The sequence below is a fragment of the Neofelis nebulosa genome, chromosome 18 (assembly GCF_028018385.1).
Source record: "Neofelis nebulosa isolate mNeoNeb1 chromosome 18, mNeoNeb1.pri, whole genome shotgun sequence".
Lineage (NCBI taxonomy): Eukaryota > Metazoa > Chordata > Mammalia > Carnivora > Felidae > Neofelis > Neofelis nebulosa.
Window position 1 is genome coordinate 6071685 of NC_080799.1, and position 288358 is coordinate 6360042.

At 45.0% G+C, this 288358-nt stretch overlaps 4 protein-coding genes, 1 long non-coding RNA gene and 2 other non-coding genes across 17 annotated transcripts in view; 5 read left to right on the forward strand and 2 right to left on the reverse strand.

Annotated features, from left to right (window-relative positions):
* Positions 1-991: 991 nt before the first annotated feature.
* On the forward strand, positions 992-1093 carry LOC131501754 (U6 spliceosomal RNA). Its single transcript, XR_009256882.1, has one exon. It is a non-coding gene; the product is annotated as a U6 spliceosomal RNA (small nuclear RNA).
* A 7101-nt stretch (positions 1094-8194) lies between these two features.
* Positions 8195-47599, forward strand: LOC131501105 (uncharacterized). Its single transcript, XR_009256634.1, has 3 exons — positions 8195-8361; positions 8923-9394; positions 46817-47599. It is a non-coding gene; the product is annotated as an uncharacterized LOC131501105 (long non-coding RNA).
* Positions 15276-125940, reverse strand: SMURF1 (SMAD specific E3 ubiquitin protein ligase 1). 8 transcript variants are annotated; one of them, XM_058710796.1, is made up of 19 exons: positions 125582-125940; positions 47169-47207; positions 45901-46009; positions 44485-44618; positions 44254-44319; positions 42910-42985; positions 40705-40946; positions 39896-39980; positions 39218-39295; positions 38147-38293; positions 36597-36795; positions 34729-34832; positions 26186-26300; positions 25249-25427; positions 23927-24064; positions 22795-22915; positions 21685-21886; positions 20136-20220; positions 15276-18615 (listed from the first exon to the last, which is right to left on the reverse strand). In XM_058710796.1, exons 1-19 carry the CDS (start codon positions 125634-125636, stop codon positions 18516-18518), a joined length of 2274 nt encoding a protein of 757 aa, XP_058566779.1. In that variant the 5' UTR covers positions 125637-125940; the 3' UTR covers positions 15276-18515. The 8 variants fall into 8 exon arrangements, with proteins under 8 accessions (XP_058566779.1, XP_058566781.1, XP_058566780.1 ...); XM_058710798.1 differs by lacking the exon at positions 125582-125940 and adding an exon at positions 124424-124544; XM_058710797.1 differs by lacking the exon at positions 125582-125940 and adding an exon at positions 123934-124347.
* LOC131501745 (U6 spliceosomal RNA) lies at positions 84849-84952 on the forward strand. Its single transcript, XR_009256876.1, has one exon. It is a non-coding gene; the product is annotated as a U6 spliceosomal RNA (small nuclear RNA).
* Positions 125941-146524: 20584 nt separating the features above from the next.
* KPNA7 (karyopherin subunit alpha 7) lies at positions 146525-249335 on the reverse strand. 2 transcript variants are annotated; one of them, XM_058710806.1, is made up of 10 exons: positions 249195-249335; positions 169478-169606; positions 164951-165033; positions 164253-164521; positions 162791-162873; positions 160515-160778; positions 158871-159104; positions 156290-156472; positions 149663-149809; positions 146525-146730 (listed from the first exon to the last, which is right to left on the reverse strand). In XM_058710806.1, exons 1-10 carry the CDS (start codon positions 249216-249218, stop codon positions 146617-146619), a joined length of 1530 nt encoding a protein of 509 aa, XP_058566789.1. In that variant the 5' UTR covers positions 249219-249335; the 3' UTR covers positions 146525-146616. The 2 variants fall into 2 exon arrangements, with proteins under 2 accessions (XP_058566789.1, XP_058566790.1); XM_058710807.1 differs by lacking the exon at positions 249195-249335 and adding an exon at positions 170303-170390.
* Positions 194119-256878, forward strand: LOC131501086 (myosin-16). 3 transcript variants are annotated; one of them, XM_058710793.1, is made up of 43 exons: positions 194119-194385; positions 197131-197274; positions 198763-198919; positions 199541-199568; positions 199888-199984; positions 200782-200874; positions 201872-201935; positions 202514-202612; positions 204244-204347; positions 205170-205308; positions 205676-205944; positions 207604-207774; positions 209206-209385; positions 211045-211171; positions 211947-212005; positions 213133-213220; positions 214003-214120; positions 215325-215445; positions 219059-219195; positions 220535-220616; positions 222926-223099; positions 224015-224242; positions 225265-225369; positions 227997-228083; positions 228323-228468; positions 229585-229675; positions 230147-230203; positions 230858-230944; positions 232738-232983; positions 233864-233981; positions 235224-235351; positions 236164-236360; positions 238319-238451; positions 239762-239978; positions 242224-242360; positions 242454-242557; positions 246808-247000; positions 247923-248126; positions 249334-249459; positions 250477-250647; positions 251266-251466; positions 252456-252683; positions 256482-256878. In XM_058710793.1, the coding sequence occupies exons 1-42, from the start codon at positions 194176-194178 to the stop codon at positions 252654-252656; spliced, it is 5838 nt and encodes a 1945-aa protein (XP_058566776.1). In that variant the 5' UTR covers positions 194119-194175; the 3' UTR covers positions 252657-252683; positions 256482-256878. The 3 variants fall into 3 exon arrangements, with proteins under 3 accessions (XP_058566776.1, XP_058566775.1, XP_058566774.1); XM_058710792.1 differs by lacking the exons at positions 194119-194385; positions 197131-197274; positions 198763-198919; ... (2 more) ...; positions 200782-200874; positions 202514-202612 and having other exon boundaries at positions 201834-201935; XM_058710791.1 differs by lacking the exons at positions 194119-194385; positions 197131-197274; positions 198763-198919; ... (2 more) ...; positions 200782-200874; positions 201872-201935 and having other exon boundaries at positions 202461-202612; positions 252456-252687.
* Positions 256879-269809: 12931 nt separating this feature from the next.
* Positions 269810-288358, forward strand: part of ARPC1A (actin related protein 2/3 complex subunit 1A) — a 29895-nt gene continuing 11346 nt past the window's right edge. Inside the window, exons 1-4 of the mRNA XM_058710821.1 lie at positions 269810-269964; positions 275489-275581; positions 280505-280609; positions 286382-286604. Coding sequence (XP_058566804.1) covers positions 275518-275581; positions 280505-280609; positions 286382-286604 — 392 coding nt within the window. The 5' untranslated portion in view covers positions 269810-269964; positions 275489-275517. The remainder of the gene's footprint in view (positions 269965-275488; positions 275582-280504; positions 280610-286381; positions 286605-288358) is intronic.

Sequence of the window (288358 nt, forward strand, 5' to 3'; positions counted from 1 at the left end):
TCTACACCCAACCGGGGGCTTGAACTCACGACTCCAAGATAGAGTCACATGCTCCACTGACTGAGCCACCAGCCAAGCGCCCCTAGACCATACTTTCTTTTTTTTTTTTCTTTTAAAATTTTTTTTTAGGGTTTATTTATTTTTGAGAGAGACACAGTGAGAGTGAGGGAGGGGCATAGAGAGAGGGAGACACAGAATCCAAAGCAGGCTCCAGCCTCCGAGCTGCCAGCACAGAGCCCGACGTGGGGCTCGAACTCACAAACCGTGAGATCATGACCCGAGCGAACTCAGGTGCTTAACCGACTGAGCCACCCAGGCACCCCTAGACCGTACTTTGTCAACAGGAGTAGTATTGTTCCCCTGTTAAGGGGGCTGATTTGATAAAAAAATACCTAAAAGGCTCCTTAGGAAGATGGTATATATTTGTTTTTTGTTCTAACAATTTTTTGGTATGTATTTTCTTAGGTTTTTCTGTATGTAGGATTATGTTGGGTAGTGTTCTGCAGGGGTCTTTTGGGTATGATGGGTTTAGAGTTTTCATTACTGATCTTCAGTCTGCTTGTTCTGTGTATTATTGGAAGTGGAGTATTGGAAATATCCCACACTTACTGTAGAGCTATTTCTTCCTTTGATTCTGTCAATATTGGCTTCACATGTTTAGGAGCTCCGATATTTGGTGCGTGTATGTTTGTACCTGTTCTGTCTTCTTAGGGAATTGACCTTTTTATCATTATATGCTGCCCTTCTCTGCCTCTGAAATAGTTCCTATCTTAGTCTATTTTGTCTGACATCAGTATAGCTACTCCTGCTCTCCTGTCATTACTGTTGTGTGTGGAATGCCCTTTTTCATCCTTTAACTTTCAAGCCGTGTGTGTCCTTCTATCTAAAGTGAGTCTTGTGGACGGTGTGCAGATGGATCCTGGTTTTTTATCCATTCTGCCAATCTGTCTTATTATCATGGAGTTTAATTCGTTCACATTCACTTTTGCACTTGCTTCGGCAGCATATATACTAAAGTTGGAAGGATGCAGAGAAGGTTAGCGTGGCCCCTGTGCAAGGATGATACGTTTACATTCACTTTTTCAAATTAGTTAATTCATCTATTTATTTATTTATTTTGGGGGCGGGACAGAGAGGGAGAGAGAGAGAATCTCAAGCAGGCTTCACGCTCAGCCCAGAGCCCGGTCTGGGGCTCGATCTCACAACCGTGAGATCATGACCCGAGCCAAGGTGAAGAGTCAGACACTGTGGGGTGGCCCAGTTGGTTCGGCGTCTGACTCTTGGTTTCGGCTCAGGTCATGATCTTGCAGTTTCATAAGTTCGAGCCCTGGGTTGAGCTTTGTGCTGGCGGTGTTGAGCCCGCTTGGGATTCTCTCCCTCTCCCTCTCCCTCTCTGCCCCTCTCCCATTCACGTGGTCTCCGTCTCTCTCAAAATAAATAAATAAACTTTAAAAAATTTTTGTAAATGAGTCAGATGATTAACTGAGTCACCCAGGCACCCCTCATTCATTTACATTTAAACTAATTACTGACCAGGGAGGACTTACTCTTGCCATTTTGTTACTTGTTTTCTGTGTCTTAGAGCTTTTCTCCCATTTACCCAGTTACTGCCTTCCTTTGTATTCAGTTGGTTTTTCGTTTGTTTTGTTTTTCTGTGGGGACATTTTAGTTCCTTGTCATTTGCTTTTGTGTATATCCTACAGATATTTTCTTTGTGGTTACCATGGGGATCACACTTAATATCTTAAAATTACCGCAGTCTCATTTGAATTGATAGCAACTTCAACCATATACAAAAACTCTACTTTTTTATAGTTCTGCCCTCCATTTGTTGTTGATGTATCAAATCACATCCTTAAACGTTGTATATCCACAAACATAGGTTTTGCACACTTGGCTTTTAAGTCGTGTAGCAAATTAAAAGTCAAGTTACAAACCGAATCGCCATACTTGCCCATGTATTTAACCATTCATTACTAGAGAACTTTATATGTTTGTATGGCTTTGATTACTGTCTAGCACCCTTTCATTCCAACATGAAGGCCTAAGCTGTTTCTTATAGGGCATCTCTAGTGGTGATGAATTCCTCTGGCTTTTATTTATCCGGAAATGTTTTAATTTTCTTCCTCATTTTGTGAAGTTTTGCTGGATATAGAAAATTTGGCTGGCAGCTTGTTTGTTTTTGTTTTTGTTTTTCTCTCAGCACTTTAATCATACCACTCTTCCAGTCTCCATGGTTTCTGCTAGGAAGTCTGCTGATCATTTTGTTAGGGATCTCTCATACACGGTGAGCCACCCTTGCTGCTTTAGAAGATTATGTCTTTGGTTTTCAACAGTTTAATTATAACGTGCCCCAGTATAGGTGTCTTTGGGTTTATCCTCCTTACAGTCCTTGAGCCTCTTGGATTTATACATCCATGTCTGTCCTCAAATTTGGGAAGTTTTCAGCCATTATTTCTTCAAATAATTCTCTCTTTCTCTCTCTCCTCTCCTTCTGGGATTCTCATAGTGCCCATTTTGGCCCCCTTGATGGTATGCTAGACAACGCTTAACGCTTAGCCTTTCTTCACTTTTCTTCATTCTGTTTCTTTCTGCTTCTCTGAGTCAGTGATTTCAAATGACCTGTCTCCCAAGTTCACAGAATCTTTCCTCTGCCTGTTCAAGTCTGCCAGTGAACCCTCTAATGGATTTTTTTCAGTTTACTTACTATATTTTTCAGCTCCAGAATTTCTGTTCATATACTATTCTCCTGATTTCCACTGCTTCTTTGCCCATGTTTCCCTTTAGCTCTTTGAGCATTTTTAAGACAGTTGCTTTATAGTCTTTGTCTTAGAAGCCTATGTTCGTAAGCTAATGTTAAGCCTTTGTCTTATACTGTTTCTTCAAGAACCATTTCTGGATCTTTGGGTTTTTTCCTTTATTTGAAGCATGGTTTATTTCTGCCTTGTGATATTTTGTTGAAAATTGGGCATTTGAAACATGTCCCAGTTTTCAGGGACTGGTTCTGTGCAGAGGAAGACTTTTGCTGTTCAGCACAACATGAGGGCTTAAAGGTGTGGGTTTTATCTGGGTGTGCATCATCCCGGGGCCTGTGTGTGTGCCTAATCCTTCCTGGATGCCTGGCTGCTTTTAAATGCCTTAATTTCCCAGAGGTGCCTGGATGGTCAGTCAGTTAGGCATCTGACTTGATCTCGGCTCAGGTCTTGATCTCAGGGTCATGAGTTCAAGCCCTGCATTGGGCACCATGCTGGACTTTAAACAACGAATGGATCAATCAGTCAGTCAGTCAATGAATGAATCAATGAATCAGCGAATGACTTCATGTTCCTGAGAGTGCCACCCCGGTCTTCTCGAGCCTCAGGTGCCCTATCGTGTTCCTCGATCAGTAACCTTGTGCCGGGTGTCTGCAGACGGTCCTGTTGTGGGTTCCACAGGCCATGCCTGCTGCTGCTTGCTGCTTCCTGTGCTCTGAGATTTGAGCTGTGCTGCTTTTGACTGGGCTCCAAGTTAAGGGACCCAAAGATCAGCCCCTCAGACAACCCTTGACAGGCTGCTTTGCTCTCTGGTTTGTAAAAAAAGGGGGACCCAGGACCTGGCTGCCACTTCCCCCAAATCGTGCTGTGCCACACCAGGGAGCACGTGGGGAAAGGGCACGTGAAAACACCTTGAAATGTTCTATCATTTTGAATGTAGCTTTTTCTTGGCTGGGCATTTGCTTACTTGCTGTAGATTCCCAGAGCTCCTGCAAAGGTATTTCAGCTGGTCTCTGGCTCTTTGTCACATGTCGGGGGGCGGGGGGGGGGGGGGGGGGGGGGGACAGGCCCGGAGCTTTCTAATCCTCCATCTTGCTGACGTCACTCTCTAGGCCTTTCATTTAAATTTGTTACTTTTATTTTGTTTTTTTATTTTATTTTTTTTTTAACATTTATTTATTTTGAGACAGAGAGAGACAGAGCATGAGCAGGGGAGGGTCAGAGAGAGAGGGAGACACAGAATCCGAAACAGGCTCCAGGCTCCGAGCTGTCAGCCCAGAGCCCGACGCGAGGCTCGAACTCACGGACTGTGAGATCATGACCTGAGCCGAAGTCGGACGTCCAACCGACTGAGCCACCCAGGCACCCCTAAATTTGTTACTTTTAAATTGAGGTATAATTTACAAAGGTGTAAATTAAAAATTAAAAAAAAAATTTTTGACCATTTATTTATTTTTGAGAGACACAGGGAGACAGAGCATGAGCGGGGGAGGGGCAGAGAAGGAGGGAGACGCAGAATCCGAAGCAGGCTCCAGGCTCCGAGCTGTCAGCACAGAGCCCGACGTGGGGCTCGAACTCACTAACCGTGAGATCGTGATGTGAGCCAAAGTCAGACACTTAACTGACTGAGCCACCCAGGCGCCCCAAGGATTCACATATTTATAATGCACGTTTAGAGATCCTGTCCTGAGAATTCTAGTATTCTGACACTATCATTTGAGCTATTATGGAATCATGTAAGTAACAGTGATAAAACTGAAAGAGGAAAATGGTCAAAATTGCCTTAGAAATTAGTGCTTTATTTATAGATTATTTTAACAGACTTAGTAACAACAAAAATTCTATATTAATACTACCTTCAAATAGAATGAAGTGGAATCATTTAACTTTTAAGATTCGCATTTGAGTATTCTTCTGTTATTAATCATTATTTTGAGAAAAATTTTATCAAGATTCTAATTTGAACCCCACTATATATACTCTCTGAACTAAAAAAGCAAGGAGGCTAAAAGAGAAAAAAATTGAAAATTACTTGAGTGCAGAGATAAAGCTACCTAGGTAAGGTCCTGGACCGTCCGGTTGCTGCGTTAGAAGGCAAATCACCACCTCGGACCGTGGGGACAGAGGTGGAATCCAGCACCGGATGTAGACATTTCTATCGCCTGTGGAGTATGTGTTGGGCCAGCAAAGACCGCTGGAGGAGAGTATCCCTGGAGGGCAGGATCCTCGTTTTCCTGAACGAAGGGAAGGACAGGTGCTCTTGGTCTCAGTCCCTGGGACCTCTTGTTCCTGGGTGACGCCTGAGTCGGAAGGGAAGTCCAGCATCTCAGCCAGCTGTTGTGGACAGATGAGTGTCTGTGCGTCTGGGCCTGGGTTCAGGAGGATGACGCACTCAGTGGAGGGTCTCTTGTCCAGCGGGCCTGAGCCTGTGGGGGACGTGGTTACACTTGGACCCTGCACCTTTACAACCCCACGTTCCTTCTTATTCCTGAGGAGTCTGGTTCCAGAGGATTCCCTGCTGGGCCTCATGAGCCCCTGCCAGATGCCTTGCCAGAAACATTAGAGACATATGTTAGGCTTTTAATTTCTTCTGAGTAACTTTTGTCTGAAGTCTGCCTCACCTTTTTGTAAATTACTGTGTTTCCCTCATGGGAAATGAGCTGGCCTTGACAGAGGCCATTGAGGATTTCTGACGTTTCCGGAAGAATTTTGGTCTCTTGACCTGGTTCCAGCTCTTCACATGTGTGTCTGATCTTCTAAATTGCTGCAGAAAGATTCTCCTTTCTCTTTACACAGGGAATTCATTCTTGATTAAATGGTCAGTGGAGATTCATTTCTTCTTGCAGTTTCTGCTGGAACTCCTAACTTTCACTATCTGTGACTTTATTTAGGGAATCATAAAAGAAAATGGAAAGTTTAAAAAAAAATTTTAATGTTTATTTTTGAAAGAGAGAGGGAGAGAGTGTGAGCAGGGGAGGGACAGAGAGAGAAGGAAACACAGAATCTGAAGCAGGCTCCAGGCTCTGAGCTGTCAGCACAGAGCCCGAGGTGGGGCTCAAACCCACCAACCGCGAGATCATGAGACTAGAGCTGAAGTCCGACGCTTCACCACCCAGGTGCCCCGAAAATGGGAAGTTTTTGGCATCCAGGTTCTATGCCCAGCACAAGCTTTCTTAGGTGATCACGAGTTAATGTAAGTTCTCTGTCTCTAGAATTAGAACCTGGTTCCTCTAGAAGCAGTGATTCGGACTACACCAGCCCCATCAGGTAAACACCAAGCCCATTTTGAATATTTTTCAAACCCTGGGGATGGGGGATGGGCAAAATGGGCGAAGGGGAGAGCTCGGAGGTACAGGCTCCCGTCTATGGAATGAGTAAGTCACAGGGATGAAAGGCACAGCACAGGGAGTATAGTCAGTGGTGCTGTGATCGCGTCATATGATGACAGGTGGTAACCACACTTGGGAGCATGGCATGACGTCTAGAATTATCGAGTTCCTACGTTGTATACCTCAAACTAATGTAATATTGTGTCAACTATACTTCCACAAAAACAATATTGTTTCAAATCCAGAAGATCCTATAACTCTCATATGTGAGTTATTGACACATTTTTAAATGATTGTGAACTTTTTTATGCAAGTTTATGAATTTTCATTTTTTCCAATTTTATTGAGACCCGACTGACACAGAACATTGTATTCATTCAAGGCATGCGACATAATGATTTGATGTGTGTATCCATCACCGTGTTTTCGTGTGTGTGACTACAGTGAAGCATTCTCTGGGGATTTAAAAATTTTTTTAACTTTATTTTTGAGAGAGACCGCAAGCAGGTGGAGGGGCAGAGAGAGAGAGAATCCCAAGCAGGCTCCACGCTGTCAGCGCAGAGCCCGGTGCGGGGCTCAAACTCATGAACCGTAAGATCATGACCCGAGCTGAAACCAAGAGTCTGATGCTTAACCAACTGAGCCACACCAGGCGCCCCTCTCTGGGGAGTTTAAATGTGACCTGTAAGAGCACTGGTGGTTTTATCTTTCCTTGCTACTCTAACACACATGTGGTTTTGTCTTTTCTCAAGGCTTGTGAAAGCATCTCACTGAGCGGCATCGGTCAGTTTCTTCCAAACCCCTCGTGACCTGCCTTCTGTGGGCTTTCCAGGTCCCGAAGGAGCCGTTCCGCCCACGCCCCCCTCCCTCCGTGTCCTCTCCATGACACTGGCCAAGACTTCCTGGGGCTGAGCTGCAGGACAGGCTGGGGGTGGCCAGTGTCACTAGGGGAACTGAACCGGACTCCGGGCCCGTGAACCCTCTGGGTTTGTCTGACTCTTCATTCGATGTGCTGACCCTTGTCTCTTCCAGCCCCTCTCCTGCTTCTGAAAGAGGCTTTCTGCTTCCTTGGAGAGGATACTGCTGAATCCGGGCGTTCCTGGGGCTCATTCCTCTGCTGGCTTTTGGAGGCCGTTTTGGTTGTAGTCCCCTCGCCACTGGGTGTGTTTGGGGGGCGTCTTCCAACGACTGACGGCTCCGTTGTTCCACATGCTGAGATTTCTCTTTGCTCAGTTCACCTCTGAAACTTGACATGAAGCCCAAGTACAGAGTGGGAGCTTTCCAGATCTTTATGAATGGCCTCCAGATTTGATTCATTTTTCTTGATTTCTTTTCTGGTCATCTGGCTTCCATTAACTTTGTTCCAAGGCCTCTAGACTCTTTGGGTGTAAAGCTGAGCTCCTCCGGGAGGGCACCTTGTCCTGTCTACACAGAGCAGGCGTTCCGTGATGAACAATCAAGTATGACCCTCACTGTGGCCATCTCCCCCAGTGATCCGTCTCGGGTCCCCTGCCACTGTGTCACCACTGGGCACCATGACCAGCATGGTGACAAGCACTGCAGCTGTCAGGAGGCCACCGGGTGCTCCCCCGGCGCCCACAGCATAGGACAGAGGAACCCCTGGGGCAGGTGGACAGGGCCCCGGGGGCCACAGGTGGTTCCTGGAGTTCGGGTCACCCCGGCCCTACCCGTCAGCCCAAGGGCTCAGGACACGTGTGTCTTATCACATGAGCCCGTGAGCCGCGGGGGCTGGCGTGCCAGCCAGGCCAGCACCCTTCCTTCCCTGCATCATTCTGGGGCCCAAGGCCCTACCTGCCCTGCAGTGCGCACAGAAGACTCCTGCTCACAGGGCCCCTCCTGGTTTGGGTCTGGCTTTGAATTGAGAGGCTTGTGGAAGGGGTTCTGGAGGGTCCCACACAAGTGACTGCACTACGGGTCCCTTAAAAGCCAGAGGGATATTCGGTGTTCATGTCTCGGGAATGTGAGGTCTGGCTGTGAGCAAGGAAACCTGATTCTGAACCCATCCCACAAGTCCTTGACGCTGATGTCACAATGGGACTCCCGGGGGGCCGAGTGCTCCTCCTGGGGGCCGGACGGCTGGGGCTGGGCATCTGAGCCCTGGCCAGCCCCCAAGCAGCTCCATGCAGGTTCCCTGAGAGGAAGCAGAGTCTCCCTGGCTGAGCTGCCAGGCCACAGGTGAGTCCACCCCACATCCTTCCATTCCCGTGGGAACAGAGAGGGTGCCCTGCGGTGACATTTTCACAGCTCCTCTGCGTGTGGTGAGTGGAAAAAGGGGCAAAAGGAAGAGGGCAGTACAGGGGCACTGGGGTGGTCTTGGGGAGGTGCAGATACTTGGACAGGCCTGCGTCCGGCCCGCCCCTGCGTCCAGGCACCCCCCCCCCCCCGCCCCAGCTCAAAGGTCACCCGGTGCCAGAGAGCACAGCTGTGGGAAGGCCGCTGGGGTGCAATCAGCTGCTGGCGTGGAGAAGGGCTCCCAGGGCGGGCAGCTGACGGGGCGAGTGTCAGCTGGGGAGCTTGCACAGCCCCGTACAGAAAATGAAAGAATGGTGGGGTGGGGTTTCTAGACCATATGCAGGCACAGAGTCTTCCCCAGGTCACCCGGCACTGCTCCTCTGTCCAGGGCTTGAGGCGGTTTGGATCTGGGGTCCCAGCCCTTGTGTGGAGACCAGGAGGTCTCTTCCAGGAGGAACAGGGCAGATGCCCCTCAGGGGTCTCTTCTGACAGGCTGTGGCTGCGGGTTTGAGGGTGGGCCCGTCCTGTTTCACTAAGCAAACAACTCGACTCTTAACATCTGTAATCACTCCCTCACCACCACCCAGACCAAGGAGCCGTGCATCTCCAGGGGCCCAGAAGCCTCCTGCAGGCCCCTCTTGGACATCACCATCCTCGGACGGAAGGACTCTTCTGACACAGCATCACCTTACCTGAGTCATTTGTCAACGTTTTGAGAATCCTCTGTGTTGCTCTTTCGGAGGCTCAAGAATTAAGTAATCCCCCCAACGTCATATGGCTATGAACTGGAGCAGGATTCAAACTCAAGACTCTCCCAACCCCTCCTAATCCTTCCATCTCCTGGCCCAGGGCCCCGAAAGATGGTTGGAGACTCTGGTTCCCATCCGGCGCACTGGGGGGCAGGGAGCCCTTGCCGGAGTTCTCTGCATCTCCTGGGGAGCTGTTTTTGCTGTCAGCGGCTGCCCAGGTTCCCAGGACAGCTCCTGGCCAGATGGGGAGAAGCAGCAGCAGCCCGCCATCCTGTGCCCAAGGTGCGCGAGGGGAGCAAGATGCAGAAAGGTAAGACTCTCATGTGGAAAGCATTGCTTCACATGAACATTATGACAGAACAGTATGATCCGTTATGACAGAGCTTGTCTGTGTGCAACATATTTCAGTGGTGCACTACCCCTGGGAGAAAGATGATGTTCTCCCCATTTTACAAATGAGTAAACCAAGGCACAGGGTAGGTAACACATTCAAGGTCAAATTACAAAGCCAGGATTCAATCCCATGTCTTGCTATTCTGCCTCTTGAGGGCATTTTGTATCTATCCATCTGTTTCTGACCATCAGGTAAGACAGGTGAGCTGTTATGTGGCCAAAAATAAGAATACTGGGGTGCTTGGATGGCTTAGTCAGCCAAGCGTCCAACTCTTGATCTTAGCTCAGGCCTTGATCTCAGGATCTTGAGTTTAAGCCCTGCACTGGGCTCCGTGCTGGGCATGGAGCCTACTTGAAAAAGAATAAAAAATTGTCAATAGATACAGAAGTTATACAAAGGAACCAAAAGAAAATTCCAGCACTGCAAGGTGCGATAACTAAAATGAAGAATCCCCTAGGGGAGTTCAAAAACACATTTAAAGCAGAAGAAAGAATAAATGAACTTAAAGATAGGACAATTGAAACTGAGAAAAAAAGTGCACAGAACCAGAGTCCCATGGGACACCATTAAATAGAAAAACATAGATGGTGGGAATCCCAAAAGAACAGAGAGTAAGAAAGGAGTCAAAAGAATATTTGAAGAAACAATGACCAAAAACCTTCTCAGTTTGATGAAAGATATGAATCTACAACTATAAGAAGTTGGATAAACTCAAGATAGAACACATTCAAGGACATACCAAAGAATCTTGAAAGCAGCAAGAGAGGTGACTTTTCTCATACAAGGAATCCACAGAAGATGAGCAGATTCCTCATCAGACTTTGAAGGTCAGAAAGCAGAGGGTTGATTTATTCAAATTGATGAAAGAAGGTGCCAGAATTCTATATCCAGCAAAATTGCTCTTCAAAAGTGAGGGAGTTTGTTACCAACAGAACTGCTTTACAAACAATGCTAAAGGAGGCCCTTCCATTTGAGATGATACAGTAACTCAAAGCTGTAAGCAGAAATCAGAATCTCCAGTAAAAGTAAATACAGGGGCAGTTATAAAAGCTATTATTATTATAATTTCGGTTTGTTAAGTCCACTTATTTTCTACAGGATTTAAAAGGCACATGCATTACAAAACCTAACTATATACAGACGTAATTTGTGACATCAGTAACAGAAGGGGGAGATGGAGCCATTCAGGATCAGGGAGTTTTATGTGCTATTTAAGTTGGCATAAATTAGGTTGTTGTAACATTAGGATGTTAAGTGCCATCCCTGTGGTAACCACAAAGAAAATATCTATAGAATATATACAAAAGGAAATGAGAAGAGAATCAAAATGTCACTATAAAAAATCAAATGCAAAAGGCAGCAGTGGAGGAAGTGAGGGACAAAAAAAGCCATAAGGCACGTAAAAAACAATAAGATGGAAGAAACAAGTTCTTTCTTAGGAGTAACTAAATGCAAATGTATTCAACTCTCTAATCAAAAGGCAGAGATTGAAGATGGCCAAGTAGGAAGCTCCAGGCCTGTGCTACCCCCATGGAAACATTGAAAATAAATACATAAAAGGACCTACAGACTGACTAAAATAACTATGGGACCTCTGGAAATCATTCCAAAATCTACAGCAACCAGGCGAACGCCCAATCGAGAAAAAGCCATGGTCAAAATGGTAGGGGATTTTGTGGCAGTTTTACTTGCCTTTGCCTCAACCCTTCCTGGCACGACAATGTGTGGTTGGGAGGAAGCAGCCTCCTCCTGGCTTCCTCCCTTGTGCTGGAAGGAGGAGAGCAGAACTCATTGGCAATGTTCTGACCTGTCTGTGGACTGCCCAGGGGACTGGGGTTTCTGTTGTGCCTGACTTGGAGCTCAGACAGGGAAAGATGACCCATGGAGGGCTGGGGCACGCTCTCATGGGCAGAAGAATACAGTAACATCTAAGGTTCTGAGAAGAAGCTGGGGGGACACTCTGGAAAATTAAGACTTTTGAAAAGCAGCCAGGTATACAGGCTGGGGATTGGAGGAAGTACAGGCCCAGGCGTAACACGTGCCCATAAAAGACCCAAGACTTAAGCCATTACCCTGGGTTGATCACAAGTCTTAGAACACACCCTACAATTTAGTGAAGGTCTCCTGCCATTGTGCAAAGACTGGGCAGACAGGGCTGTTTTTTTCAAATGACTACTTTTCAACAAAGATCTCAAGGCATACAAAGAGACAGGAAAACAGGGCACAAAGAAACAAAATCTTTATCTCCAGAAACCACACAAACCATCCCTGAAGAAACATAGGCATCCGACTTACTAGAAAAGACTTCAACCAAATAACTGTTAAATATGCTCAAAGAGCTAAAGGAAATCAAGAAACTGATATATGGACAAAATGAGAATATCAAAAAGTTATGTATGTTATTAAGGGGCTCCTGAGTGGCTCAGTTGGTTGAGCATCTGATTCTTGATTCCAGCTCAGATCATGATCCCAGAATTGTGGGATTGAGCCCTGCATCAGGCTCTGTGCAGGGCATGGAACCGGCTGAGGATTCTCTCTCAAATAAAATAAAATATAAAATTAAAATTAAAATTAAATTAATAAAATCTTTTAAAAAATTCTGGAGCTGAAAAAATGCAATAAAGGGATTCAACAGCGGACCTGAATAGTGAAAAGAATCTGTGAACCCAAAGACAGGTCATCTGAAATCACTGAAACAGAGGAGCAAAAACGAAAAAAAAAGTGAAGCAGGCCTAAGGGACTTAATGGGACACCACCACACAGACAAACATATGCACTCTTGGACTCCCAAAAGGAGAAAGAGAGAGAAAGGGGCAGAGAACTTATCTGAAGAAGTAATGGACAAAAATTTCTCAAATTTGAGTAAAGAAATGAATATACAACTTTAAGAAACTCAACAGACTTCGACAGATAAATCCTGAGACACGCACAGCAAACACTGAAAGACAGGAGGGCAAAATGGAAATTTTACATTACAGTAATCGGACTCTAGAACAACCAGGTAGGTCAGTAAGGAAAGAGAGGACTTGAACAACACAACAGACCAACTGGACGTAACCAACATATATACAACATCCAACAACAGCAAAATATGCATTTCCCTCAAGTGCACGTGGAACATTCTCCATAATAAATGACATTCTGTGAGGCCACGAACCAAGTTTCAAAAAATTTAAAAAGACAAAGCATATAAAATATTTGCTCTTCCCACAATGTACTGAAGCTAGAAACCAATAACGGAAGGAAAATTCATAAATATGTGAAAGCCAAGCAATAAATACATCGCAAGGGAAATTAGAACCCATCTTGAGACAAATGACTGTGAAAACACAGCATACCCGAACTGAAAACAGTGCTAAGAAGGAAACTTAGAGCCATAAATGCTTACATTAAAAAAGAAGAAGGGCCTTAAATCAACAACTTACTTTATCCCTTATGGAACTTGGAAAAGGAGGAAGGCTAAGCTCAAAGCCAGCAGTAGGAAGGAAACAACATTACAGCAGAGATAAAATAGAGAACAGAAAACAATAGAGAAAGCCAATATAAAGCCAAGAGGTGGTTCTTCCAAAAAAACAAAAACAAAAAAACAACACAATGGCGAACCTTTAGCTAGATGCCTGCAGTGGGAGAAGAGGACAAGGACTCAATGACACAAGAGGGCATCTTACTGCAAATTTACAGAAATAAGGGTTATAACAGAGCTCTGTGAATAACTATATGCCAACAAAATGGTTAACCTAGAAGAAATGGACAAATTTCTAGAAACACACAACCTACGGAGACTAAATCATGAAGACATATCAAGTCTGGATAGACCTATAACTAGTAAGGAGATTGAATCAGTAATCAAATACCTCCCGACAAAGAAAAGCCCAGGACCCAATGGCCTCATCAGCGAATTCTACCGGACATTTAAGGAATCAACACCAATCTTCCTCATACTCTTCCAAAAAAAGGAGGGAATGCTTCCTAACTCATTCTAGAAGGCCGGCATCACCCTGATACCAAAGCTAGATGAAGACACTACAAGAAAACTATTGGTCAGTATCCCTCATGAATATGGATGCAAAAAATCCCCAACAAAACATGAGCAAGTCGAATCCAACAATAGAATAAAAGTTTTATACACATCATGACAAAAGAGGATTCCTAGGATGCAAGAATCACTCAGTATACACAAATCGATTTAATACTCCATATTAACAGAACGGAAGGGAAAGTAAATACTCTCAACTGACACAGCAAAACCACTTGACAAAATTCAATACCTTTTCATGTTAAAAACACCCAACAAACTAGCAATACTAGGAAAATACCTCAACACGATGAAAACCGTATATGAAAAATCCCACAGCTAACATCATACTCAAAGGTGAAAGACTGACAGTTTTTCCTCTAAGGTCAGGACAAGACCAGATGTCTACTCACATTGCCTCTATTCAAGATAGTACTGGAAGTGCTAGCCAGAACAATTAGGCAAGAAAAAGAAAGAAAAGGCATCCAAATTCGAATGGAAGAAATAAAACTGTTTGCAAACAATGCAATCTTATATGTAGACAACATTAAGATTACACACACATCGGGGCGCCTGGGTGGCGCAGTCGGTTAAGCGTCCGACTTCAGCCAGGTCACGATCTCGCGGTCCGTGAGTTCGAGCCCCGCGTCAGGCTCTGGGCTGATGGCTCGGAGCCTGGAGCCTGTTTCCGATTCTGCCTCCCTCTCTCTCTGCCCCTCCCCCGTTCATGCTCTGTCTCTCTCTGTCCCAAAAATAAATAAAAAACGTTGAAAAAAAAAAATTAAAAAAAAAAAAAAAAGATTACACACACATCATTAAATTAGCAAAGTTGAAGCCTCGAAAGCCAACACACCAAAATCAGTTGTGTTTCTAGACACTAACAATGAAGAATCTGGAAAGAAAATTAACAATTCCATTTAAAATAGCATCAAAAAGAATGCAATACTTAGGAATGAACTTAACCAAGGAGGCTAAAGACTTACGCACTGAGAACTGCGGAACACTGCTGAGAGAAATCCAAGACCGCACAGATGTTACTCTGTAATGCCTTTTCTGGGTATCATGGCTGGGTCAAGTCAACAAAGAAAACGATCCCACCAAGTGTCCATCAAATCAACGGAAAAACACAATGTGGTGCATTCCTACAGTGGCATGCCATTCAGCCATAAAAAGGAGTGAATTTTGATCGATGCTTCAACATGGGTAGACCTTGAAAATGTTACGCTAAGTGAAATAAGACACGGAAAGACCAATATTTTATGATTCTACTTACATGAAGTACCTAGAATAGGCAGGTTCACAGAGACCAAGTAGGACAGGTGTCGGGGGAAGGAGGAGCAGCAGTTACTGGTTAGTGGGTCTAGGTTCTAGTTTGGGAGGATGAAAAAGTTTGGGTACATTGGCAGTGATACAATATTGTGAGTGTTTTAATGCCACCGAGGTAGACCTTAACCAGTGGATACACTGACAGATACTACGTGTAGCTTACCACAATAAAAATATCCAAAAAAGAAAAATAAAAATGCAAACCAACAAACATGACCAGCATGTGAGGAACCAGTCAACAGCTTCAAAAACTTCTCGATCCCACAAGTTTCTGCTTTTGGTAGAGCACTTTCAACTGCCTGCCGTGTTTTTTCGGTTCCTTCTACAATTCTGAAGTCTGTCCTTTTTCCCTAGAAGGTCCTTGTCAGTATTTCAAGCCATTGACTTTCTTTTTTGCGGGACTGGAGAGGAAAAAAAAGGAATCTCATCTCCACACCAAAGTATCAGACGCCAAAAAAATGTAAAGTCGTGAGTTTATTGCATATGTAACAAAATGAACCTGACCTCCTGGGTCCAGCCTGCTGTACAATCACTGTTTGTTTTGTGTTTCCAGCTGGTTCCATAACCACATTAAATAGAACTAGTATTTCTTTAAATACTTTTGATTTTGACATAAAACGGAACATTAGTGTACAATTTTCACAAAATAAATCAGCAATAAAAACAGTGGGAAGAATAACAAGGATAGCAGCAATACTTAAAAACAAGACATTACAAAATAAATTAAAAAATACATTATAAAGTGGTTGAGAAACAAAAATAAACAAATTTTAAAAATTCATACTATGTTTCGGGAAGGCTGCCTGCCGTGCGGCACGCGCCTGGCTGCGGACGGGGCCGGGGGGACGGGGTGGGTTCTCTGCGGAAGGCCACTCCTGACAGCTCAGGGTGGAGGACCCCCTCACCTGAATTGGGACCACGCGGCCGAGCAAGCTTGGGGAGCACGGGACTCCTGGCGGGCAGAGTCTCCCCTCGGGGAGAGCTGCCCTGACTGTGTCCCCCAAGCAGCCCCTTTGTTTCTCCTTCCTACAGCGCTGGCAGAGCGGTGGTTTGCTGCATCCCTGAGGGTCGGCTGATGACCGCTGGTGAGGGCAAGCCTGCAAGTCGGGCCCCTGAAGCATCTGGGCCAAGGGGTGGGAAGGGGACGGCGGGGGCGGGGGATGTTGGGGATCACCAAGGGCCACAAACGAGAGCTCGTGGGAACAGGGTCCACGTGGACCCAAAGTGGAGTCATCGGGAGCTTTTACCCACTGTCTGCCACACTGCTCTTTCCGTGGTTCAAAAGGCCTAATCCAAGGTTCTAGAAGTGCAATGCTACTGACGGGCCTGTCTGGCGACAGTAAACCAGGGCTCTGGAAAGTTCTGCTCTTTCAGGCCCCACTGTAACACACAGCTGACGAGGACGACTGATGAGGGAGGAAAGCCCCGCCTTACAGGCCAGTCCCGCCTGCTGGGCCCACGCCTGACACCCGCGGGCAGCATGGGGCTGGCAGGCGCGGGTTCTAAGGACTGTTCCTCCCGACAGCAGAAAGATCGTCTTACAGGAGCCACGTGCCACAGTCCCGCTAGACCCTCGTCTCCCCGCTCATTCCTGCAGCTCTGGGCCAAACCACAGGAACAATCCGTGGTTCCCCCGCTCGGTCTGGATGTGCCCTCAGCTCTCCGTGGAGGTCTCCTCCTCACACTGGGGGGTTGAGGGGCACCTTCGAGAGGAGGCCTCTGTGGGGGAAGGGCCATAGCCGACATTTCCTTACTCTAGCAGAGGAAGGTTACGAGGGAGGACTAGAGAGTCAGGCAGGGGGAGCCAGCTTCTAGAACGCCCTCTGAAGGACGATGGTAAACGAGCGAGACTCGGGGTAAGCCTGACCAGGGCAAGGCAGAACTTCTGACAGTCCAAGCCCATGATACGGCCTGGACTTCCTGAACGGATTTAATCTCTCCTCTGCAGCTGTCACCCTTGACATCTCTCTACCCTGGCACCTCCTCCGTAAGTGGCCAGACGCGCGCTCTCTCACAGCTCTTGGAACCCACAGCCGCTAGCCCACGGCCCACCGAACCAGGCGAACTTCTTGTTCCGAGGGAGGGTCTATCTCTCCCAGGGGTTCCCGAGCTCCCGCACGGCAGCCACAGAATGCTTCGGGGCAAGCCAAAGAACCACACGGCAAGACCCACAAGGGTGAGCTCGCCTCCAAACCCACCTAGCTCCGGAGGTATCCGTGACAAAAAGAGAGTCACCTGAAAGCCTTCCAGACCCACCTCAGACCTGCAGCTGGATCCCAACGCTTAACTCCGAAACCAACGGCAGACTTCCAACAGTGAAATGTCTTCCTGATGAATTACCCCGCATTTGCCCCCCCAACCCCCCCCACCAAACAAAACAACAACAAAAAACCAAACAGGACGATTGGCTGCTGCCCTTCACGGAAGTTCATCGCAAATCAAACCACCTTGTTCAAATACTGTTGAACTTCTGTGCGAATTGGAAAATGGTGTTGGAAACTCAGGGTCCAGGCTTGCTTTGGCCTTGCTCGTCACGTGAGGACGTCTGGGCGAGCGAACTGAGTAGTAGTGATTGTTCGCGTCTCCACCCGACACTCGGGAAACGAGCAGAATGAGCCAGGGTGAAGGGTCCCCTCCACCGACAGGTTTGCGTTCGTGCCCTACTCTTCGTAAAACCATAACTCAGGGTGGATTTAAGTCAGTGGGGTGGCCCGTTCCCTCTCTCCCTGTGAGGCTACTTTGCACCAAGCCAGCAGCTACAACAGCAGAATTCTGTTAGTCCAGCTCTTAGCAACTTCCGCACAACACTTGGTTAGTATTCAAGTGACCCAGCCGACCCTCCTCGACATACACGTGGTGGGGGAGCCGCAGCCCGGGACTGGCTGCATGGATCTGAGGCTGGTTTGGTGTGTTCTTTTATAAGCTCTGTTACGTGGTATTTTCACTGGAAAAATATCTCAAGCTAGATAGATAATGTGGCAAAAGGGACTCTTAAAAGGAAAGATCATTTTTCTCTATGCAAGTTTTTTCAGCCAGGATCCCCTGAAAAATACCCCAGGCCTCCAGCAAAAGCTGCCCCAGTTCCTTTACTTTTCCAAAAGGGAAGCACACTTTGGATGCAAGCTTCCTGCTGGGGCAGAATTCCAATGGACAGTACGGTTATTTTTCAGTTAGAAATTAATCTGCTTCCCAGAGCAGGCTGCTAGGGTGTGACTGGAATTTGAGCTGCAGAACTTGAAAAGGGACCTCAGTACTGTCTGGAGACAGAAGAGCTACCGGTTACAAACCCTCAGTAAGCCAAGCTCAGTTCCAGAACTTGTGGGTCGATCCTCCTATAAAGACCACAGGGCCGCGAGCCTATCACCAACCATGTGGGTTACAGTCGCTGCAGGGTATCCTGTGTGACCGAAGCCAAATGCTAAACCTGGCTGCACTTTATTGGATGGGCGATGGAAGGGGGGGGGGGGGGGTTAGGGGGTGGGGATCACTGTCAGAAAGGAGGAAAATATGGGTGGGAGCCGCCAACCAAAGTCCCCCCACCCCCCTCGCTCCCCCAACGAAAAGGAGGGGAGAAAACCCTTTCCCTCGGGTCATCTAGGGTTCCCGGGCCTCAGCCAGCTTCGCAGGAGGCGCACAGAAAGCTTGCTTTTGGTCTGGTGGTCGTGAGCTAGAATCTGTTGCCTTTGGTTGCTCTCTTCACTCCACGGCAAACCCGCAAGTCTCCTCCACGGCCGTCAAAAGCTTCTCGTAGAGCTTCTCGTACGACTCGTAAGGTGGAATGTCGATCCGATTAAAGCTGGAAGAGGACAAAAGAGCGACAGAGTCACTGCTGGGGCCATCTGGTCCTAGGCCCTGGTTCGAGGACAAGGGCAGGCGGGAGCAGAGCATTCAGGGCCTCGAGCTAGCAGCATGTGAGTATACAGGCGGATGGGGCCAAGCATCTCATCGCCCAGCTGGGGTGGGGGGTACAGGCAAGTTTTCCACTCCCCCCTGGTGCTTTTCTGTTTCGAAAGCAAAGATTTTTCATGGAACACAGAACAAAATAAGTCTTAAGATCTTGAAAGCCAAAATTAAACCGATTACTATGTCCTGGTTGTATCAGGACAAAGATCCTTCCTGATGCAGTGGTGGTTGTCTTCTTCGCACGTGGACCACCGTAATCCAGACTGGCCGACTGTCAGATCACCACTGACAATCCACTGCCTGTCTGTGTAATCCTCCGTGACTTGACCTGAGACCAAATGGGGCAGTCTGGGATGTTTCCTGCAGAAACAAACTATTATCTCAAAACTAGTAAAACGTCAAATCTCTAATAGGAGGAGATGAATCAACATTTCCCTGGAGAAATTCTAGTGTTGTATTAAAAAAAAAAAAAAAGAAAGAAAGAAAAGGCATCCTTTAAGAAGGATATCCTCTCCTAATAAGTCAAAACATACAAAATTCTGACTGAGATAGTGAGAACTACTGAATTACTAGCGGTCAAGCAGTTAAGGATGGTTTTTGTCAAGAAAGAACTGGGCTAAACTGTGTCATAGTTTTTTTCTTGAAGCTGGGACTTCAGCATCTGAGGACAGTTCTCACATCCGTTTTATTCTAAACGTTCAACTATGAAAGGGCAGAGTCCTAGGGAAGAAAGCAGCTGCCGTGGGTCAACACAATGCTGTGTCTGTAACGGCCACGCGGGGCCGGGCGCCACAGCCTCGGTAGGGCCTTGGCCATGTAAGCACTTGAACCCACACCCCTGGGTTCCCAATCAGGAAGCTTCTGTTGCAATGTTACACATCTCGATGGCAAGGAACCGGCTCTCGCGAACTAGACACGCTGGTCCTTTTGATACGTGGTTTCTGAGACAAAGCGTACGTAAGTGACTTGATTTTTAAACTGCAAGGGAAAATCATCTGCTACAGGTATGAATGATGTTAAAATTTAGGAAAGTTAAGAAGTTTTCAATGTGCAAGATGCATCCATCACCAAGTTCCAAGAAGGAAAACACAGGAAGCAAAGACTGGGAACTCCGGATTGAAAATGACAACTCCCCCCCGCAGGGAGGTACGTGTGTGCACACGCGCGGCCCAGCAAAGGCAAGGCTGGAGCTGCCGAATGCCAGCCGCCGTTAATCACATCTCACGACAAAACTGGTTTCACGAAAGAGACTTCTGATAACCCTCATGTGACACACTGCCAAGCACTCATCCCACCTGACACTGGTTCCACGGCCAGTTGTCCTGGGGCGCAGGTAAAGGAAGCACGGGGAGTCACGCGCGGGGTGGCAGGCGCAGGGACAGGCTCCCCGCGATGCCACAGCGAGGTCCTTACCAGGTGTGGGCCTTTGGAAGGTTGTCTGTGTTGGCGTCGATCAGGTGGATGGTGAAGAGCCGGGGCCCTGCCGCGCCTGTAGAACCTTACGAGACAACATTCTAGTTAATGCACTTCAGAGGCGGGCCCCGGGCCCCACTGCCAACCACACCCTCGGCCCGATGCCCGGGCAGGTCGTCCTGCCGGACGGTCGTGGGCTTCACGCGGCGGCATAGCCTGCACCTGGGTTAGGACACGCTGACCGTCCAGCGACCTATCCCAGCCATTCTAGAAAATCGCAGGGGCAGAGACGCGTGAGAGCTCTCCTCCTGGACCCTGGCCGTGGGCCCACTCAAGTGGGGATATTTGAAGGACAAAATCCTTAAATCACCAGTGACGGTTTTTCTTTTTTTTAAACAAAATGTTTAGCAAGTGGGCCCGCCCCTGGCAGAGGACAGCAGGGTTATGACAAAAGCACGATACACAGTCATGAATCCCCCAGGCGGAGGGACGGGGGGAAAAGAAAAAGACACAAACACCTAGGACAACAGCCCAGGGGGATGGAAGTAGCTTCTGTCACTCAAAGAAGTCCTTCAAATCTGGAAAAGTCTACAGGGAATGTTCTCTACATGAAATACACATGCTATCTCTAGGAACATGCAAAGGTCCATCTGCTACATTTTAACATACTAACTAACATTCTTCACCTTTTTCCTTCTGGCTCTCAGGGTTATCAAAAATCTGGATATCAGGTTTTTTATCAGCGTCAGAAGGGACCAGAGAGGGGATGGGTACCTACACCAGACAGCGGAGCCTCTCAGGCAGTGCCTCTGCATAGAGGAGGAAACCGAGGCTCAGGAAGGACCCCTGGAGCTCATGACCAACACTGTGGCAGCAGGAGACTCCATCTCCTGGCACTCAGGCCGGGCCGCTCTCACCTCGGGGCTGCAGTGAGACGGCTGCTACCAGAAGACTCAGGAACGAATCCACGGTGCACTTTAGAACGTCTAATTTCTTTCCCCAAAGCCTTGCTGCTCTTTGTACCCTCCCTCTGTCCCCCAGTTCTGTAGGGGTGGGGGAGGGACCGGCTCCATGGGGTCCTTCCTCACTCAGGTTTCGCCCAACTCAGCCCTGGGCGGGCACCAGGCTGGCCAGCACCCGCCACAGCTGCGCGCCCCAGATGATGCCCCGCCTGCTGGGCACATGGCCTGCAGGGACACCGAGAAAGGTGGGTTTGACAGGAAGCTGGGCTTTGTTGTGCTGAGATTCTCGCCCCCTTTGCGTCTACAGGTATTTCCTCTCAGCTTGGGCAGAGGCTAGCACCCCCGGAGCACTGTTGGCCCGGAGCACTGGGGGACCGGCAGAGAGAATGGCAACAAGAGGGCCCCCGGGGGTGGGGGTGGCCACGGCCCCCAGCGTTCGCTACAAGAAAACACAGGCCGCGCCACTTCCTAGGAGACGTTTCAGGAAAACACCACCACGGCGGTCCGGCTCTTCCTGCCGTGGCCTGGCAGGGGACGTGCCTGGCGGAGACGCGTGGGGCCAGGAGCCCCGCCTCCACATCAGTCACCTTGCAAAGCCTTGAAGCCTTGGAGAGGGACCCGAGTGGACCCGGTCACGAACTGCAGCAGCCTGGCCCTCCTCTCCTCATCGAAGGTCTCCACGGCCTGCCAGAACCAGCGGACGATGTTGCTGTCGGCCACACAGTGCTTCAGCCGAGTGTTGGACTTCCAGTCGCTCACGTCGATCTTATCCAGGCCGCCTATGATCAGCTGCGAAGGCGTTTAGAGGCAAGTTATTTCTCAGATGTACAGACCGGGTCATGGCAGCCTCCCAGCTTCCCAGCGTCTGAAAGGAGGGAATTCGTGGCGTCCGAATAAACTAGCCAGAGACTCCGACAAGCGGAGAGGGAGACGGGCCCACGCTCCCAACAGCGCCTTTTCTTACAACCAGGTCTGCTCTCCTCATCCGCAAGGAGTCAGTACCAAAGGGCCGACCGGCGAGACTGAAGGGGCTGACTGTAAAATGGGGCCACCTCCCCGGGACCCCAGGGGCCGTCACAGCAAGGCTGGGAGGGGAGTGGTGTGCGAGTTTCTGCACCGGGTGGGAGGCCCACCCAGAGCTGCTGCCCGCCCACGGAGGCGCCTCGCTGCGGCAGAAAGACAAGGATTTCAAAGCCGTGAGCCACTTGGCACGGACGTGGGTAAGGGATGAATGAGTCTCTATGTTCACACACACGAAGTGGGACACGAGAAGACAATAACACTTTGTGCGGAGTCTAATAATAGCTAGAACAGAAACACAAAGTTGACGTGGTGGGAGAATCTGGTTATACGCGAGAGAATCTCCTCGATCCGAGGTAAATACGTGGGAGGGGTTTGGAAACCGCCACGGCTGGAGATCTTGAACATGAGGATAAGCCACAGGACACCCCGAACAATGTCCGGAGAATGATCTGGACTCGTTGCTGCCAAGCAGACACCTGTCCTTGTCATAAACAGGCTCAGACGCCCTCGACACCCCGCTCGCTCTAGGCCTGCTAGTCGGGAGCCCCGACAAACCCCTGGCCTTGCCGCGGGGACAGACAAGCCTCATTCTGCAGGCAGGTTGTAAAACAAGAAAACACCGATCTCATTTGCGCCCTTTAATGCCTCCTTGGCTTGGCCCGGTGAGCACGTACCTCTAGTTCCTTCTGGTCAAACGGCTTCAGTAAGTGTTGAGGAATGAGTTCATTAAACCCCTTCTGAAGAGCCAAGAACTGGGCTTCAATCCCCCGCATGAACCTCCAATTTACATACAACCTGAGAAACAAATTCACAAGTTGGAGGCAGCATCAAATGGTTCATGAAAAAAAAAAAAGTTTTCTCCACAGAAGGTTCTGACACCTGAACCTGGCAGCCTGCCTGCCGGGCCTTCCCTTGGGGCGGGAGGCGGGGGCGGAGGCGGGGGCAGACGGGACGACGTTGCCTAGCCTCAGTATCAGGTTAAAAATAAGTCAGCACAGGCCCTTATACATGCTGATGCTTCGCTAAAAATAGCTGTAGGAATTAACCTGACCTGTTAGAGCAAGCGCCATAACTGAAAAGTAGACCTGAAAATAACACACAGGATACGTGAGAACACGCGCCAGTCTGGCAGCCTCCGCACGCACACGCCCGCATGCTTCCAATTCCCCAGTGCGAGCGACTGCCGTTTATTTGCCTGAAGAGGTGGGCGCCTGGGCGGCTCAGCTGGTTAAGGGTCCGACTCTTGATTTCAGCTCAGGACACCATCTTAGGGTTTGTGGGATGGAGCCCCACGTCAGACTCTGCACTGACAGCGCGGAGCCTGCTTGGGATTCTGTCTCTTCTCGCTCTGCCCGACCCCTATCTGCTGTCTCTCTATCTCAAAATAAACATTAAAGACAAAAAGAAGAGAGAACAAACTACCGTGGAGTAGACTTCCTCGAGACTGATCTCAAGGAAACTTCTAGGCTTCTATTCTCTCCTGCGTTCACCACCTTCACACCCAGAATTGGGAGGTCACCTGCAATCCCTTCCCCAGCTTGGGCTCTGGGGTCATTATCCTCCCTTCAACGGGCCGGCTCTGGTGGCACTAGGGGCGCCTCTGTGCACAGCCCCCACCACTGAACCCCGACCGTGGCTGAAAGTCTGTTCTGTTCCTGGGATTCTGGTCACAGGTGCCGGCAGGGAAGGGAAGCCTCAAACAGCCAAGGAGCCTCAACAACCTAAATGTGAACCCAGCCTTGCCCAGATGGTCCCAGGCACCTGGATGTCCCCGCTGGCAACCTCCAAGGTTCCCCAGAACATTACCGGACATATTCTTTCTTGTTGTCCTCTGTGACAGGAACGTTGCGACCATTGGGTTTCAGTTCATGCTGAAGAATCCTCCCGAAAGCATTGTGTTCCACACAGAAAGTGTGGTCTAGCACAGGGGTGATATCGTTCTCTCTGTTGAAGTTAAGACACAAGATGGATGTCAGACCTCTGCCAGCATGCAGCAGCGAACAGAACCTTAGACGGAACATTCCGGGAGAAAGACGGCACTTCCTGTCCGTCACCCCAGAGCTGCGGGGGGGGGGGGGGGGGAGAGGAAAACCTAGGGCCCAGAGCACGTGTGAGGGCAGGGGTGCGGGTACTGAAGGGGTACCACAGCTCCACTCTGCATGTGCCCGGACTCCGGGCTCCCACATTCATAGGGAGGTGATGGTAGCTCTCTCGTTCTGGGATTTTATGAGACACGGCGGCCTGACTGCCTTGTAAACTGAGTCTCCGAACAGAAGGATTCACGAAGAGGAAACGGGGTCAAAGGAAAAGCAACCTGCAGAAGACACACCTAGAAAACACTCGCAACCCCTCCTTTAAGGCAGCCATTCCAAATGCATCCATTCAAACAAAGTAGCACTTGGAAGTTCAAGTGGACTCCTCCGCCCCCCGCATTTGCTGAGACGCAAGCAGAGTAAACGATTTTGTACAGGATGGAGGCCCTAACCCCCCCGGACTACCCATTTCCAGCCGGGGCACGTGAAGTGAGGCCGACCGGCGCTTGGGGTGCAGCTGGCTCCAGCTCCCCCTCTCGCTCTCCCCCTGCAGAGCCTGGATCTCTCCCTCTGTGAAATCGGCTCATTCACAAGGACCCGCAACCCCCGCGGTTACCACGTGACTGTGCCGACAGCTTCCAAGAGAGTTCTAGGATAATTCTAAAACAAAGTCGACTAAATATAGTTTTTCCTGATACTTTCTCTTACTATCAAATACTCTGCCACTAATTTTGTGTTGGGTGCTTTCCGTCTCGAGATTCACTGGAGAGTCCAAAACAAAACCCGCCACCCACCTATCAGGCCTGGGGATTAATTTTGTGGCCAGACCTTAATAATATGAGGAAGAAATTAGTCTATGAAGTGAAACTGGCCAAACGTCATGAAGGAAGAAAGTCAACTGAGTATTTCTTGTTAAATCCACTTTTATGTTTTTGGCTGTAAAACAGCATTTTCTTTATTTCTCTTTCCTGACTTCACACCCATCCCTCGAAAACATTCACATGCACGCACACATGCACACAAAACAATTGTATTTGGTGGACAGTAAGATGGGTGAGGCATTTTCCATTAACTGAACAGTGAGTCGGTACTTACAGAATCCACACTAAGCTCTTATGGAGTTCTGGGTCCACCGACTCCAAATCAGAGAGCTGGATGGGTTTCCCCAGTAGCTGCTTATAGAAGGGAACCGTGAAGCCCCCGTTTATGTAGTGTCCGTGGAATACGGCAAGACCCATGATCCGACCCACAAAATGGAAATAAGACAGATGGTCCTGTAGGGGGCACCAGAGAACACATTTATTAGAAAAATGACCAGCCAGGGTGGATACCTTGTGCTTTCTCCAAGCTTCTTGGGAGACCTGTCCCATGGGCAACCCAACACTGACTCAGTTGCTCACAGGTTGTGCTCACGATCAAAGGAAAGAAGGCTAGTTAGGTAGTCAAAATTCAGAGCATGCGTTTTGTATAGATCATCTGAACATTTTACATGCCCTTCGTTCAAACATGTCCTCAGAACTGCTACATCGTTTGTGGTACTCAGCCTAAAAGGAAAATGCAGAACTCTTTGCTCAAAAATTAAGAATTTCAACATGGCAGCCACAGAGAATCAAACCAACACAGGCGCTTCTAAGTGCCAGGCGCCCAGGAAGCCGGCCCCCCGTTTTCCCCACTGCACTACAAACAGAGCAGGGGGCAATTCTCCCTGAGTCCCAGGAGAAAGCAGAAGAGAAGAAAATCCAAAGGAAATAAAAAACCAAAGAGGAACATAGAGGACAACCCAAGTAACAGAATCATTCTAAAACCAGAGCTGTTCTGGTTTTTAACTGGGGAACCTCACATCTCTGCTTTCCAGGTGGAATTATAAGCAGAATTAATGAAAACCCCATTTCCATTTCCTGCTCTACCTTTCAGTGTCTATTTACCAGAGACTGAGTAAGTCCACAATGGATAAACCAAGGACTGACACTGGACCTGGAAATCTAGTCAAAGAACTTTCCAATTCGCCCTCTCTTTATTCATGGGTACTTACGGGGTTGATCGAAGAATCCGGGTTGATTTGCAACATGTAAATGTTGTCCGTAGAATACTGGAAGAGTCCATAATACGGATTCAACATTTCATGGCACAATAAATAGAGCCACTCCCTAGGAACAACAAAATGACAACCATTTCATATGTGTGAAAATGTCCAGTTTAGGTCTTACCAAAAGGTCCAACTCCCTGGGTCCTAGAAGGCCACACTGCGGGATAACCAGGCCCTGAGAGAAGGTGTAGATCGGGCAGATTGGTCTGAGGAAGTAACAACTTGCGTCCGGTCATCTGAGAAATGGCTTTTCTGGCCCAAACTCCCACGGGCTCCGAAGCCGAGGAAGAAGGGCGGTGGGCTTTACCCAGCACCACCTGCTACGGGCAGTGCTCTCAGCAGGGGGACTCATCAGCCTGCCAGAACCTCAGCTAAGGTGTTCTCTGGGACTCTGCAAAGACCAGATCTCAGGTGATGATGTCAATCGTGTGGTTCTAATGGACAAAAGAGCAATCAATAAAGAGCAGTCATATCCTTCTACTTATAAAGGGTGTGCGTGCACGCGCATATGTACACAAAACAGGAAAGATCTATATGCAGAGGAGGAGGAAGAGGATTTACACAGACACTTGGACAGTAGTTAACTTTAGAATCAGCATTCTGGGGGATCTTCAGTTTTCTTTTGCCTCTTGCTAGAGAGTTTTTACATTTCCGACAGGAACATGTTATTCACATTTAAGTCAGGAGAAAACAGTTTGCAGTCCAGGCAGACAGGGATTGAGAATGACTTTCACCCTTTATGACTTTTTTTTAAAAAAGAAGTTTTTTTAGCATTTATTTATTATCGAGGGACAGAGAGAGACAGAGCATGAGCATGGGGGGGCGGGCAGAGAGAGGAGGAGACACAGAATCCGAAACAGGCTCCAGGCTCTGAGCAGTCAGCACAGAGCCTGATGCGGGGCTCGAACTCACAAACCGCGAGATCATGACCTGAGCCGAAGTCAGACGCTTAACCGACTGAGCCACCCCGGCGCCCTTACCCTTTATGACTTTCTATCTTGTTGATTCTACCTTTTGTCATAAACATTTATCATTTTTATAATTTTAAAAAACAAGCTGAATCCATAACAAGATATAATTTCATGAGTTCTGAAATCTGGACGAGATACATAAGAATAAATTATTTTTGGAATTCCTTTATATTCCAATCATTTCATTATGTATTAAAAAACAAAACAAAACAAAAAGCCCCAAATCAGAAACATCCAACAGGGGCACCTGGGTGGTTCAGTTGGTTCAGCGTCTGACTTCAGCTTCAATTCAGCTCATGATCTCGCAGTTCTGTGAGTTCGAGCCCCACACTGGGCTCTCTGATGTCAGCATGGAGCCCACTAAAGATCCTCTGTCCCCCTCTCTCTGCCCCTGTCCCGCTCACGTGCACATTCTCTTTCTCTCAAAAATAAATAAACATTAAAAAAAATTTTTTTTAAGAAACAATCGTATGGAAGCCAATTTGACAATTATATTTAATTTTTTTGGAAAAATAAAAAAAAATACATAAATAAAATTTAAAAAGAAACAATCCGGCAAAACAAGCACTCTCAACAGCATCTGTGTGATTTGGCTCCAGGGTCAGGGGCGAGGAGCCCAGGACCGGGAAAAAGCTTATGCAAACACCTGTGTCACTTCTACAGTGAGCCTTTTATTCTTTCTACTCAAATCTCCTTTCTAATGGATACATTTCGTTAAGACAGCAGCCCCAGATTTTATTCTCGAATTTCTTACTCTGTCAAACACAAAAGGCATGGAATTGAGATCAACCAGGAAAAGGATGAGCACACGTGCAAACGATCCAAGGCAACGGTGACAATACACAGAAAGGATCAGACTGCAACAAGATTACGTATCGAACTCAAGAGAACAGAAAGGAGCTAGCAGAAACCAGGAGACTCCAAATGTCACACAATTCTTTACTAGAAAGGCAGAATTTCCCGGCTATAAGACCAAGGTTGAGAGTTTGGGTTTGAGAGGAATCCTTTTCAAAAGCTGAGGACCTGCAACCGTCTAGACAGGAAGTGATCAAAACACAAGCAAATATTCTGACTGAGTCACGCACAAGGGAGGGAGGTGTATTAGGGATGTTAAGGAAGTGGTGAGGGGAGAGCTAACTATACAGGCAAAAGGGATTTTTAACGATACAGGAAATGGTTGGGAACCAAACACCGGGGAAGTGAGTGTAGACTGATTCTCATCGGCCAGATGATGAACACACCCACACACACACACACACACACACACACACACACCCGTGATTTAAATCTCTCTGCAGCTCTCTGAGATAGGTCTGATCCCCTGTAGATGTGAGGAAGGATCTGAGGGGTGAAACAATGCAAGATCACACTGGACTAGGAAACCCAGGACTCACAGCTCTTTCCGCTAGACCACCGTGTCAACCAAGAGACCTCCAAAAAGGCCTCTCTGTGTGGAAGACTGGATAAAAACTGGGACATGCAGAAGGAACAGAACTCCTATCAGATCAAACCAAGCTATTCACATGCGTGCCTGGGGATACATAATACAGCCACGCTAAGACGGATGGTAGGTTGGAACAGTTTAGGGTCCTGAATTCCTGAGACTGTAAAGGAAATAGCAGAGAAGAGAAAATGCAAGTAGTCTGATTTGAACTGTTGGGGCAAACATGAACATCTAACTAGGAAGCTTCTCACCTAAAAAGGGGGACAGAAAGCCTGATCCACTTGGCAGGAAACAACTCGCTTTATCACGGGCAAACAGAAGTTACGTTTGCCAAAAGAAAGATGGTTTCTAGAATCAAGATGGAGATGATTAAGGAAGAACTCTGGGACAGTCTTTTTTGTTTGTGTTAATGTTTTTATTTATTTTTGAGAGCGAGCAAGACAGAGTGGGAGCAGGGGAGGGGCAGAGAGAGAGGGAGACACAGGATCCGAAGCAGGCTCCGGGCTCCAAGCTGTCAGCACAGAGCCCGACGCGGGGCTTGCACTCACGAACCACAAGATCGTGACCTGAGCCAGAGCCCGATGCTTAACCGCCTGAGCCGCCCAGGCATCCCTGGGACAGTCTTGAAAGGGAAAGCATTTCCCATGGAGAGCCAGTGCCCGCTGTGAGCTCACTACTGGGGAGATGCGTGCCTTTCTGTGCCCTTCATCCCAGGTGGACTCAGGAGCAGCCGAGGGCAGGAGGATGAAGGGCAGAGACAGGAGTGGAAAGAAGGTGGAGGAATGATTTTCTCCAGGTCCAAAGGGCAGATTGTGACTTCTAGCTAACACTAACCAGAGCTGGTGTTTTACATGTATTTGTGTAATTCTCTAATTAATGCCTGTACCTCGTCAGATTGAGAATGCCTTTGGATGGGGACTTTGGAGGGGTGAAGGGGGCAGAGAACATGTTACTTTGCTCACTACTGTATCTCTAGTACCTAGTACACGGTAGAGTCTCAATATTTAATGTTTAATTAAATAAACACAATTCTTACAAGAGCATACAAATTTTACGGGTGTTCTCCTTTAAGAAGATTCAATCCTGTAGGGCGCCTGGGTGGTGTTGGTTGGTTGGTTGAGCGTCCGACTTTGGCTCAGGTCACGATCTCACGGTGTGTGGGTTCAGGCCCCGCATCAGGCTCTATGCTGACAGCTCAGAGCCTGGCACCTGCTTCTGATGCTGTGTCTCCCTCTCTCTCTGCCCCTCCCCTGCTCACGCTCTGTCTCTCTCTCAAAAATACACATTAAAAAAACATTTTTTTAAAGATTCAATCAAGTGAAGATTCAATCATAGATAAGAAATTTTTTTTTTTTAATTTTTTTTTCAACGTTTTTTATTTATTTTTGGGACAGAGAGAGACAAAGCATGAACAGGGGAGGGGCAGAGAGAGAGGGAGACACAGAATCGGAAACAGGCTCCAGGCTCCGAGCCGTCAGCCCAGAGCCCGACGCGGGGCTCGAACTCACGGACCGCGAGATCGTGACCTGGCTGAAGCCGGCCGCTTAACCGACTGCGCCACCCAGGCGCCCCAGAAATTTTTAATTTTTAAAGTATTTTGTTGCAATGGAATCAATAAATTAGTATGTTACGATCACATAAAAAGTGAAAACAATGTTGGAGCGCTACAGCCACCGTGGGAAACAGTGTGGAGCTTCCTCAAAAAATTAAGACTAGAAATACCATGCACTACTAGGTATTTGCCCAAAGAAATGAAACCACTGATTCAAAAAGATATATGCACCTCTATGCTTCCTGCAGCATTATTTGTAAGAGCCACGCTATGGAGCAGCCCAAGTGTCCGTGCACAGATGAACGGATAAAGAGATGTATATACGCATGATGGAATGTTAATCACCAAAGAAAGGAGATCTTGCCGGGTGTGGCAACGCGAATAGACCTAGAAGGTATGATGCTAAGTGAAACGAGTCAGAGAAAGACAAACACCGCATGATGTCGCTTTTACGGGGAATCTAAAAACACAACAAAGCAGAAACAGACCCATAAATACGGAGGACTGATGGCTGCCAGAGGGGAGGGTGCTGCGGGGCCGGGCAAAATGGGTGAAGGGAAGAGGGAGGTCAGAGAGCGCTCCCTGTTGGTGACAGATGACGGCTACAACTTGTAGCGAGCAGAGTGTTCGACTTTTCAAAACACTACGTTGCACACCTGAAACTAATGTAACATCGTGTGTCAACTATGCCTCGTGAAAAGTAGGAACTCGGAGATGAGCGAGTAAAATCAAATAGACTGTCTAGAATCACCACTTTTGTTCACGTAAAGAAAAAATCCTGAAGCACCGGAAGCTGAACGCTCCTAGAAGGTGGGGGAAAACAAGCAAAGATGGGAAATAAAAAGAGAGACCTGGAGGGTCCATCCAGGGAGTCCAGCATCTGCGTAACTGGCATTTCAGAAAGAGCAAAGCAGGGAAACAGAAGAGGGGAAACTGAGCAAGAAGCCGCTGCTGGTTCGGCTGACCCAGGAGGGAGGTACGCTGGCGTGGCAGGTGCTCGTAGGAGCTGGGGGTTCCGCGAGGAGGGGATGGGAACCGGGGTTTCAGCGAGGATGGGACGGCTCCGAGCGCACGCTCTGTGACTGTGGGCCATGCAGCAGACCGGGGCCAGGGATCTCGGGATCTCGGAGGCAGACAAGGCCTTTTCGGGGGGCGTGTGAGCAGACCCAAGGGAACAGAGGGAATGGGCTACATGAGGGTCTCAGAGACACTCTAGGCAGAGGGGAGGTGAAGGCCAAGGCCCGAGGCAGCCACGGCGAGAGTGCAGCAGCCGAGGGGGAGCAGCCAGGGTCGAGCCTGGAGCACCTGCTGGGGTTCAGCTGGGGGCTCGGGGACAGGGGATGATGGCCGAGTCTCCAAAAAGCTCACGCCGGCTGCTGCCGAGCAGCGGCCTGTGCAGGACAGTGAGAAGCAGGGGGCACGTTCAGAGGAACAACGACAGATAGGACAGATAGGCCCCGAGCGGGGGGGCCAGGGAGCTGGAGGGCAACATGCAGTCGGGGCAGCGCTGTCTGCTGAGGACCACGGACACGGGCCCTGGGAGACGACAGGGGAGGGGGTGAGGGCGGGCACTGAGGTAGGACAAACGAGAAGCTGATGAGGGGCCCTCAGAGATTCGGGACCATCAGGCTTAGAAGGGTTCAGAAACCCCCACAGAGAGCCCAGGGCAAGCAAGTGTGGTGTTGACGGGAGCAGCATACAGATGGAACCCAGGGTGCCCTCGGCGACCCCGGGACTGAGCCGGGGGCCACCGATGCTCCGGGTAAGGAGCACCCGCACGAGGACTGGCAGGGAGCCAGGGGGCAAACCAGGAGAGGGTGGCGTCCGGAAACCAAGTGGAAAAAGTGCTTTGAGAATAGGGAGCGACCAGAGGCGTCAGGTTCCGCTGACAGGCCAGGGGACGTAGAGGCCCAGGAGTCATCGCGGGGTCTGGGGGAGATGGAAGCCGAGGAGGGCATCCGAGGAAGCGGGGCAGGGGCGGTGTCGAGAGGAAGCAAGAGACATGGGAGCAGGACGAGGGATGCTCACAAGTCCCCCGAGGGCTCCTGCTTGAGAACAAACAGGTCAATGACTGAGGCAGAAGCACCTTTGAACAAATTTGTGTTTTTCCTGGAATTTCTCTTTTCTTTGCTTTATTTGCCTCGAGTGCCTCCTTAACGTGTAGACAGGAAGGGGATCGCGTGCGGGGAAGGTTCAAGAAGGGCGCCGTCCTAGCGCACACACGCGGAGACTGACTCCACAGAAAGGAACACGGTGAGGAAGCGAGGCGGATGCAAAATAAGAGTAGGACACGCACTGTGCGGGGGACAGGGTGGCTCTCCTACAGGGGGCCGTGCAGGGAACACGGGGCCACGTGGGTAGAGGTGCCGGCAGACAGATACTCGGTGGCGGTAGAGAGACTCCACTGGGGCCGTGTGTCGTCAGCGGCAGAGGAGGCGAAGTCGGCGGCAGAGGAGGAGAAGTCGGCAGCCGAGGGTGAAGGTGTCGGGGCCGAGGCAGAGGCCCCGGGGGGGCGCACAGGCGGGGACGCAAGGAGCACAGCATGGCTGCACCGGCCGCAGGGACCTCCCGGGGCTCGTGGGCGCCAGCGTGGGAGAGGCCACAGCGTGGAGCACACGGCCCCCCGGCTACCCTCCGGGCCCGAGGACGGGACTGTTCAGAGGCGGGGTTTGCCAGGCAGGGGCAGCAGGCCAAAAGGGCGGCGAGGGGGTAATCGTGACGGCGGACGACGCAGAAGCAGGGAGCAGGGATGGGAAGGGGGGCAAAGAACAGAAACAAGGTGGCAGACTCCTAGGGTGACGGGTGGTCCTGGATGAGGCCAAACCACTTTGGGTGAAGTTAGGACTAAAATCAGATTGGCTCCAGACCACTGCTCGGTGACGCTGGGTGCCGGAAGATAGGACAGCGATGCCTTCAAAGTCCCGAATGAAAATTACTTTCTTCCTAGAAATCTATAAAAAGGGCAAACTGCAAATGAACGTTTTCCATAAGACCTTGGAAAATTCACCTCCCACACGTCCTTTCTAAGAAAGCTGCTTGAGGGTACAGTCCAGTAACACAAAGGAGTAAACCAAGGAAGAGGGAACTACAGGATCCACAAAACCATGCTCTAACCCGGGAAAGCAGTGATGCCCATGACCACGACTGTGCAGAAGACCTAAGGAACCACCAATCAGACTGGGCAGTGTCCACGAAGGAGACACGCGGGGGAAGCAGGGGCGGGGGGTGGAGGGAGGCAAAAGATCAAGCTTAATCGGACAAAGTAAAGACAAAGCCTGGTTTTGAAAAAAAAAAAGAAGAAGAAGAAGAAGAAGACAAAGATGAAGAAATTCTTGGAAAATTAAAATTTGTTCTAAAGGCAAAAATCCTAGAAACCACTCAACCCCCTCGGTGAACAGTATTTACACGGTCCTAGTAACGTAAACAATGTATTGATTTTCAAATTAAAGTCAAATTTTTTTGGTAATGTTTCTTTTTTTTGACAGAATGCAACCAGGGGAGAGTCAGAGAGAGAAGGAGACACAGAATCTGAAGCAGCCTCCAGGTTGAGCTGTCAGCGTAGAGCCCAACATGGGGCTCGAACCTATGAGATCATGATCTGAGCCGAAGTCGGACACTTAACTGACTGAGCCACCCAGGTGCCCCAATACTGTACTGATTTTCAACACAAAAATACTAGGTAGATAAGCAGGGGGAGCTACTTAATTTTGGCTACAGAACAGACTATAAATCTCCAACCCTGGATGACAGAACATAGGAGGGGAGGGCAGAAGGACTCCTGGAGGGGAAGTCAAAAGTATTTATATCCTTCTTGCTTATGAAGAAAGAGGTCAAGAGACAATGTGTCCAGTTGACAAACCAACAAACAATGGTGAAAACACATCATGTCAAGTTACCAGGGCAATGATGGAAGATCTAAAAATCGTGACGGCGCCAGACTAGCAAGTGACAGTGTTAAATTAGATCCAGTCTATCTGTGTCTGTGACCATAAATCCTGAAGTCAACAGATTATGCCTGAACTTGATCAGTTTAGTGACATAAAGTCACCCATCGGAAGAAAGTGTTAAAAGGCAGTGGTCTCAAAGGTGAAAAGAGGCAGGACGGGAAACAGCACCTTTTAATTCTTCTACTCTTAAGGTCCTTGGCACGAATGATCTTGACCAGCATTTCACTTGACAAAACTCCTTTGACACAAATGCAATTTACATGCCTTTCTCCCACCCTGAAAGTCCTCTACTGAGAAAAGTAAGGCTGCCTCCCTCCCAGACTAATTTCAGGAGCAGGCCTCTCATGTCTCAGGTTAGAGCTGCCAGATGAAGCAGTGGGGGGGGGGGGGGGGAGAGTTGAAAAGTTTAAACCTATCTTAAACCTATCTTTCCACAAAATAACGGACAAGGAGATGTGTCCTCCGGTGGTTCTCGGGACATGCTCACAGAGCCCGGACAAACCCTTACTCCCAGAAGCACCAAATGCCATGCGGAGACACGCCCAGCATGAAGCGGGGCTGACCGAGAGCCTCACCTGGCCACTCCGCCATAATCCAAACCTTCTTCTCCCCGGAACTTGACCATCAGTCGCTTCTTCAGATCCTTTGGCCGCATCTTCATGATCTGGCGATAAGACTCCTGCACGGCAAAAAAACCCAAAAAACAAAAAAACAAAAACCGTCAGAGAGAAGAACGGGTCGCATTCTTACTGTTCTACAGAGATTCAAAGTTGTTGGTAATGGAGCCCGAATCAGGATAAATAGTCATTTAAATCTGAGTTTCATCTGATTCCTAGTCCGAATGTTGGTCTGATGTCCAGTGTCTGATGTGGGGTAGCCCCTGTCGCCTGATCTCCCCGGGTGTCCCTCAGGAACAAGGAGCTCGCGCCGGGCAACGTCGTACCCAAAGGAAACGCACACCCCCATTTTCAGCACAATCGCTAAAGGCCTAGGGACAGACATCCTCACCAGAGTCCATTTTCTCTACACAAATTGATTTTAATGAGGCCATACTAAGAACGACTTCTGTATTGTAACCAAAAGGAAGATGTCACTGGAGAATCTGAATAGTAAAAGAATTCGGAGCCTGTTTTTGTATCTGAGGTGAAAAATCGCATAATTTCCAGGGAGTCAAAAAAAGCAAAAAAGTATTTAAAGTAAGATCTATGGGGGAATGCCTGGGTGGCTCAGTCTGTTAAGCGTCGGACTTCGGCTCAGGTCATGATCTCACAGCGTGTGAGTTCAAGCCCCATGTCGGGCTCTGTGCTGACAGCTCGGAGCCTGGAGCCTGGAGCCTGCTTCGGATTCTGTGTCTCCCTCTCTCTCGGCCCCTCCCCCGCTAGCGCTCTTTCTCTCTGAAAAATAAATTAAAATGTTTTAAAAAAAATTTTTTTAAATAAAGTAAGACCTATGGGAGCTTACCCAAAACACAGAACACAGGCGGCTAGCCTAACCTTCAGCTACTTTTTTGAGTTTTAAGTGCAACTAGCTAAACGCTTGTAGATATTTTCAGTGATAAGGCACTTCAGACTCTTCCCCTGCTTTCAATTTAATGTAATTCAAGCTTTCCCATCCCAAGAGGGAAAGGGGATGCTGAGTGGAAATGATCTAGCAGCAAAATGTGAAGAATGCAGCTCTTTTCTCTCCCTGCTCAATGGCCATTCTGGCCAGTCCATCCATTCGCCTAACCGTCATCTGTGCCCGAGCATCGAACATGGCTCTGGGCGCTTTCAGCACCCAGTGAGGACGGCACTGGGCTGCCTGCCGCTGTGTCCTCACCTTCCGTGTTCAGGTCTCACCCAGCCTCTTTTGATCACTCCTGCCCATGATTCCACAAAGGCAGGCAGGACGCAGCCCAAACATCACCGAGACTTTACCTTCCAATCACCTGCCTTGAGAAAAGGGCCCTGTCTACAGGAGGTCCCGCCTGTTCGGTGGCCTTGATCCCACAGGGGAGCTGTATGAAAGACAACCCTTTCCAGGAACCATTGGATCTTCCCATTTCCAGAAAACACAATAAAGTGGCCACTTGGCCCCGAAGCTTCTCTGAGGAGGCGATGCCCTTAGGTGAGATGGCAAGAAGCAGAAGGAGGGATTGGTTCTGGAGAAACCATGCGGACTGCAGGAATATATAACCGGCACACAGAAGAGGATTTACAGTGTTATTTAGTGCTAGTTTCTGTGTGAGTCTCTATATTTTTGCTTCAGAAGCTCTCTAGCTTTTAAACTCCTACCACAGGAGGAAGTCCAGTCTGTCTCTCTATATGGCCATCGGTCCTGATAAAGCCCTGCAATTCGCTGAGTGATAAAATCGGTACCCGAAACACCAAACAGAAAGAACCTGCTGTCTGTCAACAGGGTTTAACAGTCTATGCCTCCCTGCTGGTCGCACCGAATTCCATACCTCAAATATTTCTTCTCTGGACACTTCGATGCGGCAATGACCAGCTTGGGGTTGCTGAAGCGAAAGCTCGTGTCTGAGGACCTTCAGCTTCTGGACTAAATCCCTCTCGTATCTCTGGGCAGGAAGCTCCTCATCCTCCACCGAGCCCTCGCTGGGCAATGGCAGCGGCTGGCTGGGCTCCTTTAGTTGGCACTGGTGACTTGAGAAGAACAGAAACATCAAGGTCACCCCAAAAGTAGCGGCCCAGGGAGCCACAAGCAATGCCCCCCACTGGTGAGGGATTGAGAAGCGAGCTCATCACACAGAACTGCAAGAAGAGATGTTCCCTCTGCTGACATAACCATGTATGAAGACACATAAACACTGATGGTGGCCACCACTGGCCTAAATACAGAGGTCCAAATATGGCTTCAATCAAGAAGATACCCCAGTTCCAAGCAACTGCTTACCCTACAGCTTATCACTGCTGTAAATAAAAACAGAAATTGCTGTCATTTATCACACATCTGGTATGTATCTGAGAGACTGACCGATGCATTACTAGATGCGCCTTGGTAGTCAAAATTCAATGGAGCTGACGTGAAGACTTTCACGAGCAGGTTATCGTACAAGAGCAAACAAGGCAAGTGCAATCTAATGGGAACTATTCCTCATTTTCACGACCAAGAGATTTCTAAGCCCACTGACAAAACTCCAGCAAAATCAAGGACTAGGACTAGTCCTAGTAGAGGGATAGTAGACTAGTAGAGGGATGAAGTGGCATTCGTCTTGTCCAGGTTTGGCCCCTAAGGTCAGGTGTCGTGAGAAGAGCCACACGGGGCTCTTACGTTCTTGAGAACACGACAGACCCAGAGCACTGACTGTGGGATCCAAGATAACTCCCAGGTCCAAGTCATCCAGGAAGGACGGGCCCAGGAAAAGGCTCTGGCAAGCAGCAATATGGACTGCGGCAGCCCGTCCAGATGGTGACGAGCGGGCACTAAGGAAGAGCCTGGTTTCAGGGGCTCTCGTGCCAAGGGCCACACACTCCCTCAGAGAGCCACGCGCGGAAGCTTTGAAAATGGAGCTGTACTGCCTAATGCTGTCATCTCAGTGACTTTTATTTAGGCTGCAAGCAAGAAAAGACGGCAACAATACAGTTTCAAAACTGTTCACAACTGAGGCGCCTGGGTGGCTCAGTCGGTTAAGCCTCTGACTTTGACTCAGGTCATGATCTCACAGTTCGTGAGTTCAAGCCCCGCATCGGGCTCTGGGCTGACAGCTCAGAGCCTGGAGCCTGCTTCAGATTCTGTGTTTCCCTCTCTCTGCCCCTCCCCAACTCATGCTCTTGCTCTCAAAAATAAACATTAAGGAAAAAAAAAAAAAACAAAACTGCTCACGGCTGTCCTGGGAGTTTAAAAACCCGCAACTGTCCACCAGACATTTATTATATTTTGCTTACACTTAACCTCCACTAATAAACAACACAGTCGATAAATTAAGAGAAATATTAGTAGAAAACATTAAATTACAAGCGTAAGAAATCTACAAAGATTCTGTACAAGTCTTACTTCATGATGTGATGTAACCTTGGGTCTGTAAACTGGGTTGTTCGGTTATTATGATCTACAAAATATATTCTCCCCGAGACTGTACTTCTGACTTCCCAGCCTGGTGGCAGTGGTCCGAGTTCATCACAGTTCACGCTGTTAAGGTCTCTGCCGAAATGGAAGAGAACAGACAGGTTTGTCCATCTGAGTGTGGAGGCACGAAACCAAAATGTCAGCAAGAGGAACCACAGGAGTCCCTGATCAATGCGGCCAACGTCCCATTCTGCTAAGAGGGACAGTCACGGCACGACTCACGCCAAACTCCCACCGAGTCCAGGACTCCGTGCTGCAGGTGGCAGCGAAACCCGACAGATAAAAACGGAGCTCTAGGAGGAGCCCGTGACCCTGATGGGGAACAAGGCTCATGGTCTATCGGGGGAAACAGCGTTTCTTCCTCGAAAGAGGGCCGAGTAGCAGGAGGTAGATGATTGTTGTCAGAAAACCATCTGAATTTACAAGTTAAATTAAATGCTCAAGGTCACAAAGGCGGCTTCACTTGAAAGGCTCCCAGAAGCGCAAGTTCAAGGGGATAGACTGACACCCCTTCAAAATCTCACAGTTCAGAACAGCAGCACCGGGAAGCGGCATTCTCGTGCTTTCCTTGCCTTTGTTACACGCGTGTCTCTGATTCTAACCTCTTGGTGAATGATCTCAGTACAATCCGGCCACATGGGAACACAACATTAGTGGCCAAGTTGCTTGTCTAATCAGCACAAAGCCTGACGTTTCTTACAGCGGGTACTAGAGACACCTCATTCGTTTGCAGGTAATATTTCCATTCTAATTATAGACACTGAATCTTAAATTCAACAGAGACTTGGAAAGTCAGCAACAAGAAGTCTTTCTCAGATGAAACAAGTGATGAATAAAAAGGATGTGAGCATTACTAGAAATGTTATTAGGTAGTAATGCTATTCTGAAACAAAACAAAACAAAACAAAACAAAATTTGGAAAGGAAAGCAAAACGAAGAAAAAAAAAGAAGAAACTTAACTCCATTACAGGGTGGGGGAGGGGCGGGGGTCTCTCTGACCTGGGCTCAGATGTATGGCCTTGTAGAAGGAAATCGCATAGAAAAGCTTCATCTCCCCCAGGAATGGTCCCCAAGGGACTGAGGCAAGAGGGACAGTAAAGTAGAAGAGAGAAAGGGTAATAGAGTCTTTACATTTCCTTTGTAACTTTTTATTATGGAAAACTTTAAGCATATAAAAAAGTAGAGAGAGCCCGCTAATGACTAACCAACCTCGACAATTATCAACTCGTCACCCTATTGCAAACCTAATCCCCCCTCCACTCCCCCCCGGGTTACTTGAAGCAAATCCCAGACGTGCTATCATTTCATCACCCGAAATGATATCAATATTGATATCAATACATCGTTGGTATTTTTAGTGTAAAATGGGAACAGCACATCTCGAAGGGCTTATTGGCTTTTCAAGCAAGGGCACGTGTGATTTCATCTAGAGCGAGGGTCTCTTTCAGTTACATGATCTGATCTCAAGACACAGGTTTGCTTCCTCAAGGACCCCCGGGCGGTACAGTAGCCGCCCACTGACCACGTGGAGTCTGAAGGGGGCAGCAGAGAGCCTGGGTCCAAGACCCTGGGATGACTCCTTCAAGCCCCAGGGGTGCTCCCTATCGCGGAGGGCAGGGGTGAGGGAAGAAGTGCTGGCGGAGGGGCGCTGACGGTGCACGTCCGTAGCAAACGTACCTTGGTATCCTGGGGTCGTGCCACGTGCTAACTCCAGTCTGTGTGTGCAAAAAGTAAACTTGCCCCTGCACCGTTGTCCTTTGCTCTGCACAAGAAATCAGAGGGCGCAATTAGTTCAATTCCAAAGAGTTTTCAACGAACCCTCTTAAGCACAGAGTCTAAGCTTCCTTTCAATATTCTTTAAAATCAGGGAGGAAAGGACAGTGGGTAGCTTCCGCCTGACCTCCCACTTGACAAGCCCCGTGGAAGTATCTGGGCGGCTCTCACTTCTTCCTGCCCACACCTGCGGAGGCAGCAATCTCCTTACTTGGCCACACCCCAGGAGTCCCTTCCATCTTGGTGCTGACCTCACCTTGGCCCCGTCACCTCCATCTGCTCTCAGATGTTCTGCTGTTCTCTGCACATCTAAATTCTATTCCTCCCTCACCGGGTTCTCCTCTCTGCGGCGGTCAGATGATCCCTTCCGTCCCTTCTTTCCCTTGTACCCGACGCCGAGCTTCCCACATTCAAATTACTGAACGCTCCATCCACCCTCATCCAGCCCACGCATCATTTTGGATTTTTTTTGGTATTCATTTGCCTAAAATTTTCACACGATTGCTAAACTGGGAGACTGGAGTGATTGCTGACAAATTCACGATGCACCAGATTTATCACCACCTTTTTTACTTGGCTTTCTTCTGACACGACCATCGCACGGCCCCACTCTGCAAATGTCCACAGTTACCGCACGTACAAGTTACTAAAAAAAGCTTAAGAAATGCAACCCTGCCGCTCACGCTCCGGTGTGGCTGGGTGGGTTCTCTCACCATAGCCTTCGGGCAGTTCTGGCGACTGGTGGCCGTGGGGACGGTTCTGAGGTGTCTGTAGTGACCCCCGGACCTCAGGATTTCGAAGTCGCTGTGCCTGGAGCCTTTGATCTTGACTTGGGGATTCCACAAACCTGCAGTCCCCTCCCCCAGCCGCAGCACCAGTACTGTCTGTGTAAGGGGCTGGCTCCTCCATGAAGCAGCTGAGAGGCCTTCCAGGTCCTGAGTCTTCATACACAGTTCTAGAAAGGAGAGCAGCATGGCACACATGGGAACACCGGCCCAACACAAGTGCCCAAAACCACACCCGTTTACTGTGCTTTTCTTCACCAAGATAGATGCCCCCAAGTGCCCAGCTGTACGAGATTCCTTCTGTCCCATCTAAACAGAAAGGTAGACTTTTTCATGAGGAACAAGCAGCCAGAGGGAGCCATCTGTCAAGTGCCATAGAGGCCACGGGCGGGATCTCATCCTCGGGGAGAGTTGAATGATTCAAAAACCCAACCTTGTACTGTAAGGAGCTCGCAAAATGAAATTTCGTATTTCTTGCTTTAAAATCAAATCCACGGGGGCACCTGAGTGCTTGGTCAGTTAAGCGTCCACTTCTGCTCAGGTCATGATCCCATGGTTTGTGAGTTTGAGCCCCACGTCGGGGTGCTGACAGCTCGGAGCTTGGAACCTGCTTCAGATTCTGTGTCTCCCTCTCTCTCTCTGCCCATCCCCCCCGGCTCTCTCCCTCTCCCCAAAATAAACATATATATATATATATATATATATATATATATATATATATATATATATATTTTTTTTTTTTTTTTTTTTCAAATCCATACTCCACTTTCCTTGTTACTTTACTCTCTAGTAGAACTTCAGGTTACATAAATACAGCAGTGACTTTAAGTGCTCTCTAACATAAATCTTTACCTCCTAAACCCTTTTAAGACAATTCACCTTAAAGGCTATTTTTTGAAGACTATTCACCTTAAAGCCTATTTTCCCTCATTAGCATTAAAAAAAATCATACATTGAAAACTTTCAAATATATACACAAATTGAGAGACTATCTCAACAACCCCCCCAAACTCGTCACCCAGCTACAACAATGGGCATCTCACAGCTACTCCTCCAGTGTCTCCCCTCTGCCAGGTTATTCTGAAACCAGTCCCAAAGTGTTTCCATTTCACCCTTAAATACTTCAGCTTATGTCTTGAGAAAACAAGGACTTCTTCCATCATCGTGACTAAAAAAAGTACACTCATTTTTTAAATATCATCAAATACTAGTGTCCAAATTTCCCCAGCCAATTGTCTCATTACTCAGAATATAAACAAGGTCCCCAACGTGCATTTAGTAGGTAGGTATGTCTCTTTAAGTCTCTTTTATTATGAATTTGTAGATTCTCTTCCTCTTTATTTCTCTTCCAACGGAATTGTTGAAGAGTTGTCTTCTACACTCTCCAGAGCGCCCCCTCCTGGATGCTGCTTAGGGTTCGGCAGCAATTTCTCGGTCCTCTTTCCAAGGGGTGTGTTAATGTCAGATTAACTCTCTTTTGTGCTGTTTTAGCAGCCATTAATGGTTACTGCCCAGCTCCATTAAGGCATTGGGGATCACAAAACTGTGATAGTGACCAATGAGCTTTTAAGTTTTTCTGTGCGTGTTTTAGGGTCTTTCTGCTGAGTGTCGTTATGAACTCAAGAATTTTAATATATTTGATTTGTTTCAATCCACTAGTTATAATTCTTTCTTCAAATTTGTAATGTTTATTTATTTATTTAGAGACAGATGCAGCAAGTGGGGGAGGGGCAGAGAGAGGGAGAGGGAGAGAGAATTCCAAGTAGGCTCCGTGCTGTCCGCGCAGAGCCCAACATGGGGCTCAATCTCACAGACCTGATCATGACCTGAGCTGAAATCAAGAGTCGGAGGCTTAAATGACTGAGCCACCCAGACGCCCCTACGGTTATAATTCTTACTGATGCTCAAACTCCCATCTTTGGCCAGCGCAAACCTCTTTAAATTGGATCCTGAGTCTTAGGGGCACAACCCCACTAGTCTTTACAGCTTCCTTTATAAACAAGGAAACTGGACCCCAGTTTTATCCCAAGCTGCATCTCAAGCATTCGGCACAAAGGTGTGAAGGCTGTTTCATAGAGAGTGAGAGCCCAAGGCAGCAGAGAACTCAGCAGGCATCGCCACGGGGATACGTACCCTTCATTCTCTAACAGTCCTCGGCAGTCTACCACAGACCCTCCAGTGCCTATTCTGTCTCGTGTCTGTAAACTGACTAAAACAGAAAAGAACGTCTTGCATTAAAATCCAGTGGCATTCCATACAGGTGTGACACAGTGAGCCATTGCAAAGGTGTAACTTACGTACAATATTATTATACAAAGCGAGGCACATGTATATACATAAACACAGCTAGTCCTGTGCTTTCATGTCTGAAGCATTTACTCCATTACATTCGCTCTACACCACTGCATACTGTTTGGAACATTCCTTGTAAATGTGGAGGAGAGGCTGTGTTTTCACGCTCTCCGTAAAAATAACAGATTCCCGGGATTCACTCCCTCTAAGTTACCTCACTTTTTAAGAAGATCTTGACTCATGTTTCATAAGGACACGGAGAGCACTGTCAGTATATGCAAAGTCTAGATGAATTGAAATATTTATTCTCTATCCCTACTGTGAACAACAAAGCCGTTTACAAAGTTGCTTCTAGTTACTCGTTTTTCCCCTGGCACATCACTCCACAGAGAAAGAGAAATCGCAAACAGGAAAAGCATTAAGTGAGAACTTTCTCATTATGATAGTTTTCAGGATGCATACCCACTGTTGACCTATTTCGGGTCAGATATATTCAAGACAATACCTAAAAGATTTGGGGTCGTGATTCACTCCGGTACACTGCTAAAATACTAGGTTTTCTCCGGTTCCTTGCAGTGCACACAGGCAACATTTGAATTACCCTAAAATGCTAATGAAATGGGGTGGATAACAGAACAAGCCACTTAACAGATAAATAAATCACTTCCTATGGAACACCTCCAGTCAACACTTGTAACACTAGCACATTTGATCTTTTTTTTTATCCTAAAGAATTCGATCCTGACTCTATAAAATCCTATCACATGGAAGTCTTCAGAAGTCATCTTTGCCTTTTATGCATATTACAGGTCTTCCTGAAGAAACTATTTCTCAACTCTGGTACATGTGGCCACCATTCTTCTCACGTACACTTGGTTAAGACCATGGCAAATTAATTGTCTATTAACGTGGTGATTAAAATTATATTTAAAAATTATAACCTGAAATCTTTTTGTAGCCTAGTCATTTTAACTCAACTTGGAATGACAGGATGAAGAGAATTCAATAAAATAATAAAACCACACAAGACGAAAGTTTCTAGCGCGGAAAAGATGGCCCCGGATGTGGCTCGTCCTTTGAAAATATGTCACCACGGTCAGTGCCCAAGTGCGCTTTCTCGGTGATGGAGAGCTGAATGTTAAATTTTGAAAAAGCATCTCTTTATACAGATGAGAAAGTTCTTACCCACTATTTGGCCACGAACTGCATCAGTATCTGAGGGAGTTAGTTTGCATAGATCCAAACGCTGGTCTGCAAACAAATAATTCAAAACTTAACCCAGGGAAATGTTAACTAGGGAGGAGGGCAGGAATTCTGTATTCGGTATTCAAAAGGAAAAAAAAAAAAAAAACGAAAAGATGCCTCATAACCCTTCTTCAGTTGTACTATAAGGCAGAAGAGCATTTTGGTTCTTACATCCAGTATCTTTTAATCTGCTGATAGCATTGGAAAGCAGCCGCGCACAGCCCAGAAAGCCAGCTCCCTGCTTCTTGTGAATCTTCTTGTGGTTCCACACGCTGATGGTTATGGAATCAGTCTTCCCAACATATCTGAAAACATACAAACTCCTTTTTAATTGCCTCTTTGAATTACGATAGCCCGCTGAGATTTCATCTGATTCACTTCTGAGTACAAAGGAATCCTTTTAAAATGACGTTGGCTCTACATACCCCACACATAACAGGTGCTCAATAAATACACATCTACTAACTTCAAGGGCCTGGGGAAAGGCCAACAGCCAGTTATGTAAGAAGCATCCGTGCGTAACTACATCATGATAATCATCTTATAACAGAGAATCACTATATTTTTATAGTTCCAAAGGACGATGACATAATTCATAAAATCTCACCAATTAAGCTTCATGTAGAATACTAGTTTGCAGCAAGGGCCTACTTATAAACCACAGATGCACCCAAAGCACATTGAAGAGTGCTTTCTACCTCCACCTACTCTTCATGCAAATCAACCAGAGGGCAGTTTTCGGGAAAAGGGGCAACAACCATCTCCCAAGCCACTTAGGATTCCCGAGTGTAACTAAAAGTAAGTCTTGGAATCTGGTTACAAAAAATCCCACCCAGACTCCATGCAATCTGTATTAATACAAAACCAATAATCACTCAGTGTTCTTTTGATGACACTGTCTTAGCAGGGCCATGAAAACATAGGTGTATCTAAAATCATGGTCTTCAAAGTGCGATCCATCTTAGGAATGAATGTTACATCCATTCGATCATACCGAGCTATATTTTCTACGACAAACTTCATCTTCTCTTGTAGAAAATATAGTTCCTACTAAAAAGTAGAAATTTAAAAAATCAATAGAAATATAAACAATATATATTTGAATAATAAGTATGTACAATAATAATGCATTTTCAAAAAGATTTTATTTTTAAGTAATTTCTACATCCCACATGGGGCTCGAACTCACAACCCTGAGATCAAAGAGTTCCTTGCTACACTGACTGAGCCAGCCAGATGCCCCAATAATAATGCATTTTTAAAGTAAAACTCTACAACAAGCTTCAGAGGTTCACTGTGGCGGCGGGGGGGAACAGCATAGAAAGGACCTGAACTATACCCCTTTTTCTCCTGTCAGCATGGCCAGGAGATGGAGAAGTTTGAAAAACACAGTATGGAAGCAAACCGTAAAAATCTATGAACATGTCAAACGCAAGAGCTTCCAAGTATACAATAAAATTAGGCAATATGTATTCATTTGGTTATCAGTGAGAAGTTAGTAATCATTTTTATTTTATTATTAAGTGCTTCTCTTGAAAGCTAGATTCCTGGTGCTCCCCAAATGGCTTAACAGAATATTCAACTCACAGATCATAGTGCTGGTTCCATTTTGGGTCCAATGTGTTTTTCACAGTGTCCGTTGAGTGGCACTGCCCAGATCCATCCACCACAATCTTTGCAAAGGGGTCGGGGAGTCCTAAAGGAGAGGAGACGGCCACACCGGGATGAGACTACACATCCATCCATGTGACACAGAACACAGTCTTACAGGCTACAGAGAGCTTTGAGATCATCTAATTTGGTGAAGAACTTTACCCTGGGGCACTGTATTCTCTAATTTAGGGTTAGTTTGATCAGCAAAACAAGTTATTTCTATTTAGCTTTCTAAGAAAGGCAACCCAGTCTGACACCACAGATTTTTAGGGGCTAAAACTACAAAAAATAGGCTTAAATTTGGAATCATTTCTGATGATCACCAGCTGGGCTAATTAAATAGAAGAAAAGAGATCTATAATTCATTATATTTATACCTCCTAAAAAAATAACACCTAGCAATCTTACTTACTGGGCTTTGTCTATTTTATCTACGAACCCAAGTATTCACCAAGTCTTAATTAGGTGGGTTCCTAAATGCTGGTGTATGAGTCGCACAGATTTATAGGATCAGAGAGGTGGCAAGTTAAGGGTTTTAGAGACATGCTTGATGGGGACCACTACTCCGGAGGTTCCCAGCTCCTTGAATAAGGCCTGTGAACCTCAGTTTCTTCACCTTTAAAGTGTGAATAATACCACTTAAGAACTGAGCTGCATTCTTGTGAGGATCAGAGAGTGAAGAAGTTCATGCTGCAGGCACCGACTTGATAGTGGCGAATTTCTGCAGTTAAGGGGTGATTTCTTCCTTCGGAAAAAGATCCCCTCTGGTTTTTACACTTCCTTTAATTATGAGGCTTTTAAAATGTGATTTCATTTCTAAAATTTGACTAACAATTTGACTCAAACCCAGCTCTTTTACAGAAAAACGTCTCGTGTGTATTTGAGCTGAGAACACTTCATCCAGCAGAAAGCAACAGATTCAGGGCTGGAAAGACGGAGAAGACAGGGTGCGGCCGGAACAGGGAGTGAGACAGTTTCTCTTGTATGAGTTATAACGCTAGGAGCTCGAAGCCTAGGAGCTCGAAGCCTCCACATTGTTGCCAACTTGGAAATGAAGTTTGTCAAACCATGGGTCCGTTCGGTAGAAGGCAGAACTCTGAGGGGAGTATGTCCAGTGTTGTCTTTTTTTTTTTAAGTTCAAATTACAAAAATATGTGAAGAATACTAATACTGTAAGAGAGCAAAAGCGGGTGTGTACTTACTGAAGAAATCTTTCTTTGCAAGGTTCTTGGCACATAACACTGAAAACAAACAGAAATGCTAGGGTTAGCATTTATGGAGAAGATTTTCATCGCACCTAGTTGCTATGGACTGGGTTGTATTGGACCCACCCCTTGGCCCTCAATTCACGTGTTGAAGCCCTAACCCCACTGTGATAGCATTTGCAAGAGGCCTTTATAGGAGGTGCTTACACTTAGATGGGGTCATCAGGGTGGGGCCTTAAGGTGGGATTAGTGCCCTATAAGAAGAGACCACAGAGCTCGCTCTCGGTCTGTTCTCCATGTAAGGGCGCAGCAAGATGGCTGTCTATACGCCAGAAGTGGGCCCTCACCAAGAACCAAATCTGCCAGCGCCTTGATCTTGGGCTTTTCCAGCCTCCAGAATGGTGAGAAATAAATGTTCAAGCCATCTAGTCTATGGTATTCTGTTATATCAGCACAAACAATTGAGACACAAGTCTATATTTGCAACACAAAAAAAATTCTAAAAATTATCTTTGCCAATGATGTCTTTCAAGTTTAGTAGCACATCACACACACACACACACACACACACACACACACACACACACAAACTGACAAGCAACTAAAAAGTATTTTCTCCTCCAATTGGGAGTCAGCCATAACAAATATAATTTTTTTTTTACTTTTTTTTAATGTTTACTTATTTTTGAGACAGAGAGAGAGAGAAAGCACAAGCGGGAGAGGGGCAGAGAGAGAAGGGGACACAGAATCTGAAGCAGGATCCAGGCTCCAAGCTGTCAGCGCAGAGCCCAACACAGGGCTCGAACTCATGAGTCATGAGATCATGACCTGAGCCAGAGTCGGCCACTTAACTGAGCCACCCAGGCACCCCTAAAATGTTTTAATTTAAACTTGAAATCTGAAACACACAGAAATGGATTTATCAATATGCTCTCATGACTGCATAGGATCCCATGAATGCCAATTCAAATGAAGACCTACAATATTTACCTGTATAGCTCCTGCTGATAGCAACAAAAGGAGCTGTGCATCTCTGATAGTCTAATAAATAAGACAATTTTGCAAATGCTAGAGAATAGAAAGCAAGGGGAGACTGATAGAAAATATTGGGCCATCATCAAGTGCTGTGAAAAGCAAATGAGAAAATACATATTAAGAATTTAGCACAGGGGCGCCTGGGTGGCTTGGTCGGTTGGGCGTCCGACTTCGGCTCAGGTCACAATCTCGTGGTCGGTGGGTTCGAGCCCCGCGTCGGGCTCTGTGCTGACAGCTCAGAGCCTGGAGCCTGTTTCAGATTCTGTGTCTCCCTCTCTCTGTGACCCTCCCCGTTCGTGCTCTGTCTCTGTCTCAAAAATAAATAAACGTTAAAAAAAAAAAATTAAAAAAAAAAAAAAAGAATTTAGCACAGGCGTGCCTGGCTGGCTCAGTTGATTGAGTGTCCAACTTCAGCTTGGGTCATGATCTCACAGTTCATGAGTTCAAGCCCTGCTTTGGGCTCTGTGCTGACAGCTCAGAGCCTCAAGCCTGCTTCGGATTCTGTGTCTCCCCCTCTCTGTGCCCCTCCCCCACTCATGCTCTGTCTGTCTCTCAAAAATAAATAAACATTAAAAAAATAAAAAAAGAATTTAGCATGGGGGTGCCTGGCTGGCTCAGGCAGAACAGCATGTGACTCTTGATCTTGGGGTTGTGAGTTCAGGCCCCACATCAAATGTAAAGATTACTTAAAAATAAAATCTTTGTTAAAAGAAAAAAAAGAATTTAGCACAATGTTGGCATAGAGACAGAATACAATTAAAGCTACTGTTATTATTGTAATAATGAGGTGGCATCAATTACTGTGAAGAAATTTTGTCACCTAATCTGTCACATGATTAAAGCTTACCAGATCAAGGGAAAATACACCAATGGCACTTTTAGAGTGCTTCACAAATTTTGCCAATTTTCAAGAATGTAGTATTTTTTTTTAATTTTTAATGTTTATTTATTTTTGAGAGAGAGACAGAGCACAAGCAGAGGAGGAGCAGAGAGAGAGGGAGACACAAAATCTGAAGTAGGTTCCAGGCTCCAAGCTGTCAGCATAGAGCCCAAAGTGGGGCTCGAACTCAGAAACCATGAGATCATGACCTGAGCCGAAGTCAGACACTTAACCAACTGAGCCACCCAGGCACCCCAAGAATATAGTGTTTTACTATAAACATTCCAGTATATTCATATGATATATTGCTCTGCAAACTTTTCACTTAATATATTTTTTGTATAACAGCATTATCAGATATAATTCATACACTATACAGCTCATCTATTTAAAGTGTGTGATTCAGTGGTTTTTTAGTATATTCACAGGGCCACAGGATTGTACAACCATCACCATCAATTTTATTTTATTTTTTTAAGTTTATTTGAGAGAGAGAGAGAGAGAGAGCGCGCGCGCACAGGAGTGAACGTGAGCAGGGGAGGGGCAGAGAGAGAGGGAGAGAATCGCAAGCAGGCTCCATGCTGTGAGCACAGAGCCCAAAGTGGGGCTCGATCTCACAAACTGTGAAATCATGAGCTGAGCTGAAATCAAGAGTCAGACGCTTAACCAACTGAGCCACCCAGGCACCCCATCACCATCAATTTTAGAACATTTTCATCATCCCTCCAGATAGAGATCCCCTACTCATCAGCAATTACTCTTCATTTAACCTCAACTCCCTCTACCCCACTCCTAGGCAGCCACTTATCTACTTTATGTCTTTGTGGATGTACCTATCCTGGTCAGTTCATATAAACGGAATCATACAGTACACAGTATTTTGTGACTGGCTTTGTTCACTAAGCAGGTTTTTTAAAGTTCACCCATGTTGTAGCATGAATCAGTGATACTCCACTGTACGGAAAGACCACATTTTCTTTATCCATTTATCAGCTCATAGACATTTGGGTTGTTTCCAATTCGGGGCCACTATGAATAATGCCATACAAGTTGTTGTGTAGACATAGATTTTTGTTTCTCTTGTTGGGACCCTACGAGCCGTTATGCTGCACATTTCGAGGACGTGTCAGACTGTTTTCCACAGCATCCGCACCATTTTATCTTCCCACTAGCGGTGTCTAAGGGCTCCCATTTCTCCACGCCCTCACTAATACTTACTGTCTCCGTGGCTTTTCATCTCTCTGGTTGTCATTTGCATTTCTCTGATGACTAATGACTTTGAGCATCTTTTCATGTGCTTACTGGCTACTGGTATATCTGGAGAAATTTCTATTTAAAACTTTTTTTTTTTTTGCCCATTTTTAAGTTGGGTTATTTGCCCTTCTATGTGAGAATTCTTCATTCTAAATATGTAGATATCTACAGACAAGATATCCTCATCAGATACAGGATTTGCAAATATTCTCTCATTCTGTGGGCTTTCATTTTCTTGATGGTGTTCTTCGAAGCAACAAAGTTTTAATTTTGAGAAAGCCCAATGTATCTATTTTCTTTGTCACTTGTGCTTTTGAGGTCATGTTTAAGAAGGCCTTGCCTAACCAAGGTGTTAGAAATTTACTCCTTTATTTTCTTCTAAGAGTTTTAATACTTTTAGCTTTTTTACACTTTCAGTTCTTTTTTATTACAAAAAAAATTTTTTTAAGTTTATTTCGAGAGAGACAGAGACAGCGCAAGTGGGGTAGGGACAGAAGGAGAGAATCCCAAGGAGGCTCTGTGCTGCCAGCACAGGGCCTGACTCGGGGGCTTGAACTCGTGAAACAGTGAGATCATGACCTGAGCCGAAGCCAAGAGTTGGCTGCTTAACCAACTGAGCCACCCAGGGCGCCCTTTTACACTTTCAATTCTTAACTAGACATTTAGCCTATGATCTATTTTGGGTTCATTTTTGTGCATGATGTGAAGAGGTCCAACTTCACTCCCTGACAGATGGCTATCCAGTTATACCAGCACCATTTACTGAGAAGAATATTTTTTCCCCATTGACTTGTCTGGACTCTTGCTGAAAATTAATTCCCTGTAAATTTGAGAGCTTATCTGTGGTCCTTCAATTCTAGTCCGTTGATCTACATGTCTTTCCTCATACCATGACCACACTGTCTTGATTACTGTCTTAGTCTGTTCAGGCTATATAACAAAATACTACAGATTAGGTAGCTTATAAAAAACAATTACTTCTCACAGTTCTGAAAGTCTGAGATCGGGGTGACAGCACGGTTGGACAAGGGGTCTCTTCCAGGATGCAGACTTCTTGTATATCCTCAGCAGAAGGGGCTACAGATCTCTCTGGAATCTGTTATAAGGCAGTAATCCTATTCTTTAAATTTCCACCCTCATGACTTAAGTACCTCCCAAAGGCTCCACCTACTAATACTGTCACCTTTGGGGGGAGGGGGAACATAAACATTCAGACCACAGTAATTACCATTAGCTTTATAGTAAGTTTGGAAATTAGGAAGCATGAGTCCTCCTTCAATTTCATTCTTTTTCAAGATTGTTTTGGCTACTCTGGATCTGTTAAACTGTCATGAATTTTAGAATCAGCTTGTTAATTTTGGAAGGGCAGTGAGGGAAAGCCAGCATGGAATTTGGAAAGGATTTCACTGAGCCTGCAGGTGTATGTGGGGAGTAAGTGTCATTCTAACAAGCTTAAATCTTCTACTCCATGAACATGGGATGCCCCCCTCTTTCATTTAAGTCTTCTTTAACATTGTTTCATAATTTTCAGAGTATCAGTTTTATACTTCTTTTGTTAAACATATTCCTAAGTACTGTATTTTAATCTTTTAGATGCTATTGCAAATGGAACTGTTTCCTTCATTACATTTTCAAATTGTTTCTTTTTTTTCTTTTTTAATGTTTACTTATTTATTTTGAGAGAGAGAACAAGTGAGCAGAGGAGGTGCAGAGGGAGGGAGAGAGAGTATCCCAAGCAGGCTACACACTGTCAACGCAGAGCCCAACATGGGGCTTGAACCCATGAACCACAATATCACAACCTGAGCCAAAACCAAGAGTTGGATGTTCAACTGACTGAGGCACCCAGGGGCCCTTCAAGTTGTTCATTTGTAGTATACAGAAATACAACTGATTTTTGTATATTCAACTTGTATCTTACAATTTTGAATTCATTTATTAGCTCTAATACTTTTATTATTTTGAATTTTCTGTATGTAAGATCATACCATCTACAGATCTAGCTTACTTCTTCATTTTCTTCATTTCTCATGCTTAACTGCCCAGTACTTCCAATACAATACTGAATAGAAGGGGTGGACATCCTTTATCTTGGTCCTTATTGTAAGGGGAAAGCATTCAGACTTTCAACCATTGAGTACGATGTTAGCTGTGGGGCTTTCGTAAATGCCCATATTTAGTTGAGGAAATTTCCTTCTGTTCCTAGTTTGTTGAGTGTTTTTATCATGAAGCACTGTTAGCTTTTGTCAAATACTTTTTCTGCATCTACTAAGACGATCATTTAGTGCTTGTCCTGTATCTGTAGGTATGAGGTAGTACATTAATTGATTTTCAGATGGTATGCCAACCCTGCATTCTGAGATAAATTCCACTTGGTTATGGTGCATCATCTTTTTAGTGTGCTGCTGGTATTCAGTTTGCTAGGAATTTATCAACATTTTTTGGTCTATATTCATAACAGATATTGGTCTATAGATCTCCTTTCCTTTTCATTTTGTATCAGGGTGATAAAGACTCATAAAATGAGTTGAAAAGTGGACTCTTCTGTTCTTTCTCTTTAAGTTGGTGAAGAATTGTATTCATTTTTCTTTTTTTATTTTTTTTATTTTTTTTTTAAATTTTTTAACGTTTATTTATTTTTGAGACAGAGACGGAGCATGAACAGGAGCATGAACAGAGACGGAGAGAGAGGGAGACACAGAATCCGAAACAGGCTCCAGGCTCTGAGCTGTCAGCACAGAGCCCGACGCGGGGCCTGAACTCACGGACCGTGAGATCATGACCTGAGCCAAAGTCGGACGCCCAACCGACCAAGCCACCCAGGCCCCCCTCATTTTTCTTTTTTTTAAAAAACATCTTTTTAATGTTTATTTTTAAGAGAGAGTGCGCATGTGTGCACAAATGGGGGAGGGGCAGAGAGAGGGGGACACGGAATCTGAAGCAGGCTCTGCGCTGACAACAGACAGCCCAACATGGGACTCGAACCCATGAACCACAAGATTATGAGCTGAGCCGAAGTTGAACGCCCAACCAGTAGAGTCACCCAGGTACCCCGGTATTCATTTTTAATATTTAGTAGAATTTGCCAGTAAGCCATCTAGACCTGGCTTTTTCTTGTGGAAAGTGTTTTCAATTACTTATCTAATCTCTTTACTTTTTATACATCTATTCGGATTTTTCATTTCTTCTTAAATCAGCTTTGGTAGCTTGTGTCTTTCTAGAAATTTGTCAGTTCACACGGGTTATCAATTTGTTGGCATACAGTTGTTTACAGCATTCCCTGATAATCCTTTTTTATTTCTATATTGTCAGTAGTAATATTTTTTCTTCAATATAATCTTTATGCCCTTCCTTCCCAATGGAAATACACATACACACACTTACTCTCTTTTTCGTCTTTTCTGTGGATAGATCATAATTTATAGCTCCTGCTTGCTGTTTTGTTTCTGTAATTACAAAAATACTTGTAAAAAATGAAAAGTTGGAAATGTGAGTAGAAAATGAATGCCCCTGAAATCTCATTATTACTCTTTGCTTAGGATTCTCCTGGCTAGTTATACATGCTTAACATTCCCACTAAATTTTAGGATCATTTTGGGGCGCCTGGGTAGCTCAGTCGGTTAAGTGTCCGATTTCAGCTCAGGTCATGATCTCATGGTTCATGAGTTCGAGGCCTATGTGGGGCTCTGTGCTGACAGCTTGGAGCCTGGAGCCTGGAGCCTGCCTTGGATTCTGTGTCTCCCTCTCTCTCTGCCCTTGCCTTGCTCACACTCTGTCTGTCTCTCTCAAAAAGTGAATAAATGGTTAAAAAAAAAATTAATTTTAGGATCATTTTGAGCAAATTCAAAAAAATTACTTCATGAATAAATTTGAGGGGAATCTATCTCTTTACCATATGAAGTATTCCTATTGTTGAAGGCAGTACATCGATCCATTTATTACATTCTTCTTTAATGCTCTTAAGTGATGTTTTAAAGTGTGTCATAAAAGTTTTCCACATTTCTAATTGCATTTATGCTGAACTGTCTTTTTGTTACTATTGTGAATGGGAGTGTCCCTTTCACTGAATTTTCTAATTGTTCTTTGGATATAGGAGAGCTATTAATTTTCTTCCATTAATTTAACATCAGCCATCATTTTCAACTCTCTTCAAATGCACCTGCGATGTTCTGTTCCCTTCAACTTCTCTTTTCTTTCCCACAATTTGAAGGTCTCAAAGGCTCTCACATCAAACTAAAATGTGCAAAACTGAAGTTGAAACCTTCCTACTCTACTTCCTACTCTCCCAGAATCCATTACTTCAGAGACGGTCAGCTACGCGCAACAGCTGCACAAGCCAGAAATCTATGCTTTTCCTTCTCCATCTCTCTCTAATGCCTTGACTCCTCACCATCTCTACCCTTGTTCAAGTCCCCAACATCGGCCATCACCAAGTACTCTTTTCAAAATTTAAACCTCTGATCTCTTTCCTTGTTAAAAATTCCATACTGGCTTCCCATTGCAAAATTCCATCTGTCATGTTCTGACCCCAACCTACCTTGCCTTTCCAGCCTCAAACATTATCTACCAGCTCCAGGCCCTTGTGTTTCTAAGGTGCTGGTGCTGGGCTGCTTCTGAATGGAAGAATTCTGCTCGCATCTCAAAAAGATGAATCTTCGCTCATATTTACAAGACTAGCGATGTTTTAATTTAAGGCTCATTCTAGTGGAATTTGATGACATCGTGAAGTGGAGAAGGTCTCAATAGTGTCAGCAAAGATCATCCTGCCTCAATTTTGTGCAAAGATCATTTCGGGCCATAGTGAATCTAGTTTGGTTAGTGGAATAAGATTTCTCCTACTAGAATAATTTTGTGATCTTGCCCACTCTAGGAGATAAAATGATGAAATGTAATTTATCACAGCATAAAATCGTACTCTATCTGGAACTATGACTCATTTTTAAACAAATACGTTAGACACCAATTCTGTGTGAGGCTCTGAGGATACAACGATGGACAGAAAAACGAAGCTTACTTCTTTCAGCGTAGACCACAGCGTGGTGGCTTCAACTCCCAACTCCTGGCTGCCCCTCTACTGTGGACATATCTTGTCTCTTACATTCCATAATTTCCTAATCACATACCACAATCTCCTCATTTTGGGGATAAGAGCAAATTACATAATGTCCACTTCGTGTCGGGAAATGCATGCAAGTTTTAACTTGAGGTATCTTCAATTAGTAAGACACCCTCTTCACTAGGTCGCCGACAAAGGCAGTTTCCCTAAAACACCACTTGTGGTTTCACCCACTCCCAGGATGAGTGGCTATGGCACAAATTTAGTACTTTATTATAATAACCAACTTTAGAAATTTTCTTTCTTTTTTTAAAGTTCTGTATTTTGAGAAAGAGAGAATGAGAGAGCAAGAGAGAGCAGGGTAGGGACAGAGAGAGGGGGGAGAGAGAATCCCAGGCAGGGTCCATACTGGCAATGAGGAGCCTGATGCGGGGCTCAAACTCACAAACCATGACTTGACCTGAGCCAAAACCAAGAGTTAGATGCTTAACCGACTGAGCCACCCAGGTGTCCCAAGAAACATTCTAATTTGTGTCAATACTTCCACTGTTTTTCTGTTTGCCAAGGCTAGAGACTTCTGGCTGTCATTTTTATTCCCCCCTGCTCCTGTACTTACACGTGTCACCGAGTCCTATCTTTTCCTTCTCCTACAGGTCTCTCGAATTTGCCCCTTCCCCTACTTTTGTACCTGCTCTCCCATTCTTGGCTTCACTGACTCACAGCTCAATGGAAAAGCAATGGCGCCCTCCCTCCTCAGGACACTCAGCCACAACAACATCAACCTTCTGAGACGCTATTTGCGTGTCCCGAGGCTCCAAAAGCTCCAATGGCTTATTTTATTCCAATGCATACTTTACCGCTAATCTAAATTTCTCCCTGGGTTCAAAGGTGCTCCATTCCCTCATATCACTTGTGTTTCCCACCATTCTTCAAAGTATAGCTTGGTTCATCACTGCCTCCTACCACCCCAACTGTTACCACCTCTACGCCATTATTATTCCACTTGACCCACTCGACAGCCTCCTTCTCTTTGCTGAGCTCCAGTCTTCACAGTCCAGGCAAGGCCCCTTGTCGGTGAAGCCACTCAGGCCGGTATTTCCTGAATGCCACTCAGTGATAACACTTTCACTAGTGCCAAAATGAAAAAAGTGAGGACAATATGGTGTGGTTTTTGTAAAAGGGAACTAAATCATTTTAAATGCCTGTCCTGTGTTCTGGTGTTAGGTCTTTTCTCTGTTTTTTTCCTATTACGATATCCCATCCTTAATGAAAATGAGGTAAGAGAAAATAGTGATAGTTTCACCAGTGACTTGGCAAAATAAATAGCTGACAATTTTATGTTACATTTACGTTAGTTTTGCCTGATCTGAAAATTGCTGCACCACCAGCAATCTACTCCCTCGTCTTGCTCCTAGTTAGGAACCATATGGTTGAGTTGTCTGTTACTTTTCACACAGGCGGGCCTCACCCCCCCCCCACTACCCCCCCAGGTAAGAGAGGGGCTTCGACAGGGGTTTCATGTAGAGCTGGCCAAACAATCGACAGCCACAAAACATAGACTCTGATAAGCAAGAACCAAAAAGCCAGAGAGAGTAACAGTGATATAAATACAGAAAATTAAGGTATCTCAATCATTTAAAACATCTAAGTAGGGGCACCTGGGTGGCTTAGTCGGGTAAGCATCCGACTTCGCCTCAGGTCACGATGTCACGGTTCAAGAGCTTGAGCCCCACATTGGGCTTTGTGCTGACAGCTCAGAGCCTGGAGTCTGCTTTAGATTCTGTGTCTCCCTCTCTCTCTGTTCCTCCCCGGCTCGTACTCTGTCTGTCTGTCTGTCTGTCTGTCTCTCTCTCTCTCTCTCTCTCTCTCAAAAATAAATACATATTTTTTTAATTAAAAAAAACAAACAACAACTGAGTGTTAAGATAACAATTACATTAAAAATTTCAATTCAATGTGGCCAACACTGGATTCATAAGATCACTTAAATTTAAAAAAAAAAGATCAATCATGATCCAGCAATTCCACCCTTAGGCATAGAATCAACAGGAATGCACACGTATGTTCACCACATAGAATGGTTGTAGCAGCACAGTTAGCAATAACCAAAGACCAAGAACCAATGAGACATCTATCAAGAGTACAATGAAGTTGTATTCACAAAATGGAGTATTATACAGCACTGAGACAGATGAACACAACTACACACAAAATTAGGAAGGAATCTCACAAACACGATATGAACGGAAGACACAGCAGATGTTAATACACAGTGCCATTTACACAGAACACAGAATCCACAGAGCTAATATATACTGTTGAAGTCAGATATGGCCAGGCTCTGTCTCTTGATCTGGGTGCTAATGACACATGTGTGTTCAGTTTGAGAATTCAGTGAGCTGTACACTTAAATATTTATAAATCAATCATAAAAATCAATGGAACAGAAAATACAAATATAGACCCATAGGTATGAGATCAATTGATTTTCATCAAAAGTGCCAGGATAATTCAATGAGGGGGAGAAAAGGATAGTCTTCTCCAGCCTGGAAAATGGGATATGCAGTTAGAATAAATCGGATATCCTTAGGGTAAAAATAAACAAGCTTCAACTCCTACCTCACATCATACACAAAAACTGACTTGAAATGGAGCACAGACTTAAACATTAGGTACCATTAAGAAAATGAAAAGGCATTTTTCCCCAGTCAGGGAAAAATCTTCAAAATACATATATCTGACAAAAGGTTTGTAAACAGAATATATAAAGAACTCTTACAACTCAATAATCAAAAGAAAACCACCCAACTTAAAAATGGGCAAAGAATGGGCACTTGGGTGGCTCAGTTGGTTGGGCATCTGACTTCGGATCAGGTCATGATCTCATGGTTTGTGAGTTCAAGACCCATGTCAGGCTCTGTGCTGACAACGTGGAGCCTGGAGCCTGCTTTGGATTCTGTGTCTCCCTCTCTCTCTCTGCCCCTCCCCACTCATGCTCTGTTTCTCTCTTCTTCAGATATAAATAAACATTAAAAACAATTGAAAAAAAATAGTCACAGAAAACTCAGACACTTCACTGAAGAAGATATCAAATGGCCAGTAAGCACAATTAAACATGGCCAACATCACTAGTGATCGGTGACATGCCCCTGAAAACCACAATCAGGTGTCACTACAGTACCCACTAGAATAGCTAAAACTAAAAAGACTGACAATACTAAGTGCTGGCGAGGATGTAGAAGAACAACTCTCAGACATAGCTGGTGGAAGTGTAAATCAGAACAGCTGCTTTGGACAACTGTTTAGTAGACATGTACCCTGTGACCTAGCAATTCTACTCCTGGATTCTTGTCCAAAGAAATGAAAATATAATAGCCACAAAAAGATGTGTACGTGAAAGCTGACAACAGTTTTATTCATAATCACTAAAATGATAACCTAGCATCTATCAACAAGTGAACGGACAAATGGTGGTATCTCTATAAAAAAGAATGAATTACTGATACAGTCAAAACATGGGTAAATCTTAGTAGCATTAAAAACACTTTAGAGTACATACCATATGACTGCATGTATATGATACTTTAGAACGGGCAAAATTAATCATTATAAAAAGCAAATCACTGGGTCACTGGGTCCAGGGGCTAGGTGGGGAAACTAGCTGCAAAAGGTCATCAGGAACTTTCCAGAGTAATGAAAAGATTACAGATCTTGACTTGCGTGGTGGTTATATGAGTGCCATACATTTGTTACAACTCACTGAACTATATATACACTTAAAATGAGTGCACTTTACTCTAGGTCAATTATATTTCAATAAAGGTTATTTTAAAAGTAAGAAAAGTCATAGTGGTGGACAAGAATACAGAACGACATGAGAAGATAATCGGTATATTTAATTGGAAAAAGTTAGGTTTCTTTTTTTTATTAATTTTTTTAAGTTTATTTTGAGAGACACCAGCAAACAAGCAGGGGAGGGGCAGAGAGAATCTCAAGCAGGCTCCACATTGTCAGCGTGGAGCCCAATGTGGGGCTCAAACTCACAAACCACGAGATCGAGATCCAAGCCGAAATCAAGAGTACGAGGCTTAACCAACTGAGCCACTTAGGCACTCCAAAACGTTACATTTCTACTATCATCAACCATTAAAAGAAAAAAAGGCTCCATGGAGAAATGTATGCTTCTAGGACCAGGACATGTAATATATACTTGTGAGCACCTTGTAGTGACAAAAAGAAAATGCTCAAAAAAAAAAAAAAAAAAAAAAAAAAAGGAATGAAAGAAAAAGAAAACAAAGGGAAAGAAATAGAATCCCACCACACTTCCAACTTGAATAAAACTGACATGTTACTTACTAGGTTTCCAGAATGACAGAACACACACTGCTGTCTGCCCCTTCCTCCAAAACCAATAGGAATGATGAAATAGATACATAAGACACACATACACATAGTTCTGCACACAAATTAAAGGAACCTCTAAAAGATAGAGACCAAACAAGAAAAAGAGGGAAACTTTAGCCATAAACAGATGACACAGCCACAGGCAGGTGACTGTGACTGCAGAAGGTGGGACCAACATTGTGGCATCCCAGGCATGGCCACAGGAGTGGCGAGTCACTGTGGCAGGTGTGGCAAGGTTCCTCGGCAGGCATGCCCACTGTCCAATGGGAGCCAGCGACCCAGGGCCAGGCTCTGCCTCCAGCTGCCGGACTGACTGCAGAGTGTGGTTCTGGGACACAGGATGGTGTGTGGGCAGAAGCAGGGGGCGGGGTTCAAGTTCAGAGCTCATTCATCGCACAGAATAACAGCTCTCCTGCAGCACATCTCTCCCTCATCCCTCCATCCCTCTCACACCTTGACTGAGAAGCAGGAAATCCCAGTTGCAGAAAGAAATACATAACTAGGAATCACTAAATGTTTACAGAAGTTGCATCATGAGAGAGAAAATAAACTCAATAAAATCATTTTCCTTCTAAAACAGAGAATACCCATTCTTTTTGAACACACGTGGAATTTAGAAAAGCGCACTGTGTTCTAAGCTACAAAGGAAACTTAAACAAATTTCCCAAGCTGATAAACAGTCCACATTCATTCACCAAATGTAATAAAACATCCACACCAAATATATAGCCTAAACAAATCCTCACTTCTGGAAATTTTTAAATCTATTTTTAAATAACTCTTGTGGTCAAAGTGGAAAGGAGAAGCTATTTACAATCAAATGAAAACAAAAAATACTATATGTTAAAATACATAGGCTTAACTTCATTCATTAAAAACCCAGAAAGATGGAAAACATGTGAACCAAGCTTCCAACTCAAAAAAGATAAAGGGGCTCCTGGGTGGTTCAGTCCGTCAAGCGTCCGAGTTCGCTCAGGTCATGATCTCACAGTTCGTGAGTTCAAGCCCCACATGGGGCTCTATGCTGACAGCTCAGAGTGTGGAGCCTGCTTCGGATTCTGTGTCTCCCTCTCTTTCTGCCCCTCCCTGCTCACACTCTGTGTGTGTCTCTCTCTCTCAAAAATAAACATTAAAAAAAATTTAAGATAAATAATCCAAAGGCAGTGAAAAGAAGGAATTAATAAAGATAACAGCACACATTAATGAAAAAGAAAAGAGTTGCCAATAAAATCAGAAGCCAGTGCTCTTAAATAGTTTTTTTTTAATGAACAAATCTTTTTTAAGTAAGCTCAAGAGAAAAGAAAGGCAGCATAAATGACCCATGCAAAGACAAAAGGAGGAGATAAAACCCAAAGACTAAATTTTACAAATTGCAGTAGTACACAGGTGCAACTTTAAACCAACGGTTAAAGTGGAAACTCTTCTAGGAACATATACATTGCCAAAATTGGGCCCCAGAGTAGTAAAACCCTGACCACTACTCATAGTTAGGTGAAACGGTAATTTAAAACCTCCCCACAAAAATAAGGCATCAAGCCCAGATAGTTTTACAGGAGAATTCTATCAAGATTTCCAGATACAGATAATTCCCACCCTATAATAAGAGAAGCCACTCCAACCAAGTTCATGAGGCTGACATCAAAACCAGAAACGACGAGAAAAGAAAAGAAAATGGCAGACCAAGGTAGATATCCATAACGCTCCCCGTATCTGGTTCTCCTCTTCCTTAAGACAAATGCAAGACTACACCTCCCAGCTCCCTCCAGTTGGCTGGGACCATGTGACCATAGTACTCCTGGCAGAAGTGGTGTGTGTCACTTCTGGGCCAAAGTACAGCATAACTGGTAAGTGATCTCTGTGCCTCCATGAGATGGTACACCAGCAGAGCCCCTATCAGCCAAGAAAGCTGACTGACTATATGGAAAACAGCCCCCACTGACTCACAGTGAACAGGTACAAAAAGTAAATAATGGTAACCTGAGGAGAGTGGGTAGGGAGGGCCAGCGAGGGGACAGAGGATGGTACAGGGAGAATACCAGGCTAGGAACTAATGGACTAGAGGGACTTTGGCCTGACATTTGTATTCTTCTATGAGAAGGACGTATTTATTTATATATTGCTTTTTAAAAAGAGATCTCAGGGCGCCTGGGTGGCTCAGCTGGTTAAGCAACCGACTCTTGGTTTTGGCTCAGGGCATGATCTCACAGCTTCGTGGGTTCAAGCCCGGCATCAGGTTGTATGCCAGCAGCACAAAACCTGCCTGGGATTCTCTCTCTGCCCCTCCCCCACTCATGCTCTCGCTCTCTCTCTCTCTCTCTCTCTCTCTCAAAATAAATAAACTTAAAAAATAAATAAAAATAAAACTAAATCTCATCAGTCCCAGAAAAAAGAGAAAAAGATAATAGACACAGGAGAGGGAAAGAAGAAGGAAAACCTGAAGAGGGAAGAAATTCACTTAACAAATCTGGAGAAGAATCTCATAGTATTTGTAGAATCTTGGATTGGGAGAAATTTTGACATTACCCTTTTAACAGATCGAAACGATTTATTGGTACTCCCCCCTCCTCCCCCCGTTTATCTTCTTTTTAAACCAGGGGGGAAATAAACACGGTACTTATTTTTCAAAAAAGTTTCCAGGTTTGATTTTGTGGGAAGCAATGTCCTGGTGCGGACTTATATCTAGGGGTAAAGTGAATAATTATTAACTGTAAGACTGACCACAATTTCTGATATTTATTGAGCCTACTCTATGCCAAACACTATTAATAGCACTTTACAGATGATACTTTACCTAGTATTCACAACCGATAAGGGAACCAAGGTTAGGTGAGGTTAAGTTACTTGCCCAAGACCCAGCCTGTAGGAGGAAAATCTTGGGTCTGAAGCCCAAGCTCTACACGGCATCATATTTTGCTACAGTGTGTTTTGAAAAGGTATAATTATGGTGACAAATTGACATACAACACAAGGAAGCCAAAATACTCTAGAGAAACATGTATTTTTTTTAAAAAGTAAACAAAGATGACTTTTTTAAAAAAAGGCAACTCTTCTAACTAGAGAAAGGAAAACAGTCGTAAAGTAATGGTACCTCATTAAGTATACATTCTACTTTTTTAATGTTTACTTATTTTGAGTCAAAGAGCAGGGGTGGGAATCCCAAGCAGGCTGCATACTGCAAATGCAGAGCCCGACGTGGGGCTGGAACCCACAAACTGTGAGATCAGGACCTGAACTGAAATCAAGAGTCAGACTCCCAACTGAGACACCCAACTGCCACTCATTAAGTGTACATTTTAAAATACACCAACCTGTTAAGATATAATTCACAAACCATGAAAACTGTACTTTTAAAGTATGAATACAGGGGAACCTGGGTGGCTCAGTCGGTTAAGCATCCAACTTTGGCTCAGGTCATGATCTCTAGTTTGTGAGTTTAAGCCTCACATCAGGCTCTCTGCTGTCAGCACAGAGCCCGCTTCAGATCCTCTGCCCCTCCCCCTCTACCCCTGGAATAGCCAACTCGTTCTCTCAAAATAAATAAACCTATTAAAGAAAATAAAGTATGAATACAATTCAATAGGTTTTTAGTATATTCAGTTGTACAACCACAACCATTTAATTTCACAATATATTAATCATTTCCCAAAGAAGCCCTGACCCATCAGTAGCCACTCCCCATTCTCCTTTTCCCCAGTCCCCAGCAACCACTAATCTGCTGTCTCTGTGCATTTGTGAACATGTCATATACATGGAATCATACACATGTGTCGTTTATGATTGGTTTCTTTCATTCAGCATAATGTTTACCATTTCATCCTGAAAGTTTCATTCATGTTGTAGCAAACATCGACACTTCATTCCTTTTTGTTGTCAAATAATATTTAGCTATATGGATATTCCACATTCTGCTTAGCCAGTCATCAGATAATGGACATTATTGTTATTACTACATTTCAAGAGCTGTTTTGGCTACTATGAATGACACTGCTAACGCACATTCGTGTAACAAGGTTTTATGGAGACTGATGGGTTCAAATTTCCTGGGTATATGCCTAGCGGGAGAACTGCGGGGTCACAGGCTCTCTCTGTGTTCAATTTTCCTGGGTATATACCTAGGGGGTGAATTGCAGGGTCAGGGTCACTCTATGTCCAACATTTTGAGGAACTGTCCAGTTGTTTTCCAAAGTGGCCACACAATTTTACATACTCACCAGCAGTGTATAAAGGTTCCAACTTCTCCACCTCCTCACTACCACTTATTATCTGTCCCAGCACCATTTGTTGAAAAGACCATTCTTTCGTCCCACCTAATCATCCTGACAGCACAGTCAAGAATCCATTCACTATAAATGTGTGGATTTCTGGACTGCTCCATTCCATTCCATTGATCTACATGTGTCTGTTCTTACCGTGGACAACATTCTGTCTCGATTGCCATAGCTTAGTAGTAAGTTTTATAAGTGGAAAGTGTGTTTCCAACTCTGTTCTGGTTTTTCACAACTGTTTTGGTTATTCTGGATCCCTTCCGTTTCTATATGAATTTTACAATCAGCTTGTTAAATTCTGCAAATAAAGCCGCTTGGGATTTGGATAGGCAGGTCCTGTGCGGCATCCGTCCAGGAATCTGGAGAGTGCTGCCATCTTAACGATTTTAAGTCTCCAGTTTATAAACATAGGACGTCTTTCCATTTACCTAGGTTTTCTTCAACGGTGTTTTGTTGTGGTTTTTGGCATACAAGTCTTGCTAAATTTTTTTGTATTACTTTAAGGGAAATGGTTTTTAAATTTCTTTTCCAGTAGATTAGTGGCTGCAAAGGAAAGGTGGGGATGACAGCTAAGGGGTAACAGTGTTTCTTTTTGGGGTGATGAGAACGTTCTACAGTTAGTTGCATGTCGTGATGGTTGTACAAGTCTGTGAATATACTAAAAACCACTGAACGGTATACTCAAATGGGTGGATTTTATAGGATGCAAATTCTATCTCAATAAAAATGTTACAAGAGAAAGAGACAGAGAGCGACACACAGAACAAATCCTATCAGGTAGATGAAACAAACTTAGCATGTTGTACTTTCCCATTTATCTCAAAAGGAAAGACCGTTCCATTTCCCCAGGCCAATGTCAAAGACACTGTTAATACACTGGTGGTTACTTAGAAACACTAACTCCTATTAAGTTGGTCTGCAACAAAGTTTGCCATGACTGCCATAATATTAAACTAGGGGGACGGGGAAAGAAAGCTTCTGCTGTTTACTTTTCTAATGTTGACCAAGTGCATTTCAGAGTGACACATTAAGTCACCTGCCCATTAAGCAAACCACCTAAAGGCAGCTGCGATGGTTTCAAAATTGTTCAGACAGCCTCTCAACTGAAATCCCTGCTTCCTCTGTTGGTTCGAATCCAGTTGTTCTTAAAACACTGTCAAAATCCTTTTTGATAGTATCTGAAGGGTCTCCACTGTCTACAAACTGCTTTCTTTGGCGTTCAAAGCACAACATATGGTTTCTCTTGATTTACTTTGCCAACCTTATCACCTAAATACGGTTCATTTAACTGTTTCTAGACAACATGGCAATTTTTACCTCTGGGCCTTTTTTCGTGTCACATGCTGTCCTCTATGACATCTAACCAATGTTTCCTGACCTATAATATGGGCTTCACAGTAGTGCAGGTACACGGTCGGCACTCGGTATCTGTTGAAGAACCCTACTTCCTGTTTGATGCTAGGCTCTGTCCCAAGCACTTCACCTACGTTATCTCCTATAATCCTTCCACAAACCCTGTGAAGAAACCCAGGGTCTGAGAGGCTACATGCACGGACCCACTGTCTGGCGATAGAAATTCTACTCATTCTTGGGCTACAGCTGATACCCTATCTCTTCCCTGTTAAACCGACAGCAATTGCTCCTTTCTCTGAACTTCTGAAGTATTTCCTGCCTTTGACACGTAAATCTACCCTACCTGAATTTGACTTGGGGGAGACCTTCTTTTTTAGAGCAGTTTTAAGTTCACCACAAAACTGAATGGAAAGTACAGAGATTTCCCACATCCTCCCTGCCCACCCCCCACCCCACTATCAACATCCCTCACCGGAGTGCTGACACATCACGGTCACCCAAAGTCCACAGTTTTACATCAGGGTTCATTCTTAGTAGTGTACATCCTGTGGGTTTCGACAAATGTGTAATGACATGTATCCAGCACTTTAGTAGCATCCGGAAGAGTTCCAGTGTCCTGATACTCCTGCACATTGCCTGTTCATCCCTCCCTCCCTGCTGACTCCTGGCAACCACCGATCTTTTTGACTATGGGTTTTGCCTTTTCCCGAATGTCATATAGCTGCAAGTATACAGTACGTAGCCTTTTCAGATCTTCTTTCACTTAGTAACAGGCATTTATGGTTCCTCGTGTCTTTTCATGATTTCATAGCTCATTTCTTTTTAGTAGTGAATAATAGTCCACTTGTCTGGATGTATCACAGTCGCTTCCCAGTTTTAGGAATTACGAACAGAGCTGCCACAGACATCTGTGTGCAAGTTCTTGTGTGGACGTTTTGCGTCCCCACCAGCAATGAACGAGAGTTCCTATTTTGCTCTGCATCCTTGCCTGTACTTGGTGGCACTGGTGTTTTGGACTGCAGCCATTTTAATGGGTGTGTAGTATTTCACTGTTGCCTTAATTTGCATTTCCCTGGTTGATATATGATAGGGAGTCTCTTTTCATATGCCCATTTGACATCTTTAGATCTTTGGTGAGATGTTCATTCAGGTCTTTTGCCATTTTTTAATTGGGTTGTTTCTTTTCTTGTTGTTGAGTTTTAAGAGTTCTTTTTATATTTTGGATTAACAGTCTTTTATCAGTTATAGCTTCCGAAAGTATTTTCTCCCTATCTGTGCCCCTTGCGTTATTTTTTTATTTTTCACATTTTTATGTCTTACAAATTCGGGTTAATTTTTTCTTTTTTTCTTTTGTTAAAAGTAATCCCTATGCCCAACATGGGGCCCAAACTCACAACCCCAAGGTCAAGAGTCATCCGCTCTACTGACTGAGTCACCCAGGTGCCCTTGAGCTTAAATAAATCAAAGTTATTTTGAGTAGCCATACTGCTCCTTCACCTTGGGAAGTAATACCACCCAATAGTTAAATATTTAATATTTAATGAAAAGTCTTATCTTTCACATAGAAGACCATGGGTAGCCCTTCTATTTCGTGGCAGCCATCAGTTACCAGGTGGATGGCTCATGGCACACTGGAAGCTATGCAGAAGAACACAGGCTTGCGGGCGGTACACCTGCTCCCCATGTTCCCATGCCTCTTTAACCCCAACTAACCCAATAAAGCCTCAGCCTGGGTACATGGCTAGTCCCTATTTTGTCATTTTGCAGATTTGTGTCTGCTGTGGTAGAGGCAAGTGCCCAGATCCTAAGGGTGCAATCCACAGCAAGCCTGGCTAACCATGGGTCCTAAACACCTGCAGCTTGCACATGTAGCTGGAACTGGTCACCTCTGGGACCTTAAGAGTCCTAAACTCCTACTAAGCTGGTGAAAATTCCACACACAAATTCTTTGAAGTTATCCTTACTGATTTGCAAACCAGAGTCATCAGAAGATATCGGGGGTATCACCAAGCCAATCCATAGACATGAGGAGATGGGTGGCCAGACATCTCCTGGCTGCAACTATTGTGGCTTTGGAAAGGACTTTAAGTTTCAGGACACTATCGATAGTTCTCACAGTGTTGTGTGAAAAAGTCCCAAAACTCTTCAGATCCACAGTCACCACTAATTTAAGCAACCTCTGTAAAATTCAAACCTTAAATTTGATCTGTTAAAACGGTAGATGTCTGCACCTTATTTCATGAATGTGTTGTCAAACTTACAAAAATTAAATAGTGGTCCCAAGCCAGTTCAATGAGAAGAGAACAGTCTTTTCAACAGATGGTGCTGGGACAACTTGATATCCACATGTAAAGAATGAGGCTAGACCCCTACCTCACAACATTCACAAAAATTAGAAGAAATTGTAGGCATAAATCTTTATGACCTGGGACTAGGCAGTGATTTCTTAGATGTAGCATCAAAAGTATAAGCAGCAAAAGTAAAAAATATATAAATTGAACTTCATCAAATTAAAAACTTTTCTGCTTCAAAAGACACTATCGAGAGAGACAGAGACAGAGAGAGAGAGAGAGAGAGAGAGAGAGAGAGAGAGGGAGGGAGGGAGGGAGAATCCTAAGCAGGGTCCACACTCAGTGCAGAGCCCAATGTGGGGCCCAATCCCAGAACCCTGGAACCATGACCTGACCCAAAATCAAGAGCCTGATTCTCAACCTATGGAGCCCCCCAGGCGCCCATGAATAGATATTTCTTCAAAGAAGATACATAAGTGGCACCTGGGTGGCTCAGTTGGTTAAGCATCCAACTTCCGGTCCGGTCATTATCTCACAGTTTGTGAGTTTGATCCCTGTGTTGGGCTCTGTGCTGACAGCTCGGAGCCTGGAGCCTACTTCGGATTCTGTGTCTCCCTCTCTCTCTGCCCCTCCCCCACCTGTGCTCTGTCTCTCTTTATCAAAAATAAATAAATGTAAAAAAAAAATTAAAAATAAAAGAAGATATATAAGTGACCAATAAGTCCGTGATGCTCAACATCAAGTTATCATCAAGGAGACACAAATAAAAACTATAAGGAGATACCATTTGGTGTCACTTTGAAAAATAGTCTGACAGTTACTCAAGCTGTTAAGCATACAGTTGCCATATGAACCAGCAATCCACCCCTAGGTACACACAAGAGAATTGAAAACAGAATCCTGCACACAAGTGTTCATAGCAGCATTATTCATGATAGCCAAAAAGTAGATACAACCCAAATGCTTATCATCTGATGAATAAGGAAAATGTGGTATGTTCCATACAATGGAATATTATTCGGCCATAAAAAGGAATGAAATCCTGATATAGGATATATGCTACAGCATGGATGTACCTTGAACATATTATGTTGAGTGAGTGAAGCCAAATACAAAGGGCCACAAACTGCATGATCCCATTTATATGAAATGCCCAGAATAGGCAAGTCTGTTGCTATAGACTGAATGTGTCTCCTCAAAATTCCTATGTTAAATCCTAATTCCCAACATGACAGTAGCTGGAGGCAGGACCTTTGGGAGATGATTAGGTCATGGCGTAGAGCCTCAGGAATGGGATTAGTGCTTTATAAAAGGGACCCCAGAGAGTTCCCGCACCCCGTTCAGCTGTGTGAGGACACAGCGAGAAGGTGCCATCTATGAACCAAGAAGCCGCGTTCCCCAAGCAGTGAGCCTGCCAGCACCTTGATCTTGGCCTTACCAACCTTTAGAACTGTGAGAAATAAGTGTTTATTGTTTATAATCCACTCAGTCTGTGGCATTTTTTTATGGCAGCCTGAACAAACTAAGCCATCTATAGAGACAGAAAGCAGATTAGTGGCTCTAAGGGCTGAGAATAAAGTGGACAGGGCCTGACTGCCACAGTATGTGGGCTTTGTCTTGAGGGGGGGGGGGGGGGTGATGACAAATCCCGAAATTAGATGGTGATGATTGTGCAACTCTGTGAACATCCTATACTACATTCAACACTGTAGTTTTTGTTTTTGTTTTGTTTTGTTTTTTGAGAGAGTGTGTGCCCACGAGCAGGGAAAGGACAGACAGAGGGAGAGAGCATCCCAAGCAGGATCTGCACTGTCATTGCAGAGCCCAATGCAGGGCTCGAACCCACAAACTATGAGATCATGACCTGAGCCGAAATCAAGAGTTGGATGTTTAACTGATGGAGCCACCCAGGCACCCCTGACTTGTAGAATTTAAAGGGTAGAGTTTATGGCTTGACCATTATGTTGCAAGTAAAATATTAAATGCACTAGTGGTTTGAGGACTAAGTGTTGTTTGTGTTTTGTAAGACAAGCCCTTCAGTCTCAGCTTTCTCTTATTGGTAAGTTACAGGTCATTGTTTAACATGTTCTGCAGACTGTGTGCAATAATACATGTTAAATAAATTCTTCAGGCGGGGCTAAAAAGATAATGGCCAGCTACAACGAAAGGAGTAGATGATGTAGTGTCTGTCCCAAAAGAGATTACAGTTTAACTCAAGAAACAAAACGCATCAACAGGAAAACCAAACAATAGTGCAAAGCAGCTCACTTTTGCTAACCAACATTCAATTACTCATCAAGTCATATCAATTCGTCTTTTGTAGTATCTTAAATCTATTCTTTGCAGTCCCAGCGCCATTGCTCAATTCCAGGCGACTCTGGTCTCATGTCTAGGTTCTTACAATAGGCTCTGGCATCTCTTTTCTCTGATTCATTTGAATCATGAAGTAATTATTTGTTGGATAAATGAATAGAACACTCTTCATTATGTAACTCCCCTACACATAAACCTCTGAGGTTAACTCCACTTCCAAAGTGAAGTACAAATTACTCCCTGCCCCACGCCCCTCCCCCCTGCATGTCCCCATCCCCCTACCCCCACTCCTTTGCTGGGGTCCCTCCCACCACCACCTCCTCCTCTTCACCATCCAGATCTCTGCTTCCCTCTGAGCCTAGTTCAAGTTCAAGGCTCTCTTCCTCCATCAGCCATCCCCTATCCTGTACTGCCCTGTCAAGGTACACTTTTTATTGGTTACTTACATAAGTCTTCAAACAGACTATAAACTCATTGAAAGTAGGACCCATGACAGAGGTAAATCTAAGACTAACATCTTGCTCAACAAACACTGCCATATGGACTCGAACTTCCAAATGAGCTGTGCAGATGACCGGAATGCAGAGAAACAGAACATTATTGTGGGGATGCTTGGGTTGCATGTGCTTATTTCTGTGGAGGTGAGACAGGCTGAACTTCAAAGAGCGACAAGTTTTGGATATATGAAGAGGACGCAGTGTCAGGAATCAGATGGGGTGTGCAGGGGGAAGGAGGCGTATCACGGGACCCACGTGCCCAATGCTTGCGTTTCACAGGGAGGATCTACACACTGATACAAATCGAATCTTTAAAATACAATTAACTGGGTTTTTCGTCTTCAAAACCTTTCAAAACTCTACCCTACTCATGAAAATCACATTGAAAAGTAAACTAGCAATGATCCCCTGAATAATTTGGCACTTGCATGGACACAAAAGTCTACATTTTCTGCCTGTTACTCACCTGTAATAAGATTTTGGGTTAACTTTTCTGCAAATCCACCTACATGGGTCTTTTTATCACACTACTAATTTCTGCTCAATTTAAATCTCCAAATAGACGGTATGTGTGCAGTAGGAAGGGGCTCATTCTTCATATGCTAATATTATTATAACTGCTGAAAGGACATTGGCCTTCATTTGACAGCATGTAAAAAAGAGCTTACTTCCTGAAAAGAAAAAAAAAAAACCACATGAATTTATGAAGACTGGAAACTACAAAAAAAAAATTTATGAACATAAATTAGTAAAAGTCAGTTTAGAAAAGGATGGTGGGAGGGTGCCTGGGTGGCTCAGTTAAGCGTCCAACTTCAGCTCACGTCATGATCTTGCAGTTTGTGAGTTCAAGCCCCCCATCAGGCTCTGTGCTGACAGCTCAGAGCCTTGAGCCTGCTTCCGATTCTGTGTGTCCTTCTCTCTCTGCCCCTCCCCTGCCTCACACTCTGTCCCTCTCTCTCTCTCAAAAACAAATATTTTTTTTAATTTAAAAAAAAAAGAAGAGGAGGAAAGAGATGGTGAGAAGCAGGTGGAGAGCAGTTGATGCTTCTCAAACGTGCACCATTTTTCCCAGCAGAAGCTGCACACGAACACGTGACTCCTCTGTGACCTCGACCAGGTGGTGCAGGGGTCTGGGTATAATCTCAGGTGTTTTGAGAGGGGGGGCATTAGAACAAAGCTCTCACAAAATGGATCTTCTACTCACTGATCATGATTAAAGCAACCGTCAAGGTCAAACACACTGTTCAGGGCTTGAAAGCTACCAGCCTGCCCCCTCTTTCCCTGAAGCTTACCACTACCTCAGCTTGTTGCCAGCCCCCCCCCCCCGTGCCACCCCCATCTCTTCTTCCCACATAAATCCATGCCCCTTACAGGCAGCTTCTCTAACCCAATGTGGGGGGTGGGAGGGTGGGGAGGGGGAAAGATGGAAAAGGGGAGAGTGAAGGCAATGAATTTTAGGGGAAAACTAATTAGCAACCTCTGCCTTCTGTCCTGAGACATTAAATACCCCAGAGCTTATCATTAAATGCACAATTCGTAACAGAAAAAAAAACTGGTGAGATGTGAGTAAGCTGTTACAGTTCCTGGTATTTAATTTCAATTTTCCTTTCCTACCACCAACCAAAAATGTCCCATAAATGTAATATCTTGGTTTAGAATCTTTTTCTTAGAGCAAAATTCATAAGAGATGACAAGTTTTCTATATAACGCCACTTTCGCTGCCCAAGGTTACACTGCAAATTTTTAAATGTTGCACACACAAAATTCTGCTAGGGTTTAACCCTACAAAGGAGTCAGCAATGTCTCAAAGTAACAGCTATGCTCTAGACCAGGGACTGGCTAACCATGGCCCGTAGGCCAAATTTTTGTAACAAACAGGCCTTCTGCCGGTTTTTGGAAATAAAGTTTAAATGGAACACAGCCATGCCCATCTGTTGGCTAAGTGTCTGTGGCTACAACGGCAGAACTGAATAGCTGTGACAGAGACCATATGGCCCACAAAGCATAAGATATTTACTATCTGGGCCTTTCAGAAGAAGGTTGCCAGCCCCTGCTCCAAATTTATAATAGTACTGACTGTATACACAGAATAACCTCAGTGGACAAGCTTCTCAAGGATTCATGAAGAAAAACATATCCCCAAAATACCACCCTGGCTTTTGACTACTTATTCATTTATTTATATGGATGCTAAATACAAAAACAATTTGAAATTTACGCAATGCATATCCCCCGAACTTGAACCAGATGTCAGACACAGTCATTCCACAAGAACACCATGAAGCATTCCTCTCAAACTGCTATGTTGTAGTCTACTGAAAACCATTTGCAGACTACAAGTAGAAAATGATGGAAAATGTCCATGTGTCTCTCCGAGAGTCTGGGCATTCACAACACTCAGCTCGGCCTTGACTCAGAAAAACGTGTCACTGTCCGAGGGGAGAGTGGAAAACTGCCTTTCGGAGGCCTTTACTTCCCAAAATGCCAGGCCCTTAGGGCTCTGAGAACTGGGATGGTTCCCAATTCACTCCACCCACAAACACGAACTGTGTGAATACGGGAAGCCCTTCTCCAAAACCACCCAAAGAAAGGACCCATCTCTGGGTCCATCACCTCCCTCAAACATAAGGGGTCTTTGCCCAGGTCTTCATGCCAACTGAGGCTAAGACCTCTATTCTTCGGAGCCTCCTTTGGCCTCTACCCCAATCTATGTTATGATAATTTTGTCTTTGCAGTCCAAGACTCGTCATGCAGATCACTCTGGGCTCTATCTCTCCTTAACGTCTCCCACTCTGGGCCGGAAGCATAAGCTCCCTCCTTCTAAGACAGTCGTCTTTGCCTAATCACCTCCGCCCTCACCCGGATGTACAGATCCATCCTAGCTGGATCACGAGGGACCCAAAGCCATACAGAATCCTTCTTCACTTGAAATTATCAAGGCCTGGGTTCAAATTGCAGCCCAGCTAGTTAGCAGATGGGTAGCATGGAGCACACTACCCAACCTCTCAGGGCCTCCAATTTCTCATCTGTACCACAGAGATAATACTTCCTACTTTTCAGGGTTACTGTGAGCGTCAGAACAGGCACGTGATAAAGACAGTTGCTGTTAGAATTAACTATCTTACTAATTACTACTAACATTACTACTCATCAAGGACTTACTGTTTATCTGACAATGTGACAGCAACTCTACTCGTTTCAATTCACTAACTCTTGGTGTAGGTAATATTTATCCCCAGTTTACAAACATGAAAACAGACATAGAGAGGTGAACTTGCTTAAGATAACAATATATGTATTGCATGGTGGGGGTCAGGACCCAATCCTAGTCATTGGAGTAGCTGAACCTCATTAGTCATGAATTCTGTATTTGTGAATTTGCCTACTTGTTAAAATTACCGGCGAGGGGCGGGGGGGGGGGGGGGGGGGAGTGGGGGGCGGCGGGTTGGGTGGCTCAGTCAGTTAAGTGTCTGATTTCAGCTCAGGTCATGATCTTACAGTTCGGAGGTTCAAACCCCACATCAGGCTCTCTGCTGTCAGCTTGAATGCACTTTGGATCCTCTGTCCCCCTCTCTTTCTGCCCCTCCCCAGCTTGTGCTCTCTCTCCCTCTCTCTCTCTGAAAAATAAACAAACATTAAAAAAAAAAAAAAAAAGGTGAGGGGGGAATGGAAGCTACACACTAAAAATATACGCCGTTACTCGCTGTTCCTTCCTACTTCCAGAATTATAAGCAGCTTTGTTAATCTCGGAAACCCCTATATTCAGAAAACATTTCGCAAAATGAATTACGAATTAATCAAATTTAAAGCTGCCTTCAATCTGGCATTCTCAATACTGTCAAATTTCCTTTCCTCTCACTGCAAAGCCAACCTCCTCTCTGCTCTCAGCTCTAGCTCTAGCAATTAGGACAGAATGCAGACAGTCCTACCACCACAAAGATGTATTGTGTTTCGTCCCGGAAAACAAAGATTTCCCTGGAATTCACTCCCCCAAATTCAATAAAATACACCAAAGCAAATACCCTATAACAACATTAAATTATTACCCAAATCACCAGAGCCCTAGAGAAAAGGCACCCAAATTTTGAAGAGTTTTTGTCATTTCGTTCCTAAAATTCTCATGCAAAAAATCATTTTATGCCAAGCTAAGCACAATTTGACTTCTCTTCTCCTCATGCAAAGGACTACTCTTGAAGACATGGTCTTCATTTAAAACAAATTCTAAAATATATTGTCCTATATGTACACTCTGCTGTATGTATACTTCAATTAAATGGGGGTGCCTGGGTGGCTCAGTCAGTTGAGTCTCTGTTCAGGTTCAGGTCATGACATCATGGTTCATGAGTTTGAGCCCCATGTCAGGCTCCACGCTGACAGTGCAGAGCCTGCTTGGGATTCTCTCTCTCCCTCTCTCTCTACCCTCCTCCACTCATATGTTCCCTCCCTCTCTTTCAAAATAAACAAATACACTTAAAAAAAAAAAAAAAAGCCAAGTATATAACCCTAGGTTAAATTGAGATAAGCCAATTTTTCAATTATGAAATGATTATAAATAATCTGCTGAAATGAAAGTTTTGTAGTCAAAATATTAAAGCTTTGATAGTCTTTCTACATTGTAACACATTAATGTGAATTTTCAAAAATAACAGATAACAAAAGTCAAATTGTGAGTTTCATTAATAGCCCAATTGATATGCATGAGATGAAAAATAATTGAAGAAAGCTGCTTGAAATTACATATATCTCAAAATTACAGTCCAGTAGTTGTTACCTAAAAGTAACCTTAAATATTTCAGGACAGCAAATTAAAAATACTAGAACTACAAATCAGACCAAACTAAAAATTCATCTAGAGGTTGAAAGTGAGCATAAGTTACATGGAAAGCTTGCAGGATCTCCCATCAGTTGTTGGAACCCCCATCTTCTGTGCACACAGACATCAATTAAATAAAATAGTGATGGAATAATAAATTACAATAATTTTTAAAATTCACAAATAATCCCTCTTATAACAATGAGTAGCTTTGTAGATCATAAAGAGAATATCTCCTATTAATTGAAAATGTTAAAACTTAACAAGTTGAGGGCAATACTTATCAATTTTTAAATAACTCCACAACTCTTTTTAAAAAAAAATTTTTTTAGTATTTTTGAGAGAGAGAGAGAGAGAGAGAGAGAGAGAGAGAGCGCGCAGGGGTGGGCAGAGAGAAAGGGAGACACAGAATCTAAAGCAGGCTCCAGGCTCCCAGCTTGTCAGCAGAGCCCAACGCGGGGCTTGAACTCACAAACCGTGAGATAAAAACCTGAGCCGAAGTCGGATGCTTAACTTGATTGGGCCACCCAGGCACCCCTCCACAACTCATTTTTAAAATACTTATAGCTCTGACTAAATTCGTGTCGTTTAAGTCACATTAACCTCGGCAGCTGCACAGGACACTAACAGGTGAATTTGGAGAATACAAAAGGGAATTCAATTCAAATACCATCTGTTCTGCTGCGAGTTTCTGTAACACAGATGACCTCATGTTTGATTGGTAAGTGGGAATGACATCATTACAGCATGGAAGCGTCGCCGATTCATTTGTGAGTTTCCAAAGCAAAGAAGGGGAGGGAATGGAATTACGCAAAATCTCAGGCAAGCAAAAAAAAAAAAAAAAAAAACAGCCCTCACCTAACTTGCCTTAGCAACAAGTTGTAGTTTAAGCAAGCTGCGAACGGGAGCCTGCACCCGGGCCTCACTCCCCAGAGGGGTGCGGCCACAGCCAGGCCAAGGTCTCACTCAGCTGGGCTGTGGCATTGGCTCCTGTCAACGCTCCCTGTGAGGGCGGCGCCACTGGCTCCGAACTCGACTTGTGTTTGCATCGTCAGACACCCACTATCCATGCACCAATTCAAGCACTGCTAGAATTTCCACTTTGCTATTTTTGTATACTTTTAGTATCCATTTTAGCAACCTCTGCCTATGGTCCAGGTAATCATCCATTTTAGCAACCTCTGCCTATGGTCCAGGTAATCAACTGAGGTACCAATTATGCTTTTGCTAGTAATTACTAAGCAGCATACATCTTGAGAGATCTGCCACAACCTTCCTTACTCGTCTTGTAAGACACTTTCTCTTGAGAGCGTGCGTGCGCATGCGCACACTTGCACGCCTAAGCGGGAGGAGGGACAGAGGGAGAGAGAAAAAGAGAATCTTAAGCAGGCAGCGCGAGCCCAATGCAGGAATCAATTCCATGACCATGAGATCCTGACCTGAGCCAAAATCAAGAGTCGGGCGCTTAACTGACTGAACCACCAAGACACTGTTTTTAGTGCATGATTTGCAGGATACAAGATTTTTCATGAACATAAATATTCCATTATAGCACAAAAAGCTCACTTAAACTTCAGGACCTAAAAAGAAGATATTTTCTTAAAGATCTCAGCTTAGAGAAAGGACCGTCTCTTCATCAGTTTGCCAAAGCTGCCGTGACAAAAGTACCAGGTGCTGGGGGGCTTCAACAACAGAAAATTGAGCTCACATTTCTGGAGACTGGAAATCCCAGATCAAGGTGCCTGCAGGGTCGCTTCCTTCTGAGGGCTGTGAAGGAGAATCTGTTGGACGCCTCTCTCCTGGCGTCTGGGGGTTTGCTGGCTCTCTCTCGTGTTCCTTGGATGACCGACGCAACTCCTGATCTCTACCTTCGTGCTCACATGGCATTCTCCCTTTGTGCTCGTCGCGTCCCAATTTCCCCATTTGATAAGGATACCAGTCATAATTAGATTAGGGGCCTACCTGACTCCCTTTCACCTTCGCATGTGATGAACCTATTTCCAAATGGGAAGACACCTTTTTTTTTTTTTATGTTTCTTTTTTTTATTTTTGAGAGAGAGAGAGAGAACAAGCAGGGAAGGGGCAGACGGAGGAAAACCCAGAATCCGAAGCAGGCTCCAGGCTCTGAGTTGTCAGCACAAAGCCCGACGTGGGGCTCAAACTCAAACCGCGAGATCACGACCTGAGCTGAAGTTGGACGCTTACCTGAGCCACCCAGGTGCCCCAGAATTGGAAGCCACCTTTTGAGGTACAGCGGGGACTGAGAACTTTAATATTATGAATTTTGGAGGGTCAAAATGCAACCTATAACAACCTGTATCTAATTCACAAACTGGAAAAATACTAAAAACCATCAGTATTTTCAGTGCCTGGTAGCAGCAGATGAGGTAAATCGATCTGCTGAAAACAGTAAAAGCTGTGAGAATATGACAAGCATGTTCCTAAAAGCACCAAATAGCTAACAAGGTAGGGAGGATGTACTGAACCCTAATTCAAGTCAGTACTTGACCCAGAGAGAACCGAGAAGTCCGGCTGCATCTTGCCCTTCGGTTATTTGCTAAAAGGTTGCCCTTTTAGGACTTGGGGGATGAGCGCTGGAATCTGTTAACTGCCAAGGATGGGGTCCTGGTGAACAGTATCTCAGTTTGGGCCGGCCCTCAAAAGGCAGCAGGCTGGGAGTAAGAATTCTGAGCAGCCCAGGTTTGTATTAGCTGGATGGCCAAGAAAATCTCAAGCCTTGATTCTGGACTACTAGTGACAACTTTCAAACACAAGTGTCTAGTGCCCTTGAACTATGGGGTAAACCGCTGGCCAAGCTCCAGGTGGTCACTTGCGGGCTACAGACAGGTGAGACAGAAATAGCACCGCAAAGGTTATGAACACAGAACTGAGACACTGAAACCACAACCCACAGAAAGCCATTTGGAACACACACCCTGAGTCCAACCAGGTCAACGCCTGCTAAAACAAATACATCAACATTCACCATAGGATTTAAACAAGACGCAGAGCCTCGTAGCGTAACATTCAAAATGTTGAGGATGTAATCCAAAATTAGTCAGCATACAAAGAACGAGGAATTGCCACTCACATGGGGGAAAAGACAGACCGTGCAAACACTAATGATAAGAAAGCTGGAGTGGCTCCATTAATCTTGGACAAAGTGGACCTCAGAACAAAGAAAACCATGGGGGATAAAGAAGGACATTCCATGAGGAAAAGATGGTTAATTTGCCAACAAGGCAGAACAGTCCTAAATGTGTATGCATCTGACACCAGAGCTTCAAGACACATCAAGTAAAACCTGACAGAAGTGAAAAGAAAAACAGAAAAATCCAAAATTACAGCTGGAGACTTCAGCACTTCTCCCAGTAATCGACAGAACTGACAGACAGAAGGTCAGCAAGGACACAAGAGGACTGAACACCCTCCACTAACTGTATCGAGCAGACATTCATCGAGCACCCCACACAACCACAGCAGTGTCACCTTCTTTTCAACACACATGGAACATTCATTAAAAAAATCTTAACAAATGTAAAAGAATTGAAATTGTAGAATTAGGTTCTCTGATCCTAACAGAATTAAACTACAAAGCAATACATAAGGTAACAGGAAAACCTCCAAACACATGAATAGTAAACACCACACTTATAAATAATTCATGGGTGAAAGGGAACATCTTAAGGGAGGGGATAAAAAAATATTTAGAACGGAAAGAAAAAATTTTAATTAATGCATCAAAATCTGTGGAATCCAGCTGAAGCAGTACTTAAAAGGAAATTTAGAAATTATCTCTCGGGGCGCCTGGGTGGCTCAGTCGGTTGAGGGTCCAACTTTGGCTCAGGTCACGATCTTGCAGTTTGTGAGTTCGAGCCCCGCATCGGGCTCTGTGCTGACAGCTCAGAGCCTGGCGCCTGCTTCGGATTCTGTGTCTCCCTCTCCCCGCCTCTTCCCCACTCATGCTCTGTCTCTCTCTGTCTCTCAAAAATGAATAAACATTAAAAACATTTTTTAAATTATTTCTCTATTTTTCTAATGTAAAGGGCACAGTGGAGTCATAGCTGAAAATTAAAATTTAGTTACTTTCTGGGGCTTGATATTCCATACTGTAAAAGTGCGCAGAGGACCCACCAGTAGGTAATCACATTAAGATTAAGAAATCAGGGGTGCCTGGTGGCTCAATCGGTTAAGTGACCAGCTCTTGATCTCACCTCAGGGAATGATCTCACAGTTTTTGAGTTCTTTGAGTTCGAGCCCCGCATCGGGTTCTGCGATGACAGCACGGAGCCTGCTTGGGGTTCAGTTCTCTCTCCCTCTCTGCCCCTACTCCACTTGTGCTCTGTCTCAAAATAAACAAATAAACTTTAAAAAAAAAACTTTAAAAAATAAAAAAAAATCAGTACCTACTAACTCTAATTTAAACTGCATTTTTACAATTTCTCAAAAGTCATTAAGAAGAACAGTAACAGAATATTTTTTTTAATTTTTTTTTTTAACGTTTATTTATTTTTGAGACAGAGACAGAGCATGAACAGGGGAGGGGCAGAGAGAGAGGGAGACACAGAATCGGAAGCAGGCTCCAGGCTCTGAGCCATCAGCCCAGAGCCTGACGCGGGGCTCGAACTCCAGGACCGCGAGATCGTGACCTGAGCCAAAGTCGGACGCTTAACCGACTGAGCCACCCAGGCACCCCTGAACAGTAACAGAATATTGAAAGTATCTTTTGTTGAGTACATCAATGTCCAAAGAGTATCCCAACCAATTTGGCTTAATATTTTCAACACACGCCATTTAAAAGGCTATGTTTCCAATCAAACTAAATAAAATACAGTAAAAGTAATAGAAAAAGATGGCACAGTAATTCTGAAAAAAAAAACTCCATTAGCTAGCTTCTTGTGATAAAACATAAAAAAATTCACATCTTTAAATAACCAGAGGTCATGATCATTACCCATAAAATGTTACATACGAAATTTTTATTAGAAAAGTTGCAAATGGGGGCACCTGGGTGGCCCAGTCGGTTAAGGGGTTAAGTGTCCAACTCTTGATTTTGGCTCAGGTCATGATCTCATGGTTTGTGAATTCAAGCCCCACATCAGACTCCGTGCTGACAACATGCAGCCTGTTTGGGATTCTCTCTCTCTCTCTCTCTCTGCCCCTCCCCTGCACGCGTGCAGGAGCTCGCTCTCAAAATAAATAAAACATTAAAAAAAATAAAATATAACAGATAATTGCCTTATTTTTAGTAAAGAAATGGAGGTTGGGAAAGGGAAACTATAATATTTTAATTCCAAAAGAATACCTTATGGACATTACAAAAAGCAGTTGCATTAGAAGGACATCTATGAACATGCTAACCAAAGAAAGAGGCAGAGAGATCATAAAACACAGTATGCCAGGTGGTCTTACAATGTAAAGGGAATAATTCTTAGAACTCTGACATTTTATGACTGGGCCTATAACACAGAACACTCCACTTCCTTGTTTTCATCACTAACTGATGCATATTTCTGTCCCATGTCACCACACATCAGCCCCTATTCACAAATACTCTCCCTGGAGCTATATGGAACAAAGGACAGCAACAGAAAACGACACAGTACCCCTAGAAAGTGCACTGAACAGGGGCGCCTGGGTGGCTCAGTCGGTTAAGCATCTGACTTCAGCTCAGGTCATGATCTCACGGTTCCTGGGTTCGAGCCCGTGTCGGGCTCTGTGCTGACAGCTGGGAGCCTGGAACCTGCTTCGGATTCTGTGTCTCCCTTTCGCTCTCTCTGCCCCTCCCCCGCTGGCACCCTGTCTCTCTCTCCCAAAAATAAATAAACATTAAAAAAATTTAAAAAAAAAAGTGTACTGAACACTAATAAGCTTTGTGACTGATTAAAATTGGACAGATTCATGTCTGTACCATATCTGGTCAAGAGAAACTGCAGATAAACTTAACTGCATAATACAGTTTTCCATCCAGCCATGTATTAGGGATTTTCAACCCTTTGAACATCTTCCCTGTCCATTAAGATTATACGGTACTTTGAGCAGTTTACTCTACCTCCTTCATTTAAAATAACATTTAAGGAGCGCCTGGGTGGCTCAGTTGGTTAAGCATCCGACTTCGGCTCAGGTCACGATCTCACAGTTCGTGGGCTAGAACTCTAGGGCTCTATGCTGACAGCTCAGAGCCTAGAGCCTGCTTCAGATTCTGTGTCTCCCTGTCTCTTTGCCCTCCCCCACTCAGGCTCTTTCTCTTTCTCTCTCTCTCTCTCAAAAATAATTAAATATTACAAAAAATTAAAATAACATTTAAGAATTGCTTTGGCCAAGCCCTGTGCCACTGGAGAAATAGAGGTGATTGAGTCTCCGCCTCTCATCTTTGGCAGCAGCAAAGACATGTATAATGTGAAAAAGGTTGTGCAGACACAGAGGGAGGTCATTCTACATGTACGAGGACATGTTGGAGAGGCTGATACATTCAGGGACAAGGGTGTGCTTCTATGGGATGTTGGTTTAGGAGGCAGAGAAAGGGCTGGGCCATACTAGAAAAGGTCTCACCAGCAACTGCTCAAGAATTTGGACTTTACCCTGTGGGCAATGAGGAGCCAAACAGGATCAGACTGGCTTTTTTAGGAAGCTATAAACTCTGGTACTGGAGTAGAAAATGAGAAGGAATGAATGGGAAGAGGCAGGAAGCGGGAAGACTGACCCATCTGGAGGCTGTTTAAATAGTCTAGGGAGATCTTATTTCGATTTCCTCCCCCTGCAGCAGCTAGTGCACAGTAACCTTATGCATAGTAAAACAAACAAACAAACAAACAAACAAACAAAAACAATGTTGGACTGCACTAACTCAAGAAGGAAAATACCTAAGTTGCTTACAACGTGCTTTTCTGTTTCCTGAGACAATTCCTTCCTCAAGACGGGGTGGGGGGGAGGGGAGGAAGAAGCCACAACATCATATACACTCATAACCAATGCCTTTCACACCATCCTAATATACAGCTAAGATCCTTAAGAATCTGGGTTCTCACAGATTTTCCTTGTCTTCATTTTATCACATTTTCACTCATCTCAAAACATTAGTGGAAAGAGTTTTGAAAAAACCTGCTAAGCAAATACCCTGGCCAGAGCATGCCACATACACATTTCAAATAATGAAACCAAGGAAGGGGGTCAATATATAGGTAGTGCCAGTTTGGGATATGCACTGATTTATCCATCAAGATATAAATCTTCAATGGATACTCCCAATAACTGTTCCAGAAGCTGAATGTATCAATCGTAAAGATGTGGTAGACGGTTTAAAATAAGATAGCATCTACCCAATGCAATCCCTATCAAAATTCCATCTGGTTTTGGTGGGGTGTTTTTTGTTGCATAAATTGACAAGCTGATCCTAAAATTTGCATGGAAATTCAATGGACCCAGAAGCCAAAACAATCTTGAAAAAAAAAAAAAAAAAAAGAACAAAGTTGGAGATTCACACTTACCAATTTCAAAACTCACAACCAAGCTATGATAACCAAGCTGATGTGGGACTGATGTAAGGCTGAACATACATAGGTCAATGGAAGAGAACTGGAAGTCCACAAATAAATCCTTACATTTACGTCACCTGGTTGTGGACAAGAGTGCCAACATAAGTTAACGAGAGAATAGTCTTTTCGACAGATGGTGCTGAGACAACTGGATATCCACATGCAAAAGAATGAAGCTGGAGCCTAACCTCATACTGTACATAATAATTAATTCAAAGTAGATAATCCAAAGTTAATGTAAGAGTTAAAACTATAAAACTCTCTTGGGGTGCCTGGGTGGCTTAGTAGGTTGAGCATCAGACTCTTGATTTTGGCTCAGGTCATGATCTCATGGTTCATGGGATCGAGCCCTGTGTTGGGTGGGCTCTGTGCTGACAGCTCAGAGCCTACTGGGGATTCTCCCTCTTCCTTGCTCTCTGCCCCTCCCCCACTTGGCACATGCTCGCGCACTCTCTCTCACAATAAACATGAAAAAAACTCTATAGAACTCTTACAGAAAGAGAATAGGACTGAATCTTTACAATCTTGGGTTTGGCAATGGTTGCTTATTAGATATGATGCCAAAAGTGTAAGTGACAAAAGAAGTAATACATGAATTGTACTTGATCAAAATTAAAAAGTTTTGTCTTTCAGAAGACACTATCAAGTAAAAAGACAATCCACAGAATACTTCAAAACTATTGGAAAATGTCTGATAAGGGACTTATGGAATATATTTAAAAAGCCTCTCTTATCTATGTAGATATAAATAGATGTTAAAAGGGATGCGTGGGGGGCTCAGTTAAGCATCCAACTGTTGATTTCGGCTCAAATCATGATCTCACGGCTTTGTGAGTTTGAGCCCTACATCAGGCTCTGTGCTGGCAGAGTGGAGCCTGCTTGGGATTCTCTCTCTCTCTCTCTCTCTCTCTCTCTCTCTCTCTCTCTCTCCCCCTTCCCCACTCATGTTGTCTCTCTCAAAATAAATAAACTAAAAAAAATAAAAATAAAAAATGGATGTAAAGATATCTATTTATAGCTAAAGGGGATTAAGAGGTATGAACTTCCAGCTATAAATAAGTCACAGACATGAAAAGTACAGGAGAGAATATAGTCAATAATATTGTAATAATGCTGTTTGGTGACAGATGGGGACTTTACTTATTGTGGTGAGCACTGAATAACATACAGAATTATTGACTCAATATGCTGTACACTGGAAGCTAATATAACATTGATTACTTCAATAAAAATGTTTTTAAAACTCCTAAAAATCAGTAATAAAAAGACAACCAATTTCAAAATGGGCAAAGGATTTGAAGACTTTTCTCAAAAGGAAACATACAAATGGTCAGTAAGTACATGAAAAGATGCTCAACATCAGTAGCCATTAGAGAAATATAGATCAAAACCACAGACACTAACTACTTCACACCCATTAGGATAGCTAAAATAAAAATGACAATACCAAGTACTGGTGAAAATGTGGAGAAATCAGAACACTTAAGCTTTACCAGTGGGACTGTAAAACGTTTCAGCCACTTGGGAAAATAGTTTGGCAGTTCATCAAAATGCTGAACACAGAGTAGCATATGACCCAGCAATTCCCCCACTTAGGTATATTCCCAAGAGACCTGAAAACATGTAGGTCTACATAAAAACGTGCGCATGAATTTTTATCACCCGCATTACTTACAATAGCCCAAAAGTGAAACAAATCAAATGCCCACCAAGTGATGAATGAACTAAGAAAATACGGCATACCCACACAGTGGAATATTACTCTGTTATTCAACAATAAAAAGGAATGGGTGATCTTGAAAACTTCCCTAAAGTGAAAGAAAAAATGACATATTGTATGACTCCATCGTTATGAAACGTCCAAAACAGACAATGCCCATACAGACAGAAAGCGGATTAGTGATTACAGGGGCTGGGGAGAGGGGATATGGGGAGTGACTGCCGGTGGGTACAGAGTTCTTTTTAGGCCATGAAAATGCTCGTGCTCACTTCCGCAGCACATATACTAAAACTGGAATGATACACAGATTAGCACGGCCCCTGCACAAGGATGACACACACACCTGTGAAGGTTTCTACATTGTTTTCTTGCCATTTGCAATGACATGGATGGAACTAGAGAGTATAATGCTAAGTAAGTGAAATAAGTCAGTCAGAGAGAGACAAATACCATAGGATTTCACTCATACGTGGAATTTAAGAAACAAAACAAATGAGCAAAGGGGGGAGAAAAGAGAGAGACAAACCAAGAAAGACCCTTAACTATTTATTGAGTACTGATGGCTACCAGAGGGGAGGCGGGTGGGGGGATGAGTGAAATAGGGGATCGGGATTAAGGAGTGAGCACCAGGTGATTAAAATTAAAACTTAAAGTTTGGGGGGGCCCTGGGTGGCTCAGTCGGTTGAGTGTCTAACTCTTGATTTTGGCCCAGGTCATGACCCCAGTATCATGGGAATGAGCCCACAATCAGGATCGTGTTGAACAAGGAGACTGCTTAAGATTCTTTCTCTCCCTCTGCCCTCTCCCCTACTTGCAAACTCTCTCCTTCCGTCTGCAAAGAAAAAGAAAGAAAGAAAGAAAGAAAGAAAGAAAGAAAGAAAGAAAGAAAGAAAGAAAGAAAAAAAAAACTTCAAAAAATTGGTCTAAAACAAGACATGGTGATGGTTACGCACCACTATGAATATAATAAAAGCCCCTGAATTGTATACTTTTAAAGGCACATGAATTATATCTCAATAAAGCTGTTACACATGTATATATTTTTAAGAGAGTACCCACCTGCGGTTTATCAACTAGATCGGCATCTGCATCAATGGCTTATTTTTTGTTCTATTACCAATAAGCTTAAAAATTATTTAGAAAAATACTAAACCAGAAAATCATCACAAAGGTGGGATGGACAGCATAGAGATAGTACTCTATGAAGATTTTTAACCTTAAATACTGCCAACATGTTATTCTCTTTCTAAACATATGCAATTAAGATCTATCTTAAAATTGTCGGGTTAATCTCTTCGGCGTGAACAGTCTGTTTTTACGAAGTCCACAGCTATTCAGGCATGTGGGCTAACTAACACCAAAGGGGGAAAAGTACATGGTGAAAACGTGGGCTGTAACAACTGAACCAGAATGGCTTCCGAGGGACTGAAACAAACGATGCTTGAAACTAAACGAGTCTCTGCCTTGTACTTTTAACAATCAGTCCTGGGTCATTATTAACAACTAAGTTTATAAATACTTGTGAAAATTAATGAAGGGAAATCCCACAAAAGTGGATTCAGGATGCCAGAAGAGGAGGCTAGAGGGACACCACTCAATGTCAATTACAGACCGTTAACAGAAGAATCTTTGACAGGAAAGAATCATGGATTCCAGGCCCCAACACTGAAATATGCATTGCATCTCCTACAAGAAATGGACCATCCCAGCAACTTGGCCCATGAGAAATCGTCACCCTGAACTCCTGCCTTTCTCCACTGGACTTCCTCTCAACTTCCTCCTTCTTCTCCATAAAATAACCTTCTTGTCCTTTGTTGGACTGGCCTATGGCTTTATTGTAGCTTGTTTGTCCTGAAATGCAATTCTCTGTTATTACCAAATAAACCTATTTTTGCTGGTAAAACAACTTTTATTTTTAAGGTTAACGTACTCAAACGTTCACTTAAAATACACCGAGGTTAACAAGCCAGATAGCAGGAAATCTGTGAATTTGGTGCCGGAAAGATGTTGCACTTCATCTAGTAAGAAAGAGAGCAACCAGCACCTCAATTTAAAAATGCAGTGACAGGGCACCTGGGTGGTTCAGTCAGTTAAGCCTCGGACTCTTGATTTTGGCTCAGGTCATGATCTCACGGATCAAGAGTTCGAGCCCCAAGTCGGGCTTTGTGCTGACAGCGCAGAGCCTGGCTGGGATTTTCTCCCTCTCTCTCTGCCCCTCCTCTGCTCACGTTCTCTTGGACTCCCTCAAAATAAAAAATAAAAATTAAATAAAAATTAAATAAAACTAAATAAATAAAAATACAGTTCCAAATTCTGAGCCAAACATTATAGAAAAATATATATATATATATATCTCCAGCCTTCTTGGGGAATGCATGAAAAGAAGCACATTTATCTGAATAAGTTTTAGATCTTTGTTAGAAGACAATTATTAGCTCCCACTAATAGTTTATAAGTTAATACGGGACATATTCTATCAATGATCAAACAGACCAAACTCAAAGATTAGACAAGGAAGACTGCACGATGTGGACTGAAGGAGAGAAGAAATGTAGATAGACTCTGTGAAGCAACAAGAATATTCAGAATCAAAGACAGACACAAGATAATACTCATCAAATTTCAAATCCAAATCCAAGAAACTATGGCTAGAGATAAATCTGGCAGGCCAAAGAAATCTTTACTTAGTAAAGTGATTTTAAGTTCATTTATTTATTTATAGAGCAGAAAGTTCAAGCAGAGGAGAGGCAGAGAGAGAGAGAGACAGAGACAGAGACAGAGACAGAGACAGAGAGACAGAGAGAGAGAAAGGGAGAGAGAATCCCAAGCTGGCTCCACACTGCCAACACAGAGCCAGATGCGGGGCTTGAACTCACAAATCATGAGATCATGACCCGAGCTGAAGTCGGACGCTTAATGAACTGAGCCACCCAGGCACCCCAGTAAAGTGATTTTCAGACTAAAAAAAATAATTATGGGGCACCTGGGTGGCTCAGTTGGTTAAGCGTCCGACTTCAGCTTGGGTCATGATCTCACGGTTTGTGAGTTTGAGCCCTGAGTTCAGCTCTGTGCTGACAGCTCAGAGCTTGGAGCCTGCTTCAGATTCTGTGTCTCCCTCTCTCTCTGCCCCTCCCCGGCTCACGCTCTGTCTCTCTCTCTCAAAATTAAACATTAAAAAAAAAATTTTTTTTAAGCAATTAGATGAAGAGGTAACCAAATTTTAACTGCACTCTAATTTTTCTGCCATTTATTTTCATGTTAGAACTCAGTTCAATCTTCTGAAAAGTTACCAATGAACCTGATTCTTGACAAGCAATGCTACTATTACGTCCTAAAGAAATTGGGGGCCGGGGGAGGGGCAGTCATGGTAACAATGTTCCAGCAATGTTAACATGCCATTTCCACTAACTTAAATAGTGGGATACTATGTTCCTGGCTCATACTTGTGCAGAGGTTTAAACATGCAAATAAATACACTACAGGAGGGGCGCCTGGGTGGCTCAGTGGGCTGGGCATCTGACTTTGGCTCAGGTCATGATCTCGAGGTTTGTGACTTGAGCCCCACAGCAGGCTCTGTGCTGACAGCTCAGAGTCTGGATCCCGCTTCAGATTCTGTGTCTCCCTCTCTATCTGCCCCTCCCCCACTCACACTCTGTCTCTCTCTCAAAAATAAATAATATTTAATATTTTAAAAAAATTTTAAATACACTACAGGAGACATGCACAATTAAATTTCAAGCTGAAACGCAATAGATATATTTATTGTATGACGTGCAATCAATTTTTGCATTAGAAGTGTGAACTCCACATCTGAAGATCCAAACATTTTAATTTTACATCAAAGGAGGAAAATAATATATACAAAAATATACAGTAACTTCGTTTTTCTTAGTTTGCATTCCCATGTCTAGACAAGCTTAAAAGACTATTTTAATATGATACTGGAGAGGGTGGGGAAATAAAAATACATATATTATGGTGTGGATTTGAAATAAAAAAGATAAGGAACCATAAGTTGGCTCCTTTTATAGGAGCATACTAGGATTATGAATTTTGATACCATTTAAATCTATACTCTGCACAAAATACAGGCAAAATATGATTTTCTATAAACAGAAACTTGCAATTTTTATATCTTATTCTAAAATGTCACTAACATTTTAATGGAGTCATCTCAATATTTTTCTGTTCTTTAGGGGCACCTTGGTGACTCAGTCTGTTCAGCATCCGACTTCAGCTCAGGTCACGATCTCACAGTTGGTGGGTTCGAGCCCCATGTCAGGCTCTGTACTGACAGCTCAGGGCCTGGAGCCTGCTTCGGATTCTGTGTCTCCCTCTCTCTCTGGCCTTCCCCCACTCATACTGCCTCTCTCTGTCTCTCAAAAGAATGAATAAATGTTAAAAAAATGAAATAAAAATAAAAATAAAAATAAATAATATTTTTCTGTTATTTGTACATAGTACTAACATCCCATACATTTGTCTCTTAGGAGTTCTGAAAGAGAATTTATCTACTGTAGCCAAATCAATATTATAACAAAGGCATGTTGTATGGCGGTGGCGGGGGGTGGGGTGGGGATAAATTTCTGGATTCAGTGATTAAAGAAAACAAGGACTAGGGAGTAAACGGTCTGGTAGAAATTCACTGAGAGCAGAGACTATGTGCTGGTCTGATGTGCAGGTGCGATACTTACAAACAAAAGTGGGCAGGGGGCAGTGATGGAAAAATTAAAACTACAGATGGCAGCTATCTTCTAGCAGAATCTACACAAACCTGGAAGTTCTCACAGCAGAGTCACAGCATTCTGCAAAATTAAGTAAACACTGAGAAGTGTATTTGTATTATCTGGAGTTACCAAAGGAACTAAAGATGGAAACTCGGGGGTGCGGACAAAGGAAGGAAAAGGTATTGTCAATTTTTCAACCTAATCTCTTCGGTACTACTTTACCATTTTATTTATTACCAAATGCAGGTATTCAATTTTTAACACCAAAAATTTTAATTAAGGATGAAAGAAAATGACATCGTTCGATCTCCTTATACACACAGTAGATCTGTTTCTAATCTGAAAAACATTCGAAAACAGTGTTCATTCGATCCCATGACAATAGAATATAATAACAATGATAGTAAGAAATGTTGATACAGGCACAGAACAAAATCTGTAGGCTCATTTTTTTTTTAATTAAAAAAAATTTTTTTTAACATTATTTTATTGCTGAGAGACAGAGAGACAGAACACAAGCAGGGGAGGGGCAGAGAGAGAGGGAGACACAGAACCTGAAGCATTCTCCAGCTCTGAGCTGTCAGCAGAGAGCCTGATGCAGGGCTTGAACCCACAAACCGTGAGATCATGACTTGAACTGAAGTCGTATGCTTAACGGACTGAGCCACCCTGGGCGCCCCTGTAGGCTCACATTTCAAACTCCTATACCAAATTATCTTATCGGTTAATGGGGCGGGAGCAGGGGGTAGGGGAACAGCAAGTAACTTTCACTTTCTATACCAAGTAATACTGTAACTTTAAAATTGAATATACCCTGGGGTGCCTGGGTGGCTCAGTTGGTTAAGCATCCGACTTCAACTCGGGACATGATCTCATAGTTCATGAGTTCGAGCCCTGTGTCGGGCTCCGTGCTGACAGCTCAGAGCCTGGAGCGTGTTTCGGATTCTGTGTCTCCCTCTCTCTCTGCCCCTTCCCTGCTCATGCTCTGTCTCTCTCTCTCTTTAAAATAAACATTAAAAAAATAAAAATATTCTATAAAATTGAATATATATTACTTTTGTCAGGGATCCTAAAGATAAAGAATATAAACTAAAACACGTACGCCTAGAAAAGTAACTGAGAAACAAAATCAGAGTAAAAGATTAATAGCAGTATTTCTGAGAGAAAGAAAGAACGGGCAGGTTACTTTTTCCCTTCATGTTTTTCTGGGTTTTGCCCCAAATATCATACAAACCAGCTATATTCCTTTATAATGGAGAACTTGTATTTTTTACAAACGATTTTTAAGAATATACTCAGATGAGAATCTTCTAGTATAGGCATGTTGACCCACCACTTCCTTAAAAGTATCCAGCTTTATGGAATATCAACATGTAAATATCTCGTCAATTCTAAGGCCTACATATTAACATCTCTGAAATCAAGATGCATCTTACAATCAGCCAGTGACAGTTGGGATACAGTTGTCATTGCCTGGATGCGTGTGGCGATCAAAAGTACCAGCACTAGGGGTGCCTGGGTGGCTCAGTGGGTTGAACGCCCCACTCTTTTTTTTTTTAATTTTTTAAAATATTTATCTATTTTTGAAGAAAAGAGAGACAGGATGTGAGTGGGGGAGGAGCAGAGAGCAAGGGAGACACAGAATCCAAAGCAGGCTCCAGGCTCTGAGCTGTCAGCACAGAGCCCGATGCAGGGCTCGAACCCACAAACTGTGAGATCATGACCTGAGCCGAAGTCAGACGCTTAACTGACTGAGCCTCCCAGGGGCCCCAAGCATCCCACTCTTGATTTCAGCTCAGGTCATGATCTCCTGGTTCGTGGAATCAAGCCCAGTGATGGGCTCCTTGCTGGGTGTGGAGCCGGCTTGGGGTTCTCTCTCTCCCTCTCTCTCTCTGCCCCTCCCTCACTCATACATGTGCTAAATAAATATTTTAAAAAATTAAAACATTAGGGGCACCTGGGTGGCTCAGTCGGTTAAGCGTCCGACTTCAGCTCAGGTCACGATCTCACGGTCTGTGAGTTCAAGCCCCGCGTCGGGCTCTGGGCTGATGATGGCCCAGAGCCTGGAGCCTGCTTCCGATTCTGTGTCTCCTTCTCTCTCTGACCCTCCCCCGTTCATACTCTGCCTCTCTCTGTCTCAAAAATAAATAAACGTTAAAAAAAATATTAAAAAAAAAAAAATTAAAACATTTAAAAAAAAAGCACCAGTAGTAAAACTTAGACAACAAGGTAAACACAGAACTATCATATGACCCAGCAATTACACTCCTGGGTATATACCCAAAGGAATTGTTAGCGGGGGCTCAAATACATACTTGTACACCCATGTTCACTGGAGCGTTATTCACAATAGCCAGAAGGTGGAAAGAGCCCAGGTATCTATCAACTGATTAAGGGATTAACGAATTATAGCATACCCGTGCAATGAAGTGGTATTCAGTCATACCATGGAAGGAAACTCTGACACACAGACATGAATGAACCTTGAACATTATGCTAAGTTGAAAGAAGCCAGACACAAAAGGACAAAATACTATATGATTCCACTATTTTTTTAAGTCCACTTATTTTGAGAGCGCATGAGTGCACATATGCACGAGCAGGGAAGGGACAGAGAGAGAGGGAGAGAGAATTGCAGGCAGGATCTGCACCGTCAGCACGGAGCCCAATGTGGGGCTCGATCCCAGGAACCACGAAATCACGACCTGAGCCGAAACCAAGAGACAGACGCTTAACCGACTGAGCCGCGCAGGTGCCCCTGTATGATCCCACTTTTACGAAATATCTACACCAGGCAAATGCATTGAGGAAGTAAATGAGAGGTTACCACGAAGCTGAGAAAAGTGGAGATGAGCAGTTATGACTTCATGGTCACAGAGCTTCTGTTTAGTATGATTAAAAAAAAAAGTTTGTAAATACACAGTGGTGACATTATGAATGTAACTAATGCCACTGAATTGTATACTTAAAAATGGTTAAAATGGTAAATTGTTAGATATTTTTACCACAATTTGTAAAAATTACTAATGTAACACACCAAAACCCACTGGATGGGTAAACTGTATGAAATGTGAGTTGTATCTCAATAAAGTGGTTTTTAAAACTTGGGGAGCTAAGAATAGCCCATCCTTCTGAAAAAGTGTCAGTGTCAACACTATGGCACAACACGTGGAAATATACAAATATCGGTGATTCTGTGCCAAACGGTTGAGGAGAGATGGACACTGAATATGAAGATACCTTAGGAATTCTTTCATCTCTCCTGCTTTTTCTTTTTAATTATAATGCACAAGAACACTACACGATAAAAATCTATATTTCAGTGAGCTACCTGTTCAAGACTGTAAAATTAAAATGTCAGATCATAAGAAAGCCACGTCACTGTTTGACTCTCAGCATCTTGCTCATCGAGGGGCACCTGTAACGGCGCGTCTCGCAATCAGTGTGCACACGCCACTCACAGCGGCATGTACACATGGGCCCGCGTGCACACACACATGGGCCCTTTCCCTAAGCAACCTGTGAAATCAAACATACATTTGCATTCCCAAACAGTAATTTCTGAAAATAAAAAAGCACCAGGAAGAATATGTGAAATGAATACCATTTGGCCAAATTCCGTGTTGGCTGTTGCAAGCACTCAAAGAAGGCACTGGCTTCACATGGAGGTATGACACAGCAGAAATCTAATACAGATATAATGTCTATTACTCATTTGGAGCCATGACTCAGAGTATTTTAAAAATACATATGGAAACCAGAGTCTTTTCATAACTAGACTACAAACGAGAAACTCGTGCCAAGACGTGACAAACACAAATCTTAAAAAGCTTCACAGATTTGAATCTCCCATTTAAAACACAAACTATTTTATCAATGCTTTGATGTAATCTTGAAATTGCAGGAGCCACAGAGTTTAAAAGCCCGGGAACATTTTTCTGGTTTTGATGATGCTAATCACCTGTCCAATTAATGGTCAATGATCACTGCAGGACATATATAAGTTCAGGGGAAACCCACATATTGATGGAGGTGATAATTGGGGTCTCTTGTTGCATGTAAAAAGCAATTTGCAGTGGATACACCTGGACGCAACTTTTCAGCTGGAAGAAAAGTACTGCAAAACTTTCCATTTTTACAATAACTTAATCATTTGGGTCACTATAGAAGTGACGGATGCTCATCAGAAATCAGAGTAAACAATAAAAGCGCACCATAATCTCACCACCTAGCTCTGACTTCCATTCCTGTTGTCACGTGGAGCCTTTCCGTGCATGTCGGAGAGTGAGCGATGAAGTGCCCAAGGGCCCAGCTCTGGGCCGGACTTACAGATTCAAGTCCGACCTCTTCTACTCACTGGCCGAGTGACCATGGGCCAACTAGGCAACAGTTCTGTGCCTGTCTGTCAAGTAGGAATAACAGAAGCTCCTTCATCAAGTTTTTAAATATAACGATCCCACACATACAGTTTTGCTACCTGCTTTTTCGCTTAACAAAAAAAAGCATGAACCAGTTTCCATGTCATTAAATACCCTTTAAGGGCCACAATGCATTCCATTACACAGTTGTTCCACAATGTACTCTGACCCTCAGAGCCAGGCATTTAACCGTTCCCAGTATGTCTGCTATTCCAACAGGCCTTTACACGAGACCAGGAACGGCTGGGAGGCAGACGTCCTAAATCTCAGGGACAGAGACCCTATGCACACACAGACCAGGCCATTAGCCTAGGAGATGGCCTTTGTGCCTCCCGGCCACCTGAGCCACCTTAGGCTTCTCACCTTTGGTGCCCAGCCTCCTGGCCATTCGTGAGTCCCCAAGAGTCTTGCAATAAATTCTCTTATGCTTAAATTAGCCAAAGTCCGTTTCTGTTACTTGTCACCAAAGCACTTTCCTGATACACACGATCACATTCTCTCCCATAATATTCCATTACACACACACAAATAATGACGCCACCAACCAACCTCTCCAAGTCAGCTGTGTCCCAGGAAGGAGTAGGTAAAACCAGACAGCTCTAGTGCAAAGCACCGAAGTTCTCTGAAAGATAGACATTTTTATCCCTGTGAAAATTCTGCTCTGAGAGTCTTCATGCACTTATAGGCCTGGGATGCTACAATTAATTACACAGAGTATATAATCTATAAAAAGACCAATCCAATCTTTCTCAGAGGAAAAAAAAATCAAATTGCAAATACTACTATTACTACTAATAACTAGTAATATTTATATACTGTTGTAAATACCTTACCTGCTAGTCATTTAATCGTGGCAATAAATTTGTAAGCACTACTGTTATCCCCATGTTATACACAAGGAAAGTGAGGCATCAGAGAAACTGAGTAACTTGCCCGAGGTCACACAGCTATTCAGGATTTGAACCCAGGCAATCCAGCTTCAAAACCTATGTTTTCAACCACCATATATACTGCTTCTTGATTTTTGTCTCATAACGACAGATTTTTTAATTATGATCACATATTACATCTTCATTATTATGTGTCAGAGTTGGATGTAAATGGCAAAGGGAGATTTCCCACATAGATGAACTCCAGTAAGTACTTCATCTTCTACCGTGGCTTCTCCTGCTAAGACTACGTATGATCCCAGTACCTAAAACAATCTATGGGGCGTCTGGGTGGCTCAGTCGGTTAAGCGTCCGACTTCAGCTCAGGTCATGATCTCACGGTTCGTGGGTTCAAGCCCTGCATCAGGCTCTGTGCTGACGGCTCGGAGCCTGGAGCCTGCTTCAGATTCTGTGTCTCCCTCTCTCTCCGCCCCTCCCCCAATCGCATTCTGTCTCCCTCTCTCTCAAAAATAAATAAAAAACATTAAAAAAAATAAAAATAAACAAAACAACCTATCATTCCCCTTCCTCCCTGAACAAATGCCAAGTGCTGTTCCGTTTCTAAGCCTTCCCTCAAGCGGTTTCCATTATTTAAAACACCCTCCGAACCCAACACCCACCTGCGTATTCCCATCCAGGAACGAAATGGCAATCTCAAATGCCACAATCCCCACACACCTCCCTCAAGCCTATCCAGATGGAATGAATCTGCCTACCCCCATAGTCCTGTGATTCTGTTTACCTCCAGTAGAGCATGCATTACAATCTGCTAGTTTTTTCTCCCCATCCATCCCTTCCCAATGTAAGGTTCTAGAAAGCAGAGACTACATCTAATAAATTCTCTTCTTTTACTTGGTACCCTCCACCATACAGAAAAAAGTTATCGCAAGAAGTAGTTGCTCCATTAATGATGACTGAGCTTAAGGGAAGCAGGCTGTGGAAATCTATAGAGAGAGACTATCCCAAAGAAGCAAAAGGGAAAATATCAAAGATCTAGAAAAATTTAGCTTATCATTAAGCTACTTTAAATCCCTGTGAGGGGCGCCTGGGTGGCTCAGTCGGTTAAGCGGCCGGCTTCGGCCCAGGTCATGATCTCGCGGTCCGTGAGTTTGAGCCCCGCATCGGGCTCTGTGCTGACAGCTCAGAGCCTGGAGCCTGTTTCACATTCTGTGTCTCCCTCTCTCTCTGACCCTCCCCCGTTCATGCTCTGTCTCTCTCTGTCTCAAAAATAAATAAACGTTAAAAATAAATAAATAAATAAATAAATAAATCCCTGTGAATAGAAATCTCAACACCTATCATTAAGAGACACTATCATTTGTGGAATTTTAACATGTATCTCAGTAGGTCCTTTTATGGTCTGAATGTGCACACTGTGGGAAACGAACAAGGAAATTTTTTGGAAAACTATTTAAAACATTTGGTAAATACTGGGAACACAAGGTCATATGAACCACAAAGAAAAAGTCGAAACTCTGGCCACCACCATAGTAAGCAGTGAGGGTTATAACTGCAGGCAAACCAGACAGGTGGTCAGCTCTCACTTTAAGAAACCCATTGCCGGGGTGCCAGGGTGGTTCAGTCAGTTGAGCATCCGACTCTTGATTGTGGCTCAGGTCATGGGATCGAGCCCCACGTCGGGCTCTGCGCTGACAGCATGGACTGCTTGGGCCTCTCTCTCTCTCCCTCTTTCACTCTGTCCCACTCTCTCTCTCTGCCCCTACCCAGCTCATGCTCTCTTTCTCAAAATAGAATCCCATTGCCTTCTGTATCTCTTATCTTCCTTCTTTGGTTTTCCTCAAGTCATTTATGGATTAAATCAAAGCTAAGAAGCTCTTTGCATTTTCTGAATTACTGCTCATTCCTACAGTGAAGATGAAATATTCCCTTTGAGTTTTTCCCATATTGGAAAAGTAAATGTGGAAAATGGCAGGAAGAAATCCAAATAATTGTAATTATTAACCAAATGGAACTAACGTACTATTACCGTTGATTCTATGATAAGTTTTGGGGAAAAGAAGATTCCTGCATCAACAAAGACAACTCTCTGCCCACACCACCTGTGGACCAAACACAGAAGGAGCCCTCCTGTGCCATCTGTAGGAAGGGGTAGAAATGAAATCCACCCTTACCACCTGACACATGAAGTCCTCTGCCACCATGAGGAACCCTCGCCAGAAGGAGCATCTGAAAGAATGCATTCTTTTCAGAAAACTAAAGCCTCACTTTTATTATTTTTTGTAAAGATATTCCTCTTAAGCAAACTCTACACCCAAAGTGGGGCTCAAACTTACAACCCCAAGATCAAGAGTTGCAATAAACTTATAAGTTTACTGCTCTACTGACTGAGCCAGCCAGGCACCCATCACCTCTCACCCCCAAAATAAAACCCACCTTGAGGTCTTTCTGATTGGACTTGGTTGATTCCTTCTGATTCATACTCATTAGGAGTTCCTGGAAATCCCTTTCATATAAGACAACTAAAAACAGGAAAACAACTATCTTCAAACTCAGAGAAAGTTGCATACACATGACCTCCAACAGTTTCCACCGGAGATGATCTTTCTGTTCAATTTGCGAGATTGCCTGTGCCAAATAGCATACAGTTATAGGAAGCAAGCAATATTAAGCTGGTCCCAGCCTTTCCAAAGCCAATTCCAAAGTGGCACCAAATGGTATTCCCAGAGAAAAGAGGTTACCCTTAATGAAATCGCACTTGTTCTTTTGAGTATTAGTAACAACACCGGGGTAGTGAGACACATGATTGTCCACCTCAACAGCAAATTTATTTGCACTTGTCTACACCTGGCCCAGAAAATATGTGACAAATATCCCGAAAGAGTGAAAAGGAGGAAAACTGAGGTTGTCACTCTAATTTGCCTATCTGAGAACACTTTCAAAATTGTTCTTAAAAAAAAAAAAAGGATTCATAATAGACATGTCTAAACTCACTTAAAAAGTTTTAAGAAAATCCCATGAAAATGTATGAAAGGCACTAACAACAGAGCTAATCAAACCACAGTGAAAGTCAAACCCTGCTCACAACCTAAAGAACACTCGGCCATTGTTGCTGTGTGGAGTCTCAACAGATGGTCCATACCAGGCATTCCCTGTTACACCCTTGCACTCAAGACTTTCAATTTGTTTTTTAATATAACTTATTGTCAAATTGGCTTACATACAACACCCAGCGCTCATCCCAACAAGGACTTTCAATCTTTAAAAGATGAATAGGATCTCTCATCTTGAAAAGAAGCATTCTTTTAATAAAGAATAACAACACCAGGATGCTTGGGTGGCTCCGTTGGTTAAGCATCAACCTCCTGATTTCAGCTCAGGTCACGAACTCACAGTTGGTGAGTTCGAGCCCCGTATCGGGCTCTGCACTGACAGCATGGAGCCTACTTGGAATTCTCTGTCTCCCTCTTTTTCTGTCCCTCCTCCCCACCTCAATAAATAAATAAGTGAACATTAAAAAGGGGGAGGGTTCCTGGGTGGGTCAGTGGGTTAAGCATCTGACTCTTGATCTCGATTCAGGTTCATGATCTCATGGTTCGTGAGGTCTAGCCCCACGTCAGGCTCTGAGCCTGATTGGGATTTTCTCTCTCCCTCTTTTTAGAGATGTGCACACGCCTGGAGGTATGTGTTTAAATCCTGTGAAAGCGCATAAGTTAAATAAAGATCCTTATATGTTATGTCTATGCAACTACATATGCAGTCACAGGCCCCTCTTGTTAACCTCAACCCCAGATTTTACTTTCTCTGTATGACTTCCCCACATGGTGACCAATGAATGACACACCTAACATCTCAGAGGCTAAGTTTTCAAATTTCCTAGAATAGAACTATACCAGAGAAGATGGCTTAAACATCAGTCAGATGGGTAAGTTTCCTATCCAGTGACCGTATCAACCAAACTAGGGCACGTTTTAGAAAAAGAAAGGGTACTATTATTGATTATGCCAGGACAGCAGGTTTAAAACAGAATTGTTCCAGACAGAAACAAAAAATACAGTTACCCTAGAATATGCCCACCAGATGAAATTTTTTTCCACTTCCAAGAGACATTTCTACTGTTCTATAGATGCCAAAACATGCAATAAATCACCTTCTCTTAGGCATGCTATTTGATAATGGCAGATAAATTAGAACCTGGGAGAAAAGGAAGGCAAGATATGACTAAGTCTTGAAATATGTTGTCCAATAGACTAATGCAGAAACTGACAGCATTCCTGCTCATCCAAGATTTGAAAAGGACACAGAAGCATTGTCCATTAGATGCACATCACCTTCCAGAGTCATTTTTTCAATTTAATCACTAAAGACACAACTGTAAGCCTAAAGTAATATACACAGCTTAAATCAAGAGAGAGGGTTACTAAGAACCATGGGTGGGATTCTCAATCTACAAGATTAACAAACCTGTGTTGTGAAGAGATTAATTTCTTCTAATTGATATTAAGAACCTAATTTCACTTAATTCTAAGAAGTTGAAAATCAGTCTGCACCCTTGGAAATAAGATGTTAAGGGAATCAGATGATTTTTTTTAACGTTTATTTATTTTTGAGAAAAAGAGAGAAAAGCCACAAGCCAGAAAGAGGGAGACAGAGGATCTGAAGCAGGCTTCTTGCTATGAGTGCAGAGCCTGACATGGACTCGAACCGAGAGATCATGACCTGAGCCAAAATTAAGAGTTGGCCGCTTAGCCAACTGAGCCACCCAAGCACCCCTGGAATAGGACGATTTCTTATGTGCAACTATTTACCCATGTTCTCTACTCTTCCCTACTCTGTTATACTCCATCCTGTGATACTGGGGCTAGGACTCCCAGATCCCATGCTGGCAGTCTCCCTGTTCACTTCTGCAATGCAAAGTTCTAGAGAGAGGGTGAGAGATGAGGAAGAAAAAGAGGCTTCTTGCCTGTTTCCCTATTTCTGTTAACATCACTCCAGCAGCAGCTGAATTCCCAAATGTAGAAATTTATCCACAGATAGGCTTGCTGATGGGTAAACTGACACACATGCATTACAGCATCGTGTGTAAAAGTACAAGATTATAGACACCCTATATGTCCGTTAAAGATGGTCAGGCAATTTAACATAAATAAGGCAGTAATGGAGGAATAGAGTAACCAAAAAAAGGGACGTAAGACATACAGAAAACCAATATCAAAATGGCAGGGGGGCCTGGCTGGCTCAGTTAGAGGAGCCTGCAACTCTTGATCTCAGGGTTGAGTTTGAGCCCTACATTGGGTGTGAGATTACTTAAAAACAAAAGCTTTTAAAAAAATAATAGACATCTTTGTAACTTTTTTTTTTTTTTGGCCAGTGACAATAATTAGCATTTTATTTTCTTCACTATGGACCCGACAATAAAGCCCAAGTCTAAAAGCTGTACCTGGTTATAGTCTCCTTAGTATAACTGGCTATGTAACACAAATGTAAAAGCTTCACGGATATTGGTAGAAGTTTTTCTTTATCAGCAAATACATAAATGTATATTAAACTCTTCAATTGAAAGGCAGAGATGAATGAAATGGATAACAAAACATGATCCAACTATATGCTGTTCACAAAAGATTCATTTTAGATTCAAATACACAAATCGGTTAAAAGTGAACGTATAGAAAAAGGTATTCCACACTAACAGTAACCAAATTCAACAGCTGGAGTGGCTATATGAATTAATATCAGACAAAATAGACTTTAAGACAAAAACTGTAACAAGGGACAAATAAAGACCTTATGTAATAATAAAAGAGTCAATTCATGAAGAAGATAAAATAATTATAAATATTTATAAATATATATGCACCTAACAATGGAGCCCCAAATATATAAAGGAAAAACTGACAGAATTGAAGGGAAAAAAAAGAAAGTTCCACATTAATAGTTGGAAGTATCAACACCCCACTTTCAATAATGGATAGAACAATTAGAATAATGGATAGAACAAGGAAATAGAAGACTTAACACTACAAACCAACTAGACCTAACAGACAAATAGAACATCCCATCCAACAACAGCAAAAAACACATTCTTCTCAAGTGCATTCTCCAGGATTAACTATACATTAAGCCACAAAAAGTCTTAATAAACTTTAAAAGACTGAAATAATTCCAAGTATCCTTTCCAAACACAGTGGAATGAAGTTGGATATCAATAATAGAAGGAAATTCGTAATTCACAAATGTGTTGAAGTTAAACAATGCACTTTTAAAAAATTAATGGGTCACATAAACATTACAGGGTAAATTAGGAAATACTTTGAGATAAATGAAAATAAAAATACCACGTTTTGAAACATAGGAGATGCAACAAAAGCAGTGCAAAGAACTGGAAATTTATACCTGTAAATGCCTACATTGATTGAAAGAGGAGGATCTCAAGTTAATAATCTAACCTTCCATCTAAATGAACTAGAAAAAGAAGGGCAAACTAAACCCAGAGGAAGCAGAATGAAACAATAAAGATCAGAGCAGAGATAAGTGAAGTAGAAAATTAAAAAAGAAAATCAACAAAACGAAAAGTTGGTTCTTTGAAAAAGTCAACAAAACCAACAAATGTTTAGCTAGACTGACCAAAGGAAAAGACTACTCAGATCACTAAAATAAGAAATGGAAGTGAGATTGGTCATTCTTGCTGATCTTAGAGAGATGAAAAGGATAAGAGAACACTATGAAACACTGTATGCCAACAAATTAGAAAACCTAGATGAAATGCAGAAAATCTTAAAAACGCAGAAATCACCAAAACTGACTAGAAAAGAAAGAGCAAATTCCGAATAAGTCTAGAACAAGTAAAGATTCAGTAATCAAAACACATCCAAAAAGGAAAAGTCCCAGGACCAGATGAGTTCACTGGTGAATTCCACCCAACATTTAAATAAAAATTAACACCAACCTTCCTAAATTCTTTCAAAACTAGAAGAGGGAATACTTCCTAACTCATCCTGTGAAGCCTCTATCACCCTTATACCAAAGTCAGACAAAGACATAGCAGACCAAAATCTTGTGAATAGAAATGCAAATAATCCTCAGTGAAATACCAGGAAATTGAATACAATAACATATTAAAAGGATTCTATACCAGAACCAAGTGAGTTTTATCCAAGAAATGCAAGGGTGGCTGAACAATAAAAAATCATTTAATGTAATATATAATATTAACAGAATTTTTTAAACTGCAGTATCATTGAATTAATGCAGAAAAAGAATCTGACAAATTCCAATATCTGTTCATGATAAACAAAAAATAAAAACACTCAACAAACTAAGAACAGAAGGGAACTCCCTCAACTGGAAAAGGGCAGCTATGAAAAACCCACAGCTAACATCATCTTTGGTGATGAAAGGCTGAATGGTTTTCCCCTAATAACAGGACTAAGATTAGAATGTCTACTCTTGCCAGATAAAAAAGCATCCAGATTGGAAAGGAAACAATAAAACTATCTTTTTCACATATGACATAATCTCATCTACAGAAAACCCTAGAGTCCACACAAAAGCTATGAAAGCTAATAAATGAGCTCCACAAAACTGCAGAACACAAAATCAGCATACTAAAATCAGTTATATTTCTATACGCTAGCAACGAACAATCCAAAAAAAAAAGCTAACATGCCACTTTACCTTATTGAAAAGAACAAAATACTTAGCAATAAATTTAACCAAAGAAGTACAAGACTTAGACACTGAAAACTACAATACATTGTTATGTGAAATTCTAAAAGACCTAAATAAATAGATATCCCTTTTCATGGATTGTAATGTTCAATAATGTTTAAATGGAAATAATTCCCAAATTAACCTACAAACTCAAAGCAATTCCTATCAAGACCCACCTGCCTTTTTATAGAAATGGACAGGTTCGGGGTGCCTGGGTGGCTCAGTTGGTTAAGCGTCTGACTTCGGCTTAGGTCATGATCTCACGGTCCGTGGGTTCGAGCCCCGCATTGGGCTCTGTGCTGACAGCTCAGAGCCTGGAGCCTGCTTCAGATTCTGTGTCTCCCTCTCTCTCTGACCCTCCCCCGTTCATGCTCTGTCTCTGTCTCAAGGATAAATAAACATTAAAAAAATTAATAAAAAGAAATAGGCTCATCCTAAAATTCATACAGCATTGCAAAGGATCCTGAAGTCAAAACAATCTTGAAAAAGAATAAAATTAGAGGACTTACACTTCCTATTTCAACTTACTACAAAGCAATAGTTATCAATATAGTATGAAACTGGCATAAGAAGAGACATTCTAGACCAACAGAATACAATTCAGAGTCCGGAAATACAGCAATACATTTATGGTCAAATGATTTTTGACAAGGTGCCAAGTCCAATCAATAAGGGTTTTCAACAAATGGTCTTTCCAACAAATGGTGCTGGAACACCTAGATATCCACTTGCAAAAGGATACATTTGGACCCCTATCTCACAACATACACAAAAATCAATTCAAAATGAATCAAGGACCTCTATCTAACCGCGTAAACTATAAAACTCTGAGGAAGAAACACAGGGGTAAAGTTTTTATTACTTTGGATTAGGCAATGGTTGCTTAAATACGACACCAAAAGCACAAACAACAAAATTAAAAAAACAGATAAATGACTTTATCAAAGTTAAAAAATCTTGTGCATCAAAGGACCCTATAGGAAAGTGTAAAGACAACCTACAGATTGGAAGAAGATATTTGGAAATCATACCAAATAAAAGGGTCTAGAATCCAGAATATGTTTTAAAAAAAATTTATAACTCAAAACAAAAATACAAACAACACAATTGGTAGACATTTCTCTAAGGAAGATATGCAAATGGCCAATAAGCACATGGAAAGACCCTCAACATCTTTAGTCATTAGGGAAATACAAATCAAAACCACAGTAACATTAGGATGGCTATAATAGTTAACTCTTAGGAAGGAAGGAAAAAGAGAGGGAGAGAGAGAAGGAAAGAGACAAAGAGAGAGAAAGAAAGAATGAAAGAAAGAGAAAGAAAGAAAAAATGAATAAGCGTTTGCTAAGATGTGGAGAAACCGAACCCTCATACACTGCTGGTGGGAGGATGGTAAAATGATGCAGCCACTATGGAAAACAATTTAGCTGTTGCTTTTTAAACACAGAATTCCATATGACCTAGCATTTCTACTCTGAGGTATATATCCAAGAACACTGCAAACATATGTTCACACAAAAATTTGCACATCAATGTTCACAGCAGCTTTATTCATAACAGCCAAAAAGTGGGAACAACCCAAGTGTCCATCAACTGATGGATATAGAAAATGTGGTCCATCCATCCAATGGAATATTATTCAGCCATAAAAAGGAATGAAGTAGTGATACACACTACAACATGAATGAACCTCGAAAACATTATGCTAAGTGAAAGAAGCCAGACTAAAAAAGGCCACATATTGTATAGAACTGCATTTTTCTGAAATGCCCAGAATCAGCAAATTCATTGAGCTAGAAAGCAGATTAGTAGTTGCCAGGGCGAGGCTTGGCGGGGGGGGGGGGGGGGGGGGGGGCGGTGAGGGGGATGAAGAGTGACTGCGCAGTGGGCATTGGATTTCCTTTTTGGGATGATGACAATGTTCTGGAGTTCGACAGTGATGACGGTTATACGTTGGGAATGTACCAAAGCCACTGAATCATACATGACACCAGTATGTATCAATAAGACTGATATATATGGAAGCTTTCCAAGATATATTACTGGGTGAAAAAGCAAGGCATAGAACTGAGTATATGTTCCCCCTAAAGAAGAAGGGGTGTGAAGGGAGAGGAAAAATATATAAGCATTTTTACCTAATACACCTCTGCAAAGATAAACAAGAAGGTTACCACCAGACTGTCTCTGGGGAAAAGAACTTCAAGGATAGGGGCTGGTGAGAAAACACTTCCTTTTTAAAATAAGCCATCTTGTACAGTCTACATGTTGCTCCATGTATAGATCCTCCCCAACCCCTGCCAGAAAACAGCAACAACAAATTGACCTTTGTGAAAAGGGAAATATTTAAATAAAGGGGTGGTTATATAATGAAAATACACTAATGGGAAGATTGTTGACCCACACTGGGGGAGAAAGCGGGGTGGGAATGAGATTCTACATGTGTTTGACAATGTAAGGGACTGGTATACTGTTTTAGAATATAATTACACAAATCCCAAATATAAGGGCATATGGATAGTGTGATGATTGCACAACAGACACTGAATGGCTGTCTGAGTATGTGACAGCCTCAGTATGACCAGCCTGAGTTTGGCTGGTCCAGCTACAAATACTGCCCAGGAAGCCGTCCTCAGGCTCCCTGACTCCCTAGGGGCAGGGAAGCCTGGTTCCTCCCTCCTTCCACTTCAGATCAAGCTCTCCAGCTGGGGCCTGTGGGCACCAACAAGTAAGGTGGCCCATGTTGAAAGGATGTAAAAACATGTTTTCTTGGACTCTGGGAGAAAGAGGGAGATTGTGCAGCACGCCCATGATTGTCATCAACGACCCCCTTTCAACTCTTTCTTTCAGCTTGAAAGATCTTGCAGCTGTATTGTTCTCCAGAAAAATTAAATGTACTGGCTTATTAACTCATGGCTTCTAAGTCTCCAGGTACATTTACAAGCATACACAAGGAAGTCCTATCATTACCCATCACTACCTACAATACAACCCAGACAAAGTGCTGGTTTTAGCCGTACTTCCTTGGACTGGTGACTGTTTCCCATTTCTGTTGGATTACCATCAAATCTTGCCTCCTAACCTTTAAATTCACCACAGAAGCTGCTAGTGATTCTGACTACCATGACAGAACCCCCTGAAGCAGCTGGGGGTGACAGCCAGTCCCTTCCTGCCCCATCTTCTTTATTTCTAGAGCGGGGGGAAAAAAACAACACCAAACCTGGAAGCCCCACATAGCAGCTGCTTTTGTGGTCTGTGACTTAATTTAAGGAAGTATTCTATGAAACCTCCAAAAAGAATCTAAATTTAGATCGAAGTCTTTCACCACCGATGCCAGCCTCTCCAGCTAGGAAACCCACACGCACAGCAGCACAGTAAGGGGGGAAAACAACAAATTTAAAATACACATAAAAGTGTCATCATCGAGGGATTGAAGCTAGAATTATTCAGGCCAAAGAAATTTTCTTCTGGTACCACCAACATCTTAGTTTTTGATAAAGGAGTAGTGATTACAGAAACTTTTAGGGAGAGAAGCAGTGACATAAGGGAGACAGGTTTTCTTTACGAGATTTCTACTAAGAGAGCTAGGAACTACTGTATATACCAGGATGTCTGTAATGACTTAAGTCCAGCATCGAAGTATTAAGATCAACATATTGCCTAAAAAGAGTTCTCTAACACTGAGTCAGACAGGAAGGAAAAACCACCTACTTAACACTACTATTTCCCCAACACCTCACTCTTCCCAAGTGTGTCAATTTAGACCTTGAACTCTGAGATAACAGTCACACTGGGATGGCTTGATATTAATGGCAATTAACAGGGAGATAGCACTCTCTCCTCGGCATTTTTTTTTTCACCTTGAAGAGTGAGTCTGTCTGATCCATTTATTTATTTTGAGAGTGAGAGAGCATGAGTAGGGGAAAGGCAAAGAGGGAGAGAGAGAGAGAGAGAGAGAGAGAGAGAGAGAGAGAGAGAGAGAGAATATCCCAACCAAGCTCCACCCCGTCAGCACAGAGCCCGCTGCGGGGCTCAAACCCATGAACTGTGAGATCGTGACCTGAGCCAAAGTCAGACGCTCAACCGACTGAGCCACCCAGGCGCCCCTTGTCTGATCCATTTAAAAACTAATCTTCCCTCGGGGCACCTGGGTGGCGCAGTCGGTTAAGCGTCCGACTTCGGCCAGGTCACGATCTCGCGGTCCGTGAGTTCGAGCCCCGCGTCAGGCTCTGGGCTGATGGCTCGGAGCCTGGAGCCTGTTTCCGATTCTGTGTCTCCCTCTCTCTCTGCCCCTCCCCCGTTCATGCTCTGTCTCTCTCTGTCCCAAAAATAAATAAAAAACGTTGAAAAAAAAAATAAAAAATAAAAATAAAAACTAATCTTCCCAATGTTCCACTCTCCCAATAAAATTAAAATACTATATATAATTTGAAAGTTAACATTCAACAGCCTATCCTACTTCATACCCCAGAAAGGTTCTATTTTGCAAGCCGTATCTGTAGACAGATTTCAGCAGATAACTGTGTAAAAGATAAAAAGAGAGTGAAATTTTTTCTGTTCTTTCCGCCTTGCATCCTCCTCTTCTCCCCACCCCCCATCAGCTGGGAAACATTCCCAGATTCTTCTCAAGCTTAGTTTGGAAGTAAAGCTCAGCCTTGATAAACACATAGCCCAGGAAATGCTCTGGATCACAGACCACTTAGAAGACTCGGGCTATCCTCTCCCAAGAGACCTCTTTCAAACTCCACTTGATAGGGTGGGCAGGCAGTTTTAGATTTTCACTAAAACCTCCTGGAACATTACTGAGTGATAAAATCATAGCAGTCTGGCAACTATACAAATGGTGGAGAGAGCACCACACCCAAAACAAGCTCCTGAGACTTCAGGGAAACTATGGTTCCAGTGAGCTCCCCATGTCGTTTACCCCCTGTGGAAATCAGGGAGCCGGAAGGGGAGCAGTGTCCACTAACATCACCTCTGCGCATAACTCCTCCAAGACGGCTGCTTGATGCTGGTGGGACACAAGGAAACAGCTACAGGGACCTGTTTTTAGTATTTCTGAAATGTTAATGTCCTTGGCCCAGCACTACCAAAAGGACGGACTCGATCACAGACATCAACCATATTTCTTTTTCCATAATCACGATTTCACGTCCTTTCTCCTGTGTCTTTTGGCTAACCACTGGTGTCACACTCGGTTTCTGTTAAAAATGTCTCCAAGACCCAACCATTATCTACGCTCGCAAATTCTCTCCTAAACTTGGTTCATGAGTTCAAACGCTGGGTTAAGTGGAACCACAAAACGCTCTATCTCAGAGGGGTAACCAGTTTCATGATACCATTAAATAGAACATACCATTCTTTCACACGGAGAGGGTGGTGATGAGGCCTGAGGACCAAACCAAATAGAAAAACAGCACAGGCACAGCCTGAACCAAGAATGCTCCAACCTTTACCAACTGGCGGTTGCCAGAGGGAAAAGGGGATGGGGGGTGGGGGATGGGGGATGAGCAAAATGGGTGAAGGAGAGAGGAAAGCACAAGAAGGAGGAAGTCATAGGGAGAAAGTACAATATAGGGAATATAGTCAATGGTACTGTGATAGCGTTGTATGTATGGTGACAGATGATGGTGACATTTGTAGTGGGCACAGCATAATGTACAGAGTTGTCAAATCACTATATTTACACCTGAAACTAATGTAATATTGTATGTCAACTATACTTCATTTAACAAAAGAGGGGGAAAAAAGGTGAGTTCAAACTTTTGGGAATCACTAAAATTTTACAGTTGAGTCTTGAAATGAGGGGATGGGGGGGTTGGGGCACTGACACCCCCTATCCCTGTGCAGTTGAAAATCTCTGTGTAACTTCTGACTCCCCCCAGAATACAACTACTCGTAGCCTCCTATTAACTAGAAGTCTTATTGATAACATAGACAGTCAACTAACACATATTTTTATGTTATATGTATTATATACTGTATTCTTACAATAAAGTAAGCTAGAGAAAGAAAGTTAAGAAAATCCTAAGGAAGGAAAGACATTTACAGTCCTGTACTACGTTTATTATATATAATAATATATATAATTCAACACAGTTCAAACCTATGTTGTTCAAGGGTCAGCTGTATTTATTTTTCAGAAGTGTAATTACCGAGTAATGTTACAGTGATAATATACATGACACATAATAACAAGGCACAGTTTATTCTGATTTTTAGTAAATAATCAATAGGAATGTACACCAAGTAGGAAACGGCAATAAAAAATATTAAGTTAGTAAGAGGTGGTGGAAATTTGAGAAGATTCACTTTCCTTTTTATATTGTTCCTCATCTCTGTCACAATAATGCCAGTGCCATTTGCCCCCTCCATAAACAATCTTGAAGCGATCACTTTCTGGGAAGGTTGGCTGAAAAAGTGAGCTCCTAACTGAATGACGTTTAACGGCGATTTTAATTTGAAGAAAAGAACTAGCTTCAGAAACAACGTTGACGCCAACATAGAAAGTAAGAAGCAAAGTTAACTTCACGAAGCCGTCACCTTTAATCCACTTACAAGATAACTCAGTGAAGCCTTAGGCCAGGGAGCCTCTATCATATGCTGGGCAACAGCTGGGCACCAAATTACTTCATTTATTCCTTGCAACAGCCTTATGAGGTAGGTCTTATCTGAGGCTTAAAGCTGAAATGCAGGGCTTGCCCAAGGACACTGGTATGCGGGGAAACTGGGAGGACTGACTCCACAGTCTCCAAAATGAGGACAGGAGTAGTACCTACCTAAGTAAGTTTACTGAGAGGAAACTCGTGAGAAGTGCCTAGCATCGTGCCTTCCTGGCGAGTAGTAAAAGCCTCAGTAATTGACAAAAAGCTTCATCATTACTGCCCAGAGTGACCCCAATCCTGAACAGCAAATCTGGACAGGAAACCCCGGTCAGGTGTATCCTAAAACCCACATCCAACCACAGTGCTCACCTTACAATTCCACAGGATGTAGTTTGTATACCTGACCTAGTTTCCATAAAAAGAGCCAAAGGCCAGAAGAGGCACTCCAAAGAATAACGTCCCAACACTAAAGCTTCAAGCTGGCATTTGTCAGACTCTCAATCTAGAATCTCTTTGGAGAGACTCCAAACAGGGTGTGAAGGTTGTACAGCCCCCAGCATAAGTGATCTGGGGCAAGAGCCCTGGACCTTCCACGGGATCTGCCTCCCCACCTCGAGGAATTCCCTCCCGTGCACTTTAAGTTTAACCTATTTTGCCCGCAAAAAGATTTTAAACAGTACCTGACTGTAAATGGAAATAGTTCCAGTGTCAAAAAAAAAAAAAAAAAAAAAAAAAAAAGATTAAAAAAATCACTCCACAAACACGAATTTACCATCCATACTGGAGGAGCCATAGTTGGGCTCCAATTAGAACTTCTAAGAAGGATTTTCAGAAAGCATGTTGCAATAAACCAGCAAGATACTAAAGTGAGCACATCAGAGGAAAGGCTAAGGCAGCCTTCCCTGAACACCTGCTGTGTTTTATCAGGATGTTCAAGATCATTTAGTATTTACATCACTTAACTTGCTTCACAGACACTTATCTCCGACCCCCCCCCCCCACACCACACACACACACACACTCACCCAAGTGGAATGGTTTTTCAAGGGCCATACAGGGAGTCTGACGTTAACTGTGTAACAACGCACAGACTGGGTAAACAACAAGTATTTCCCTTCATCTGGTCTCTGACCCCTTCCTGGTATCCAGTATGTTACTTTCCAGACAACCTAGCACCTAGTAGTTATTCAATAAATGTTTGTTAAAAAGAAATTTTGTAGACCATTTAGTCTAAACTTGGCCCCCACAAAGGATTCCTTGTAAAGCCTCTAGAAAGACTATCATCCAGTATTTGCATAAAACAGCAACGCGCAACACTCACTTTGTGAAGGGGCCGAATTTATTCCCTCATTAGACAGTTCTCACTGTTACCAAGTTCCCCTCCAAGAGGCAGCTGCACACAGTAGGCATCACAACTGTCATTCTCTAAGCACTTACCCTGCAGACCCTTTTTCTAGAACTTTCTAGAGTTAGAAAGTGGCAAAGCCAGAATTGGAGCACAGGCCTCTAGCGTGGCTGGCTCTTAGCCATGGTACATTCACTGGATCCTGTGCTGCCCTCTGGACACAAAAGACCCCCTTCTACACATCAGAATTTATCAGGTCAGTTCCAGATCAAATCTCTCTACTGCTACCCAGACCCCTCGGCCTGTCACTGAAGCCTGTGTCCTCTGTTCCCTCTGTTTGGCCACCCTCTTGCCCCATTCTGTCTTTGCATGTGCTATTACCCCACAGTCCCTGTCCCCATGCAGATCTTTCCAGAGCGACTTCAAATTTGGCCTCCCCAGCACTAGGCCTCTGTGGCCCACAAGGAGCTGTCTTTTCAATCTAGCACCTTTGGTTTTTTTTTTTTTTTTATTTAATGCTTAACTGTTTCTAGTGCCTGTCTCACTCCCTACTGTACTGTTAAGTTCTGGGTAGAGACTATTTTTGTAACCTTTCTCTCATCCTTAACACCTGTAAGTATTGTGCTCAATCCTGAGTAACACAGTGAATTGACTTCGGTGCCTACCCTCCTTTCAAAACAATCTGACTAGAAAATTAATACCAAATTCGGATGCAAAAATTATAAACTATAATGTTAAAGAATGAAGCCTCACTCAAATAATAAAGTGCTTATTTCTCCTTTGTATTTTTCAATAGATATATATTCCCTTAAAGGATAGATAGGCTACAATGATGTAGTAACACACTGTAGCCACAATTTCTCTGGTATTTGTTTATTTAAAATGATTATTCTTTGGGGGCACCTGGGTGGCTCAGTGGGTTAAGCGACCGACTCTTGATTTGGGCTTGGGTCAGGATCTCACAGTTGTGAGATCAAGTCCCATTTCAGACTCTGTGCTGACAGCACAGAGCCTGCTTGGGACTCTCTTTACCTCTCTGACACTTCCCCCACTCTCTCTCAAAATAAAATAAACTTTATTTATTCGTGCATGCAAATGGAGGAGGGGCAGAGAGACGGAGAAAGAGAGAATCCTAAGCAGGCTCCACACTGTCAGTGCTGAGCACGATGCTGGACTCATACTCACGAACCATGAGATCATGACCTGAGTCGAAATCAAGAGTTGGATGCTTAACCAACTGGACCACCCAGGCGCCTCTAAAATGGTTATTCTTTATTGAGATGCCCTTTTGTTCTTTAATGATAATCTGAACTGGGTTTATTTGGTGCTATGTATTTCACAGCTGTTAAAAAGAAATAGGCAACACCAATCAGGAAAGACTGACATGATGTAAAAACAAATGAACATAACAGAGGTTTTATTCCCTGCCAGCACTACATGTCCAACACAGGTTGTGTTGTCATTGTCGGGGCGGGATGGGGGCGGGGGGGCGGGGAGTACATGGACCAGGGCAGAAGGGGACTCTCCGTGCCACGTAATCATTCAGGGACCCAGGCTGACAAAGGCCCCACCGTGCGCCACATGGTCCCCAGTGCTCCACGGAAGAGCTGGAGGCTCTTCCTGTTTTGGCCCCACAGTGGGACAAATCACTTCTCATACTTCACTAGCCAGAACAAGTCACGTGGCCCCACCTAAGCAACAGAGATGTTTCTGCTACAGAGACAGCTCTGGGTGTACGGACAATGGAGCGATCCCTGATCTATATTATGTGAACAAGCAAGGTGAACACAAGTGCACATCATATACTGTCATCTGTGTTAAAGAGAGAGGCGGGGGACAAAGGGAAATGAACAGAGACCCTTTGGAAGAATCCAAGAGAAACCAGTAGTGCGATGATAATAACAGCTACTTCTCTAGAGGCAAGTTCTTGGCTGACAAAGGACAAGGAGGGTAGGAGACTTATTTTTAATGAATACCCTTTTATATCATACGCGTACATCATCTATTTAAAAACTCCGACTGAAGTTTTTAGGCTGTGATGTATACACTTCAAGTTAATGAGTTGTTTTATTTTTCTTTTCTGAATAAAGTCTCATCTATTCTAATATAAGAAACGCCAAATCCTTGACTCACACTGCCTGAAATTAAACACCTGGAGTAACACCGACATGATCATACCCTTTTGAAAAGCGTTGCTGAGAGATTTTGACTGGCTCCTGTCTATTCTAAACATAAACATCGCTACTGTACAGGTGATAAGAAAAGTGCTGACATTGATAAACTGTTTCCTTTTGGGAATATTTTTTGTTGGTATTTCAACAGAGGTACCATTTCCTAAAGTCAAACTCCTTGTCTGAAATAAAACATAAAAACTTTTTTTTCCCTACCATTAGGCTGAACCCTAGACAAAATCCAGAAGCCAAACCTGGGTTTCCAAAAAGAAAACACACACTGTTGTCTCAGAATGCATGAAATTATGGAATGCGCAGAGTGAGTCTTTTCCAAAATCATCACCAACACCCTCAAATACTATTTAAATACTTCATGTGCCAGATGTGCCTGAGGACAGCCTCTGGGGCTTATGACGAGGCTCGAGGTAAGCCATCGGCACATCTGTTCCTCTCCTGCAATTGCCGTGAACAAAAGTGGAACCCCGCTGACATTCAGTTCGTGAAGTAAGCCATAAATAATGCAATAAGTAAACAGGTATGACAAGTCTCCAAAAAGACTTCCGTGATTCATTTCAAAGTTAATATCAAAAATAGACCTAAAAAAAGAGAGAGCGAGCCAGAACAGGCTTACACTGCTCCCGTCACAACACCCGAAATATCAGGCTCCAAGAGAAACAGCACGCTATCGAGGCTATGTGCTATCCTCATAGATTTTACTCTAAATTCCAGCGTAGCGTATCACATAGCAACTTTTTACTGCACCAAGTTGGTACTTAAAGAGCCTGTGACTACCGCTCAAACTCTACAATGTACTTCCACATTTAAATTTTAGTGGAAAATCAAATACCACGCATTGCTTCCAAATATCAATATTATGCCTTCCAAACTGAATGTGTTTGCGTGTATCAAAGGCACCTTCCTAAGCAGGCTCTCTGCCAACAACCTGTGCTGTTCTAAAACGCTCTGGGCACTATCATTTCAGCTACCTTGAACTTCTGATGAGTGTTATCCAACCAATTTTTGATGATTCCCAAAAACATTATCTCCATTTTTTTCTAAAGCGCTGAAGAAAGCGAATCACCAGTTTCCAAGCCTATCATGGGTCTTGTATAATCCATTACTAAACCTACAGAATGAAGTAGCAATTATTAAATCACCAATATCGCAACACATGAGACCAACACCAACATAAGCTTAGGACAAACACCAAAACGAAGAGAAACTTCAGATCACACCATGTCTTCAGTCTGAAGACAGATGGCATTACTTTGTGGTACTTTGTGGGTGTGCACACAATTTCCAGGACTTGCAAGTCAGAGTAGCCATAATACCGTGTACCATTGATTCGAAGACATTTTCTCTTATTTTAACATCTCTGAAATCTTCAAATGAATCATGCTGTAGTGTTTCTTTTTTAGTGGTACATAAGGCAATGGTGTGACTTTCAAAGTCACCTTAGATTCACTGAAAGATGACAATATTAATATTAGCTAACATATAACTATGTACCAAACACTGCATGTGGATTATTTCATTTAATACTCATAAACTCTAAAGTGGCTCCAACTATTTCCCACCCTCTTTTTTTTTTTTTTTTTTTTAAGCTGAGAAAACTTAGAGATGAGGTCACTCATCTAAAGGCACAGGCTGGCTCCAGCCCAGCTCCTAACCACCCTGCCTGGCTGGCTCCACAGAGGAAAGAACTGCCGATGAGAGCGCCAACCATTCCTTGGAACATGGGTTCAAAGCTCAGCCATGAGCGCCCTCCCTCCATTTTTTAAGCCTGTTTATAAGCCCCCCTCCCTGTTTTTTAGGAAAATGGCAAAGAAAATGCAGGGCTCCAAGTATCACAATGGATATTATTTCAAAGACTTTATTATAAAGAAGGATTGGTAATCGCCTTATAAAAAATTATATTCTTGCATAAAGAACAATTTTTTTCCTTTCTATTCATCCTGAATTCAACGAACAAATAATTAACATGCATTTTTCCCCTCTCAAAAAATACCCTATCATCTCTAGGGAAATGACATAAGAATTTCTAGAATCTGTACCTGAATTTTGTTTAAGTCTTCGTACTTGAAATAGTCCCAAATAACACAACAATCCAGAAACATTCTATAACATAAATCAATAACATTTGTTGGGGTAAGTTTACATATAAAGCTACCATTCCTAACTCTTAGCAAAAATATTTGGCACCTTTACAGAAATACATCTTTTGCTTCACACAAAGAAGGCATACTTATTTTTCAGAAGTTCATTAAATGGTAGCTTTCTCATCCGCATGTTCAGCATACACAAAGCCAGAATTATACATTTTTTTTAATGGTATCATCTAGTTAGTTGTTGGTTGCCTTCCCAGCATCCATTTTTCTGTTCCCTCAAAATGTCCCAGTCCTGTATGCTGGGTAGGACGAACACCATTACTAGATTCCAAGATGGATCCTAACTGCCCACCCGGCACATCCCATCAACCTTACCACAGTGGTTGGTTCAGAGATGGATACATGGGCCAAATCAGGCCAACCCAACAAGAGGATTCAACTCCAGGACTTCTACTCCAGCAAAGAACTATTGGAAAAGTGGACTTTTAACATTTCTGCTGGTTAAAGCCAGAAGGAAATCACTATGGGAGCATCTAGAGCCATCTTTTGATCACGAGAGAAAGAGACAGCCAAGAATGGTTCTGAGGTCACAGCACTGAGAACCAAAGGGAAACTGGGTCCTGGTCATACAGTGAAACTACTTTTGGACTTTTCAGTTAACTTACTGAATAAAATGCTTTCTATTGAACCAGTTTAAGCTAGGGTTTAAACCACTTACATCTGAAAGCATCTTGTTTTTAAAAACTAATAAAAAAACCCTCAATGTCATGAAGTGTGGTATTGTAAATACATGGCAGAAATAAAAACGTGAAACTGGCTGAACAAAGGAGGCAGGGTAAAATTCAGTGAACACCCTACCTGGTCAACGATGTCACTTACTAAGATGGTGTGGACTAGGATCAGAGCGCCTTGGGGAATGGCTGTCGTGGAAGGGGGTGGGGATAAAATCATGAGCTAGCCAGAGACAACTGGCTGCTCCTGTGCAAGAGAATGTAATGCGCGCTCTGAACCATAAAGACTATCTATTTCCCCTTCTCGGTTCTTTCAAATAGTAGTCTTTAGTTTGGTCTCCTGATCTCCCTCCGTGGTTGTACACAGTTCAACTTGCCAGTGTCCATCCCTAAATCATCCGACCATGAGAAGCTCCACGACCCTGACAAAGACACCCGGCCATCTTCAATGCTCCTGGAGCTGAAGCTAGAGGCAGTGAACACCGAAGCAGACGGTGATGGAGCCGTCCTAGCCAAGAGAAAGGACAATGTGAACAAATCTCTTTCCAGCTCCCCTTTAGAAGAAGCGAAAATGAGGGCTTTTGTAGTTAACCTTTTAACATCTTGGAAATCGAGAAATAGCTGATGCTGTAGCAGGATGGTTTTGGATGCAAGTCACATTCAAATCGAAAAGGGCACAAGGCAGCTGTCCAAACAAGAGATGCTCGCAGCTTGAACTAAGAGAGAGGCAAGGGGCATAGAGAGAAGACATGCTCCAGATGAACCATGGCTGCAGAAACGAGAGGGCTTGAGGAGTTAGATACAAAGGATATGACAACATGTCTTGGTTTGGGGTTTGAGCAACTGAGTGGATTTAATGAAGCGAGCAAGACTAGGGACAGGAAGATTTCTGGGGAGGAGAAAATCAGGAAGACTGGGACATGTAAAGCTGAAGGTGTCTACTAGGTGTGTGTGGGAACAAGAACGTCACCTTTCCAATCTTGCACAATCAAGGAGGAAAAAAAAGGCTACCTTACAAAAAAAAAAAAAAACAACAGAAAACACCTTACCTAATGTTGTGAGTTTGTGGATTATCCTCACTGAAGCCTAAGGAGAGTTAAATCAACATCCCATGAGAACATGTAGGCCTTCTCCTGCATAGGATTATTGATTATTGTAAAGTATATGAATTTATTATAGATTAAGTGTGTTTCTGAGTATTTCCGTAACTGCATATGATATGATTATCCATTTAGGACAAGAGGAACTATCCTTTTCTGTCCTGTAAAATGTGTTTTTAAAGAGTAAAACAAGTTGCATGCTATCTTTTTTAACCTAGAAATAAAAACACATACAGAACAAAACAAAACAAAACACACAATGCTCTTGGGGCTTGGTTTGACAGCTTGGCTCAAGTGAGGAAATATACTTGAGAACTCTTTGGAAATGAAGAAACGCAGACAGAGAAGGCATTGCTATTATTGACATGTACGAGCAAGCATCAAGCAAATCTCAAATCTATCATTTGTAGGTAATATATGTAGAGATACAATTCAGTAAAATTTAGACTTTTTATCCCAAAGATCTAGGAGAACTATAAGGCAATAAATGACAGGTGGTTACAACCTTTTCTACTTTTATCGAGTCAGTTAGTTCTTCTTTAGGCACAGCTAAAATTAATAAGAAAGCCCATAAAAAGTTTAAAGCAAATATTGATCGTAAATATTTAGGGAAAATACCAAGTTATTGATGCTGGTTTATGCAAGTTAGCATTTTTGTCCCCACTTTAGGGATGAGGTTATTTTCTGAAAATAGGTCAGAGGTAACCCCAAATGATATTCCAAATAAATGATATAAACCAGCACTGTTATTTAGAACCAAGACCCCAATCTTTCAAAGGGCTCACTATAGAAAGTAGATCTCAGGGGCACCCGGCTGGCCAGTCGGAGGGGATGTAACTCTTGATCTCAGGTTCATGAGTTTGAGCCCCACGTGGTGTGTGGAGATTATTTGAAATTAAAATCTTAAAAAAAGAAAAAGGTAAATTTTTAAAGAGGGAGAAAGAAAGAGAAAGAAAAGAAAAGAAAAGAAAACCAGAAAGAAAAGAAGAACGAAAAAAGATTGATTTCAGGACCAGATTTCTCAATCTGGAAAAAATTTGGGCTTACTTAGTTTCATGCGGGAACAATTTGTGTGTGAGTGTGTGTGTGTTTGTGTGTGTGTTTAAGTATCAGAATAAACATATTCTCTGGGAAAAAAGTTTGTTCAGATCTACAAAGTATGCAGAGTATTTTTCACTCTCCAGAACCCAGGAATCTTCCTGTGAAGAAATACATATAAGCATGGCTATATGCCTTTAGACACTATTTTAGCCTTTTAAAATATATTTGACACAATTATTTTGAATTTTCAGAACACCTGCATTTGAAAACAATTTCAACCAATGTACTAGTTGCCCTAAGAGATTGTTAAGAGCTGTAGATTCTTTTTTGTTTTCAACATTTTTAATTGTTGAAAAGCAATCTATTCTCAAGAGGAAAGAGGGGAGAGATCAAACAGTACAAAAGGAATACAGTGAAAACATGTCCCTCTCACCCAGATCCTCAGGCCCTGGTTCTCCCCCAGGGACAATCACAATCAGTATTTTCAGCAGTACCCTTGCAGTGATACCCTATACAAATAGGTCAATAAATTTCCCTTTATTTTTTACTTATTACTCAAATAGTATTACAACATTCACTCCTCTGAATCTCTTTCCCCCACACAACAATGTGTCTTAGAAAGTGCTTTGTATCAGAATCTTATAAGCACAATCTTATTCTGTTAAACAGCTACACATCCTTGGGTATATAACATAATTGATTTAACTAGTGCTCTATTAATGGCACATTTAGGTTGTTTTCTCTCCTAGTCTCAAACAATGCTGCAATGATTTTGCATAGATGTTTTTTTAACTTATTTACTTATTCATTTTTAAGTGATCTCTATACCCAATGTGGGGCTCAAACTCGTGACCCCAAGATCAAGAGTCTCATGCTCTTCTGAGCCAGCCAGGCGCCCCTTGCATATATCTGTAAGAAAAATTCCTGGAGGCAAAATTGGTCAATCAAAGGCATAGACATTTATTATCTGATAGTACCAAGCTGCTGTCCTTACTCTATTGTATCAATTTACATTCTCAGCCAACAATGGAAAAGAGCTTCTGCTTTTCCACACCTTTGTCATCATAACATATTTTCAAACTCTTTGGTCTCTGCCAATCTGCTTAGTGAAAAACTGTTTCACTCCCAGTTTCAACTGGTATTTTGTTTGGTATGTAGGGCTGGGTATCTTTTCCCATGTTTGAAACCCATTCTCTGTCTTTTCTGAAGTATTTGTATTCTTTGCAAATAGGTTATTGGCCTTTTTCTAATTGATTTTGAAAGCTCTTTATATATTAAGGAAGCTAGACTTTCATTTTCATATAGACTGCAAATTATTTTTCCTAGTTTGTCTCTGCATATCAACTTCTATCCATTTTTTTTTCTCACGGAGAAATTTTCTATCCAACTACTTAAGTCTTTTTAATTGCTTATAATTGTTTATCAGCTGATTCTTTTGGACTTCTAAAACAAATAATAGCAATTTTGCTTTCTGCTTTCTCTAGTTAATAACAATTTTGACAGAGCACATCCCTGTATTGTTCCCGATTTTAATGGGAATGCTTCCAAGGTTTCACAATTAAAGATGAGGCTGGCTCTGGCAACTAATGCTATTTCTCCAGGGAACTTTCTGAATGCATAGAGAATTTAACAATTTGTTCTTGAGTATTACTTTTCATGTTTATCAATAGGTTTTATAGATTTTCTTCAGTGTCAAAGCATACCATTAGTGTTAGCACTGACATAATTATTTGGGAATAAGAAATAACAGGAACCTATGGCCCTCTATTTACACCAGGCTACCCTATAAATAATCCATAACTACGCATCAAAATATTTAATCCGCATCAAGTCCTTGTGCAACATGCAAAGGCAGGTATCTTGCATGACAGGCAAACGGAGTCTAAAAGATTGTAATTCCACCCACCCCCTTTCTTCACTTCTGTGAGTTAAAAATCAAATTCAGACCTTCTGACTCCCCGAGTCAGTGTTTAAGCCACAAGAAAGTACCGTGCGTGGCTTTTAGAGAACCTAGCGAATGCCCAACGTACAAAGAAAAACGCAGGCCGCTGTCTACATCCCACAGTCTCACAACGTTCTCTTCCAGACTCCTGAAAGCAACCTCCAAGTTGGACTCGGGAGCTGAAAACATCTGAAATGCATCACCCAGCAGCCGGCAAAATAGGTTCATGCTCAGTGATACACGATGTTGCTGACATTCCTCAGCCAATTAGAATTCCTTTCAGCTGCAATGGAGGTGAACACAGCTGGAATGAGACTGGGGCGCGTCACCAGGCGCATTGATTGTACATTATTTAAGCCTTGTTTTAAAACAATAAAAGAGCTCCCCCCACTTTAATCTGGAAGCATGGAAACAACATTCCACTTAGTTTAAATATCCAAATGGATTACATTGCATCTATAGACACAACAGTAATTCTAACATTTTAAAAAGAAGATATTTCCAGTCCACATGGCTAGGTGCTTGTGTGTGTGTGTGTGTGTGTGTGTGTGTGTGTTTTCAACAGAGCTTTCCAGCTCATCTTTAAGTAGCATGCCTTAGGGACGTGGTCAGCTAGAATGCGGTGGATGACAAGCCAATTTAAATTAGGGGTTGTCTCTCAATAACATTCACTTACAGAACAACAAGCAAACCAGTCACTTAGGTTGTTCAGTGACAAAAATAAAATAAATAAATAAATAACCACATATTTTTAATTCTCTACTGGTTTAAAAATATTTAACCTCTAAAACGGTTTGAAATTACAACAATTTGATCCAAGTAAGAATCCTAAAAGTTAGGGTTTCTCAACCAGAGAATCAGAGCACTGCCAGGATACTAAATTATTTCATCTATTTCTGAAGGTTTTTGAACTTCCCTTTTGCTCTTGGCACTCAATAAAATGCACAATTCAGCTACTTTAACTTTTAACCAGTGTCCACAAACATGTTACAAAACAGCCAGTTTAGTTAAGTGGATCATTGAGCTGATGTTGAAATATTATGGGTCAGTCTTTTTTTTTTAATTCATGAGGAAATACTTCTTCCCAAGTGACTCAGCCCCCAGAACCTCCCCTTACACACAGCACAACATGCCAGAACCCGACAAATTCGACCAAACAGAGAAAATGAAAATTTGGGGACTAGAAGGAAAAACCTCAAAGTTCAGACACCACTTTTATGGTTGCAGAAATAGGAGTTGTGAACTGAAATAATTAGACTTGAAGTCAAAAATTCTAGTTGGATATCACTACAATTACTATCAAGCTATAGACAGAAATAAAGTGTACAAGGTATTTCGTCTCTCAGGTTAGGGGGTCAAGAAGTTTTAAAAAACGGATTTGGGGGGGGGGGAAAGGTTTTTCTTAAGACCTCTCCAATGTGGTCAAATCACAAATACAACCTATATTTGGCAGAATGTGATTCCTTTTCAAGTAAAACTGAAGCTTAAGTTTTGCAATAGTTACTTGAGGTAGCACATCCCACACCCTTAACCAGCATTAATCCAGCCAAAGAAGTGCCTTCACAGTACCTTCATAAACCTGAGGCTGAGCCCGAGGAAAACTCAGAAGCAGCTCAGGGCTAAACACTGATGACTTATGCCAGCTTATCCCGGTTTCGTCGTTAAAAACCAAAGTGTTGGGGCGCCTGGGTGGCGCAGTCGGTTAAGCGTCCGACTTCAGCCAGGTCACGATCTCGCGGTCCGTGAGTTCGAGCCCCGCGTCAGGCTCTGGGCCGATGGCTCGGAGCCTGGAGCCTGTTTCCGATTCTGTGTCTCCCTCTCTCTCTGCCCCTCCCCCGTTCATGCTCTGTCTCTCTCTATCCCAAAAATAAATAAAAAATGTTGAAAAAAAAAATTAAAAAAAAAAAAAAAAAAAAAAAAAAAAAAAAAAAACCAAAGTGTTGCCTGCCTTACATAAGCGAGGTTCTCTGCTGCCATAAACCAATAAAGGGAACTCTCTTAACAGCCTTCTTAACCTTTAAGAGAAACAGAACTATTGCAAATCAATTAGACCACCTGTTATTGATCAATTACAGTTATTAACAGTTATTACTACAACTGTTTCTCTCCAAGTCGCATCATCTGGACGCCAAACCCCAAGTCGGCCTTACTTTCCATGTGCTACAACTTTAAAAATAGCCTCCATTTCCATATGCTATCAAGGAAGGCCTCTTCCCCTCTCTCTACTTGGAATTAGAATTTTTCTCTTTGCAACACGCAGTCACGCTTCAAAAGATATAAAAACACAACGAAGTCTGAGAGTGTTTCAAGGCCTAAATACCCAAAAAAGTTTAGGCATTTGCTATTTCAACTAACTGGTTAACATTGGAATAAAATTTAATTTGCTTGAAGAGCACTGTGGAACCCTTAGAGCCCAAAATTCCATTCTTTTACCCAAAGTGGCCTAAATAATGTATCTGGGATTCATTTGTGTACCACATAAGAAACAAAAGTTTTTGCAAATCCTGCTTGAACTTAAAACGGTTTCCGAAGTGTTCGATTTGCCAGTGAACTCTAAATGTCTGCAAGATAATGTTAAGATCACTTTGATTTTGCACATATTATGCCCCAAACCTACTGAAACTATTTAAAAACTATTTTCCTGTTAAAACATCACAAAGACATTCATTAAAGTTAAATTCTTTTAAATATAAAGACTCAAATATTCTTCTACTACATAGGCCAGGCTTCCAAAGCAGCTCCATATACCACTCAACAGTTTTCAAAAGCTGAAAGGGCTCCAGAGGAAGAAAAAAAATATATCATAATCAATACACAAAATTAATGCTTAGCATAAATCAAACATAAGAGCTGTGTTTTAACACAAATTTCTGAATATCAGCATTGAGATTTAATAACACAAAGCATAAGTACCCAACATAATTTAGAATAAGTAGGTAGCCAAATGGAGAATCAAAGATGTTAGAATAAAGTTGAAATCTCGGGGCATCTGGGTGGCTCAGTCAGTAAAGCGGTTGGACTCTTGATTTTGGCTCAGGTCACAATCTCATGGCTCGTGAGTTCGAGCTCAGCTGTTAGCACAGAGCCTGCTTGGGATTCTCTCTCTCTGTCCCTTCCCTGCTCACTCTCTAAATCTCTCTCTCCAAATAAATAAACACTTAAATAAAATTTTTAAGTTGAAATCTCATTTTATATGATGAAACTGAGACCCCAAAAGGTCACATAATTGGTTCCATATCATGCAGTTTAGGATAGAGCTGAACAAAATCAAGTCTTTTTTTTCCTAAGCAGGCTTCACGTCTACCACGGAGCCCAATGTGGGGCTTGAACTCACGACCCTGAAATCAAGACCCAAGTTGAGATCCAGAGTGAGACACTGAACCCACTGAACCGACCCAGGTGCCCCTCAAGTCTCTTAATTCTAAATCCAATGCTCTCTTCATCACCAAATACAACTGTGGACCCCAAAGTTCTAAATGCTCTTTTATAACTCCCATGCCATCAGATGTCGCCTTGAATTATGCTCTGTGTGATATTACTGACTGGTTAGAATGTCCCTCATTTTTAAAAAATATTTTTTTCAAATATCACAGGTAGAAATAAACTCTGAAACCTGTAACAAAAGCATACAACTTTTACAAGATGGCTATCCAACAGGCCAGAAGTGAAGGGAGTTCAAACTGCCCCTGAAAGCTTGAAGATGAGGCCAAAACCACCCCCTCTTCAACAAAATATCTGGTTCCAACGTTACAACATAAATGAACTTTCAACAGACAACTGCACGTGGGTCTACAATGACCACTCAACTCTCCATCCTGTTGCGGGGATGACCACACTCACAGATCATCTCAGACCGCCAATAACATCACCAGGGGTGAAGGGAAAAGGTGCTTTGGAAACAACACCCTTTACCTGATCCTTCAATATCAAATGCCATCCAAAACTCTCCAAAGCATTTCTACATCTGTGGCACCTAAATTTCTGAATCCAAAAATAATTTGGGAGGACAAACCAAGTCCCCCCCACCCCCTTCACACGGGAAAGGCCCAGACCTGCCAATTAGGCTTGATTAATATATATATTACACCTGACACACTCTCATTAGAACCTATTCCTTCTGAAACATTAATCATATTTCTACCAAAACTCGTGAAGTCACTTACTTCTGATCTTAACAAAATGAAACCAATCTGATGTCAATTACAGTTTACACTGTAAATGAGAATCAAATTAAAGTTGTCAGTAATTAAAGTTTTACAAGCATCACAAAGTCAAAAACATGGCTTTCATGTAACCATAAAAATAACAATGTTATACATTGTATCTCCATAGTGAGAAGTGTTTCCTACAAGTCCTGGAATAAAGAAAGGATGATGTTTCCCCAGAAGCAAAGATCCCTGGAATATATGGCCGTCACTCCACAAAACCAGGGTCTGGATTTGGGTCCAAATCATCTGATCTGAACATATCATCTCATCATAACCTAATGTGACATCTTTATACAAAAATAAAAATTATAACTCTTCTCTCGAAACAAACAAAAAACCATGCAACAACTATGTACCTTCAAAGGAAACTTTAGTTTTTAAACAATCACCCATTGTTGTTTTCATGGATTATTACCGACGAATTAGTGTTACGCATCTGCGATAAAGTGTCCAAAATGCTCATTCTGTCTGTGAAAGGATCTGGCCAGACTCTGACTTCGGAGTCCTCACCACACGGGCCACCGAACAGAAAAATCCAGGGGAAAGCCCCCGTCAGGAATTAGCCTGAACTTTTTATTTCCTTTCCAGGGCTGGAAACATTCGAGTTCGGAAAGTCCCGCAGCAGAACCGCATCTGCAGCCCTACAATCCCGCCTCAGGTGTGAATTTGAGCTGGGAGGCGCGGCCGCAGCGCCCTAAGCCCTGAGGACACCGAGAAGGGGCGGGCGAGGGCGCAGACCGGCCCGGGATCTCCGGGGCCCGCTAGCGAGGGGCGCCTCCCCCAGACAGCTCGCGTCCACACTCCTCCAAACCCGCGCGTCGCCGGCCCGCAGAGCCTCGCGCTCACCCTTGAAGGTGGCACTACAGAGGCTCCTAGGAGACGCGGGCATTTCATTGAAAAGACTCAACGGGAGCGAATCAAGGAGCCTGCGTTAGTGCAGCTGCCAGAGCCTCCAGTGGGGGGCGGGGCGGGGGTCCCTCAGCGCCTCGGCAGGGCTCAAGGATGCTGGGGGGTGGGGGGGGGGCGGTGACGGGAAAGTGCAATGCAGAGAAGGAAAGAATTGAAGACGCACGGTCAGGAGTAGATAGTGGTCTGGCCTGAGGGAGAAAGGAAGTGGAGCAGACCGAAGAGGTCTGGACCAGCGGGGAAGTGAGGAGAACAGGACGGGGAGAAGCCACGAGATAGGACTGAGGAATTCGAGGCTGAAGGAAAGGGTGGAGGCAGCGAGACAGAAGCAAGGGGGCGGGGCCGGGAGATAAGCAAGGGAGGGACTAGTAGAAAATGAGGGGCGGGGCTTAGGGGGAAAGTGAGGGAGCCCGGCCAAGGGAGAATAAAGGGGCGGGGCCGCGAGGGGAGAAGCCGGGGGGCAGGTGGGGGGTTGGTAGCGGGAGGAAGGTACAGAGTGTGGGGGAGGGGGTGAGAGCCGGGGGCAGGAGGCAGAAGCTAGGGGGCACGTCCGAGGGCAGACAGGGGAGCGGGAGACGACGGGAAGGTGGTGAGAAGCGAGGGGCGGGACCGAGAGCAAGGGGCGGGGCCTGGAGGGAAAAGCGAGGAGGCAGGTAAGGGGAGAGGGAAGAAAGCGAGGGGTAGGAAAGGTGGGGGGGGAGATGAGGAGTAGGGGCGGGGCCACGAGGGGGAGAACGGAGGGGACAAGGCGGGGATGAGGGAGGGGGGCGACCGGGGTGGAGGGGTGAAAGCAGGAGGGGAGAAGCGAAGGGGCAGGTGGGGGAAGGAGGAGGAAAGCGAGAGGGCCGCGGGGGGGAATCGGGGTGAGAAGCGAGGGGGCGGGGCCGGGAGCAGCGAGGGGGCGGGGCCGGGAGCGAGGAGCGAGGGGCACTCGCCGAGGGGGGTGACGAGGTCCTGGGACAACGGCCGGCGTGGGGGAGGGCCACTCCACCGGGGCGCTCTGCGGGAAATTCCGGGGCTGCTGGGGGGCCGTGCGGGGCGCCAGGGGGCGTCGGGAGAGTGTGGGGGGGGGGCGGGTGGGCCTCCCACCGGCCGTACCTGTCAGACGGATCTTGATGCTGGAGCCGTTCCTGCGCGTCCCGGGGTTCGACATCTCCCGCCAACGATCGGGCAGCCGCGGATCCAGCGCCGCCGCCCCCCGGCCCGGCCCGGCCCGGCCCCGCCGCCGCCGCCTCAAGGTTACGGCTCCGGGCTGGGCGCCGGGGTCCGAGCCGGGACACAAACTCCGCGGCCCAGGCGTCCGGGCGGCGGGAGGACGGTCGAGCCGGGGGATCCGCGCTCGACCCGGCGCCCCCGACCCTCGCTCGCTCCCAGCCGAGCCCAGTCCGGAGCCGCCTCCGCCGCCGCCACCACCACCTCCTCAGAGCCGGACGCCCGCCGCCCTCGCGGCTTCCGCCGCCGCCGCCGCCGCCTCCCGGAGCCGCGCGCGCTCCCGCCGCCGTGCCGGCCCGGCCCTGCGCGCGCCCGCGCCGTGCGCCCCCGCGCCTGCGTACGTGCGCGCGCCCGCGGACACGCCGGGGCGGGGCGCGCTGCGGGGCTACGTTGCCGGCCCAGCCTCGGGCGCGCGGACTCTGGGAGCCGGGGCCCCCGGCTTCCCGCGTCTTCCCGCTGGGAGATGAGCGAAGGCGTTCGGGACTTGGGAGTCGAGCGCGCCTTGGAGGCCCGCGGAAAGAGGAACGGGGTCCGCCTGGGCCCGCGAACCGTTACCCTCGGTCTTCGCCACATTCTCCAAGGGAACGGGTTTGCAGATGCGGACAGAATTGATTTTCCAGGTCTGTGTCTCAAGCCTCGGGGCCCCAGATAGCTATTGAAAAGAGGATTACGTGAAACCGTGGCCTGTCACTACACCAAGCACCTTGCGCAAGTAGTCATGCAACACTTTTTTTTTTTGAGCAAAGGGCTTTTAAATAATGCACTTTCAACGGAGAGATTTCTCAAAGACACAGTCCCCTAGGTGTGTTCTGTGCAACTAGTGCGCTCTATTGACCCATGACAAAGTCTCCAGAATCGCAGGAAGTGCCATTTATGGCCACGGTAAACAAGATGGGAGAGAAGGATACAGTTGAGAGGTAGATGTTTGTGATTATCCAATCTGCATACAATTCAACCCAACACAAAGGCAGCTTTACAGCCTGCCTTCCGCTAACACTTCCCCCTATCAGACTTGCACAGTAGGACTAAAAGCTAACATTTCCCCTCCTCCCGAGTGGCAGGGTAGAACTAAATCTCGTTAGGCTTTCTCCAACAAACTCCTCTCTTTGTTAACCTGTAATGGAGAGGAAATACTATGTTAATAGAGAGGAAAAGCTGGGCGTGTTTACCAAATTTGTTTTTGACCAACTACCTAATTCTTTGAAAGCCTTTCTTTGGTTTGTGTCTTAAGGAAACCAGGCTCTGAGCCATTGCAGCCAGGGAATTTTCCTGGAGTCACAGTCTTCAGACTAGAGCCCTTTTTCTAGCGCCCCTTGACATGCCCCCCTGCCTCAGGCTGAGCCCAGTGAGAGGGGAGTGTGTGCTGGGCTGGATTCAAAGCTGCTTCTTGAGCCTCAGTCATTCAAATAAAAAGACAGGCCTAGATCATTTCTATGGCCCACTTGCAGCTCAAACGTCCAATAATTCTAGCGAAATATCCAAGAATACAAGCAACAGAGCAGTAGTCCCAGAATCTAGCAGTTTCTCTGTAGGCGATTGTCACTATGAGTGAGTCCCTGGGGTCTGAATAAATCCTTTTAGAGTCTCTAATCCTCACCTCCAAGTGATCTCCATTCTTCTTTCAGTCCACCCCAGTATCTCACCCTTCTTTTCATTCCCACATTCAAGAAGTCCCTTCTTTCTCAACCAAGCTAAACCTCTCTCTCTCTCTCTCTCTCTCTCTCTCTCTCTCTGCTTACCTGAGTGGTGGCCCCTGTTCTGATCCCCAACTATTCCTGACCTAAAATCTTTCCATTTCTTAACCTTCCTGTTTTCTCACCTGCCTAGATGTCTGGGCCTTCCTTTTCCTGATCATTTGTTTCCTCAACACCTGAGGCAGGAGGTCACTTCTGGAGGTTATTGAAAGGCATTTCATTTACTCATTAACAAGTAATTGCTGTTGTCATTTAACCAGCTACACCTAATGGTGTCTTTCAACACAGCCTGCACTAGTAAGACTTTCCTAACTGGAAGCTAATGTATTATTCATCAGCAAACACCAGCCACCTACTATGTGGTTAGGGACAAGGAATACAAAATAAATAAGCCAGAGCTGTAGCATTTCAGAGGCTCAGTGGACTGGATGAAACAGACAGGAGCAGCTGACAAGGACACAGTGGCAGAGGTGTGTACCGAGGGCTAGAACATAGATTACAGGACCGTTCTACCTGGGAGGAGGGAGATGGGAAGATCACAGAAGAGTCCCAGAATACCTTGATCTAGGACCTAAACACAGTGTTCAAGTTCGTCGGGCAAAGACATTGTAGGCAGAGGGGCTGACACAGAGGCATGAAAATAAATGTTTTCTCCAACCGTTCATGGCACAAGGACAGAGACACAGCTGCCCTATCTTCTGTCCTCACACCTGACTCTATTAAAAGCTGACAAAGATGATAAAAGGTATTGGCCCATGTCAAATTCAACAGCCACAATTTTGGGCTGGGCCTGTGGGCCCGCCCTTATATTGAACTTCAGGTACCTTGATTTCCTTTGATCGTGTATCAAATTTGTCAAAAATACTATCTTCTAAAGACATCGGGAACAAATAGATGGGAAATGCTTAACAATTCTGCTGAGACAGAGATGAAGTCTGGTGAGTGTCTTCAAGGATCCTCTTTGCAATGCCTTTACAAACGAGCAGTTTTGACCCTGCTTTCTTTGTAGGATTTGGCAGCTCATTTCATTTCTCCCAAATGTATCACTCGCCTTTGTCGGTGTTATTGGGCATTTGAAACGCTTTCCAGTGGGGGAGGAAAAAAAATCTCTCTTTGGATCCAACGATGCAGTAGTTCTTAACCTGTCTTTGGAGTCCCAAACCTTTTCAGGGAATCTGGTGGAAATAATGGATCCTTTCCCCCAAATTCATGTGTGCAACTCTGCACCAAATTTTACGTCCAATTTCAGTGGTTCATGCATGATCTCCTGAAACCAATTTGTGGGCCCTGTAAGGTCCCACAGCCCCTAGATTAAGAACTCCTAAAGGAAATGATCAAGCAAATCACACTGGGAATACCCCATATATGGGTGTTGAGGAGCCAATACAGGGGTAGCCCCTTTTGAAGGCAGCGGGTATTCTTGCTAAAAAGTTTTAATTTCTCTGGAATAAGTGCCCTAGAGCTGTGGCCCACACACACCCACACTCTACCCTGGTTCCACCATGTTACCAATTGGTGCCAGAGCGGGTTCATTAAATTTGCCAAGCCTCACTTTGCTCATCTGTACAATGGAGATAATAATGCCTCTCACCCACAGTTATTTGAGGTTTAAATTGGATGTAGATTTAACAGTCTACTAGAGCAGACACGTGGTAAATGGTAGTTCTGATTAGTACAGGTAAAATACATATGCTAATCTTTCCCCCAAACTTGCTAGTACTATCACCCTAGGGAAATTGGGGATATTATGCAAAGGATCCCTGGCGGCTATACCAAATACCCCTTGAGAGCATACTGCTATACCTGAGCTGGTGCCTCTGTGGCAAGTGGCTAGATCAGACCAGCCTTTAAGGTCTTGGTGTTGTGTTTTTTCTTAACACTTATTTCTGAAAGAGAGAGACGGAGCACAAGTGGGGGAGGGGCAGAGAGAGAGGGGGAGACACAGAATCTGAAGCAGGCTCCAGGCTCTGAGTTGTCAGCACAGAGCCCGATGCGGGGCTTGAACCCATGAACTGTGAGATCATGACCTGAGTTGAAGTCAGATGCTTAACCAACTGAGCCACCCAGGTGCTCCTAAGGTCTTTTCTATATCTAGGATCTAGGCCCCTTTTGCTTTTCACCCAAACATTAAGTTTTTAAAACAATCAGATATACAAAATTTATGATTAATTAGCACATTTATTTATTCTTTTATGCAGTTTCTCTGCATAAAAAGGAGAAGTCTTTAGGATCTTCCTCTAAATTACACCCTAAGCTTAATATTACCAATATGCAGGGTAATATCGTTGGCAGGGTTTATTATCATTGGTAGGGTCTTTTTTTTAATACAACTGTTTATTAAAAAAATGTTTGAGATCACTGTAAATTGACATGCAGTTATAAGAAATAATATAGAGAGATCTCTTGTGTACTGTGCCCAGTTTCCCCAATTGTAACATTTTACAAAACTGTAATATAATATCACAGCCAGGATATTGACATTGATACAATCCATTAATACTCAGATTTTCCCAGTTTTACCTGGACTGGTGTGTGTGTGTGTGTGTGTGTGTGTGTGTGTATTAAGTTCTACACAGCTTTAACACCTGTGTAGGTTTCAAGTAACCACCACCACAGTCAAAATACTGAATAGTTCCAACACCTTCCCATCCTCATGTTGTCCTTTTATACCCCCACCTTTTGTCCCACCCCCCAACACCTGGCAACAACTATCCTCCATTTCTAAAATTTTGTCAATTCAAAAATGTTACATAAGGGGAATCATATACAATGTAGAATTTTCGAATGGAATTTTCTCACTCAGCATAATGCTGGGAGACTCATCCAAGTTGTTACATGTTTCAGTAGTTTGTTCCTTTTTATTACTGAGTAGTATTCCATGGTTTGGATGTATTACCTTTAATACATGAATGTATTCACCCTTTGGAGGCTAACTCTGGTTTTTGGTTATTACAAATAAGCTACTATGAACATTCATGTGCAGGCATTTACGTGAACATAAGTTTTAATTTCTCTGGAATACGTGCCCTAGAGTACAATTGCTGTGTCATATGGAAATTACAAGTTTAGTGTTTTAAACTCAAGTGGCTGTAGCATTTTACTTTTCTACAAGGACTGCTTCTTGGCATCCTTGCCAGCATTTGGTATTGTCACTATTATTCCTCTTAGCCATCCTGATAGGTGTGTAGTTGTGTTTCATGGCTGTGGAATTATTTGAGATTTAGATTATTTCTTCAAATATATGCAGCCAAGGGATTAGGGACAATTCTAGAAAAATGTAATTCCAAAGTCTTTCTTTAAAGATCCTAGTTGAACCCCACAGTCTATGTTCAGAAACAGCTGAGGTCAAAGTGAACATGAGAAAATGAACTGCTATTATACATTTTAAAATGTAGTTTATGGGGCACCTGGGTGGCTCAGTTGGTTAAGTATCCAGCTTTGGCTCAGGTCATGATCCTGCAGTTTGTGAGTTCAAGCCCCATGTGGGGCTCTGCGCTGACAGCTAGGAGCCTAGAGCCTGCTTTGGATTATGTGTCTCCCTCTCTCTCTGCCCCTCCCCACTCATTCATATTCTCTCTCTCTCTCTCTCTCTCTCTCTCTCTCTCTCTCTCTCTCTCTCAAAAATAAATAAAACATTAAAAAATTTTTTTCTTAATATAGTTTTGTCTATGGAGTGCTTCCCACTTAAATGAACAGTGTTTTAAACAATTGACTATCCTAATAAAAGTAGTTAAGACACTATTAAGAATAAGCTCATTGTAAAAAATTCAGACATGACATTTTTCTCGTAAATAAACAAAGGTGATGTCCAGACTCCTGATCTACTCCTCCTTCAAAATCTCATGGGGGCTCCTGGGTGGCTCAGTCAGTTAAGTGTCCAACTTTGGCTCAGGTCCTAATCTCACACTTCATGGGTTTGAGCCCCACATTGGGCTCTGTGCTGACAGCTCGGAGCCTGGAGCCTGCTTTGGATTCTGTGTCTCCCTCTCTCTCTGTCCCTACCCTGCTTGTGCTCTCTTTCTCTCAAAAATAAAATAAACATTAAAAAATGGTTTTAAAAATCTCATGATTTCTATTGATCTAGAAAAATAATATAAACATTCCCTAGGTTTGTTATATCTCATCTGTAATATATTAAGCAACAATAACCAGAGAAATCAACAAAACAAAAGGATTCCCAAGTAAGACCCTGAATCATTGTTTATTGGCTAAAAATTGATGCTAGCTTTTGGACAGAATTAGAGGAAGTTCCTCTATATTCTGAGCTATTGGTTGTCAAAAGTATGGTCACCCAAAAAGCAACATTGCCAGGGAACTGTTAGAAATGCAAATTCTCAGGCACCACCCCAGACTTACTACATCAGAAACTCAGACGGTAGGTTCAACAATTCACGGTTGAACCAACCTTGGGGTGATTCTGATGCAGGCTTGGGTTTGAGAACCACTGTGAAAGGCAAACAATTACCTTCCTCTTGTCCTAACTCAAGGAAGAGAGCCGTGATGTGCAAAATCCAAAGCAAAGGTATTTGGGCCACAATGTCAAAAACAACTATAGGTTGTTTAAGTTACTATAGGTAACTTAAGCAAAAATGGGATATATTAGAAGAGCTTCAGGGAGGTCACAGAATCCTTGCTAGATTTTATGATGGAAAATGGGCAGTGATCAACACATCTGAACAGCCAAGGAGCAGATTTTTTTCTTAATCAGAAACAGTCTGGCCAGGACGACACCCCTAGAATTAATGCTCCCCTAGGAATTAATGCCATCTGTCCTTATGTCTCAAGATTGTAAGCACCAGAAGGCGTTCCCGGTTGGCTAAGTCTAAACCAGGCCCCAAGCCCTGGCTGCCTGGGGATAGCGAGAAGGGAAGATAAAGCCACTCTTACTTTTGTAGCGGGAAACTGAGCCACCACCTTGTGCCCAAACGATGCACAGGAGGGCTTTCTCCCTAATAGGAAGGGAACTGAACAACCCCTACATGGCTAATGTCTGCCTCACAAATATGATGGGAGAGGGAGGGCAGCAGACTAATGTTTGATATGATTTGATTAAACTGATACCAATAACTTAGAGTTTGGTTTTTGATTCCCCAAGCACACACTGACTCTAAGGTGAAGACAGAAGAAACCTAACGAGAGGAAAGGCAGAAGGAATTCTATGATTTAAAACAAACTGGAAAATTCACAAATCGCACACTCTTGCACGAATTATTAAAAAAAAAAAAAAGACTTGTAGTATGTGACAATCATTTACCATGGTCTATGATGGCAAGGAGGTGCCCCAATTCCCCGATCCTCCAGATGCGCTGAACCAGTAACCAAATCCCTGCTCTCTCTGCATTCTGCACAGTGTCTGAATCAAACTCATCTTTCTGCCGAGATCCGGCAAGGCTCTAATCTTACCCTGATTGTGCAAAAATAGAAGCGAGTACAGATGAATGTGACAAAGATTCTCCTAGTACCAAGAAAGGGGCGGGAGCTGTGTACCTCATTATTTAAAGGCACTCATGTAAACAAATTAAGTTAATTTGCGGTTCTGGTTTGTGTGAGGGAGGGATGCTTATATAATTATTAGCTTCTATTCCTGCTTAGTGAACGTGATAAAGATTTTTGAGGATAGCTATTTCCAATCCAAGTTCACGCTTTCTTCAGTGCCCGTCCATAGAACTGTCCATGTACTTAAAGCAGACTCTTTGTTCATATTTCCGTCTCTCTAGACTGCATCAAGCCTCTGTCTGCCCAGGATCTCCCTGGAGGGATGGGGGAGTGGTGGAGCTTAAGCCATAGAATAGCTCGACGATGCCCATTTTTTCTTCCCAGGAAGGATATTTTAGAAAACATGGTCTAGTCATTTGTATGCACCGACTTATAGTATACGTTCATTTTTCCTCTTTATTGTACTGTAGGATATAAGCAAACGTTTATTAGGAAATTTAGTGTGCCATGCAATGTGCTAATGTGCAAGGAATTTTTTCTGCTATTAGAAACATTTTTGTTGGGGGACACCTGGGTGGCTCAGTCAGTTAAGCATCTGACTTCGGCTCAGGTCATGATCTCATGGTTCCTGGGTTCAAGCCCCGCATCAGGCTCTGTGCTGACAGCTTAGAGCCTGGAGCCTGCTTCAGATTCAGTGTCTCCCTCTCTCTCTTCCCCTCTCCTGCTCATGAGCTGTCTCTCAAAAATAAATAAACATTAAACAATAAAATTATTCGAAACATTTTCATTGTAAAATACAACACACGTATGGAAAAGTGAAACTCCTAGATAGTCACCAGCAGGTAAAGAAACAGAACATCTCCAGACCCCAGAAGACACCTGCATTCATCCTCCTGATTACAATCGTTCCCAGCCTCCTCTCCAGGTAACCATTCTCCTCTTATAATAATTTCTTTGCTTTTATTCATAGTTTTGTTAATTATGAATCCCTAAGCATAGTTCTCTTTTGCCTGTTTTTGAACTTTCTATAAATGGAACCATACAGTAGGTGCTATTTTGTGCCTGATTTCTTTCTTTTACTCAACATTGAGATTCATCCATATTACTGTGTTGTGGCTATAGTTCACATGTTTTTATTGTTTGCATAGTATTCTATGAATGCACTTCAATTTATCCATTCATGGGCATTTGAATGTTCCACTTTGGGGCTAATGTAAACATTATGCTAAGCCATATTTTGACGAATATGAACATTATATTAAATAGCATTTCCTGATTCCTAATAGGGTGTTACTTTGGCTATTTGGAATCCCTTTAGCAAAGCACATATGCAATGTTTTGGGTTTCTTTGTTCATTTTTCTGTGGGATTTTCTGCCTTTCTTACTGATTTATAGGCATTTGTTGTGTGGCTTGGATATAAGCTGTCAGGGGTTTTTTCCCCAATTTTTTTTTATTGTGGCAAAATATACATAATATAAAATTTACCACCTTAACCACCTTTAATTGTAAAGTCAATGGTATTAGATACATTCATAATGTCCACCACCATCATCCATCTCCAGAACTCATTTCATCTGGTAAAACAAATTCTGTATCCATTCAACAACTCCCTATTCTCCCCGTTTTCCAGCCCCTGAGCATCACCATTCGACTCTCTGTCTCAGGGAATTGGACAATTCTAGAGAGACTTCATATAAATGGAATCATACGATATTTATCTTTTTGGCCTGTTTCACTTCACATAACATCCTTAAGATTAATCCACATTGTAGCGTGCCAGAATTTTCTCCCTTTTCAAGGCTGAATAATATTCCATGGCATGGAGAGACCACACTTTGCTTATCCATTCATCTGTCGATAGACATCTGGGTTGCTTCCGTGTTTTAGCTATCGTGAATAATGCTGGTTTGAACACAGGTATACAAATATCGATCTTCGAGACCCTGCTTTCGATTCTTTTAGGTAGATACCCAAAATGGAATTGCTAGATCATATGGTAACTCTAGTTTTATTTTTTGAAGAATCACCATACTATTTTCCATAGTGGCTACACCACTTGACATTCCCACCAGCAGTGCATGAGGGTTCCAATTTCTCTACATCCTCACCATCACTTGTTATTTTCTGGTTTTTGATAGTGGCCATCCTCATGGCTGTGAAGTGGTGTCTCATTGTGGTTTTGATTTGCATTTCCCTGATGGCTAATGATATTTATCACCTTTTCATGTGTTTGTTGGCCATTTGTAGGTCTTCTTTGGAAAAATGTATATTCAAGTTCTTTGTCCATTATTGAATCAGGTTGTTTGGCAAAGAACTTCTAAAGGTCAAAAAGGTATTTCCCCTGCATTTTGTGGCTCACCTCTGGTAGTGGAGACCATCACATAAGCAAATAATGTATGAATGAGGCAGAAGAAAGGCTTCCCTTTCTTGTGGACACCAATATGCTGTTGGTATCAGTAGACTAGGGCAAGGGTTTGGCTGCTTCACCTGGATGGATGTGGAAGGAGACTTGCTTGTTGAGTGTTTTTGCCATATACCTTAAGCAGCAAGTTTCTAAAGAGTTTCAAAAATTCACAGTGATTAATTCAGGAGCATCACCAGTTTAAATTTTATACCCAGGATGTATGGTTGGCAACTTTATTTCTCATAAGGCACCCCTAAACCTTAGCTTTTTGAAGGACTCAAGCAGCTTTCTCAACAAGCCACATCTATTTCTGCTCTGAGTTTTCATCTTAGGTTGTCAGTTAGAGGTATAATCAATTTAGACATTGTTGTTTGCTCAGCGAGCAAAGTCTGTGATGTCTTAACTAAGCACAGGACAGGGCTGCCAAGCCTCTCTCTAATAAGTGAGAGTCTTTGGAATCAAATGGGAATACAGTTTTATTCTAAGGAAAGCACTAGCAGCAAAGGAGAAAAACTGTACTTACTACGGTTGCATTTGTGAATTATGGTTGGATTCTCATCTCACTGAAGATTAAGAGGCTTGTTATGGGATGTATCTAACAACATTGGGATATTGTTATCCCAAATAAACTATATTGCATCTGAATGGAATATTTTGATAATAATGGGCTGTTCTTAGGAGGAGAATGCTTCCCATGGAAAAAGGGTGGAGCTAAGTATCATTAGAGATGTTTAATGGAACATATCAGTTAATGCCTCCTTCCCCTAAAGGAGTTTCCATGCTCTGAATGCAATCCTTTGCAGAATAATTCCTATGTAAGCAGGAGGGAAAATAGGGTTGGGGAGATTGGTGCCAACAATCAATGACTTAGGAAAGCTGTGAATGTTCCAGTGCCTGAAATACAGCAATGGGGTAGCACTAGGTTGTTTCGCCAAAGAGCCATTTCTCTTCTTATTGGGAAGAATTGGCCTGCAAGTTCAAAAGACAGAGTTGCCAACTTGACCTTAGGGTCAGTCAGATTAGAACATCCTGGGGTTTTGATAGAACAGTACCTGTAGTTAGAAAGCCAGATTTATGGCTGTGGGCAAAGAGAAAGCAAGCCTGTATCTAGAGTACACCAGCTTATTAGGGTAGGTATATTCCTTGGAAATCCTTCTAGAAAAGTCCCATAAAGTCACTTTCAAGCCTCCCATATCTGCATCTGTGTCTTTACCTTTCCACCAGGGATGGTGGAGGGTCCTAAACAAGCAAACAAACAAAATCACTTTCGGACCTCCTTTGGATTCTAATATCTTGATCACCCAAATGTTACTTTCCCTACCTTTCCTTAAGACTAGAGACATACCACAATTTAACAGTTATCAGAGTTTCCTTTCCTCAAAATGCACAGAGAACTAAGAACCCAAGGCATATAAGAACCAGGATAAACCCAGAGCGATTAATTCCCTAGCAATCCCCACATTCGGGATACAACTGGGAGTGAATCTGGCTTCAGCAGAGTGGTCTTAAAATACTCTATTTGCTGGTTATGTGATCATGGGTGAGTCTGTCTCTGAACTTCAATTTCTTCATCTACAGAATAGATATAATCCCAACATCATGCTGTTTTTATAAGAATTACTGGTATGGGAGATGTTATCTGTGAAAACCCTTGGTAAAAGTATCATTTAAATAATTGTTCTTAATCTAGGGGTATTTGTATCTAAGCCTGCAGGCTTCCAGAGAAGGACTTTGGTTTCCTTCATAAATTTACTCACCTGAATGTGTAGGTAGTAACCACACTTTATAAATAATAAAAGTTCCCATAGTTTTGATAATTGTCAAATGTTATGATTCTCCCACTTGCCCTGCACGCCCCCCCCCCAAAAAAAAACACTTAAAAAGTTTTCTAAACAATCACATTTTTTAAAGACAAGCAAATCATGGGGTGCCTGGGTGGCTCAGTCCATTAAGCATCCAACTTCACCTCAGGTCACGATCTCACAGTTTGTGAGTTCGAGCCCCGCATCAGGCTCTGTGCTGACGGCTCGGAGCCTGGAGTCTGTTGCAGATTCTGTGTGTCCCTCTCTCTCTGCCCCTCCCCTGCTCACGATCTCTCTCTGTTTCAAAAATAAGTAAACATTAAAAAAAAATCAAAGACAAGCAAATCAGAGATATGAAGTCTTTTCCCATTTATAATTCACCCAAACCCAGTGAAAGGGTGTTTACTTTGGAGAAGAGAAACTCACACGCTGAAACGCCTTTTTATTACTGGTAACTCCCAAGTCATTTCTCTGACTTTCATTGTATGGAATTATGCTTCAGGAATTTAGGACTCAAATTCATATTCATGCAGCACACCTTGAGAATACACAATTCTAATGTCTTCAAGGTTTTTTATTTTTAATTATTATTAAAACCCTAGCAATGACACAATTGGGACTCTCCCTCTCCTCTAGCCAGTGGTTAGCAGTTTGATGAATAGTCTCCCAGAATGTTTTTTCTACACATATACTACCAGATATGTAATATTCTTACAAATAATATATATACACTGGTATTTCTTACTTACTTACTTATTTATGGGGGGGCAGGGTCAGGGAGGGGAGGGGCAGAGAGAGCCCAAGCAGGCTCTGCACTGTCAATACAGAGCTCCACGTAGGGCTTGAACTCACGAACAATGAGATCATGACCTGAGCGGAAATCAGAGTTGGACACTTAACCAACTGAGCCATCCAGGTTCCCCTACACTGGTATTTCTTGATTTACAAAATTAAGACATTTTCAGGCTCCCCATTGTGGAAGATAAGGAGTTCCCTTCTCCTGCCTCCATTTTTGTACATGCTTTGTATTTTTACATCTTCTATTCGTACTTAAAAATTTTGGGGGGCTCGTGTTTGCTCTTTTATCAGCCCACGTGTAACGCATGATCCCCGCCATGTTTAGGTAAGGATGTTGGTGCTTGTCCCACCTTCATATCTGTCAGCTGAACCCTGACAATGTCAAGGACAACAACATTCATATTCTCTTCTGCAGGCAGAGCTGACTTCCCCATTTTGTCTGTTGGTTCCATGAGTTGACTATTTCAGAATCAAGATTAAAATCACATCACATTTTTGTTTGCTTCCTGTTTGGCCTTGAGTTTCTCATGTAATTTTTTTTACCTGTTATTTCTAATTGTCTTATTTTCTTCTTATTGATGGAATAGACATGTTTTCTTCAAGTCATGAACATGATCTGGCTTCTTAATCATTCTATTACTTAGATCTATTTCATTTCTCTTGTTGAAAACATTCTACCTGGAGCTGCCTTTCTGTTCTAATATGGAACAAACAGCTTTCTAGCTTCACTGTACAACTGTTATCCTGAGATTGCATTTCAATGGACTTCCTCACTGGTTGCATTATTTCTTTTTTTTTTTTTTTTTTTTTTTTTTTTGGGACAGAGAGAGACAGAGCATGAACGGGGGAGGGGCAGAGAGAGAGGGAGACACAGAATCAGAAACAGGCTCCAGGCTCCGAGCCATCAGCCCAGAGCCCGACGCGGGGCTCGAACTCACGGACCGCGAGATCGTGACCTGGCTGAAGTCGGACGCTTAACCGACTGCGCCACCCAGGCGCCCCTGCATTATTTCTTGTATCTTATGTTTTTCTTTTTGGTAATGGGGGCGGTAAGATGGTTTTCATCCTTTTTTGATGGTGTACATTCTCAAGTAGCTTACTTAGAAAGTACTTGAAAGGTAATCCTCCTGAGTTTATATCTGAAAATACCATCATGCCTTATATGAATATAGAATTCTCATTTGTAAGTAATTGTCCCTCAGAACTCTCAAGGCATTGTTCCATTATATTCTACACTTTGGTGTCCCCAGAGAGAAATCTGATGTTAGTCTGATTCTCATTCTTTTGTACATAATATTTCTCTCTGGAAATTGTTTGGATCTACTATTTATTCTTGGTAGTCTGAAATTTCACAACACTGAATATAGATATTTATCTTTTTCTCATTTGGCTTGGCATTCAGTTAGTCCTTCAACCTTGAGATTCCTTCAATTCTGATAACTTTTCTTTTACGATTTCTTTGATAATGTCTTTCCCTGTGTTTTCCCTCTCACTTGTTTATTTTTTTGGAACTTCAGTTACTCTGATGGTGGTCCTCCTGAACTGATCCTCATTCTTCTCCCAACTTTTTCAACACTTTGTTCCTTTCTGGTCTGTAGTCTGGAATCTTTCCTTGCCTTTATCTTCAAACCCTTCCCATGAATTTTGTCCTGATAATTATTTAATCTCTGAGATTGTTCCTGTTTCATAGCTTCTTGCTCAATGGCTACAGTCCCTGTTTTCTCAAATCTGTTGAGAATATAGAGAGCAGTTGCCGTACCTTCTCTGAGTTGTGTCTGTTTTTCCTGCAGACAGTTGTTTCATTCACCTGGGTGTTTCTATCTTGATGGTTTTCTTCTTGTGCCTGATCATGCATATTTAAGAATGGGAGTGTGGGTTAATTTTTCTGGACAAATGGTTTGGATTTTTTGTATATACACATCTATGTGTTCCCATTAGGATTTTCCCATGGATAGATTAGCTGACCAGGTGTCCTATGGAGGTGATAAAAGGTTTCTTAACTGGCAGGTAAGGAGAAATGCATTGTGATTCTTGATCTTTTGTATATGACTTGTTTTTACTGTCTGGAAATTTGTAGGATCTTTTCTTTCACCAGAATTTTGAAATTTTACAATGATGTGCTTTGGCACAGGTTAATTTTAATCTATTTTTCTGGGCTACTCATTGGAACCTGTAAATTTGGAAATGTTTACTTCTGCTTTGAGTTATTTGATAATTTGCTATCCTCTATTATTTTTTGTTCTGTACTTCTGAAATGCTTCTATTCAGATTTTGGATTGCCTAGACTTCAAGATTCATATAACTTCATCTTTTCTAGATTTTTGTCATTTTTGCTCTGCTGCATGGGAGAGTTTCTCAACTTCATCTCCCAACCCTACTATTGAGTTGTTCGTTTCTACCATCATTTTTAATTTCCAAGAGTCCTTTTTGATCTTGGACTTTTTAATGTTTATTTTTGAGAGAACAAGCGAGCAGGGGGAAGAGCACAGGAAGAAACCCAAGCAGACTCCATGCTGTCAGCACAGAGCCTGACATGGGGCTCAGTCTCACCAACTGTGAGATCATGACCTGAGCTGAAATCAAGAGTCAAACACTTAACTGAATGAGCCACCCAGGCACCCCTGATCTTAGCCTTTTAAAAACAGAATCTTATTTTTGCTTCATGGAAGCAGTATCATATCTCTCAAGTATGCTAATATTATTTTTTGTTCAATTTTCTTTCCTTTGCATGGCTTTTCTTTCAAACCCCCTGCCAGCACTATTTGTTTTTGTCTCTATTGTGTCAGAGATCTTCCTAAATATCTGTGGTTCTTGATCTATTTAAGAGTGAGATACTAAAAAGTTGATCAGAAGTGCTGAGACCTTGGGTTAATCTAGCTGGTTGTTTCCTTGTGGAACTCACAGTGTCAGTGTCTTTAGGTTTTCCCTCTAGGGATGGTCATATTTCCCAGAGAAAGATCTTCTAGGCTCCTGCCTAGAGGATATACACCTGTCTGATAGCATTCCATTTACCCAATGGGATGTGGGGATAAGTGGGGACTCACCATTCCCTATGCAATTTACTTAATCCCCCTGTATTCATCATGAATCTGTTTTTAACCTTGCCCAATATATTCTAGTACAGAGAATTTTTTTTTTTTTTTTTTTTTTTTTTTTTTTACCTAATTGAGAAAACAAACTTCCAGTTTACTCCCAGAGTGGGGAAGGGTCAGATGATCAGCTTTGTGGAGAGAATATAATGGCTTTTAAAACATTTTTTTTTTATTGTACAGAATGAGAGCATGCACAAGTGGAGAAGGGGGGCAGGGGGAGGGAGAGTCTTAAGCGGGCTCCACACTCAGCACAGAGCCCAACCCCACAACCTTGAGATCATGACCTGAACCAAAATCAAGAGTCAGATACTCAGCCAACTGAGCAACCCAGGCACCCCTATAATAGCTTTTAAAAAAAATTATTGGGAAATTCCTATATTCACAGGAAAAAAACCAATGGCATAATAATCACCAACCCCACCTGCCATTACCACATTGCCAGTTCTACCCCATTTATTTCTCTCTTCCACTTCCCTCATTCCATATTACTTTGAAACAAATTTTGAACATAATTCCATCTATAATCATTCAGTACAGATCTTGAAATTTAAGGACTTTTTAAAAAATATTTTTGAGAGAGAGAGCATGAACAGGGGAGGGGGAAACAGTGAGAGGGACACACAGAATCCAAAGCAGGCTCCAAGCTCCAAGGTGTCAGCACAGAGCCCAACACAGGGCTGAAACCCACAAGCCGTGAGATCATGACCTGAGCTGAAGTCAGATGCTCAACTGACTGAGCCACCCAGGTGTCCCCAAAATTAAGGACTTTTTAATAGAACCTTAACATGATTAAACCTGAAAAAATTAACACTTCTTTAATATCAAAAATAACACTTCTTTAATGTTCAAGTTTCCAATTGTCTCATAAACATCATGTGTTTTATTTATTCTTACATTCATTTGTTGCAATAATAGAACTAATATCCACACATTCTGGCTGGTCAATATTTTTTAAGTTTGTTTATTTTTAGAGAGAGCAAATGATGGAGGGACAAAGAGGGAGAGAGAATTCCAGGCAGTTTCCACACTGTCAGGACACAGCCTGACATGGGACTGAAACCCACAAACCACAAGATGATGACCTGAGCCAAAACCAAGAGTCAGACGCTCAGCTGACTGTGCCACCCAGGCACCCCATAGTTAATAATCTTTTAAGTCTGTATAAGTTTCCCTCGTGTGCAATTTTTTCATTGGAATTTACTCAATGAGGAGATAGAGTTGTCTTCCAGAGTTTCTCACAGACTGGATTTTGCTGATCGCATCTCTGAAGTGTAGTTTAACATTTTTCTGTCTTCTTCATTTTCTGTAAATTGGTAGTTGGATCTAGATATTTCACAGTTTCTTTCTACTGTTCTATCTTCAAGTTCACTAATTCTTTCCTGTCTGCTCTATTCTGCTGTTGAGCTCATCTAGTAAACTTTTCATTTCCATTATGTTTTAGTTCTAAAATCTCAATTGGGTTTTTCATCTCTTCTATTTCTTTTTTTTTAATTTTTTTTCAACGTTTTTTATTTTTGGGAGAGAGACAGAGCATGAACGGGGGAGGGGCAGAGAGAGAGGGAGACACAGAATCGGAAACAGGCTCCAGGCTCCGAGCCATCAGCCCAGAGCCCGACGCGGGGCTCGAACTCACGGACCGTGAGATCGTGACCTGGCTGAAGTCGGACGCTCAACCGACTGCGCCACCCAGGCGCCCCATCATCTCTTCTATTTCTTTGCTGAGACTTCACTGACCCTAGGCTATCATCTGAATGATGTCTTTTAAAATGTGAACACATGGTAGAGTGGCAGAATGGGGTAGTCAGCCTCCAAGGTGGCTCCCAATGATCCCTGTCTCCTAGTCTTCATACCTTTGTGTAACTCCTCCCAAATTCTACCAGGGTGAGTCTGTGTAACCAATAGCATATGGCAGAAATGATAATGTATCACTTCTGACATTAGGTTATAAAGGACTATGGCTTCAGTCTTGAGCACGCTTTCTCTCCCATGCACACACTCTCAGATCATTTGCTCTGGGAGAAGCAAGCTGTCCTATGGTCAGGAGACTTGGGTAGTCTGTGGAGAGGCCCATGTGATAGAGAACTAAAGTCTCTAGCCAACAGCCATGGAACCTACTACCTATGACATAAGTGAATTTTGAAGCATGACCTCCCCCAGTTGAGCCTTCAGATGAAAATGCAGTTCTAACAGAAGCCTGAATGTAATCTAATGAGACTTGGGGCCAGAACCACCAGCTAAGCTGTCTGCAGATCCCTGGCCCACACACAAAAAAAAATATGTATGGTAATAAAGGTTTTTTTAAGCTGTTAAGTTTGGGGGAATTTGGTATATAGCAGATAACAATGCATCACGGTTTGTACCTGATTCCCTGATCTGCCACTAATTAAACGATGCAAGACATCTTGCATTAAAAGATGAATAGCCTTGTGAGCTCCAGTTTCTTTCACTGCAGACCGATGACCATTTTTGCCCCACTTTTCAAGGTTGGTATGAGTTGCACATAAAATATACAAGAACATTATACGACTATCAAACCCAACATATTTTGCAGATGAAAACTGGAAGCCCAAAGGAATGAAAAGAATTGACAGATGAAGCATCAAGAAGCAGAGGAATTGCAGAACTTATCCAGGCTTCAACTATTTCAACAAAGAGCCAGGGAGCACCTGGCTGGCTCAGTTGGAAGAGCAGGTGACTCTTCATCTTGAAGTTGTGAGTTTGAATCCATGTGGGATATAGAGATTACTTAAATAAAAACTTAAAAGAAAAAAAAAAAAAGCCAGAACTGGAACCCATGGCTCATGATTTTGCTACTATACCTAAAATATCATGTGCTATTATCATTGAACATGGTCACTCCACGTTTCAGGAAAATAGCAGATAAATTATAGATTGTAGATGGTAGACCAAGAGAATTGCATTTTTTCTAACCATGACAAACTCGGCATCAATGCGAGAGAGTCAGAGTTGTTTCAATTCAGCTTTAATATCGTAAAGCTGACAAATGGTCAGTTAACTCCTCCTTTCTGTTGCCCTGCCAGTCACCCCAACACACGGAGTTCAGGCACATGGGCACCCAGCCAGAAGGTGACTAATACCATCTCTTTGCACCCAAGCCATGTACAATAAGCACATAGCTCCTTTTCTTTTAAACCTCGCTGGACAAGTTGGTATCAGTATCTTTAAAATACAAATGCTCCTTTGTTATGCAATTTTAGTAAAAAATAGTTGACTGGGAGGGGAGAAAAGAGGCTAGTAGTATTTTGAGCCAACAAGGTCAGACCATTTGGGCAACCATGACTCACCTCAACAGGGTTTCAAACTTTTTTTCATTAAAAAGTTTTCTCAAAATATTTTTGTCAACTACCTCACCTTCTGCCTTTCCCCCAACTTCAGTCTTCTGATAGGGGGGAAAAGTAGCATTTAAAAATGTTGAAAAAGAAGCTGATCTCAATCAGATTAAAAAAACAGGTATATGTGGACTCAAACTGGCAGGGAAAACACAAGCATAAAAACAGTTGTGTTGATGGGGCACTTGGCTGGCTCTGTCAGTAAAGCATAAGACCCATGACCTCAGGGTCTTGAGTTCAAACTCTACATTGAGCATTGAGAATAAAAAATAATCAATCCAAAATAGTTGTGTTGAAATGGTAGGATCATTTTTCCATTCTTAGTTTTGTTTTTAATTAAAATATATATTTATATACAATATAGAACTATATATAGAACTATATATATTTATATATAAAATAGAGCTATATATATGTTTATATATGATATAGAATTGTATATATAGAACTATATAGTAATGTTTTATATACAATTTAGGTTATATTTTTTACACTGTATTTTTTAACTTAAAATTCAAATTTTATACAATGTCTTAACAGAATGGGATTTAATAAATCTTTTGGACTTAAATAATAACTAGTTATGGTTTAGTTTTTTACCCTATGTGTATCATTAAAGATTCTTTAGTTGCAAGCAACCCAAACTAACTCTAGCTACTTAAACAAAAAAGGGAACCTATTCTAAAGAGTATGGGAGAGCAGAGAGGACTACAAAGAAGCCTTGGAGAAGCAGGAAGCAGGTAACCACAGAAAAATGTCCATTCCACTGAGCATAAGGCCCTGCCACTGGAGTGAGTGAATGCTCTCCAACTATTTGTTTCTTCTGTGCTCAATCCCTAGGTCTAAGATTCAGAGTCCTTGGCCAGAGATGTGCCAAGCTAGGATGGCCTGAGCTGATGAATGAAAGAGGGAGTCTCTTGGGTCCACTTCCATGTGGGAAAGCAAAACACCAAAGATCTCATCCCACCAACATAGCCCTCAGCAGCGGGCATAGTCACCTCAAAAGTTGATGAGGATGCTCATTGGAAGATCTAATGTCCACTAAATCGTAGCTTTGTTCTCACCACTAAAGGAGACATTTGTGAGAACATGAATGGTCTCTCAAGAGTATTTCTTTAAGGTTTTTTTTAAGCTTATTTATTTATTGAGATCCTGGGGGGGGCGGGGGTGAGGCATAGAGGGAGGGAGAGAGAGAATCCTAAGCAGGCTCCACGCTGTCAGCACAGAGCCTGACGCAGGGTTTGATACAGAAACTGTGGAATCATGATCTGAGCCAAAATCGAGACTCATTCTTAACCAACTGAGCCACCCAGGCACCCCCTTTTTTTTTTTTTTTAATATTTGAGAGAGAGAGAGAGAGAACGTGTGAGCAAGGGAGGGAGAGGGAGAGGGAGAGAGAGAATCCCAAGCAGGCTCTGCACTATCTGTGCAGAGCCCAATGCGGGGCTTTATCCCATGTCATGACCCGAGCCGAAATCAAGAGTTAGATGCTTAACTGACTGAGCCACCCAGATACCTCCCAGCAGTATTTAAAAATTTTTTTAATGTTTATTTTTGAGACAGAGAGAGACAGAGCATGAACAGGGGAGGGTCAGAGAGAGAGGGAGACACAGAACCCGAAGCAGGCTCCAGGTTCGGAGCTGTCAGCACAGAGCCCGACGCAGAGCTTGAACTCATGGACTGTGAGATCATGACCTGAGCTAAAGTCGGACGCTCAACTGACTGAGCCACCCAGGTGCCCCAGCCCCCAGCAGTACTTTAGATGGACACCCACACATCTTTCCTTCTCACTTATCAAGGACCAGCAAAGACATGCTTTGGGCATGACATTTTGGTGTGATGCTTCAGACCACAATAGAATTTGATCCCATCTCTACACTCAAATAATATAAATCAAGTCCAATCCTCAGAGCATATCCCACATCCATCACAACACTACCTAGTATTGTGGTCCTAGGTCCTTCCCAGCCCATTCTACTCTCCTTATGACCATCACCCACACAGCTTTCCCTGAAGAATGTTCTGTACTAACAGGCATTCCATGAAAAGGGAAGGGGAAAGAAATACGAATTACTGGTTAAATCAAGTCTACAAGCCAAAGTTTGTCTTAAATAGCTATAGACCATTTTACTGTTTTTAGTGTCTTCCTTTAAGATCCTTAAAGGTAACCACTAAACCACACATTCTCAGGAGATGAATTCCACATGGCTTTAAGATGCAATTGTTTCAACGGCGTTTTTGATAGATGGAGGTGAATGTGTCGAAACTTTTATTAACATTCAGTTTAAAAAGCTTTACACCTGCGGCATGCCAAGATCTAGAAGATTCTTAAAGAAGTTACCCATTAGGGTGTGGTCCTTGGTTTAGAAGTCGTGGGGCCTTGGTAATTTTTTGTTAAGTGGTTTAAGAATTCACAATCTTGGTCCAGGGCTGGTAATACTGTGCCATTTTCTTCTCCCTTCAGGGAAGAAGAGACACTATTATACCTGCAGGCTCCCAGCAAGTTATTGCCGTACAGGTGGCTCTTTAACATCTTCTATGGATTAACAATTTGATCTAAATCAGCCTCAAGGCTCCCTCAGAAAAGAGGGTGAAGGAGAAAAGCACCAAAATATTTCTCAGGCTCTACCTTAAATACAGTTTATGTGTGTGGTAAAACATACGTGCCATAAAATTCACCACTTTTAACCATTTGTAAGTAGAGTGTTCCATGGCATTAAGTTCCTTCACATTTCTGTGGAACCACTGCCATCCGTTTCTAGAACTTTCTTGTCATTTCAAACCCAAGCTCTGTACTTATTAAACACTAACTCCTCATTTCCTTCTCTTCCAGCTCCTGGCACCCACCATTTTCCTGCAGGCCTCTGTGGGTTTGATACTCCTAGGTCCCTGATGTAAGTGAAATCATATGGTATTTGTCCTCTTGTGTCTGGATTATTTTTAAGTGCAGTTTTGATACATAGAACAGTGCCCTTACAGTGAGTAAGGACACAGTGTAGGTAGTTGTTACTTCTACATCAGAAGTCTTTAGCCTGGAGCCCTTGGATGAGTCCTAGGAATCTGAAACTCCTTTAAGAGATGGGTTTCCTACTTACAAAGTTTTGTAGGAGCCTTAACCCAGAAGATGCTGATTGCTGTTCTGGGTCCTCTCTGTTTTGAGAGCACCCCCTTGGTCCCAAACCAGTATTGACTGACTTCAGGTAGCAACAAACCACCAACATGGTCGTATTTGTTGTATGGCTCTGGATTTTGCTGACGATTCCAATTTGATGCCTGATGGAGTGTCACTCATTCTGTAAAACCCCAGCCCTATGTTTAGCGGGCCACTTAAGAACTTTGAGCTCGCCTTCGTATGAACACTATCTAATGCAAACGCAACTCAAAGCCACAATAAGCCACAACTTCATACCCATTAGAATGACAAGGATCAAAAAACCAGAAAACAACACGTATTGGTAAGGATGTTGAAAAATGGGAACCCTTGTGCATTGCTGGTCGGAATGTACAATGGTGCATTCCCTGTGGATAGTAGTATAGCAGTTCCTCAAAAGTTAAAAATAGAATTACTATATGACCCAACAATCCCACTTCTGTATATACACCCAAAAGAACTGAAAGCAGGAATTCCAAACAGGTATTTGTTTGGTATTTGCTCATAGTCAAAGCAACATTATTCCCAATAGTCAAAAGAACAGTCCGAGTAAAGATCCATGAGGAATGGATAAACCAAAATGTAGTATATACACACAATGGAATATTACTCAGCCTAAAAAAAATAAAGGTGATTCTGACACCGGCTACAACATGGATGAACCTTGAGGGCATTATGCCAAGTAAAATGAACCAATCACAAAAGCACAAATACCGTATGATTCCACTTACATGAGCTATTTAGAGTAGTCAAATTCACGGAGACAAAATGTTAAATGGTGGTTGCCAGGGACTTCGGGGGAGGAAGAATGGGGAGTCCATGTTTACTGGGAACAGAGCTTCACTTTGGAAACATGAAAGAGTTCTAGAGAGGATGGTGGTGACTGCTACCCAGCAACGTGTAAGTTTTTTTTGTTTGTTTTGTTTTTTGAGAGAGAGAGAGAGAGAGAGAGCGAGAGAGAGAGAGAGAGAGAGAGAGAGAGCGCACACACACAGGGGAGAGACAGAGGGAGAAAGAATTTTTTTTTTTAACATTTATTCATTTTTGAGAGACAGAATAAGAGTGAGGGAGGGGCAGAGAGAAAGGGAGACACAGAATCCAAAGCAGGCTCCTGGCTCCAAGCTGTTAGCACAGAACCCAGTGCAGGGCTTGAACTCATGAACCTCGAGATCATGACCTGGGCTGAAAAGTCAGACACTCAATCTAGTGAGCCACCCAGGCGCCCCAGAGACAGACAATCTTAAGCAAGCTCCACACTCCGCTCTGAGCCGACTTGGGGCTCAAATCTTAAGACTTAGGTTTGATCTTATGATCCTAGGACCATGACCTGATCCAAAATCAAGAGTTGGATGTTTAACCAACTGAACCACCTGGGTACCCCTGTGAAGGTACTTTTAATGGCCCTGAACTATACACTTAGAAATGGTTAAAATGCTAAGTTTTCTTTTGCACATATTTTATTAAATAAAACACATATAAAGAAATGTCTAATGCTCTGTGATCATTATTCCCTGTTCCTGCAGAAAAGTTAAAAGCCTTGTGTGCAGTTTATCCCAAACCCTGTGTTCTGGAAAGAAACGAAATGCAGTAAGTAGCAAAATCATTTTTCAGAAGCTGGGATTGCCTTAGTTGGGTTTTTCAGTAAAAAAAAATAATAATAATTTCAGGGGTGCCTGGGTGGCTCAGTTGGTTAAGCATTCGACTTTGGCTCAGGTCATGATCTTGCCTTTCCCAAGTTTGATCCCCACATCAGACTCTGTGCTAACAGCTCAGAGCCTAGAGCCTGCTTCAGATTCTGCGTCTCTGTCACTCTCTCTCTCTCTCCCCCTTCCCTGCTCATGTGTCTCTCTCTCAAAAATAAAAACATTTAAATAGAGATAAAAAATAAATCACTTCAGCATCATAGCCCCTCCCTCCTGCTCCCTTCCTCACCACAAGAGGAAAGCAGGGGGAAAAGACAGAAAAAAAAAAAAAAAAAAAAAAGAACAAAATTCTAAACCAGAGACAGCAGGGCAAGCCTTTATGGGACTAGAGTGATTTCCAGGAGCCGGGAAGCTGCCCCTCAAAGGCAGCCCATGCAACATGGACGGGGGGAGAAACTCAGAGCTAAGTCACAAGGGAAGCCCACCTGTCCGGTCACCCACCTCGCAGGGCCAGCACAGGCACCTGCCCAGTGATCACCTGCTAAGGTGCCTCACCAGGAAGTGTGAGTGCTCCTTCCCGCTCTGCAATCACTTACCTCACAAAAATGGTTCTCGATAATGTTCAAAGCAGTCAGGGCAACCTGAGGGTTCTCATGAAGTTGCAAGGCCTCAATTTTATCAACACCACCGATTTCTTCTATCAGGAGACACATGTTTTCCTTCTCTGAAAGCTTCTCTGCTGCCTGTGGGCATGTAAGAAAAAAAGCTCTTTGGAGGCGGAGCTTCGCCTCAGGGGAGTCAAAGGCTCCTGTTCCAGGATGGGCAGCCATAGTTTTATTGTTCCCTAATTAAGACTGCAGGATCTTACTCCTCTTTTGGGTATTTATAGTACACATATTTAGGTTTATATTAATTGCACAAAATACAATTTTTGCCAAGTAAGCTGCCCTCCACAAATACATTGCTATTACAGTTTAATAGCTATCTCCCTTCTAATTAATGGAAATGGTTTAAAATACAGTTTGAGGGGGGCACCTGGGTAGCTCAGTCGGTTAAGCATCTGACTTTGGCTCAAGTCATAATCTCACAGTTCGTGAGCTCGAACTCCACTTTGGGGGAGCCCTGTTTCTGTCTCCCCTTCTCTGCCCTTCGTGGTATTCTCTCTCTTCCCCTGTCTCTCTCCCCTTGCTCACTTGTGCCCTCTCACTCTCAAAAAAAAAAAAAATAGTAATACAGTTTGAAAGAATGTTCAAGTAATGCTTTATTTTTGAGAGAGAACATGAGCAGGGAGGGGCAAAGAGAGAGGGGGACAGAGGATCTGAAGTGGGCTCTGCACTGACAGCAGTGAGCCCAATGTGGGGCTCGAACCCACAAACCATGAGATTACAACCTGAGCCGAAGTCGGATGCTCAACCGACTGAGTCACCCAGGCACCCTAAGTAATGCTATTTAAATACAGGTGTTCTGGCCCTACCCTCACCGTAAAGCCTTGAGAGGTAAGACTAAGGGGACCCTGAGCAACACCATGGCAAATAACCAAGTCCCTGGAAACAAATAACATGAGTGGATTTAATCCAATGCTCATCATCGGATTTATCATCTGGGGCTGTTCATTCATTCAAACACTTGTACATAGACTGTGGGCAAGGCCTACAAAACTAGAGCTCAAGATGGGATTTAGAAAAGGCCTTTTCATAACTCATTTTTGGGGCAGACAGGTAGATAATTGTTGCAATACAGAAAGTAGAACACAGTAAATGATCAGTGGTTTATGTTATAGAAGATGTGCATAAACGGCTTGGGAAGTAACACACCTTCTTGAAAAACAGTGATGCGCCAGGGCCAACCATAGGAAACTCCCAGCATTCCCAAAACAAGGAATGGCAAGGACAACTTTTTGAAGGGTTAAGTGTTGCTTATTAGGAGAAGAGGGAATAATCCAGCTAGCTAAATAGCCTATTTGGGGAAAGAGAAATAAAGAAGCAGCTTTGGTGTCATCTCCGAAGAGCTCTGCTCTTTATTTTGTGAGCAATAAGAAAACCTCCTGGGGTCCAAATTAAACCTTATTTATGTCACACTGTCTACCTGATGAGAGTCTGTACTGTTTTGTCTAAAGCTGGACACTCATTGGTCCTATCTGGGGTCCAAAATGAGTTTTGGCTTTCAGTGAAGAAACCAAGGCAGGACCAATGAGCTAGGATAGCCTCAGAAAGAAAGATGGGGGATGTGGGATGACCCAGGGCAAGCAGAGCCCTGGAGAAGGATTCTGGATGTTGGTAAAAGAGCAAACAGCCCCAAAGTCACTTCAAGCTGCACTCTGCCGGCCATTAGAGGCTCTCTGCTACCTTGTCCTCCTAACCTGCTATTCCAGTGCCTTTCTCTGATCTATCAGATGTGGTTTTCCCAGATGCCTCCAAGGAAAAAAAAATCCCAAATGTTTAATTCAAATGAAACAGATGAAGTTCAATTTCTCCAGCCCACAAGTGTGCTTTCACCAATGTGTTATGTCGTTATGTCCAACTTTGTCTACGGGCGGCCAAGTCTCTATGCTTCATCCATGTGATTTGCTCAGTCTTCATGTCTAATTGGGTGCTATTTCAAATCTGTTCTTGACTCAGGTCAGTTCTTTCTAAGACAGTTACATGAAAAGGATGATTAAAGTGAGCTTTTAAAAGGAATCCCCTGGTGTTACTTTGAAATTCTTCAAACGGCTTCGTCGCATATAAAAGGACCTTAACCAGATGAATATAGCCAGCCTTCAAGATGGCCTCAGATGATCTCTAACTCCTGATATTCACACCCTTGTATAGTTTCCTCCCACGTTGAGTGGGGCTGATCTGTGTAACCAATCCATTCCATGTTGTTGGAATGACTTCCAAGGTTAGGTCACAAAAGCCACTGGGGCGGCCACCTTGCTTTCCTAGATTGCTTGTTCCAGAGGAAGCCAGCTACCATGATGAGAATACACATAAATGGTCCTATGAAGAGCTCCAGGTCCAGGAAAGTGACAACTTTCCAGGCATACGAGTGAGCCATCTTGAAAGCTGCTCCTCAGCCTTCATCAAGCCTTCAGATGAAACTGCAGCCCCAGTTGACACCTTGAATCTCATAATAGACCCTGAGCCAGAACCATCTAGCTAAGCTATCCCCAGATTCCTAACCCCAGAATCTAGATGAGATAATAAAGTGAAAGCTTGGTTTGGGAACATAATTCGTTCCAGAAACATGCTCGTAATCCAACACACTTGTCTATCAAAGCTAATTTCCCTGTAAGAAATAATGGGAACTCAGATGAATCATTCCACAAACCCAAAATATTCATATAAAAATCATTATAATACTGTAATATAATACAAAATAAATACAAGATATAAAGAAACACTAATTAACCTGCACTTATCTTTGAAAATCTTTATGGCTGGTGTGAAGGAGACAAGGGAGAGGAGGGTTATTTTGTGGGACGAACTTCACTATCACTAATGGAATCACTGCTATCTATTGGCTCAATAGAATCTTTTTCTTTTCATGTAACTTTAACAAGGAGCCTATCCAATGACATTGCTTTTGCTCCTTTTGAGGATTTTGCGGAAATAACATTGCATTGTTGTTAAATAGATTAATTGCTCACACTGCTACAGTCTTATTTGTGTGGTGCTTTTCTACAAAATTTTGCACTGTCTCCCACATTTTACACATCTCCATAATCTCATTTGAAGTGAGGGATTCCTCTTTTTCTTCTCTCCTCTGCAGAGGTGATCTCCTGCAAAACCTCTTGCTGTTACTCACGAAGCAGACCCATCAGTCTGTCAGTGGTCAGCTCCCGGCCATGTTCCTCTACCAGCTCTTGAATGTCATCCTCATTCACCTCCAGTCCCATGGCCTTTCCCAAGAACACAATTTCATCAACAACTGCTGGCTTCTATTCATAAGCAAGCCCCTCTAAATCATGTCCAAGAATGCAATCGGACCACAGTTTTCTCCAAGCAAAATCAAGGGTTCTCTTGGTGATCCCATACCAGGCTTTATTAATGATCTTGAGGCAGTTCATGATGTGCAAATGATTTTTCCAAAACCCTCGGAGGGTAAGGTTTGTTCCTTTGGTCACCTTGAAGCATTGCTGAAATAGTGCTTTGCTATGAAGCTTTTTAAAGTTCGAAAGGAACCTCCTGATCCATGGGCTAGAAAATTGGAATGGTGTTGGGAGAAAGGAACTTGACCTTAATGAACTCAAGTTCCTTCAGTATGTGGTCCTCAAAGCCTGGCAGGTGAACAGGAGCATTATCCATAACCAGTAAGGTTTTGTGTGACAAATTATTTTCTAAAATTCTGCAGGACTGAAGGCCTCATTGATCCACCCAATGAACAAGATATGAGTGACCCAAGACTTACTGTTGGACCTCTACATAATGTTTAACTGGCTCTTCTGCACCTTGCATTTCTTGAAGGCTCATGGATTCTTGGAATGATACACGAACAGGGGCTTGACTTTAAAATCCCCACTTGCGGGGCACCTGGCTGGCTCAGTAGGTTGAGTAGGTGGCTCAGTAGGCTGACTTCGGCTCAGGTCACAATCTTGCAGTTTGTGAGTTTGAGCCCCACATCGGGTTCTGTGTGGACAGCTCAGAGCCTGCTTAGAATTCTGTGTCTCCTTCTCTCCCTTTCCCTCGTTCACACACACACACGCGCACACACACACACTCTCAAAAATAAATAACCATAAAAAAATAAAATAAAATCCCCACTTGTGGGGCACCTGGGTGGCTCAGTCAGTTAAGTTTCTGACTTTGGCTCAGGTCATGATCTCATGGTTCATGGGCTCAAGCCCCACGTGTGTGGACAGCTCAGAGCCTGGAGCCAGCTTCAGATTCTGTGTCTCTGTGTCTGTCTGTCTGTTTCTCTCTCTCTGCCCCTCCCCAGATTGTGCTCTCTGAGTAATAAGTAAACTTAAAAAATTATTAAAAACAAAATAAAATCCCTGCTTGCATTAGCACCAAGCACGAGGGTGAGACGGTCTTTTGTGGGCTTGTGACTGGGCATTATGTGCTCTTATCTAGTAATGTCGGTCCTCTTTGGCATCTTTTTCCAAAAAAGCCCTGGCTCATCAAGTTAAAAACTTGTTCTGGCAGGTCACACTTGGAAACCATGAGCTTCTGGAACTCGGTGGCAGTAGCTTTAACTGCCTTAGCGTCAGAACTCGCAGCCTCTCCATGTCTCGCAACACTATGGATGTCACTTCTCCTCTTAAAGTTATCAAACCAGTCCCTGCTTGCTTTGAAGACTTCATTTTCTGGGGCGCCTGGGTGGCGCAGTCGGTTGGGCGTCCGACTTCAGCCAGGTCACGATCTCACGGTCCGTGAGTTCGAGCCCCGCGTCGGGCTCTGGGCTGATGGCTCGGAGCCTGGAGCCTGTTTCCGATTCTGTGTCTCCCTCTCTCTCTGCCCCTCCCCCATTCATGCTCTGTCTCTCTCTGTCCCAAAAATAAATAAAAAACGTTGAAGACTTCATTTTCTGTTGACATACCTGGCAGTTTACTTACGGGGTTGGTGTACAAGGCCTTTGCCTTCTTGCAGACAAAGTTCTTGGGCACAGCATCACCTGCTAGTTTCTTCTATCTAAAACAGAAGCAACTTTTCTACATCTTCCAGAACATGTGGCCATTGCTTTGATATTTGATAGCCTTTTGCTGCATCCAGCCCCCTTCTTTCTTCTTTAATATTGTGCAAATGGTCAACGTCGACTTCTTCTAAAATCTTGCAGTTTTAGCCACTCACATACCTCGTTCATACTTCTTGATTTCCTTCTTCACTTCCACCGTAATCATCTCCTTATTACCATCTTTCTTTTCAATCTTTTTCTGCCTGGGGGCCACGTCTAAGCTCGCATGGATGTTGACTACAGTAATTATTAAACTCTTGTCATATACTGTATTTAATGTAACTAGCAATAAGGCATAGAGTAAAGGGTCTATATCTACAGGCAACCTGACCTAGAATGGGAGAATTCCTAAGCTTACTCTTGTATGGAAAAGCAAAGGACTGTCCACAGGTGCTTTGAAGTGACAAAAAATACACTAGTGCCAGTTGTGGGCACCTTCCAACATTCTGAAAAATCGTCAATTTCTGCCAAACACTGCAGCCTGAAACTGAGCACCCAAGCATGGAAGATGATCACCCACAATCCAGTAGCAAGAGAGAGAGAGAAGAACCATTGGCTCAGTTGTGATCATGGGACATTCGGTATCATGTATGACTTGTATTGCAAGGCATAGATTGTTTATCAGGTTAAAACTTATTAGAAATGTTTGCTTGTCTTGTAGAACATGCACAGAACAAGTTACTCACAATCCAAGGTTTTATTGTATTTGTTTTAGACCAGTAGGGAGTAACTGATCATGCAGCAATATAGAACTGACACAAATGGTTTATGAACATTGGCTTAATTTGCCTTTATTTCAGAAGTAAAACTTTCCTGGAGTTCTAATTCAAGGCTTTGTAGTCCAATTTCAGCATCTATCTCTGCTAACTCCTTGCTTCTCTTTCAGGTGTATCCTATGTTTTAGCCTTCTAGAAGAGCCAGCCATGTGTTGTACAGGACTGCTTTTCCTGGCTTCAAACATTTGATTGGTTTCTCCATCTCACTCAGAGTAAGCCAAGGTTTTCACATGCCTTATGTGATATGGATGCTCTGAGCCTGACCACCACCTTCCATCCCTTTGCTCCCACCCATCCTTGAGCCCTCTTTCCCCAGATATCCATAAGATTCACTCATTTCTCTTTGGTCTTTGCATGCATGTTCTTCCTGAGACAAGTTTCTCCTGACTACTACATTGACGGGATCACCATTACCTTCCCGCTCTGAGCCATCAGCGACTGACCCTTCATCACATAAACTCCCAGTTGTTGGGTCTGTTTCTCTCCCCATTAATATATAAGCTCTACCAGAGCAAGGACTTTGTTCTGTGGTATCCTGAGCATCTGAAACTATGTTAGGCATATGGTCACTCACTTGAAAAAATGAAGATGGGCCTTCTTTGAAAGGCCTCTTGTTTTTGTTTTCCATAGGATGCATGAACAGGAGGAGGGTTGGGGGAGTGGAAAGAGAATCCACATAGGGGTTTTAAGAACCAAAATAAATGCCTTCGATTTGGAGACTGCTATTTCAAAACCAAACTGCTTAAAAAAAACAAAAAAAAAAAAAAAACCAACCTGCTTAGAGCAGCTCACCTTGAGGATAAGAGAGATAACATCAAGGATGATGGTAACAATTTTGGGGTCTTGGATGGTAAGCAGATTCACCAGTGGCTCCAAGACTCCAGAGTGGACAAGCTGGATCAACTGGTCTATGGTGCCTCCAGTTGTGAAGTTTGCCACGGTCCAAACAGCCTCTTTCTGGACTTTAAATTCTCCCTGAAGAAACAATGTTTACAATCTTTATGGATCCTGAAGAACTTAAATATAGCAATGCTAACTTAGTTCAATTTCTAGGTAGGCTGGTGACAGCCAAGACTGTATATATAATTTACGTCGAACACATCAGCAATTTGCCTCTAGTTCTTGAACAGAGGATAGCACCTTTGAGAAGCCAAGGAGCAGACAGGCTTCCATTAGGACTTAGAGGAAGTTCTAAGTTGGAATGGACTCATTTCCTTAAGTCAGGTTATGGGAATAATATAACGAACATAAACCAATCCAGATAATCTATATATATTAGAAATTATCCTTGGAATTATTTTATTTTTTAACTTTTGAGAGAGAGAGAGACAGAGCGCGAGGAGGGGAAGGGCAGATGCCCTTAGTCTTTCGGATGCAGGGAAACTATGGACAAGAAGCTCCATAGCTACAAAGCTGAGCACACAAAGTGATCTCAGGGAATGAGCCAGACCAGAGGTGTCAGAGGAAGACCATTGAAATATCACTCAATGCATTCCTTGCATTTGTAAGAAACACTTTGCCCAGAGATCTGGGAGTAATTTATCATAGATCTTTCTATCCCTGTGCAGAAGGAGTTATTCCCATTTTATGGCTGGGGAAAACTGTGACCTCAGTGTAAAAGAAAGAAAGAAAGAAAGAAAGAAAGAAAGAAAGAAAGAAAGAAAGAAAGAAAGAAAGAAAGAAAGAAAGAAAGAAAGAAAGAAAGAAAGAAAGAAAGAAAGAAAGAAAGAAAGAAAGAAAGAAAGAAAGAAAGAAAGAAAGAAAGAAAGAAAGAAAGAAAGAAAGAAAGAAAGAAAGAAAGAAAGAAAGAAAGAAAGAAAGAAAGAAAGAAAGAAAGAAAGAAAGAAAGAAAGAAAGAAAGAAAGAAAGAAAGAAAGAAAGAAAGAAAGAAAGAAAGAAAGAAAGAAAGAAAGAAAAGAAAGAAAAGAAAGAAAGAAAGAAAGAAAAGAAAGAAAGAAAGAAAGAAAAGAGAGAAAAGAAGGAAAGAAGGAAGGAAGGAAGGAAGGAAGGAAGGAAGGAAGGAAGGAAAGAAAGAAAGAAAGAAAGAAAGAAAGAAAGAAAGAAAGAAAGAAAAAGAAAAAGAAAGAAAGAAAGAAAGAAAGAGAAAGAAAAAGAAAGAAAGAAAGAAAGAAAGAAAGAGAGAGAGAGAGAGAGAGAGAGAGAGAGAGAGAGAGAGAGAGAGAGAGAAAGAAAGAAAGAAAGAAAGAAAGAAAGAAAGAAAGAAAGAAAGAAAGAAAGAAAGAAAGAAAGAAAGAAAGAAACTAACTCAATAACCAAAAACAACTTCGGGCTCCAAGCCAACTGTAGTTCAAAAAGCAATTTGAAGTAAGATTACTTCTTGATTCAAGGCTGGATGTCTTTTTAATTTTTTTTAATGTTTGTTTATTTTTGAGAGAGAGAGAGAGAGAGAGGAGACACAGAATCCCAAGCAGGCTCCAGGCTCTGAGCTGTCAGCACAGAGCCCAATGTGGGGCTCGAACTTAGGAACCATGAGATCATGACCTGAGCTGAAATCGGACACTTAACCGACTGAGCCACCAGGTGCCCCCATGACGGGAGGTTTCTGATGAGAATCTATATAGACTCATGGTGGCACACAGGATAGGAAGCATCTAATAGATTAAAAGATGCCTTGATTCAGGTTGCACACCTAGGAACCCACCATCCAACCCCAGGGCAGGACCACCACCGGCAGCTTCTCTTTCCCATCCTATTCCACTTGCCTCCCTGCCCCCAACCAGACAAAACCACTCCTGGCTTGTGTCACCTATAGATGGTTAAACTGAGCCCATCCATTCAAAGGGGACAAAAAGAAATGCTGACGGATAGGAGTTGTCCTGGGGAGGGAAGTGGGAATCTGGAGGAAGAAGGAGGTTTTGTTTTACTTCTACTCTTATATCTGGATTTTCAGTATATATTACCACTCCAATCAATGTGATTTTCTACGCTGAAAACAATCCAGTGTACAATATCACTATAACCCAATAGGTTCTTCCTCCTCAAACAACAAAACTTCCCCCTCTCTTGACAAGTAGAGTGGATGCCACATTCTTCTAACACCAAAGATAAGCCAATATTTACCAGCTCAGGATTTTTTTCTGAATATTTGAGCTGGGGGGGGTGGGGCAGGGGTGGGAGGGGTCACCTTTTCATTGAACAATGCTTGTTTAGTCTCCTAAGTCTTTAATGGGTTGTCCAAAATGGATGCCTCTTCCTTTTTTTTTTTTTCCCCAGGGAGAATTAGGAAACTAAGCTTTCATAGCTCTGTTGTGATCTCGATTAATTTGCTTCTTAGGTGGTGTCTGAACTCCTGAAGGGGTTCAACGTGGGGCCAATTGGAAAACAGCCTTTTGTCACAGAGTGTACCACTTACGTTTTTTAGCAGAGCCACCAAGGGAGGCAGCGTGCCACAAGCAATCAGCTGCTGGATGTGCTGGCAGGGCCCTGCGGCCACGTTGCTCAAGGCCCAAGCCGCCTCCTTCTGGATGGAGGACTTGGGATGCATCAGGAGCTGGGGCAGCACGTTCAGGATGCCCGCGTCAATGGCCACCTGGGTCTGGTGATCCGTTCCTGTGACGATGTTCCCCACAGTGCGGAGAGAGGGGGTCTGGAAGAACAAGGCTGCAAGTGTAAGCAAGCTTTGCCAATTTATCACAACAGAAGGGGACAGTCACACCAAGCTATGTGCACTCCCAAATATGCGTCCTGCTATGTTGATGGTGCTCAGGAAACCTGTGAATGATGATCAAATCCATGATCTTTATTAATTCAGCACATCTGTAGCCATTTGCATAGTTTGAAGGTACTTGCTAGCCTCTCAACAGTTCCAGGTTCAGTGAAACAGAGGTCAAGGGATGGCTTTATTAAGAAATGACACTGTCCTTTCCATAATCTTACACTGGGAAAATTGCTAAATTGATTACAGTATTTATAATGTGGTAACTTCTACTGAATTTGTATTTAGCAGGAGTGTCAGGTTCCTGCTGTATATTTAATTGGAGCTAATGAGATCCCAATGGCATTTGTTGATGTGTTCACAAACACCCTCTCAACTCTGAAGGTCCCCAGGATGGGTCTGCAATTGGGCTCAAGACAACAGTCCTCTGAGGGCTGACTGTGCATTCATTTTGGTTTCTCTGCACTGTAGTGGTTGCCCCAGCACAGACCACCAACAGTTCTAGAGTTTTCCTAGCCTTTCATGCTAGGTATCTGCTACTCAAGTGAGAGGTGGAATAGGCCAATCACAGCCTTGGCAGGATGGTTCCAAATGGGCCCTCGACACCCAGGACATACAGCTTCTTATTTCTTCTTATTCTCTTCATACCCTCCCTCCTCTCAATATCATCCCCCCAAACTAACCTTGATGTCTGAATAATATTATGCTAATCTAGGCACAGATGATTGCGAAGCCTGCATAAATATACAAGGCTAGCCATAGAAGTCAAAAGGGGCACCCATGTTTTAAGGCATATCTTCAAGAAGCTTATAAGTGACATGTTTCCTATCCTAGCCAAGTATTTGATGTTGACTTTGTTTCATTTTTACCTAGACTATTTCAGTAGTCTAATAACAAACTGGGGAGAGGATAAGAGGGAATTTTCTTTTACCCTTAAGAAATTTAAATGTTATAATGAGCTTTACGTTAGCACACACACGCACACACTCACACATACCCTGCATTAGCCAACTGGTTAACATCCACATGCACAGACCACTGGAAGGAAAGGCCACAAAAGGGTGGAGGGACCAGAAGCAATTTCAATGTGGTGCTTTTCTATACTTTCTAGTTACCAGATTAAGAAAAAGTAAGTTACTTAACATCCACTAGGCTTTTCGATCAAAATACATTCAAGTCCTTGGCTAGACAGTAGCAGAGACCAGGGCAATGCAGACCACAAGCTTTGTTCTAGGTAAAGTATTAGAGCTGATGGTGGGAGAGGTCTCACTCAAGTGAGTATGACTCCCACATGCTAGTTGGAAGGTTCATGCAGAGACAGGCAGGACTAGGGACATTTACCAAGATATTGAGCTCCGAGCTGGTCATGAGCTGGACCAGCCTGGGTAGGACGCCTGTGTCTACCACTTGGCCGATGCGCTCATTACAGCCATCACTGAGGTAGGACAGGGCCCAACAGGTGTCCGAGAGAACCTCGTCATCTTCATGCTGCAGGAGGTGGAAGAGCACGGGCAACATTTGCTTCACTGCTTTCTTGCAGGGGTAAGGGCTCTTGTTTCGGCAAAGGTTGGACAAAGTCCATGTGATGTTCCGCAGAAACGTGATCTGTAACAAGGAGACTGCTTCTAGCATCAGGGCAAAGAAGGAAAAAGGCCAATGGCTACATGTCCTTGCCATATTTCATCAATATTATTGACCAGTGTGAAGCAAAGAATTTAAGCTTCATGCAGACTTTGTTCTCAATAGTGATGTACACTAGGGAGACTGAGAACGAGTTTAGGTTTCCTATTCAAATGTTATATGTAGGTTTCCTTGGATTCTTCAAAATGTCCCTCCCACCTGGACTCAGTTGATGACCCTGTTTTCATTTCTCATCGACAAAACAAAGGTCAAGCAGGAGTTGCTTGGTCTGCCTAGTAATCCTACCAACATGTGGCAACCACATTTCTGATCTTTGTTCAGGGGTCAGTCTTCCTACTCCACATCTGGATCCCATTTTTGCCTTTGAAGATTCTGTCCCCACAACCACCTTTCTGCCCTGGATCACTCCCACACTCTGGGACCCCTCCGTCTCTCTAGCCATGGTCCTGCTTCTATTTTTAGAGTCCAGCCCTCAAGGATGTGTCTATATTTGCGTCTACCTTGCAGCTTCTTATTTGTTCTTCCACCCCTCTGGTCTGATTTCTGCCCCTACTTCTTTTTACTTAGTGATGAAATCAGCTTTTTCCAAGTCACCAAATCCAACAGCTGCTTTTTCAGTCTTAAAGTTACCATCCCTATCAGAGGTATTTAGTACCCCTCTTGGAAAAGCTCTTTTTGGCACCTATGACCCCAAACCTGCATGTCTATCGCCAAATGGGCTGTTTCTTCTCAGTCTTTGGGGTGGGCTCTGCCTGTCTTCGGAGTGTCAGAACTCTTAAGACTTAGTCACAGGCTCTCCTCATACTCTAGGTCAGGGTTTGGGGCAAATTCTTTCTATAGAAGGCCAGATAGTAAACACTCTCAGCTTTATGGGCCATAGGGTCTCTCTGGTACAACAAGTCATCTTTGCCCTTGTAACATTACAAAAGCAACCGACAATATGGGCATAAATAAATGGGGATGGCCATGCTCCAATAAAACTTTATTTATAAAAGTAAGCATCTAGCCCTGCTCTAGTTGATCTTGCCCAGCTGGATGACAGATGCGTGCACAATCATCTAGACCAACATTATCCATCCTGACATTGCTACGATGGTGTCTCTCACACTCTTCAACTTAATATGTACAACTAAGGCTCTGATTCCTTCTTCCCTCCTTCTTCCCATTTCTCTAGGAGGACCGTCATAACAAGCTAACCCAAAACCGGAGGGCATCCTTGCTTCTTTCTATCTCCCATGTCCAACATGGCAGCATCCCATCTCCGTTTGCTATCATTTTACAAGCAGCCAGAAGGGTCTTTCTAAAAGATCAGATCACTTCACTTCCTGCCTTGAGATCCTTCAAAGCCTTCCCTCTGTCATGAGGGAAGCATGAGGAAGTCTAAGTCCCTTGCCCTACTTGTCTTCTTACATTGCTCTCTCCTTGTGAACTCCCTGGTCATGTCAGCTTTTTTCTGGTTCCATTAGATCAGGTTTTCTCCCACCCTGAGGGCTGGGTATTCCCTTGGCTTTTAGAAGCTACCTTCTCTTCATTTTTGTTTGAAGCAAATCTAAAACCCAAATTTATCTCCAGTGGGGTCGGGGTGGGGGAGCTCTATTGTTGCCACATCAATCAACTTTGACTCTAAGCTTCAAATCAAGACCCAGTACCCAGGAACAGAACTGGCGACCCATTAATTCTATCTGTGCCCCTTGAATGGAGAGCTTAGTCATCTACTTTTGAAGGATTATAATTTTAGAAAAACTCTAATGGAACTCTTCCAATGCCACCCCCCCAAAAGTAAAATCAGCACTAGTGACCCCTGGGGGCAAATTTCCATCAACCTCTACCCAAGGTGATATTCAGTCCTAGGTCTTGCTTATAAGTGCTGTCCTAAGGGGCAAGGCAGCACCCATATGACCTAACTGACTTGAAAATACTTCCACAATTTCAGAAACATGTCACCTAGCTAGCTTTTCTACTTTAAAGACACTTACAGGTATGGTTGATGAAACCAGGGCCAGCAGATGTGGAATGGCATTGCTCGAGATAACCAGGTCTCTGAATTCTGGGCCATCACCTTCAAATAGATAAGAATGTGACATCTAAACAGGGAACAAAGAGAATCCTGGGGGTAAGCAACTACTTTTTTAAAAGCCTGTGCAAAGGGTGAGATGCCAAAATGCATTCCTGGGTTGGGCAAATACTTAGGATAGCCATGAACTAGATTCTCTGTCTCCATCATGTTGGTTGGGTAGATAGACCAGATGTGGGCACCACACAGCAATGACTGTCATAGGCAGTCTGTGGACACATCAAGGAGCCAGCCAATAGCCCAGGAATTGTCCTCGAGACTCTAAATGCCGATGGTACTTCATAGCATGGTTCTCAAGAAGATGAAGGCTATTACAGGCCAAATTGTCTTCCCAGAAGATGTTGGCATGGGACAGAGGCTTCCAAAAGCAACTCAAAACCAAGTCTGGGGGATGGGTAGACGCTAGCCATCTGCTATCTGCTGCTCAAGCGAGAATACCAATTTGAGACCCTAGAAGTCTCAGTTTGTAATTGTTCAACCACCAGGACAAGGCATATGTTACTTTATACCACCCGATTTTGCCTGTTCCTTACTGAACCAGACAAAATGAGGGACAAAGTCTCTGTAATAGGTGGTTCATTTCTGCAAGCATTTACCACGCAGACTTACTTTATATTCTGCATTTGCTATCCCAATACCCTAAGTCCTTGGAGGTCTCATCACAGTGTTTGCTTCTGCTGATTCAGTCATGGTGGGTTGTTGACTCTCCGAACTTGAAACTGCTAACATTTGGCTGATCTTAATTTGTCAAAATCCAGAGGGGCCCAATTGAGTTCATATCCCCCCCAAGAGTATTGTATTTATATCCAGCCAGGAATGCTAGAACTTTCAACCCTGTCTCACTAACTCCTCAGTTCATGCTTTCCTGGCCCATGCAGGAAATACAGCAGCAAGCCCCAAACTCACAAGGACATTTTAGGATTGCATTTTCAGGGAAGACTTTTACCCCAAACTGAGGAAATATCTTTTGTTACATTCCCTTGGCAACTTTTACTGGAGGTAGAATTTTTTCAAGGTCCTGCGTTATGAATGGGTGTGTCATAAATGTCACAGTGCATGGGTCAAAGAATGGTCTTCTGTTCCTGAGGCCATTGAGACCTGAGGCCATAGGACCCCAGTATTGGCAGATGGCCTTAGGCGGCCTTTAGCTTTCAGTATGTACTGCATCATCTAGTTTCAGCTTTAATTTTCAGCCTCTGAACTTGACTCTGAATTTTGGAAAAGCCTGTCAGAGCCTCCCCACTGTTTCTAGATATTTAAACTCAGATGATCAAGTCTATGATGCTACCTAAAGAACTCCCATAGCATGCCAGGCCAGGTGCCTGACCCACTGGTTTCCTAGCCCTTTATGAGGAGAGTCTTACCTGCTATATTACCAAGGGCCCACACTGCCTGTTCACACACAGTCATGTGGGGGGAAGACAGGAGCTCAACCAAAGGTTGGATGGCCCCACTTTCCACAACCGCCTGAGTCTGCTCTGAAGTCCCAGAAGCAATGTTGGTCAGAGCCCAGGCTGCCTCGAACTGCAAGCAGGGGTGAAGTGATGACTTCAGGAACTCCACCAGCCTGGGAATGAGCCCGGCTTCAACAATCAGTTTTAGAGGAGGGTTCCTTTCACGGGACAGCATTTTCCTTCGCAATCAGAGGGAAAAAAATAAAAGCAAGTCATGTGAGTCTGATATTAAGAACCTCCTTTATAAATGCTCTTGGCATTTCTAGCTATCAAACAAGACTAACAGCTGGGCCAGAGCCACTTAATATCCTAAAGTCCAGCCCATGGCACTTGGCAGTGATGAAGCAACATTTTTCCCTTCAGGTATTATCTATGAGCAGAGATTCCTATAGAGGCCAATTTAAATTAAGCAATTCATCTCTGACAACACTTGCATATCTTAAGATGTTCTCAAGGACAGTGTAGAGGAACAATTTAGTCTTGTTTTTGAATGGACTCACCTTCTCTTATGTTGTGTGGGCATTTTGTCACTGCCACAAAACCAGGAAGTCCCCTGAAACTTATTCCTAGCTTGGAACCTATGAATAGCAGAGTCTGTTTAGCCATACCTGGCTGCCTGGGTGGCCTGGAAACATAGGTCTGGATCTGAGGCATTCACACCATTGATTATTTCTTGCAGGTTGAGGCTGACCTGCAAGGAGAGATGTTTTTGGGTCAGAGTCTCTGCGAAAAGGAACCATGAAGGTCATCTGGTCTAGCCATCTATCTGATTAGAACAAGCTGGCTTGGGCAGTATGCTGGTCTGCATTAGGGGAGAGAAAGACATTTGGTGGTCTTATAGGACACACAGATCTGTGGGACCCTTCCCATGCTCTGGGGAAGGGGTAATTCTTATAATCACTTGGATTCCCAGCACCTTTTCATTCCATGAAGAACATGCTAGTTATGATCAGCAAAAATAGAGTAAGGATCTCCAAAAATTCTCTTCTCCAAAACACCACCACTACCACCACCAACAACAACACAAGTAGAATCAAACTTCCAAACTCTAGAAACTGACCAAAGGCTTATAGCCCAATTTGTTTTGAGCCAAAAAGATTATTCAAGAAAAACAGCTAATCTTGAAAAGAAGAATTCTAGGAAACAAAAATGCATCAATGTATGAACAGGATTATACATCCTGATCGACTGGGATCCAATCTGGAAAGGCAGGGGTGGTTCAATATGGGAGCATCAATGTAGTAGGACATATTAATAGAATATTAATTCTATTAATAGAATTAATGGGGGGAGGAACACAAAATTATCTCGATAAATGCAGGGTAAGAGCATTTGACAAATTCAACCACCCTTCCATGATAGAGTAGCTGGAAATAAAAGGAAACTTCCTTAACCTCATAAGGTCATTTTTTTTTTCTATAAAAAAAATCCCCCCTCAAGGGAGGGGAGGGTGGGTGATGGGTATTGAGGAGAGCACCTGTTGAAATGAGCACTGGGTGTCGTATGGAAACCAATTTAATAAATTTCATATTAAAATAAATACATAAATAAATAATAAAAATAAAAAAATCCCACCTCTCGCATCACAATTAATGGTAAAAGATGGAAAGCTTTCCCCTTAAGATCAGGAACAAGACAAGGATGCCTCCTTGCTCTTATTCAACATAGTATTGGAAGTTCTAAACAGATTAATTAGGTAAGAAAAACAAAGCCATCCGGATTGGAAAAAGAAGTAAAATTGTCTCTATCTGCAGAAGACAAAAACTTGTATATGGAAGATCCTGAGGAATCCCCCTACATACACACAAATTAGAGCTAACAAACAAGACATAGCTAGGCTGCAGGGTTAACATACAAAAATCACTTGCATCTCTATATAGTAGCAGTGAACACTCCAAAGCTGAAATTAATAATTTTATTTACAATAACATCAAGAAGAATAAAAGACTTGGGAATAAATTTAGCAAAACAAGCACATGACTTACATGCTGAAACTATTTTAAAAAATTAGAGAGGGACTAATATATTAAAAAATACCCCATGATCATGAATTGGAAGACTTAATGTTGTTAAGATGGCAATACTCTTATAAACTGGTCTACAGATTCAGCGTAATCTCCATTAAAATCCTAGCTGTCTTTAAAAAAAAAAAAAAAAAAAAAAAGAATTTATTGTCAAATTGGCTTCCATACAACACCTAGTGCTCATCCCAACAAGTGTCCTCCTCAATGCCCATCACCCATTTCCCTTCTCCCCTACCCCCATCAACCCTCAGTGTGTTCTCTGTATTTAAGAGTCTCCTATGCTTTGCCTAAATCCTAGCTGTCTTGCTAGAAGAAATTGGCGAGTTGATTCAAAAATTCATGTGGAAATGCAGGGGATTCCAAATAGCTAAAATATCTTGAAAAAGAAGAACTAAGTTGGAAGACACTTCCCTATATCAAAGCCACCACAAAGCTACAGTAATCAAGTCTGTGCTACACGGACATAGGGTAAACATGTTGATCAATGGAAGAGAATCCGAAGTCTACAAATAAACTCTCATGTGTATGGTCAGCTGATGTTAGACAAGGGATTTAAGACCATTCAACGGGGACAGGATGGTCTTTTTGATACTGGGACAATAAGATATCCACACATGGGATGATGAAATTGGACCCCTAACTCACACCATTTACAAAAGTTTATTCAAAATGGATCAAAGGTCTAAATGTAACAGCTAAAACTATAAAACTCTTAGAAGGAAACTTGGACATAAATCTCTGTGACCTTGGATCAGGCAATGGATTTTTTTTTCATGTTTATTATTTTAGACAGAGAACATGAGTGAAGGAAGGGCAGAGAAAGAGAGAGGGAGACAGAGGATCCGAAGCAGGCTCTGTGCTGACAACAGAGAGCCTAATGCAGGGCTTGAACTCATGAACCGTGAGATCATGACCTGAGCTGAAGTTGTTTAACCAACTGAGCCACCCAGGCACCCAAGGCAATGGATTCTTAAATATGATACCTAAAGCACAAGCAACCAAACAAAAAAGTAGATAAATTGAACACTTTCAAAATTTAAGACTTTTGTTCAAGGATTCTACTAAAAAAGTAAAAATGACAATCTACAGATTAAGAGGAAATATTTGCACATCATGTATCTGGTAAGGGTCTAGTATCCAGAATAGACAGTGTAAAGAACTCTTACAACTCCACAAGAGAAAGACAAATTACTCAATCTTAAAATTGAGCAAAGGGTTTGAATACACATTTCTCCAAAAGATACACAAATAGCCAATAAGCACATCAAAAAATGATCATTAGTCGTTAGGAAAACATACCAAAATTCCAACAATATAGCCCTTTGTACTCACTAGATGGCTACAATCCCAGAATGGACAAGTGTTGGTAAGAGAGCAAGCATGTACAATGATACAGCTACTTAGGAAAACAGTTTGGCAACATATTTGTTTCCTATCGTTTCTGTAAAAATTACCACAAATTTAGTGGCTTAAAACACCACATCATCTTCTAGTTCTGGACATCAGAAGTTCACAATCAGCTTCACTGGACTAAAGGCAGGGCTGGCTTCTCCTGGAGGCTCTGAGGAAAGAATCTGCTTCCTTGCCTTGTTCAGCTTCTAGAGGGGCCATTTGCATTCCTTGGCTTGTGACTCCCTCCCTCCATCTTCAAAGCACAATACGCTAATCTCCCCTTCTGTGGTCCTATCACCTGCTCTGACTTGTCCTTCATCCTTACTGTAAGGGCTGACGTGATTACACTGGGTCCATCCAGATAATCCTGGATAATCTCCCCATCTCAAGACCCTTAACTTAATCACATCTACAAAGTCCCGTTTGCCATACAAGGCGACATTTATAGGTCCTGGGGATTAGGAGATGGAGGTATTTGGAGGGGGAGCCACTGTTCACTTTACCTCCAGCCTCAAAGAGTTAAACAGGATGACAATATGACCCCGCAATTCTCCTCCTAGGCATGCTCTAGGATGTGAAAACACATCCACACAAACATTTGTGCACAAAGCACCATTATTCATTATAGCCAAAAAGTGGAAACGCAAATGTCCACCGACTAACAAATGGATAAACAAAACTTGGCATGTCCATACAATGAAATATTATTCAGCCATAAAAGCCATGAAGTCCTGGGGCGCCTGGGTGGCTCAGTCAGTTGAACAACTGATACTTGATTTCAGCTCAGGTCATGATCTCACAGTTTGTAAGTTTGAGCGCCAAATTGGGTTCTGCACTGACAGTGTGGAACCTGCTTGTGATCGATCGATTGATTGATTGATTGATTGATTCATTCATTCATATTCTCTCTTTCTCCCTCCCTCCCCCTCCCCTACTCACATGTGTACATGCACATGCTCTCTCAAAATAAATAAACTTGAAAAAAAAAAGGAATCAAGTATTGACATATGTTACAACACAGACAAGCCTTGAAAACATTATGCTGAAAGAAGCCATGTACAGAAAGTCAGAGAATGCTAACAGCCATTCCGTTTAATGGCTGCTAATGTGTCATCAGATCTACTTCCCCAGATTGAATTTAGCTCTGCCCTGTAAGACTCCTAATCATAGCAGGGTGCAATAATGCATATGGATGGTTAAGATGGGACACAGACAGTGGCAGATCATAAAAGGATGTAGAGCCACGACTATCAGAGTCTAAGAAGAGAAACTCCCCAGTCAAGGTATTCCAGAAAGGACCCACGAAAGACAGCCTTAGGCTGCACATCAACACAGAATTTGCACTAAGTGAGGTTGGGGTGGATGGGGAACTGATGATGAAGGACAGCACTCGGGTCCCAGGCAAGACTTTATATGTTGAGTGACTAGATGTAACCCCTCATTTCTTATTTCTGGCCGAGGGATGGTAAGTTCATTTCCATTAGAAGCTGCACTTCATCTACCCCATCTCGCTCAGAACATAGATCCCAGACTTACAGCCACAAAGGTAATGGCCCTTCGCTTTCCAACACCACCAGCTTACCTCTACCCCCCTCCTTAAAGACCCTGGATTAGAGTTTGCAAGTTCCGAATGTATTAAACATTTTCAAGCCAGAGAAACCTGCTGAGGATGGATCTCCCACACCACCGTCCTGAATGCCATATTCCCAATGTACGTACTCCTTTGGTTAGTTGTTCAGAAGCTGGGTCAGAGGAGACATTGGTGATATTTCTCCTCTTTAAGGCCTGCTCATCTTTCTTGGCCTTCCGGAGCTCCAGGCTGACTGCCATCCGCTGTTGCCGCCTCATCTAATGAGAAAAAAGAAAGAACCAGAGCCCTTAGAGCAGGGGAGTCAGGCTGTCACCCCATTTATCTAAAACATGCCTCAAAGCGTCTGATTTCACTTTTACAGTGACAACAGTAAACAGTCCAGAAGAGTTAACATTACACAGTAAATAGTCAGCACGGTTTACCTCCTCTGCTTTCTCCTAACACCACATCCAGAAAAGTAGTTAACTTTCTTCCCAAAGTGAAGGAAGCCTGTCTACATTCTCGGCAGGCCAGGACTCTCAGCTGTAGAACCATCCAAGCAAAGTGTACCATTGTCCGGAGTCTGAGCACATCTCCATCAGTACTGATTGGTCCCAGAAGGGCAGGCCTGGGCCTCCCAACTGGAGATCCAGGCAAGGCTGGGGACTATGGCCTCTGAAGAAATGACCCACATGTCCCTGACCATTTCCACCATTAGGGATCAGTCTACAGGTCATTGGAGCCTTGATCCAGCCCTGGATGCCAGACTGAGGGAGATTAAAATTAAAAACAAAACAAAATAGACCCTTTTATCTTGGTTCAGAAGAAACTCCTCGACTCTATTGAGAATCCTGGGGGAAATGATCTAACCTGGGTTCCCCACATCATCTTCCCCTCCATTTCTGATACATTCCAGCCGTGAGATTTTTACTGCACTACTGCTTCATAGGGCGAAGCAGTTGCTTGGTACTCACAGATGCGTCTTTGCCTCGGTACTTAAATTTTCTCAGCCTCTCTTCTGGAGCATCCAAAGTCGGCATATTGACTCGAACAGTCAACCACCTGTAGGTAGGGCAGTTACCAGGAGATTTTCAGTGCCCAGTGTGTGGGCTCCTATGTGACGGCCATCCTTGCTCTAAGCCCTTAAGGGGCCCCCGGTGGATCGGAGAGCAGACTTGGGAGGCCAGCTTGCATGGGCATCACCATACCAGCTCAACAAGTAATAAGCACCATGCAAGCACAAAGGAGACCAGCCCTGGGCTGCAGGAGTAAGGGATGCCTTTTAGATGCATTTTGACTTGAACCTGGCCTGTGGTGGCTGGGGTAAGCTATAAGGCAAGCACAGAGCCATCTCACGTGGCTGTGTCCAAGGAGTTCTGCACAGAGCATACGTGCAGGCCGGTGGTGCCCAAACCAGGCTAGGACAGGAAGAGGATGGCCCTCTTCTCCCACACCCAATCCACCAGCCCTTGGGTCAGGATGGTCTCCAGCATGACCCTCTCGTTCTAACTCTGGTAGATTGCCTCCACCCGGACCAGGCCACCATCACCTTTCAGCCACACTAGAGCAACTGCCTCCCAATGGTTCTCCCTGCTTCTACAATTGCTCTATTCCAATCTGTTCAATACACAGAAGCCATGTGATCTCCTAAAGATGAGCATCTGATCATTTAATTCTCCCTGATTTAAAACCCTCTACTGGCTGCTTGCTGAGTTTAGAAGAAAACTCAGTTCCTGTGATACCCATCCTGCGTGATCTGGCCCCAGCTCACTTTACCTGCAGCAACACTTTGAATTCCTATGTAAGCATCTAAGGATCTTCTCAGTCTGTTCTATAATTTCCACAGATTTTACCACCCACCCAATATTTTCTTGTTTATCTTCCTTTCCCTATTCCCAATCATGATGGGGTCACATGTGTCCTAGCTACGATTCCTCAGCCCTTTCACGATGCATGACATATAGTGAGTAGGTACTCAAATCTTTGAGGGTGGTGGGTGGTAGGTCACAAAGAGAGCTGGTCCCCAGTTAGAGGAGGTTATTCAAATCAGGCCACATTTTAACTTTCTACAAGGCAGCTGGGAATGACATTTCTTACAAGTGTGCAATGAACGTCCATCTGTTCCCAAGAATCCGGGATGAGCCAGACAACACTGGAGAGAAAACTGGATAAAGAAGACCAGAGTTGGGGTGCCTGGGTGGTTCAGTCTGTTAAGCGTCAGACTCTTGATTTTGGCTCAGGTCATGATCTCACAGTTCATGAGTTGGCCCTCCGTGCTGACAGTGGGGAGCCTGCTTGGGATTCTCTCTCTCTTTCCCTTTCTCTGTCCCTTCCCCACTCTCTCTCTCTCAAGAATAATTTTTTAAGTTGTTAAAAAAAAAAAAAAAAGAAGACCAGAGTCTATTGCCTCTATTCTTGAGCATACAACAGCTGGGAATAATTTGGCCAGGAAAGACTAATTCAGACACATCAGTTTGGATGGGACCGTGTAGGCAAGTAGAATTCCAGAAGTAGAGAGCCAAGACTGAGGTCTTAAGAAGAGAGATGAACTCCGTTTGAGAACAGAACGAGAACAGAGTCTCGATGACATTCCTGGTAGGGCCTAAAAGAAAGAACCAGCAAGGGACCAGGTAAAAAGAGTTTGAGTCAGAACAAAAGAATGATAGTGTCTGAGGCACAAGCTGTAACAGCAGCTACCAGGCCACCGAGGACGATTCCCTAAACACAGTGCCACCAGCCAGCCATAGCTTGAAAGAGCAAGCGAGCTAGGCCTCAAGCCAGAGAGTAATCATGTTCTAGACTTTCATCTACTTTTAAATAATCTCAAATTCTGCTCCATAAGAAAGAAGAGTTGCTTTTAAGGACCAAAAGAACAGAACATCCTTTTTTTTAAAAGTAGGCTCTACACCGAACATAGGGCTTGAACTTACCACCCTGAGATCAAGAGTCACATGCTCTACTAAGCCAGCCAGCCAGCCACCCCTGGGACACCCTTTAAAACACCATCTCCAAAGAGTTTTGCTAGTCGGCTAGAATAACCAGGGTCAAGACAGTTATCAGCTGGAAACAGATTTGTGTCAGAGCAAGGAGCTTTACATCTCCAAGAGATAAGGCACGTGGCATTTTATCAGTCTGGAGTAGAGTCGTATTAAGGGCTCAGTTCAGGGAGCAACGGCCAAAACATTTATTGCATGCCAGGAATGTCGGACACTCGGGATTAAATGAAGCAACATTAACAGGAAGGTGGAGAGAGCCCCATTTTACAGGTGGGGAAACGGTGTCAGAGGTCACTTCCCACAGAAGCCCAGAGTGCCCACAGCTGTGAAACATCAGAGCCAGGACTTCAGCCTCCATCTGACTCCCACGTCTGTGCTTCGGATCACTAAGCTCTGTAACGAGGTCTGAGGAGGAAGACAAGTCACTACCACGGGTGGCGCTCAACGCACGGGGGAGACGCTGGAAAATAGCAAAGCGTAGGTTTCAGCGAGGGAGGCCACTTCATTGCCATCTCATCCAATGTTTGTGGCCGACCAGCTCAGTCCAAGAGACCCTCTGAATGTGCATGAGGCCAGTTTGGTACAAGGGGATGAAATGCTTTTGTTTCGGGAGAGACCCAAGGCAGTGCCTGCTCCAGGACTATTGCCACGGGAACCACACATCCTTCTGCCACAGCCCGGAACGTGTGGCCACAAGGGAGCTTAGAAGTAGATCCAGGGGTTCAGGTGATCGCCACCTTCCTTCCAAATCAAATATCAAGCAGAAGGCCGGTAGGAGATGCCCAAGCAGAAAAAGTTCTACTTCAGATGGAACAGGGTCCTTTCCCCTCCCCCACCCCGGGGGGCATCTCGAAGGAGCAGTTTGAAAGTCACGGATTTAGCCAAACCACTCATTTGGGGATAGTCTGCAAAGCAAAGCAAATTCTTCTGGCTTTCGCAAGTTTCTCTGGCCTCAGCTCCAAGTGTGCTCTCTTCCCCTCACGTTCCTATTTGTAGCGTCCAGAGAGCCATGACCCTGCCACCCTTTACCAGTCGCAGGAAAGAGCCCAGGCTCGGAGGTAGGCACAAGATCAAAGTCAGAACCTGTCTTCGTCAGTTCTCAGAGTTTGAGATCCGAAGAAAGCCAGATTAGCTATTTAGGCAAACATCACCAATGTAGAGGCTTTACTGACCCAACCTCTGGCCACCTCTGCTGCTCCCCACACACCAGGAGACTCCTACCCTGAGGGGCAGGTGGCAAGGGACCCTGACCAACCTCATGGTCTCCCAGGCTCCCAAGCTGCTCTTGACTTTTTGTTCCTTTTGGTGGAAAGGGAGACTAGGGGACTTCTAAGTCTTGTTGATGGCACGGAGTCACTTTCTCTGGTTGGGGCATTACAGGCCAATTTTTAAATACTTTTCTAGATCCAGCTGAGCTCTGACTGTTACCATCTTTCAGGAATTGAGAACGGTTTTCAATTAAGATCTAGATCATCCAAGAGTCAGCTTCTAGAAAGTATTTTTCAGATTTTTACACACATTCATGGTATAGAAAATTCCATACCTCAGAAATGGATTGAACATTAACTTCCATAACCTACCCCTCCTCCAAGTTAACCTTTAAAAATTCACAAGCGTACCAAGGGGCTAATTATAGAAGGGGGGTTTGATAGACAGTGTGGCCGCATGTTTCTCCACTTGCCTGTACTGTGGACTTTTTTTTTTTAAGTAATCTCTACGTCCAACATGGGGTTCGAACTCACGACCCCAAGATCAAGAGTCACATGCTCTACTGACTGAGCCAGCCAGACACCCCAACTGGGGGCATCTATTGACGTATATTCAGAACTGCATCACTAACAGCCACTTCTTTGAACAGTGGGATTTGTTTTAAGCTAAAACTACACATGGGGTTGGATCAAGGGTCATTCCCCGGGAAGGGCTGGGGTCACTGAGTGTGCATGGGTCCGAAAGCTCGCACAGCAGGGCCGGAGTACAGGGGTGAAGAAGCAACCATGGGGGCATGCAGGGCTAGGGGTGGGGTGCCACGGACACAGGGACCCCAACTTGACACTCACAGGGGCTTACCAACATAGGCAAAACGTGTCCAGACACTAAGTTTGGTGCAGGGAAACACACAGTCAGGTGTGCCTCCAAGGCTGGGAAGCAGAGGGCCCAGCAAGAAAGGAGGCAGGAGACCAGGTCCTCTTCCCGGTGGTCCTACTGTGAGGCTTGGGAAGGCTCTGGGAGGGGGCAGAACCACCCTGGGAGTGATTCCTACAGGTGAACATGTCTTGGTGGGCATTTCAGGGAGAGGTTACACAGGCACACAGATCTATAGGCTGCCGTGTGGTCAGGTCCCACGCACCATCAGCCCCAACATGGGCTCTGGGGAGTAAACAGACACCCAACAATGGTCACATCCTCCTCACCCACCCAGAGAGCAAGCCGAGCACCACTTAGCACAGTTTCTGTAAACCAAGGCTGAGTTCAACAGGAAGAGACCTGGCCTAGCCTCCCTGGGAGCCGTCCCTCTACGCAGGCCGCAGGCTTTTGCAGAGGGGACAAGGCTGCAGCAGCCTCGCCCAATCCCCAAACAGGAGCAAGGTGTCCCATCGATGCCCAGACAGAGGATTCCAGGAGGACACGGCCACACCCGGAACCCCCAGCGCCCACCCAGTCGTTACTCACCTAGAAAGGAAGCACAGCCTCCAGCCCCCCGTGGGCCTTAAATGCCCTCAGCAATCAGCAGGTGTTTCGGGGCGTTTGGCCCTTCCCCACAGGGTTGGTTTCTGACTCAGGTCAATGGATCTGGTCTTTGGATGTGCATTGGAACCACATGGGGAGCTCTGAGCAGCCTGCTGCCTGGGCCCCAGCCCTGAGGCGGATGGAGTTGGTCTAGGAGGAGGCCCCGGACTCCAGCTGCTTCTCATGTCTGGATGAGGCACAGACGGGAGCCTTGGAGGCACCATGGACTTTCAGCCTCTGCAGCTGTGGCCTTTTGAGACCCTTATGAAGTATCCACAGAAAAGGGACAGGGTGGGGTGGGGATATCTCCCTCCAGGAAGGGGTTTGCATTCTGGGTGTTTAGGTATCTGGGATCTGGCTAGATTGGCCTCCTCCTAAAATGGGAGTATTAGGCTTAACACTGCTGTGGAACAGTTACCAAGTGTTTATTCCCAAATCAGACTGGGAGATTGGGTGCTGGTGAGAATGGGGTTGGCTTTCGCATCAAAATGGAAATGGGAACAAAGTTTCACATGTTGATTCAACAAATATTTATTGAGTCCTCACTGTGTGGCAGACCCTGACGTGCAATGGTGAACAAGATGACCTGGTCCCCACACTCCCATCAGAAGTAGACATGGGCCCTTCCCAGCAGAGTGGGAGCAGGACCACAATTGGGAACATAAGGCAAGGAAGATCAGGGAGGGTTTCCTGGAGGAGGTGATACCAGAACCAAATCCTCAGAAGAAGCAGGAGTTAGCAGGTAAAACACTGGGAGAAAAAGGCTCCAGGCAGAGGAAACAGCATAGGAAAAGGCACTGAGGCAAGAAAAATGGCTATGGTTCCCCTGGAAACAGAGGCCATTCAGGATTGCCAGAGGGGTGACAGGGTCAGGTGCCAGGGCAAAGGTGACCTGGTGTACAGGGGAGGGCTCCGTGGGGGTTGTCCGCTCTGGTCCAGGCAGTGAAGGCTGTGCTGTCTGAAGGGGACTTTATTTTTAGTTTAGTTTAGTTTAATTTAGTTTATTTATTTTTGAGAGAAAGTGAGAGAGCACAAGCAGGGGAGGGGCAGAGAGAGAGAGAGAGAGAGAGAGAGAGAGAATATCCCAAGCAGGCTCCGTGCTGTCAGCACAGAGCCCAACATGGGGCTCGAACCCACAAACCGTGAGATCACGACCTGAGCTGAAATCAAGAGTTGGACGCGTAAGCGACTGAGCCACCCAGGCGCCCCTTTAGTGTGTCATTTTAGAATATTCAGCTAGCCTCGGAGAGCTGACGAGGACTCTTTCTGGGGGCGGGGCTAGAGGGAGGAGGGACATATGGGGGCGTGGCTGGTGGGGGTGGAGGTGGGAGGGTCTGACTCCAAGACCTCCTGGTTCCTGGAGGGGGAAGTATGGGGAGAAGCCAGGTTCTGAGTGAGTGAAGCGTGGAGCTTCAGGGTTGGACCCTCACACCCAGGTGCCTGGAGGCCATCAAAGTGCGGATGCAGCCAGTCGATTCAGGGCTGGAGCGGGACTTGGTGACCCACTGGATGTCGTGGTGGGTGACAATGACAGAGACACATAAGTTGATGTAGTTTCAAACCGAGGTGGCTGGTGAGTAGTGGGCATTCGGGATGATTTACAGGAGGCCTGAACTTGTGGGATCCAAGGCTATCAGAGGGACGGTCCCAGGCCCCCTTGCTCTGCCCAAGGCATTTGAGATAACCCACCACTCTCCCTGCTCCAGAATCCCCCTCACATCCTCATCCCTGCTTTGGCCCGTGCCCCTTCCCCTTTGGGCTTTTCCACAGACACAGCTGGAGGGATCCCTGCAACATTTAGCTCAGGTTATACCAGTGCTCCCCAACATACCTACAGATCGCCTATGAGGCCCTTCATGTGCTGCCTTGCCTCCCCCCCCCCCCACCCCGCCCCGTTCCACTCCTCCTGGCCTCACTCCCACTATTGTCCCTCTTCAGCCACCACGGCTTCCTCACTGCCAGTCAAATGCATCTGGCCAGTGCTGGCCTCAGGACCTTTGCACCTGCTACTCCCTGTGCCTCCCTCACTTCCCTCAGGTCTTAGTTTTTAGAGACCATTCCTGGTCACCCTGTCTAAAATCAAACTTCACCTCAACACTGCATTCCCATCAGACTCCCTAGCAGCACTTGTTAACATTTAAATGCAGAACATTTACTTGTTTATTTTCTACCTCCTGCTCTGCCACCAGCCCCCAGAGCCCGGTGGTGCAATCTCTATGAGGGTGGGGGTGTTGTCTGTTTTACTCGCTGCTTTATCCCCACTGCCAGGAAGAGTCACTGCTCATTATATTTGTGGAATGCATGCATGGGCATATGGGTCCCAGAGCCAGGCTCTCCCCCTGCCCCCACTGTGTTACAGGTGTCCCTCCTCCATCACTCAGAATGTACCCAGGATGTACAGTGGGCATGCTCAGTAACCTTCCCAAGCCAGGCATCGAGCCGGTGTCCTTTGAATAAATCGAATCAGCGTGCACACTGGTGCCCACAGTTGCTATGTGAAGGACTCAGAGAAGCAGGAGGAAAAGCAGTTTGGATGGACCCCGAGTCCTCAAATGGAAGTCACTTCATCCTCCCCTACGCCTAAGCCCCAGTCATGAGTAACAGCCACATCATCCACCAGACTGGGAGCCTGACATCAGCCCCCCACTCCCCGTCTCCTTCCTCCATCAGCCCCGCCCTCCACAGAGCCCCGCTCCTTGGCCCTCCCGACCTCTGCTCTGCTGGCCATCAAGGGCCACTTGCCCACTGGTCTGGTGACACTTTCCTATAACACCTGTCCAACAAACTCTCACATTAAGTTTTCAAGAGTGAATTACCCAGATGTATTTATTTACGTGGTTTTTTAAAAATTATTTTTTAATATTTATTTATTTCTGAGAGAAAGAGACAGTTCAAGTTGCAGAAGAGCAGGGAGAGGAAGACACAGAATCCAAAGCAGGCTCTAGGCTCTGAGCTGTCAGCACAGAGCCTGACGTGGGGATCGAACTCACAAACCATGAGATCACAACCTGAGTCAAAGTCAGATGCTTAACGGACTGAGCCACCCAGGCACCACTACCTGGTTTGTTTAACCTGCCTTGACTCCTCTGATGTAGTAGGGATTACCAATTTGGTTTCACAGAGCAGGAAACTGAGGCTGCTGACATTGACTTGACTTGCCTGAGGTTACATGATGGGGGAAGGCCAGGTCTGTGTGGCCCCATGTTTGCCTCAGGGCTCTGACTTGTGTTGGGATGGTGCCTGACTTTCTTCGTCCCTCCCTCCTTCCTTCCTTCCTTCCTTCCTCTGTCCCTTTCTTCCTTCTGTCTTTTATGGTGGTAAGACACACATAACATAGAATTGACCATTTTGGGGGCGCCTGGGTGGCTCAGTCACCTGAACTCGCAGTTTGTGAGTTCAAGCCCCGTGTTGGGCTCTGCTGACAGTTCAGAGCCCGAAGCCTGCTTTGGATTCTGTGTCTCCCTCTTTCTCTGCCCCTCCCCCGCTTGCTCTCCGCATCTCTCTCTCTCTCTCTCTCTCTCTCTCTCTCTCTCTCTCTGAAAAATAAATTTAAAACATTAAAATTTCTTTTTTAAAAAATCCACCGTTTTGGGGCTCTTGGGTAGCTCAGTTGGTTGAGTGTCTGGCTCTTGATTTCAGCTTGTCATGATCTCACAGTTCGCAGGATTGAGCCCCATATCAGGCTCTGTGCTAAGCATGGAGCCTGCTTGGGATTCTCTCTCCCTCCCTCTCTGCCTCTCTCTCTCTCTTTTTCTCTCTCAGAAATCAATAAATAAACGTTTAAAAAAAAAAGAAATACCTGGCATATGTTTCCTAATTTCTTGAAAAAAAAAATCGACCATTTTAACCACTTTTGAGTATACAGTTCGTGTATGAAGTACACTCACACTGCTGTGCAACCATCACTGCCCTCCATCCCCAGAACCTTTTCATCTTCCCAAACTGAAAGTGTGTCCCCATCAAACCCTAATTCCACAGCCCCCTCCCCCAGCGCTGGACACCTGACCTTCTACTTCCCGTCTCTAAGAGTTCGACTCCTCCAGGGACCTCGTGTAAGTGGAATCGCACAATATTTGTCTTTTTGTTACTGGCTTAGTTACACTTAGCATAACGTCCTCAAGGTCCATCCATGTTTTAGCATGTGGCAGAATTTCCTTCTGACTTCTTTCTTTGAAACAGGAACACGTTTTTGGGGGGTTTTGTTTTTTGTCTTTAGGAACATACTTTGTTAGTGTAGTATCGTTAATGCCACTACACTGGCATCCCAAGGGCGGGCGGTGTGGGGCAGACATCCTCCCAGACAGGAAGGAGTATTTATCACTGATGTCACATCTCTTATAATGGCCAATGCAGGGGGGTAATAAAAGCAGACTGATTTCTAGTTACTGCTCATCATTGTCTCCAATCCTCTACGGTCAATGCATCGCCTTGTTGCCCGTGTTCCTGGCCAACTGCTCCCCCCACCCTCCCGGCGTGGTCATTCACTGGTTATTTATAAATTTCTAGTCATCATATTATAATATAAAAGGAGTTTCAGAAAAAGAACTCCGGAATTGGGGAGTTGATGTAACAATTCCTCAGGGGATTTAGGAAAAGTTCTGTGATGGAAGTCAGTCTTTGGGAATCTGCTGCTCCTGACAAACGCAGCTGTCAACGTCCTTGGCCTCTGCATGTGTGAGTGTGTGTGTGTATGCATGTGCGTCCACACACACGTGTCAGAAAATCCCCCAGGGTCTAGGGAAATTTAACCCTCCAGGGTGATGACCCTTAGGAGCTAAGTTTAGATTCCTTGTAGGTGCTATTTGGCCTAGGAGCAGGAGATAAGGGAAAAGGGGATCTTAAGGAAAGAACAAGGCAGGCAGGGTGGGATACCGGAAAAGGAAACCAAAGGCTGATTCTTCATCAGGTCTGCAGGCTCTCTGGTAAAATTGGAACCTGAATTCCTCAATACAGTAGTTATTTCCTAAGAGTGTGTTCTGTTTAACGGCCTGGTCCAGCATCACTGCTTCCAAGTTTCCTCATCCACCCGATTACCCTAAGCATTTTCTTTTCTGGGAACGTGGGGGCAGTCTACCCAAGTTTCTTCTTTCAGGGCACCGGGGTGGCTCAGTCGGTTAAGCGTCTGACTCTTGGTTTCAGCTCAGGTCATGATCTCACGGTTCGTGAGTTTGGGCCCCGAGCTGGGCTCTGCACTGACAACATGGAGTCTGCTTGGGATTTTTCACTCCCTTTCTCGCTGCCCCTCCCTGGCTTGCTCTTGCTCTCCCTCAAAAAATAAATAAATACACATTGAAAAAAAAAAAGAAGTTTATTCTCTCTGGGACCTCTGATTAGCAGAGGCACAGATCATGCCCAGAGTCCAGGGTCATGTGTGGCTTTCATCAGACACCATGTGACCCAGGAGCTGAGCTGTGGACAAGGCTCCACAGAGACCAGCTACTGGACACCCACCCTATGCTGGCTCTGCAAGGTGCAGGAGTGAATCAGAGTCCCTGCTGCCAAGGAACTTAGAACTCACCTGCCATCAGTTGAGCACCTGGACTCTAATAATCACACAAGACCTTTCCCTCTGTCATTAGCACCTCACCTATGCACCTCACCTAGCACCTCACCTTACAACTTGGTAAGATAGATATTATTATCATCCCAGATAACTAAGTGGGGTAGGTATTCAATGACAGCACTGTATGTATCCCAGATAACTAAGTGGGGTAGGTATTCAATGACAGCACTGTATGTATCCCAGATAACTAAGTGGGGTAGGTATTCAATGACAGCACTGTATGTCCAGCATAATGCTCCCACTCCCTGTGATGGCTCTGTGGAGGATATGCTGTCTTCACAGAGTGCAGGAAAATAAGGCCAAAGTTCACTCCAACCCAGTCCCTGGCTCCAGAGAGGGTGCCCGCTGAATGGACAGATGGGTGATTGAATGGATAGATGGATGCAAGGATGATGGATGATGGATGGATGGATGGATGGATGATGGAGGGATGGTTGATGGATGAATGAGTGATGGATGAATGGATGATGGATGATAGATGAAAAGATGATGGATTAATGGATGATGGATTATGGAAGAATGATGGGTAAATAATGGATGAATAGATGGATGAACGGATGATGGAGGAATGCTGGATGGAAGGGTGATGCATGATGGATGAGTAGCTGATGGATGGATGGATGGATGAGTGGATGATGGATGACAGATGAGTGATAAATGAATAGATGATGGGTGGATGGGTGGATGGATGGGTGGATGATGCATGAATGGATAATGGATGGATGGATGGATGGATGGATGGATGGATGATGGGTGAATGGATGATGAGTGGACAGATGATTGATGATAGATGGATGAATGGCTAATGGATGAGTGGATGATGGATGATGGATGGATGATGGAGGAATGGATGATGGAGGAATGATGGATGGATGGATAGATGATGGATGAATGGATGAATGAATGGGTGATGGATGAGAGAAGAATGGATGAGAGATTACCCAGCTGAGTTGGGGTTGGAGTTCCCCTGGGCTTTCCAGACACTGGATTTTATTCAACCTTGGGAGATTTATAGAAAGTAGAGAGACTCCTATGGAAAAATAAGAATAAATACTTCCTGACAAAGAGGAATGATTCCCTGGAGGATGAAAAGTTGGAAAGATTTTGGGATATTTTTTATTTATTTTTTTTTTAATTTTTTTTTTTTTAATGTTTTTTATTTATTTTTGGGACAGACAGAGACAGAGCATGAACGGGGGAGGGGCAGAGAGAGAGGGAGACAGAATCGGAAACAGGCTCCAGGCTCCGAGCCATCAGCCCAGAGCCTGACGCGGGGCTCGAACTCACAGACCGCGAGATCGTGACCTGGCTGAAGTCGGCCGCTTAACCGACTGCGCCACCCAGGCGCCCCATGGATATTTTTTAAATAATGATATGAAAATGGCACTTTGGTGCCAAAAAAAATCAAATTGAGATATAAGTCTCAGTGTGGTATGAGAAAAAAAAAAGTGTGCAGTGGGAGAAATTGATCTTCAGCAGCCTTGACCATCATATTTCTGGGATACCATAAAATTCACCATTAATTAGCAAATCTCCAGTTGGCTTGGAATCAGAGACTTTTTAGGCTGGACTGACTTTGGAGAACTTTTTGTCCAGGTTCCAGCTTGTCTCTGTCCCAACTGCAAAGCGTTGTGTTCAGAAAAGCCTGTCTTAGGCCCTCCCTTTTGTTTCAGAGCCTGCAAGGAAGATTCCAGCAGTGGCCTGCTGGGGCTCACCCTTCCCTGACATGACCCTGCAGGATTCCAAGGGTCTCTGGGGCGAGGGGCTATTTCTGGGCCCAGGCTCTGTGTCCATGTTTGGTCTTCAAGAAGCACACTGTGAACTTTCCTCCACCTGCCAAGACTTCTCCCTGCAGCCCTCCTGGGAGGACACTGGGCCCCTTTCCTCCAAGGCGGCAAACAACAGCTGAGAATGCAGCTTCTGGCCCTTACCAGGAAGGACCCTCCAACCACTGCCCTGGGGCAGAAAACCGAAGGGAGCCTCTTGAGACTCATCGACTGACATTTGTTTCTTTTTTTTTCCCCTCTAAAAAATAATTCGAGATCCTAAAAATAGTCCTCATTGAAAAAACTCCAGGCAACACTGATACGTTTAAAGAAAGTTTAACCAAAAAGTCACCTGAAATTCTGCCTCCCAGGGCTAACCGGCATGATCATCTGGCTGAACATCCTTTCAAATAAACTCTTGGCGCATCTGTTCACACACGTGCCATTTTGCAAAAATGGCTTCAAGCTATTCTATAATCTTTCTTTAAAAAAAACAACAACAAACCCAACAGTATGCAGTGGGCTTTATTGAATGCCGGTGAATATGAATTTACATTGTCAGTTTAAAAAATATTTATTGTAAGGGCGCCTGGGTGGCTCAGTTGGTTAAGTGTCGTACTCTGGATCTCAGCTCAGGTCTTGATCTCAGGGTTGTGAGTTCAAGCCCCATGTTGGACTCCATGCCGGTCATGGAGCCTACTTAAAAAAAGAACATTCATTGTACCTTAATTTAACTTTGCTTACATGTACATAATTTATATTATTACTTGTTTTCACTTTATTAACTAATCCCCTATGGATGGACATTTAAGTTGTTTCCAACGTTTTGTGGAAAGCCAGCTCAGAGCTGCCTGAGGAAGGGGGGAGGGAGAGGAGGAAAGGAGGAAAGGAGGAAGGGAGAAGGGAGGGAAGAAGGAAGGATGACCCTTGAGCTTCTAAAGAGGGCTGAGGCGGGAGCCTGGGCCTGGGCGGTGCCTGAGGAGAGGCAGCTCTGGGTCTGAGGCTGGAGGTAAATGCCAGAAGCCTCAGGCCTGTATCAGTGGCTTTTCCAGATCAGAGGGTTCCAGAGCCTGAATTACTCTAGGGCTGTGGGTCCAGCCCCATCAGCCTAACAATAACCACACACTCAAACTGTGTGGAATGTGGACTGGAACTGAGAGATGGCAATGAGATGCGCCCCTAGGGGGCAGGGATCAGGCTGCTAAGGACACAAACCCTGCAGATACCTGCAGAAGCAGGCTGAGGAACACGGAGGCATTATAAATATATTCCAATTCCGTTCCGTCTCCTCCCAACTCCAGCCCCAAACCAGGCTATCAGAACTCACGGCTCCAACCCTTGACCTTGCTCAGAGGAGCCCAACATCCTCCATGGAAGCATCACAGGAGATAAGCAGAATTAGATAGAAGTAGAATCTCTTGGCGTCTCCATCCTGTGTCATTTGGGGAGACCCTTAATAGGTAGGTAGTGTATTCCCACTTGAAAGCATTTTCAAGACAAGCCAGAGGCTAAGAGAAAATATTTACAGAACACATATCCAACAATGCTTTTGTATCTAGAATATATAAAGAATTCTTCTTTTTTTAATGTTTATTTATTTGAGAGAGAGACAGACAGACAGACAGACAGAGCACCAGCAGGGGAGGGGCAAAGAGAAAGGGAGACACAGAATCTGAAGCAGGCTCCAGGCTCTGAGCTGTCAGCACAGAGCCTGATGCGGGGCTCGAACCCATGAACCATGAGATCATGACCTGAGCCGAAGTCGGACGCTCAACTAAGCCATCCAGGCACCCCAATATATAAAGAATTCTTTTTTTTTTTTTTTAATTTTTTTTTCAACGTTTTTTATTTATTTTTGGGACAGAGAGAGACAAAGCATGAACGGGGCAGGGGCAGAGAGAGAGGGAGACACAGAATCGGACACAGGCTCCAGGCTCCGAGCCATCAGCCCAGAGCCTGACGCGGGGCTCGAACTCACGGACCGCGAGATCGTGACCTGGCTGAAGTCCGACGCTTAACCGACTGCGCCACCCAGGCGCCCCAAGAATTCTTAAAATTCAATATAAAACAAACAAACAAAACATGGGCAAAAGATCTGAATGGATACCTCACCAAAGAAGATACGTGGGTAGGAAATAAGCATGTGAAAATATGTTCAACATCAGGGGCACCTAGGTGGCTCAGTCGGTTAAGTGACTAACTTCAGCTCAGATCATGATCTTACCATTTGTGAGTTTGAGCCCCACATCGGGGTCTCTGCTGTCAGTGCAAAGCCTGCTTTGGGTTTTCTGTCTCCCTCTCTCTCTCTCTCTCTCTCTCTCTCTGCCCCTCTCTACATTCTCTCTCTCAAAAATAAACATTAAAAAAAAAGAGAGAGAAAGAAAATATGCTCAACACCATTCATTGGTGATGATTAGTTAAAAGTTTAAGAAAGCATTTTCAAGTCCATAATCCCACTTGATCATTTCATCAATTCTGTGAGATTAATAGTCATTATTATTATTATTATTATTCCCATTTCATAGTGGAAAAAATAATGGCTCATGGAGCTTAAGTGACCTGCCCAAGGACAGAACTGAGACTCAAAGCCATGGAACTCTTTCCACTTGGGAGTTTTCTGCGATCTAAGAATGTTCTAGAAGCAAGCACTTAGTATCTGATTGGATAAGGTCACACTTTTCATTTCAAGCAGGGAGAGAAAACCACGCCAGACCCACATACCCCCCACCTTCATGGATAGACAGGCTGACCTTGTAAGCCTAAGTAGGACTTAGAACAGGGCCTTCCCCTCTGGGTGCCTAGGAACATATGGAGCAAGTGACTGTTGAATGTCCAATAGCACAGCCTCTCTTAGGCTGGAACACCTACCATGTGGACCTTCCACAGCTGGCTCTTTGCTTCATAGAAAGGGGACCTGTTCCAGGAGCAGTTGGTTCCCATCCCAGGGCCTGGCACACACGGGAGGAAATCTGTAGCTTTGACTTCCTGGTCCTGGATCTGGACAAGGGTCTGATTTTCTTCAACATACCTTGACTGAGAACTCGGTTGCACCTGAGTTTCTGGGTCCTGGTCCTGGCACTGGGGGCAGCAGGGGGGAGGCCTCGTAGGGCACTGAGGTTGGGGGTCCTCAGGCAGAAGGAACAGTGGGCACAGGATTGATCAGGTGCCATTCTTCCACCTTTATCTGCCGTATCTCCTCTGCCCTCCCCAGTCCGTCCCCCATTATAGCACTTAGTACCGTGTTTTCGCACCAGAGGCCAAGGGGCAACAGTGCAAAGCCCTCGAAGGCAGAGAAAGTATCTAACTAATTGTCTATCATTGCTAGGGTAGAGCAAAGAACTTAGCCCAGAGCTCACAGAACTGGCAGAAGGAAGGAAGGCGGGGGAGAGGTTGACGCATAAGGGCCAACGGCCCTATTTCCTAAGCCAGCCCTTTGGGGGCAGGGCCCAGCTCTTTGTGTGTCTAAGTCCAAGGGTTTCTGGATGTAGATGCCAAGAATAATTCCTATCTCAACTGCCACCCGAACACGGTATTGTGCTTCGAGTCATTGTTCCCACCATATGGTTCCAGCTTTCATTCATACAACAAATATTTATCGATCATCTCATAGATGCCAGGTAGTGTACATCTATGAACTCACTTAATTCTTAGAACAAACCTCTTTAGTAATTGCCACTACCATCCCCATTTTACAGACAAGAAAATGGAGGCTTGGAGAGGTCACAGAGCTAGTAAGGGGCACTCTCAGAAAATCTGGTTTTAGAGTCCTGTTTTTGACCAGCATACTCTACTGCCTTCCAGGCCAAGTCTCTGCCCTCACCACACTTACATTCTATGAGGGAAAGAGCCCAGAAATCATCTAATGGATCCAAAATGCCCTCTTGAGAGTGATAAGTGCTAGAAAGAAAAATAAAGCCGTGTCTCAGACGCTGACTCACTGTGTGTCTTTGGGCAAATTGCCTCACCTCTCTGAGCCTCTGTCTTTTTCATCTGCTTAAAAGCAGGACCTTACTCATCTGCCCCACCCACCTGCCCAGGTCTTTGGAAAGATCCAAATGAGCTAATGGACACAGGAGCCCTTTGTCTTAATTGAATCGATAACAACCCATGACTCCAGGGAAATTTTTTCCCCTAGGGGATCTAAGTCAGCTTGCTTTCTATAGAAAGGCATAACCAAACTTCCCCCATATATCTTTATGAGCCAGATAATTCCAAGTCCAGTGCTATTCTTACTGTATTTCTAAAAGCAGAGAGCATCGCGTGTCCCCACCTACTCTTGGGAGGTACTAGTCACCTGACAGTTGCTTCGGGGGCCCTCCCCCAACCAAGCACTCTTACTGAAATGGAACTTTCTGGAACACTGACCACTAAAAAAGTCCCCAGTGAGAAGCTCAAACCATGAGAGACCAAGGGGCAGGTGCTAGATACCCTATGGTTGCTCCAGATCCGTTTGCCACCTTGCCTCATGTTGCAGGAGGCTGACCTCCCCCAGCTGCCTCCCCAAGTCCCTGCTCTCTGGCTTCTGGTTGGGTGGGTCTGGTTGAGCAGTAGCCGGGCCTCTGAGGACCTCACTTTTCCCACAACCATATCTGGGGGGTGGTGGCTTTCTCGATGTCTCTCTACCCACTGTCCGTTCCCCTTAACCCTGGCCCACCTTAGCCAGTAGTCTCTCTATTAAACCCCAGGCTGAGTGTGCAGTGTGCTCTCCCCTGCTGGGGCCTGGACTGAACAGTAAGAGACTGTAGGAATAAGCTGGAAACATCCCTGCTTTGGTTGGGGTATTCCAAGGATGCACTCCAGGCCCCGGCTCCCTGCCACCAGCCCCCCGCTACCAGCCCCTCACAGCCTCTCCTGGATAACTATCTTCAAAGGCCCCGGGGGAGGGTGGGACGTGGGGAGGCCTCCTCCCTTGCTCCACCCAAAGATGGTCCACTTACATATGTTGACAAACCAGACTTCTGTACAAAGATCTGCCAATTCAAAGTTCTGCCACTGGGCACCTGGGTAGCTTAGTCAGTTGAGCGTCAGACTCTTGGTGTCGGCTCAGGTCATGATCCCACAGCTTCGTGGGTTCCAGCCAGTGCAGAGCCTGCTTGGGATTCATTCTCTCTCTCTCTCTCTCTCTCTCTCTCTCCTCTCTCTGCCCCTCCCCCACTTGCACTGTCTCTGTCTCTTCAAATAAATAAACTTAAACAACAAAGTTCTAAAGAAATTGAAAACAACTCTGTCAGGTGATCAAAATTTGGTTGGAATGGCACCTCAGCAACATCAATAACAGCCATGCTTGGAGGTGTCTCAGCCAAACTCTTATTTTACCTTTGGGGTAACTGAGGCCCAGCATGGGAGAAGGGTGTCAAGTATTCAGGCAGACCAGGTGCTAATAAAGTTTCCATGTCATAATTGCTTATTAATACAATTCTTCATTGATGGATTCTAGTTTTCAGAACACAATAACAACACCACAGGAATCAGCTGATAAAAGGGAAGTGTCTGCAAAATGTTAAAATGTACTAAATTAAAAGTTATTTGATTACTGGGGCACTTGGGTGGCTCAGTCATTTGGGTGTCCTACTTCAGCTCAGGTCATGATCTCACAGTTCGTGGGTTCAGGCCCCACGTCGGGCTCTGTGCTGGCAGCTCAGAGCCTCGAGCCCACTTCCAATTCTGTGTCTCCCTCTCTCTCTGCCCCTCCCCCCCATTCTCTCTCTCAAAAATAAATAAACATTAAAAACATTGAAAAAAAAAGTTCTTTGATTACCACAGTAACATAGCTTCTTCACAGGCCCAAACCCAGAGAAACAAAAAAGGAAATCAGTTCTGTGCTCAAGTAGGTTCCTTTTTCCTTTAAGAGTGAATTAAGGCATCTACAACCTAAATATAAAATCTAAAACCATACAACTCTTAGAAGAAAACATAGGGGCAAATCTTCATAACCTTGAATTTGGCAGTAGCTTCTTAAATATGAGGCCAGAAGCACACTCAACAAAAGAAAAAAAATAGATAAATTGGACTTTGTTAAAATTAACTTTTGTACATCAAAGGGCATTGTCAAGACATTGATCAAGCCTATAGAATGGGAGAAAATATTTGCAAATCATATATTTGATAAAGATCTAGTATCTAAAAATATATAAAGACCTCTTATGACTCAACAACAGATAAGACAAATAACCCAATTAAAAATGGGCAAATGACTTGAATAGACATTTTTCTGAAGATATGCAAATGACCAAAAAGCACATGAAAAGATGCTCAACATCATTGGTCATTAGGGAAATATAGATAAAAACCACAGTGAGATACCACTTCACACCCACTAGGATGACCATAATTAAAAACAAAACAAAACAAACAAACAACAACAACAAAAAAGGAAAATAACAAGTGTTGGTGAGGATACAGAGAAGGTAATGATTCAGTCACTGTGGAAACAGGTGGTTCCTCAAAAAACTGAACACAGAATTACCAAACAACCCAGCAACTCTATTCCTAGGTAAATATGTATTTAATTTTTTTAATTAGTTTATTTCTGAGAGAGAGAGAGGGAGGGAGGGAGAGGAAAGGGCAGAGAGAGGGGGAGAGAATCCCAACCAGGCTCTGTCTGCACTCAGCGTAGAGTCTGAAAAGGGGCTCAATCTCATGAACTGCGAGATCACCACCTGCGCCGAAATCAAGAGTCAGACGCTTAACCTACTGAGCCACCCAAGTGGCTCCCAGATAGATTTTTTTTTTTTTTTTTTTTTTTTTTTTTATTTTTGGGACAGAGAGAGACAGAGCATGAACGGGGGAGGGGCAGAGAGAGAGGGAGACACAGAATCGGAAACAGGCTCCAGGCTCCGAGCCATCAGCCCAGAGCCTGACGCGGGGCTCGAACTCACGGACCGCGAGATCGTGACCTGGCTGAAGTCGGACGCTTAACCGACTGCGTCACCCAGGTGCCCCTCCCAGATAGATATATTTTTAAAAAACCGAAAGCAGGCACTCAGACAAATAAATGTAACTATGTTCATAGCAGCACAATTCACAATAGCCAAAAGGTGAGAACAACCCAAATGTCCACCAATGGGTGAATGCATAATGTATGGCAGATGCATACAGTGGAATACTGTTCGGCCACAGAAAGGAGTCAAGTACTGATGTGTGCAACAAGGAGGGTGAATTTTGAAAACATGATGCTAAATGAAAGAAGCTAAGCCCAAGAGGTCACATGCTGCATGATTCCATTCACATGAAATACCGAGAATAGGTGAAACCACAAAGACAGAAAACAGCCTGGTGGTTGCCAGGGTTGGGGAGAGACTGTTTAAAGGCTCCCAGGTTTCCTCAGGGGCTGATGAAAATGTTTTGAAACTAGACAGAGGTGGCGGTTGCACAACATGGTGAATGTACTCAATGCCATTGAGTTACTCGCTTAAAATGGTTACTTTTATGTTCTATTAATTTTTCTCAATTCGAAAAACAGTGACTGGGGGTGGAGAGAAGGGTGATGGCAGATGCCAGGAAGAAAGACCTCCAGACGCATGTTGCTTCCAGACTCAGAGACCATCTCTGACCTGGAGAAGGGTACAAAAGTCACTTAGAGTCCATTCTTCCCACTTTACAGGTGGGAAAGGCAAGCCCAGTGAGGGCAATGACCTGCTCAAGGTCACTAAGTGCATGAGAAGCCACGGAGGAACTGGGGACCACCGGGCTTTAGGACTCAAAGCTGGAGTCACATCATGATATCTCTGCTGGCCATGGTGGGCTGGAGGGGGCCTGTGGCCGTGAGCAAATGAGTGAAGTCCCAGCTCACACCAGCCTTCCAAGGCTAATCATCAACCAGTTAGTTATCTGGGCTCATCCATGCCAAAGGCTTCAGATGACTCAACCCGGGTCTTCCTCCTTGAGAGTCGGCTCCCTCCATGAGCAGATTCCCAGCTTTAAGTGGAAAACACATTAGCCAGCTGTTCTATTTCTGCCTACCGCCTGCACCCCTGGGCTGAGGTCATCAGGTTCCCCACAAGGGCAATGGGAGGAAGGAGGATGTCCTAAAATTACAGCATTCACTGATCCCCCCTGAGGGACCCGGGAGCATCCAGTCAAACGCTGGAAGGTGAAGCCAGCTGAGCCACCAGAGCCCTGAGGGGGTTCCTTTCTTTTTTAAGGTTTTGCTGGCTCAGACCTGTTGGGCAGGTATAAAAGGGAATGGCCAGCCTCTGCTGGGTACCCAGTCTCTTCCAGTGCTGTCTCAGGTGGGTACCATGGGGGATGCGGGGGGAGATGGGAAAGGGGGAGGTGGGGGCTGTGGAGGGGCCACCTGAGGAAAGTGGGTGTAATGATGAGAGACTGGCAAAGGGGGATCAGGAGATGAGCATTTTTTGAGCACCGGTCTGCTCCAGGGGCTGCAGAGGGAGCACCTCATTCAGTGCTCCAGGGGACGTGGACCTGAGGGTGAGGAGGCAGCTGCCGGGGGGCTCGTGCCACATTCCACGGGGAGACAGGAGCCATCGGGATTTGAACCTGGATCAGTCCCATTCACTGTACCACCTGCCTTCCCTGCTCGGGGGTGGGGGAGGAAGAAGGTGCTGGGTTCATGTCGGGCTCAACTCCAGCCCTGTCCTTCTGTCCTTCCCACCCTCTGTAATGCATCTCTGCTCCCCCTCTCCCCTCCAGGACGCTTTCAGCCTCTGCATTCCTTGACCTGAGTGTTTTCTATGTGCTTCATGATTTTAAAAAATGGGTCTTAGGGGCATCAGGTTGGCTCAGTCAGAAAAGCATGCAACTCTTGATCTTGGGGTTGTGAGTTCGAGCCTCACATTGGGTGTAGAAATTACTTAAAAAATAAAAAAAACTAAAAAAAATTTTTTAATTAAAAAAAAAAAGAAAAAGTGGGCTTAGTTATCACGGATGCCTGGAAAGAGCTGTTGTCTGGGGGGACAGGAGTAGCTTGAATGTGCAGGGGGTGCCTGGGAGGTGAGCTCACAACTGAGCAAGAGGCTGGTGGCCACTGAGGGGGTGAGTGGTGTCCAAGGCCTGTACAGTCCTTGGGGCAGTGCCTGGTTCCAGGGGTCTGTGCCCCGGGCCACCAGGCCAGGACAATAGCCACGATATCTCAGCTTGTGGTTCATGGCAAAACCATGAAGGGTACACACACGTGCACGCTCACACACACACACACACACACAGCCTCACTGGAATAAACAAAGGAGAATTTCTGGCCCTTCCTCCCACATTAGAGCAATTTTAAAAGGCACCCAGTCCTAGTCTTAAAAGTGGTTCTGTTTTAACAACAAGTCTAATGAATTTTAATCTGACTTTGCTGATACTTGCATTTTCTTTTCATGTGAATTTTGGTCTCATTTCCCTGGTGACTTCCATCTGTGTTAAACAGAAGCAGGAAAATGAGGCAGCAAAAAGACAAAGCAATTGAGCCATCGGGGACAACAAATAACAAATGGAAGTCTATGTCGCACAATCCGCTCTTCCAGAAAGGGGGTGGGGGAGGCCCAAGGCAGCCACTGAACTGCCCAAGGTGACTTGTGGCAGAGCCCAGGGGGACCCAAGCGTCTTGGGTGCTGGACAAACTGCTGGAAGCTCTCAGGGACACAGAGGACTCTCAGCCCAGTGCTCCCCTGGATGGGACTCAGGACGGGTTAGGCAGGCTCTCTCCCTAGGCTCAGGGATCTTCAGTGGGAAAACAATTCCATCCTGATTTTCACATCCTTTGACTGAAATGTATCATCCCTTCCCCTTTATATTCTCAGTCACCCACACTTGTGACTTTGTCAGCAATGGAAATCACTGCTATTTTCATATCGCGGTACAATTGATGCAGAGAGCTCGAAAGACTGTCAGTTTCCATTGTTGCTTCAGAAATACAGTGGTTGTCAGAGCTGCGGTCAGATCGTGTAATTTGATGCATTAGTGAAGGATTACGTGGATTGCCGTATCACGCGTTGTTTACTATTTTGCTAATTATATTCTCATACCGTTTGTTTCCTTGGTGACCCTATGCATTTTACTACCTGAATTTAAAAGTGTGTCCAGTGGGAACACAGACATCACCGTCTGGCACAGGAGGCCCACCCTGCTGGCCTCATTATTTCCTGTGAAAGGGACCCACTTTGGGCTTGGGGAACCCAGGCTGCAAGCAGAACTCTCTAAGTTGGGCCCACAGAAAGGTGAGACTAGGAGGAAGTATCTGGCTTCACTGCCACCTCTTGCCTATCCTGGGTCAGCCACTTTTGGAAACACCAGGGCCCCAGACAGGAAAAGCTGGAGCTGCCTGGAGGATAGCTCTGTGCAGCAGGGGCCTGGGAGGCACAGTCCTGAGACCCTTCCATCTCCAGCTGGTTTATTTAGAGCTGGAGGCCATACTCAGCCTGGAGAACAGTGTTGCATGTCAGAACCACACCCCTTCCCAAACTTTCAAGGAGGTTCTTCCCCTTCAAGACAAATTGGGATGCCCTGACTTCTCTCTTTGCTACCACGAGTCCCCAGTTCTCCTCCCTCCTAATGGTTTGGTGAAATTGTCTAGATTTGGAGACCAAGAGGCCCACACTTGACCCTAGGCTGATCTCATCTTAAGAGAGGTAATCATTGAATCTGGGCAATTATTCTGAACCAAGTGTTTGCTTAGCATCTGGTGAAGCCTGTAGACTTCAGCTCACATTAGTGTTTTAAAATACATTTAGAAAAAAAAAAAAAACTACATAGGGTTACAAAGGAAACCCAATTGTATTAAAATACAGTTATCAAAATATTTAAAGGTCGCTTTGTGATATAGTAATTAAAAATACACTTCTGCATAAGTAGACTTAAATAGCAACTAACCGAGGGTCTAATAAAGCCATAATTTCAAAGTTGAAATGAGGGTAAATACTATTTTGACATGTCTGCAACCACGCTAAAATGAAAGGAGACTAGCTGTGCTTTCTGTTGGGGACAAACCCAACAGAAACTGTGTGACTGTGGTACTAATGTGGCTTGTGGCCTCTGCTCATACCTTAAGGGAAAGCGGAAACCAAGTAGTTATTGTTTTCCTGTCCCAATTTCATGGTTGAAATCCTTACTTTAAAAATTTTAAGGCTCTCATCTTCTCCTCCATAAAATGAGCTTCCTGATCCCTACCTCACAGCCCCGGTGTGAGGGGCATATGAGAGAGGCAGATACAGAAGTGTTTTGTGGTTGGTGGGGGGTAAGCAACTCTGTGGAGTTATTACCTCATTTCTTACTCTCAATTATTAAGACTTAATGGCACCAGGGCCCCTGGGTGGCTCAGTTGGTTAGGCGCCTGACTCTTGATTTTGGCTCATGTCACGATCTCGCAGTTTGTGAGATCAAGTGAGTGAGATCAAGATCGCACTCTCTTTCTCTCAAAATAAATAAACATTATAAAAAATTTTTGATATTTATTTATTTTTGAGAGAGATTGACAGAACGCAAGCAGGGGAGGGGTAGAGAGAATGGGAGACACAGAATCCCAAGCAGGCTCCAGGCTCTGAGCTGACAACACAGAGCCAGATGTGGGGCTTGAACTCATGAGCTATGAGATCATGACCTGAGACGAAGTCAGACACTTAACTGACTGAGCCACCCAGGCACCCCATCAAAATAAAAAAAATAAATAAAAATTAAAAAACCTAATGGCAGCAAGACACCCAAAGTGACATGAGAGAAGCAGCCCCATCTCTCAGGGCACTCGTTCCAGCCTACACATGAGCCTTGGCAAAGTGTCCTTGCTTTTCCTACAGCACCCTGGGAAGTCCTGGTTCCCTCCCTCGGTTCCTTCCCGCTCCTCCCTTAGCCAAGCCGCGATGCCTGGTGGATACAAAGGTGAATGTGGGGACGATGTGGATCCGATGCCCTTCCTGGCACCTCCCGAAAAGGAGAGGATAGAAGCCATGAACAAGCCCTATGACATCAAGAGGTCCTGCTGGGTCAAAGACGAGAAGGAGGGCTTCATCGCTGGGGAGATCCAGTCTGAACAGGGTGATCAGGTCACCGTGAAGACTGTCAACAACCAGGTGAGTGAGGAATAATCTCCAAGGATGAAACTTTGGGAGTGGCAGACACCCAGGTGCTGCCATCCATGCTTCTGCTAAAGAGGCAGAGTAGAAAGAAGAGTAGATGCCTCTTGGGTCCTCTGTGCCAGTACAAGTTCAGACTCAACTGCACTCAGACTGTGGACCTGGGCAAGACACTTGCCCTCTCTGAGCTTTGACTCTCTCCCAATAGAGACTCCAACATGGTAGGGCACATGGAAGTACTTTGTATGTTGCAATAGTCCATTTGTGCACCAGATCGTCAAGGGAGTTACTTACCTTCAAAGTCCCAAACGGTTTTCAAGTGAAGGAGTGAGGGGAAGCCATCAGCAGGTGCACTATGTGCCCGTGATGGCTTGAGGAGTGTGGGACAGGCCCAGAACACCCTGGCTGACCCCGGGGGCTCTCCAGCTGTGTGAGCATAGATGGTGGCTTCAGATGCCCTTGCTGCACGGTGGCAGTGTGCTGGAGCTGGTTTGTCCTAGCTTGTGAGGACACAATGCTAAAACTCCAGGGGCTTTGCAGCTGCATATTAAACATTTAGCAGCTTGATGTCAACCATGGCCGATGTATGTACACCATGGGAATTGACAAATGGTATAAATCAGGGATTTCTCCCCATCCCCACCCCCTGTATAGCTGGTTTACCAATACACCGCTCTCTCTGCTGTGTATGACATCACAGTCTCTCACAGTGTCTCACTGTGTCTGACTGTGGGAGTGACTTGAGAGAGTGGAAAGTTTGGTTAATTAAACACCTACCCTGCAGCAGACTCCCGGTGAGGCGCTGGACATTTTGTTTAATCCTTTCAAGAATCTTACGTAGTAGGATTTTAGGAGTTCCTATTTTGCAAAGGATCAAGGAAACCCTAGGTAACTTGCCCATAGTCACAAAGACAGCAAATGATGAACTCAGATTCAAGCCTAGCTGTATCTGGCTCAAACACCCGTATGCCCCCACATCACCACATCACCTCTCCATGGTGGGCTATGCAGCAGGAGCGTGAGGCAGTCTTTGGTCACGGTCGGGAATACATGAGACCAGAGACCTTGTGTGATCACAACTTGTGGCATCTGAGCCTCGTGCTTTGTTTTGCTTCCAGGGGAGTGCAGGAGGGAGATGAGGCCATCACTGGGTTCAAGCGAGTTGGAACATGAAAGTCCAGCTCACTTCTCCAGAGAACCTACTTTTCAGCAGGGCAGAGCATTGCAGTGTTATAAGGAGAGTGTGGAGCCCCGGAGGCCCCGGTCTAGATACACGTTAAGGACAGCACGTAACTTCTGTGTGAATCCGCAGGTTTGGGACAGAAAGACTGACTCACCTGGCTTCTGAGATCAAGGCAAAGGCCTCTGTCCTGTGCTGGAGCTGAGAGAGAAGTGTCTGCCTGAGGGCGAGGCCCAGAGATCTGGGAACTCCAGGGAAATGGACTCTGAATAGAACCCAGCTTGATTTACTAGGGGGCGTGGTGACCATTAGTGGGTAGATTTTCCAGAACTGTCAAGGTTTCAAATTATCTGCGTATTGGACTCATAAATTATTAAAAGTCCCAGAAAGCCCAGTATGTGTTCAAGCCTCCCACGTCAGGCTGTAGGCAGCTCAAAGATGTTTGTTTTCTGGATCACATGTCTTGAGCTTCGGTCCCAGAGGCTGGAACTTAAGAGCTGCTGCTAGTTTTCATTTACAGATTAAGAAATTGGGGCGCAGAGGGGGGACGGGATTTGCCTGCCATGCACAGGCGCTCCAGACTCCCAACCCTGTGCTATCCTCAACCTGACACGTGTACTGCTCAGCACTCATTGTTGTCTTTTTTTTTTTTTTTTTTTTTTTTTTTTTTTGGTCTTGTCTTGTTTGCTTGCTTGCTTTCAATTTTATCTTTCAAAGTGGCTTGGTGGATTGGTAGGAGCAGGGAAATGTCTTTTTCTTTTCTTTTTCTTTTTTTTTTTTTTTTTTTTTTTTTTTTCTTTTTCTTTTTTTTTTTAATGAAAAAGTTCACTCTTATGTGGATCCTGAGAAACTTAACAGAAACCCATGGAGGAGGGGAAGGAAAAAAAAAAAAAAAAGGTTAGAGTGGGAGAGAGCCAAAGCATAAGAGACTCTTAAAAACTGAGAACAAACTGAGGGTTGATGGGGGGTGGGAGGGAGGGGAGGGTGGGTGATGGGTATTGAGGAGGGCACCTTTTGGGATGAGCACTGGGTGTTGTATGGAAACCAATTTGACAATAAATTTCATATATTGGAAAAAAAAAAAAGTTCACTGCTGTTTAGAAACCACCACCAATTCTCAAGGCAGAGATCCAAGAATCACATCTCCGCAAAGTGTCCCTGGGATCAAAGAGCAAGTTCTGATCAGCTACCAGAATGGACTTGGTGGGAAGAGAAGCAGAGCCCAGAGGTGCTCTGAATTTAGGAATGGGACTTGATAGCTCGTAAGGTATTTTAGACGCTTCCCACTTATGTCAATATAATTCTCACAGCAACCAGCTGAGGAAGCTTCTGTCATCCCTATTTCATAGGGGAGGCAGTTAGGGCTCATATGGCCTTGGAGGTCCCTCCTCAGCCCAAGCTGTACAGTGATGGCTGGACCAGGAGTTGGGCGCAATGGTCACCTGACTCTAGCTCCTTCCAGGATACCAGAGAGTATGGGGTACGTTGTGCCAGAAGCCCATATGGCTGTTGACAGTACTATTTCCTAATTCCTGCTGCGTCTTGACACTCCCCTCACCCAGACTGTCACTGTGAAGAAGGATGATGTCCAGCAGATGAACCCGCCCAAATTCTACCAAGCCAACGACATGGCGGACATGACTTTCTTGAATGAGGCCAGCGTCCTGAACAACCTGCGCCAACGCTACACCAACATGAGGATCTATGTGAGTGTCTGGGGCTGGGGTTGGGGATGAGGGGTGACTGCGGATCTTCTGCCCCTCTCCTGATGGGAAGGGCACAGCTGCTCCTCTACCTTCCCAGCAACCAACACACAGTATGGCTCAGACAAGGGCACAGGGACCATGCTTTTGACACGTTAGAACTTCCACTCCAAGCCTTCAATGTCTCCGTGACGGTGCCATCTCATGGGCAGCTTAAATACCTTTTGCTGAGGTTGTTATCCAGAAGTCTTCCTCCCCACAACACCCCTGCAAACTCTCCAATCAAAACATCATTTTCCCCCCTGATGACTTCACACAGCCTTGTTAGATGTCACCCTTGGTCCGTCCGTCCGTCTATCCATCCACCTGCTGTCTGCCTTACCCCCACCCTGAGACAGGGCTGGCGGGAAAGAGTGACTCAGCACCAGGAGTTCCAGGGTAACACGCTGTGTGTCATACTCTGAACTCCTTAAGTGGGTTCTCTCTATCTCATCTTTGTTTCTCTTTCTCGGGATCACTTTCTATGTAATAAGATATCTTTTAAAACTCATTATGTATATCACAGCTATGCTAAGAAGAAGCTGGGGCAGGGTGGGTGTTTATTCCCATCTAGGCCGAAGTGGAAGATTTCAGTTCAACTGAAAAGAGGCACGGGGGCGGTGGGCAGGAGTATCAGGTTGATGTGAGTGTCCAGCAAGGAGAAGGATAGTTTGGGACTCATGGATGGGGACCCACAGATTTGGCCTCACTTATTCTGCCCTCACTTATTCTCCCCTCAGACAATTTCTTCTACTACCTCATTGGTTTTTCTGATTTTTTTTTCTTTTCAATGGGTTGATTTCCTTATAAAATTGCCTTATAATGAAAAGAGAAGCTGGCATCTCTTCTTAAGAGTAGATCAAACCCTGCTGTCCGCCAGGAGGGGTCGTGTCCACACAGGGAGCACTTCACAGCTGTTAAAACACCACAGAGGTCTCTCTGTGAACACTCGCGCAAAATCTCCCAGATGTATTAAATGGAAAAAGCAAGATATAGAACAGTATTATAGAGAGCTATCTTTTGTTTTAAAAACAAGAAGGGGGCAATAAGAATGTATCCCTGGGTTTGTATGTATATGCAACAGAAACCACAGAAGGCAGGTATTAGAAATTAACACCATGTTTACCTGTGTGTGGGAGGAAGAGGGGAGCAATGTGTGTTGGTGGGGGTGGGGGCGGGCTTTCTGCGCCTATTTGTCCATACGAATTACTATGTTATCTATCCAAATAATTAAACCAAAATAAAATGAGACACATATATATGAAAGAGAGAGATGGCTTTGCTTACTGAATAGACGCTCAGACATAGATTTTGCATCCAGCGGGGACACCATTGTATCCCTCTAGGCTGGCAGTGACCTCCAGCCAGGCTGCTCCAGGGCAGGCTAGGGCCTGGAAGGAAGAGGGCACCAGGAGGAAAGGCCAGCTAACTGTCTCCCTTCCCTCCCACCAGACCTACTCAGGCTTGTTCTGTGTGACAGTCAACCCCTACAAGTGGCTGCCCATCTACGGGGCCCGCGTGGCCAACATGTACAAAGGCAAAAAGCGCACAGAGATGCCACCCCACCTCTTCTCCATCTCTGACAATGCCTACCATGACATGCTCATGAGTGAGTGGGCTGGGGGCTGCCGGGGCTCTTGGGGTGGGCAACAAAAGTTCTTTTGCCACTGGCTCCCAATGCATGAGAACCATGGGCTACCCAATCCCAACCTGGACCCCATGCCACCTGCTGAAGTTCTTTGCTAAAGTGTTGAGCAGCAGCACGTGAGGCTAACACCGGGTACCAGGGCTCAGTGAGGGTGCTTGCCAAGTACCGGCCCTACCTCACACCCCATCTCATTTAAGCTTCACAAAACACACAGATGCCAGGTTAAGCGACTTGCCCAGAGTTCAAGCCAACACTTAACCATTCCCTGTAGGACTCTGGCATGTGGCACAGCGGCTGGTGAAGCAATTTCTGTTATGTTGCTAATGACTTGGTAGCTATCTATATGGGATGGGGCTGGTGGAAAGAGTGGCTGGTAAATTCTTGGCCCTTCTACAAACATGCATGCTAGAGAAGGGGACTCCACAGGATCTGGGGGCTTTGCCCTCTGCTGGTCACTGCAGCCCCCCTCCAAGCTGGGTGGGATGCAGGGAGATGCAGACTGTTCGGCCAGGGCGATGTCAAATGTCTAGTTCCTAAGTGATTCCTAATTACATCTTCCTGTTGCCGTTTTCTTCCCTGCAGATCGTGAAAATCAGTCTATGCTAATCACGTAAGTGTCCCTTCTGTCTCTCGGTCTATATACATATAATTAGGTCTGTGTCTTACACATGTAATTAAGCCTTCTTAGAATTAATTGGTGGGACTTGGTATGGAAATCTGCAGGCTGTGAATGGGCTTAGCAGGACCTTAAGGCTGCACTTGTGAAACTGAGGTTGGGGGGCGGGGGATCTGTGTCCCCACCCCCCCACCTGTGTGTCCCGGCTGAGGGATGAATCATGGCAACACTCAGGCTGCACCACTTATTGCTTTGCTTCTCTGCAGCCAAGCCCCTCCTTGCACTTCACTCTGCTCCTATTATCCATTTGCAGGGGAGAATCCGGTGCTGGCAAGACTGAGAACACGAAGAAGGTCATCCAGTACTTTGCCAATGTCGGAGGAACTGGCAAACAGTCCTCGGATGGAAAGGTAGGGCTGATGGGCGGACTCAGAGTCTGTCACCCCAGCCCACCCTGTCTTCAGGCACACACAGGGGGGCATACACGGGGAGCACACACAGGGGGGCACACACGGAAAGCACACACAGGAGGGCACACATAGGAGGCACACACAGGAGGACACACACAGGGGGACACACACAGGAGAGCACACATGCAGAGCCCATGTGACCCTCATAGGTGTCCTGGGGTTTGGGCCATTTTATAGAGGAGGAGGCATCTTGGAGAGAAGGGTAGGAAGGACCACATTGGGAGGAGGAGGCCACAGACCTGGGCCTCCCCATACAGGATGTATTCTGCTGCCCCCCCCCATGTCTGTCCCCAGAGGGGTAGGTGGCAGAGCCATTTATGCCTGGCAGAGGAGGATGGGGGACATCAGCTCCTCATCAGCTGCTTCCACAGGCCCCCGTGGCCCCAGGGCCCAAGGAACAATAGCCGGGCCAGGGGCAGCTACAAAAGCCGACAAATGAAAGGCTCATGAGGAAGACCAGGGATGCCCAGGGAAGGGTTTTCAGGCTCACTCTGGAGTCTCTCCAGCACCAGCTAAGAATCAGGGCCTGTCATCTGACAGGTGTCCGTCCGGTGTCAGGGCCATAGGGGGATGGTCATCAGGGGGTGGCCCTCTTCAAAGGTTCCTTCCTGCCCTGATTTCCAGGCCTCCCCAAGGCCATTCCCCTCCTGGTTCCCAGCTCACAAGCCATAGTCATTTGAAAGCCCTGAATCCCCAGGCAGCACCCAACTTTGTGTGTGTCTCTCTCTCTGGGCCAGGGGTCCTTGGAGGATCAAATCATCCAGGCAAACCCTGTACTGGAGGCTTTTGGGAACGCCAAGACCATCAGAAACAACAACTCTTCTCGCTTTGTAAGTGTGAACAACAACAACAGTGGCCCCTGGGGGTGGTGGGACAGGTGCCATCACCCTACTCCAGGTAAGCAAATTAGGGCTGATTTAAACATGCAAATGGAATGAGGCAAGTCACAGCATCTCCTTCCCAGAGAGTTTTAAGGCCTTATCTGTCAAGGTCTACATCACACATAGCCCACATCAGTATTGAAATCAAAGAGCTTGAATGCAGAGACTTGGTAACAGGGTGATGAGGGGCTGCGAAGTCAGACGGGGGAGCCAGAGATTCACAGCGGCTGGAAGCTGTGGACAGCTCTCCCCATCCCCCCAGCTGCAGACAACTCTGCCCATCCCCCTGCCGGAGGGATGCAGGAAAGGTGCAGGCCATCTGAAGGGCCCTGGTGGATTCTGGAACCAGCTCAGCTCTCTTGTGGGACCTCTACCGGGGCACTATGTGAGGGGCTTCCTTCCTGGTTCCCAGTCTCCTGCTGGGGGGCCCCTCATTACCAGGGTGCTGGCGGGGAGCCTAGGTAAACAGGGCTGGGTAGGGAGGAAGTGGGGGCCGGTGAGGAATAGAGGTGAGCAGATGGGCCAGCAGCAGCAGAGGCGGAGACACAGAGAAGCCTCTTTCCAGGAGAATTTATTGGTGGTTCTGCCAAAGGGCAGGGAGAGGAATGTGGTGTCTCAATAAAGAGACTCAGTAGCGTGCCCCCCACGCCCGCTGGTCAAATTCTCACCATGCCTGCCTCTAAGCTGACTTTCCAGTGATCCCAGCCCCTCCTGCTGGTGCTCCTCTCCCCACAAATACCCTGTGGGGTTACCCCACAGACCTTAAATTTAGCTCCAAGCCCCATCTAACTCCTCTGCACGGGAAATCCGCGGCTCCACGTACAGCCATGTCTGGCCCAGTTACATTCCAAACAGCGCCCTTGGAACTCAGGGGGGCTGCCAGTGGGGGACTGTGGCCAAACCCGGCCCACGCGTCCTCCCTCACGGCCCTTTCCTCCGTGCTCAGGGCAAGTTCATCCGAATCCACTTCGGAACTACAGGCAAACTGGCTGGAGCGGACATCGAGAGCTGTGAGTCAGGCCCCTTTGGAGGGTTCTTCCGGGCGGGACCAGCTACATAGCATGTGGGGCCCGGGGTAAAATGAAAATGAGAGGCTCCTTTTTTAAAAAAAAAAAGTATTTAAGAATTTGGGGTGCCTGGGTGGCTCAGTCGATTAAGCATCAGACTTCGGCTTGGGTCATGATCTCACGGTTTATGAGTTCGAGCCCCGCATCGAGCCCACTTTGGATCCTCTCTCCCCCTCTATCTCTGCCCCCCCGCCCAACTAGTTCTCTCTCTCTCACAATAAATAAACTTAAAAAAAAAAGTTTTTAAGAATTTCAAAACAGCAACAGAGGAACATGACACCGGGGCAGGGCCTTTCTGAAGGCAGCCTGCTGTCTCATGCCCAGGGGGCTGGCCCTTCTCCCCCCGGGGGTCCCCTCCGTGGGCAGTGAGGCCCCCAGAAGCTGTGTCTGGGGTGGAGAAAATGGCCCCTGAGCTGGCTATCGCATGGGACTGCACGGAGAGAGGAGCCCTTCTGCAATGGCACCCTGCACCCCAGACAGCATGGGTCTGTGTTCATTTTCTTGTATTTACTCCTCTCCAGATCTCTTAGAGAAATCTCGGGTCATCTCCCAGCAAGCAGCTGAGAGGGGTTACCACATCTTCTACCAGATTCTCTCTAACAAGAAGCCTGAACTTATTGGTAAAGATCGTTATGTCTGTCCACCTGCCCCTTAACTTGCTTTTCCTCTTGTTTCAGTAACAAAAAGACTCCCGAACGCAGAGGGTCTGGTGCCGTCCCCTGTGGTTTTGCATGAATTTCTTACAGTTGTGTGTGCATAGGCTACAGGGAACTTGCCTGAGGTTCTCCTCATGTCTCCTCTTCACAACAGCCTCGTGAGACTTAGCACCGCTGTTGGCCCATACCACAGACGGGGCTTTGGAATGCCTGCAACTCAGGGCTGAGACATAGACCTGAGATATGGGGCTTGCACCTGCTGCCTCTGGGCCCAGAGCTAGACAGGAGCAGAGAGGTCAGCCCAGGACCGTGGCACGTGCAATAACAAGAGGTTCCCCTCTAGGTGGACAGAGCCCACAGAGTGCATAGTCTGATGAGCAGAGTATACTCACTCACTCACCGAGATGCTCTTGTGCAGGCACCAACATGCTCAACTGTTCATGGCAGACCTGCTCAGGGTATGAAGTCAGGGGAGAGATGAAGACTCACTCTTCCACACACACACACACCTTCTAACCCCACCAAAGGCTAGGGACCTCTCCCCACTCACAAGTGGGCTTTATTTGTGTTGGACACACTGTCCCTTTTAATTAACGGATGGCATTTTGAAATTGGAAGACTTCACATAAAACAAAACAAAACAAATCACCACCCTTGGATTTGAGGCCACTGGTTTGTTGATAAACTCACAAGCGTGGGTAGTGCGCTCCATGAGGGGCAAGTCTTTCACTGACAACACTAGGGTCTCTGAACCAGTGAGTGGAATTTGATAGTAATCCCTGCTATAAGTAAAACAAGACAAAATAAAAAAACATCACCGACTTCTTGTTTCTCTGAAGTTATAGAAGATCCAGCAGCCATGGCCCTGCCCTCCCACACGGCTCCAATCAAGGCAGTCGGATGGTGGTGGCCCCTTCAGATGGGGCTCAAGCTCTCCTGGTTGCCACACTCCCCACCAAGCCCCACTGCATCCCTGACCTTCGAGCAGGGTGACCGCCCACATTTATCTTCCTTCTTGGGCTCTAGTTTTTCTCAACAGTAGAGATGAAGGAAAATGAAAGTATTTCTTGCACCAACGTCTCCTCCAAAAGCAGAAAAACAAAGATAGATCAAGAGGGGCACACATTTGAGGAAAAATCCAAGTGCGTATCTTTGTAAAAGCACAGTCTTCACGCTTCTTACGTGTGAGTGATTGTTATTGCCCGCTGCAATCATTGTGTTACCTTCTGCCTTAGAATGTAAATGGCTTTTTCTAGGGGAGAGGAAGGGGAAAATAAATAGGAATTCATTTATTCCCCAAATATCTACAGGGCACCCAGGAGGTGCCAGGTACTGGGCCAAGTGATGGAGGACACAACCAAGTTCCCGAGACCCTCTTGCTATCCTAAAACTCCTCATGTGCCCTTTTCAAATCTCTCCATGATTCTGGGTGATCCCCGAGGGTAGGGATAATATCTTATTCAGCTCTATAGCCCCATGATGCCCCCTGCATCATGCCGGGCACATGAGAGGCATTTAGGGGATACGGCTTACAAAGGAAAGAGAAGAAAACCGCAGGTCACCAAGCTGCTAATCTGCTTTCCTGCCCTTGGCAGAGACTTTGCTGCTGGTCCCCAACCCTAAGGAGTACCACTGGGTGAGCCAGGGCGTCACAGTGGTGGAGAACATGGACGACGGGGAAGAGCTGCAGATCACAGACGTGAGTGGGTGGGCGTGGCCAGCACACCACAGGGACAGCCAAGACAGAAACTGTGGGGCCCTGCATGCGCTGCCACCGGAATTGGGGTGGGGCCACCCAGAGCAGCCAGGCAGCGGCCCAGATTCTCCCCCTGGGGGTCTCCAGGGTTCAGCTGGCTCTTCTCTCTGGCCCGTCACAGCAAGCAGAATTGAACTAGGATTCCACGGAACCTAAGGGGCCATCTGCTTCACGTCCTGGCTAGAAGTGACCCTCCAGTCTCTTAAGTTCCCACCTCTCTCTCTCTCTCTCTCTCTCTCTCTCTCTCTCTCTCTCTCCTCTTCTTACTCTGAGCACCTATAACTTCTGTTAGGGTATTTGTGTCCACTCTCCTCTTTGATGGTAGAATTGATTCATGATGCATCTTGGCCTTTCCCTCTCCCAGGACCTAGCATGTAGCCTGAACAGTAATAATGATGGTAATAATAATGCCACCTCCAATGTGTTATTGTGTATCTAATTCTCACTGTGTGTGAAGTAATGGCCTAAACATTTACACATCATTTCAGTTTATCCTTATGACCACCTACGATCCCCATTTTGCAGATGAGAAAACAGAGGCCGGGGAGGTTAGATAAACACAAATGACTATAGTGCAGAGCATTTGGTCTGGGCCCCTGGGGGGAAAACAGACCTGTCTCTGGCCAGGGTGTGTCTGACCTCCAGAGCCCACACCGTATTGCAGTGGCCCATCAGGGCCAGCCCACAACTGCAGTGCCGTGGCCTCTGTTCTGTGGAACGAGAAGCCAGGAGTTTCTTGCCTTTCTCTTCCCTGTGGACTTGCAGGTTGCCTTTGACGTGCTGGGCTTCAGCGCTGACGAAAAGATTGGCATTTATAAGCTGACCGGGGGCATCATGCATTTTGGCAACATGAAGTTCAAGCAGAAGCCCAGAGAGGAGCAGGCTGAAGTGGACACCACGGAGGGTAGGTGTTTGGCTGTTCAGGGAGGAGGCAGCACCAGTGGCGGGGGCTCACAGATCTCGGAGGCTTTGTGAACATTTCAGAGACATGCTATTAACCAAGAATGTTCCTTGGATGTCCAGACATCAATAATAATCAGAGAGACAGGACAGAGAGTCAGAGCCATAGTTTCGGTTTCTTTACTCTGCTTTGCCACTTGACCTTGAGCGAGTGTGGAAACCATCTCAGACCTCTGTTTTCTCATTGGCAACACGGGGTCTCTGCCACCCTGCCCTCATCCCCTTCCCTAAACATGATAGATGGCGCCGGGCTTCTCCGGGGCAGGGCATCATCTTTCTTTCACTCGCCTGCTTTTTCTGTCCCTACTCAGTGGCTGACAAAGTTGCCCATCTCATGGGTCTCAATTCCGGGGAGCTCCAGAAGGGCATCACCAGGCCCCGGGTCAAAGTAGGCAATGAGTTTGTGCAGAAGGGCCAGAATATGGAACAGTGCCACAACTCCATCGGGGCTCTGGGCAAAGCCGTCTATGACAAGATGTTCAAGTGGCTGGTGGTCAGGATCAACAAGACCTTGGACACCAAGATGCAGAGGCAATTCTTCATCGGTGTGCTGGACATCGCCGGCTTCGAGATCTTTGAGGTGTGCCTGCCTTGGCATTCTGTTTCTGCTTTGGGGTGGCCATTTTTCTTCCAGAAGTTACTTCTCACCGTGGTTCTCTGGTTTCTCATCTCGGACCTGGGGCGGGCCAATCTCAGTTATTTGCTCTTTCTTTCTTTCTTTCTTTAGAGGGGGAGGGAGGGAGAGAGCAAGTGAGCAAGCTGATGTACCAGCACAACACTGGTGACCTCTCACCTTTTTCCTACACAAGAGAGACTTGGGTCTCATCCCAGGCTAGTGCAGTGGGTCAGGAATATTTTATCTTTGTAACTGAAGGCCACGTGATTAGGAGTCGGTCGATCTGGTTCTGGACTCAGGTTGGCCATCAACTAGCTATGTGGCCTTAGGAAAGTAGCTATCCCTCTCTGAGCCTCAGTTTTCTCAAGTCTAAAATGAACCAATGGGGAGAGATGATCTATAAAGTCCATTTCACTCCACTATCCTATTATTTTAAGAATTTCTACTGGCCACAGATGGATTTAAAAAAAAAAAAAAAAAGCTTACCCCGATTTCTTTCAGGCTCTAAAAGGCTAATTTGGCTGCCGTTTCCAAGAGAGTCATTTAATTTCATAGGTAGAAGGAGGCTTAGAGTTTCTGGACTGTGCTCCCTGGTATCCTGGGGAGCCCCTGAGAGCCAGCAGGGGAGGGACAAGAGGAAGGGAGGATGACGTGTGCCAACAGCAAAGTGTGTGCTATAGACAAACAGGGTTTGAATCCCATCTTGGGCCACTTCCAAGCTGTGTGTCTCTGTTTCTCCACGTATTAATGGGGACACTAATCATTCTTGCCTCGTCAGGTTTTGAGCAGAGGCATCTCAGTGCAGGGTCTAGCACCTGTGTGTGCTCTGTGACTACAGTGGCACCTCTGCTTTAGCCTGGGGTTTCATCAAGAGAAAGCACTCTCTGGTTTTTTGTTAAAGGCTTGTAAACCCCTCAAGCCCTTTCATCCTACAGATGAGGATTAAAAAAACTACACACAGAGAGAGAACTGTCCAAAGGCACACAGCAGGGCAGAATCCATAAAGCCTCTCAAATGATTTCTATCCTGCAAAAAAAAAAAAAGGATTCTTTCCGCAATGATTTTCTTTTTCTTTCTTTTTTAAGTTTATTTATTTTGAGAGAGAGAGAGAGAGAGAGCCCAAGCAGGGGAGGGACAGAGAGAGGGAGAGAGAATCTCAAACAGGCTCCGCACTGTCAGTGCACAGCCTAATGTGGGGCTCAAACTCACGAACTGTGAGATCATGACCTGAGCTCAGATCACGAGTCGGACGCTTAACCAACTGCACCACCCAGGCGCCCCTCCATAATGATTTTCATTAACTACAGGAGACGGCATCCGAGGTTTGGGCGCCCCCTGTCCTCCCCTTCCCTCCTACTTCCCTCTGCCCCCCTTTGCCCCCACCCTCCTCTGCAGGTGCTAAGCTGCTCTGTGCCTTTGCAGGGGATGGTCACCGAGAAGGGCTTCTTGCAGGGATGATGCAGCACTGTCCCAGGGTCGGCGTTCAGGCATCTGGGCAGCGCCTGACGCTAGTTGGCCCTCGGCAAATTTGAGCTCTGCTTGTCACTTGTCCCTCGGTCCCGGCCCCTGGGAGGCTCTGTCTGGGTCCCGGCTGACACCCTGCTCTCTGCCCTCCCTCCTCAGTTCAACAGCTTCGAGCAGCTGTGCATCAACTTCACCAACGAGAAGCTGCAACAGTTCTTCAACCACCACATGTTCGTGCTGGAGCAGGAGGAGTACAAGAGGGAGGGCATCGAGTGGGTCTTCATCGACTTTGGCCTTGACCTGCAGGCCTGCATTGACCTCCTGGAAAAGGTAACTCACTGCTCACAGGAGGGGCTTCGAGAGAGAGGCCAGGACCCTGATCAGGGCTTGCCCCTCAGAAGGGGACTTCACGGGGACCCGCAGGGAAGTGGCACCAGCAACACCACTAATGACCTTGGTTGGTCTGACCTCTAGCTTCCTCTCTGCAAAATGGGTACAACAGTGATTGCAATGGTCACCATTAGTTGGGCTGTTGTATGCCTCAACTCATTGGATCATCACAAGCTACCATATATATGGCAGGGTGTGTGTGTGTGTGTGTGTGTGTGTGTGTGTGACACAATACAACCATTTCACAGATGGGAACATTAAGGCACAGAGAAAGGAAGAAACTTGTCCAAGATTATACACCCTGTGAATGGCACAGTCAGGTTCTAACCCAGACAACCTAATCGCCACCCCTGTAGTCACACCATCAGGAATGTTCTAGCAAATGGCCTAGTTCAAGAATATATACTGTTCAAGCAAATGCAGAAAAGGGACAGGAAAAGGACATTGACAGGACAGATGACAAAATGTGAACAGTCTGTTCATAGTATTGTATCAATGTTAATTTTCTGGTTTTCATTGTCGTTACCAAGCTTGCATGAACATTTGGAGAAGCTGAATGAAGGACATGTAGGAATATTCTGCACTCTTTTGCAAGTTTAAAATTATTAAAAAGTAAAAATTCAAGAAATAGGAGAAAGAATATATGTTGTCTCTGAGACTCAGCCTAGGGGTGAGAAAGCAGGCTGGGGTCCCCGATGTGAGCCCAGCCTCAACCTCCCAGGAAAAGAGTCTCCCCAAACAGGCTGCACACACAATCCACCTGTCCTCTAACACCAACAAATACCCCCCTGTCCGGCTGTCACAGAGCCTGAAATGTCCCTCATGTTTGAGCTTTGGGGTTAAGCACTGCCCTCTTCCAGAAATTTTTAGAAATCCAGACCCTCCATAGATATTAAGTCACTGACAGTTTTATGAGCTCCCATGTGAGCTCTCCTCTTCTGTGAGAAGAACCATATGTGGTTCTTGGTAGCCAGAAACGTCACGGAGGGCAGGAGCGGATAACAGAGAATTAAATGCAGAGAGGACGGGTGTCACTGATTTCACCATTTCCCTGAGGGCCAAGGCTGCCTGGCACCACTGTTTGGGAGGGATTAGCATTTGGGGAGGTAAGTAGCCCTTTCAGACTTTCATCTCCCCTTCTGTTAGACTCAATGAATTCTAGTCTCTTTCAAGTGTAAATGGCCTTGGCATTCGAAGACCAGACCTTGGAGCAACTTCACCGTTCCTGGGGGTCTATGCCCAGAGTTCTGCTTCCTGGCTGGCCACGCGGGTGTCTGGGGCACCCCTCCCACCACCCCCAGGCCAACACCTGAGTGGCCCTGTTGGGGTCCTATGGCCTCCTCTAACAACATCCACCGCTCTTCCTTCTAGCCCATGGGCATCTTCTCCATCTTGGAGGAACAGTGTGTCTTCCCCAAGGCCACCGACGCCACCTTCAAGGCGGCCCTGTATGACAACCACCTGGGAAAGTCCAGCAACTTCCTCAAGCCCAAGGGGGGCAAAGGCAAGGGGCCCGAGGCCCACTTCGAGCTCATCCACTATGCAGGCACCGTGAGTACTCTGTTGGCGCCTCCTGCGGCCATCTATCTTCTTGCTGCAGGCAGCTCTGGCTATTGTAGGTCCTTCCTGCCGTGACCTTGCTGAGGCTTCCTGCCTCCAGCTGGTGCAGCGGCCATAGAACAGGGTGATCAGCTCAGTGAAATGACCCCTGACTCATACTTCCTCATCACTTCTCCCTCTGAGAAATCCAAAGCAATCCAGCCAAGGATGCCTGCCAGGGAGCCACCAGCAGTTCACCTGCCAGGGCCACACCATTGTTTGCGGCCCTTGGTTTGACAGCTGCACTTAGATCTTGGACAGAATTTACAACACGTGCAAAAAAGGGAAAAAAGTCCACGAGCCAATCAATTATCCCCCAACGGATTAACTTACCCTTCTGACGGCTCATGGTCACCAAAGCAACAAAACGACATCTCTGGAGTGGCTTTTTCACTCATGACAAACTTAGTCCTTGGGGAAGAGGGAATTAGCTTCTTATTTGAATAACTGATAGGGGAGACCACGTTTGTTCAGCCAGCTCTTGAGAATGTGTTTTATTTCCCTGCGATTTGCGGTATTGCTGTAAACGCCCGTGCTCCCTGTTACCACTGGAGTTTGTTGAGCTTCTGTGGGTTTAACTGCAGGGAAACAGCAGCCTTAGCACAGAGCTGTCAGGAAAGCTGCTCTTGGATCGGGCATCGGGGCCAGGATTTTATGACCTCATCAACCATAACAATGCCAATTACTTGCAAAATGAATTATGCCAACAAGTAGAGTAAACAGCAGCTTTGGAGGCCGACTGCTGTGCTCCACCTCACCTCCCACGATGAAATGAGAGGGCTCTGTATTGATAGCAATGGAATATTCAAAGTCTAATGGGACCTATGCACCTCCAAGAAGGCTCTAAAGTAAGGCCCGCAGGTGATGAATGTCTTTATGCTCTACAGGGGAAGGAAAGCCCAAAGGTTTCTGCTTCTTATCTGTTTTCCTTGGTTCCCTATGTTCAGTGGAAGAATTTGAAATGTGCCTTCCTCTTTGCCTCCCCAGCTAGGGCCACGTAGCAAAACAGGAAATAGAAATTAATGGATGTCCAATTAACTAAACACATGGATCCCAGGTGTGGCTGGATGGAGCCCCCCCTTCCACCAGGCAATGGCCAAGGGATGTGTGCCCTTGAGCAAGGGGAGACTAGACACCCTTGTAGGGAGCTCTTCATGTAGCTCAGGATTTCCCTGGTCGAGTCCAGTCAGTCAGAGCAAGGGCTGAGCCTGGAAGAAGATCAACCCACCTGGGTAGAAAAAGAGCCAGGAGGTCAGGGAGGCTCAGAGTAGCCAGCCAAACCAGACTTGCAAGAGGAGGTCACACCCCGACACAAGGTAGCTGGGGAGTCCTGTTTTGTGGGGAAAGCTCGGAGACAGGGTGACCTAAACAGGCAAACTGCAAATGCCCAAGAAAGCAGATAGTGGGGCCTCCACCTCTTACTGTGGTTCAGGGACATCCCAGGACTCCAGGAAAGTCATCAGGTCAAGAGCTGAAGCCCCAGGAGATGGGGTTGGAGGTTGATCTTGGGAACCCAGAGCAGGCAGAACCTGTAGGTAGAGGTTCTGGCTGTGGGACCCAAAAGGTGGATGCTAGACCTGGAAGGTAACCACTGGCGCTTGTCCCCTCCAGGTGGGTTACAACATCACAGGATGGCTGGAGAAGAACAAAGACCCCCTGAATGAAACAGTGGTGGGCTTGTTCCAGAAATCATCCTTGGTGCTACTGGCCCTTCTCTTCAAAGAAGAGGAGGCTCCAGGTATGAATGACCCCTTGTGGTGTCCAGTCCCCCTGTGCTGATGCCCTTTAGTGGCCAAAATGGAAACAAGGAAACAAAACTCACCTTATTCAACTCCTGCGAAGTGGATGAATGGGTGACAAGTTACTTGAGGGAGGCCATGGATGACAGTGCAGTGGAGAGGTGCACATGCATCCTGCGAGCTTCCGTCAACTGTACTGCCCGCTGGGCCCGTGTCACCTCTGGGTGGAGCAATACTGCTTTGGAATAGTGGATGCCCAAATGCGTGTGCTTATGTTCTGCTCCCCGCTCTCCTCTGTCTGAGGCTCAGGCCAAGCCCAGCCTTGCCTCCTACCCAATCGAGGTCGTGTGGCCCACAGGGAACGGCCTGGATGGGAGCTGCCCAAGGTGGCTGCCACTCAGTGGGGCAAGAGCTGCAAATTTCCTTGAATTCATTGACATTTTCACCACCAACATGCAATGCCTCCAGATGGTCTGCAGGCTCTTCTTCCCGCCCAGGCAATGGGAACAGTTTGTCCCTATGTGTAGCCCTAAGTCACAAAGGGCTACACCCTCTCCAGAGAGCATAGCACTCCTTTTGACCATTAGACCATGGTCATCCCACTCAACCCTTCCCTGGTAGATGTCCCTTTCCTGGTGTGAGGGCCCCCACCTCACCTAGTCCTAAGAAAACCTTTTTAAACCAGAGAATGTGTCTCCTCGACATGGAGCACTGAATGGGGCTGCCTGTCTCCATGCTGCGTTTTGACATGAAACGTGTGTTTTTCTTCCGCAGCTGGAAGCAAGAAGCAGAAGAGGGGGTCTTCCTTCATGACAGTCTCCAACTTCTACAGGGTGAGTAGGGGCTGCCCCAGAGGCCACTGTGCATCCAGTGAGCCCTCCTTTCCATTGAACATTCCCTTCTAATGGTGTGGTGGTCTGGTTGCCACCTCCCAGCCCAGGACAGGATGAGTTCATTGCTACGCCTATGGTTGCCTCTTCCATGTAAGGAGTCTGTTTCCTTCCAAAGGGGTCACGGAACCACAGGACCTCAGAGCAGAAAAGACCCTTAGAGATGGTTCAGTCCAACCACATCATTTCGGACTGAAACCCAGGGAGTGGCATCACTGGAGATATCAGTGCCTAAGATCTTGAGCCCCAGAGTTGGCTGGCAGATCCTCTGGGCCGGTCACAACTTCCACAGATTTGGGGCATTACTGGGGATATGTTCCAAAGTGTAGAAAGGCAGCCAATAGGGAGATGTGACCCGAAGAAAGATTTCAATATTTGCCAAGGATCTAGCCTGGAAGTGGAGTGGGCTACCTCATTGGAGGAATCCAAGCAGAGGAGGAGGGAACCTCCATAGGGAGGTTAACAATGGGGGGGGGGGCTTCGTCCTCACAGGCACTATGGTTCCTTCTAGTATCGAGACTCTATGATGAGCCAGCGCTGAATCAAGAAGGGCCCTGCTTATTGAAAACCATGTCACCTTGGGCAAGTCCCTCTGAGATGACAGACGGCCACTGCCCAATATGCCATCCATGATGGTAGCCACTAGCCACACATGGCTAGTGAGTGCTTGAAAAGAGGCTGGTGCAGCAGAAGAACTCAATTTGAATTTACATTTTAACTTAATTAATTGCACTCTAGGGGCACCTGGGTGGCTCAGTCGGTTAAGCATCTGACCTTAGCTCAGGTCATGATCTCACAGTTTGTGGGCTCCAGCCCCGTGTCTGGCTCTGTGCTGACAGCTTGGGGCCCGGAGCCTTGCTTTGGGTTCTGTGTCTCCCTCTCTCTCTGCCCCTCCCCTGCTCACGCTCTGTCTGTCTCTCTCTCAAAAGTAAATAAACATTAAAAATTTTTTAAAAAGACGTGAATTAGTTGAAATCTAAATGAAGACCTGTCCTGAGCATCGGTATCCTGCAACACCAACACTGAGCTTATTAATTCAGTCTTTCTTCTCCTTTTTCCTCCACCCCCAGGAGCAGTTGAATAAGCTGATGGCCACCCTCCACAGCACGGCTCCCCATTTTGTCCGCTGCATTGTCCCCAACGAGTTCAAGCAATCAGGTACATCATGGGGACATGTCTCCCTGCTGGAGGTCCTCAGGCTCTGTGAAGTTAGTGTTTGCTTAAACTACATACCCTTTCTTGTTTTTAACATAGTGAACACGTAGAGAGCAGTTTAGTATTTTTGAAACCTTAAGTATTGTTTCTCTTCTTTGCCAACCTCTCCTCCCACCAATTTTTCAAACTTGGGACAGTTTTGACCCAATGAAACAATAACCGTTAATAAAAATAGCTAATGTTTGTTGCACACAAACTGTGAGCCAGGTATAAATGAAATCCGCTTTTTAAAAAATTTGTAATGTTTCTTTATTTTTGAGAGAGAGAGTGAGAGAGAGACAGAGGATTCGAAGCAGGCTCTGCACTGTCAATGCAGAGCCCAATGTGGGGCTTGAACTCACTAACCGTGAGATCATGACCTGAGGCGAAGTCGGACACTTAACTGACTGAGCCACCCAGGCGCCCTGAATTAAGTTCACTTTTAATCACGAGGGATGACTAGGGCACAAAATGGGGCACTGAAAGGATCCCCCAAAATGGATCCCCCAAAATCATATTCTAGCTGTTTTGTAAAGCGAAAATCATGTTCTGGCTGGGTGAGAACCAGCTAGAAGTCATACTCAGGAGGGCCTTTGGTCTTGGCTGAATTGTGGGGCCCTGCGTGCAATGACGGGAGGAGACTGGGGTTTGACAACACAGATGTTCAGTTAGCTTTCTGCAGTGACAAGGAGTGGCCTGTGCCACCCTAGAACACTGACTACATCCTGCACCCTCCCTCTTGGCAGGCGTGGTGGACGCCCACCTGATCATGCACCAGCTGGCTTGCAATGGAGTCCTGGAAGGCATCCGTATTTGCAGGAAGGGCTTCCCAAACAGGATGCAGTACCCAGAGTTCAAACAGAGGTGAGTGATGTCTTCCTGATAGCCTGAGTACAGTTCTCAGTTTCCAGGGATGGACTGATTGATAAATATAGTCCTGTTGTAGCAGATGCTACGGGTACGATGACGGATACCAGCTCACTGTTACTACCTGAGTACACCTTGGCCTGACTTTCAACTGCCAGAACCTGCATTTCTGTGCCTGAGGGCTTTCTCTGGTTCTTGAACCAGCTTTGTTACTTGGCAGGCTGAAAGTCTCAGGAATTAATGCCTTCCCCAGGAGCGGCCCATAACCAATGACTTACAGACAACTGGCATATCAGTATTTCAATTCCCTTACTCTTCTGGTGGGCTAACTATGAGTGAGGCTCCCAGATAAATGTCTAACAACAGGTTCTCCAGGTTACATTTTTAAAAAATAATAAAAATTAAGAAATTAAAAAGCCCTGATTTATAGTGTTTTTAGATTTCCATGGTGTAAACACTCCCATGGCTGATTTCGAGCCAAGCGATGTGACACCAGTGAATGTGGGGTTGGGGAGAGATTCACCCAGTTGGCTCTTGCCGGCCGGTAGGAGTTGGTCTCAGCACACCACTGTTCCCAGTACCCCCTAGCAACATTAATCCCCAGCTGCCCATTCTGATAACTGACCTGATAACATGCCTCTTATTGACTGCCCTGTCCCCCTCCCCAACTCTGCCATCCCCCAAGTAAACTATTTGCATTTGGATACCTTGTCCCAGGGTCTGCTTCTGGGGGAACCCAAAGTAACACCTCCACCTTAGGGATTATTTCCCTTCTACCCACTCCCTACATGCTAGAACATAGGACCATAGGTTGATGGACAAGTCATTAGAGGTCATCCTGTCCTAGCCCTCTGAAGGCTCTAAACAGGGAAGGACTTGTCTAAATCACAAAGGGGGCTGCTTGCAGGCCAGAAAAAAAAGTGCTTCTCCTATGTCTGGAAGAAAAGATCAGGAAGGAAAATTTTTAGTGTTTTCATTTCTAGGAGCACCAGCCCTTTGAACTCCTGACCCACACAGACATTCACTCCCCAATGTCTCCTGCCAGTCCCACCCCAGTGCCTGCCGAGGGCATCTGCAGAACAGGTCTAACCATGATTCCAAGGCCATCACAAAGATCAATGGATGGGTCAACTGCATGGATGTACTTCCTGAACTGCCAGCTTGGGCGTGATGGTGGCTGTCATCATCTCTCTCCCAACAGGTACCAAGTGCTGAACCCCAATGTGATTCCTCAGGGGTTTGTAGACAACAAGAAGGCCTCAGAGCTGCTGCTCGGGTCCATTGACCTGGATGCGAATGAATACAAAATTGGGCATACCAAGGTAGGGGCTTCTGGTGATACTCCCTCCCTCCACCACTCAGCCTCGTCCCAAGAAGGTGGGCTTCAGGGTGTGAGTTCCAGCTTGGCCGCTGACCAGTTGCCTGCCTTAGGCAAGCCCCATGGCTGCTGAGAGCCTCAGTTTCCTCCTCTGCAAAAGTAGGGCTGATACAGCTGATCTCATGGGATTCGGGGGTGATTAGTGATAACGCGGGTGAGAACCCAGCTTGGACAGGTACATAATAAATGGTAGGTTATTTCCTAGGACTGTATGAGCCCCAATCAGAATCAAGGTCCTGGATTTTACTGGGGCATGGAGGTATGTGTGTGGGGGTGAGGTCTGAGAGCAAAGCACCATAATCCCAGCCCACCCACACCGAAAGCTCCAGCCCTGAGCTGGCAGGTGAGTTGTGGGTGACTCAGAGAGGCTGCCTGATCTTGACTCACAGGGCCTGGGCTGCCGTGTGTCTGTCCCACTTCCTGGCCCTGCAGAGTCTTGTCGGGACTGTAAGGGCCAGCCAGGCTAATGGTGCAAGGTGTCCATCTATAGCTGCCCAACCAGACTGCACCCAACATGACAAGCAGGGCGACCCAGGAGGGGTACTAGCTTTACATTCAGGAGCATCAGGCTCAAAGCCTAGTTTTGTGTAGCCCAGGACAGATCAACTACCTCTCCAAGTCTCATGGATGGCACAGGCAACATGGCTTCCCTACAGGCTTGGTAGAGGATGCGGACACTTTGCAAATGCTCATAGAGCACCTCCGTGTGCCAAGCATGGTTCAAGGCTCTAGGAATACACCAGTGAACAGAACAGGAAGAGTCCCTAAGCCCCTAGAGCTTGCTTCGTGGTAGTGAGCATTAGCAGAATTGTAACGCTGCTCTGGAATCCTCCAGAACTGCAAGCTCTGGCCTCCTTCACAATTGAGACATGCTGTGTATAGCTAAATTGACTTATAGGAACACTGCAGGTTTTCTCATAGAGTCGCTGAATACTTGAGTGGGAGAGAACCTCAGAGACCGGTTCCTTTCCCCACCCCCACCTTTGAAGGAGCGGAACCTTGAGGAAGCCTGGAGAGGGTCGTGGAGGTGATGTGCCCAATTCCACAGTACTAGGCAGAATGGAGCAGGCCCCAGGCCGCACGACACTGGGTCATGGGAAAGGGGATGGGGCTGCTGTTGCCAACATTTGATGCAGTTACTGGCTGGGCGAATGGACTGCATTTGGCTGCTGTTCAATGTTGCATTGGGCACCTCAGGTCCAGGTAGAGTCCTGGGGATCCTGGGGATAGCTTTCCAAGCTTCACCCAAGTTTCCAAGATTCAACCGTGTTGGTTGGTACATGACATTCAGTCATTGTCCCTGCCATATCATGCTTGGCACGAGGACCAGGCAGGCTCTGGTGGCAGAGGCAGAACAGAGAACAGGATGATTTTGCCTGTAAACTGTGTCCCCACACCCAGCCACATGCTCACCTCACTGCTCCTAAAAGGACACAACTCAATGACAATTCATTTTGAAATATCAAGAAACATTTTATGAAATCAAGCCCAATGTCTCTACCCCATCAAGGCTAGCTAGCTCTTTGGGTTTTTGTGGGGGAGGAAGGCAGGTGGAGGGAGCATTCTTTTCCATTCTTTTCCTGTTGGTATCCATAGCATCCGCATAAAGGATTTAATCAAGAGCTCTGCTCCTGGCCTCAAGGTGTGGAGTTACAGAGTCTTAGAGCTGGGAGGACTCAGGGTCCTGCACTCGCATTGAACAGGAGGGGAGTTAGAGGCCTCCCAAGAGGGAGTGGCTTGGCTAAGGTCACATAGCACATCCAAGGAGGCTGAGGCCAGGTACAGATCTCCTGGCTCCTTCTATCCCTCTAGAAGTTTCTATCATGTCCTATTGGAAGTCTATAAAAAGATGTTACATTATGAAACATAACTGATAATAAAGTCACCACCCATGGGCCCACTTAAAAATCCAGAATCTCTTCTCATCTCTTTCCTCCCCTTCCTCCCCAACCCCAGGAGTAACCCCTTGCTCCGAATGCTAACCATCCCCCTGCCTTTTAAAAAATAGTTTTGTCACATATGCACATGAAAGCACCACACTCGACATAATCTTCTGTAGCATGCTTCTAACACTCATTCATGTTTCCAAGGTTCATCCTTGTTGGTCAGTACAGGACATTCACTCATTGTCACCACAGTATCATGCTGCCTCAGACAGCCACATAACAATTATCCTTTCTCCTGCCCTTGGAAATTGATTTTTTTTTCCCCCTGCAGTTATCAACAAATGCTGCTTTGAGTATCTTTGCACATGATCCCGTGCAGAGGTTTCTCCAGAACGAAATTCTCCACCTTGGCTATACATTAGAATCACTTTGGGGAGGGATAAAAATACCAATGCCTGAGCCTCACTCCAGAAATTGTTTGAAATCACTGTGTGCAGGCATCGGTATCTTTCCAACCCTCCAGGTAGGAGAGGTAGGAGAGATGTGCAGCCGGGGTTGAGATGTACTAACACGGCAGAGGACAGTTGACTGTTTCAGGGTATGCAAACAACTAACTTGATGAGGGAATGCCAACCCTTTTTCCAAAACTGTTGTGCCAACCTACCCTCCCCTGATCCACAACCGTGCCAACACCTGTGCTCTGGAAAAGTCTTAAAAGTCACAGGTGGAGGGAGGAGTGAATGTTACCTTGCAACCTTAATCTGTATTTGCTGGAAATCTGGTGTTTCCTGATCTAACACACTGCAAAGTTGGGTATTTCCTGATCTTTCTAACCCACTGCAAAGCTTTCTCACACACACCAGAGCTGGGTGCCTGAAACTGTGCAGCACTGGTAAAGCTCTGTATCCTTTCTACAAAGTCAACCTCTCCCCCACCCAACACCACCCCCTCTTCCCACTCCCAGATCCTGGGAGACCGTGACTGTCTAAAGGCCGTTTGCATAGCAGTAAAGGAGGCCCCTTGCCACCGTCGTGCTGGGCAGTCACCACAGCAGTGAGGATTATGACGATCTAACACATTTTTAAAAAATGTTTATTTATTTTGAGAGAGAGGGAGTGTGAGCAGGGCAGGGGCAGAGAGAGAGGGAGAGAGAGACTCCTAAACAGGCTCCGAGCTGTCAGCTCAGAGCCCAACGTTGGGCTCGATCCCATGAACCCATGAGATCGAGAGTCATGCTCGAGCTGCCAGGTGCCCCAACCTATCATATTTTACTTACCACTTCACAGTTTACATGAGACTTTCCCACCCAGTTATCTCTATTTACTCCTTATAGCAGCCCTGTCAGGGAGGGATCAACATCCCCATTTCACAGATGGGGAACTGAGGCCCTGAGATGTGAGGAGACACGTCCAAGGTGACCCAGCCGGCGAGTGCAAGGCCAGAGCTGGAACCCATAGGAGGCTGAGAGGAAACAGACACAGAGGCTGGCAGTGGCCCCGCTATTGGGGACGTCCAGGCCAGGGCCAGCTGTTCCCAAGGGGCCTCAAACACCAGCACCAGACTGGGTCTCTTAACTTTCAAGGCCCTTTCTGAACCTCTGGGGCTTCCCTCACAAGTGGCCGCCATCGGCGACAGCCGGGCCACGTGCAGAGGAGTGTGCCTTTCCCACAGGTATTCTTCCGAGCGGGCATCCTGGCTAAGCTTGAGGACATGCGGGACGAGCGTCTGGCCAAGATCATGACAATGCTGCAGTGTCGCCTGCGGGGCTTCCTCATGAGGATCGAGTTCAAGAAGATGCTGGAGCGAAGGTAGCACTCACAAACACGGGTGGGGCGGGGCCACTGAAGCCACGCGCATCCACGCAGAATGACCGGGGACCCGGCCACACACCCAGTGGTCAGCTTCAGTAGCGACTCGGGGCCGTGAGATGAGGGGAGGGAGCCGACATCTCCACTGGCCCAGAGAACCCTGTTCGGGGTCTGTATTCGCTTCCTGTGGCTGCTGGAACAGAGCAGCACAACCTGGGTGTCTTAAAACAATGGCAATTCTCATAGCGCTGGAGGCCAGGAGTCTGAAGTCAAGGAATATTGCAGGCTGCACTCCCCCTGAACGCTCTAAAGGAGGATCCTTTCTTGCTTCTTGTAGTCTTGGTGGCCTCAGGCGTTCCTTGGCTTATGGCCACATCAGTCCAGTTTCTGCCTGTTTTCACAAGACCTTCTCTCTGTGTCTCCACACGGCCTTCCTTCTTCTTATATGGACACCAGCCATCTTGGGTCAGGGGTCCACCTTTCTCCAGTATGACCTCATCTTAACCTAAGTAATGACACCTGCAAAGACCCTATTTCCAAATAAAGTCACATTCACAGGCACTGGGCGTTAAGACTTCAGCAGATCTTTTGGGAGGGGACACAATTCAACCCATAAGAGGGACCACCTAATACAGACCCTTCTCTCTTAAAGCCTACAAGTCACTTTCCCAGACTTCCCCTTATTGGTCCATGTGATGACACTGTCAGAGGGAGGTGGCAGGGCCGGCACCCCTGCTTCGCAGATGTGGAAACTGAGGTCAAAAGGGTGAAGGAACTGGCCCAGGTCCAGGCAGAAAGAGTCAAGACTGGAATCCAGAAGTCCTCACTCCAAATCCTTGCCCTCTGAATTGTATTTTCCAGCCATCTTTCTAAAATGATCATCAGGAAATAACTCAGGCTACCCTGGCTGACCTGTGGTTGACTCTGGTTCCTTGTGGGCATAGTATTAGTAATAAAACAGTAATGAGCAAATAACAATAATGAGGTCCTGATATCCACTGCCCCCCAACCCCCTCCCTGGGACCGTGACTGAAGGCAGCGACACAAGTTAGGGGCTGAGTGTAGGACAGCAGGGCCTTGGCACGCAGGAGGTCCTCGGTAAATGACAGTCCAGTGAAGCTGGAGGGGACAAGGGGGGCGGGTTCCAGAGACCGCAGAATGGATAGGACTCAGAGAGTAATGGGTGATTTCCCGTGAGGGAGAGGAAGGAAGGAAATGTAAGAAGAAATGAGTGGTCTGTCTCAGCCTTGTGCTGTCTGGGTGGAACCGTTCCATCAGGGAGGCCAGGCCCTGACACCTGCACTTTCATCCAGGGAACCCCGGCTTCCTTTTTTTGCAGAATCGGCCTGAAAGTCATCCAGCGGAACACACGCAAGTTCCTGGAGCTGCGTTTCTGGGGCTGGTGGAAGCTATACAACAAGGTAGGGCTGAGGGGCCAGGCTAGCTGGGCTGCAGCTACCAGTGCGTTGTGTGTGTCGAGGGGGTTGGGGGGGGGGGCAGTCCTGGTGGGGAGGTGCCTCTTGGGGGTGGGAGGCCACAGGATGCAGCAGGGACAGTCCACAAATGAGGGTGCCTGGGAGACAAATGAGGAATCCAGGGGGGCTAATTCCTCCCTGAGAAAAACCACAGAGGACCTTCCCGCCTCATGTCATCCCTCCAAATAACACCCCCTTAGGATGGAAAGCCCCTCAGTACAAAAAGGGGGCTTGGTCGTCGGCCCCTCCCCCTGCACATGTTGAGGCATCTTCAGCTCCTTCAGTGAGGTCCTCAGCTTCAGAGCTGGAGCAAGCTCAGGAAATCGTGGGATCTGGCCTATTTCCCAGGTCCTTCCGAGACAGCTGAGAGGGCAGTGAGTCAGCCCTTAACCAACGCAGCAGGCAGGGAGCCTTCCTCCTGGTGCAGGTGGAATCATACTGGGTGATGGGGTCCCCGCCTCGGGCCTCCATTCAAAGGGAACGGGCTGCTGGGCACCAGCAGAGGCCGGCTGCAGGGCTGCATTCAGGAGTCAGGATGGTGGTGTCTCAAGGGACAGCCATGCGGAGGGTGGATCAGGCTCTAGGTCATCTCGGGTGGCCCTGAGGCCCCCACGGCTCGTGTGGAAGCTTCCTTCCCCTCCCCATGGGAAAGCGCTTTCTAACACTCAGTGCTGACCACAGATTCAGAGCAGGGATAGTAAGTTCTGCCTCCCCAAAGGCTCTCCCACACAGGCCAGCCCCCTCGAGGGCCTGAGATCCCAGAGCAGTCCAGATGAGCATTTCTCCAAGTTCGGTCGTTACCAGTCCTTCCCCCACCTATTCCATGACTGAGCTTTCCTGATGCCAGCTACTTTTTTATTTTGAAATTTTTATTTTACTTTTTATTTGTATATATTTTAAGTTTGTTTATTTATTTTGAGAGAGACAGACAGAGTTCATTCGAGGGGGGGGGGGCAGAGAGAGAGGGAGACAGAGAATCCCAAGCAGGTTCCAGACTGCCAGGGCAGAGTCCCATGTGAGTCTTAGACCCATGACCTGTGAGATCATGACCCGAGCCGAGATCAGGAGTCAGACACTTAACCGACTGAGCCATCCAGGCACCCCTAAAAATAAGTTTAAAAAATAAGAAATTTAGGGGTGCCTGGGTGGTTCAGTCGGTTAAGTGTCCGACTCTTGATCTCAGCTCAGGTCATGATCTCACAGTTATAGATCAAGCCTCACATGGGGCTCTGTGCTGACAGTGTGGAGCCTGCTTGGGATTTCTCTCTCTCTCTCTCTCTCTCTCTCTCTCTCTCTCTCTCTCTCTCTCCCTCTCTCTCTCTCTCTCTCTCTCTCTCTCCCCTTCCCCCGCTTGTGCTCAAGCTCACTCTCTCTCCCAAAATATGTAAACATGAGACAATTTTAAATTTAAAAAAGCTACTTTTAAAGTAACTGTGTAACAATGAAAATCAAAGCATTTCTATGCAAGGCTTAAATCCATCTCACTTGCCCCCTCGGTATTTGTGTTGCCCTCTGGGAAGCCCCAGACCAACAGCCTTTAAGATTCCTCCCAAGCAGGACACCAGTGGTCAGAGAAGATGAGGAGACAAAGCCTGGAAACTTCTCTGTTCTTTACTAGAAAGCAACACTTCACTAACTGAACACGGCAGAGCAAGGTCCTGTTCCAATGAGTAAAAAAAGTAAAACAAAATAAAAATCCTTTACTCTTAGTTTTTAACTACGCTCTAGTCTTATCTAAGCCAGATAGGATGGGTCAGTGGGAAAAAAACCCAACACGTTCCGGTAGGCTTTCACTGAATAAAAATGTCACATAGTAGTGCGTGTATCCCAGGTCCCCACAGACAGAGAGACGGAGACACAGAAACAGGGAGAGAGACAGAGATAGGGAGACAGGAAGAGAGAGAGACAGCAAGGAGGAGGACCCCGTAAGGGAGAAAGGCAAGGGAAACTGGAGCCTGACCTCGGCCAGGCACAGCTTAGAGAACGGTGTGAGCCCTGAATGGGGCTAGATGCCGAGGAACACCTAACTGTGTCTGTCAGGATCGCAGAGACCCCTGAGGATTGGTCCTAGGCAAGGACGGGCCTTCTCTGTGGAGGCGAGAGATACTTCCTGGCATCTGCGGAGAGGGACTCCCTCATGGCTGCTTTCCGCCCCGATGGGGGTGTGAGGTCCTGTCTGAGGGAGAGCCCACAGCCCACCGCCGAGCCCCCGCGGCCCATCCCCCTAACGCCATAGGGTGTCGCCCACCACTCAGGTCAAGCCGCTCCTGAATGTGGCTCGGCAAGAGGAGGAGATGAAGGCCAAGGAGGAGGAGCTGAGGAACGCCATGTGCAAGACACAGGAGCTGATAAGCAGGGTAAAGGAGCTGGAGGAGAAGATGGCCACGCTCAGCCAGGAGAAGAATGACCTCACCATCCAGCTACAGGCCGTACGTGGGGCCCCGGAGGGAGGGCAGGAGCTGGGGGCCCTGGCAACTAACAGGATCCCTGGGGCCACTAAGAGCCAGACCCAGGGAGGCAGGTGGGGGGTGAGCCTTCTGAGAATCAGCATACGAGAGAGACCCCCGTAATAAAAGAATCACCCGCTTTTATGGGATGCATAAAATGGGAGCACCTATATATGGGCTCCACCCCTTAATGCCTCACAGTGATGATTTCCCTTATTTTTCAGACAAAGAACTGAATTTCAGTAATGTTATGCCACGAACTGAAAGTCACACAGCTCGTCTGGTTTGAGTCTGTGGCTGGTTGTTGTTTACGCCACTGACCCCATCTTGGGGAGACCCCAGTGGACACCCAGGGTGTCCCTCTGCTGCCACGTACTGTCCGTTTGACCTTTGACGACCCCACCTCCTCGGAGTATCAGGTCCCTCATCTCTAAACCGTCACTTACAGTGACATCTGCCTCGCTTGCTTCTTGGGGTCGTTATAAGGAGGAACTGCGGGTGGGAAATGGTTCGTTAACACAAAGGTGCTAAATCGATGCTGGGAGTCATTTGGGCAGATAGTCACTCCCCATTGGCAGACAGAAGTACAGGCACTCCCGGGCTCAGCCCCAACTACTGGCGGTGTGCAGCCTGTGTGTCCTCGACTTGTCCTGGACCACTGGCTACATCCTTCAGGTGCACCTGACCACCCGGGATCTGTTCAAATGCAGATTTCAACACAGCAGGTCTCGGGTGGAGCCTGAGATCTTGCGTCCTAACCAGCTCACGAGTGATGCAGCTGGTGGCCTGGGGACGGCACTGCGAGACTCTGTTCTGTCACACGCATCACAAGGAGCTCGGGGCCAGTGCCCAGACCCCTGTGGGACCCCCTCTGACCGGCGCTCTTTCTTCCACCAGGAGCAAGAGAACCTGATAGATGCCGAGGAGCGCCTGACCCAGATGATGAAGACGAAAATGGAGCTGGAGAGCCAGATCTCGGACATGCGGGAGCGGCTGGAGGAGGAGGAGGGCACGGCGGCCTCCCTGAGCGCCACGAAGCGCAAGCTGGAGGGCGAGATGAGTGACCTGAAGCGGGACCTGGAGGGCCTGGAGACCACACTGGCCAAGATAGAGAAGGAGAAGCAGGTGAGGAGGCCCTGGGGCCTCACTACACCCCCCTCGGGAACAGGAAACCCTGTGGGGGTCCCACCTGGAGTCCCCTCAGCAGCAACGCCCAGGACCCTAGCCACCAGCCACATGGGGCTAGTTTAACTTAACTCAGCACCATGGAAAACGTGACTCCTCTGTTGACCTAGCAGCATTTCGAGCGCTCAATAGCCACACGAGGCTAGTGCTAACCGCATCGAACTGAGAACGTAGCTGTTGCTGCAGAAAGTTCCGTCGGGACAAAGTAGCTAGAGGGATGAGGGCTCTTCCCCTCATGGTGACATCCAGGCTCAGGACTGACTGGTTCTCCCCGTGCCCGTGAAACCCAGGTGTCTGTGCTAGCCTGTGGCCCACTCAGACTCAGCGTCCCTGGGCCCCTCACAGAAGGTTCTTCTTCACTACATCTGCCTTCTCCCCTCTTCCCGGAAGAGACAACCCTCTCTCTAGCGTGGGGCCACCACTAGCTGTTGGATCTCTGCCCAAACAAGCAGCTGCTGCCCTTCCAGTCGGCTCCAGGGGGAGCCCCTGGCTCCTGATACCATCTGGTGGGCCCTTGGCCCCGAAGCCCCCTTCTTACCCTCACAAGTTGCGGGGGGGGGGGGGGGCGGATCCAGAGCAGGGGAAGGTGTATGCTGCCTAAGCCCATGACTCTTCAGCTCTGATGTGCACACAAAGTGCTGGCATCTTGATAACATGCCGGTTCTGCATCAGCAAGTCTGCTGGGACCCGAGGGTCCACGTCTCTCAGACACCGCTGACGGCTGAGGGCCGGGCTTTGAAGAGCCAAGGCCTGACTGATGGTTCTCACTGCTGCCCTCACCCTCAGATTCTGACCTGCCTGGGGTGTGCCCTGGGCACTAGCATTTCTCAGGCTCCCAAATGACTCTGGACCGCAGCCAAGCTGAAAAGCCCCTCTCTCGGAGCAAGCGCCTCCCTCTTTGTTCCCCCTCCAAGGCTGTTCCCAGCCTTAAAGGCCTGTCCCTCTCCTGCTCCTGTTTCCAGGCCCTGGATCACAAGGTCCGCACCCTAACCGGGGACCTCTCTCTCCGTGAAGACTCCATCGCCAAGCTCCAGAAGGAGAAGAGGGCCCTGGAGGAGCTGCACCAGGTAGGCACCACGGGCTTCTACTTGGCACAGCAGGTGGAGCTCGGAGACTGGAGACCCTGGTTCAAATCTTGGCTTTGCTGCCCCTCAGCTGGGGCCTATAGGGAAGTCAGTCTTCCTAAATCTCAATTTCCTCATCAGAGAAGCGGGCACTGTCATGTCTTGTTGCTCTCCTCCCAAGTTTGTTGTAAGTGGGGCGACCATATAATTTATCACCCAGACTAGTCTGAGAGTGAAAGAGGGGCAGCGGGCATGAGGAGATGGTCCCAGGTGCACTGGAAGCTAGAGTCCCCAGACTTATCAGGATGAGTGCCCTGCCGGTGCTAAAGCACCAGTGAACCCCAATACATCTTGGCGACAAAGGGCATGAGCTCTTGTGAGGAGACCCGTTTGACCGTTATGGGCTCAGGCTCCTGGAGGCAGAGCCAGCTCTGACCAGCCACCAGTGCTGACCTTGGCACAGACCACTTCCTAGCTCTGAAGACACAGGTGCAGAGAGCAAGTTGAAGCCCAGAACCGGACAGCAGACCCCCGTCGCCATGTTTGCTGACACCATGAACCCACAGCACATCCCCTTTAGTGCCTCTCTCTGCTGCCTCTGGAAATACTTCCCCTTAGACTGTAACCCTCAACCATTTCAAACTCAGAGCCCCCGTTTATAACAAATACAGTCGATTCTCATTATCCCAGGTAGTTATGTTCTATAAAGTCACCACAAACACTGAATAAACAAATGCTGGACCCCCGTTTTTGTTTTTAATTTTTTTTTTAACATTTATTCAATTTTGAGAGACAGAGCTCCAGCAGGGGAAGGGCAGAGAGAGAGGGAGACACAGAATCCGAAGCAGGCTCCAGGCTCTGAGCTGTCAACACAGAGCCCAACATGAGGTTCAAACCCACAGACCTCAAGATCATGACCTGAGCCAAAGTCAGATGCCCAACTGACTGAGCCACCCAGGCGCCCCAATACTGAACCTCGGTTTTAAGGGGAAATAGAAGCTTAGGTTCCTGCAAGCCTCTCGTCACGTTTTCGTCAATCAATCAATACATTACTTTGTTTTATGTGTGTTTCTGTGTAAGACACTACTTGGTACACACTGTCCACTCCTGAACAATGAACTCACGGTCAACAACCCTGTATCTCATGCCTGAACAAAGCTTATCTAACACACAAATTTCCTCTGTGAGGCACAGCACAGCTTTCTTGTGCTTGGGAACACTAGATAGCACTGTACCAGTGTGCTTGGTGCACCATTTTATGAGCCAAACTCACCAAGACAAAAGCACAAAAAATGTAAAAAAAACATGGCGCTGGGGCGCCTGGGTGGCGCAGTCGGTTAAGCGTCCGACTTCAGCCAGGTCACGATCTCGCGGTCCGTGAGTTCGAGCCCCGCGTCAGGCTCTGGGCTGATGGCTCGGAGCCTGGAGCCTGTTTCCGATTCTGTGTCTCCCTCTCTCTCTGCCCCTCCCCCGTTCATGCTCTGTCTCTCTCTGTCCCAAAAATAAATAAAAAATGTTGAAAAAAAAAAAATTTAAAAAAACATGGCGCTAAATAGACTGTGAAAAAGCCACCTGTTTGCAGTATGAGCTGAAACGAGAAGGCGGGGCATCATCTTATTTGACGTCAGCTGGGAATGTGCGCTCCAGAAGACGCAAACTTTTCACTGCTCTGCGCATGCCTGCAAATGACCATGAACGCACCACAAGTATTGATTTGGGATTACACATAAATTTTAGCTCGTAGGTAAATTGGAAAATAGATAACCCACAAATAATGAGGGCAGACTGCATTTTGGAAGCCTCTCTTTACTATCGTAAAATGAACATTATTACAGCTAATACATACCTTCAAAAGAATCAGTAGAGTGCCCTTCTTTTTAAGGGGGAAATGAATGGAATGTAATTTATAATAAATAACGGGGCTGTCCGTGTGTAAGCGCTCAGGCGGATCCACTAGAAGACGTCGTGAGCAGTCGGCTGAACACCCGAGCCTGCCTAGGTGGCCGAAGACGGACGGGCACAGAGGGTGTGTTGGTGACGCTGACGGCAAAGTGTGGCTGCCGTCAGTGATGCGGGTTTACAAAATGGTGAAGAACTCTCAGGGAGATTTTGACAATAACAAATCTCTCAGTTTTCATGGTAGATCATTCTTTAAAAATATAGTGTATACTAAATGAAAAAAAAAAGTTGAGTTATGTGTCCAGTGGTCCTGGCTGCTGGGTTTAGAAGAGTAGAACTGTTGTTTTACGTACGTGAATGCCCGGGTGGGGCATCAAGTGTGCGCACTACAGAATTATGCTTCACGGTACTGGATTGTCCAGAGTGAGGCATGTCCAGCATCCCTGGAACCACTAAGTGCCAGTGGGGCCCCCAATCATGGTGGCGAACAAAAGCCCCCCAACAGACCTCCTGCATGCCCCATGGAGAGCCAGAGCCCCACTGACCATTGAGGGCCCACCTACAGCTAATGGGTGCTCGGGTCTGCCCCTGCCTCACATGGCACCAGGGCCAGGGACTCAGTAGCTGTTCCCTGAAGTCAACTCGACCCAGCTCAGAAGTGATGGCAGAGAACTAGGTCTGTTCAGCTGCTTCTGCATGTCTTGTGGGGCATACAAGATCTTTCCTTCCAGAAAACCCTCGACGACCTGCAAGCTGAGGAGGACAAGGTGAACCACCTGACCAAGACCAACAGCAAGCTCAGCACCCAGATCCATGAGGTAATGCCCTGTTGCTGGGGCCAGTTCTATAGCTCAAGGGCCAGGTCTGTCATGGGGCCCAGGGTCCTCAGATACATTTGGGGAATTGGACTGACACGTCCCCCTGAGGAAATGAGGGCCTTTCTGTTGCCACAGCTAAGGAACCAGGCCCAGTCTGGTTCCTCAATTGCATTCTGGCCTCAGACTTACCCCACTCCCCTCAACACACGTGTTTTCTCTCGCTCTTCTTGTTTCTGCAGCTGGAGGATAACTGGGAACAAGAAAAGAAAATCCGGGCAGAGGTGGAGAAGGCCCGTCGGAAGGCTGAGAGTGACCTGAAGATAACCATTGACAACCTCAACGAGATGGAGCGGTCCAAGCTGGACCTCGAGGAAGTGGTGAAAAAGTACGCCTGTGCGGTCATTCATTTCATCCGTAACATTAGCACTTTCTGTGTGGTGCCAGGTGCTGGGCACCGTGCTGAGGGCTTCGCATGTATTAACGCACGTCCCTAGTACCCGCTATGTGCCAGGCACGGTGCCCGCTACAGAGCACATAGGGAGGGGACAGTAGGCGCTGCTCATCCACAGGGAGCTCCTAGTCTCACACAGGGCCAGCTGGGCACCAGAAAGGGGGCTGGTACTGAGCAATGCCCCTCCCCAATAGGCAGGGAGTCTTGGCAGAAACCTGTAAGCTGGGCTTTCAAAGATCACAAGGAGTCGAGGGGTATTTCAACATACTGCGGCAGTAACTATGGGGGACAGGTGGAGCGGAGAAAAACTAGAAGCAGGAAGGCAACCGGAAGGCTACTGCAATAGTCCAGGTATAAACCTGAACTAAAGCAAGAGGCTGAGGGGATGGAGATTAGGAGACGGACAAGCTTTCAGGGGGCAGGATTTGGACGACACAACTTTGAAGTACATTTTGCCAAGGCAGTTTGACAGCTCCACGAGCTGCTGTGAGACGCGTGTGGCTAATGCTGCATCGCGGCTCGTTTCTTCTGTGGCACACCCAGAAGCTGCATGTGACCTTGACCTGCTCACCTACTGGGTTTCTGGTGTCTTAGTTCTCACACATGGCTCCTTGACACGTGGAACCCACATATCAGAAGGAGACAGCCTTTTGTGGAAAGTTTTTGGAAGGAAATTTTCCCTAAAAAGGCAAAGCGCCCATGTGATTCTGGAGCCCCTAGAATGTAAGCTCACCAGGGCAGCGATTTCTGTCTGGTTTATTCACGGATGTGTCCCTGGAGCCCCAAACAGCATCCGGCAATAGTAGATAGTCAATAAACGTGTGCCAGATTAACAAATGCATGAGTGAGTGGGAGGCCTGTGCAGCAGATTCTGAGGGCTTTTGTAGGGCGAGACCTTCTGGGCTGTCACTGCAGAGGGTCAGGGGGTTAGGGGATGAATGGGTTTCAGCAGGTTCAAGGCCTCCTCCGGTAGCCCAGGTTCTGTTCCCTCACCAGCTGGCTGGTATCCCCTCAGAGCGCCTCCTCAGGAGATCACACCTTCTCTTGCAGGAGGGATATGGAAATCAATTCTGTCAACTCCAAGTATGAGGATGAGCAGTCTCTGAATTCCACACTCCAGCGGAAACTGAAGGAGCATCAGGTGTGTTCAGGACCGAGAAGGCACAACTCTCCTTTTGAAATGCCCTTCCAGGCACCTTGGCCCCCATCAGCTGCTTGGCCGCCTGGGTTTCCTGAGGAGCAAGGCTGCCCCAGAGTCCTTGACACTGATCCACATTCACCTCATGCAGGCTTAAAGTTAACGCCCCCACTATGAGGACAAGGCCCTCCACAATCTGCCCCTGCCCCCTCCCTGACCTTGTCACCCAGCGTTCCCGCCCCCCACTCCCTAGCCATGCTGGCTCCTTGAGGGGTCTCATACCCCAGCCTCTCCCCTGCCTCAGGACCATTGCACATACTCTCTGTGCCCTGTTTCCCTCTGCTTTTGACAATGTCCATCACATGCTCAGCCCCTTTCCATCACTTCCCTACTAAAAGGTCAAGTGGGTAAGTCTGTAACTTCACACAGAAGAGGTAAATCCCACCCCTCCACCCCCACTGATTTGTCTGCTAGGCCCGAATTGAGGAGCTGGAGGAAGAACTGGAAGCTGAGAGGGCAATGAGAGCCAAGGTAAATGAACTACTTCTACACTTACTTGAGTCTAAGGACCCAGTGCCAGCCACGATCCAACCATAAATAGACACTCCACTCAGGAAAGCACCAGAGGGGAGGGCAGGTTTCCAACTGAAAAGGCCCTCACTGTTTCTTGAGCCCCTACCGTGCATCAGGCACTGTGCTACAGGTGCAGTATTAATTAGGATGTAAGGCGTGGCCCCACCTAGCGCAGGCAGAGGAGACAACATGAGCCTGGGAACTCGGAGAACTGAACTCAACAGGCTGACGAGGGAAAGAATGTCTAGACGGAGGGAATGAGACGGCACCTCCCTGCACAGGTACAGAGATGTTAAAGGACCAGCAAAGAGTGGAAGGAGGCTTTAGATGAGGATGAGACCAGAGAGCCAGTGGGAGAGGAATCGTCACGCACCTAAACTCCTGATTCAGCCAAACGGGGGCCGGGGGTAGGACGGGCAGGGAGACCCACCCAGTGCAGGGAGGAGGACAGAGACATCCTTCACTGAGTGTGTGGGGTGGCAGGCAGAGTGCAGAGCTCCCAAAGTGCGGGCCCCCAGCCCCACAGACACCATGCGGTCACTGCAGTCTTTACCAGAGGGAGGGGCTCCCACATGGCTCCCCATCACGGTCACCCAACCTCCCCATCCCCAGGTGGAGAAACAACGCAGCGACCTGTCCCGGGATCTTGAAGACCTCAGTGACAGGCTGGAAGAGGCTGGGGGAGCCACGTCTGCTCAGGTACCATCCTTGTGGAGGGGACAGGCCCAGGGACCCCAGTTCCTGCCTGCCTTCAGGGAGAAAAAAAAACCTGCTGGATGAGAAGCAGTGAGAATAGGACCAGTTAGTTGTTGCTGAATTCCTGGGGCTAACTTGAGGAGAGAACAATTAATAATAAAGAAGAGGCCAGAGAGGGGCTGGTTTGGTCCCCTCTCTCCTGGGGATCCTTAGCTCAGTGGTGAGGACAGACGCGGCACGGGACTGAATGCAGAGGGCAGACGTTGTAAGATATAACGTGTCTTTCAGAAAATGTGAGCTGCGGTAATGCCAGCCGATTAGGGGAAGGACTGCCACTGTGCAGACAGTCTGTTACAGTTCCTAAGAGGGGGCGTGCCACGCAGGGCCACACGGGAAGCAGCAGGGTCAGTAGCGGCAGAGGCAGGGGAGAATTGCAGGCAAGAGCCTTTATTGTGGTTTCTGAGGAAGGAACGGATAAGGCAGAGGAAGCAGGCTTAGGACTGGTTAGTTTGGATAATTTCAGCGGGCTCTGGGGCACCGGGGCTGAGCCCAGTTGGTACCTGACCATGGGGGTAATGAGAGCAGGGGGACAGTGGCTGAGAGTATGAGCACCCCAGAGAGGAGGAGCTGGAGGTGTGGGCTCTAGACTGGTTGCTTTGCACTGGAAATCTAGCTGTTTGCTATCTCTAGGAGTTAGCTTACCCTGGGAGGGGCTGTTGTCCAGGGTCAGCAAAACCCCAGAGGACAAGGCATAAGAATACAGAAAATAAAGACATGGTTAATACAGAGGGGTGACCCCATACTGCCAGGGCTGGAATCCAAGTTGGGCCTCTGGTGTGGAATGCCTCTTCCTCCAACTCACATAAAGGCATCACAGAGACTGACAGAAGCTTGAAACTCTCCTTCTAATTCCGGATAGTCAGGTCGCTTACAAATGTGGCCCCTGGGTCAGAGCTGAGAGAAGGAAAGTGGATGGGGTCCCTTAGCACTGGAAGGCTAGGCATCCTTTCCCGAGGCTCCCTGGACTGCACACCCCACTCCCTCACCATCCTGGCCTCAGGCTGCTTGTTGTAGGGGGGAGTGCTGAGAACCAAAGCTGGTATGCGGCTGTGGTCGGGGTCCTGGGAGGAAACAAAATCATCCCAGGTGGTTTGAGTGAGAGGCATCAAGAAAGGACTACATCCAGCAATGCAGGGAAAGTGAAGACGACGGGACAGGATGTAGGGCACCAGAGGGGTGGGAGGAAGCAGGGTCATGGGGCTGTGACATCGGGAGCCTTGGAGCAGGGCCTACCTGGGGGGTTCCTTCTGGAAGCTCAGGGGGAATCTGTCCCAAGACTCTCCCCTGCCTTCTGGTGGGTTGCTGGCAATCCTTGGTGTTCCTTGCTTGTAGCTGAATCACCCCAACCTCCGCCTTCATGGTCACATGGCCTTCTTATGGGTCTCCCTGGATCCAAATCTCTCCCCTTATAAGGACAACCAGCCATTGGGTTAGGGGCCTCCCTAGTCCAGTATGACATTTTACCTTGTTTACATCTGCAAAGACCCTGTTTCCATCCACAGGTATCTGGGTTTAAGAACTGAGCATATCTTTTCGGGGGGCACAATTGGACACACAACACCATCTAAACGAATCCTATGGGCAATCCACCCAGAGGCTCGGGACTGACATCTCAATCAAGACATCCTATTAGAGGGGCGCAGAAATATCGGGACACCACTGAGCAGGCGGGCAGCGTCTGCCCTAAGGAGACCAGTGCCGGTCAGTTCTGCTAAAGCCCTGCTTCTCTCTCCCAGATTGAGCAGAACCGCAAGCGGGAGGCAGAGCTGCTAAAGCTGAGGCGGGAGCTGGAGGAGGCGGCCCTGCAGAGTGAGGCAGCGGCCTCCACACTGCGCAAGAAGCACACGGACTCCATGGCTGAGCTGACGGAGCACGTGGAGAACCTGCAGAGGGTCAAGGCCAAGCTGGAGAAGGACAAGCAAGTCATGAAGGCCGAGATCGACGACCTCAACGCCAGCATGGAGACGGTGCAGAAGTCCAAGGTGAGGTGGGGGGACCCCCCCCCCCCGAGTCACAGGGACGTGCCCCAGCATCTGGCTGCTTCACACATATTCCCCAAGCCCCCAGCAAGCCCGGGGCATGTTCTAGATGTTGTGAAGGCAATCGAGATGAGCCTGTCACAGATCCCACAGCAAGGTGTATAACCTTGGCCAAGTTCATAATCTAACTGTGCTCTTCTGTAAAATGGAGATAATAATAATCCCTGCTTCATAGAGCTATTGTGAGGGCTTCAACAGTTCCTGGCACATAAGAAAAGATCAATAAATGTGACAGACTAGGAAGAGTGACAACAGAAATGCATGCATCACCATAATGAAGAAGTGATACATGGCAAGAAGGAAAAGCGAGTAAGCCATTCAACACGCATTTATCAAGCAGCTGCCACAGAAAGAGCCTTCTTGTGACATGAGGGAAAGGGGGCTCCAAGGGTGAGCAAGGATGATGCTTTGGGGTCCCTGGCTCAGCCAACCAGAATCTCCAAACTTCAGACACTCATGAGGCATCTTCACAGTTCCCATTTTATCCACACACCCTGGAACTAAGGCTAGTATTTTTTTTCTTAAATTGGCCCATTGCATTTTCTTACTGGGTGAGGTCCTCAGGGGTCCGGAGTGGCTAGAAAAGGGGGATGAGCCAGAGAGTGAGGGTCTGTGTGCCAACCCAAAGACTCTAAGTTTATGTATAGAAATGATAAGGTGGGGCAGGGCGAGGGGGATCGGGGGAGATGGTTCTGAGATAGGCACGTTCTAGAAGGACGAGGGAGGTAGTCTAGGAGGCTGCACTAGGGGAACCCAGGTGGAAAGCAGGGAGGGTTTGGCCTGGCTTCTCCATTTCCCCACTGGGTACATCTTCCTTGAGCAGATGAATGCCGAGGCCCACATCCGAAAGCTGGAAGACAGTTTAGCAGAAGCCAACGCCAAGGTGGCTGAGCTGGAGCGAAACCAGGCAGAAATCAATGCCATCAGGACCCGCCTGCAAGGTGAGCATGCCTCTCCCTGCAGCTTCCCGAGGAACAGTGTGTGGAACAGAACAGGGATGCTCAAGGAAACCGAAAGAGTACCCATGTCCTCTTCCCGGAGCTTTCTCAGCCTTGGAAACTTCACACCCGCTGTGATGAGACAGGAGATCTGATTCCACCCATGGAGTGCCCCAAGCAGCATCTTTGCAACATAAAACAAGTGACACTATTCAAAGCATTCCCCTATCAGTTGTCTCAACCACCCTGCAAGATCAGCAGGAGGGGCGGTAGACAAAATTCAGTTTTTAAACATTTTAAAACATGACCCACATATTAAGAGCAAACATGTGTCACCAGTAAGGGAGCCAGAACATGGTGAACTTGCCCTCAAGGGGCATTTGAAGGACAGAGATTTACAGTCATTTGGGGGAAGGGAGGCTTCAATAACTTTGCTCAGTTAGAGGCAGAACAGGTTAATGTCCTACCACACAGTAATACTGCAACCTCTTGGTTTTGTTTTGTTTTTTACCAGAAGAAATCCTTTGCATCCTAGGACAAAAATAATTTGTGACTTATCACTATTCACTTAACACCTAACCTTGCAGAGGCTGGGCCCTCACAGACACGTACTCCCTGAGAGAAGTAAACACTCCTCAGGCCAGTTAGACCACGTTGCAGTGTGACCCCAGAGAACCCGCTGGCATCCTTTGGCCTTATTTCCCGCATCCTGAATACTTTCTAAAATCAATATTCCCTTTGATGGATAAGAAAAGTGAAGCTCAGCGGGACGAGGTAACTTGCCACAAAACCAGAATGACTTACAGGGCAGGACTCAAGCTCGCTCGTGCTCTCCGGCTCATGCACGTCTTCCTGGCCTCCGGCCCCCACAATCAGTTCACAGATGACAGGAGCATAGGTTCTGGGACCGTGACAATTACATTTTCAAAGTAAAGGCTCTCTGCCCCACTGTTTCCTTTAAACTTCCCTGCAGGATCTTGTGCCGGGGCTGGGACTTCGTTATCTGGAGCCCTGTACCCCATGCAAGACACCTGGATGTCAGCAATGTTTGGACAACTGCTCCCCTCCTGGGCTCGCTTACTTTAGGCAGCCGGCAATGGTTCACCATTGCTCCCCCTTCCAGCCCACTTGGCCAAGTCATCATATTTATTGGGTACTTTGAGAACGATGCACTGGGATAGCTTAGGATCTGGCTGGGGAGCCAGTTTTTCATCCACTATTTCTCCCATTCCCCTTCCTGCCCAGCTGAAAATGGTGAACTGAGCCGGGAGTATGAAGAATCACAGAGCCGGCTCAATCAAATCCTGCGGATAAAGACATCACTGACGTCGCAGGTGGACGATTACAAGAGGCAGCTGGATGAAGAATCCAAGGTTTGTTTGGTGATGGGGTGGGGGCGACAGAGCTACCTTCCTGAAGAAAGTTACAGGTTATGAAGATGTAGAAGGAACATGAAAAGTGGTACCTAGGAGCACCTGGGCGGCTCAGTCGGTTAAGCGTCCGACTTCGGCTCAGGTCGTGATCTCCTGGTTTGTGACCTCAAGCCCCACGTCGGGCTCTGTGCTGACAGCTTGGAGCCTGGAGCCTGCTTCGGATTCTGTGTCTCCTTCTCTCTCTGCCCCTCCCCTGCTCATGCTCTGTCTCTCTCTGTCTCAAAAATAAATAAAAAACATTAAAAAATAATAATTAAAAAAAATTTTTTTTTTTTTTAAAGAAAAGTGGTGCCTAGGTGGCTCAGTTGGTTGAGCATCCGACTTCAGCTCAGGCTATTATCTCGCATTTGTGAGTTTGAGCCCTGCATTAGGCTCACTGCTGTCGGTGCAGAGACTGCTTCAGATCCTCTGTCCCCCTCTTTCTCTGCCCCTCCCCGGCTCATGCTTGCTCTCCCTCACTGGCTCTCTCTTAAAAATGAATAAAAGCATTAAAAAATTTTTTTTAAGTCAACTACAAAACTGTAATATGCTATGTGTATGACTAAATGAAAGTGATGAACTCCCATACCCTCATGGACAGTAATTGGAACAAAATGAGGAAAATAAACCCTGATGGCCTGGGTTGTAGAATCGGTGTCCTTTCCCCCCTTCACTTGCTGCACTGTCAATCCAATGCTGCGGATGTCTAAGCAATGGCCCTGGGGTCCACAGAGACCAGCGGGGCCTCTGACGGCCTCCGCTGGTCCCCACAGTCTCGCAGCACGGCCATGGTGAGTCTTGCCAACACGAAGCATGACCTGGACCTGGTGAAGGAGCAGCTGGAGGAGGAGCAGGGAGGCAAGTCAGAGCTGCAGCGCCTCGTGTCCAAGCTCAACACCGAGGTGACCACCTGGAGGACTAAGTATGAGACGGATGCCATCCAGAGGACCGAGGAGCTGGAGGAGACCAAGTGAGTGTGACCCTGTGCCAGAGAGCTGGGAAGGCTGGGGTGTGGGTGGTGCTGGTGGTCTGACCACATCAGACACTTGCTGAGGCCAGGGTCACATCCAGGAGAAAGCAGTTCACAGGCTCCTCTTAAAATTAAAAAAAAAAAAATTTTTTTTTAATGTTTATTTATTTCTGACAGAGAGAGAAAGAGAGAGACAGAGCATGAACGGGGGAGGGACAGAGAGAGAGGGAGACAGAATCCGAAGCAGGCTCCAGGCTCCGAGCTGCCAGCACAGAGCCCGACGCGGGGCTCGAACTCACAGACCGCGAGATCATGACCTGAGCCGAAGTCAGATTCTCAACCGACTGAGCCACCCAGGCGCCCCCTCTTAAAATTTTCTTTAATGTTTATTTACTTTTGAGGGAGAGAGAAACAGAGTGTGAGTGGGGGAGGGGCAGACAGGGAGACACAGACCTCGATGCGGGCTCCAGGCTCTGAGCTGTCTGCACAGAGCCTGATGTGGGGCTCGAACTCATGAACTGTGACATCATGACCTGAGCACAGGCTCCTCTTAAAGTGGGGGCCGGGGGGGATGCGTGTCTAGATAGGAGAGCCCACTTTGTGCCCTTAGCAAAGTAGCCACTGTCAGCCTTTGGGTTCCATCCTCAAGGATTTCTACATGTCAGCATGAAAGTGCTCAGGGGCGCCTGGGTGGCGCAGTCGGTTAAGCGTCCGACTTCAGCCAGGTCACGGTCTCGCGGTCCGTGAGTTCGAGCCCCGCGTCAGGCTCTGGGCTGATGGCTCGGAGCCTGGAGCCTGCTTCCGATTCTGTGTCTCCCTCTCTCTCTGCCCCTCCCCCGTTCATGCTCTGTCTCTCTCTGTCCCAAAAATAAAAAAAAAACGTTGAAAAAAAAAAATTAAAAAAAAAAAAAAAAAAAAAGAAAGTGCTCAGGCTCCTGCAAGGAAGTCAAGAACAGGGCCTCCACCTCCAGGCAGGGTTTCTCTGCCCTTAAAGTGCTCAGGAAGCTTCCACAGGTCTGCTAGGTCTGGGGTGGGGCCTCTGGGCGATGTTGGGAGGGCTCAGACCACACTCCCAAAGGTCCTCACTCTGCTGGTTCCCCAGCTCTGTGCTACATGCCCTCAAAGCTTGCAAGCCTTCTTCCTCATTTGCAAACTAGAGTGGTGGACATTCTGCCTGATGGGCCTGAGGAAGTAAGAGTGGACACGTGAATGTGGCTCAGAGCCACCTTCTTGTAGAACAGGCTGGCTGGCTTGCCCACGGGAAGCCCTGCATGTGAGCCACCAGGCACCAGGCAGGGAGGGTACCCCGGCCTGCTTGCCTGTCTTGCTCGCCCCCTGGAAATTTGTGGCGACATGACAGTGATAAGCACAGAGCCCTCCAGCTGACGTAAATCTCTTATCAGAAGGTCTTCATACATTGAGCCTAAATCTGCCTTCCTGTAGCCTCCAGCTCCTGAGCTCTGGCCCTTTTCTATTTTCTGCTGAGAGCGGCCAGCAGCTGCCTGGTCCCACCCCAAAGCTCACTCTAGATCTCAGTCCCTCACCTCTCTCTGCCTGGACCTTCTTCCCCAGACACCCACAGGGTCCTTGCCCTCCTCTCCCTCCGGCCTCCGCTCATGTGTTCCCCTCCCTGCTTTACTTTCTCCGTGGTGCTTCTGTCTCTAGGTCTATCCCTCGTCTAGAACAGATGTTTTGTGAAGGCAGGAGTCTTAGTCTGTTTTTATTCAATGCTGTTTTTCGAATGCCTGTAACGATACCTGACAGAGTAGAAACAATACATAATTGTTGGATGGATAGATGGATGGATGGACAGACAGACAGTGGTTGCTTTCCTCTAACACTCTCCATTTTATCTGCAACTTCTCCACTGTGACCCCAGAGCTCAGGACCACAAACACAGCCCCCTAGCCCATGGGCTTCTATGTTTCCTTGATGGCCTCTCTTGCCCTCACCCACAGGAGGAAACTGGCCGCCAGACTCCAGGAAGCAGAAGAGACAGCCGAAGCCGCCCAGGCCAGGGCTGCCTCCCTTGAGAAAAATAAACAGCGACTCCAGGCAGAAATCGAGGACCTCACCATCGACTTGGAGAAGGTCAGGGGGTCAAAATGTTCGAAGGCTGCCTATTTGCTGGGTCCAAGGGACCCCAGGGAGCTGTTGGAAACTGTCACATGTCTGGGCTTCCCAAGAAAAAACAGGTGGCCCAACAGGATGGAGCACAGGGTCTGTATTCCGGCCCACTGAACACAGGCTCTCGCCTGCAAATGTGTTTATACACTCATAATTCTGCAATCTTAACACCCAACAGGTCGCTATTCAAATAGCTCTGTGGTGAGGACAAAACGGTCCCAGGAAGTCATGCAACCTATTGTCTCTGTTCCCCTTTTCCTCACACAAACCACATAACACACACTTTGTGTGGCTAAACATTCCTGTTTGCATCCCTGGTTCAGACTGATTTGCCAGACTTCAGCCAAATTAAATAAGATTTCAACTGGTACACAGGAACCTGGTCTTGGTGTTTCAGGGCAACTGCTTCATGCCAGTGGTGAGGGGCAGAGGGGCATATCCATGTGAGAGGCTTCAGGAAAATAGCCCCAAAACCTGAAAAGGTTTTGCTCCTCCAAAATTAAGAAATGAAGCAGAAATTTACAAAATCAAGTATTGCACAGCAATAAATACATAGTTGCTGGAGTGCCTGGGTGGCTCAGTCGGTTAAGCAACCAACTTCGGCACAGGTCATGTCACAGTTCATGAGTTGGAGCCCCACATAGGGCTCTGGCTGACAGCTCAGAGCCTGGAGCCTGCTTCAGATTCTGTGTCTCTCTCACTCTCTCTCACTCTCTGCCCCTCCCCAGCTTACGCTCTGTCTCTCTCTCTCTCTCTCTCAAAAAATAAACATTAAAAAGTAAATACATAGTTGCTGGACACTTATGAAAAGGAGGAAAGGTCTATGAAAAATAAGGTCTGAAAATAATCAGCTTTGATTCACAAGAAAAATAACACCAAACCCATCTCTGAGTTGGACAATGACATGTAACAGGTATTAGTAAGTCATAGAGAAAAATGTTACGGGGGGTTGGGTGAATGTTCTAAATCTGGGAAGGCCACTGTGGCCCAGATCCCTCATCATACACCTAAGAAAATCCTAGCCTGGGAAGATAAAATAGACTGCCCAAGGTCACATATCTAGTAGTAGGAGTTTTAGAACTGGAGGGTAACTCTTTCCAGGCTCCTTGCCCTGTGCTTGTGCTATAAATGTTGAATTATATCCCAATCCCCAAGAAATCTGTGGTCACCAGAGTTACTGGGGAGGGCTGGGGAAGGCAGGGAGGAGGGCAGAAGCAGAGGAAGGGGCTGGAGAGTCAGAACCCCCGGAGACCATCATCCCCACCTCTCCCCAGGCCAACGCTGCGGCTGCTGCCCTGGACAAGAAGCAGCGAGTCTTTGACAAGATGCTGGCCGAGTGGCAGCAGAAGTGCGAAGAGCTGCAGGTGGAGGTGGACAGTGCGCAGAAAGAGTGCCGCATGTACATGACCGAGAGCTTCAAGATCAAGACCGCCTATGAGGAGTCCCTGGAGCACCTTGAGTCGGTGAAGAAGGAGAACAAGACTCTGCAGGGTGAGTCTGAGGGCAGGGACAAAGACCCAGGCAGGGCCTCCCTCCTCCTGAGCGCATCACATGTTTGAGTACCTGGCACATAGTAGGTACACACAATAAATGCCAACTGCCTGGCAAGCAATTTGTAGAAGCACTTGGGCACTCAGCAACATGACTTCGAGCAGGTGAGTTACTTAACCTTTCTGTGCCTCAGTTTCCTCATCTGTAAATTGGGGAAATAATAATGTCTTCCTTGTAAGGTTGAGACAGTTGGAATAAGATAAAATGTGTAAAATCTTCACTGAGTAGAGTAGCTGGCAGAAATGAGGACTTAACAGATTTTAAGTATTGAGCCCTTACATCTGTCCTATGCACACAACATATACACATGGAAGATTTCTTACGTATAGGAGTCGCATGCTGGAACTCCGTTCTGTTGGATGTTGTTTGAAAATTGGTGCCTATCTGTTGAAGAATGTTTTGCTATACAGGGATTTGACTGCATTAATAAGTTTTTATGGCAGGTACACATTTCTAACCACAAAATCAGTTGTGTAAGATAGGTCAGGGTTTTTTGTTGTTGTTGTTTTGTTTTTTTTTGTTTTCAAGAACTGTTCTGCTGAGCAGCAAAAATCTCAGTCAACACAGGGTTTCCTCAATTCAGGTTAGGTGCCTGATGTAGGGTCACTGTAATGGAGGGTAGAGGCAGATGGTCCCTGATTGTCCCCCAAACCTGCCCAAGGTCCTATGAGTCCCTCCCTGGGGAGTTGTCGGTTCACAGGGGATAATCTCAAGAGCCCAGCATGTGAGGTATGAAGGCTTTGCTTCTGTAGTCTCCAAAGTGTGAATACTAAAGGTCTTAAATATAAATACCTGAGTTAAGATAGGGGAGAAACAACCAGAACACCCAGATCAAGGTTGCCTGGACTAGGAGAGGACAGAAAATAGGAGGGGGTTGCTGATTAGGTTCTGCTGAAGGTCCCAGGGCGCTGCCTCCTCCCTTAACCCCCATCCCACCTCCAACTCCTGGTGCAGATGAGAAAGCTCCCCGGTAACCTGGGAGTTAAGAGCAGAGGAATATGCACTTCACCTGGCTCGTGAAGCATAGGTGGGAACAAACCTTGTAAAGTAGCCCCAGTCAGGGGCACCTGGGTGGCTCAGTCAGTTGAGCATCCAACTTCAGCTCAGATCATGATCTTGTGGCTCTTGAGTTCAGGCCCTGTGTTGGGCTCTGGGCTGACAGCTCAGAGCTTGGAGCCTGTTTTGGATTTCTGTGTCTCCCTCTCTCTCTTCCCCTCCCCTTCTCTTCTCTTCTCTCTCTCTCTCTCTCTCTCTCTCTCTCTCTCCCTCAAAAAATAATTTTTTTTTTAATTAAAAAGAAATTAAGTAAAGTAGTCCCAGCCTGGTGGGAGCGACGGAGGAGAATGGCCAAGCAGCTTACTTGGGCTGAAAGGGTGTGAGGTACCATCACAGCATTCCTCATGATCCCAGAGCAGTGCAGTAGAGAATGTTCTGGAAACAGCCACTATGTCCAGGACAGACGACAGGAAGCCATGTGGGCTACGAGTGTGTCTGTGACATCAGCACAGATGGACCCCAACAGCTGAGACTTAGATGATGCCCCCAGTGCTTTCCACTCTACCTGGAACTTAGAAACCCAACCAGGAAGATATTGGATTAAATGAGATTTCTCTGAACTCAGGGAGGCTTGATGTAGGAATGGAGTTTGGTCATGGATTAGTCAAGGTAGTCACATTTCTCGGACACCTCTGGTTGCGGCTGACATTTATGGCTGCTCCAAGGTGCTGGGTGGATCCCTGGGAGCTCCTCTGGGTGGGTAACAGGTCTCCCAACTGAGGAAGGAGATCAGAAAGGCTCTACTCCTCCACCTTTTCTTGGTTTTCAGACCTGGTGGCGGGGATGCAGAGGGGGAGAAAGGGTCTGAGAAAGGAAAGCCTGGAGTTTAGGCCTAATGGGCCTGGGGAGTCCTGGGCACTGGCCCACCAAGCTGTTCAGTGCTTACCCACTCTTCTGTGGGCCTCAGCCTCTCATCTGTAAAACGAGGAGCTTGAACTCACTGTTCTCCAATGCCCAAGCCCTGATGCTCCATGAGTCTACGACTTGGAGCATATTGCTTCTCTTTGGATACAGTGAGGCTAGGAGTGCCTGCTTCTGCCCTGATGTAAGAATGTCTGTGTCACATGCCATGGCCCTGGGAAGCTGGTGGTCCTCATGTGCCTTATTAACGAGAATATTCCTTTCTCAGAGGAGATAAAGGAACTGATTGATCAGCTGGGTGAGGGAGGACGGAGTGTGCATGAGCTGCAGAAGTTGAAGAAAAAATTGGAGATTGAGAAAGAAGAACTCCAGGTGGCCCTGGAGGAAGCGGAATCTTCCCTGGAGGTAACCATGTGGCCATCACCTTGGAGGCTGGACCCTTGGCCAGGGACTATGCACCTACTTGGCCAGAAAGACTGATGTTTATATTCCTGGCAGGTTGAAGAGAGCAAGGTGATTCGAATTCAGCTGGAACTGGCTCAGGTTAAAGCTGACATCGACCGGAGAATCCACGAGAAAGAAGAGGAATTTGAAGCTACGAGGTACGGGGCTGAGGTGATGGGAGGCTGACTTTGGGTAGCATTGACGGGCCTCTGCCACCTACTAGTCATCTGACCTTGGGCAATTTAGGTGAATACTCTGAAACATAGTACTTCAGTGATCACAAAACACCATGGGATAATTAATCATCATCATCATCATCATCATCATCATCATCATCATCCAAAAATGGGCAAAGGACTTTAACAGACATTTCTCCAAGGAAGATATACAAATGGCCACTAAGCACATGGGAAGATGCTCACTACCACTAGTCATGAGGGAAATGCAAATCAAAACTGCAAGGAGATACCACCTCACACCCATTAGGATGGCTGCTATCCAAAACGCAAGAAATAACAAGTGTTGGTGAGGATGTAGAGAAACTGGAACGTTTGTGCACTGTTGGTGGGAATGTAAAATGGTACAGCCGATGTGAAAGCCAGTATAGAGGTTCCTCAAAAAATTTAAAATAGAATTACCGTATGATCCAGCAATTCTACTTCTGAATATTTACCCAAAAGAACTGAAAGCAGGGTCTTGGAGAGATACTTGTATACCATGTTCATAGCATTATTCAGAAGAGCTGTGGCATGAAAGCAACCCAAGTCCACTGACAAAAGGAATGGATAAACAAAATGTGGTCTCTACACACAGTGCAAATTTATCCAGCCTTCACAAGCAAGGAAATTCAGACACCTGCTACAACATGGGTGAACCTTGAGGACATTATAACTGAGTGAAAAAAGCCAGTCACAAAAAGACAGATACTGCATGGTTCTACCTACAGGAGGAAGTACTTAGACCAGTCACAATCACAGAAACGGAAAGCAGAATAGTAGTTGCCAGGGGCCAGGGGAAAGTGGGATATTGGGGAGTTAGTGTTTCATGGGAACATGGTTTAGTTTTATCAGATGAAAAGAGTTCTGGAGACAGGCGGTGCCAGTAGAAGCACAGCATGAGGTACGTGTTTAATACCACGGGACCGCACACTTCAAAATGGTTAACATAGGACATTTTACGTAATGCATATTTTCCCACAATAAAAAAAAAATCAGAAAGCCCCCCTGTGAGATGGATGCAGTTGCCCCATCTGACAGATGTGAATGACGATAGCTTCTCGTCACCCCTCTCAGGGGTGGTGAAGATTAACTGAGATGATAAATATGAAATTACTCCATAACCTGCAAAGCCACACAGATATAAATTACTACGAACATTCATGAACCCTCAGAAAACAACCACCACGTCATGGAAAAGAACTGATCTGCTGGGTGCTGGATTTGGAGATTTCTTTTTAATTCAGTGTCCACTGTTGCTGCCTGAGGTTCCAATAAGTTTTGGACTCAGCACTAAGTTTTTGTTTACAGAAATATGATTTGTTGTGATTCTGAGAAGAATTGCACACATGAGTTGCACACATTTGCAACTATCCACATTGGCATCTTGCCTAAACTGCCTGCCTGAAATCTTCCTGCACTATTGCTTCCTGAGTTTACAACATCCCCCACAATCACCCCTAACAAAGCTGCAGGCAGAGCCACTGGAGGGAGAAGCCCCATGACTCTGCAGCCATTAGAATAAACCCTAAATATCTAGCTATATGCCACTATGTGGCGTGGCGGGGGGAGGGGAGGAGAGAGAGTTTGCAACAGATTGGAGATATAATTTACATAGTTTGCCCATGACGAGGGAAAAATTCAATGGTTCTCAGTTGTCCAATTATCACTGCAATTTTAGAACATTTTCATCATTCCCCCAAAGAAACCCCATATCCTTTTGCAGTGTTGCCCCATTTCTCCCCACCACCCCCACTCCCAGACCTAGGCAACAACTAATCTAGCCAATAACTTTCTCTGGATTTGCCTATCCTGGACATCCCATATAAATGGAATCCTACAATATGTGGTCCTTTGTGACTGGCTTCTTTCACTTGGCACCATGTTTTCAAGCTTCATCCATGTTGGAGCAAGTGTAAGTATTTCATTCCTTTTTATTCCTGAATACTATGCCATAGTTTGGACAGATCCCATTTTGTTTATCTATTTTATCTATTTATCTATTCATCTATTCAGTTGGTGGACATTTGGGTTGTTTTCACCTTTTGGCCACTATGGATAATGCCACTATGAGCATCCATATACAAGTTTTTGTGTAGATAGAGGTTTACATTTCTCTTGGGTATGTACCTAGGACTAGAAGTTCCGGTAATATGTTCACTCTGTGTTTAACTTTTTGCAGAATGGTCAGATTCTTCTCCAAAGCAGTTGTACTATTTTACATTCTCAGGGTTATAAGGGCTGTAGGGTCTCCAGATCTTCTCTTAACATTTTATCATTACCTTTTTTTATCCTAACCAACCTAGTGTATGGTAGTATCTCACTGTGGTTTAGAACAGTATTTCCATTATAGCTAATGATGCTGAGCACCTTTTTAAGTCGTTTTTTTTTTTTTTAAGTTTCTTTGAGAGAGAAAGAGAGAGCACGCATCAGCACAGAGCCTGATGCAGGGCTCAAACCTACGAATCATGAGATCGTGACCTGAGCTGAAATCAAGAGTTGGAAGCTTAACCAACTGAGCCACCCAGCTGCTCCTGCTAAGCATCTTTGATGTGCTTATTGGCCACTTCTCTATATTGCCTGGAAAAATGTCTATTCTAATCCTTGGCCCATTTTAAAAACTAGGTTGTCTTTCTACTGTTGAGTTGTAAGAGTTCTTTAAATATTCTGAATACTAGACCCATCCTTTATCAGATATGTAATTTGCAAATATTTTCACCCATTCTGTGAGTTGCCTTTTCAGTTTCTTAATAATATCCTCTGAAGCACAAATGTTTTTAAATTTGATGAAGTCTGTGTACCTGTTTTTTTCTTTGGTAGCCTGTATTTTAGGTGTCATATCTAAAAAACTCTTTCCCTAATTTAGTCACAAAGATTCTTGCCTATTTTTCCTAGATGAGATCAGAGTTTTACAGTTTTAGCCCTTACATTTAGGTCTTTGGTCCATTTTGAGTTAATTTTTGTATAAGGTATGAGGTAGGGGTCCAACTTCATTCTTTTGCATGTGGATATCCAGTTGTCCCAGAACTACTTTCTGGAAAGACTGCTCTCTCCCTATTGAATGGTCTTAGCATCCTTGTTGAAAATGAATTGGCTTGGGTTTATTTCTGGATTCCCAATTCTATTCCATTCATCTATAGGTCTATCCTTATGCCATGACCACAATGTCTTGATTACTGTGGCTTTGAAATTGGGAAGTGTGAGTCCTCTACCTTGTTGTTCTTTTTCTAGATTATTTTGGTTATTCTGGGTCCCTTGCATTTCTATATAAATTTTAGGATCAGCCTGTCAATTTCTGCAAAGAAATCAGCTGGCATTTTGATACTGACTGCACCGAATTCCACCTTCACAACATTATATCTTCCAATCCATGAACATGAATGTCCTTCCATTTATTTAGACCTTTATTTTTTTCAACATGTTGTATAGTTTTTTTCTTGTATTTATTTTTTAAGTCAAATTGAACAAAAATTCTGTTCACTTTTGAGAATGTCATGATACCTTCTCCCATGTCTAGAAATTGACTACATCTCAGAGTGCTATAAATCCAGCAATGTGCCTACACAACAGAAGGTGTGCAGGGGTAGAGCAGAGGTGAACACCACAGACAAGGGGCAGGTGACAGGATCTTTTCATGCTAGCCATTTATTTCCCTCAATGAAACAAATATTTTTTGAACATGTAAATTGCCTCCTCTAGTCTCCTTCTATGGAGGGTTTTATGAAAATGCTCATTATACTGATTACAATATAACTAAATATATTAAATACAATCAATCAATAACTGCTGTTTTACAGAGAGACAAGCTTTGGCTTGTATAGCCAAAGCTCACATTTTCTAATTAAAAAAAACCAAAAACAAAACAGCTAGTATTTGGGTTTGAATCCTGTCTCTGTCATGGGCTAAACCTTTGGCATGTTTTTCATCATCTTGGAGCCTCAGTTTCCTTGCAGGGATATTCTGCATGTTGAATGAATTGAGATCACAAAAGATATGAGGTAAACATTGACCTTCTGTGTCCTTTCCCAAAGCACACACTCCCCCACTTAAATGCTTTAAGGGAAGATACACTCTAATTTCAAATATGGTGGCCATAAGCATGTTGATGCTCACAGAACTCTTAACTAGGGAGGTTTAGCACAGCCTGACCAGCGGGCCCAGTATGCCAGGGTCTTCTCTGATTGCACTTGCAGGAAGAACCACCAGCGGGCAATCGAGTCCTTGCAGGCCAGCCTGGAGGCAGAGGCCAAGGGCCGGGCAGAGGCACTTCGGCTCAAGAAGAAGATGGAGACGGACCTGAATGAGATGGAAATCCAGCTGGACCACGCCAACAAGAACAACAGCGAACTTGTAAAGACCCTGAAAAGGCTGCAACAGCAAATCAAGGTAGCAATCTGGGACCTAATCACAAAGTAAGCCATCCCCAAGCTTGCAGGTCCAGGAAGCTAACTTCATGCATGTCTGCAGCTAGGAGAAAAGCATGAAAGTGGCAGCATGGGGTGGCTGGAAGTCTAGGGAACAGGACACTTGGGGACTATCTATATGAGAGGCCCCAACCACCTAAGTCCATACCCTGGACCACTAAAAAGAGGGAAGAAAGAAGGAAAACAGAAAGTTGGGCCTGTCTTGGTTCTTAAAATCATTTGACTTATTATAAGTGAATTCAGGACAGAAAAACAAAGAACATAGTAAATACTTATATGCCCACCACTCATCTTAAGAAAAAAACACAAATAGAATTGAAGTCTTCCTTTATTGCTATCACTGGTCTTTAAAGCATCTGTAGCTGGATCCATGTATTCAACATACATTTTATTAGAGACCTGCCCAGCGTAGGCACTGTATTAGGTGTTAGAGGTACAAGAATGTATATAATAAACAGACATCCCTGCAGATAGACAATAAACAACACATAAATAAAACTGTAGTATTAAAAACGGCGATACGTGCTACAGAGAAACAACCAGGTAGGAGAAGGGAGATGTGGGTTAGCCAGTGGGGGTGTAATGGTCAAGATCACTGAGGAAGGCCTCGGTGAGAAGGGCCTGCTGGAAACTCAAGGTGCTCTGTCCTCAGAAAAGCCTTGACCTTATGGTTACCTCTCACTGGACAAATTCTGGGGGCGCTTGGGCCCTGGCCAGCTAGGCCGCAACCAGACTGGGAACTCCCCCAGCGCAGATCGATACCTTCCACTCTCCTACTCCTCTGTGGCCTCGAGCTCCCCAGCCAGACCCCAGCTCCCTGCTGAGCCCAGACCATGCCAGGGTCCGGGAGATGGGCTCAGGCCGGGTCCTCTGGCCCCCCCCAGGACCTGCAGATGCAGATGGACGAGGATGCCCGGCAGCACGAGGAGCTGCGGGAGCAGTACAACCTGCAGGAGCGGCGCCTGAGCCTGCTGCAGACGGAGCTGGAGGAGGTGCGCGCGGGCCTGGAGGGCAGCGAGCGCTCCCGCAAGCTGCTGGAGCAGGAGGTGGTAGAGATCACCGAGCGGCACAACGAGGTCAACATCCAGGTAAGATGGCGGCTTCCTGGGGGGGGGGGGGGGGGGTCTACGCAGACTCACACTTGGCGTGTGGGGGCAGGGCCAGGATGGTGCCCAAACCCTGTGGGCTCCCCTCAAAACTCAAAGGCAGATGGTGTCCCCACTTGGGAAATCCTCAGAACTCACCTGCAGAGACTTCTTTTGTTATGGCAAAAACCCCCGTAACATAAAATGTACCATTCTTAACCATTTTTAGTGCACACACAGTGTGTGAACTATATGTACATTGTTGTGCAGAGCTTTCAAAGGCAGGCTCCTAGACTCTCTCCCTTGGAGGCTGTGATCCAGAATCTGGTCTGTGGTGGGACTCCAGAAATTTAAACTTTTGGATCTAAACTCCTCAGGAGATTCTGATGATTTAGCCAACTTTAAGGACTGCCATTACCTTCAGTGTCACTGAGGATAGAACTTCAGAACTAGAAGGGATCTAGAATATTCCAAAGTCTAGGAGCACCTGGGTGGCTCAGTCAGTTAAATTAAGCCTGACACTTAATCTCCAGTCAGGTCTTGATCTCAGGGTTGTGAGTTCAAGCCATGCACTGGGCTCCCTGCTGGGCATGGAGCCTACTTAAAAAAAAAAAAAAAAAAAAAAAAAAAAAACCAGTAAATAAAAACAAAGTCTGACATTCATTTTACAAATGAAAAACCGTGACCCAGAGAGTTGAGTGGCTTATGTGTGGTCAAAAAAGGGGACCCTTATCTACCAGCGGTAACACCAATACTGCTTATAGTGCAATACTTTGCCAGCACAAACTTAATTCCTACTTAGCATCTCATGTGAATTCACCAAAAGAAAAAATGTGCATGGGACATATAGGGATCACAACCCCATTTTAGAAATAAGACCGAAGCCTAGAGGTAAAGAATTTATCCACATAGGTAGAAGTACCGGGGTTGAACCTGGGTTTTCCCAGCTCTGAGTTCAGGATTGTTCTAGAGTTCCCACCCATCCCAGGCCGAAATGACATTATTCCTGGACTCCTTGTGATACGTGTTCTGCTCTAAAACACAGAGAAAAATGCAGGGAGAGACACTTACCTCAAGCAGGGGGTCCAGGGCCATTTCCTGTTGGGGGGTCTGGCAAGTATGTCTGTGAGAGAGTTGTTTCTCTTTCCTGGACACGGGAAGGGCTGTGCAGACTTCTGCCTCATGGCAATGTCTTTATTTTCTCTTCTAGAACCAAAGCCTCCTCGTGGTCAAGCGCAAGCTGGAGTCGGATGTCCAGCGCATCTCCAACGAGCACGAGGAGCTCATCAGTGAGTTCCGCTCTGCCGACGAGAGGGCCAAGAAAGCCATGACTGATGTAAGTGTGCATGCTGCCTGGTGCTGGTGGGAGGGGGGCCCGGCCTGGGCCGCCTGTGGAGGACCAGGCCACCCTCAGCAGGGAAGGCCACTTCCTCCCCTCAAAGGTCACTGTGCAGCGCCAGCACCCTGCCAGTAGGGCTGTGGTCCTTGTCCTAAGGAGTCTGGAGGCCTTTCCGAAAAGCCAAACACATACAAGTAAGGAATAATTACAAGCTATACACGACCATGTGAGAGATCAGAGCTTGAGGCCTGGGGACATGGGTCAAAGAAGCCATCAAAAGTGGGCTTTCCTGGGCAGGTCTTTTGGCAAAGAGGAGCATTAAAGCAGCCTGAGGAGAAGCATTAGTGAAAGGAAGATGGGAGCCATGCCCAGGTGCTCAGGGACAGATTCAGCAGGACGTGCTGCCAGTGGTCTTGCCCCATTTCTCTTTGGGGACTCACACAACCTTGAGCGGCAGATACCACGCACCCCACTTTAAAGATGAAGGAATACAGATGCTATCGCCAGGCTTGTTGCACTTGCTTGAAATGCCAGCTCAGGACCATTGCAGGTCTTATTTGGTGCTGGGTCTCGAGAGAACAGACCCATACCCAGCATGCAGATCTTCCATGAATACTTGTGGAATGAATGCAAGAACGAGAGGGTAAAGTGACTTGCTGAAGGCCACACAGGAGCTACATGCAGACCTTCGTCTTCCTCCTCCAGATCTGCGCTATGCCCACCCTCTGTGCTGTGCCCCTGATGGAGGAGGCAGCAAAGAGTGGCTGGAGAGCCCCAGGCTGGTGGGAGTCTGTGGGACTGGGGGCCCTGGTGGTGAGTGCATGAGCCTGCCTCCTCCCTGTCACTGGGAGAGACACAGGAGCATGGGGCACCCGCTCCACCAAAACCCAGCAGCACATCGGCAAGGTTCTCCTTGTCAACCACTTGGTCCTCTGGTCTCCAGAGGTCAAGGTCCCTCATCTCTCAATAGCATGGGAACCCAGCTCCAGTCCCCACTCTGCTCCCCTCCCGCAGGCCGCCCGCATGGCGGAGGAGCTCCGGCAAGAGCAGGACCACTGCATGCACCTGGAGAAAATCAAGAAGAACTACGAGATCACCATCAAAGACTTGCAGGCCAAGATGGAGGAGGCTGAGCAGCTGGCTCTGAAGGGAGGGAAGCGCACGATCATGAAACTGGAAGCCAGGGTGAGGGCGACCCCGAGGTGGGCCAGGAGGGAGAGAAGGGAGACATGGCTGGGCAGGGGCCTTTTCCCAAAGCTTCCCAAAGCACCCAGTGCTTGATGAGGAACTGGATTATTCAGATGCTAGGAAGGGAAAGGAAAATGAGAGGAGAGCTGTAATTTATTTGTACATAGGTCTCCTCTCCTCTTCCTTCTCCCGTCACCTTTCCCCCAGACTGTGCCCCCAAGCAGGGGAGCTCCCAGGATTCTTCCTCTGTCTGTTCCTAGTCTCTGTTTCCAACACTGTTCCTCCCTTACAATTTCCTTAAAACCAGCCTTGGTCTTCACCCATGGGGTGTCAGAGCTAGAGGGGCGCAGGAGGTTTGGTGACCCTGTCAGGCCCCTCCCTCCCCCACTTCCCAGAGAAGGAAATGTGAGGCTCAGAGAAAGGGACCCATCTGACTACCACAGCAGACCCATGAGGGGCAGAACCTGTGTGACCCTCCTGTCCAGGGTTTGCCTGCTCTCCTGTGGGGAAGAGGTGGATGGACATTGTCACCATGATGCCCCCACTCAAGGCCACTGAGCTCGCAAGTTCAAAACCCTGTGTTCTCACAGCCATGTCCCTCTCTTCCTCCCTCAGATCAAGGAACTAGAGACAGAGCTGGACGGTGAGCAGAAACAGCACGTGGAAACAGTGAAGACGCTGCGGAAGAATGAGCGCCGCCTCAAAGAGCTGGTCTTCCAGACGGAGGAGGACCACAAGACCAACCAGCGCATGCAGGAGCTGGTGGAGAAGCTGCAGAACAAGCTGAAGATCTACAAGCGGCAGATTGAAGAGGCGGTGGGTGCTCGCCCTAACGTGTGTCCCTAACGTGCCCTCCCTTCCCAGTCCAGGTCTCAGCACCTGGCTGGCATTAACCACAGGAAAGGAATCGAGCCCTGCCGAAAGATGGCCCCTGTGAGCTTCGTGTCCATGGCACTTCATAGGTGGACTGGACACCACACACTGGAGATAAGAACACGTAGAAAATGAAAATATCCCCCAAGAACACCTGTAAGGTGTGATCTAAAACCAGGGAAAGTCTTTGCTGCCTTTGTCCTGCTTCCACTGCCCCTGGTGGCCTCTGCCAGGATAACTTCTCTCTCCTGCTCAGACCGTTAAACACAAGACCCTTCCCTTCTTTAATCCTCCGAACACAAGGCAGGAACACTGATCTTCTTAGTCTGTTTCACAGGTGAGGACATAGCCCAGAGTGGGATATTTATGTCATGTTAGCAAATGTTAAAATCAAAGTCAAATGGTTAGCAAATGATGGCTTCAAGCCTCAACCCTATACCACACATCTGCCTACCGGCACCAGCACACCCCCACCCCCACCTTGACATAGAACTTGGACTCTGCCATTGTTTGCTGCCAGTTCTGGGGCTACTACGCTGAATCCATCAGCCACCCACACAACCAGTGCCTTTCCCAAATGGCTCGATAAAGATCACGCTTACAGTTCATATGGTTCTAACCGAAATAGCACTGTGATTCTACTGGGAAGATAAGGGGATGGGAGCTGTGTGGTGGGGGCTGGGGAAAAATGCTAAATCCACACCTTTCATAGTGGGGCACCAGTAGCTAATGGCTAAAACTACAAATTATAGAAGCATCAACACAGCACATTTTATTTAGAAATATGGATGTCAAGGCCAAAAAAGAATCAGCTAAAAGTCCTGAAAGACTGGACTCTCACGTGTCCACGTTGAACCAACCGATAATGATGCACATTTAACCAGATTTACGCCCAGGTTTACGCCCTATTTTCCACCATGCTTTTGCCACAGGAGGAGCAGGCCAACCAGACCTTGGCTCGCTACAGAAAGACGGTGCATGAGCTGGACGACGCTGAGGAGCGAGCTGGCATGGCAGAGACCGCCCTGAACAAGCTGCGCACCAGACACCGCGTGGCCGGCAAGGGCATCACCTCCGTGGAGATCATCCAGGTGTCCAAGACAGGCTCCTCCAAAACCCTTTCTGAAGAGTGAGATTCTCCGTGTTCCAGCCCACGGCCGGTAGGTATGGACTCCACTCTCGATGCCCGTGCTCCAAGCTTACCTTCCCTGCTCCCGCTTTGCTCCTTCCAACTTCTCTGCTTTCCTGTCTGCCAGGCCCTGGCCTCATGCAGTGCCAACTCCAAACCTCCCCTGTCCCTTCAGCTGCAACACATCCCTCTCCCTCTCTGGATTCTCAAAGCCCTCGAGCATGTGAGCTCCACCTGTGATACCGGTGCCAGCGGTCATGACACTCCTCTGTCTGGGTGGAAGCTCCTTGGAGATAATGTCTAATGCCACTTGACACTAGGCCTGGCAGACAGGTGCCAATGCTTGTTTCAGTGGAGAACCACAGGGACATTTGCAAGCCTACGGGCAGTATGTGTTCATCTTTCACATCCCCACAATATCATTATTCCTGAGGATTTCATCAATACTGGTTGAATTTAGGTTTCTAATATTAAGGAAGTAATAATTATTATTGTCCCCCAGGGGGACAACGTAAAGTAGTCCTTTCTTGTTTTCTTTAATTCAGAATCAACCGAGGAAAAAAAAAGTATAGGAGGCAAATATATAAAAGTCAAAATGCAAGTTTTACTATGTTACAATTCTAGATTGAGAATTTAATGGGTGTCCAACCTGGGCATCCTTGTGTTTTACCCCAGAATTAAAGGTACCTGCAGAACTGATCAACCACAGCCCTGCTCCATAAAGACCAACCCTTACTCCAAGGAGACAGATGACCAGGATTCATCAACCCTACAGGCAGATCCAAAAGGAGAGGCCAGATGGGGTACATGTTGACCCCGTCTTCCAAACACAGAATAAATCATTCCTCCTCCATGAGAGGAGCAAGGGAAAGATGAGGAGAGAGGCAAAGAACACTATTCTAGAGCAGTGGTTCCCCCAAAACGTGGTCCTTTTGACCAGTAGCAATATCAGCATCACCTGAGAAGTTGCTAGAAATGCAAATTCTTTTTTTTATTTTTTTTTATTTATTTATTTTTTTTTTAAATTTTTTTTTTTTCAACGTTTTTTATTTATTTTTGGGACAGAGAGAGACAGAGCACGAACGGGGGAGGGGCAGAGAGAGAGGGAGACACAGAATCGGAAACAGGCTCCAGGCTCCGAGCCATCAGCCCAGAGCCTGACGCGGGGCTCGAACTCACGGACCGCGAGATCGTGACCTGGCTGAAGTCGGACGCTTAACCGACTGCGCCACCCAGGCGCCCCAGAAATGCAAATTCTTATGCTTCACTTCAGATTTACTGAGTCAGAAGCTACAGAGGTGGGTCCAGTGTCTGTGGTTTAATCACCCCTACAGTAATCACATGTATGATCACGTATGCTAAAACCAACACTGTAGCAGAAATCTCCCCTTACAGAAACACAGAGCTAGGGAACAGATGTTTCTCCTCCTTTTATCAGAACCAGGCACATGGTAGTAGTTTTCACTATCTTATTTACCCTATGATAAGGAGATATATAAATATCTCCATTTGTCAGGTGAGGAAAATGAGTTCAGAGAAGTTCAGTGACCTGCTCATGGTCATACGAGCCCTATGCTATGGAAAGGCAAACTGTCTTTTATTTTAATTACTCTGGAGATTGATAAGGCTGCCCTCTGTTTAGGATTAACCAGGACAACTCAAGATCAAGGACCTGGTTTAGGTCAGGAGGGAAGGGGACTGAAGTTTCTGTGTACCGATGGTTCAACCCCCATGGATTATGGGAATTTTCTTCTGGCCTTGTGTTCAAACATGTGGGTGAATCAGTCCCCCAGTGAGGGTAAGGTTCCCCACTCACTCACAGCTCTCTCTCAGTACAGGGTCAGTTTGGGTTTTAGCCAAAAGTGATAACCCCATTGGCCTCTGAATTCAAGCTGAGCCTTTTCTTACCATGTGCTTAGGGAGGGAACAAAAGATAGGAAAAAATATTTTTCTTAATTCTCTAATTCTTAAATAATGGTTAGCTCAGGAAGTTAAGGAAACCAGAGGCTTGCCTCTGGACAAGTCCTACAATTAATGTATAGCCATCTCCTTTCAGGGCAAAAACCCAAAAGGGGTCCCTTCTGTTGAACTCTCACTTGGTGGGGGTTACTACTCACCACCCAGACTCAGGAGGTATTAGAGTCCTTCCACCTGCAAAGTCTTAGTCTCCGGTATTAGCCATCTTGTAAAACAGATTCTCTGCCCTGGCCTGGGGACTGTTAATTGCTGGGGCTTGCTGGTCCTGGTCCAACTGCTCTGTCTCCACACCATGAGGCCACAGTCCTGCCAACAAGCACCCAGAGGTGATGAGACTCTTTTAGCCCATCTCCCCTAGCTGGTCACAGGGCTAGATATGCCATCCGTAGCCCTGAGATGTCATAAGCAAACCAGTACATGAGTCAACACTCAGCCAAGACCCCACAAGAGTTTAGTTTTCCAAAGTGGCTTTATATTCAGTGGCACAAATACTGACCAGGCTCTGAACGGGGCCTAGGTCTGGACTCTGAGACACAGAGATGAATAATCAATAAGAAAGGACACCCTCCCTGGCAGAGCTCGGAATCTGGTGGAGAGGAAGAAGCACACATCACCACAGGGCTGTGAGCAAATGTTCTGTGATGCTGTGTTTGCATCTCACCGGGGAGGATCACAGGGGAGGAGTGACTGGTTTAACCTGAGGTGGCTGGGTGGAGCACCTTCACGGAGGATGTGACCCGTAGAAAAGCCTAAGGCGGTGCCACTCCACGAGTGGTCCCTGTTTGTCACCTGCCCAAGACAACAAAAGTACAGAAACTGAGAGGAAGCTTCTAGAAATTTTTATAACAACTGATACTGCTATGACATCCAAGTGCATGGTCAATGTATTTTATAAAAGTATTAGTTTCTGGTATTAATTAAAATAAATGAGAAAGAACAAAATGTTTAATGGAAATTAAAAAGAATAAGTAAAATTGATTGCTCACCAGATAGAGAAGGAAAGAAGAGATTTCCAGATGGAATTCATATGCCAACAGTGCCGAAGCTGGATTCATACAAGAGAACAGCATAGCTAGAGAAGGGGAGCTCAGGAAGAGGGGAGAGAAATGGGGCGAGAGATGAAACTAGAAGCACTGAGATGTGCGAGGCTGTGAAGGGCCCCGTTGGGTACGAGTGTTCCATAATCTCCATAAGGAAATCTTGCTAATTTTTGAAATCCACGTGTGGAATGTGATGAGCAGTAGCTTTTCCTTCTTGGGAAGACATATCACAATGGCAAAACAAGCCTGCTGGCCCCTCATGAGACACCACAGGCAGGCTCGTGGTGGGCACTCTGTCCCAGGGGATGGCACTCCAGCCTTCTCGATGGCCTGTATGGAGTCCAGGCCCAGTTGGGCACCTCAAGCCCAAAGATGTCTAAACCTTCACAACCTCAGGCGGAATGAACCAGCTATGACCCAATGATGGTGTCCATTATGAGGAAGGAAGCATCCTGGGGACACTGTCTTTCTATGAAGAAGGAGGCAGAGGGGCGCCTGGGTGGCTCAGTCAGTTGAGCGTCCGACTTCAGCTCAGGTCACGATCTCGCGGTCCGCGAGTTCGAGCCCCGCGTCGGGCTCTGGGCTGATGGCTCAGAGCCTGGAGCTTGCTTCCGATTCTGTGTCTCCCTCTCTCTCTGTCCCTCCCCCGTTCATGCTGTGTCTCTCTCTGTCTCAAAAATAAATAAACGTTAAAAAAAAATTTTTTAAAAATAAAATAAAATAAAATAAAAAAAAGAAGGAGGTAGAGATGTCAGAACTCCTGGCTCTGGTCCACAAGGATTTTCTCAACCTCTCTCTCTTTTTTCTTTCAGGGTGATACAGATCTCAACAGCAGACCACCAAGAGGGAAAATACATGAAAACAGGAAAATGGGTATCCTGAGAATGTTTACTATGCAAAGGAAAGTATAAGCCAGAAAGAGGTGCTACAGAATAAAGATAGCTGTGGGGGGAAAGGGTTTGGGGATGTAAATACCCAGGCATCAGAGGAACTAAAATTAGTGTGGCTTCTCTGAGACTGTATCAAGATGTGCAAGCACTTGGATAACAGTAACAGTGGGTCTGTTTTAGTTGAGATCCTACATGTTCATGTCAAAGACGGAATATGTAACTGTCTGTGTGACCTGGCTGTTTCTTGAAATAATTCCTCATGTGGACAATTGTAATGCCCTGTCCCAATGCAGTTTAAATAAAAGAAACATGAAAAATAGACTAGGGATTGTTTGTAAGTGAAGAAATTTTATTTTTCTAAGGCTTCCAAACCCAAAGGCAATTTTTCAGTATGTCAGAATTCTGTTTTATCCCTATATCCTAACTCACAGGCTTACTTCTATTGGAAACCATGAAAACTATGCAGTCTTGGTGAAAAGGTGTTCTGACATATGAAGACTAACTAGGTCTCGTAAAGCCGAGAAAGCTACAGAATCCCTGAAGAGATGTTAAGATCCATCCAGGCTGATGACCCACAAGGCCCCCACATGCTCTACCTAGGCATCTCCCAGGATGTTCAGACATGGGCAAGTTCTTCCTTAAATCAAGATTTAAGTTCTTCCTTAAATCAAGCTGAGACCTGCCCCCTAGTAGTATCTTTTTTTTTTTTTTTTAACACTGGTTTTGATACCTAAGACCCTGCATAACAACCTCAGAGGAAGACAGTTCCCACAGTCCCTTCAAGATTTCTCTTCTCCAGGCTGAATATACCTGGGTCCTTCAAAGTTCTCAAGTGTGAGAGGGTTTCCACTGTCACCTTTTAACATCCTCAACCCTGTTCCTCCCCTCACTTTCCTAGTCTTTGGAATGCAGGATTGGAAGAGACGGCACCAGGAGGGCTCCCTGCCAGTGCACAGCCCTCAGAAGGCACCTCTCTCCAACTCTCTGGAAATGGTGTCTTCCCTTGACTTTCACCACTCTGACCTCTCTCCAGTCCCCTGGCCTACGGAAATCATTATTCAGCTGGTAAAGGAAGGGATGTTAACATTCCGTGGGTGACTCCCTCTCTCTCTTCACATTGGCCCATTTCAGTGCTGGCTTTCTCTAGACAGCTCCAGAGGGAACCACTTAGTTCCTTCTGTGCAAGTGGATCAAACATGGAGACACTGCCCTCTGGCGGTGGGGTCTCCAATGGCTATGTGTGAATTTTCTGGGAGACAACAAATCATAAAATCTTAGAATTACACATATCAGAATTTTAGGGTTCAAAGGGATATTCAGAGGGTGTCTAGTCCAACTCTTAGCCAATTGGAGATTCCCCTCTATAACATCTCTGAAAAAATGGTAACCCAACTTGTACCTGAACCCTTCCAGTGAGAAAAAAAGGCAGCCCGTTGCAGTTTTGACTGACATTCATGGTTCAAAATAATATTGAACCAAAATGTCTCCCTGTATCCTGCCTTCATTTTGATCTACTCTTCACCCCTGTAATTACATAAAGTAAGTCTAATTCTTATACTTTGAAGTCAGATAAATATGAGTTCCACTTTCTTTCTTTCTCATGCAGTGAGACCATGGGCAACTTAACCTATCTCACCTCCTGTTTTCTCAGCTACTAAATGAGGGATAATAACAGTATCTGCCTCTTAGGAATGTGAAGTTTAAACAAGATAACCTGGCACAGAGCCTATTATGCATAACACTTAGACACTTGCCACGTTTCTTCTAGCATTCTTTAGGACTTAACACTCAATCTCCCAAGGGAGGCTAGGCCTGGCCTACCAGTCCAGCAGCTTACAGCAACAAGCCTCTTGCTGGACAAATGCAAGGGGAATTCCATGGAATTTTAAGAACTTATCATTGCTTCCTGGTGGATGGTCTACTCATGGTCTCCCCACATTTGGAGAATTCCAGAGCAGCTCCTCACTTTGTTGGGGGAAGGGGAGGGGAGGCAGAGGAAATAGATGTAGACGGGCTCAGTGACTTGCCCAAGACCATTCAGTTAATGACAGAGCTAAACATCCTTTGTTGAGTGGGGTGAGGGAAGCTTTTAGACCCAGTATTTATGAGCGAATGGACTTCACTTAGACACACATGGTGTTTTTGCCCAAGGACATGTAATTTCAGAATGGCGCAAAAGCCTAAAAGGATATAATCTATGGCTTTGCAAAATAATAACATTAAATTAGTATCCACGATGACCAAAATCAGGGCACTGGCACCAGGTACTGCAGAGTAAATGGAGCAACAACTATTCAAATGGGTTTGCTAAATGTTTTGGACTAGCTTTCAAGGCTGTTAAATTTTGTATCGATGATTATATTAACTCCATGCTCAGTGCGGACTGATGTGAGGCTCAGTCCACGACCCTGGGATCATGACCTGAGCTGAAATCAAGTGTCGGCCGCTCAACTGACTGAGCCACCCAGGAGCCCCTTATTTTCTGTATTTTTGATACTCTGCCATCTGTGGCCTCTCTGACCAAGGAGACACTGCCTCTCCCAGGGCTAGATAATTCTTACAGACAGCAAACGACTTTCATATAGACTAACCAATCCAGAGCCCATACTCCAAACTGCCTCCTCCATCTAGCTCTCATGTCCTAGGAGGCAATATTCCTCTGTCCTAATCATCCCAGGGCCAGATACCAAACAACTAGGAACAGCTCCTATGTTCCAGAACCTAATGAAATTATTCAAACTAGCCAATCCTAAACCTGCTCACCTCACCTCACCCATTCCTGCCCATGAAACCACAATAAAGACTCGTATGCATGCATTCCCTCCTGGCCTACCCTGGTGCTTCCCCACATGGCCCCAAGGGGCATGACATGCCAATGCTCCTGCTTCTAGGGATGGGTCTGTGAGTATAGAAACTTCCCTCATGACGATCATTTCCATATCTGTCTTATCATATCCCATTAAAACAAATCCCAGGTACATTTAAAAACGCCAATTATCTTCCCCCTCCTCTCACTTGTGAACCAATCCTGAGTCCCTGTAGGGAAACCAGCATGTCTGGGTCTTCCCAAGGAACACATCTTTGGGTGCTTCCAGAAATCACAAAATCATCACAAAGTCCCCTTGACCCTTCTACTCATAAGCTACCAGGAACTGGGCCTGGAGATCTATTGTGAAAAGGCCAACCCTGAGTTACAGTAAAATTGCAAGACTGGAAGGAAACCTGCTGGCTATCATAAGGGACAATTCTTCCCTCTACTTCCTGAACCCTGGCTTAGACTACTGAAAACTGTACCCTGCAGCTTTGAAGCACTGATTCCATAAAACTTTTCTCTACATACATTGAAGAAAAAGTTTAAGTATAGGCAGCAAAATAGTAACCAGACATTTAGACCAAGGGGAAAAGTGTATGATGAGAGTTTAGCAATTAGAAAGGCTACTGTGGGGTTAGGTACAGGACACACGCTCAGCCCAGTCTTGGAAGATAAAGGAAGGCATTCTAGAAGAAATCATGTCTTTGCTGAAGTCTAAGGATGAGCAGGAATTAAACATAAAGGGGAGGTAGAGCATGTGGGAACGGAAGGTGGGTGTGGGGAGGACCAGCTAAGAGTGCGCTTGGTGGCAGATAGCAGCACATGAGCAACAGTGGCACAAGCAATAGAGACATTTAATGATCTTACACACCAACCCCTGCAGTCCCAGACGGTTTTGGAATTAGGTCTCCACCTTTCCACACTACTTTACTCTCAGGTCTATTAAGACAGTTGCCACAGTTCTAACCATCTTATCTTCCCACAACTATGTTTAAGACAGGAAAAAAAGAAAGACTTCGTCATCATCCTTTTTATCAGGGACCTTATCTGTTCCCAGAAGGTCCCTAGGAAACTCCTTGAGTCCATTGGCAGAAATGGGTCACACACCCATCCCTAAGCCAATTAGCGGCAAGCGGCAATGGGGCTGCCACGTGAGGCATGGACCAATTGTGGCTCATTCCCCGGACTAGGGAAGGGCCTGGCTTCTCTGAGAACTACCTGAACAAAAGTAGAGATGCCAAGAGAGTAAAGGTGATGTGTAGAGAGCCACAGTGTCTGCTGCACAAAGGACATGGTGAGAGATGAAGGTGACAGAGCATGGGAGACCTTGACAACTTGTTACGGGGAGTATGGACTTTATTTGGAGAGCAAGAGAGGTTTGTCATAATTCAATTCAGATTATGCATTGTGGGCAAGGACTACTAACAAGCAAAGCTGTGTCCCACCCACTGCATCACACCAGAAAATATATGATGTCAGTTTGTGTCACTGTTTGTGATGTTAAGTTTGCTTACTTGATTAAGGTGGTGTCCACCCCAATTGAAGAACATTTGATAAAATGATTGGTGTGGACTTTTCAAGACTGGTCAGTGTTGTGAAAGGCCAAAAAAAAAAAAAAAAAAAAAAGGCTAAGGAGCTATTTCATATTAGACTACAGAAATATGACAATTAAATACAACAAATGATCTTGGATTTGCTCTGGCATGAAGAAAAAGAAATTCAGGCATGCCTGGCTGGTTCAGTGAGTGGAGCATGTGACTCTTGATCTCGGGGTTGCATGTTCGAGCCCCATGTTGGGTACAGAGATTACTTAATTAAAAAAAAAAATCTTAAAAAAAATTGCTAGAAAGGACATTATTGGTGAAATTTGAATACAAACTTATAACAAACTTAAAATTATGTATTATATAATTCAAGTTTTATAATTAACGTGCCAATTATTTTGATACTAAATAATAATATTAAATTTATATTAAATATCCTGAATGTGATTGTTGTATTATAGTTATGTAAGACAAGGCCCTTGTTCTTCAAGATAAATACTGAAGTGTTTAGGGCTCCTGAAGAGTCATGATGCCAGTGACTTACAAATGATTCAACAAATAATAATCACTGTTATTATATGAGAGAGAAAGCAAATGTAACAAAATGCTGACATTTGGTGAATCTAAGTAAACAGGTATATTGATATTAATTATACCATTCTTGCAATCTTTCTGTAGGTTTGAAAGCTTTTCGGGGGAGGGGGTAAGAAATACAGATGTGATTGATGTGACATGACTTGGTAACTAACTGCCTGAGAACCAGTAATCAATCTGTGGTAGATCATGACACCTTGAAGCGAGACGTAGAGAGGAGAATAGAATCTGAGGTGGGGTGGGGACGAGAAATAACAGGTTTTATATATTTTGAATTGGAATGGGAGCTGAAAGACATCAGATGGAGAAACTCAGTGGTTGTCAGAACTATCAGAAGTCAGCTACCTCTGTATGGTAGTTGAAGCTGCGAGCCTACGGAGATCACTTAGGAAGTGTGTGCAGAGGGAGGCAGAAACTTGAATTCATCAGTAGTTGAAGTTCAGGCCGAGAGGTAGGAACCAAACAAGAACAGTTATACTCATAAGCAAACCAGCTATTTCATTCAGTCCTCTTACAAAAATATTTATCAGATTTGCAATTCTCCACCACTTTAAATTTGTTCCTGGAGAGACACTCTTTGTGTTAGTTAGTTTCCCTCCAGGTGTGGAATTACTCAACTTTTCACCATCTTCATTTGGGAGTTTGACAAAATAAGACACCCACAAATATATCTGGGATATGAGCACAGAAAAGCAAAGGTATGCTATATACTACAACTGAACTACAGTCATCCCAAGTTAATCCATTTCTGAAAATGATTCTAAGATCAAAGGAGACTATATTAGATTTCAAGTGAGAAAAGAATGCATGCATTGTCTGCCCAAAAACTCCAACCAGTTTCTCTAAATATCACTAAAACCCTCTTAAACACCCATAAAACAATTCTCCAAACATTTCCACATAATATAAACATTTTATATGTTTATATGTATCACTACCTAATTATTTAACACTTAATAAACACTCCATAGTGATTATATTTGCCAGTAGTATGCAATGATATGCACTATATCAGATGACAATTAAATATTCCCTTTAACCTGCAAAAAACATGTATTGCAAAGCAAATAACAATGTGATAATGTGTTAAAGAAACATAATTAGGGGCGCCTGGGTGGCTCAGTCGGTTAAGCAACCGACTTTGGCTCAGGTCACGATTTCACTGTTCATGGGTTCAAGCCCTGTGTCAGGGGGTGTGCTGTCAGTGCAGAGCCTGCTTCAGATCCCCTGTCTCCCTCTCTTTCTGCCCCTCCCCCACTTGTGCTCTGTCTCTATCTCTCAAAAATAAATAAACATTAAAAAATTTTTAATAATAAAAGATATAAATGCAATAGAATTTAGCAAAACAAAATAAAGCAATTTTTTTAAAATTTTTAATGTTTTATTTAGGTTTTGAGAGAGAGAGAGAGAAAACATAAATGGGGAATGGGCAGAAAGAGAGGGGGACAGAAGATCCAAAGTGGGTTCTGAGCTGACAGCAGCTGACAGGCTGAGCTGACAGGCTGACAGCAGCGAGCCCTATGCAGGGTTCGAACTCACGAACTGCGAGATCATGACCTGAGCTGAAGTCAGATGTTCAACCAACTGAGCCACTCAGGCGCCCTAAAAATAGAGCAATTGTTAAAAATAATTACTTACCAAACGATTCTGGTAATGGAGGACTAGGGTGACAAACAACTGTCCCGCTAATGAGCACTAGAAAGGTGGAAGAATATACAAAACATCTGCTCAGAGATAAGAGAGAGCTAACCAGGTAGTCAATACAAGTCAATATCAAAAAGAAGAGAGAACATCAGAGAGTGAGCCTAGTATTTTAGGACTGCTTTACCCCAAGGACTATTTGTTGATTCCAAACCAGTTGGCTGAGAGCCCAAGCAGTACTTTTAATAGTCTATCATACTACAGAGACAAAAGATGGAGTCCAAGACCCTCCAAGGACAAAGGTCCTGGTAAACATCTATTATATTGGAGAGGGTTCTCCAGAGACACAAAACCAATAGGAGAAAGACAAAAAGAAAGACAGAAATACAGGGGCACCTGGGAGGCTCAGTTGGTTAAGCATCTGACTTGATTTTGGCTCAGGTTATGATCTTGTGATTCATGAGGTGGAGCCCCACATGGGGCTCTGCACTGGCAGCATGGAGCCTGCTTGGGATCCTCTGTCTCTCCTCTCTCTCTCTCTGCCTCTCTCTCTCTCTCAAAATAAATAAATAAACTTAAAAATGAAAGAAAGACATGGGGCGCCTGGGTGGCTCAGCTGAAGCATCCGACTTCAGCTCAGGTCATCATCTCACAGTTTATGGGTTCGAGCCTCGCGTCGGACTCTTGTGCTGACAGGTCAGAGCCTGGAGCCTGCTTTGGATTCTGTGTCTCTTTCTCTCTCTGCACCACCCCCCCCAACTTGTGCTCTGTCTCTGTCTCTCAAAAAATAAATAAATGTAAAAAAAATAATAATAATAAAATAAAATAAATGAAAAAAGACAGGAAGAAAGGGGGAAAAAAGACATGTAGATATAGAAATAGATACACGGTTATACAGGTAGACAAACATAAAAAGACTTTATAAAAGGAATTGGCTTATATGATTACGGAGACTAGCAAGCAAAAAATGTGCAGAGTGGATATTCTTGTTCAAGTTTGAAGGCCAAAAGCTGCTGTACAACCAGAAAGAGCCAATGTTCCAGTTCAAAGGCTGTCAGGGGGCAGGAATTCTCTCTTACTTGGGAGAGGTCAGCCTTTTGTTCTATTGAGTAGTAAACAGATGCTATTATTGGATGATGCCCACCCATATTATGGAGGACAATCTGCTTTAGTCAGTCTACCAGTCTAAAGGTCAATGTCATCCAAAAAGATCCTCACAGAAACACCCACAACAATATTTAACCAAATATCTGGGCATCCTGTGGCTCACTCAAGTTGGCAAAATTAGCCATCACATCTGTGCTTTGGGATGGGACAATAGGAGTAAGGATGAATTAGAAGATGAACATCTTTCCCAGAGACTGAAGTCCATCTTTGTGTCATCTGGATGACCCAGAAAATTCTCAAATCCTAAAATTAGATTAAGGTGATCCCAGAAAGGGGCGCCTGGGTGGCTCAGTTGGTTAAGCGTCCAGCATCCGACTCTTGATTTTGGCTCAGGTCACATAGGGCTCTGTGTTGACAGCCCGGAGCCTACTTCAGATTCTGTCTCCCTCTCTCTCTAACTCTCCCCTGCTCGCACTCTGTCTCTGTCTCTCAAGAATAAATAAAACATTAAAAAATTTAAAAAAAGAAAATGGAGTAATAAAAAACAATCCAAGAGAAGGCAAGAAAGAGGAAAAAAACCAGAATAGGCAAGACAAAAAGCATATAACAAGATGGTTGAGTTAAGCTCAAATATATCAGCAATTACTTTAAGTGTAAATGGATAGATATTTCAGTTAAAAGATAAATATACTATAATAATAAATTGCAACTATATGTTGTTTATGAGCAACACATCTAAAAACATAAGGTAAGAGAATACTTATAAGTAAAAAGAGGAAAAAAAAGATATACTAGGCAAACCCTAACCCCCTCAAAAAACTGGCTATATTAATATGGCTATATTAATATCAGAAAAGTAAATGTTGAGAGCAAAAGCATTATTAGAAAGGAATATTTCAGGTCACTTGGCTGGCTCACTTGGTAGTCCATGGTACTCTTCATCTCAGGGTTGTGAGTTCAAGCCCCACATTAGGTGTAGAGCTTACTTGAAAAAAAAAAAGGAATATTTCATAATGATAAAATGTCCAATTCATAACACATAACAATTCTATAACATGGAGGCACCTATGATATAGCTTCAAAGTATACAAAGAAAAAATAACAGACAGTAGAAATAGACAACCCCACGATCACTTGAGAGATATTAACCCACCTTTCTTAGTAATCAAAAGAATAAGCAAGCAACAACAAATGAGTAATTAAGCTAGAAATTATGCAATTAAGACAGAAATCAATAACAAAAATATAAAACTCCCAAGTTTAGAAATTAAGAAATGCCAATTGTACACAAACTCTTTCCAAAAATTTAAGACAAAGACTACTTCTAAGCCCACTGTATGAAGCCAGAATTACTCTAATAACCAGAAAAAAAGATTACAAGAAAAGTAAACTGCAAAACAATATCCTTCATAAGCCAAGATCTTAATTGCTAAATATTTTAAGCAATTGTTTTGACTTTGTTATTACTTTTTAAAATTTTTATTTCATTTTAGTGAGAGAGAGAATCCCAAGCAGGCTCACACTCAGAAACGGAGCCCCAAGTGGGGCTTGATCCCACAACTTTGGGATCATGACCTGAGCTGAAATCAAGAGTTGGATGTTCAACCAACTGAGCCATCCAGGCTCCCCATACTTTGCTGTTACTTTTAATAGTATGGCTTTGAGCAAGTTGCTTATAGCCTCTAAAGATTTAATTTTTTAAATTTTTTTTTATGTAATCTCCACCCCCAACATGGGGCTCAAACTCAAGATCCCAAGAGCAAGAGTCACAAGCACTACCAACTGAGCAAAACAGACGCTCTTTAAATTGCTAAATTGTTAAGAAAATTTTAGCAACTGAATGCAATAACATATAAAAATAATAATACGCCAAGAGTAAGTAGGACTGGGATGTCTGGGTGGCTCAGTCGGTTGAGCGTCCAGCTTCAGCTCAGGTCATGATCTCGCAGCTGGTGGGTTTGAGCCCCATGTTGGGCTCTGTGCTGACAGCTCAGAGCCTGGAGCCTGCTTCAGATTGTGTCTCCCTCTCTCTCTCTGCCTCTCCCCTACTCATGCTCTGTCTCTCTGTCAAAAACATTAAATTAAAAAAAAATTTTTTTTAAGAAAGAACTAAGTAGGACTTATCCCAACAACACGTGTTTAGTTTAATACTCTAAAATCAATGTGTAAAACTTCTATTAAAAACATAGGAGAAAATCTATATAACCTTCGATTAGGCACAGATTTCTTAGACATGACACCAGATAAATGGACTTCCTCAAAACTAAGAACTTCTGTTCTTTGAAAGATATTAATTAAGATAATAAATGAAGAGAAGCCACAGACTGGAAGAAAACAATTGGGAAATAATACCTTGTGAGAATCAACTTGGTACTATATGTTCAAACAATAACTGTCACAATTTATTGAGTGCTTTTAATAAGCCAAGAACTGATAAGCATTTTTAAAATGTTTATTTATTTTTGAGAGAGAGTGTGAGCAGGGGAGGGGAGGGGCGGGGGGGGGGGGGGAGGGACACAGAGGATCTGAAGCAGGCTCTACACTGACAGCAGAGAGCTGTACGCAGGGCTCAAACTCACAAAACTGTGAAATCATGACCAGAACAGAAACCAAGCATCAGACGCTTAACCAACTGAGCCACTCAGGCACCCTGAACTGACAGGCATTTTGTATGCGTTCTTTATTTTAATCCTAAGGACAACCCTAAGTGGTGGAAACTACTATCCTCATTTGACAGATAAACTGGGAGAAGTTGACTTGCCCAAAGTCATATGGATGGTAAGCTGCAGAGTTTGAACCCAGTCCTATTTAGTTCCAAAGTCAATGAATTCTCTTAAGTACTCTATCATACTATCTTTCTATTAAAATAATCTAAGTTTGCATAACAACATGGAAAAAGAATTAGAAGCAAAATGCGTTAAGAAGTGGCCTTGGCCTCCAGATTTACAGGCTAGTGAAATTAGGAAAACCATACCTGGTATTCATAAGTTTGCTTGTGTGTTTGTCTTATAAGTGTATTTGTTAAACTTTGGTGTTTATATACCATCTGAGACTATCTTATGCTTCTAGACACCCCACAAACTAACTGGTCCCATCCCTGCACTATGGGAATGAACCGGGGAAGCAGCCTAGAGTGCCAAAACTTGCATGCATTTTTCAGTCCTCTGTACTGAATTGTACAAGATCCTTTCTATAGGAAACTTTCCCTCCTTGGAACCATTTAGGACATGTCTAAAGGAGCGGGGCAATTAGGGCAATATCTAAAGCATAAGCATTATTAAGCATTAACACAGTGCATGCATTTATGCTTTTGTCCTTTTGTTTACTTGTAACTTTTATAGGCATTGATTCGATATATATTTCCAACAGCCTTTATGGTGAGTAGATGGTAGGCATTAACCCATGTAAGATACAAAATGGAGGCAGAGGGGTGCCTGGCTGGCTCAGTTGGAAGAGCATGACACTTGTGATCGTGGGGTGTGAGTTCGAGCTCCATGTTAGGTGTAGAGATTACTTTAAAAAAATAAAAATTAAAACAACAAAATAGAGGCAGATTGGCAGTGTTCACTGTTGTTCAGCTAGAGTTAAAGCAAAAACCAATCTTCTTACCCTCCAAACCACATTCCAGATACTAAATCAAATCCCTCCTGAGGGATTTCTTCAGGGATTTCTTCGAAAGAAATCTTTAGACCTTTGCAAACAAGGAATCTTTTTGACCTACGATTGGGTACTTTCCTGATGTGTCTACACAAGCCTCTCCTCCCACTCACAACTGGTGGTAATATTGTGTTCTTTGAAGTCCCTCACTGTATATTTCATTCATTCATAGTTTCATTCAACAAGTATTAAGTAGGACCTTACTGGTTTGAGGCACTGGGTAGTTCTGTGTATTTAAAATTATGTGTAAACTGGTCTTATCCTAGCTTCTAAGCTCCTTGAGGACGGAAAGATCTTACCCGACTCTTCTCTAATTTACTGAAATGCCTAACACAATATTTGGCACTTGGTGAGTACTCATTAAATTCTTGATGACTTGAAGTCTGACCAAATTCCAGTTCAATCCTGTTCTAATTTCAACTGAATCAATAACACAAACAAAATCATTCTGTGACAGTATCCAACCCTTCATTTCCTCCCATTTCCCATTTCTAGGTACCACCTTCCCTGGTGCTAATTTTTTAAGAGAGAATCCTCACTTGGAATACAAGATCAGCGTCCTTATGCAAGTAAAAAACAAAACACTGAAAATAACTCACCCTCCTTGGAACTCCAATTGCTCTTATAACCAGGGCATGATGGGATAATGGGAAATGCTCTGGACCTGGCATCAGGAGGCCATCCCTGGCATCGACTTGTATCAAAACCTTCAACAAGGTTTACTGATTTGCATTATTCTCATCTATCCAGATTATAAACTCCTTCGAAGAAGGAACTGTTCTTTGTAAAGATCTAAATAAAACAGTTAACATTTTGACTCCGGATACCAATTCTACATACTTCTGGATTGGCTCACGTCAACTTGCAGACGCACGAGGAACCCTTGCTTCTACGTATGCCTTCCTTCCTATGCCAAGATAGTGTCACTGAGAGGGAAGTAATTAATTTAAAATGATCCTTCTGTTCTCTCAATCTGTCCTTCATCTCCCCAGGACCAACTTTGTAGCCATGGGGCAAAATGAAACCAATTGCTCCCAATGCAATGCTCCTTGAACAACTGGAATAACTAATCCTAGAAAACAGAGTGTGGTTCTGACATCAGGAACGGGACGAGCTCACTTGTGTGAACATCACCTTCTAGGCAAACACTGGGGTCAAACTCGTAAACCACCAGAGGCACTCTGCTGGTGACTAGCAGTGGCTGCGAAGCCAGGAGTGCTGCTCCAGAATTTCTACTGGTTCAAGGGCGCCAAGTCTAGCTGGAAGCGGGGTTCAGGGCATTTTGTAGAAGCCAAATCTGTACAACAAGCGCTGCCCACGTTTTCTTAATTTGATAAGTCTGTAGTTCACTAGCCTGTAAATCTGGAGGCCAAGGCCACTTCTTACATATTTTGCTTTTAACACTTTTTCCACGTGTTGGGGGCTTGGAGTTGACGAATCCCAACTCCTCTGTGTCGTGGCGCCACTTTGGGAGCAGGGAATACGTGATTCCGACCGAGGAAAGGTCGAGGAGTTTCCTCGGGGAGGGCCTCAGAGGTTTTCACAGTAGGAAACTGGATCTGAAGAGGGAAACTTCCCTCTGAAGGGAAAAGACTAGTCGTTCGTCGGGTCCGTGTGGCTCGAAAAGGCCTCAGTTCTCACTAATTCATCTCCTGACAAAACCACTTGTGAAAGCGCCAACGCTCCACGGTTCGGTCCGCGAGTCCGAGGAAACTTTCTGAAAAAAGAAATAAGACATCCATGCTGCTTCGCCACCACCTTGGAGCCTCTGTGTGACGCCACTGGCAAAGGGCCGCAGGAGGCCCGCTCATACGCCAGACCCTCCCCCGTCTCACCGGCTCTGGACTCGGGCCGCGCGCGCCCAAGCTGCGCGCGTGCGCAGACTGCCTGGCGGACGCGCCGCGCAGGCGCCGTGGCCATTTCCGGGATCTGTCAGCCGCTCCCTCTGGGCCCCCGTCCTCCGCCCGCGCCCGCCGGAGCCTGTTCGCGTCGACTGACCAGAGTCCGCGAATTCTCCGCTCCGAGCCGGTCCGGACTGCCCCGATCCCAGGTAAGGGACAGCAGGGCGAGCTTCTGGCCCTGTTGGCCTCCAGTGGCCCGGCCTCTCCCCAGACGTTCTTGAACCCGCGGGGGCGGTGAGGCGGGGGCTTAGGCCGCGGGGCCCACAGGCTGAGGGGCGGGCCGGGTCTCCTGGCCCGGCCTCCGGAGGGGGCGGGGGATCCCGGTTCTCGGTGAGGCCGGCCGAACCCGTGGGGTCTCCACCCTTGGCTTCTCTCTAGGTTCTCCAGCTCCAGACCTCTTCCAGGGCCAGAATTAGCGGCTCCTTCTCCTGTGCTTCCGTAACCCTATTTGCACCCCTATTATGGGCATTTATCACAGTCTGTAAAATTGTAGTAAATGAAATCATCCTCCCCTAGTCGAACGTCACGACGGACCATTCCTTTCTTTAGCGTCTAGAATAGGTACTGCACCACGCGGTGAGCGACCCTGGAATGTTCGGCTCCGTTCTAGGGCCGCCGTCAATCTTTCAGTTCGGGGGGGCCCTCCCGAACTCGAGAAAAAGACCTTCCCCCGAGTTCTTTTAAGATTCCCCCGCCCGAGTGCCTCATCTTAAGTCAGTAGTGCGGACTCGCTCCTCCCGCTGGCTCCGTGGAACCTTTTATACCAAAATTCCGATCCCGGCACCACCCCTTTTCGTTGGGGGACCCTGGGAAGATTGCTTCTTTGAGTCCGCGTTTCCTCACCTACAGTAGGAAGGTTCTTAGAGTTTTCTTTGAGGATCAAGTAACTTTATTTGCATTAATTGCCTAGACTAGTTCCTGGCCCAGAGTGTAGGCGCTCAGTAAATATTAGCTATTGCGAGTGTCCTGGGCATTCTGTGCATACCTATCTTCCCTTCCTTTGCTACCCTCCTCTCCCCGCAGACTTGAGGACCAGAAAAGTGTCTGATTTATTTATGTTTCTGGCCCTGTCCGTGTACTTACTACACTGCTGGGAACATGGTAGGCATGGTAATAAATTGTGGCTTAGAATCCTTGATTATAAAGCTATCTGTTGTCATACTGCAGCTTTAGAACGTGAAGGAAATGCTAACCTACTTTTATCTGCTTCGATGCATTGTCTAAATTAACTACGTTATCCTAGTTCCACTCCCCCCCTACCCTTTTTAAATCAGTTTCATCTCACCTTTTGTTTTCTGGTGGGTCCTGGGTTTTCAGGTATCTAAGAAAAAAGGAGAGGCTATCAGTCTGAAAGGTGTTTTTACTGTGCTAGGGGGTGGGTGTAACTGGCTGCTTCCTACTACAGAGTATTCAGAGAGCTTCCAAGGTTAATTCATCTACTTATTATAATGAAAGGAGGGGAGTATCTTGGAAAAATAAAACACTTGCTTGGAGGAAGAGTGGCAGTATTTGGATCTAGAATCCTGTGCTGAAACAAATTCTCCATGGGGAAGTTTAAAATGATCTGCTGGTGAGGCTGGTGCCTGGGATTGAAACCTCATCTCTGAACCTTGTGGAGGGTGTGGTGATCTTTGTGGAGTACCTGGTATCGCTGGGTTGGGTAATGAGAGCAATTAGAAACTGGATGAATCACAGTGTTAAAAACTTGACTCTAAACCGGCAACTGAAATTTTCACTGTATAAGTACTTTCAGGCTTCAGGGCCAAGAATTCAAAATGTATAGACATTTCCAAGTTCAGAGGATACTAACCAGTGTGTACTTCTCAAGGTGGAGAGAGCTAACTTAGCATCTATTTTGGGCTAGGCTTTTTACTACACGTTTTCATATGTTATCTCATTTAATCCTCATACCAACAGCTTTGGGATGTCAGTGATAACGTCAATTTTACATATGAAGAAAAATTTAGATTTAGGGATGTTAAAGTGACCTGCCCACGGTCATAGCTAGTATGTGCCCAAGCCCAGGTTCAAACCTGGGTCCCCTTGGACCTGGCAACCAAACATTAGGATGACTTTGTACTCAAAGCGATAGGTAAAGAAAGGAGGTGTGTTGTAGGGGAGTGCCTGGAATTATGCTATGAATTGTTATAAATAGTTGTTTCTCTCAGTGCTGTATAATAAAAGCTTTTCAATAGAAGCATGTTAAATTTAACATCGCCACCTTTTTTTGTTCTTAGGTTTTCAGGTCTCACTTAAATATTAATAACAGTTTAGAATTAGAATCATCAGCCTATGACAGAAGGTATCTTTATCTTGGTACAAAATTCAAGCTATTGGGGTGCTTGGGTGGCTCAGTCGGTTGGGCGTCTGACTTCGGCTCAGGTCATGGTCTCGTGGTCTGTGAGTTCGAGCCCCGCATCGGGCTTTGGGCTGACAGCTCAGAGCCTGGAGCCTTTCGGATTCTGTGTCTCCCTCTTTCTCTGACCCTCCCCTGCTCATGCTCTGTCTCTCTCTGTCTCAAAAATAAATAAATGTTAAAAAACAAAAAAAAATTTTTTTTTTAAAACAAAAAAACAAAATTCAAGCTATTATTCTCCTGCATTCACTAATTTTGATGAATACAGACTGTTTACTGGGTGTCTTATAAATGTAACAAGAGTATTGTCTTACCCTACAGACTTAAGTTACCCACATGATTATAACTGAAGTATGTCCAAATATGGAACTCGAATGATATGACAAATTTAGAAATGTGATTTTAGAAATAATTATGTTGTTATGTAAATGTTTACCTCTTTTTGCTACTTTGCTTAAAAAACTGAGTTGAGGGGCACCTGGCTGGCTCAGTCAGTGCAGCATGCAACACTTGATCTCGGGGTTTTAAGTTCGAGCCCCACGTTGGGTGAGTTGAAGAATGAGAAAGTCTTTGCAGCTGTTCTTTTTTTAACTATACATGAAATATGTGCTTTTAATGCATGTAGATATTCACATTGAATTATTATTTGTAGGCCAATTTTGTTTAACAAATAAGCCTATAAAATATGCCCTTTGAACTAAATTGTTTTTAATTAAGGAGATATTTGTGACATGATATGTTATTGTGAGTAACTATGAGTTAAACCTGTGGTGATGGGTAAGCATCTGATACCAGAATAGAGAGAGAGAATCATGCGGTGAGCATCTGGAAGTTTATGTTTTAAAAACCACATTAAGCAGCCTCATATGAATTCATCTAAAACATTTTTTTTTTAATTTCCAGTTAGAGGCTTTTTCTTTATTTGTGATTTGCAGTTTGCTTTCTAGGACATGTAAGAGTAAAGTCAGTGACCTAAATATCTTCACTTTAGAATAGAATGTGAAACACTGACATTTCTCTGCCAGTTCAAGATATCAGATGTTTTATTTAAGGGTGTGTTTAATCTGTTTTTGACCTTTGGATTCCTTTACAACAATTAACAGACATTTTTTCTGCTTTCCACTGAGATTGATTTCTGCTTTGTCTGCTGAACTTTCATTCTTCACTTCCTAACCTTCTGCTTTCCTTTCCATTCATTTCCTATTTGCATCAGAATTCTTACATTTTAGCCTCCACCCTAGGTGATCAGACTTGTACAGAAGTGTATTGAAACTTCAGGGGCGCCTGGGTGGCGCAGTCGGTTAAGCGTCCGACTTCAGCCAGGTCACGATCTCGCGGTCCGTGAGTTCGAGCCCCGCGTCAGGCTCTGGGCTGATGGCTCGGAGCCTGGAGCCTGTTTCCGACTCTGTGTCTCCCTCTCTCTCTGCCCCTCCCCCGTTCATGCTCTGTCTCTCTCTGTCCCAAAACTAAATAAAAAACGTTGAAAAAAAAAAAAAAAAAAAAAAAAGAAACTTCAGAGTGTTGTGTGAGTGCTTCTTAGAAGTGATAAAGGGGAGAAGGATCTGGCTGCTTTAAAAAAAAAAAATTCTCCTATTTCAGATAATAGTTGCCTCTTTGGTGGATCTAGATTTGGGTGTCTATGAAGTAGAGAATTTTATTTGATTTTTAACTTAATGATGTGTCACACAGATTCCTGCTTTTCATTTTCAGTAAAAAAGCAGTGTGACAAATACCTGTGTAATACACCCTTTGTGTAGATTCACCAGTTGTTAACATTTTGCCACGTTTGCTCTTTATATATCTACTTGTTGTCCTGAGCCATTGAAAGTAAATCACAGAAGACATTGTGACACTTCATCCCCAAATACTTCATTCTTTACCTCCTAAGAGTTGGAACATGCTCCTAATGGCAGTTATCATAGTTAAGAAATTGGAAATAACTGCATATTGTTATGTAACATAGAATAATATTCATGTTTTCCTTATTGGACTAAATATGTCTTTTATGGCTGTTTTAAAAATATAGATTACAGTTGGGGCACCTGAGTGGCTCAGTCGGTTAAGTGACGACTCTTGATTTTGGCTCAGGTCATGATCTCATGGTTCGTGAGTTCTAGCACTGCGTGGAGCTCCTGCTGACAGTGCGGAGGACTCCTGCTTGGGATTCACTGTCTCCCTCTCTCTCTGCGCCTTCCCCACACGGTCTTTGTCTCTCTCAAAATAAATAAATAAACTTAAATATGTATGTAGATTATAGTCAAGTTTCATTTGCCGAGTTTGATTTTCATAGCTCTTTTAATCCAGAACAGCCTGCTTCACACCCATTGCCTTTTATGAATAGTCCAGGCCAGTTGTTTTCTAGGATGGCACATATTCTGGTTTGAACTGTTTATTCTCCCTTTGTGCTACTTAACTAATTCCACTCCCCTTTATTTCCTGTAAACTGGAAAGTAGGTCTGGATCTTGATTTGATTTAGAGTAAATATATTTGGCATAAATACTTGATAGGTAGGCTTGGCCATTATTAGCAGGTTTCCCCAGGATAGTCCTGTGACCTATTGTCACAGCACTAATAAATAATACCCCTTTTTACTTTTGCTTTCTTGAAAGTATTCTGATCTAGATGATAAATTAAATGGTCACTATTTGTAAGTGGTGATGTGCACTTCACGTCACCTCCTGTCAGGAAGCCCATCATGTGAGATTGTTCCACTCTTTATGATACTGCATTTGATTCCTTGGTTAAGATAGTGATTGCCAGATTTTTTTTTAATTTTTTTTCATGTTTTTATTTATTTTTGAAGGAGAGAGACACAGAGCATGAACGGGGGAAGAGCAGATTGAGAGGGAGACATAAAATTTGAAGCAGGCTCCAGGCTCTAAGCTGTCAGCACAGAGCCTGATGCGGGGCTCGAACTCGCGAACTGTGAGATTGTGACCTGAGTGGAAGTCGGACGCTTAACCGACTGAGCCACCCAGGTGCCCCAATTACCAGATTTTTTTTATTGTTAAGGCATGTTTTTCTCTTAAAAATTAGTATTCTGTGGGATGATAATTTGAGACTGTGTGAATATCCTGTTCCCCAACAATTTTTAACTCGTGGTTTTAGAGTCCCTTGATGACCCTTGACAGAATAAAGTATACATTGGTGGTTACAGTATTTGTTGTATTTAAATGATTAAGTTTTGACATTGAGATTGCTTCTTTTCTAATGGGACAATAATGTTTTATTTATCCTCAAATATTTTGGGATCCCCCGACAACTGAAATATGTATTGCCTGCCATTTTAAATGCTTTTTTCTGTTGCTTATTACAGCTTCCTATCCTTTGAAAACACTAAGAATAATGTCCCTGCATCAGTTTTTACTAGAGCCAATCACCTGCCATGCCTGGAATAGGGATCGTACCCGTAAGTATGCTATTAACTTTACTCCTTTATTTTGGTGCCTTTAATATTTTTATATGTAGGCACTTTTTTAGGGATCACATATTTCAGTGTCACATGTGAAAAGGGCATGACCATAGATTCAGAAGGAAACTAGGTCAGTCATTTGGTTTATATAGAGAGAAACTGAGGTCCAGAGTGTTGGAAGGACTTTCCAGCAGTTAATGTCAGAGCCATTGCTAGCATCCAAGCCTTCTGGCTCCTTGTCCAGTACCAGCTGGAGGATGGTTTATATCTGAGGCCCTAAGAACCCAGTGTCTGGAATGGTTGTGTAATATCACCACACTCATCCAATATTTAGTCCAAATACTAGGACCTAAATAAAAGCTATTACAGAAACATATAGTTTACTCCTGATGTACTAAGAGTGGTATTAGCTAGTATTTACCATATTATTTGTAATAAACTTGAGTTTCTAGTTTTCTAGCTGTAACCAACTAGAAAGGGATGGAGAACTCTCTTAGAAGCAGGGACACTACAGCAAGCGAAGTGACAGTATGAAAGAGGCAAAAAAAAAAAAAACAAAAAACAAACCCTAAAAACAGAGACAGAAGTATAGTAGTGTGCCCATGAATTTTTTTTTAATTTATTTATTTATTTTGAGAGAGAGAGAGCGTGCGCACACACAAGCCAGGGAGGGGCAGAGAGAGAGGGAGACAAAATCCCAAGCAGGCCCTGCACCATCAGCGCAGAGCCTGATGTGGGGCTTGAACCCACAAATTGTGAGATCATGACCTGAGTCGAGATCAAGAGTTGGGTGCTTAACCAACTGTGCCACCCAGGCACCCCTTCATGAGTTATTTTTAAATTAAGTTATATTCTGTAGCTACCTTTTTTTAAATAAAGCTTTATTGAAATATAATTCATATTCATAAAATTCACCCTTTTTAAGGGATCGGGTCAGTGGTTTTTAGTACTGTATTCATAGAGTTATGTAATAATACCACTGTCTAGTTTCACAATATTTTCTGTCACTCCAAAGAGAAACTCTATACCCATTAACAGTTACTCCCAGTTCTCCTCAAAACTTACAGTCTTAACAACTACTGATCCACTCTGTCTCCATAGATTTGCATATTCTGGACGTTTTGTATGGGTGGAATCCTATAACATGAGGCTTTTTGCATGTAGCTTCTTTCACTGACCATAATGTTTTCAAGGTTTATCCATGTTGTACCAGGTAGGAGTACTTCATTCCTTTTTATGGCTGAATAATATTGTATAGACCTATAGTTTATTCATCAGTTGGTGGACATTTTAGTTGTTTCCACTTTTTCGCTATTTGAATAATGCTGCTATGAACATTCACTTACCAGTTTTTATGTGGACATGTTTTCTTTAAAACTTTTTTTTAATGTTTTCATTTTTGAGAGAGACAGGGAATGGGGGAGGGTCAGAGAGAGAGGGAGACACAGAATCTGAAGCAGGCTCCAGGCTCTGAGCTGACAGCACAGAGCCTGATGTAGGGCTCGACCCTACAAACTGCGAGATCATGACCTGAGCCAAAGTTGGACACTCAGCCAACCGAGCCACCCAGGTGCCTCTGTGGACTTATGTTTTCAGTTCCCTTGAGGGTATACCTAGGAGCTGAATTTCTGGGTCGTATATGGTAACTGTGTTGAGCATTTTGGGAAGCTGCCAGACTGTTTTCCAAAGTGGCCACACCATTTTACATTCTCACTAGTAGATGAAGGTTCCAGTTTCTCTGCATCCTTGTCAACACTTGTTATTGTCTTGTCTTTTTCATTATGGCCCTGTTCCCACTATATCCTAGTAGGTATAAAGTAGTATCTTACTGTAGTTTAGATTTGCATTTCCCTGATGACCAATGATGTTGAGCATCTTTTCACATGCTATTGACTATTTATGTATCTTCTTTGGAGAAATGTTCAGATCCTTTGACTGTTTTTCAAATTGGGTTATTGGCCTTTTTATTATTGAGTTATAAGAGTTCTTTGTATACTCTTGATACAAGTCCCATATGAGATACTTCACAAATATCTCCCATTCTGTGGGTTGTCTTTTCTCTTTCTTGATTCCTTTGAAGCACCAAAGTTTTTAATTCTGAAAAAGTCCAAATTATCTCATTTTTCTTTCGTTGCGTATGCATTTGCTGTTGTATTTAAGAAACCAGTTAATTCAAAGTCACAAAAATGTATGTTTCCTTTTTAGAGTCATAGCTTTAGTTCTTATATTTACATCTTGCATTCATTTCGAGCTAATTTTTGTATAAGGCATGAAATAGGGGCCCAACTTCATCTTTTGCCTGTGGATATCCAGTTGTCCCAACGCCATTTGTTGAAGACTGTCCTCTCCCTGCTGATTTGTCTTGGTACCTTTGTCGATAATCAGTTGACTGTAAATGTGAAGGTTTATTGGGCTCTCAGTTCTGTTTCATTGATCTTTATGTTTATCCTAATGTCAAGGACACTGTCTTGATTACTGTAGCTTTATAGTAAGTTTTGAAATTGGTAAGTGTGAGTTCCAACTTTGTACTTCTTTCTCAAGATTCTTTTCGCTCTTCTAGTCCCATGCATTTCTGTATGAATTTGAGGATCAGCTTATTAATTTCTGTAAAGAAGGCAGCTGAGATTTTGATAGGGACTACTTTCAATCACTCAAAATAAATAAATATTAAGAAAAAAATTTAAAAAAAATTTTAATTCAATCTGTAACATGATACGATGGTGAATCTAGAGCTTCTGGTTTGTGATCATCTCACAGATCTTTATAGTTGAGTTTCCTGTGTCTTCTGTCTCCCCTTTCCCATGTAAAAATGGGTTTTTGGAGTCTTTCCAGTTACTTTTATTTTTTTTTAAAGAGTTTTTTTTTTAAGTTTATTTATTTTTGAGAGAGAGAAAGCACAAGTTGGGGAGGGGCAGAGACAGAGGAAAGAAGTGAGAATCCCAGGCAGGCTCTGCACTGCCAGGGCAGAGCCCGATGCTGGGCTTGAACCCATGAACTGTGAGATCATGACCTGAGCTGAAGTCAAGACATTTAACCAACTGAGCCACCCAGGTGCCCCTCCAGTTATTTTTTTTTTTTTTAATTTTTTTTCAACGTTTTTTATTTATTTTTGGGACAGAGAGAGACAGCATGAACGGGGGAGGGGCAGAGAGAGAGGGAGACACAGAATCGGAAACAGGCTCCAGGCTCCGAGCCGTCAGCCCAGAGCCTGACGCGGGGCTCGAACTCACGGACCGCGAGATCGTGACCTGGCTGAAGTCGGACACTTAACCGACTGCGCCACCCAGGCGCCCCCCCTCCAGTTATTTTTAATAGAAACTTATGATTGTCCTCAAGGCACCTGGGTGGCTCAGTTGGTTAAGCGTCCAACTCTTGATTTTGGCTCAGGTCGAGTTCAAGCCCCACATTGGGCTCTGTGCTGACAATGCAGAGCCTGCTTGTAATTCTTTCTCCGCCTCTCTCTCTGCCCCTACCCCACTCGTTCTCTCTCTCTCTCTCCCTCCCTCTCTCTCTCAAAATGAACATTTTAAAAAAAGAAAGTTATGATTGTCCTTATTTAAACTACTTGATAAACTTAAAGTCAAACTTTACTTATTGTAGTTTGAAATTTGTAATGTTTTTCAGATTTAGATTTGACTTTTGAAATCCCTGTGAGCATCTTAGAAATTTAGAGAAATACATATAATCGGTTTCTAGAAAGTACTTGAAGTCTTAGGATTTTAGAGCTAGGTATTTATCTGGTTCCACAGTTTCATCTGTAAAACAGATACACCTTTCCTAAGGAGGGAAGGAAAGGTAATATAATAGAAGCGGGAACTAGTAAATAATTGATCTAAAGTTTGAGTCATAGATCCTAATTTTAATTTTGAGAAATTAGTGTTTTGGGGTTTTTTTTTTAGTGAATGAACTAGAAAGGGGGAAAAAATCAATATAAGTTCAAAAGTAATCTGTCATAAATATTATATTCTTTATATTTCAGATTGGTCCAAGAGATTTCTCTTGAAAATAGAATTTTATTTTGTGATTCATATTGGCTTTATTGTAAAGGAAGGCTTTGATGTATTTTATGAGCAGAGTCAAGTTTTTTTGATAAACTGATGTTTCCAACCTGGGTTCATGATAGCAGTGAGAACCTAGGAACCATTTTCAGTGTTTTGGAAATTCTAACAGAAAGTAAATATTTATTGCTAATAATGGTGGACAAGTGAACTAAAATATCAAATATCTTTACTGTGAGCTAATATTATATCAGCCAAGTATGATAACATTGTTCTTACTGGTTAGAATCTTTACTTAACAGTTGTAGATATCTCTGATAAAATGAATTTTTAAATTTAGTTTTTCTACAAAACATTTTTTTTAATATTTATTTTTGAGGGAGAGAACACGAGTAGGGGAGGGGCAGAGAGAGAGGGAGACACAGAATCTGAAGCAGTCTCCAGGCTCTGAGCTGTCAGCACAGAGCCTGACGGGGGTGGGGCTCGAACTCACCGTGAGATCATGACCTGAGCTGAAATCAGATGCTTAACTGACTGAGCCACCCAGGCATTCCTCTACAAAACATTTTAAAATATGGGATCCAAGTAGAGGTAGAAATAATAAAAGGAATTTTTCAGGGGTGAATATTAGGAAACTTTTTTTTTTTTTTTTTTAAGAGAGAGGGCGCAAGTGAGTGAGGGGCCCCGGGGGCGGGGTGGGGTGGGGGGTTCGGAAGCAAGGCTTACCCAAAGCAGAGCTGGCTTAGTTGGTGGATCATGTGACTTTTGATCTTGCAGTTGGGAGTTTAGCCCTATGTTGGGTGTAGAGATTACTTAAAAAAAATAAAAATCTTAAAAAAAAAAAAAAAAAAAAAAAAGCCAAGTGTAACATACCTCTTTTTTGGTCACAATTTCAAGTTAACTCTTGACTTTTTTCCTCCAGAGATTGCTCTTAGCCCCAACAATCACGAAGTCCACATCTATAAGAAGAACGGGAGCCAGTGGGTGAAGGCTCATGAACTCAAGGAGCACAATGGACACATCACAGGTAAAGGAGACATCTGTGAGCTTAGTGTGAGGCTTGCAAATTGAGTGCTTTTCCATTTAAATTTTTTTTTAATGTTTATTTAATTTTTGTGAGAGAGCAAGAGACAGAGTGCAAGCTGGGGAGGGGCAGAGTGGGAGACACAGAATCTGAAGCAGGTGCCAGGCTCTAAGCTGTCAGCACAGAGCCCAACGTGGGGCTCGAACTGACAAACCCATGAGATCATGACCTGAGCCGAAGTCAGACGCTCAACCAACTGAGCCACCCAGGCATCTCTAGTGCTTTTCCATTTAAATGAAGAGCCTGATAAAGTAAGTCTACCATAGTATTTAAAGCTGTGCAACATTTATGGAATTTTCTTTAGAAAATTTGAGAAAACATCATAATAATGGTATCCGTTTTTAAGTGCTTCTTTTAGCTCAGCTGGTTCACAGCACTCTACTAGTGTTAGGGAAAACACTGATCCTTCTCTGAGGACTGAAGAGCTTAGATTAGGTGATGAAATGTGAAAGGAAAACTAGATGGCCCGTCAGCAGAAAACATAAGCCACACTGTGTCCCCAAGTGCTGAGGGGCCGCAGTGTCTTCCGGAAGCTTTCTGTATGTTGTTTGTGGCGGGGAGGAAGACCTTCCAAAATACTGAAAAGGACAAAGAGCAACGTAACACCCACATTGCCCCCGCTTAGAATTAACAACTATGTCTCTTTTTTCCTGGGCCAGAAAACTGAGGAGACAAAGGTTTAATAATCAGGAGTGGCATTCAAGATAATGGTACAGTCCCCTTTCATCTGCCAGTCCTATCCTATTCCCATTCCCCAGAAGCAGTCCGTAATTCGGTATGACATTGTCCCAGTTCATTTTTAATACTTTTACATACATAGACACATATTTGTAAGCAATACAAATTTAGTACTATTGGCTAGTATTTTCAATGCTACACAAATGGCATCATGTTGCACATCTCCTGCAGCTTGCTTTTGCATCTCACGTCGTTCCTGATCTCTGTGTTCATCGAGTTTATTCCTTTTAACTGCTGTTTAACATTTCATACCTCATTTATTTACTCTTCTCTCCACTGAAGGACATTTAGGTTGTTTACAGTTTTCCTTATATTAAAGTGCTTAATCGAGCAGCCCTGTGCAGATCTCTTTGTACACACGTGAATGTTTATGGAAGACGCGTACATCCTCACCTTTGCTAGGCTGGTCATAGTGCCTTCACCCCCACAGCCCTATAGGGGAGTGCTTACTCTCCTGCATCCCACACATACTGGATATGGTCAGGCTGTCTGATGAGTGAAAGGGTGGTGTCTCTAGAAGTTACATTTCCCTGATTGATGGAAAGGTTGAGCATATTTTCAGAAGTTTGTTAGCCATCTGGGTTTACTTCTCATACTTTACCGTCCATTACTCCTGACCATTTTTTCATTGAGTTTTTATCTTTTTCTTGCGGGTTTGTAGAAGACTGAATCTTAAAGCATTGCCTCTGAGGCAGATTCCTGGATGTACGTTAGTTTTCATCTTTGACAAAAACTATTGATGAATAGATGGCTAATGGTGGCAAGCAGGGCAGTGCAGAGTTTCATTAAGGAACTGTCAAATAAGGAAGGAAAAAGAGTAAGAGAGAAAAATGGAGAATTTCTATAATGGTTTTCAGAATTCAGTGAACCAAAACCTGATATCATATTTCAAGAGCATGAATTGCTTTGTTATGAAGTGATACCTGGCCATTTTTATTTATTTATTTTTTAAATTTAATGTTTTGATTTATTATTTTTTTATATAAAAAATTTTTTTTAATGTTTATTTATTTTTGAGACAGAGAGAGACACAGCATGAGCAGGGAAGGGGAAGAGAGAGAGGGAGACACAGAATGTGAAGCAGGCTCCAGGCTCTGAGCTGTCAGCACAGAGCCCGACGCGGGGTTCGAACTCACGAACTGTGAGATCATGACCTGAGCCGAAGTCGGACGCTTAACCGACTGAGCCACCCAGGCGCCCCAGCTTTGATTTATTTTTGAGAGAGAGAGCATGAGTCAGGGAGGGGCAGAGTGAGAGGGAGACACAGAATCCGAAGCAGACTCCAGGCTCCGACCTGTCAGCACATAGCCTGACGTGGGGCTCAAACCCACAAACTGTGAGATCATGACCTGGGCCGAAGTCAGGTGCTTAACCGACTGAGCCACCCAGACACCCCGATATCTGGCTGTTTTTAAAAGAACATACTCACTTACTGTTATGTTCAGAAACAACTCTTGTTCCTTGACCTTTACTCCTATAATTTTTTCTTTATTTTCTGGCTGAGTTGATTCAACCTCTTGCTTTGAACACTTTGGTCAAGCACACCAAAACTTAATCTCCATAACCTTTCAATTACAAATTTCTCACTGAAGTCTTAGATTTTCCTTCTCCTCTCAATGACATTTACTTTTTAAGTGGGCAGCAAAGCGACTGATAGTGATTTTTTTTTTTTCTAATCATGACCCTGGAATTTTGCCTCTAATCTTCCAACATACTGACTGGCTTGAAGATACCCTCTCCCCAGAGAGAAATAGCGTGTTTTAACCTGTACCCTTTATATTCTTTTCCCAGAAAAAACTCGTGACCATCCCTTCTTGCTTTTAAGTGATTTGTATATGGTGCTAGTGAGCAGCAGGGGCCAACTGACTGGACTACTGAACCAGCACAAAAGACATAATGTGTAATTTCTATTTTTGTTGCTGTTGCTTTCCCATGACCTTATTTCTATTAGGTTTGGCCTATTTTCTTTCTTTAAGTCCCTTTGCCAGTGGCATTATGGCCTAAAAATAAGAACATTCATACTTTAAATTGGAATTTGATCATTGGGAAGTACATTTAAGTGAGAAAGGGCTAAGGTGAAAGGCCAAAGAAATAGCCAAAAAAGTGAAATATTTAGTTATTTTCTTTTTCTCCCCTGCTTCTTTTGGAATCCTTTGAACTTGGGCCTGTTTTCATCCAAATGCTCAGATGACCTCTTTTTTTAGATCTTAAAAAACTGTGGTTGGAAAAATCTAAGTATAACTCTGTGGCAAGAGACCAGGGATCAAACATAGTTTCTCAGAAAGATAGTAACTACAGGAAAAAAAAAAAAATCTCCTGAGCTTTCTAGAAGGAAAAAGACCAGTCAGTACTACAGAGAAAAAGAATATGGTTAACATCAAAACCAATACCACAGTAGTGGAATTTGTTTCTTTGAGTTTTTTCTTTTTTAACGTTTATTTTTGAGAGTGTGTGCATGCGTTCTTGGGAGCAAGAGAGGGGCAGAGAAAAAGAGGGAAAGAGAGAATCCCAAGCAGATTTTGCCCTGTCAACGCAGAGCCCGACGTGGGGCTCCAACTCAACAAAATGTGAGATCATGACCTGAGCTGAAATCAAGAGTCGGATGCTTAACTGACTGAGCCACCCAGGTGCCCCTGTTGATTCTTTTTTTTTTTTCTTAAAGTACCTCATGCTTAAGCACCTCAAGAGTTCTTATAAAACATGAATGTGTTTAATTAGAGTGGTGATCACATGGAATAAGGAGTGAAATTTTAGATTGTCAAATCATCACAAAATTCCGAAGTTTTCTCACTATAAGGCAGTATTCTGGATGTTAGAGGACGTATTTATTTTCTGTTGCTGTGTAACAAATACTACAAACGTAGCAGCTTAACCAAAACACATATATTATCTAATAGTTTTCGTGGGTCAAGAGTCTGGGCATGGTTTATCTGGGACCCCTGCTTAGGGTCTCACAAGTTGTAATCAAGGTGTCAGCCAAGGATGAGTTCTCATCAGAGCCTCGACCAGGGAAGGATCCACTTCCAAGCTCCTTCAGATTGTTGGTGGTAGAATTCATGTCCTTGCAGCTATAAGATTCATGACGGCTGCCACACCCTTATGTAATCTTGTCCACAAATGTACATCTTATCACCTTTGTGGCATTCCATTGATTAGAAGCAAGTCACGGGTCCTGCGCACACCTCGAGGGAGGGGACTTCCATAGGTCTGTGGTCTGCCCACCACAGTAGTTTCAGAGATTTGCTTCCTGTTGTCAGGAAGCTTATAATCAAGTTTAGAAAAGACATTCGGGGCGCCTGGGTGGCTCAGTCAGTGAAGTGTTACACTTCGGCCCAAGTCGTGATCTTGATGTTCATGAGTTCGAGCCCCATATCGGGCTTTGTGCTGTCAGCTCAGGGCCTGGAGCCTGCTTTGGATTCGGTCTCCCTATCTCTCTGCCCCTCCCCCACTCATGCTCTGTCCCTCTCAAAAATAAATAAATAAGCTTTAAAAAAAAAAAAAAGTAAGCAAGACATTCATAAAAATAACTATTTTGCATCACACTTTGAGGGGTTTATCATAGATCATTTTAACCAGAACAAAAAGGTATGTTCCTGAATGTTTAGTCCAGTGTTATCTGTTAATAAATGGTTGGAAACTAACAAAACATTCAACATTGGGATGTTTGGGAAATTATTATGATAAGAGCAATGTTCTGAAATAATGTGTAAACCAGTACTAATTTATAAAAAGCAGAAAAAATGTTTGCCATAATGTTAATACCATTTTGGGGGAGAAATGTGTATGGACATAAGAATGGGCTTTATTGACTTCCTGCATGTCTCTTTGTGGTGTTTGTTTTATAGTAATGTGAGTATTACCTTTGTAATTAAAAGTGAAATTTTAACTCTAATAAGGTTGCAAGACGATCCTATAATAAATAGATTTATAGTCAAAATACACATCACTTAGAATACACTCCCCCACATCTTTTTCCCCTCAGTGGTGCAAATAATTGAGCAGACTATTCCTATAGGTGAATGAATGAATGAACTAACTCTTCATACAACTGAAATCACTGTGAGTTATGACCAATGGACACTTTGGTTTGTAGTCATCTTACTTTTTTTCCATATACCTGTTAAGAATGTTAATGATTAATTTTTAGAGAGATACCTATAATAATTAGTAATATTTCTTTCATTTCCAATAATACCTTCAATGTGGAATGATATTTATAGGAAATAACCTCATCAAGTAACTATAAAATGATTGAGTCATATTAGATTTTACTCTTGGTATATAACAAACTGATCTTGACTTTGAGATCCTTCACAGACCCACCAATTAAGTAAAGGTTTGGTCAGATATGAAAAATAAACGTTATGTTCAGATACATATGTAGACCTCTTTCTAATTTAGATGCAGAGATACTCAAGGACTCTCTCCAGAACTTGTATCATTTAGGTTAGTTTAAATGACAGTGACCCTCAGAAGAATGTATAATGAATCACAATTTATATTTTCCCTCTACTGAAGATTATTTTAATTTGCTCTGATGTTGTTTTATTTAGATGTGGCAGACTTTCAGTTAATGTCATGGAGTGAGGTCTGTTAATGAATGAATAATGGTACTTTAAACACCCCTCCCCCCCCCCCCCCCACCAAATATCTAATAACGAGGTAAGAAAAAGATCTTCAGGTCTTCCACCTGTGAACAGGTGGAAAAATGCTGCTGCTTAGTTTTTTACCCCCCACAGTTCTGAAACAGCTCTGTTCTTCCTGGCCTTGTAGAGGATCCTGAGTTGCAGAACTTTGCTGAGAAACCTTGCCTTTGAGTGTGAGGTGACAATCAGGACCATAGATGGGGGAAGGATGGGGCTGGGGAGGAAGATACCAGGCCCCCGTGTAGCCCTGCCGTGGCAGTGCCCCCCCTGGCTGTCTCATGGCTTTTATCATGGGCCAGACAAAGCAGATGACACCACGCCTCACTTGCAGGTATCGACTGGGCTCCCAAGAGCGACCGCATCGTCACTTGCGGGGCGGACCGCAATGCCTATGTCTGGAGTCAGAAAGATGGTGTCTGGAAGCCAACCCTGGTGATCCTGAGAATTAATCGTGCAGCAACTTTTGTCAAGTGGTCCCCGCTAGAGAACAAATTTGCTGTGGGAAGTGGAGCACGACTCATTTCTGTTTGTTACTTTGAGTCTGAAAATGACTGGTGAGCAACAGCTGAGTATTTTTTATTTCTGTCTGTGGAATTACACCTTTGGACCACCTGTGTTCTTGGTGACTTCATGAGTCCCTGGGTGAAGGCTTACCTATAACTTCAGTGTTTCCTCATCTGGAGATTTTTTTTTTTCCTCTGAAAATCTCCATTTCCTCTGAAGATTTTTCCTTCTTGTGTGCACATTGGGTCAAATCTCACATCTTTCTCATATTGATAGAGACCTGTGGCCCTATGTTCTGAAATCATAACTAGTATGTACTGTAAGATGCTGCTCTCCTCATTCTGTGCTGTCCATACTGTTTTCTTACTCTGACAGGGAAATCATAAACTTGAGAGATTCCCATGACCTGAGGAATGATTTTTTTAGATACAAAATATCTATGATTCCTACAGATGACAGTGCTCTCCTTTTTTTTTTTTTTTTAATTTATTTGCTAACCGGAGTGCCTGGGTGGCTCAGTCGGTTAAGCATCCGACTTCAGCTCACGTCATGATCTCACAGCTCCTGGGTTCAAGCCCTGCGTTGGGCTCTGTGCTGACAGCTCGGAGCCTGGAGCCTGCTTCTGATTCTGTGTGTGTCTCTCTCTCTGCCCCTTCCCTGCTTGTGCTCTGTCTCTCTCTGTCTCAAAAATAAATGCTAAGAATTTTTTTTTTTAAATTTATTTGCTAACCAAATCTGTGTCTTCATATAATATTTTACTCATTTGAGCTGTTGAAGTAAAAATTGACCAGAATCTTGGAACTGTGATCACCTTGTTAAACTTTTTGTATAAATTACTTATAGCTGAGCCACTCAAAATACAGAGATTGATTTTATGGCTAAGTAACTTATTTTACCTATTCCTTCCCACTTACTTTAATAAGAAAACAACTCTGCTCTATCTGGCATGCACTCAGAAAGGGTGGTAAGTAGCCTTCAACATGGAATTGTCATTTAGTACGAATCTGGCAGTGTTTGTATTTGCACTAAAAATAGCAGAGTATACATTACTCTTTGTGTTAGCGTTACTGTTTGCTTTCTACTGAAACAGTGAAAGGAATGGATTATATTAATGTTTTGTAATTGAGTGAAATCTCAGAAATTTTGATTCTTTGAAAAGAAAGTCTGTAAATTTGCAACGATTCAGTTAGGAATTCAAGACTTGCATTTTTCTTTCAAGCACATGTAAAAATAAGTCTAACAAAACGTTGCCTGGCAAAAATCATTTAGAAGACTCACCGTAATGAATAGATAAGAAAAATTTTCCTTCCTAGGTAATCTTCAGTCTCAGAGATTGCTCACATTTTTATTCATTGAAAAATAGTTTCGAATATAGGTAAATTGGGCTGTACTGTAGTGCAAGGTATTGTCATTTGAACAAGCTATATGTTCAGAGGCGTTTCTTGGCTAAAGAACAACATTTTATTGGAATGATGTGAATATTTTAAAATAATCTCTAAAAGCCTTTAAAATAACTTCATTATAAGCAAGTCAAAATGTCTGTTTTTCAGAATGAAATTTTTTATATAAGTTCCTAAGACAGATTCTATGGAAACATAATTTGGCATTCAAAGATGGGCGTTTGGCTTGATATTCAGTCTCTTAACTCTTACCTTTTTTTTTTAAGTTTATTTACTTTGAGAGAAAGAGAACACGAGAGCAAGAGGCAGAAAGAGGAGAGAGAGAGCAGCTCAAGCAGGCTCTGCTCTGAAAGCACAGAGCCCAACATAGGGCTGGATCTTACAAACTGTGAGATCATGACCTG

What these genes read in the sequence shown, in the direction of transcription:
- LOC131501086 (XM_058710793.1), top strand. Translation starts at nt 194,176, where the DNA reads ATGCCTGGTGGATACAAAGGTGAATGTGGGGACGATGTGGATCCGATG. An exon ending in CAGTCTCCAACTTCTACAGG is followed by an intron (nt 212,006 to 213,132) that starts GTGAGTAGGGGC and finishes CTCCACCCCCAG; the next exon opens with GAGCAGTTGAATAAGCTGAT. An exon ending in AGAGGGCAATGAGAGCCAAG is followed by an intron (nt 230,204 to 230,857) that starts GTAAATGAACTA and finishes CCCCATCCCCAG; the next exon opens with GTGGAGAAACAACGCAGCGA.
- KPNA7 (XM_058710807.1), bottom strand. Translation starts at nt 170,368, where the DNA reads ATGCCGACTTTGGATGCTCCAGAAGAGAGGCTGAGAAAATTTAAGTAC. An exon ending in GGCCCTTGGTAATATAGCAG is followed by an intron (nt 162,874 to 164,252) that starts GTAAGACTCTCC and finishes ATCTATTTGAAG; the next exon opens with GTGATGGCCCAGAATTCAGA. An exon ending in TGGTTTCATCAACCATACCT is followed by an intron (nt 160,779 to 162,790) that starts GTAAGTGTCTTT and finishes TCCTTGTTACAG; the next exon opens with ATCACGTTTCTGCGGAACAT.
- SMURF1 (XM_058710794.1), bottom strand. Translation starts at nt 94,369, where the DNA reads ATGTCTATCTTTCAGAGAACTTCGGTGCTTTGCACTAGAGCTGTCTGG. An exon ending in AGAACTGCCCGAAGGCTATG is followed by an intron (nt 39,981 to 40,704) that starts GTGAGAGAACCC and finishes TTTCTTGTGCAG; the next exon opens with AGCAAAGGACAACGGTGCAG. An exon ending in AAGAGCTTAGTGTGGATTCT is followed by an intron (nt 24,065 to 25,248) that starts GTAAGTACCGAC and finishes TAACTTCAACAG; the next exon opens with AGAGAACGATATCACCCCTG.